At 40.3% G+C, this 271,242-nt stretch overlaps 14 protein-coding genes, 1 non-coding gene and 1 pseudogene across 32 annotated transcripts; 9 read left to right on the forward strand and 7 right to left on the reverse strand.

The window, feature by feature from the left end:
• The first annotated feature begins 22,281 nt into the window (after positions 1 to 22,281).
• Positions 22,282 to 112,325, forward strand: kcnd3 (potassium voltage-gated channel, Shal-related subfamily, member 3). 3 transcript variants are annotated; one of them, XM_063890606.1, is made up of 9 exons: positions 22,282 to 22,380; positions 22,488 to 22,577; positions 23,542 to 24,721; positions 95,180 to 95,348; positions 104,000 to 104,101; positions 106,435 to 106,467; positions 106,688 to 106,780; positions 107,827 to 108,086; positions 109,070 to 112,325. In XM_063890606.1, exons 3-9 carry the CDS (start codon positions 23,619 to 23,621, stop codon positions 109,224 to 109,226), a joined length of 1,917 nt encoding a protein of 638 aa, XP_063746676.1. In that variant the 5' UTR covers positions 22,282 to 22,380; positions 22,488 to 22,577; positions 23,542 to 23,618; the 3' UTR covers positions 109,227 to 112,325. The 3 variants fall into 3 exon arrangements, with proteins under 3 accessions (XP_063746676.1, XP_063746668.1, XP_063746683.1); XM_063890598.1 differs by having other exon boundaries at positions 22,303 to 22,577; XM_063890613.1 differs by lacking the exon at positions 106,435 to 106,467 and having other exon boundaries at positions 22,303 to 22,577.
• Positions 28,155 to 30,731, forward strand: LOC134869170 (general transcription factor II-I repeat domain-containing protein 2A-like). Its single transcript, XM_063890625.1, has 2 exons — positions 28,155 to 29,375; positions 29,644 to 30,731. Exons 1-2 carry the CDS (start codon positions 28,503 to 28,505, stop codon positions 30,616 to 30,618), a joined length of 1,848 nt encoding a protein of 615 aa, XP_063746695.1. The 5' UTR covers positions 28,155 to 28,502; the 3' UTR covers positions 30,619 to 30,731.
• Positions 111,667 to 114,634, reverse strand: LOC134869181 (D(2) dopamine receptor-like). Its single transcript, XM_063890638.1, has 2 exons — positions 113,411 to 114,634; positions 111,667 to 112,497 (listed from the first exon to the last, which is right to left on the reverse strand). Exons 1-2 carry the CDS (start codon positions 114,446 to 114,448, stop codon positions 112,342 to 112,344), a joined length of 1,194 nt encoding a protein of 397 aa, XP_063746708.1. The 5' UTR covers positions 114,449 to 114,634; the 3' UTR covers positions 111,667 to 112,341.
• A 524-nt stretch (positions 114,635 to 115,158) lies between these two features.
• Positions 115,159 to 120,947, reverse strand: ddx20 (DEAD (Asp-Glu-Ala-Asp) box polypeptide 20). Its single transcript, XM_063877899.1, has 11 exons — positions 120,724 to 120,947; positions 119,544 to 119,638; positions 118,905 to 119,073; positions 118,702 to 118,816; positions 118,445 to 118,587; positions 117,873 to 118,011; positions 117,703 to 117,761; positions 117,285 to 117,367; positions 117,026 to 117,131; positions 116,572 to 116,673; positions 115,159 to 116,462 (listed from the first exon to the last, which is right to left on the reverse strand). Exons 1-11 carry the CDS (start codon positions 120,917 to 120,919, stop codon positions 115,327 to 115,329), a joined length of 2,343 nt encoding a protein of 780 aa, XP_063733969.1. The 5' UTR covers positions 120,920 to 120,947; the 3' UTR covers positions 115,159 to 115,326.
• A 1,042-nt stretch (positions 120,948 to 121,989) lies between these two features.
• Positions 121,990 to 123,509, forward strand: parapinopsina (parapinopsin a). The gene is made up of 5 exons (XM_063891073.1): positions 121,990 to 122,323; positions 122,496 to 122,586; positions 122,688 to 122,925; positions 123,032 to 123,274; positions 123,369 to 123,509. The coding sequence occupies exons 1-5, from the start codon at positions 121,990 to 121,992 to the stop codon at positions 123,507 to 123,509; spliced, it is 1,047 nt and encodes a 348-aa protein (XP_063747143.1).
• Positions 123,510 to 126,479: 2,970 nt separating this feature from the next.
• LOC134861017 (cyclin-dependent kinase 17-like) lies at positions 126,480 to 160,330 on the reverse strand. Of its 12 annotated transcripts, XR_010165365.1 has the most exons (19): positions 154,842 to 155,106; positions 154,554 to 154,713; positions 151,934 to 152,098; positions 142,125 to 142,258; positions 137,346 to 137,471; positions 132,444 to 132,500; positions 132,244 to 132,358; positions 131,911 to 132,005; positions 131,733 to 131,795; positions 131,304 to 131,427; positions 130,652 to 130,772; positions 130,361 to 130,458; positions 130,154 to 130,259; positions 129,367 to 129,409; positions 129,158 to 129,248; positions 129,000 to 129,077; positions 128,209 to 128,330; positions 127,695 to 127,742; positions 126,480 to 127,210 (listed from the first exon to the last, which is right to left on the reverse strand). XR_010165365.1 is itself a non-coding variant. In XM_063878210.1 (18 exons), the coding sequence occupies exons 2-17, from the start codon at positions 154,681 to 154,683 to the stop codon at positions 128,227 to 128,229; spliced, it is 1,650 nt and encodes a 549-aa protein (XP_063734280.1). In that variant the 5' UTR covers positions 154,684 to 154,713; positions 160,009 to 160,330; the 3' UTR covers positions 126,480 to 127,210; positions 128,209 to 128,226. The 12 variants fall into 12 exon arrangements, 11 of the variants coding, with proteins under 11 accessions (XP_063734280.1, XP_063734291.1, XP_063734087.1 ...); XM_063878210.1 differs by lacking the exons at positions 127,695 to 127,742; positions 154,842 to 155,106 and adding an exon at positions 160,009 to 160,330; XM_063878221.1 differs by lacking the exons at positions 127,695 to 127,742; positions 154,842 to 155,106 and adding an exon at positions 159,846 to 159,972.
• A 1,721-nt stretch (positions 160,331 to 162,051) lies between these two features.
• LOC134866127 (transmembrane prolyl 4-hydroxylase-like) lies at positions 162,052 to 172,426 on the forward strand. The gene is made up of 9 exons (XM_063886115.1): positions 162,052 to 162,779; positions 163,569 to 163,650; positions 168,215 to 168,411; positions 168,544 to 168,634; positions 169,628 to 169,790; positions 169,879 to 170,064; positions 170,390 to 170,480; positions 170,661 to 170,784; positions 171,165 to 172,426. The coding sequence occupies exons 1-9, from the start codon at positions 162,411 to 162,413 to the stop codon at positions 171,377 to 171,379; spliced, it is 1,518 nt and encodes a 505-aa protein (XP_063742185.1). The 5' UTR covers positions 162,052 to 162,410; the 3' UTR covers positions 171,380 to 172,426.
• On the reverse strand, positions 164,080 to 165,444 carry LOC134866137 (secreted frizzled-related protein 5). The gene is made up of 4 exons (XM_063886127.1): positions 165,266 to 165,444; positions 164,695 to 164,870; positions 164,526 to 164,612; positions 164,080 to 164,399 (listed from the first exon to the last, which is right to left on the reverse strand). Exons 1-4 carry the CDS (start codon positions 165,442 to 165,444, stop codon positions 164,080 to 164,082), a joined length of 762 nt encoding a protein of 253 aa, XP_063742197.1.
• A 1,172-nt stretch (positions 172,427 to 173,598) lies between the features above and the next one.
• Positions 173,599 to 187,318, forward strand: si:ch211-117c9.5 (sodium- and chloride-dependent creatine transporter 1). The gene is made up of 14 exons (XM_063886103.1): positions 173,599 to 174,116; positions 175,860 to 176,162; positions 179,295 to 179,426; positions 179,562 to 179,889; positions 180,263 to 180,395; positions 181,708 to 181,842; positions 181,955 to 182,058; positions 184,006 to 184,130; positions 184,233 to 184,345; positions 185,016 to 185,156; positions 185,522 to 185,624; positions 185,713 to 185,813; positions 185,898 to 186,068; positions 186,280 to 187,318. The coding sequence occupies exons 1-14, from the start codon at positions 174,086 to 174,088 to the stop codon at positions 186,406 to 186,408; spliced, it is 2,049 nt and encodes a 682-aa protein (XP_063742173.1). The 5' UTR covers positions 173,599 to 174,085; the 3' UTR covers positions 186,409 to 187,318.
• si:ch211-117c9.2 (solute carrier family 26 member 6) lies at positions 187,312 to 197,970 on the reverse strand. 2 transcript variants are annotated; one of them, XM_063886090.1, is made up of 20 exons: positions 197,712 to 197,968; positions 196,784 to 196,923; positions 196,350 to 196,458; positions 196,140 to 196,250; positions 195,904 to 196,061; positions 195,617 to 195,781; positions 194,089 to 194,241; positions 193,785 to 193,867; positions 193,053 to 193,200; positions 191,323 to 191,436; positions 191,132 to 191,209; positions 190,941 to 191,036; positions 190,739 to 190,845; positions 190,555 to 190,624; positions 189,906 to 189,998; positions 189,638 to 189,748; positions 189,186 to 189,536; positions 188,989 to 189,043; positions 188,647 to 188,777; positions 187,312 to 188,524 (listed from the first exon to the last, which is right to left on the reverse strand). In XM_063886090.1, exons 3-20 carry the CDS (start codon positions 196,387 to 196,389, stop codon positions 188,498 to 188,500), a joined length of 2,091 nt encoding a protein of 696 aa, XP_063742160.1. In that variant the 5' UTR covers positions 196,390 to 196,458; positions 196,784 to 196,923; positions 197,712 to 197,968; the 3' UTR covers positions 187,312 to 188,497. The 2 variants fall into 2 exon arrangements, with proteins under 2 accessions (XP_063742160.1, XP_063742151.1); XM_063886081.1 differs by lacking the exon at positions 196,350 to 196,458 and having other exon boundaries at positions 197,712 to 197,970.
• A 2,954-nt stretch (positions 197,971 to 200,924) lies between these two features.
• LOC134871587 (kelch repeat and BTB domain-containing protein 12-like) lies at positions 200,925 to 205,350 on the forward strand. 2 transcript variants are annotated; one of them, XM_063894354.1, is made up of 10 exons: positions 200,925 to 201,069; positions 201,442 to 201,664; positions 201,790 to 201,971; positions 202,176 to 202,308; positions 202,710 to 202,943; positions 203,059 to 203,417; positions 203,499 to 203,772; positions 204,305 to 204,452; positions 204,548 to 204,745; positions 204,965 to 205,350. In XM_063894354.1, the coding sequence occupies exons 2-10, from the start codon at positions 201,494 to 201,496 to the stop codon at positions 205,111 to 205,113; spliced, it is 1,848 nt and encodes a 615-aa protein (XP_063750424.1). In that variant the 5' UTR covers positions 200,925 to 201,069; positions 201,442 to 201,493; the 3' UTR covers positions 205,114 to 205,350. The 2 variants fall into 2 exon arrangements, with proteins under 2 accessions (XP_063750424.1, XP_063750433.1); XM_063894363.1 differs by lacking the exon at positions 200,925 to 201,069 and having other exon boundaries at positions 201,099 to 201,664.
• A 275-nt stretch (positions 205,351 to 205,625) lies between these two features.
• LOC134871577 (NUAK family SNF1-like kinase 1) lies at positions 205,626 to 216,531 on the forward strand. Of its 2 annotated transcripts, XM_063894332.1 has the most exons (7): positions 205,627 to 206,327; positions 209,576 to 209,696; positions 210,106 to 210,257; positions 211,707 to 211,772; positions 213,979 to 214,098; positions 214,435 to 214,567; positions 214,719 to 216,531. In XM_063894332.1, the coding sequence occupies exons 1-7, from the start codon at positions 205,995 to 205,997 to the stop codon at positions 215,921 to 215,923; spliced, it is 2,130 nt and encodes a 709-aa protein (XP_063750402.1). In that variant the 5' UTR covers positions 205,627 to 205,994; the 3' UTR covers positions 215,924 to 216,531. The 2 variants fall into 2 exon arrangements, with proteins under 2 accessions (XP_063750411.1, XP_063750402.1); XM_063894341.1 differs by lacking the exon at positions 211,707 to 211,772 and having other exon boundaries at positions 205,626 to 206,327.
• Positions 216,532 to 222,275: 5,744 nt separating this feature from the next.
• On the forward strand, positions 222,276 to 229,281 carry LOC134865814 (deoxynucleoside triphosphate triphosphohydrolase SAMHD1-like; annotated as a pseudogene).
• Positions 229,282 to 234,315: 5,034 nt separating this feature from the next.
• On the forward strand, positions 234,316 to 243,523 carry LOC134864609 (deoxynucleoside triphosphate triphosphohydrolase SAMHD1-like). Of its 2 annotated transcripts, XM_063883735.1 has the most exons (17): positions 234,316 to 234,499; positions 234,542 to 234,634; positions 235,569 to 235,635; positions 235,800 to 235,872; positions 236,488 to 236,648; positions 236,833 to 236,948; positions 237,132 to 237,202; positions 238,331 to 238,489; positions 238,816 to 238,916; positions 239,051 to 239,159; positions 239,253 to 239,344; positions 239,853 to 239,968; positions 240,527 to 240,666; positions 241,102 to 241,194; positions 241,331 to 241,435; positions 241,574 to 241,711; positions 242,472 to 243,523. In XM_063883735.1, exons 1-17 carry the CDS (start codon positions 234,454 to 234,456, stop codon positions 242,604 to 242,606), a joined length of 1,815 nt encoding a protein of 604 aa, XP_063739805.1. In that variant the 5' UTR covers positions 234,316 to 234,453; the 3' UTR covers positions 242,607 to 243,523. The 2 variants fall into 2 exon arrangements, with proteins under 2 accessions (XP_063739805.1, XP_063739795.1); XM_063883725.1 differs by having other exon boundaries at positions 234,316 to 234,634.
• A 12,453-nt stretch (positions 243,524 to 255,976) lies between these two features.
• snai1b (snail family zinc finger 1b) lies at positions 255,977 to 258,360 on the reverse strand. Its single transcript, XM_063888214.1, has 3 exons — positions 258,100 to 258,360; positions 257,220 to 257,762; positions 255,977 to 256,900 (listed from the first exon to the last, which is right to left on the reverse strand). Exons 1-3 carry the CDS (start codon positions 258,179 to 258,181, stop codon positions 256,719 to 256,721), a joined length of 807 nt encoding a protein of 268 aa, XP_063744284.1. The 5' UTR covers positions 258,182 to 258,360; the 3' UTR covers positions 255,977 to 256,718.
• Positions 258,361 to 265,918: 7,558 nt separating this feature from the next.
• On the reverse strand, positions 265,919 to 265,990 carry trnaa-ugc (transfer RNA alanine (anticodon UGC)). The gene has a single exon. It is a non-coding gene; the product is annotated as a tRNA-Ala (tRNA).
• Positions 265,991 to 271,242: the final 5,252 nt, after the last annotated feature.

Consider the following 271,242-nt stretch of genomic DNA (forward strand, 5'->3'; position numbering starts at 1 on the left):
TTTCCAACACTCAAAGGTATTAGTCAGAGGATTTCTTTACTCCTGAAAAGTATAGTTCTTTTGTACGTTTTTTTTCCCCTGAGTCTGGAGATGTAGACTCCCCTCCCCATATAATTCTCCAAGTCTTATCTGGCTGAAAGGTGCAGGCATTCAGAGTAAAAGAAAGGAGAGAGACAAGTGAAGGACATCGCTATATATTGGTGTAAATTCATGATAAGAAATCCATTTTTCAATGCTCCACAGTGTCATAAAGCTCAACTAGAGCTGGGATTGTGAAACGTTATTGAATAAGACCAGAACGATGGTCTGCCATTCATCAAGACACAAGGGATTCATCACCATAGAGATCCACAGATTATACCCTTAAAGAAACAGTGCTGCATGATATATAGACTGCTAAGATGCCACAATGTGAGCAACTTTGAAACAAAAAAAAGCTGGAGATTTTGAAACATTAGGCAGGCAGCTAGTTAGCAAGCACGAAACATTTGATAGCATTAAAGCCTTCAAAAGCTGTTTCACTCTTGCTTGTCACTCTAATTGCCACTTTATCTAACCCGATCTCTTGAAAGGCTTAGAAAATGTCTGTTACCACCACATTTAATTAGTTTTACAATGATACTTAGGGGATTCATCTTTAATTAACTTGGCTGAATTGTTCCAATGACTAAAGTTAATGTGTATTTCATACAGCTTTATTGTTTAGCTGTTGTTGTGTTAATACTTGTGTTTGTAGGTCTGTTGTGAAATTAGTTTATTGCTATTTGTGTGAATTTGATGGGGTTTGACATTTGAGCATTATGCTGTAATTTCTCTAGCGAATTATTGAACGATTCTGAGCAAAGAGCATGTTCGACAATCTTAATCTATAATTACACTATATAATTGTATCTACTTATTCATCTTGTACATACAACTTAAAAGTGAGTTGCCTTGGTTCTGTTACTATCATCAAAGCTGACAAGACATGAATACATGAATATAAGCTTGGAAAGAAGTAAGTTTTATAAATGTTGTCGTAACAATTCATCCACATCATAGAACCTCTACACAAACACATTTAAATTTGACCTCAGGCATCCGTGTGGACTACTAGCTCTTTTGCAAGAGTCTTGAGGGACCTCGTTGTGTGATTATTATAATTGTTTTGACCTTAACATGAACTACCTGCAGAGAGGTTGTGTGTGTGATTGTGTTAAGGGCTGTGTGCATCTGAATGTGCATGTGACACAAAGTGCTTTGTCACACTGTGTGTGTTTTCTCCTGAGAGTTTCACAGTAGGGGGGCGCCACAAGGGTAGAGGTCCAAGGTGCTATAGAGTGTGACGTAAATGCACAGTGCTGTCCAGGACCTGGAGCAATTCACTGCATTGTGAAAGGTTATGCATGTGTTTTTGTGTGTGTGTTCAAAGGTGTCTTTCTACATTTTGGCAAATAGCTTTGAATGCAGCAGTATTCCCCATTATTTATGTAATCAGTTCAGTTTATAGCCTTTACTGTTTTCTTGAAGAATACAAACAGGCTACCAGACGTGTTGTTTCGTAATTTCATTTTATATATTTTTATTTATTACAAAATGTGATATTGATGGACTTTCCGAGACCTTCCCCCTTCCATACATTAGTTTTTTGTAAAAGAAATAAAGTTCCCATGTCAGTGTTTGTTAATGAAATCTAACACATTTCGGTTTCTTCTCTGGTTTGTTTTCTTAGATTCCTCCTGTCTCTGCTGGGAAGCCTTCTCATGTTCCCATGTCTTTGTGTGACTCCAGACGCCACGTGCTTTTCCAAGTGACAATCCTTTGTAACGATAAACACATAACTGAAGAAAACAAAGCAAGTACATTAAATGAGTAATATGCAGAATATTACCCTGGGAAAACAGTAAAGGACAACATTGGCTGAGTCAGACATCCAATCCCTGAGAGGTAATTAACACTTGTATACTTATATTCTCAAGTCTAAACCTGTTATCTTAAAATAATCCTTAAAATACCATTGACCTAATTTGAATGGACACACTTCTGGGAAACATTGAAGTGTTAAGCCTTTAATCTTTACTAAATCCCCTTCATTACAATGGTGTATCTATATACAGTTTGAGGCGCTTTATCTCTGTTGATAAAGCACCTAGTCGTGATGTCTGTAGTGTAAACGCCCTTCTCTGCCAACCTCCCAGGGCTGTGGTTACTTGACTACCCTTTAGACTTTCAGACACAACTTTATTACAGTTACATTTTTGACCAGGGCCCTGCGAGGTACAAGCTCTTGGCCAGCCAAGAATGGTGCTGCTGTGTCAGGGGGGCTACAGGCAGTATACAGTCTCAACACAATGTCCACAGGAACCCAGGGGGCCTTGGTGCAATCTTTCCAAGTTTAAACCAATGGTAATTGTGAAATCTGCAGTGTAGGAGTCCAATCTCTACATGATCAACCACTTCAGTTTAAGGAGCATTTACATTGACACTAACCCACAAGGAGCATGGCCAGTCACCTGGAAAAGTTTGTTCACCTTGAAAGTTGGAAGAACAAAACTCACCTTCCATTATTGTTGCTGCAGTGGAGCTCACTGCAGTATACATGTATATCTCTGCTTTGTACAGTCAAATGTATTGTATGTACAGTACATGAGCATTTTATTAATAACATATTTCAAGAGCTATTGTGATGCACCAGGGGTGGAAAGTGTAGACCTGATGAAATATCAAATCAAATGTAAAAGTTTGTGGACTTCAACTTGAGTTAAAACGTAAATTACAGTTGGATATACATTTGTCGGCTTGCAAGAAACACAACTCCAATGGGATACTCATACTGCTCTGTCTAAACAGCTGTTTCTCTCAAACAACAGCTAATGTCTGAGGGAATAGTCCAGCAAAACTGCAAGATATTATTTTTTAAAAGTTATGGGTTTTTTTATTTAATAAAAAAGACAGACTAAAGTAAGATTTTGAGGTGCTGGTAGAAGCGCTTCATTTCAGATAGTATTTTCTGTCACAAATAGGATCTATTAAACCCAATCTATCTCTGAAATGACTGGGAACATTTCTCGAACCACAGGCAAATGTAAATGTGTAATATTTTTCTTTATCAATAGTGTTCACTTGATACCAGGCAGAACATCGCCAGAGGACATTAAAGGAATCTCTATGTTAAGTCATGAATATTTCATTTTGGTAAGCTATTTAAATTGAATATCTAATTAAATCTAGTTTTCCCTGGGGGAATATACACAATGATTCTACAATTAATTTGATACTTAAAGGCAATGAGCTGATAATCTGAGAACACACCCGCAGAAACAGTCTGTGATCAACACTCATTCTTGTATATTTACATTGAGAGGAAAGTGAAGGTGCGGGTTTTTAAATAAAAAGCTAAAGCTAGACGCTTGATAAAACATTCATGTGACAGCAGGGATGAATAAAACATATAGAAATGATCCAGAGGTCAAGTAGGCGGTAAGTGTGGGCGTAACTATGTGTCATAAGATGTAAATATTAAGAGAGAGATGTCTCTGCCTGGCTCCGACTGTCAGAGGTACTTGAGCTGGCTGCCAGGGAGAACAAACGCAGCAGTCCATAGTGCTTTGTGGGAGAAACCAACCTGCGCTGTGATTCTTTATGATAACAGTCATTCATTATGCATGCATATGCGTTGAATGTGACAGCTTTAAATAAATGATACAACCACTGCCTGGCAAAGATAGCCAACAATTTAGCTCTAGAGGCTTAAAGAGACGTGGTGCGAAATGACGATGCGGTTGAAAATAAAAAAACAAGGAAAGTTTTAGATCCTTAATGAGACAATGAGATAACAAGATGCAGTTTAATGCCAGGACCAGCCTAGCACCCTCAGTAGTAGTGTTTTCCGGAGACAAATAAACTAAACATTATGGTACATGGTGAAATATCTCTGTTATTTACTCGGAAAGTAGTCTGTTTGTACCACTCTCCTAATCCAGTCTGTTTCACACTTGGATCAGAAACATCTCTGTCAAACTGCCTCGCTCAGAGTTAATACTGAGTTGAGCAATATCTAAAGTGAATCTGTCAAACTTTTATTTATCCCTGCGGTAACCTTGTGTATGTTGGCGTGTATTCCAATTCCACTGCATAATTCCACTTTTACAGCAGTATAAACAGTGAGTAGTGGTTTTCAAGGATTCATAGAAACACGGTACGTCAGGGAGTCACCTGACAAATGTATTTTAGCATGTCAGCATCCTAAAATGTGTTGAGTAGTACTTGTGTGGTGACTTATTAGTCCATTCAACTCTATTCTACAGAATATGTAATAATCTTTTAACGCTTTGCAAATTATGATTTTTAACTTAACGTACTGTTAATCAATTCTAACAAGGACACCACTGTAATGATATAGTGTAATGATAGTGTAACGATTGAAAATAATCTATGTTACCAAAGTACAATTGAAACGATGGCTGTGATATTAAAAGCAAGACTTTGAATGATAGGTTGTGTTGAAAGCTATTGGAGGAGTTCTTTTCCATTCTTTTTCTTGGAGGACATCCTACATGTGTCTTATAGCATAATTCCAGAGCATCGGCCTCTTTGTTCATGTAGCGTGACTAATGCTTAATATTCATGTGAGAAGGAGAATGGAGTGATCAATGTTGCTGAAGCCTTTGAAGGGAGCAAGCCTCTCTCTTTTTTCCTCTCTTTTTCTTTCCCTTCTTTCACTCCTCCTCTTAACCCAGCGAGCCGCATTTATCACGCTTTAACTATATAACCAGTGCATGAATATTTTCTCACACAAACACAAGTATAGCATGATGCAATCTATTTCAATGTTGTGTTTGTATGCATTTAGGGGGTGTGTGTATGAGCACTGACAAATGTTCAGAAAGTTTAGCCGGCCACTGTTTCACACTGGAGTCATGACGCCACTGGAAAGGCTTGGGATTTGACCCACATGCAATCACATTAAAGTCAACATAGAGAATATTGCATTAATTATGAGCCTGGATGTACAAAGGCGAACACTGATGTATGAACAGGAAAACTGTAGGAACATAGACTCATAAAATATCTCTGTTCTCTCTCACGCATTTGCTCTTCTCATTTTTATGCTGCAGATAAGACTTGTTGGCTCGCTCGCTGAAAGGACGGCACTGTGTTCCTGATAGCAGCCACTTGCAGGATTTCCAGTGATTCCTCCTATTTTCAGTTGAACCACTGAAATTCTGCTTGGATTACCTCACGATCCTCCATCGAAAGAGGCGCAGGAAATGATTGCCCTGTGATTGTTGTAATTTTCCAGGGTATGGCTGGAAAGGAAGACTGCATTTGGTACAAGAGCAGTCAGAATGATGATATCTATAGGCTTTGTGCAAGGCATAAAAATGAAAAAAAAACAGACAGTTGAAAACGATTTCATATTTCAAAGTAATCCTTCAGATGGGAAAGGAATTTAACACGTTATAGTTTGATTAAGAATAATATTTCATATGTGGAAAATGCAAATTATGTTATGAATATATGCAGATTATACTTTCTCGTACACGGCTCTAATATGTTAAAGCCTCTATATATGGGCAGTTAGATTTCTTGTTCTACTTTTCTTTACTGTATTGTGTATAGGCTTCACCACAAAACCACTCCAGAAGAGAAGATGTCACTCTCTTAAAAAAAGGGTTTTTGTGGGTAAAATAGGAGGATAAGAAAACAGTTCACTCATTGTGCAGCATCAAGTGCTATAGGAAGAAAATTGTAGCAGTTGCTTTGAAAACACAGAAGACAATGTGTAATAATTGCTGTGAGAAAAAAAGAATGTGTTAACTTTGAAAATGTGATGTCATGAGACTGATGGTTTTCTAGAGATACATGAGACAATTTGGACTGGTATTGATGCTGCCCATGAATAAGGAATCAGGCCCGGACGTCCATTGGGTACCTGGACACTATTCCACAGAGCTCCCCAGGTCTGATCCCGAGGGAGGTTTGTCTCATTCATCATTAACTGCAGCTTAAGGTGAATGAAGGCAGAGAGACCAGAGAGGTGGACGGAGGGTGAGACGATGCAGGGAACGAGGAAGGCAACAGAGAATTGGAGGAAGACTTTTTGAAAGGTTTGGGAAGCAGATCCAGCTGGGCGATCATGATGGTGTTGAGGAGACCTGGGAATAATAATAAGTGAAAGTCATAAATTAAAAGGGGGAAAGAGATAAAACATACTCAGAAATAGACTAGAAGGTGAATGATGCACAGGGGAAAAAAACGACAGCTGCAGAGAATGAGAGTTAAAGGTGAAGGAGGATGGTTGGAATAGAGGAGCCGACTCCTTTGGTAATCCGCAATGATATTCCTTAACGCATCAGTACACACACAGTGACATACCCTCACCGTACCTTCAGCAGGATGGTGTATTCAGCTCTGATTTTCATATTATTACTGTGATTTCAAGAACAGAATACTAGTTTACATTAAATAAAATGTTCATAGATGTTCCATATCAGCAGGAGCAGCAGATAGGAGGTCACATTAAGATTGATAAGACTTGAAGTGAAGCAGAAGAATTTATAGTGATATATAGTTCATTGCTGTCTTTCAAATCTGTGGTTTCCAATCTGAAAGTCAGGACTTAAAAACATGCTTTTTATTAGAGGTTAGGGAGGTCATTAGGTACAATAGAAACATTATCCTCAATGGAGACACTGTGGTGGTGTGGGATGAGGAGAATTGGCTGAAGATCTAGATGGATCGGATGTGGAACTTATGTTGAGCTCAGTCTTAGGAAGCCTGGCACTCGATTAATACAGGAGGTGAATGGGGTTGAGGGGGATTGCGTTGATTGTTCAACCTTCAGTACTTAGAAGTATTCAAATAAGATCTATCTAAATCTGAAACCAAATAAAAAATAGGCAACCCTGCCTGTTACAGTAAAGCTCTTGCTTGCTAAGAATTCAATCAAATATGGCAATTAGATTTTAGTTATTGCTAGCTGACCTTTCACCTTCTGATATTACAAACCCCAGCCAACGACAGAGCACTTACTATCATTAAAAAAATTAAACATAATCAAATTATAACTAAAGATTGTAATGAGTTGTAATGACTCATGCTGTTCTTCTCCATGGCAGGTGTTGTTTGATCAGATTTGATTGAAAGCGGCGCGAAAACAAAATCAAACAATACACCAACTGCTCTCATATTTGAATTCAAGATTTCAAAATCTGGCAGTAAAGCACGAGTTCATGTGACACCTATTGCTCCTGGTAAGAAACTAATTTGGATTTTGTCGCATTTGAGAGTTTAAAATCAAGAAGCGATTTACTAAATAATTTATTTAACCATCACTCTGATGAATTCAATAATATATATATACAGTAGCTGATTTTGGAAAAGAAACTCTTCTAATATTCTTCTTAATCTGACAGTTAATTGATGGTTTCATCTAAAATGAAAAAGCAAGCTGTTGGCAACCACCAGCTGTGGACTGACATGCTTGTCCAGCTGTAGCTTGAACATTTCCTCGTTTTCTCTCTCAGTATTTTCCATATCTCTCTTTCACTTTCTCTGTTTCTCCCTTTGTTTTGACACACATAGCTTGGCTCAGTCAACAAACTATGACAGCTCCAATGTAATCAGCCTCCGAATAAGCATTTTCTGCTCAGATGGGCTGCCTGTTATTGATTTCCAATGAGATGGGAATTCAGAGCATATGTGTATATGTATTATACATGCTGTTGGGGAGCCTTATTAATTCCATATTTTGATGAGTCTCCCAGAAGGCCGTTTTGGCAGTTCGCTTGGGCTGCTTCCTGACTGTCTCTCTGTGGGGTTTCCATGTACACCTGCATTATCTAGTAGTGCCAAAAGAATAGATGAAAAAGGATTTGCACAATATGTAAATTGTGTACTGCCGGCTAAGACGACAGCCTTGGTTGCATGCTAGCGGTTGCCACATTGTACAGCATAAGATTTGTTCATGCAGGTGTTCAAACTTCAGTCGAATATATTCAGTTTGAACATTTCCCCTTGCTGCAGCTTTATGTGTGTGTGTGTGTGTGTGTGTGTGTGTGTGTATGTGTGTGTGTGTGTGTGTGTGTGTGTGTGTGTGTGTGTGTGTGTGTGTGTGTGTGTGTGTGTGTGTGTGTGCCTCAAGAGGGGAACACTGAAGCATTGTTTGAGACTAACTTTGATGTTGCACAGACGGAGTGTCTGTTCTGTAGTAAAGGGCAAATCAACTGATTATTAATCAACTTCAAATATTCTAATCACTTGGACCAAGACGCTAATCACACTCCCCCTAGCTGACTTTGATCGTCTTTTCACTGCAGTCAGAGTACTAGAGAAACACACCAAAGCAGACATGTTTAGGAGGAACTGATGAAAGTCAGATCAAATGTTCTCTCTACTCTCAGTTCACTTTAAACTAACAGAATGCAGGGGGCGTTGGTTTAAGACAGGGAAGTGGATCAGGTGCATTTTGTAATTACAGTTTGACGGGGCAATAATACACAAACAGACACAGATAAATAAAGATGCAAACACATAATCAGACACACACACACACACACACGCACATGCACACACACAAATGTCTCTAGCAGGTCAACACACAGCTGTTTCAAGGTCTGTACCTAATTCTAGCTCTGAAAATACACAATGTGTCATTGTGTGTGTTTCTGTACAGAACCTCTTAATACTTGCAGAGAAAGAGGCAGAGGTGTATCAGCATTTGCAACAACTGTGATTGCCATCATCAGTTTCAATCCACGTGGTGAGGATCCAAGGCTAGGTGAAACATCTTAATCATTGGCATAATGAATGGAGGATAAGCCCATGTGAGTTCTAGCCTTTGTCTGACAGAAGTGATCAATAACTCTGTATCACAACGCTCTGTTAGGGTAGGCCTGGCCTGCCGTATAGAAGGCATCTTCCCAAATCTATATTTCAAAAAATCGTCTTCAATCACCAACCTTCATAAAATAAACTCTTATTTGACTGTTAAAGAAACAGACATAAAACTAAATAACAAATGGGATTCATTTAAGTTCATATAAAGGATTGATCCACAGATTATTGTTTAGATTGACTATACTCCTGCACTGCTGCGAGTGAGAGGCATTAGTTCAAAAAGTAATACTTTATTTTTTACAAAGGAACACAACAAAGCTTCCAGTGGACTACAATCTGACAGCATTATCACTTGTGTCTTTCCATCACACAACTAATGTAGCGGAGAACTGAATCAGCAAACAGCAAAAACACAAGCATGCCTGATAGCAATGTTGAATCTTTTGCCCATGCTTGCCGGTGCCTGTCTGATTTATGGTAATAGGACTTCAGAGGAACCTTTTCAATACACTACACTCCTCTATGTTCTGGGTTTCGGGCCAGATGTGCATTTTCAGCAAGAACACAATGACGCCTCAACAAACCAAACCGTATGACACACACTACATGAGATTACATCTCATCATAAATGGATTCATCTGCTTTTAATAAAGTCCAGTTCTCCCCGCCTTGAGAGTTTCCATTACCAAATTACTCTGGGCCACTGGGTGGACAGTACCAAGAATGGCCCTTTATGGGCACTATCAAATTCTGAATCACATGTAGCCTTTTTGTCCATTTCCTCAATTTACTCCTAATTAACACTTAATCAAAAAGGGTAATGTGTCCACAAATTAGCCTTTTGAAAGGGTAGACCATTCTATTTCATTTCATTTAAGACTGGAATAGCTAAATGTATTGAGAGTTGTATTATTCATTTCACAATTAAAATTGGATGTTAAATAAGTTTATAGAAAGTTCTCAATTACAAAATGGACGTTATCAATTATGGAACAGATGTAAGATTAGCTGAGGCTGCCTGTCAGTAAGAGGGAACAAATGAAGAATCTAGATCTCTTTATAAGGTCATAGCTAATTGCTCCCATGCCGATAAACAAAAAAACGGCATTTTGCATTAACTATAGCAGGTAACCTGCAGATGCCACCTGATGATAGAAATATTATCTTTGTGGGACAGTTTAGTAAAATATGGAAGTCCTGCATTTGTGATTTTTAAAATAGATTTTGACTAAGTAATTGTCATCTTGAGATCATTAATCTCGGTAATATAATATAGTTCTGCCTCTATCTTTCCTAGTTAATCAGGTCTATTGGTATTTATAAACTTTCTTGTCCTCTTTGTTCGACCTAAATTCACCTCATCAGTAAGCAGGAATTTTTGTTGTGACAATTGGAGTAAAGCCAGACAAAGAAGAAAATCAAAAATATGGGAAATAACTGTAACAAAAAAGAGGTTTGGTGATACAACATCACAGGAAATAGGACAGTGTTGAGCACGATGAGCAGGAGGGAATTTTGTTTGGACGAGGGGAGACAGAAGTCTATGTTAAGTCTGTGTTAATATAAATTCCACATGGTTGTTTACATTTGTTATTAGTTTCTGTAAGTGTTCCTCTAAATAGAGATTCTTCTTAAAGTGATTTAAAAACTCCTCTTTCTGAGCAAAAAGAGGCACTTTAAAGTCAACTGAATCTAATCTGCTTTATTAGTACAGGTTAGCCAAATCAAGTAGATATCTTAATTTATCTTTCAGCAAGCAACGAAGCACCGAAAGAATGTTAAATGACTGTAGATTTGTAGAGATAACTACTTGATTTAGCTAATTCAGATTGCTGAACTTTATCACAAAGAGCAAGGGTTGTGGATTCTACTTCAAATCTAACAATAAAATTGCTTTTTTGTTATCAGCATGTCAGGATAACAGGAGAGACAAGAAACATTGTACATTAGAACAAGTGGTTATTGTATTAAGACAGGCAACATGATGTAAACCTAAACGTTTTATGCAGTATGACTTTTTTTGACCGTGCATTAAGATATGAAGTTGACTTATTTTGGGAAATGTGTAAACCCTGTGTTTTCTAATTTGTAAATATTGTCGCCAAGCACTTCATGCTTCTCAACCAGTTTGCATGCTCTGCTGCTAATTATGTATACCAAGATTGATGTATTCTGATCACATAGCACCTCTCTAATGCTGATAATGAAAATGGGTCGGATGAGAGCAAGAGGGTTTGAGCTTGTACACAGGCTAGGCCAGGGGTAGTTTACTCTGTTTTCTTAATTAGACCCCTTTAAATCCCCAATGCTCCTATCGGTTTGACACAACCTGCTATAATTGCTAACATGCACAGATGTGATAAAGTATGTTTGCTGCAGGATAAGGGGATTAGGATGCACTTCATGCACAGATCTGAACCTCAGGGATATGCAGCGGGAGCGGCAGGAAATGTTTATGTGTATGAGGAAGTTAGACTGAGATGCTGATGGTAAGTTAAGTAATGCAGCATCAATAGGATATTGAACAAGGTGTTTCTTGACGAAATTCACCTTGAACACTGAATTCACAAACAGCAGTCCTTAATAAGAAATTGGTGGAAACTAAAAGATTTCTGCTTGCCATCTTCTACTATCCATCAATACCTTATTTGAAATGATTGCTACTTTTTTATGGTGGGGCAATACATGACTTTCCCTATGATTTCCATATTACCATGTTCCGAGCACACAGACACATTAATAATGAGGCAATACCTCTTGTCCCTCAGGCTAAAACCTATCTCTCCTTTAAAGTGGGGCTGCAAATAGAACTGGTCCCCACTGAATGACAATGACCTGGACACACCTGGGGACAACCCCCTCAGCCAATCAGCAGACAGGACAGATGTCACACATGGCCGTAGATGCCAAGTGTCATGAAAAAATGGGTCACATGCAACTGTTACACACAACGTTCCATCTTTCTATCTCTCTGTCCATCTTATATTGACTTTGCCCTCTCTTAATTTAAGTGTAAAAACTACTCAGAGTTCTTATACTGCTAAAGTAGAATAATTTTCCCTTGACAGTATTCCCACTTCAATTTCCCGTTTTCACTATAATGTGTTCATTAGTCTAAAGATCACTCATGGCAGAGTTCTGATCTGCCATACAACCTATATAATAACAGATAATGAGTCATGTATATGCATAGCGTGATAAGCAATCCCAATTCATTGAATAAGAAGAAATGTTGTGCACTCGAAAACCCTAATTTGTGTAAACCATAAACTCTATAAAATCAATGGACATAGTCACCACTTGGGTTCTTGACTACTGTTTTTGAAACATCAAGTTTGTCACTTTGGCCTGCCATTTTGGAACCAAAGTTTCTAACGCAATTGACGTAATTTCATTATATTACATTACGTTTGATTTAGCTCATGCTTTTTTCCAAAATAACATACAATAAGTGCATTCAAGCATGAACATACAAACTCAAATAAAAACAAGAATTCTGCAAAAACATTAGCTGTCAGTAAGCTGTAGTGCTAGAAATGCTAATGCTATAATAATTGGGGGAAAAAAATACTCAAAACTAAATGTACTTAGTTCATAACACTGAACAATGCACTGATGGCGACACCATGGTGCAAAGCTGTGGTAGGGTCTTGTAAATTGCAGGTAGCCCCACTTTAAAGAAAATTCTTACTCTAAAGAGGAAAGCTACAAGGTTACAAGGTTTCAAGGTTTTATTGGTCCTATGCACAGCATATACAACATATGAAAATCTTATATCCCATGTTCCTCCAACAACTCAACATACATGGTGCAAATAAGATAAATAAATTAGTGCAAAAAGAGAGAAGAATATTTACAATAACAACAATAAAGATTTGAGGATGTGAAATATAAACATATGTGGAATACATTGAAAGTATTTAAATACTTTACACTGTTGAATGAGGAGGTATGGACAGATGCATATATTACGTATAACAGATGTATATGGCAGATATGTATAATATATAGATATGTGTACTATAAACAGATGTATATGGCAGATATGTATAATATATAGATATGTGTACTATAACAGTATTTATAAATTGAATTGCTTTATCAAAGAAGACTTGAAAATAACAATTGAGACCCAAAACTCATGGTTCAATATTTACTGATGTTATAAATGGAGTCATTTTCCAATATACCTCTCTGCAACAGGAGACAATTTTACTTTTCGACCTTGGTATAATCACATACATGCACAAACACAGACACATTTGAATAATTAGCTTATGTCATGACAAATGTGTCATGTGCACATCTTCAGCACATATCCAACATGTACTGTATGTTAACACATATTTATTGGTGGCCACATTATACATAGCACTCATGTGTTGAAAGCATCCTTGTGTTGGCCTTTAGGAAAGTGTTGCCTTGGTTACTGCATAAGCTTTGGCCTTTCCCCAATCTACCCACCTAAAAGTAACAGTGTGATCAGTGCCAGGTCGCTTACCATCACCCAAAACCATTACTCTGTCTACTGCTCTCCTTAACAGTCATCAGTATTTCTCCTCTACTACAAAAGGACAGCCAGCTCTAACTGACTTACATTTGATCTTGTCAAAGTCACTCCTTCCATTGCCAATTCCGGTGAGCTGCTACAACCCCAGTTGGGCTGAAAGCTGTCTCATGTTGGAGTACTTTCTCTCCTGTGTGTGTGTGTGTGTGTGTGTGTGTGTGTGTGTGTGTGTGTGTGTGTGTGTGTGTGTGTGTGTGTGTGTGTGTGTGTGTGTGTGTGTGTGTGTGTGTCATGTGACTGGGTCTATCTTTGTCCCAGTGGACCAGCTTTAATGTGTTCCTGCACTCACATATGTGAAACGGGTTGTTCTTCTTTCATGATGGTGTTCTTTAATGCCCAGTGGAGTGCATTAATGAAATAGAAGACAGAAAAAGTAGAAACAGGTGAGAATTATACACACTGCCCAACCACAAAAAATGTCACACACTCTAATATTTGTTGGACCGCCTTTAGCTTTTTTATGGCACACATTCGCTGTGGCATCGTTTCCACGAGCTTCTGCAATGTCACAACATTTATTTCTGTCTTGCATTAAGTTTTTCGCCAAGACCTTGTATTGATGACGGGAGACTAAGTCTTCTCCAGCACATCCCAAAGATTCTCAATCGGGTTCAGGTCTGGACTCTGTGGTGGCCAATCCATGTGTGAAAATGATGTCTCATGCTCCCTGAACAACTCTTTCACAATTTGAGCCCGATGGATCCAGGCATTGTCATCTTGGAACATGCCCGTGCCATCAGGGACGAAAGAATCCATTCAGTATATTCAGGTAGTCAGCTGACCTCATTCTTTGGGCACATAACGTTGCTGCACCTAGACCAGACCAACTGCAGCAACCCCAGATCATAGCACTGCCCCCCACAGGCTTTTTTTGGCCAGGCAGTGTATATTATAAATTTGTTAACAGCATGTGTCAACCCTCAGGTTTCTAGGAAGAGGTAATTGGAAAAACTATAAAATATACAGTTGAACCCCACAGAAGAAAAAAAAAAGATACCAAAGAAGAACCGTTTGAAGTGTAAAAGACAGCTGGAACATGCATGACTTGTTCAAAAATGTAATGAAGGCCTTGGTATGGAAGGTAAGTAAAAACTAACTACAGCATTATCTAACATGTTTGCATCTTTGACATTTTGCTGAAGTTGTATGCTCCTTTCCTTGCTGACTATGTTAATAAATGGCTTGGAGACAGCAACTTTTCTTCAGACCGACCTGCCCTGATTAGTCCTCTGCACCCTTATTAACCTTCAATGATTATTTCTCATCACCACCATTAGGATGCAGTGGAGTTCCAGGTACTTAAGTAATCATCCAAGAAGAGTCCCAACTACTAATACAAATGAAAAAAAGACAATCATCCTTGAAAATATGATTGGTTTGATTAGGCAAAAACAGAGAGTTGCTGATTTGTTATGCATAGGATTTAATTACAATCTGGACTAGCAAAATCGTCAAAGACAGAATCAGGGTGCTATATTCTGATTGTATCCCTATTTCTGGTGGATTTAAACCTGCTAAAAATATGCACAGTGATTATGTGGGATCCTTGATATTTACTGTTTGATTGCGTATTCAGGAGCCACTGGTTTGAGAATTGAATGCTCAATTAATCTCACTTAGAAGCATAAGAGATGAGTCACAGGGATTTAGAAAGAAGAGTGGAGAAACATAATGCTCTGTTCACCTTGGTCTGACTAGAAGTTCTGTTTCACAGAAAGGATTAAATCTGTGTGTGTTTGTGTGTTCAAGGGGTGGTGCCATTCATCATTTTAGAAGTTCTTTGATTCTAGAATAAACCTGACTAATAAATCTGTAATGCAAAAGCTACATTTAAAATACTTTAGACATTAATTGTCCTTCACATTTCATCCGACCATTAAAGAGATAAAACTCAAATATGGCATTCTTTTCAAAATGGTTGTTATGCAAAACAGTGATAATTGACCACTACGTAATTATCAGTTTGTTTTCCAACTAGTAAATATCCAACAATGATTTATTTGTGTAGCCAACTACAAGGAAAAAGTGTTTTTTAAAGAATTATCTACAGCACATGGTCCTTATTCTAATAAAATAGAAGATTTAACTATAAGCTCCAGTTGCCTTAATATTCCTAATTTCTTATGGATAAATAATTGTGTTACATAAAACAAGATCTGAACTGAACTCTTTTATGTTGACTCAACTTGTCAGGCTGTTTGACATGTAAGACTTGGCTCAACTAATTAATTAAACTAGTAATTTGAATATTTACGTGTTAACTTTAACACAAAGCACACCGCTGAGGAATAATAATAATAATTTAAGAGGCGTTCATGTCAGATATGTAGTTAAACTTCATGTCAATTTGTCCAATAATTGTTGAGAGTTGAAGCATCCCTGAAGCCACACAGTTGGCATGGATTACAATAAAACAAAAAACAAAAGCACGGTTAGTCACTTCCTTGGTTTACCTGTCCATCTGATTTTTTTTTACTGTCAAATATTCACTTAAAAAGGTCAGAGCTTTTGCCATATTGGTTCCACCATAGCATGTGTGTGAATGATCCGTGAAAGGTGTTAGCATTGCAGCTAGAAACAACATCCTTTGTATCTCATTCCTGACCTTGTAAAGTAAAGTAGGCTGTTGTATGGATGTGTGTGTGTGTGTGTGTGTGTGTGTGTGTGTGTGTGTGTGTGTGTGTGTGTGTGTGTGTGTGTGTGTGTGTGTGTGTGTGTGTGTGTGTGTGTTTTGCCTGAAAAGGATACATCGGGTGTGTGTCCCTTGGCTCGGTTTTCAACACTGACTCTGACTAATCAATGGAAAAGTGTGTCTGTTCAATGTAAATGTTGTGGTAGAGCTCTGGCGGTTAAATTGCTTCTTGGTCTCATGACTGTAATTCTCAGAAATGTAGGATATCTGCTCCTCAGAAATATAGGATTTAATTATTCAAAATATGTGTTAATGACACAGCATACAGTACACAACCATGCATTTTAATTGTCATGTTTTATTACAGTAATTATATCCTGATGTCAATCATCTATCCTTGATATTTGAACTCCTTATTAGTAATTCAGAGTTAAGTTTCATGAAAAATGTCACATTCAAAAGTTGCCTGTTGACAAAGTGCCTGGTGTACACTCTTGCTCTTACCATTCATCATTTTAGAAGTTCTTTGATTCTAGAATAAACACGACCAAGAAATCTGTAATGCAAAAGCTACATTTAAAGTACTTTAGAGATGCATTCACACATTCAAAAGTTGCATGTTGACAAAGTGCCTGGTGTACACTCATGTTCATGAGGGCAACTGGCTCATCGCGTATATGGTTGCCTATTGGTTCGATCACCAGTACTGTCTATGAGCAACCCTGAATTCACCCAGAAAGTCAGTACCCTTCATGGTAGCTAGCTGTGTGTGTGTGTGTGTGTGTGTGTGTGTGTGTGTGTGTGTGTGTGTGTGCGTGTGTGTGTGTGTGCGTGTGTGTTGATACAAGGGCTACAGACCCCATGTGTGCAAGTCTTTGAATGTAATGTAAACTGTACAAACGTGTGGATTAATGCAGCTATTGACCCTTCTGCAGCTTTTTTTCGGAGAGCACAGTTCTTTTAGCTAAAGGAGATTTTTTACATCCAGGCAAAGTGTGAACACAAAATATTTCTGGTATTTTTCAATGCACCATATGGCAGTTATACAGTCAGTCTATGAGTTGTAAAAGTTGAGCCAAGGTTCTTTAGGAGATCCTCACACCTTGGCATTTGTGTACCTTCCCTTTCAAGGTCTACCAATGACAACTAAATGGGAAGAAACTCTATTTACACTTAGGACATGCTGAGGGACTACATCTCCTGGGTGTTTCTGCACCTAACAGGAAGAGGAAAACATATCTCAGCTGTACTACTTGGCTTGTTGCCACTGCGATCCTGATCAGAATTGGCCAATTGATGGATAAATGAACTTTTTATAAGCAAATTAGTATGTGTAATTCATAAAAAAAAGGAACAATCTCTTACTCAAGGTTAGTTTAAATATACAGTATGTGAAAACAGTTTTAACCTGCATACCTAAATGGTTAAAGCTATGGTTATAATGTATTTTGAATCATATTCTGATTTCATTATATTGCACTCATCACAATGCAGTTAGATGGCATGTGATGCTTGGTCTTCTATTTCACAATGTCAGCAGTTATAGACTACAAAGTTTAAGACAAAGTGAAAATAAACTCAGCACTACAAGGAAGTATTATGTAATCTTCTGCTCTGTTTATTAAGCAAGAACTTGAGGTTTTAGGCCCAATTAGTTATATTGCACATCAGATTTTTTAAAGGTTATTAGATAGTCTGTAAATAGAGTCTCCTTGCCGTAAGGCCAGTTCATCAACATAACTTGTGATGCTTAAATGAATGTGCATAGCAATATAATTTGCCATAAGCATTGAGAAGTTGTAGTTTTTCTTTGCGCCTTTTGGGAGATGCTTGCAAAATAATACAACATCCATGAATATACAGTATTTGGTGTCGAAAGAAATCAGACTACATTCTTTTTTGAAAATAATACAACAAGCTGTTGTATTGTCTGCATGTTTACAGGGAGGTCAGGCGTGTGTTGGTGCTACATTTTCTGTGAGAGTCAGTATATGTCCAGAATATCAATGACCTCTTTATACCTCTGATTGCTCTGCCCCAGGGTGAAGAGTGATGAAAGACAAAATTGGGAGAACAGAGTCAGAGGTGAGTTCAAGGGTTTTTCTCCCAGCAGCATCCTGTCTGGAGGTTAAAATTATCCTCCAGCCTATTTGTTCATAGTATATTTATTCTTGGCTCTTATATTACATAAACATGACCAGTGGAAATCAGTCTTTATTGTTAGCTTCAGAGATTCCTTACATTGGCTCAATCTTAACTTTTTGATCGGGTTTAGCTCTGTACCTTTGAGCAACAAACTTCCAACTCTGAGCCATCTTATTTGATTGACAAGTGAAAACTATAAAAGTGCTTATTTCAACTTTCGTACAAGGAGCACATATAGTCATATCAAAAGTTGATTTGAGGTAATGAGCAGAGCCTGCTCTGGCAACACTTCTCCCCAGGTCCTTTCGTAAGAGCCAACTCAGTTTGGGCAGCAGTACACAAAGCGTGACATTTTACAGGGTTGGAATGGGTGCAGGATCTGCTGTCTTAGTCTCTTCGTGTGCTGGAAGGTGGCCAAGAGCGCATCTATAACCCCCCCTGTGCTACTGCCTGCCTCCCTGAACAGTAGACAGAGGGGCTGCCAAGTCAGTGTTTGGCACATCAAGGATAAACTCTGCCACAGTCAGAGACTAAATCCCCAAAGGACGATTTCAGATACCTAATGGGGATTAGACAAACTATGAAGGCAGGTTGTGGGAAATGTATAAATAATTGAACTCAAGGAAGGATAGCAAACAAACAAATGTACAACAAGGGAAATGAAGAAACAAAAGCCTCAGAGTTTATTCATGTGAAGAAAGTGCATACACAGGAAATATGGGTTGTACATCTGCATATTCAGTTGTGTTTACTAAAATGTGTGTGTGAGTGTGAGTGTGAGTGTGAGTGTGTGAGTGTGTGTGTGTGTGTGTGTGTGTGTGTGCAGAGGTATCAAGGTAACAGCAGTGAGCGTGCTGAAGAGGGAAATTAAGTGTCACCCTTACTTCAGCATTTCTATCAGTAAACTGTGCTCATTAGAACAGAGCTAGATGCTCGTTGGGAGCCACAAAAGAGCCTTTAGTTTGGTTCTTTCACAGAGAAGTTTAATCGTTGCTGAAAGACACACATTCACACCAATCACATCACTTAGGGATCAGTACTATGCTTGGATTTCACAAGCATTCGCTTAACAATGCAAGAGTATAGGGCTTCCCACTTAAAGATGTATGTTCAGTTTATATAAATATTGATTCTAAATTATAAATAAAAACAGGCAGGACACCACGGCCTGAAGTATGTAATGATACATGTGTAATTCTCACTAAAGATTACAAAATAAAACCGTAACTCTATAACGAGTAATTTAATCGTTTTAAGTCTCTTAGTCTCCAATTGGTTGTCGAGACATTATTCAAACCGACATCATTTTATTATTTCTCTAAAGAAACCCACAGTTCATTATATTGCAAAAGGTAAGGCCTTTATCAGTGGGGATAGGCTCAATCACCAATGATTTCCTTATTTGTTGACAGTGCCTTTGTGAATTTTTAAGATAAAAACCTTTCAGCATTTCGGCAAACACACCTTTATCCAAGTGTTAGATGGACATCTCTATCATATCTGTACGAGACCACAAACAGCATATGTAATTTGCATAGTATTTTTTAAGCTGATGGGCTCAGTGTGGATTCACTGCTGGGGCTGATTTTCCACTAATATTGGCACTTGTCTCCCTTGGGACCATCGTTAAATAGACATACATACTCAACTAATCATCCAAGTTTTGTCACTGAAACTAGCTTTTGTTTCTCGAGGCACTGCAGGACAAAGAGGATTTAGAATTTGAATGTCAGTGAAGTGTCTTTAGGTAATTACGGAGGGCAGTTGACCATGAAATTCAACCCACCTTGTTATTCACTGACATTTGAATTATCGGAACCGCTCACAGACTCATCCTTTGAAAAGGCCAGACTCTGTGCAGTTTGTGTCTCTTTGTTGTTTTGTGTGTGTGTGTGTGTGTGTGTGTGTGTGTGTGTGTGTGTGTGTGTGCGCGTGCGTGCGTGTGTGTTTCTATCTTCATGACAGCACATCTAAGTTTAAGGAGTAGGGACATTTTTCAAAAGGTGAGGTCATTGCAGCATTCGGTAATTTATCGAATTCATTGAATAAAAGGTGCTTCTAAGATTAGCTATTCAAGGGCATAGGGGAATAAACATGTCTTTGTATGCGTGTGAATGTGTGTGGCCTAATGTCAAAAAAACAATCACTACCAATTTTACATTTTCAACCCAGCATGTGAGTGAATTTATGGTCAGTAATATGGCGTGTGCAAAAGGGTAAAATGTTCACATTATGCACATCCATAACCATAATGAGCTAGCCATATGTGTTGTAGCGTGTGTGAGCTGTGTGCCCTGACCCTATTGATATTCCAACAGACTGTTAGTATCGTCAGAGTAGGATCCCTGTTGACTCAATTAGGGCTGCATATTGTTCTGCAAAGCATTGAATAATGTGGGGACCGAGACATAGACACTGTCTGAGTTTGAATATAAATGACTGACTACTGTATACAAAAATGCTTCTCTCCCTAGTTATGAGCTTTACCAGTGATGGCCATGTCACATAATTCAAGCTTGAGTGACATGTTTTAGGAGAGCACTGACAAATTCAAACGGGAGCAACTCCTGTACGTCCATCAGATTATTAACTAACCCAATACTGTGTATGCATACACCACCTGCCCAAAGGAATTATATAGTATATACAGCAACTTATTTTGTCTTCAGAGGTAGATTATTGGACGTGCATTGGTATTGGACTGTACACGCTGCACCTGCTATTTTCCAGTTCAGACGTTGATTGCTGAGAGCTTTTCCACTGGAAGCCTATTGTTTTGCTTTGCTTTCATGAGTAAACTTACATGTACAGATGATTACCAGACCCTGTAGTCACCCAGGCCCCCAGAAAAGAATGCAAACAGAAAATATCAAGGGCTGAGGTTTACTGTTGCTGAGACTCAGCCTGCTAAAGAGACACAGTAAATAAAAAAAGCTTCCCTTTTTTTTGTCTGCTCAGAAAAATATTGTCAGGTTTGGTGAGGTTCATGCCCTCCATTAATGTTTTATGTTGGCTCTACACTGTATAGTACTTCTTTGAAAGGTAGTGTTTCCGGAGTCTAGAGATCCACTGGACCCTGAAGGACTATACAGGGTTCACATTGTTCTAAGGAACAGAGAGCAAATCAGTTATGGTCATATCGAGTGCAAACTTATACTAAATCTCCTCCGGTCGGGTAGGTTTGGCCTCTGATCACTTTGGGCGACAATATTTTAGTATTTGCTTCACAAACACTTCATTGGTTTGAAAATCCTAAATTTTGTATCTATCTTTCCCAGATGGCCACAGAATATTTTATTGTCGGAGTAAATAACACTTTTTATTTGCATTATCCTCTGGAGCATAAAAACAAATTCATTTTGGAAATAATTTCTCTCTTAGGACATTATGATCAAACTGCAGCTGTAGCCAGTATCCTCTCTTTGTTAGGACTGTTCAGGTCTAATTATCCTCGTCTACTGTTTAGACTGGATCTCTTTGATCAAAACGGATTTATTTCAGGAAACCTGACAGAGGTCCATAGTTAAAGAGAATTCACAATAAGCCTGCTAAAATCAAACGCATAATATCAGATGACAATGTGAAAAAAGAGACAATATTTCCCACACAAATTTAAAGAGAATGAGGAGCCGAAAGGAAATCGGCAATGTTCGCTAACAAGATGACACATATCGACCTCAAAGGTAATCGTAGTTCAAATTTATTTCTGCTGCCCCAGAGTTGCCAAATTACTTAAAGATTTCCAGGATTCTAGTTTCAATGACCCTTGAATTATCAGCTACATTGCTTCTGGGATCTATCCTGTAGTTAACTCAGGTGGCAGTAATTGCCTTTGATAGGTGAAGTTGAAATAATTCATGTTATGCTAAAAACTGTATGAGTTATTAACGACCAAAAACCCTTTCTTTTAATTATCTTTAACTGACGACGAATGGGTACATCGGTTTTTTTTGAGTATACCACTTTCTGCGCATCGGTCTGTTCGAGTTTTCCAAAAAACGCAGATTTGATCCACAGTCTGCCCTGCGCGGAGAGAGTGAAAGAGAAAAAATACAGAGAGAGAGAGAGAGAGGGAGAGAGAGAGGGAGAGCGAGAGCGCTCCTCCTCCTTCGTCTCTTCCCACCACTCATCCCGCAAAAGGCAAGACGGTGTGTACGGCGGAGCCCTCTCATCAAATCTCCTCTCGCATAATGGAAACTGAATTAAAACATCTGTGGTACGTCGGTCTCCGGTACTTTTCCGCTTTCACCTCAGCAGTCGCCTTACGTCGCTCTCCTCTTTGCTAAAATAACTTCTTCTTTCCTGGTTATGTTTTTTTCCCAGACACGCTTTCAGAAAGACCAAACCTGCGATTTGTAACTAAACTGCTCTGGAACAAGGTCGTTTTTCTTTGGATGGATATTTTTTCAGTCGGTGAGTTGTAATCGAAGATTAAGCTGTTGATACCTGCAGCTGTATTAAGTCATCAACCTGTTAGGCACATTTGTTTAGCTTTTTCCGGGTTGAGGGGTAACGTAAAAGCCAAACTGTCATCAAGTGTCGTCAAAAACGCTGTTTAGGATCGACTCCAAGAAACTCATTTCAATCGTGCATCAACTGCTTTCATACATTTAGTAGAAAATCCGTTTTGTAGTTAGAACTCAACAGGTTTTAAATCTCGTGCTGGCATCTCTATGAGGGATACTACAATCTTGAAAATGTGCCTGCTAATATATATTTTAAGCCAAAACAGCATATATATTAAATTTCATTAAATCCAACGTTGTAATATTTGCCATTTCATACATGCAACATCAAGATGACACATGCAAATAGATAACAAGTGCCAAATGTACTGCATACACTCTTTCCCCCACAACAAACTTTACATAAACATAATGCTACCAATCTAGACAATGTTATTTTGCCTTGCTTGCCTTTAGTTTTATTAACTACAAGATGCAGTGAGCTTTTATCCTCAGAAAGCTGCTTCTAAACTGTAATAATACAGTTTCTTAGATCATCAGATAATCTAAAAAATATAGCCTGGAAATAGTTATTAGGACGATGATGCTTAGTGGAAAATGCAACTCATCCTTGTTATCACAAAGGTATGTCAGCTTGAATGTGATATTGAATGTGACTTCCATTAAATGTAGTTGTTGCTGTCTCAGCTTGACTGCCTTTTATGATATAAGTTGCATTGTTTGTGTGTGTCTTCATTGTTACGTCCAATACCTTTTTCTTACCGGCCTCACTAGATCTGTTCTTTAACATCATGTTCCTTTCCCTCACATCTGCAACATCATTTATCTTTTGCTTTTCTCTTAGTTTACTAATCAAAACAGCTCTCCTGTCCTTTCTTGCCATACTAACTCTCTTGCTCTCTTCCCTTTAGATGGTGAATGAGCTGAAGTCAAGCTGGTTGTGAAGGTGCTGGACTTGTTCCCCCCTAAGCCCCAAGCCGGACAAAGCATGGCGGCAGGAGTAGCGGCATGGCTTCCCTTTGCCAGGGCGGCAGCAATCGGCTGGATGCCTGTTGCCAATTTGCCCATGCCAGTCGCCCCCACTGAGAAGAACAAGCGGCAGGATGAGCTCATCATTCTTAATGTCAGTGGACGCCGCTTTGAGACTTGGAGGAACACGCTGGACCGCTATCCAGACACACTTCTGGGGAGCTCAGAGAAGGAGTTCTTCTACAACGAGGAGACCAAAGAGTACTTCTTCGACCGTGACCCTGATGTGTTTCGCAGCGTGCTCAACTTCTACCGCACAGGCAAGCTCCATTATCCACGCTACGAGTGCATATCCTCCTATGATGAGGAGCTGGCTTTCTTTGGCATCATCTCAGAGATCATCGGGGACTGCTGCTACGAAGAGTACAAGGATAGGAAGAGGGAGAATGCAGAACGTCTGATGGATGACCAGGAGGACAACAAGGATGCTAAACTGCCCAATATGACCTTCAGGGAGACCATGTGGAGGGCTTTTGAGAACCCCCACACCTCTACCATGGCTCTGGTCTTCTACTACGTCACTGGCTTCTTCATTGCTGTTTCTGTTATTACCAACGTGGTGGAAACGGTGCCCTGCGGCACGGTCCCCAACCAGAAGGAAGTGCCATGTGGTGAGCGCTACACTGTGGCCTTTTTCTGCATGGACACGGCCTGCGTGATGATCTTTACCGTGGAGTACCTGATGCGCTTGTTTGCTGCCCCGAGTCGCTACCGCTTCATGAGGTCAGTCATGAGCATCATCGATGTGGTGGCCATCTTGCCCTACTACATTGGCCTGGTGATGACTGACAACGAGGACGTGAGTGGCGCTTTCGTGACACTCCGTGTTTTCCGCGTATTCCGCATCTTTAAGTTCTCCCGTCACTCGCAGGGCCTGCGCATCCTGGGCTACACTTTGAAGAGCTGTGCCTCGGAGCTGGGCTTCCTGCTTTTCTCCCTCACTATGGCAATAATTATCTTTGCTACCGTCATGTTCTACGCAGAGAAGGGTTCAAGCTCCAGCAAATTCACCAGCATCCCAGCCTCCTTCTGGTACACCATCGTTACTATGACAACACTCGGGTAAGAGCAAAGCAGACACCTCTTTTATCTTTTGTGGGTGTGTGTAAGTGTGTAAGTGTGCACATGTGTATTGCAGTTGGGTCTGTTATGTGTGAGTAAATGTTGGATTCGACTTGAAATCTGTGTCTGACTGCGTGGCCCAAAAAACTAACTGCCTCCAAAGTCAGCGCCACACTTTTGAAGACGTACCTTATAAACTTTTTTGCATAATGATAACTGACTGCAGAGAAATTGAACTTTTCTGAAGTCAGTGTTTTTGTAGCCGACGGTAATCTTCTAGGGAAAGAGAGGCCATCAGGATATTTCCTCCTGGTAATGGCTGTGCCCTTTACTCGTCACTGACAAGAGGAATAGGGAGACATAAGAGATTGTAGAGGAAAGAGGAACGTTAAAGGAATCTTATTGAAACAAAAACATTGGACAGGAATAGAGATTATACCATTACTTACAGACCTGCTCTCTAATTTCAGGATAAAGAGCCTTCCTTCTCCCTCACTCACTCCTCATGACTGACACTAGTTGCTGGCCTTGGAAATTAAGTCTCTCTAGGTAAAAAGGCTTTGATGCAGAATATCGAAATTCTCTCAATTTTAGTAGTAAAACGAGTGGTTCATATTTGGGGCAAAGATCAAACATCATCATGATTTATAGTTAATCTGTAGCTTAGGTCTGTTGATACATTTTGGTCTTACAGTGTCATTGGTTTGGAGGAGTTTTACAAAAAGAACATCAGGAGCATTTTGATGAATTTATTCCTTTTGATTCCCAACCAGTTTTTCTTCATTTTAATGTCATCATATACTTCAACACGTTGTTTTATTGCAGTGACGGGAACCACACATGCATCATTAGTTTTACACTGCATGCACGCGCACAGAATCACACACACACTCCTGGGTCTGTGATGCAGCACTATTAGGCTTAATGGTAATGTGTTCCATGAGCATCCCCTGTTGTGGATGTGTGAGTCAGACTGCGAGGCTGACAAATTGCAACTTCCTGCTAAATGTCAGACTCATGGAGGCCATAAATGGCTCTGAGCTCATTGCTGTGACATACTTTGCACCCTGTCATTGTGCCCCCCCCCCCCCCATTCACAACCTGCCCAAAAGATCTGGTGTTGAGCAGGTGTTCGATTATGGACTGATTGTTTGCTGTTGAAGGAAAAATAAGCAACTGAATTACGGACAATGGCATGGCATTTTCTGCACTGTTGTTAATTTCGTGAACATGCAGCAACTTGCTTTTCATCTCTCCATGTGACCCTAAAACAGTCTCCTGTTGCGTTTACAGTATGAAAGAGGAAGGTGTGAGTGCTTATCATGTATGTTTTTGGTGTATTAAGGTAGGGGGACAGATGCTGAGCCTTGGCCTCATCAATAAAACAGGGTCCAGAAGTGGGTGTCAGAGTGACTAATGATGTGGCCCTCTGCATCTGCTGACTAATGTAAACCTGTCTGACATACTGGTCTCTGCTCTATGTTTACGTCATAAACACACACAATCTAACCATACACACAGAGAAAGTGCATGTCTTTGTGCATGTTTAAAGACATAAAGCATTGTGTGCACGATAAAAGACATTGTTTGTGATTCTTTCTTGACTTGGTGTAAGCATGTTCTTATCAGGGCTTAGTGATTTCAGATTTGCAAGTAAATCTTTGTTTAAAGTTTTTCTGCCCTTTACTTTTTTAACTTGAATTAAATATCTTGACTGTCTGCTCTGCAGCAATTTATACTCATCCTACTAAAAAAAGATGAAAGGCAGTTAGTTCCCACAGACAATGTTTTCTTGACTCCTTGTCAGCATGTCTAGGTGCCTGAGGGTTTAGGGTTACGCTGTTGAGAGCGTGTTCTGCTTTGTTCTCCTTGTGGATTTACTCATATCATCTGCACTTTAATGTTTAATTTACTGCTACCTTGTGAGCCTAAGCTTAAGGTATTTCTGCTGCACTATGAGAAATACTCTGCTTTGATTTTCCTCAATGTTCAGGTACATTTATTTAAGATTGTGTGTTGTCTACATGCAAAGACGTACTGTATTTCACACAGCAACAAGGGTGCCCTATTTCTGCCTTTTTCAAACGTTTTTTTTTTTTCAACAATAATCCAGACTCGGCTAGAATCCATAATCCCTTTTCAACAACAAAATACCAGGTGGATAGCTTCTGGTGTTGCAGCTCCTCTCTTTGTTTCTGGAAGTGGAAGTTGCTTCAATGGCAGCAGCATGTCAGAAAGGAAGGGAAATGGAGTCACTGCTGAGAGTAGAGGGAGAACATTGAGGAAAGGGGGAAAATAAACACAAGTAGGCATGTAATTATTGCTTCTATCCTATTTGTTTTAATAGCTGCAATACTGAATTGCAGGGGACATATAAATTGGCTTTGTTACAAACAAGAACTCTAAAATCTTCAAAGGCAGACCCTCGAGGCCTTGCTGCTCCTTATGACCAACTGGACAAAAAGAGGTTTAACCACCCATGCAAGTTAGGAAGCCACCAACAAACACTGCCATCCTTAGGGCCTGTGCTCACTCTATTGCAGAGCTGAAAAGCTTAGCCCAAATCCGGCAAATGAGGAGCAGGGAGGCACACAGTCGTGAGGCTTTAGTTAAATCAGAGACATTAAGGCAAAAGGACCTGTGAGGGATTGTGTTCCCTAGGTTGTTTCAAAATTGATTTTGACCTTTTGAGGGATAATAACTTTTAGCATTTGACATATTTGGTTGGTTTGCATTATAAACTGCTGTGTGGCTTGGGAGGAGGACGAGAGGGTTTGTGTTCTTGAGATATATGCAGCAACTACAAAACCTCATCTTTTCATTATTTGTCCATAGATATATATCTTTATCACACTGTGAAAGAGACACAGACAAATAATTAAGGAAACTGTACTTAATAGGTCAGCAGGAGTGGTGGTTTCTTTTGTTCGTATTACCTTTATTCATCATGGTCTGTTTAGAGATGATTTGTTTACACTTAGCACTGAGACCAAATTGCTTCAATGGCTTACATTTTCATGATATAATGTAAGTCTAAATTGTTTTTCACAGTGGAACCACTAAATGCAGTATAAATGCAATGTATTAACATTCAAGAGATTTACTATCTTTACATATTATATTGTTTGCCTCTACCAATGAAACATAGTCAGTCATTTACATCATGTATGGAAAAAGATGTACGTTTTGTAATAACATTATGCTCACTGAATTGCTAATTCAGCACTTTTGATACACGCCTTTACTTGTCTCATAACAAACTTTTATACTGACTGCACCACTTGAGGAACTATTTTTCTCTTCCTAAAGATAATTGTCAAAGCTAATAAATTGTCCTTTTTGTAACCATTTTAACTATAAATCTTGTAGTTAATTTGCCAGGCTGTAAACAATGCAATATAACAAAATGTTGTATACCAGGGGTCACCAACGCGTCGCCCGCGGGCGCCATGGCGCCCTCGAGGACTACTTGAGTCGCCCGCGAAGGCCTGTTCTAAAATAGCCTAGTTCTCACGTGACACACAACTTTATTTTATTCGTTGTTAAACTTTCTATTATTTTTAAATATATTGCATTGCTTGTAAGAAGATAACAATATGCAGTATGCACGCATATAAACATATGCCTACTTATAAAACGTAATTTGTGTAAAATAAAATGCTTCAGATTACGTAGATTGGACCTAGCTGGTCTCCACGACAACCGTTGCGTGGAGACCGAGTCCAGTCAGTGCAGTGAAGCGAAGTCAAGATGAACGGATGATTACAATTTAATCGAAAACATGGCAGAAAAAAGAAAGAGAACGTATTATTTTCACGGTGAATGGGAGCAAGAGTTTTTTTTTACCACTGTAAAAGATGCCTGCGTGTGTCTCATTTGCCGGGCGACTGTGGCGATACCAAAGCGGCACAATGTTGAGAGGCATTTCAAGACCTGTCACGCAAGCTACCATGCTAACTACCCACCGGGCAGCGCACTACGAGTGGAAAAAGTAAGTGAGCTAAAGGCAGGATTGTGCAAGCAACAGTCTTTTTTCACAAGACCAGCTAAAAAATCTCAGAAAGCTACCGAAGCCTCGTTCAGAGCAACAGAACACCTGATAAAGAAGAAGAAGGCATTTACAGATGGAGACCTTTTCAAGGAAACGATGATGATAGTTCTGAACACTGTGCTTAAAGACGAGAAATATGGGAAGGAAGTGCTCTCTTCTGTAGCTGATGTTCAAATGGGGGCAAGCACAATGGTCAGGAGAGTGACAGCAATGTCCGACAACTTGACTGATCAGCTGGACCAGGATCTCAGGGAGTGCAGGTGGTTCAGCATCCAATGTGATGAGTCCATCGACAGCAGCAGCACGGCGCAGCTGATGATGTTTGTTCGGATGGTGTTTCAAGATTTCTCTACAAAAGAGGAACTTCTCACACTACTCCCCCTAAAAACCAGCACAAGGGGGGTTGATATCTACAACGCGGTGAAGGAGTTTTTCAACAACAGAAACATACCACTGGAAAAGCTGGTGTCGATTACCACCGATGGGGCTCCTGCGATGACCGGACGGCATGCAGGGTTCATCGCGCTCTGTAAAAGCGACCCAGCGTTCCCGAAATTCGTACAGTACCACTGCATCATTCACCAGCAGGCCTTATGTGCAAAGGTGCGTTTTCATTTTGTATTTTATTAATTTATGTTATCCTTGTTGTAGGCCTAATATCCTATTTGTAATTATGAGTAGGCCTATTGGGCATATTTTACGCATCTGCTTGTAGACCGGCCCCTACTGCGCTTTTTGGTCGTTAGAGTCAACTTCATAGTTGTGATACGGCGCTATATAAATACATTTTGTTTTGTATTGTATTGTATTGTATTGTATTGTTATTGTTTTTAAGTGCTTTGAGTAAGAGTGATTTTATTTTATTTTTAAGGTGATCGGCTTCGAGCACGTAATGACTCCTGTTGTGAGGATCATAAACAGCATCCGTTCCAAAGCTAAACAACACCGAAGTTTCAAGGTGATGTTGGCGGAGCTGTCGGCTGAATATGGGGACCTGCTTCTCCACACGGACATCCGATGGCTCAGCAGAGGACGGATTCTGCTCCGGTTTTTGTCGCTGTTGAGGGAGATCAAAGATTTTATGAAATCTAGAGACGAAGACACATCGCTGCTGGAGGACGTTGCGTGGCTACTAGACCTGGCATTTCTGACGGACATTACTGGAAAACTGAACAATCTGAACTGTGCGCTGCAAGGCAAAGGTAAGACTGTTGCCGACATGATCAGTGCTTTAAATGCGTTTAAAGCACAGATGAGCATTTTCTCTGCGCATTTACAGAGAAAAAAGGTGCTGCACTTCCCCTCTTTGCAGATGGTGCTGAACGACAATACCTCTGCGTCTGAGATTTTTGGCAACGCTGCCGAAAAATACACTCAAGTCATAAACAGGGTTGGGCAAGAGTTTGAGAATAGGTTTTGTGACATTGATAAACTTGAGCCATGTGTGTCGTTCGTTTCGAATCCATTTATAAACGTGGACACAACGTCCATTGCTGAGCAACTAAGTGCAATGTTCAGCTTGGATGCTGGGCAGGTGGAAATAGAAATAGTGACACTGCAGAATGACATTCGCCTCAAAGCCCACCAGGCTGCAGCAAACTTTTGGGGCCTTGTTGATACTGAAAAGTACAGTGGTCTGTGCACAGCAGCAATGAAGGTTGCCAGTCTGTTTGGGTCTACCTATCTTTGTGAATCAGCCTTTTCTGACATGAATTTCATAAAAAACGAACACAGAACACGGCTCACTGATGCACATCTGCAAGACTCACTCAGACTTGCAGTGTCAAATTACAGCCCAGATTACGAGGCCCTGGTTGCCAGCATGCAATGCCAGGCTTCCCATTAAAACTTATGAAAGATTGTGATGGATTAAATAGGCCTATAAATACTTTTGTTTAATGTTATGTTGTTCTGTTTGATGGTGATTACAGTGAAATAGAAATAAAGTGCTGATTTTGATATTTGTCTGTTTCCTTCCTTTTTAAGCCATTATTGATAATTAGGCCTATTGTGCAAATTTGTTAAAATGAGCAGTGTCCTCAAACAGGTGAATATAACTAATTAGTTTTACTATTAATAATAACATACAATTAAAGGTAAACCGCGCAAATTTGAAGCGTACCAAATTGGTAGCCCTTCACATTAATCGGTACCCAAGAAGTAGCCCTCAGTTCAAAAAAGGTTGGTGACCCCTGTTGTATACAGTTAATAGTATAATCATTTGAACCATAAAAAACACCTAGTTCCGATGCTACAATAAAAAGCACTGCAGTCAACATACCCAGACATACAGTACACACTGCTGTCTAGTTCATCTCTATTCAGTTTAGCATTTTGCAGACTCATCAAGCTGTTCCAATTGATGAAGTATTGATGAGGGTTGTAGTGTTTGATTGTTGTAATCATTAGCATAGCCATGCCATAGTATGATTAATGCCCCTATGAAAGGCCAGCTTCTTTTCATGACTGCTCCTCTGAGATCAATGCACTGCTCCCTGTCTCCCAGACAACCACACAAGACCTTTCACGTACACTGACGGTGCCGTGGTCCAGGTATTACTTGTGCACAATGTGTGTGTATGTGTGGACATCTTTGTCTTTGTGTGTTTCCACCCTCTTTTACAACTCATTGTCACTAAGATGTATAGAGCATTTATCCTGGAGTCAACAGCTTCTGAGCAACGATGATCAATTCAGATGAGCGAATATTGATTTGTGCAGGAGAGAAATAGGGCTGCCATTGTTAGTGCTACTAATTAGATTGTGTGAGGAGGGTATGAGTCAAAGATAGCACCTACATGTGATGTAACTGACCCCTTATCTTGGATTTTTGAGAGTGGTAAAGGAGATACTGTGTTCATGGTAATTTAAGTCTAGGTCTGTTTGCAATCTTGCCTTTTTAAGGGTCATGATTGGCAGTAAGGTGACCTGCAGTCGCAGCAATTGAAACATATTTGTAATAATGACTGAGGATGAGGTCAGACACCCATACATTACTATGCAGTGTGGATTATTAATGACTATGTTATTGCTACTGTATTTGCAACATGTAGGATATTGGAGATGAGCTCATTATGCTTTTTGGTTATTTAAAAACCATGTACTGAAATATAAGTTCACTTTTCCCATTTGTTTATCATCACTTGACTGCGGAAACCCTTTGGATGGTAGAAGAAACATTTGTAATGCTCACGTTTTCACACAAGTCCTTAGAGACAGATCTTCACACCTTGCTGTGACTTTGTGCAACACCTTTCTAATGACTTGGGCTCTGATATAATTTTTTTATTTGTGACCATGTGGATATAAAAAAATGGAAAACTGAAGCAATATTTGAGGAGAAACCGAAAGTCACTTATATTTAAGAGTAACCTACCCACCCACGATCTACTCAGACGTCTGCTGTTGCTCAACTCATCATGGGCAATAACTATGTTCAGGGTATGTAAAGAAGTGTCTAGGCTAACACATTTGGAAAAGAATCTGAGTGAGTGAGTGAGTTCTGACTGAATGCCCCTGTGTATAGTCACAGCACTCCAGTGCAACTCTTAACAAAATGATTTTTTTCTTTCCCTTGAATATTCCTTATTCCTTCATTAAATCAAGATACATTTTTAATGAATATAGTAAGAGCTGTTATCATGGGTTTTGAGTGGATTGACTCATGGGGTTGATATAAGAATATATTCCAGGCAACAATACAGTTACAGACACTCTAATGAAGAGCAACTTACAGTACTCGTCTTCATTCATTATTCAGACACTATCAATTGGAGTTAAGGCAGACAGTGATAAGCTGACCATAAGTGCTTGAGGTACTAAAGACTTCTACAATGTGTGCTGAAATAATCATATTTAATTCAAAAGCACATAGAAGCCAGTCATTCTTCACAGCTAAGTAATTTCCCTTCTGTAGAAAATGCACAAATAAGATGTCACTGTTACTTCTACTTATGACATAATGTGAACCAAGCATAGAGCAGACCCTTACCACTAGCTCTCCATCTCAACTTGATATTCATATATAGAGATCCAATGTGGTTAAGAAGAAAACACACATCTATACCAGCAAAAAGGTTTCCAACAAAAGGCCAGTGTCAATGTGAAGATACTGATCACATGAAGAGTTGGAAATGGGGCATAGAACATGCTAAGAAAACGCATACGATTCTAAACCTAACCACCCTAAAGGACAAACAGGTCATTGTTCTATAACTTGAACATTTTTCGTTACCAACCAATAACTGTGATAACCAGTAACCAATCCAAACCTTTTTGTTTGTCTTCCTTTTGTTATATGCAACATAAATCAAGGGATCTGCCAATAAAAACTATGGTACAATAGGCATTTGGCAGGAATCCAGCCAAGTCTGCAACTCTAAATAACAGTTGGACTGGAAAGGCTTTGTAACTTAATGTTAATATATCAGGACTTGTCATGAATTATGGATGCATTTCTTCTCCACACTGACAGTGGTGGGTGGAACAGAACATTGCGAAATTACAGAAATCCAAAGTCATAATAAATTGTGAACTAAATAAGATTTGTTTACTCTACTCAAAATAAAAAGGCCCAAATTATATAAATATATGTATATACACACACACATATTGTTGTCCCCTCTCTCTGGCTGTAGTGAAACCATTGTGCATTCAAAAGCTTCTGTAACGTCTACGATAACCTTTGGCCTCACGATGGTTACTATACATCACTGACCTCTAGCTGAACTAATACAGCAATTCATTGTAATGAAGATATACAAGCACATACACATAGAAAAAAATCATGTATATAAAAAAGCCAATAACCTTGACCTCCGAGCTGTTACTTTCCTTCAGTTTTCTTTCAAAATGATACTGTATTCTCCCTTTCAGAGTAAAGAGACATTAGGGCGATATTGTGCTCTGTGATGCTGCATCCTACTGACCACTCTTCCCCTTTCTTGTATGTGGTGCGGCTCTTAGGATGGCAACGTAGCTCAGAAAAGTTCATTTTCAGACTGTTGCAGACATTTTGTTTTACCTGATAATGAATCCTATTGTTAATAACAATGGGAAAACAAATATATGCATCTTAAACACATGTTATGTAATGCTAATATCGGTGGGCAATACAGATACAAATCTTCCAGTAGATTAGATAGAAGTGAGATTTACTAAGTGTTTTAAGTCAGTATATATTTTCTGGAAGTGCAGTGAAGAATCCTTTAACAGATAACATGATTTGTTGTTCTGTTTTGTCAAGCTAAAACACAGATATGCTTCTCAAGCTAATATACAGATAAGTGACGTATTGGATCAATACAGATCTGTGTGTAAGATGCGTTTTTTTCACCATTGCATTCATTTTAGAATATCATAATTTTCTTCTTTTGCCATCTTCAATATGTTGATGAATTACACATTACAGACACAAAGGGGCTGCATGATCTAGACTTTCATTGCTCTTTTTCTTTGACATTTTATCCTGTTTCTCTTCACAGCTTTTTTCTTGGCTGTTTCTTAACTCATTTGTTCCCACTAGCTGCATGTGTATATTTCTAAGTTCAAGTATTGTTCAATGTGTTTGTGTCTCACTGCAAAGACATATGTTTGAATGCTTATTACGTAATGTTCTGTAACTCAGTGTACCTTTCTCAAGTAATTATGTTCCCTCACATTTAGTTTCATTTCCGTTGCTGCTTAATTGTGACTATGTAGAGGTTGGTATAAAGGCAGAGAAATCACTAAAGTAATTTTCCAGGTCTGCAGTTTCTAGGTTCACAGCAAAAACTCCCCAGTATTCTCATTTTTTTGCTGTACCATACTCAAAGCGAAAACATTTCCAAGTTTGGGATGAATAAAGTATTTCTGATTCTGAAAGCTAATTTAGTATAACACAAATGACACAAGTCCAAAGCCTATTGTAGTTAAAGTCAGTCAAAAACATTACATTTTATCAACAATAGTTTAATAAAAATTATATTTTATAAATTATTTGAAATGTTTTAAGGGGAACATGAATGTTTGGTCCAAATTGCATGGCAAGCTCCCAAAGCTCTGTCAAGATACTGTATTTCATTCAAAACCAGAGATGTTATTCTCATGATGGTGGTTGAGGAAACGTCAGTACATAATGTCATGACAATCCATCGCACTGAAATGAAGCACTGGACCGACAGATAGACTGACATTGTCCTCCACATTTTTGATATTGCCAACAGGTTGAATGGTTGGTCGTATTTCGGTTTTGTAGCACTACCATAATATTTATCACTTCTTCATTACAGATTCTGAATGTTAATTTCTAAGCAGTTAGGAATTTATCCAAGAACCTCAAAGGTTAGCAGCAACTTCCATAACCCCTAAATAAGGAATGACTCAGACCCATAGACTGTATAAATAATGGACGTAGTATCAGTGACGTTACCATAGGGTTGTGAAGAGCCGTAATGAAGCTCAAAGTGGGCGACTCCCACCGTCGACATTTTCTCAGTCCACCTCTCGCCCGCTCCCAGCTAATCCAAATATGGACATAGGGTTGCACCTGAAGCAGGCGTGGCTACTGAAACACGCCCATCCACCTCGAAGCTACCAAGCTAGCGAAGGCTTCCAAGCTAGGCTACATGCTAATGCGTGTTGCTACTCACGGCGCTATCCCGCTAAAAGTCAACAGCACACGGTCTCGTTGCTCCCGGTTGCCGGTTGTGAGCAGACGATACTCTATACATTCTATGGAGCAGACACACTGATAACTAGTGCTAACGGTGCTAAAATATAAATAAAATAAGAATACAATTTCACTTACCGAAAAAACTGGAGACCAGACTTCTTGGACGGTCTGTTAGTACAACTAATTGCACAGCAAGCCATATTATGTCTGATATTTGTATTCAAAACGCAGCAACACCACCAACATGTACGACAGGTCAAGTGCAGTGACTGTTAGCGGACCTAGCAGAGCAGACAACTAGCGGCTAGCGCCCACTGACGGCGCTAACCTGTCAATCAAAGCGACCACGCCTTTAATTATGCACAACTTTAAGCCTTGATATAATTAAAACGGGAGAGTTATATAGAAATTCACCCTCCTCACAGTTGTGATGAATAGGGAAATTAGCTATACAGACCAAAAGCAATTTTTGTACCTTGCTGTAAACATGTTTATTTACATATATTTATCTATGTAAATTGCTCTGTTTTGGAGCCAGGCCACGCGGTCACTCGATGAACTGCAGTTTTTGGCACTTCCGTATGTGTTTCACTGCTCAACCCCGGAGCTTGCCCTTACTCAGACCACATTAAACATGTCAAAAGGAATGTGCTAGCTAGCTGTTACCTGCTCATCTTTTGAGGTCCACTAAAATGACTCTTTTCAGCCTTGTTAGATGCTCGCTCAGCCCCCTCCATGTTGTTGTTATATATGTTACCCTCTTTTCATGCAGAGTTCTGGATGATTGCCCAATTTTTGAAAAAAAAAATGTCTTACATCTTTCAAGCTCCTGCAAAATGCTTTTACCTGGCCACCTGTCAGCCAAGGGGAGAGTTTGTTGTGGCCAATGTGACTGTGAAGGGTAATTGACAGGGAGGGTCTTTCAGTGAGGTATTTTAAGCATGTGCTTTGTTTTGCCATCCCTTTTTTCCTCATTGACGTGCCATGCATGAAAATGCTGCCCTGTCAAAGGACACTGTGTCCTGACTAACTTCATTGCATCTAACTGAGCAAAAGTGATTGGAGTGATGCTCAAGATGCTGAAGCAAAAAAACAAACAAACAGTACGTCAGAAGTGTGAACATTTCATTATAAAAACTGTCTCTCTCTTCTTATCTCCTCCCTCTTCAATGTCTCTCCCACACTGTCACAGCTGATTGCTTTAAGCTATGGTCCTTCCTAGACCACTACACTTGTGCCCACTCCTCCAATTGAATTACTAGCAAGCTCTCAGCGAGGAGCCTAAAACTGAGTCGGTGATTTTTTAGATTCCAGTGTTTCTAGAAGCATCCTGCATATGGCTGGACAAATGGTGAAACCAAAGCCACCACACCAAATCCAGATACCCTTCTTATCAGTTTATGCAGCGTTCAGAATTGAATTGATAGGGCTAACTTTGGCTTTTGTCAAAAGGTAGCAATGATAGTGGTGGGTTTAAGGAAAGCAGCAGTGTCTCTCTCTTGGTCTACTGGTCATTCGTCCGCCACTTAAACTAGACAGAAATATCTCAATAATATATTTAGATAGCCAAATAATTCTGTACCTACAGTACATTCAGGGTCACCAGGTCAGAGAAGGTAGATTGTACACGGGTTTTAGTGCAGAACATCACTGCGCCTAAGGTGATGCTAGAATGGCTGTAGAGTCTTGATCGTGTTTACTAACGTTTCCTGTTGCAAAGAGACATCCTTCATTACTGTTATCACAATTTACCCAGTTCAGGAACTGCACATGAATCCTTTCACCCCAATCAGATCTTTCTAGTTTGTTTCTACTGACACAGACAAGGCATTATGCAAAAAGAAATTACACTTAAGTGAAATCATTTTGCTTTGAGAGCATCTCAGAATATGCTTCAGTGAAGTTTATGTTGAAGAATATGCAGACAAAGTGCTGAACAACACAATAATACCTCAAAGTATGTACCTAAAACAACCAACATTTAAATTAAGTTTAACTTATCTATTGATTGAAAAAGATAAATCAAAAGTTTGAGAAGTAGAAATGATACCTCCTCCTTGGTTTAATTTCACTGTAATGCAAAGAAAAGGCTGATGGATTGAAGAGTACAATCACACCATCACTGTGTAATGTGTTGTTGTAGTCTTCTTATTGGAGTTGGCTCTTGATTGAGTTGACTGAGCAAACACCAGAATGTAAACAATTATGGATAGACACTATTGTGTCCACTGGGCAGAAGCGCTCATTACAGAGTGGATAATGGGGGCTGAAGTGAATATGAATAATAGCTCCATATATGTAGGCCAAGTTATAGAAATAAATCGCCTCTCATTTCCCTGTAGAGAATGTGATAAACGCCGTTTGAATGACTCTTATTAATCTTTCCAGTCTCACAGCCAAGGGTTTTGAACAGGTAGACGTCATTGTTCCATTTTTTTTGTGCCCTCACTTTTTCAGTGACATACATGCATTTTCTCACACACACACACACACACACACACACACACACACACACACACACACACACACACACACACACACACACACACACACATACACATTCTCTGTGTATATGTTTCTGAGTCTACTGTATTTATAAACTGTGTTCTGTACTGATTACCTAGGGTGACAAAACCAATTGTTCTGCTACACTAAATCTGTGGGGATTAATGCTTGTCTCTGGAGCTGTTCCATCTGCTTCAGTGTTTGTGTGTCTACAGTATGTGTATGTGGTAGTCTTCTCTACTCTTCATGACATTTGATTTACTGTAGTTTAAAAAAAACCTCACTCATTAAACTGTAAAACATTATGCCCCTTCTTCATTGTATTAGAGTTCTCTTCTTTCAAATTTGTGTCAGGGGATGGACATATGACTTTGTTCGTCACAAAGCTAGGAATCAACTTTTTTTGATCCAGATGTCTTTGAGGGATTACTCATGCTGAGGGATTAATCCTGCCATGTGCCATCTGACAGCACCAAGCACTCGGAAGAGCATAAAAGTCAAGTCATGGACTAACACCGTTAATAGATTGCAGTAAGCCCTTTTTCACTGAGAAGGTTGAATGGTGGCAATATTAATTATATTTCTAAACCCTTCTTGTTAGTAACCCGTCTTCTACCTCTGTGCCCTGTTAGGAGCAAGGGCATGGTCCATTGCCGCTCAATAAGAAGTCTCCTCAAAGGATTCTCTTCCGCCTCATTTCTCACAGGACCATATGCATTATGTTTTAATCTTATTAGCATGGAATTAACACCACATCAATGACCCTGCGCAACACGGAGAGCTTATAAACCCATCCAGTTTTCAGCTGATATGTAAAACAGACTCAGAAACACATCTTAAGGCAAAGAAATCATTGAGCCATCAGTTTACTGTGGGCAGCAAATCATGCTGAACGCACCATAAGGAAACCACTTGAGCTGTTGAAGGGAGACGGTCCATAACCTTGGTATAGTATACATGAGCAATACACTTCAATCTTACACGTGATGGAAGATTGAACAAATGCGCAGCGTGCGCAAATTGATTTTGTTTCTCTGCAGAGCATTGGTGGATAGGACATAACCTCAATGTCCAGATGCAGTGTGGAATATATAGTAGGTCCATCCATTAAATATGGTGCCGTCAAATGTACGTATCGCAGGCACTTTAAGTGTGAGGAAATGGGGTTATATAACGTTCAGTCTTTATTTAAAAGTTGTATTTATTGGCTTCATTTTTGATACATGCTATATTACGTCATGGCATTAAATAAATCTGCTCTTTTATAACAGAGTTGTTCATTGTGTACACATTTTATTTTATAAGTGTTTTTATTAAGATGAAGACATTTAATTTAGCAGAAAAATGCTAATTAGCTCATTTGCATATCTCAATTACAATCTCACTTTATCACCCATCTCTCTTATCTCTTTCATTTCTCTGTTCCCCTTAGTAAAACATTACGTCTGAAACTCGTCCCCTTACTCTGTATGCATCTCATTTCTCTTTTCTCTCCACCTGTAGATAAAAAGAAAATGTTGTTATAGTGACATTTTAAAAAAAGCTTTATTATTCAAGTTCTGTTTTGCAATGCCTACAGTCCACAATAAGCCTAAGCCTCTCGTTCTGTCTCCTTGATCTCCCTCTCACACACACACACACACACACACACACACACACACACACACACACACACACACACACACACACACACACACACACACACACACACACACACTGATTTTGAACCTGCATAGCTCGTGGACGCAGTCACAACCCTCAAAGCAGGCTCTATTACAATTAATTTATCTCTACGTTTAAAAGCCTTCAGCATTGTGCAGACGCACAGCAGGGGAATCTCATCTCGCAGCATGGTTGTGAGGTAAAAGAGAAACATGTCTGCTGTTCATTATAAAATTACAAAAGCAAGGAATGCAGAGGAGAGGAATGAAGCGTACTAACATATAAAGCCAATTGTTCTGATGTTGGCTTCTATGAAATACATAAAAAAGAAAAGGAACAACAGGTGCACCAACTAATTGCATTTCAGAGGATTGTCACATTTCAATGAGTGTTTTTTGGTAATGAGTTGAAAAACACTCAGCAGAGCCTGTACTGCTATAAAGTTAATTTAGAAATTCCCTGCTGCTTCTCTGGTACAATGGCGTGTCTTTCTAAAAGCATTCACTGCTTCTTTAACGATCTGATGAGGAAAAGAAGGTGTCAGAATTGGCTCTCTAAAATAATTTTCCCTAGAAGCACCAGAATGGAATGGGGTAATAGTATCCATTATAAAAATAAAAAACTAATAACATTAGCATATGATAGGAAAAATAACCTTGGGAATATGGGAATAATCATGAGGTGTTATTACAAGCTGCCTTTTCTTTATGCAGATGACACTGCTTCTTTGAAATTACAGCAAGCAAAGTATTGACAAACCGGGATTAAATGCTTACATGCCAGTAATGACAATGCCACGTTCGTTGTTTTGTTATTTGTAAAACCCTTTAAGCGGTTTAACATGGCTCGTTACTCGAGATTTGAGAACCTGTTTGCATAGTTTCCTAACTTCTGAGAGACATTTAATCAGAAATACTCAAAACCTGTTGATCATTATAGGAAAATGAGCAATCCATTATCCCTTTACTTTACAGCACTCCAATGTCCTTCTCTACAAACAGCACTTTGCATGCTGAGTGAGTTGCATGCATGACTAAAACACAAGGACCATCCTTGGGGATTTATCTATGTAATTCAGGCTCCTATCCACTCACCAAGGTGGCTAATCAGTGTTGGATGGTGATGATAGCAGCAGCCTAATGGGTGGATATAGATCAGACAGATGTGATTGATGATGTGGTCAAGTACTTTGGACCATAATGAATGTGTCCAGGCCAGGTGGACCAGGCCAGCAGCAGGTGGCTGTAAGTGGAGCAACAGCTTTCCAACAGTTCCCCTTGGCCAGATGCACTTTGGCCACTCACCCCTCTGGACAGTGAGCTGTATACTGTTCATAAACGATTTGATGAGTTGCATGTATGAATGAGAAGGGAAGTAGCAGGGAGGAGATCTCCACTCAGTTGACACAATTTATCAAGAGAGAAAAGCAGCTTAGAGACTGAGTGATGGACAGTAGCAAGACAACCCACTGTTCCAGAAGAGTTCAAATGGTGTTTGTGTTTTAGCTGTACCGCAGGGGAGCTGTGACTTTTAAACAGATGCAGGAGAGGCCAGGGCTGCTATAATTAGCAGAGGTTGGATAAATTACCTGTTCACTCCCACATAACCTTCAAATAGCTTTAGGAGATTTTACACTTTCCTTTAAGACGTGTTTTAGATGTTAAATCTTGAATGTCTTGATGTTAATGTTAGATTTCCTGTACCTTCACATGACTGTTCATAATTAGTCAGTTTGACCAATGTGTAATGTTCTTTCATTCGATTTCAGAAACATAAAAAGCTGATGTGAAGTTGACATGTGCAGTCTGAAGCCATTAATGGAGAAAGATATACTGGAATGGAGAAAGATGGTCAGGAAGTACACTAACATTTTTAGGGAAGACAGAGCACAAAAGTGGATGCCTTTATGTTTCTTTTTCCTCTTCCCGTAGATCAGCGGTCGTATATTAGGCCTGTGCTCCAGTCTCCAGCCGTGAGGTCATTGATGTGTGTTCTATACAGAAGGCATGCTGGGAAACAGCCAGGCCCCATGGACAAGCAGACTGATACCAAAAACTTGGCCAAATGCTTTTAGAAATTCACAGATGGCTGCTATTGAGGGCTTTACAGTTCCAAATGTGTGTCCTACATGTGCATGTTTGTGTACGTGTACCTGTGTGTGTGTGTGTGTGTGTGTGTGTGTGTGTGTGTGTGTGTGTGTGTGTGTGTGTGTGTGTGTGTGTGTGTGTGTGTGTGTGTGTGTGTGTGTGTGTGTGTGTGTGTGTGTGTGTGTGTGTGTGTGTGTGTGTGTTTGTGTGAGATAAAGAGAGAGAAGCTGATTCAAAGTCATTAACAAGCCTCAGACACTACAGTGTGAAGTGCATGGCGTCAGACAGTGTTTTTTTTTGCTTTACAGTAAAAAAAAATGTCCCTCAATTTTATTGTATTTGTTCAAATGTTACCTTTTACTCATAACTACAAAGTAAAGCAGTTTCTAATACCTCACTTTCTTTTACCTGTGCTTGGTGTTTGTGATTACAGGCATTATTGGTGGTGTTTAAGGGTTTTGTTAGTCCTATTTTACCTTTCTTGGTCATGATTGCCTTGTAAATTTAATGTACCCACTGTTGTGGACTCTAAATGTATGAAAAAAACAACAAGGCTTTAGTGATTATACTTAAGGTCTGCAACTTAACCAGAGCCCAACAACACCTGAGGGCGTAAGCATACTGAGAGTCCATACCGAAAATACTGAAATGATACGTTTCTAACCACTCTAATAGATCTGTGGTTTTGTGGGTGGAAAAGTAGACTGGTCATTCCACAACTTTGATCCAAAGTGTTCATCTTAAAGGTAGACGTGGTGAACCCATTGGTTTTCCCATAGCACTATAAAGCACTACGTTGTTGTTTCACTGCAGGTTGTGGATCATCTACTCCTTTAATATTTATTTAAAGAGCCACTTATTCTCACGTGGGTTTGCAGATCACATATAAGACTTTTCAGTGTGTGCTTTTAAATTGGGGCTTTATTGTCTCGTGTTTCACATTTGTTTTATGTCCTATCTGTTTTTTTCTAAATGTATTATGCTGTTTATTGATGTACAGCACCACTAAGCAGTTTACATCAGTGGTTTAAAAAAAACAACTATTGGATGGATTGATATAAAACTAGCTAGAGACATTCACGTTCCCTTTACGAAAAATCTGCAAAAGTTTCATGGCAGCTTTTTGTTGTCAGTCACCATAAGGTGACATTATAATTTGTCGAATCCATTGGTTAATTATCTACAAAACTAATGCCATTCCCACCAATCTCTGCTGTACTGAGAGTATAGTTAACATGTTTTAGCTAATACTAAACTAATGATTAACATGGTAAATACATGCTAAATACATGTTTGCATCGTCAGTGTCAGCATGTAGGTATGCTGATGTACAGCCTCGATGAACCAGTAGCCTGCTGAGGGACACTAGACGTTTATCGATAATGTGCTTTGAATATAAAAAATTGCATTGTTTTTTCACTTACAATGCATGGTGATCATTTCCTGAATGTTTCTGTGTCTGCCAGTCAGGCTCTTGTTGTCTATAAAGACCCCCTCCAGAGAGACACAAAGGGACAAGAGACAGTCTTCAGTGGAGACAGATGCAATTACGATTAGACCAAAGTCAGAGGACAGTGCAATTCATCAGGCAATTTATGAGAGGATGATCAGATAAATGCTTTAGTAAGTGGAGGCCAGTCACAGCTCAGGGTGATTGATGTGATAGCCATATAATCCAATAAGTCTTTGTGGACCCTGCACTGCAGCACTACAAACAAAGATGTATCGCAGAAAGGAAAGCCACATGTAAAATTGTGTGGTAATTTGCCCGCAGTTTATCTGATTTTCACTGAGCGATCACTCATGGTAGGGACTGATTTATTGTGTTTAGCATGGTGTTTGAGAAATTGTCTGACTCTGTTACTGTTGGGATGTTTTGATATTGCTCCACAATGATCGATGTCACATTGTGTGTGTATGTGTGTATTTGTGTGTGCATGTGTGTGTGGTTCTGCGTCTTTTCTTCCAAAGCCCAATCATTGTGGGATTAACGAGTGATTGAATGGCTTTATGGATATAATCCTGATTTGATTTCATTGTGATATGATTTTTTTCTTTCTGCTGCTTCCATAAAGCACTCAATTTAATTTCAGCACATTCAATTTAGTTGGTTTTATGGAGGCTTTTGGTGCCTTTGGCTCCTCGCAGGGAAAGAAATACTGCAGGCAACAGTTATCTTAAGTCACTCATCTGAAAATGGACTGTAAATATTTAAGTTATAGTGGTTTTATCTCTAAAGAAAAGCAATTTGATAATACAACATAAAGTAAGTATTTCAATATGAGTATGCAAGGAATCAGGGTATTATAGCCTGCCAAAGCCTCTCTTTACTCTGTGGTTTGAACACCTATTGGCATATATCACACATGCAGGCTAAAAATAGAAACCATCCACACTTCCATCATCAGCCCCTCCTTCTCTACCACCTTCTATTATCTCCTCTTTCTCAACACATCCCTCTCCTTCTGTCTCTCTCCCACCCCCTTCACATTTATACTTCTAAACACTCACACACCGTCATGCAGAAAATACACTTTGTGTAGATTCTTACACGCGTTGGCACTCATACTAGTGGAAAAAGCATGCACATAGGTGAAGTTTGAATCTTAGATTTTATCATTTGTTATATTTTTAGACATGTCGTCCGTTGCTCTGCTGTTGTGTCTCTGTGGTAACTTTAGGCTGCACATGAGAATAATGTGTTGAGTTTATAATTAAAGCAAAAATACACGCACTGTTGGTGAAGGAAAGGATGCAATTATCTCACACACACACACACACACACACACACACACACACACACACACACACACACACACACACACACACACACACACACACACACACACACACACATTCAGAGCTGCAGCAGCAGGGTCTCACTTAACAGGATCAGTGATGCAGTGTTAAGATTCCTCTCCTCAATTTTCAATGAATCCTTATAGCAAACTTGCTACAGAAATGTGTCTTCCTTTCGTCTCTGCAGCCACAGCTGTACCGTATGTGTTCAATTACTGAGGTGACCTGATAAAACAGTGATGCAAGAATTTTTCATTATTCCTCCTTCTCTTTTCTCTTCTTAAATAAGAAGAGAACAAATAAAACTCCTCACTCTGGGCGTCACATCTTTAGCTAATACACAGTGACTTACTTGGTTATACTGTCTATATCAGACACTTGTTGTGGCTTTAATTGAACAATGGGACTTATTATCACAATCAGATTGTCACGCACATGGCTATATTTATGATGGTGCTACTGTGAAACACAGGTTAGAACCAGCTGTTACCCCAAATAGCTCTTGGATTTCACAAGGTTTGGGTTGGTGTATATGACCCAAATTGGACGTCTACTCCTTGGGTCATTAGTTCTTGTCTTTCTATTAGTTTTTTCATATCTTCTCTATGTCTTTATAAAGTGAATGTGTGTGCTTGTACAGGCTCCTCTCTGCTGATTATTGCACTCACCATTTCCCTCTGAGGCTCTCCCTGGATGACGAATTCACTCTTTCGTTATCAGCGTCCTCTTTCCCACAAAATCAATAGTCTCTTTTCTCTGCATATAAAGGATAGGGATGTTGCGGTTTCTTCACACAATATTATGGACACAGACTGCTGGCCACACACACAAATTAGTACATGTAAGGCTCAAATAGAGACTATGTTACTTTTAGTGAACACAAGCCACTGTCGTCACATTCTGACAATATGTTGTTAACATGTTGGCACAAGAAAGAGTATTTAGACGGCAAACAGACACAGTAATGCCAGAAATCCAACCATATCAAACCCCAGTATGTTTTGAATTTAGGACTGGCTTTATTGCTTATGTATGCAGCCTTTTAATTATTAGAGGAATAATGTGTTATCTGTTCTTTGAAAAGCGTCATCATCATTAATGCTAGCAACCATCAATGTGATAGAAATTCGGCTGTCGTGTTGAGGAATTTTTGCATCTGTGTCAAGGCAGTAGAGCCCAATAACTGACCGTCATCACAGATTAATAAAACACATTTAAGCATCATTATGCACTTTTGTTATGAAGGTGTGGAGTAAAGGAGGTTGATTAGGATGAAGGCTGGAAACAAAAATGTAGTTAGGTAAGGGTTAAGGTACAAGAACATGAATGATGCACAGTACGTTGACGGAGTGCCATCATTGCTAAAAGCAGCAGCCAGGCATGTTGATACCTCCTCCATTGTTAAAAAAATGAATGGCAGCATGAAACATTCATCTATCATTTCTCTGTCTTTGATTTTTACTGTACCGCCAGCATTTATTATTTATCAGCACAGAAAACGGGGAGTTACAAGTGATGATGAGTTGACTGTTGGTGATGGAAAGGACGCAATTGACACACACACACACACACACACACACACACACACACACAAAAAACACCTGTCAAATTTAAGGCCTGTGAGCCAAATTTGTCCCCTTGCAAATTTTGAGCAAGCCCTCATAACATTTCAGACCTTTATGAATTTTTGGCTCGCTAGTTGAAGTTAAAATAGAATTGATTAAACTGCATGAAAGAAAAGATGTCTGGTAGCTGGAAATAGGTCTCCATGTGGCGAAATAGCTTGCCAACATTGATGTGTCAGATTTAGGTCTGTGAAATAGGCTCCATGGGGGTTTTGCTGGAGTTTTGGGACTTTTATTTGCATCTGATTGCTTTGCAGATGGTTAGGCTGTATGGGATATGATAACCTCATGACCTTTTTATTTTATTACATGTACCACAGAATGAGATTTATTTTCATTTCTTTAATTTTATGAAGGCAAAGCATCTTTTTTAGTTGACTTTATTATTTATTTTTATAAATCAAAGCATGTCAATAAAGATAAATATATATGCCCGGCCCTTAATGTAATTTTTATTTTTCAGTGTGGCCTTTTGAAGATTGGGTTTGACACATCGGCATAGAATATGAGCATATATTATATGTAATAACCAAGTATAAATACATTATTGATACTATATTTGTCTCACACTAAAACAATGGATGTTTATTCTTTGATTTGCGCACTGCAGCAAATAACAGAACAAAGCACCAACATGAATAGAAACATTGTTACATCCCATTAAATACGAGTCCAATTAAACTTTTCCACAGAATAAAAAAAGAGACTACTGCAGTCTTGTCGGTTTTGTGTGTGCATGCCTGGTGTTTTGTTGCCTTAAAAAAAATCAGCCCCTTTATCATTTTGCTTCGTCACCCTACTCTCACGGCAGGAGTAATTCATTTAACACCACTGATCTTCAGGAAAATGGGGATAATGTGCCAAAGCTGACATTCTCAGTGTGAACATTCACTACATGGGACCAAACACTAATCACTAATAATATTTACTAACTTTCCAGCAGATCAAGTAACTTAAAGCCACACTGATGTTAGCAGTTTGCCGCTGTGTGAAACAATTACCCTCTGCCTTGATGTTGGCAAAGAATCTTCAAATGATAGAAAATAATCATTTCTATAGAGTTATCGTGGTGTGTTTTTCCCGGTATGTGTGCAGAGTTTCAGGTCAGGGGCGACTATTTTCTAACAGCGGTAGGTGGATAGATGGAGAAAGAGACTGAGGAGAGCTCTCAAACTACACCCACTCGATGCCACTACCAGTGCTGCTGCTGCAACCTCATTACATATGTTTATACAGTATGCACTGGTGCCTCATCTTACAATTCAAGGATACTCAATTTGCTTAACCTGGGGATTACTTTTGCAAATTGATAGGAGGTGTTAGGGACCAAGCAGTAGGGCAGCAGGACACGAAACAAGGAGCATATATAGTGGCTTGTCCAAACCAAATAGAAAACAAGGATTATTTATGATTTACAGAATACAAAACTACACTGACAAAACCCAAATCCTCCCTTTTTGACATGGAAGCATGTGGTTTTGGCTGAACCAGGAAGTAACCTCCCCCATCGACCATGATAACTCAAAGACAAAGAAAGCTTTTGTTGATAGCGAAGCAAAACTTTTACCATTTAAATCAAATGTATGGTGTTAATTGTTTGTGTGGTTTACTGAAACTGAAATGAGGTAAAACTAGTGGAAATGAGGGTTCAGTGTCATTTTAGTCTTGAATATGTTGGTTGGATTAAAGAGCATTTGCACAACATTAAGCTGAAAACTCTACCATCATTTAATCACTCTAATGTTGGTTTGATTCATAAACATAAACATATCCTATCATTGACCAAGTGAATGGCATATTTAAGCTCCTAAGTGTGAGAAACAAATCCATTGATGAGAATTATCTTCTTTTGACCAGCTCTACAAGTTGTCTTCACATACATATTTGATCATCAAGACTTTATGAATTTATTGATACTTTTCATTGTGAATTGAAAATGTTTGGTGGGCTACCTGGCACCAGATGAGACCCATGGGCTGTCAGTTTAGTATCACTGCTCTGTTCTTTTCTCCATTTTCCTTTGACTTAAACAAACGTCCTGTCCAATCTCCTCCGTTAAATCCACCTGTCTGTTTTCTGCCAGTTCATTCAGTCCGGTTTCAGAGTCCATTGAGAGCGTCTCTGTTAAATTCACACAACCTTTTTCCCTCAACACACTTTCTTCCCACCCTGCTATCACACATCTTTTCAAAGGGCCCCTGTGTTATTTACCAAAAATGTAATGGGGGTCGAAGGCCTTTCGGACAGGAAGGGGGTAAAGGAATAGACGAGCAGGAGAAAGATGAAGGGGTAGACAGGGTTAGACAAGGCTGTATAATGACATGGAGACAGGCTGTGTAATCAGTCTGTCTGTCTCTTACCTTCTCTGGTGCTCCTGTGGCTTGTGGGGTCACAAGAACAGTGCTTTTGATGGGTACTGGGTTGTCATGTAGAGTCATTTGGAAGGGCTGTGCTGGCGGAGGAGTGGCTTCAGGCAACCCACTGACAGAATCTTCCAGGTTGACGAAGGATGACTTTCACCCCCTTGACCCGTCTCTATGAGCCCTTGTCGCCAAAGAACCAGGTGGGTGGTGGAAATAACTATTTTTGGTATCCAGGTCCTCTTCATTGTTGGAAATAAATGAAAAAAAGAGGAATGGAGGCGGTCATGTGTTAAAAAAAAGCTATTAATACATCAGGAGGGCATTACAGGTTCAAATATTTTCAGATTTGTTATAAAGATATTTCCCAGCTCACTACATTAATGGTATATTGCACCTCACTCAGTGTGTTTTATTGCACTTTAACAAACTTTGTTATGAACAGGCATGTGCATTTTACCTTAGTGAATTACTCATAAGCGCTGTTGCTACTTATTACTCAGGAGTAGCAGACAGATTTCTATATTGGACGCTAGAGTATTATAGCTCTGTTTCTCTCTCTTCCCTCTCTCGGCTCCATGACTCTTGGACATGAAAGATGCAGAGTGGTGTAGGTGGGAAGAGTTGTGTAAGTGAGGAGGCGCAGAAAGAGATTGGAGGTCAAGTAGCCGTGATTATGTAAAAAAAAAGAGTCAGAGAGAGTTGGAAACACATGCTGCTGTACCTTTGGAGAGATTAGGTTATGGGAAGATCACATAGTTTGTGATACTTTTAATGGGCTGATCGAGCAACTCAGACTTGTCATACGTATTACCTTCACTTCACATAATTTTTATAATTATGTCTCTAGCTACCTGAATTCAAGTCCTCAACTTTTTTTTTGTTCTTTTTTAAAAGCCTTCCCACTCTGTATGACTCTCAGCTCTTTCCACTTAACACCCTCACACTTTTTCCAAAGCTTCGCTCCCATTTAACAAGCTCCTACATTAAGTTTCTCTTTTAGATGAGTTCAAGTGAATAAGATGGGCTGGCAGAGCCCTGAGGTGCAGGCTGGCTGAATAGCATCACTGACAGCAGTTCACCCCTCAGGGACCAGAAGACAGACACACAGGCAAGCTGTCCTTCAAACACACACACATACACACTGCATGTTCTTCACCATTTATCATTTCATATTCCTTCTGATTCAGAGTGATTTTCACGTTTTTACTTTATAGACCCACATATCAATCATTGCCTCTGAAGATAAGGGTTCCAAAAAAAAAAAAAAGTCCAAAGAGATTCAAGTGAACACATTATCCCAATAAAATTGTACGATACCCATCTAGCCTATCATAAAGGACGTTGAGGCTGCGTTCAACTGAATAAAAAAAAAGGGGTTACCTTTCATTTTTACGATTCAGTGACAAATTAATGATGCGGGTCTGTTGAAGTTAAACTGAGTCAGTAAACAGATGGACAGTGACTTTTAGGAATGACCTAGGGAAGACAACTTTGGCCAAGACCCTATCATACCAATCAAAATTGTATTTCTTTAATAACCACTTAACCATACCTATTGTGTTTATTTTGTTGTGAAACTTAGGCCATATTTAGGGCCCACAGAAAGGTTGCATGCAGCTATGTGAATTTAGACATGAAATGTACGGAGTTCCTTGGTCTAAGAGTGGATGCTTGGTTCCGGCACATATGTAACCGCAACTTGTCATGACTATTTCTACTGCCCTTTATATATCATTCCCCTGTGCTGTTCAGCCCTGCTGAGAGCACAGATATAGAATATGAAGGAAATTGAATTACCACAAATCTGTGCTTTTATTTTCCTCCCACATCAATGAACACCAGACATCTGATCTGAGTGGGGAATTAGCCTATATAGCAAAATGGGGTTCTGTTTACAATAGATGACGGTGTGTGTGAATGTTTGTGTCGCTTGTGTGTGAGTGTGGGCATGAGTCTCAGTCAGACTGAGTGGGAATTTGCAGGTGTGTGTGTGTGTGTGTGTGTGTGTGTGTGTGTGTGTGTGTGTGTGTGTGTGTGTGTGTGTGTGTGTGTGTGTGTGTGTGTGTGTGTGTGTGTGTGTGTGTGTGTGTGTGTGTGTGTGTGTGTGTGTGTGTGTGTGTGTGTGTGTGTGTGTGTGTGTGTGTGTGTGTGTGTGTGTGTGTGTGTGTGTGTGTGTGTGTGTGTGTGTTAATAGGGGGTGGTAGGAGGAGAGTATAAGCCGTCAGCTTACATGCCTGTGGCTAACCCACATTATTCATGACTTTGATCCAGTGCTCCCTGGAAAAAACACCCCAATGGAGGGAGGACACTCAACAGAAGTCATTGGAGGAAAAAGGGGAAGGAGAATCGAACGTTACAAATGTGGAATAAACATAAAGAGGGAGGGATGTAAAGAAGGACGATAAAGAGGAATAGAGAAATTAGCAGCAATGGGATCAGTTGGCTAGGACTGATCAGCAAAGACACACATGTTGATGGATACGTTTCTGATTGATTGTAAATTCTCTAGTCTGCCTCAGAAGGATAAGGGGAATGGACAAATCGGGGGAGGAGAGGAAAAGTGCGGGGATGTGATATAAGAAGGGATCAAGTGTGATTTCCCAGAAGGGATCGAGATAGATGAATGAAGAATAACTTGTGGGTGGAGCAGACGGTAGAGTGGAAATGAGAGGACTTTATTAAATGCTTTTTGGTTGAAGGTATTATAGCTGGTTGTCTGTGGTGTAGCTGGTATAGAGTTTGTGTGGCTTCCACCCCTTTAGAATGGCAATGAAGCTCCCTCATTCTGACCTCTACAATGTACTGCACATTTTGAATGGTTTCACAACGCCACTAAAGTGTATTATTGTATATATCAGTGGTTATTCTGCCAAAGAACAAATTACAAGATGGGGTTAACGGTGGGTTATGTGCCAGCCTATTTCTTCCTACACTTACTTTCGGAGAGTCACACAGATTTATGTATTTTGTAATCCTTGGACAGAGCCAGGCTAACTGCTTCCCTCTACAGTCTTTGTGCTAAGCTAAGTCATAGCTCTAGTTTCATATTGAATACATTGACATACAATGGGTATTACTCTGCGTATGTCTCTTTCTCAGCAAACCTAATTCTTGTAAATAGTTTTTGTGTTATTGTTGAACCAACAAATGTTTTAAATGAACAATGATTAAAAAAAAACGAGAAAATCAGCTCGAACCAGCAAATGTTTGCTATTTTAGCTAACTGAATTCAGTGGTTAATCGCTTAACACAATCGATTAATTGACTAAATGTTTCAGCGCTGATTCAAAATAATGGAAGACTTCGGACATGATTAATGAATGTGTCTCGGATGACCATTGATACACTAGTAAAATATCAAGAGTGATAACAGATGCGGGGAATTAATTAATATTGTAATGATGCAGCAAACAAATAAGAAAAAGCCAGAAGCTTGATGCCCGCTTCTAAACAGTATCTATGAATCACCCTGTGTGCTTTCCTCCTTGCCCTCTTGTCTTGAGATGGATGAATGGCATGCCTTGGGTTGAGAGCAGCAAGTTAGCTAGCAGCTGGGGACTGTAATGATGATAGAAATAAGTTAGCCCCTGGAGCACGCTTGCTGAGGTCTCGCTAACCTTGAAGCAACTACAAAATAGCCTCATTCATCTGCTAGGAACCTTCAGCTAATCCAGACTCGCTTTGAATCGTAATGGCAACTCATCTGACTCGCTTGCCGTCAACAGGATCTAAAACTGTTCTTAAGACTCCGCCAGGATGATGTAAAATACCAAATACACTAACTTTGACTTGTATGAAGGCTTACATATGTCCAGATCTCCAGGGACGCATTAAAAGTTTTAGTATTTCCTTTTGTGTTAGCTTGCTACATGATCTTCATGTCAATATAATGGCTTTAGATGTACAAGTGATTTAAACTCATGGGTCTGTAATCCAGTGAGGCTCTAAAAGCGATGCCATTGATGATTACATATTGAGTGTGTCTACTGAAAAGGAGAACTAACAAGTACTGAAGTGATACAGGGAAGTAGACACGACAGACAAGTGTTAGGAGGGAGGAAGGGTACATCGAGTGATGTGGATGGATGGATTTCAGGTCCAGCCTTGCATCCTGTTCCCAGTGGAAACCAGTGAAGAGTTGTCCAAGGCTGCTTGATCTTAGATTAAATGACTGTGCTCTCTCAGTGGGCTTCCTGGCATAGCACGGCACTACACACATGCCTCCAACCCACTTTTGTTCATCACAAAATGCTTAAAATACAAATGAAAAATGTATTATTTTAGCCACAATATGGCACTTTTCCATTTCATATCTTCTTTGGTACGGTAATAGTGTCGAAGGATTTAACACTTTGAATCCTTACACAAGCTAATTCAATAAACTGCAATTCAGTATCTTTTCACTTTTTGATAGCAGAATATTTTCCAGGCACTAAGATTGAGCAAATTCTCTTTCATGTGTGCTGTCTTTCAGTAGCATAGACTCGGTTGGTGTATTAGAGTCATGTATAAGAAGTGGGTTTAGTGGTCATTTGAGTAATCATAGGGTGATTCTGGCAAGCTTTGCCATGACAGATGGACAACAGACCTTATATTCTCCTGGGAGGCCTGAACCACTGACTTTTAGCGGTGGGGTGCAGAAGAGTGGAGGATTGGATCACCCCAGGAGGAAGTCAGAGCAAATCAGGAGAGGCTAGTCTCACGCTAAGACACAAAATGAACCGGTTGGAGGTGCTTGTGTCTCATGTCAGAGGGTTCAGAAGGGGAGAAAGGGTATCTCTAAGGAGGGAAATGGAAAGGTGAACAAACAGGAGGAGGTTGATCAGAAAGGATGAAACCAACATGGTTCATTATCATGAACATAGATGGCAAAAAGAGGAGGACAAACTTGGTTGTAGCACAACCATATAACTGCTTCGGTTGGACCTGTTCACCCTCCTTTCATCATGTGCTCTAGTTTCTAACTCAGTTTGGTCTAAAGGATCTGTTTGGTTTGTATTTTTTGTGTGTAGGCAAGGGTGTATAAAAACAAAAGCTTTGAGTCAGTGATGTTTATAACGTTGTGCCCTAGGTGATGCTTCATCAACATATTTTATTTTACTTGAAAAGGCTGAGTACATCACCTATCCTGACATCACTTTGGATCCCTGTTGTTTACTGTTTACTTATTTATAGCCTGAAGCAGAGATGGAAAGGTTGTGTAAATCAAGACCTTTTCCATCATTGCACAATGCTCCACAACCTCTATTTTCATCATCAATAACTGTTTTCTTATGTTCCCTGGCAAACCTCATGTTAAATCCTCCAGATGTTTATTTTGATGGAAATATGAAACTGTTTGGACTCCCGGGGCACCATAAAAAAGTGAAAGAGGAAAGGGAGGGAGAGTGAAGCAGTGTGAAGCGCAGGCCGTCAGAGACTAATGTTGGGCCCAGTAATGTGGGGTAATCTGTCGGTGCTAACAGATTGTGTGATAGGATAAATAGGACTTGTTGTGATGTCTGGCTGGCCGTCTTCATCTTTCTCTCTCTCTTCTTCCTTTTTGGTATTCATGGCCCGAAGAATAATGAATATGACAAATTATCCACAATCAGTTGCCCGCAGTTATGGGTCAGAGAGTAGCGGCCGGACAGGGACATAAGAAGAATGTTCACACACATCCAAACAATTTAAACCTGCAGCCACAGGGCTTCCAGAGAGAGCTTTTTATTTCTTTAGGAAGACGTTTTCTTTACATTTGGGAAGTCTTTTTCTTTACGTTTAGGAAGTTTCTTTCTTTACATTTAGGAAGTTTTTTTCCCTTTGTTTGGTGCCTCTGTGTGCATGTGTTCACTCCTCCACTTATTGAGTGGCCTCTACTTTGAGATAGAAAGAAAAAAATTGGCCCTCCTGTCTTGTGTTTCATCAGTTGGGGATGTTTTGTTAAAGTGAGGAAAATGGATGAACATTAAGCTCATTTATTCGGCTCTGCATGCCCTCAGCCTCCACCACCGACAGTGGCAGAAAGGATAGCGATCTGTGATGTACAACTGTCTTTTTAAACAGAATAATCTCCATTTGGAATAATTTTGGTGTTCAAGCACGTTTGCACTATGCCGCAATTTGTATTGGGTCATTTTGTGATGGAGAATGTCTCATCCTTTCTTTCATTATGTTGTTCACAAAGTGTTTCATGCCTGTAGAGAGAAGTCATTACTGTTCTTCAAAGATAGAATGAAAATGGTGGTATGAGAAGTGAAATGCTTTGGTTGCATGTAAGGTGATATTGCACAAATTACTATTCTCATAACTTAGTGTTTTGTTGAATGAGAGGAACATTATGCATCCTTGAAATGTGTGTTTTCATCAACTGAAACACCCTTTTCATGTCTTAAAATAGCATATGTTTTATGAGGCAATAACTTGCTTTCAGTTTTCTTTCTGGTGTTAACATTAACTTGTTTTCTTTATCCTAAATGAACATCATTTGTGCATTATGACATTCTAAGAAATATTTCCTGCGGGGCTTTATTCTTGCATCTTGATAGTCTAATCCAACTTTTTTTTTTTTACTCAATTTTACACAAAGACTCAATGTTTGATGGTATCAGAAAGTGTCAAAGAGAGACAGCATTTAAAGATAGTGATCCTGAAAACAATGGTGACATAGACAAGTAATGGAGCATAGCTATCATAAAAATGGTCTCAATAACTAGTAAACAGAATTAACAAAAGTGGAATGTGTTACGTTGTCCCTCAAGAGAAGGAAGAAGAAGAAAATGATCTCCAGTGAAAGATCAACATTAACTTACCACAGAAAGCATGACAGTATGTAGTTCATATACACCCAGGAAAAGGGTAAAACACAGCAACACATACAGTATAACAAATGTGTTGACTTTTGCCTCAAACAGCCAATATAATTTGGCACTAAACAAAACATAAATTACCTCAAATTATGGAGAAAAAAAAGTAATGTTAAATGGAGTATGTAGGTCCATGAGATAATAAAATAAAGATCTTGGGACACATGCAAACATTTTGTTATCCTCATAGCATAATTGCCCAAGTCATATTTTAAGGTTTTCAGAAAAATATTTTATTAGCAAACACGTAAGAACTTTAAATTTTTCCTAATTTGGCCAACATATGACTTAGGCAATTTTGCGATGAGGCTAACAATTTTTCGATTTCTACTTCAATCCTGCATATACTATGATTTCCATGATAGAATAGTTGCACTCAAGTTGCCAAACAATTCATGTTTCAGCCAGCTGAACATTAGACAAACCAGTCTGATGAAACTTATGCTCTTTGAAATTATTTATCTGTGCACTTTCTATAAAACACGTTATATTACCATAAACCAAAGAAGGCCTACATACTATACAAAGACAGCTAAACACCAATGAACTTTCTCACTTTCACATGACACCTTATCTTGTAATCCATCTTCTGTACCTTTATATCTGTTTTACATTTGTTGTGTTAATGTCATACAAAAACAGCAAATTTGTGTGCAATTGTATACCAAACTTAACTAAATCTGAACACTCAGCTTTAGCATCTCTACTATAATTCTGATTCAGCACTTGGTAAACTACAATGATGTTTTCCAGGAAATGTGTTTACTACAGTGACCCACAGGTCAAACAACGAAATCATAATTGTTAATTTAGAAAACCGCATCAATATAGTTTATTACCCATGCACAGACAATGATAAATTACTCTTGTTGTTGGTGCATGAGTATGAGACGGTGAAAATATTTTTGTCTAGCTGATTTATTTACGAGCACTGAGCAGATTGCCTGTTTAATTGTGATTTAGCAGAAGTCACAGCTCAGCACTTTTAGCTAGGGAACATTGTTGGGTAAAAGTGTGTCATGTGGAGAGAATCAGGAACAGCCATCTCCCGTCATCCCAAGGCAATTTATCACTGTGTCTCCGCCTTTAATGTAAGCATAGTTAAACAGGAGGTCTTGATGGTGGCTGCACTTTTAATATTCGAGTCGATCGATAAAAAAGGCTGCTTTAGTTAATAGCTTTGGCCGTTGAAGCTGCTTGGCCTTGTTTAGGTTTCTTTCCCCTTTCCTGTGTAAACATAAATTAGCCGTAATTGAACAAACCGTCAAATTTGCATGGCTGAATGCGTGCTACTGTGTGCTGTATGCCAGCCCTCACTCGGAGATCGCTAACCTTTTTTCTCTCACTCTTAATCTCACTGTCATTTCCTCACTGACTGTCATCATTTAGCATTTCTGCCTAGTTTATTTGCACCTCTCTTTCATTGAAATTAATAAGGCATTTTAGTTAATTACCTGCCTAATGACAGCACCCCCATAAAGTAGTTTTATGGAAGACAGCCGTCATTAACCTCAAGTCTCTTCTTGCATTCGCTCTGTCTCACTTTCAATTAGCCATCATGTTTTTGCACTCTCCAGTCAGCTTTAGTTTTCCTATTCAAATATGTAATCTTTCCTCTTCTTGTTATTGTTTCTATATCCCACATGACATAGCTTGATCATATTCAGGATCTCTTGTCACAATCCTTCCTGAAGTGCTCCTCTACCAGATTCAAACCTATAAATAAGCATTTGTAGTGGTGCAGCTTCTCATTTAGTCAAGATGCTTATATTAAAATGTTATGAAGCAAATCGGCTACTACCTCTATTATGCCTTATTAAAGACCCGAGAGAGATCCTGCTTCAGTGTGACCGTCACTCCAGGAACTTTAATTTGATTTTTCTAAAATAAATCTTGATTGTCTGTGTATTTTTTTCTCACTGTATTTGTCTCTCTATGTGCCCACTGTTGTCAGTGTTACATGGGGTTGGCCATACCCAGGTTTGTGTATGTGTATTTATCACTGCAGAGAACTTGTCTCCATTCATTTTTAATGAGCAATGAGGCTGCGTTGCCCCCATTAATAGAGAATTAGACCGTCCATCAGCCAGCACATAAAAGCCTTGTTTTCTGAATCTGGGGTGCAGATTGTACTGTGAGAGGCGGTTAATGATGCGGTGTGGCTCCCTGTCTGCGCTGACAGTAACTCTGAGAGCGGGAGATGGACAGAAGCAAAGAGGGAGTGGAGAATGGAGGGAAAGAAGGAAGTAGGAAGACGCAAGGGAGCCCCTCAGCACTCACAACACTGTCAGTGGGAGGCAATGAGGCTTAACTATAAGTGCTTGGGTTTCAGTGGGATTCATTAGCATGAGACTTCAGTGTAGAACTTTATGATCTCATAGTAACATATCTCTGTGCGTGTGTACTGTATATGCGTTTGTGCAGTGTCAATTTCTTTTAAACCTGGATCATTTTTTTATAGATTTGGCATTTATTCCTTTTATAAATTAATACAATTTACTCAGTGATATGTTGAGATGTGAAATGATGATCATACTGCTATGAGAGAGTTCAGAAGGGAACGGGAAATGTCAGACAATTCACAAGTTTTAATGAACCCAGAGTTTGAAATATACTGCCCACCACCTCAGATAGTCCAAACATTGTTCTTCTTCTTTGAAGCTCTCCTTAAACTTGTTCTTAAAGTAGATATTTTAAAAGACAAGAATGTGTGTGTTCGTGCGTGTGTGTGAAGGCAATGGCTATTACCTGCCTGGATCTGGTGCTGTGTGCTGTTTAAACTATGCAGCTCCCCTCTTGAGTGAGATTATTAAGAGTGGAAGCGATGTATTAACATACTGTTGAATCATGTCCCTTCTTATGGTCAGTTGTAAAAAATGAATATTTTTTTCTGCATAACTCCTGCAGGAGATGGTGCACGAGTAGCTGGACATGCACTTGCATACTGCACACACACTGTTTATTTGCTGAGAGACTGGAGCAACCTGCTGCAGGTTGACCTCTGTTCATTTCTAAAGGAGCAGAAAATCACATTAACGTACCAATTAGTCAAGCTCCCTTCTTTGTGATGATAATAATTTAACCTGCATTAACCCAACCACTGGGCGTTCTCAATGATCAGCATTGTCAGTGTGATGAGACTGACACCAAAGCTTTACCAGGAGCTTGCCCTGTAGTGCTTCTGACTGTTATGGGAAACTAGGGACCATTGAACCCTCACCTCAATTTCCAGGGAAATGACAAGGACTAAGATGGTAGGTTGCTTTTGCAGGAGGAGTGAAAGCCGCTCAATACCTTTGTAATGGACAATACTCACAATGGAACAGCAGGCGACTTGCAGCCTGTCCTGCTGTATCGTGTGCCACATTGCTTTCTGTCATACGAATAAACAAGGATTTATTATGAGGCTGTTGCAAGGCAGTAACACATCTGGAAGGGATTGTTCCTGTTGCCAACGGAACAGCTTTAACGTACATCACTATTTTTTGGACTGCATCGCGACATCGAGCCCCTGCCTTGTGCCCTCGTGGGTCCTCTCTGGACTGTATTTACTTGGTCTTCCAAAATGTTTACACTCAAATGCCTCCCAAAAGGCCCCTGTGTCAACATGTGACTTATATGGGCATGTGTAAGCCAGCAGGTGTGTATGCATGTGTGTGATTGCGTATGCGTTTGTGAATGTCGGTCTGTCTCAGTGTCATATAAGTCTCTGTGAGCTCTCCATTGCTGCACTCTTTGCATACACACTAATTACAAACTGCCAGCTGAGTCATATGGGAATAGAAAAAACTTGCTGATGCACTGGAATCAGATAATAAACACACCGAACACACACTCATACAGAAGTTACGCAATAGTTTGTCTTTACATAATACTTCGTATGGGTCTAAAGCTTAAGGTCAAGTCTTTCATCTCTGAAAACACTAAGTCACCTTCGCTTTCAAAAGCGTATTTAAAGAATGAAAAAATCCAACTCTAACTGATTGTCCGGTTGTGACCTTGTGTCATTTTCTCTTGAGGGATTTCTGGTAAAAGAAGATTTGGGGCTTAAATGTGCATAAATTCCATTTTGTCAAGTCAAATTGTACTGCCCTATATCAGTGAGTTTCTTTTTAGTATGTTTATGTAGCATGATAACACTTGTGTCCGTCACTCACCCACCGGTATATTTAGGCAGTCACATGCAATCTCCTATGGCCATAGACAGATGGATCAATAACAGCTATTTGAAGAGCTCTATATAGAAACAAATCATTAGCTCCAATGGCTTATTGTAGCAGCACCAAGTCATGCACTGCATTCAACCTAAGTACTACTGTAATGTGTATGGCATTGTGCCTCTGGATATAAATGCATTAACGCTTCGGTGAGCTGATACAGTGGTACAGAACGAAGCATATCATGCCAAGACATCATTTCATAATGCTCAGATGCTTTTCTGGGGGTGGAGTTTGGCGTATTACTCACTAGTAACAATATCCTCCCTTACAGCTTTTACCCTGTCTTGGTAAATTAACTGCGTCACTCTGACCCAGAAAGTCTCTCAGCCCAAAGATGCTATGATTGCCAAAATTGTGTGTGTGTGTGTGTGTGTGTGTGTGTGTGTGTGTGTGTGTGTGTGTGTGTGTGTGTGTGTGTGTGTGTGTGTGTGTGTGTGTGTGTGTGTGTGTGTGTGTGTGTGTGTGTGTGTGTGTGTGTGTGTGTGTGTGTGTGTGTGTGTGTGTGTGTGTGTTCTCTCCATGCTCCACTGACTTACTTTAGAGTCCAGTCGTTTTTTGAGTGACTGCATTAGTGGACACAGAGAGCAATCTGGCTCTACTACAGAACGCTACCTGGAGGCCACAGAAGGCCCCAAGGCCAACGAGACCTCTGCTCTTCTATCTTTTTAGAGAGGGGCTTGCTTTTTAATGCTTGTTTATGTGTTGAGAGCTACAGAGAGGTCGAATAAGATACAATAAAAATAAAAATCAAGGCACCGAACCGAAGTATTGCATACTGAATATTTTCTAATATGTCTACGCATAATACCGTAGCAAATACAATAGTTGATGGTATAATTTATTTCTACATTGTTTTGGTAGAGTAACTTCATTTAATGACATCTCTTAATGAGCATTGCTGTACAAAATGACTGCAGTGCACTGTCCACCCACAGCTTTAATGCTGTTGTCTTGTAATAATGTATCTGTCTCCAGCTCAAAGTTGATTGATTTTTTTTCTTTTTTACATTTGTTTAAATCTCAACCACCTGCCTTGCCCCTGAAAGAAAACCGGTTAACATTGCTTGTGCTGGCTGCCTTCTTGGCTGATTACAAAGAAGTTGTCACAAAAGGACATATGTGTGTTTCAATTCAAGCTTAGGCACTGTCTGTGTTATTGATCCTTTAGGTGGAAATCTATTGAACTCTGTTTAGGAAAGTATTGCTTTCCTTCAGGGGATCTATAATCAAGTTAGTTTGTTTGAACTGTCCTTACCACAAGGTGAAAATGTCTTCTATTAAGATGTTGTTCCAGAGGCTGATGACTACAGACCCAAGGTTCACTCAGACTAGCTCTTTGGAAATGATGAGGTAAAATATCAATCAGTTTTATTTAGCTTCTCATGATGATGAGAAATCTTCCATTTAGCCCCTGAAGGTGATGCAATCTAGAAAAAAAACATTGATCTTTGCACATTCACAGTCCTTAGTGCGTAAACATTTGTTTTCAAGTGTTTATAAAGGTTGCTTGCAATGTTCTGAGGGGTTGAGGGAGTGCAGAATGCATGACATATTATGGTGTGCTGTCAACATAGTAACACATTGGTTTAAGTATACATTAGATAAGGTGTAGGTTTGTCAAGAGATTAAAAATAATTCAAATAAAATAAACTGCCCTGAAGGGTGCAGAACAAAATACAACTTCAAGACATAAATCAATTTTAAATCAATTTTATTAAAAGCAAATACACACATCATGTATGTCATACCCATTAGTTTTTTAGGAAATAAGGTTGACCTCTCCATCAAAATGCAAAGTAAACAGCTCAATTTGATTTAAATACAAAGGTCACAGGTGTGTCTCACACACACACACACACACACACACACACACACACACACACACACACACACACACACACACACACACACACACACACACACACACACACACACCAGAGGAGATACGAGGCACACTAAGTTTATTCGGTCTCTGTTAGCTATTTATGTGCAAGTGATCAAATAAAAAAAATAAAAATTGCAACTACTCAATAAAGCTTTTTTTGTTTATCCATTGTGAGTATGAATCTTGTTATCCAAATGGTCCAAGTGTGTAAGCAAACAAGCCCAATACACACACATGCAAACAGACATGCACACATTTACACAAATTCTCATTCAACCGAGCCATTTCTGAAACCTGGGCTAATATTTGTATGGATTATTGGCCTTTGTGCTTATCAGCCGCACCATATTGGCAGACTAAAACCTTATTACCATCCTATTGAATGAGAAAAAAGGATTTCAACAAGCACACATAGTCACGCACTCTCAGGCCTGTTTCACAAAGAACCAAACATTTGTTCAACATGCAACAAAAGCACACATTTCTGAGCTGAAACACACCGTGGCATGGTAGCCAGCACCAAGGTCTTAGCAGAGCTAGGTAAAAGTTTGGTTCCGCCTCATTCATTTGGAAGGCTGCTGTAATAATTGCTTATTTTCTTCCTGTTCTCTAGGGAAAGTAGACAAATACTGTTGTAAAATGTTCCTTAATATGGATGGAAGCAGCTGTTCATTTTCTTTTTTGCTTATTTGTATGTGTAGTACCATTATGTGTAATATACAGTATTTTTGAACCGACACCCACAGCTTCACAACGACCTATTCGCGGTGACTTTGCTTCCTCTACTCTCACTGTGTTTATCTCATCTGGTCACCGCTGCACCTCCTGTATTGATCGGCTGTCCTCTACTCTGTTGTATATCTATCCATGTGTGTCTAGGGCCCCGACCTCGATCCCTCACCTTTGCATGTTTTTAGCACTCTCTGCACACTCAACTGAGGGAGAGATGGATTTGTAGAAGTAGAGATAGAGGGAGGGTGGAGGAAGATGTACAAGTGTTACCGCTGGGCTTTAGTGAGTAATGACTGGTCTTATTGCTGGCAATTCTTGCTGGCTCTCCCGAGACAGAGATGGACAACCTCTGTGTCCCTTCCTCACTTCAGCGCCCCTCTTTTTTCTCCTCTTTGTTTTTGACAGAGATGCAGAAGACAATTTTTCCTCTTCCTACTTAAACTTTAAAGCTCCCTCCTAGTCATCCATATAATGTTGTATCAGAGCCATCCCTCATGTCTCAGCAGCGAGAGTCCCTACAGCAACTATTCTAGAGATAGATGAAGGCTTCTGAGGGGACACCAGGACATGCTAAATTACATAAAATATTACAATCACCAAATAGACACATCTAGACAACACTACCACTGACTGAATGAGAGAAAGAGGGATGTTTTTTGTTTTATTTTTCATTGACCTAAAAGGCTCTGCTGATGCAGTAATAGACCTGTCGCCAAATCTTCTGCAGTGTTTGTGTTTCAGTGTCAACAGGAAGTGACAGATGTGTTTTTTGGGTGTCAGTGCGAGCTCAAAGTGTCTGGATATTGACATCATTGGTGCCAAGTCTGGATTATTCCTTGTCCCGACAGTAAATAAAAAACTTCTTTGATATGTCAGTTTCACGCGCTCCTGGAACATATTACAGCAAGGATTAAAAGGAGACGTGATTTACTGAGTGTGTTTATGAGGGTCTGTCAGTCGGCATGTGTGGGAGAGAGACAAGAGAATAGACACGTTGGAGAGAGAGAGAGAGAGAGAGAGGAGAGACTCAACAAGAAGACAAGAAAGAGAAGGAGGAGAGCACATAAATTGGTGGCATGTGTTCAAACACCAGGAACATCTAGCAGAAAACACAGAGAGACATTCACTAGCTCTCAACGTTCAAATGTTAGGCCCCAGGTTATTTATAGCCCCTCTAATTAAACCATTCAGCCTGCCTCTCTCCTGCTGTCTCTCTTTTTGTTTCTCCATCGACTTCTCAGATGTGTCGTGAGCATTTTTCTCCCCCTTTGGTCCCCTCTCTCTCTTATTTTTCAACTAGTTCCCTCTCATACTCTCTTTTATTTGCCCCTCTCGTTTTCCTATCTTGTGCTTCTTACCCTGCTATCCTCAGCAGGCCCGTCATTAGTGTGAAAATCCCATAAATCCTGTTTGATTGTTATTCCGCAATGCCTTTTATGGGAGTCTTATGATAAACACTGACGCACTTAATCTGCTGAGATTCAACAATGTCTCGCCCCATCAACCGGATGACAGGAACACACACGCAAACACACACACATATGATTCTAACAAGACTTGATTGTCAGCTGGCTTGGGAAACGGTTGCCATGGCGACTCCAGATGTAGCATCTGATGGTCTTGTTTGTGTGTTTCCTGCTCTGTGCTTTCCTCCCTTGCGATACTCTACCCGCTTTTTCGAACACAGCACATCGAGGGGCCTTAACCCAGATTTTTCATTCACACCTAATTATGCATCCATTATATTACATATTCCCTTGAAGACAGTGTTTAATACAGGAAGTGAAACTTCTCTCTGTTGTTTTCAAGGCCAAACTCTGCCTCAATGTTTTTTTTTTAATAGCCTTATTTCATTTCTGTGTGTCTGCATGACATGCTATGCGATGGATGTAGCTACATGCACCCTGTCAAATTATTGGGATTGGATTTCCACATTTGTCAGAACCTAACTGGCCACATGGCGCAACAGCAGATGATGAAGTGGTGGTCACTGGACTAATTACAGCAAGGGGTCCCAGCCTCTGGCCATAGCTGCCATCACTCACTTGTTGCCCTCCATAATCTCCTCCAGAAGCTTCGTACCAATCGCCAGACTGCTCCGAGTTCAGGTGTCCTTGACCTGCCAGTGTTGCCCGTATTTATGAACATGGGTCTCATTTTAATTGTAAGACCCATTTTCATCTGCTCACCACTAAATGCATTTAGGCTACATCTTTACATTGTATGTTGTTTTGCTGGATTATGAGTGCCCACAATGATAAAAACAATGCAATATAAGATTCATCAAACTCTGGCCCTGGTTTATATTAATGTAGCCCATTATTCCTGTGCATCCAAAATGTATGCATCTTGATTTAAACTCATTTTATCAAGCAAATACAACAGGTACCATATCACATCATACCTAACCTGATACACCTGCAGCTAAACAGTTAAAGGTTTCAAGCTTCACTGATCTGATAAAAGCAAATCATCAGCCCTCTGATTTAACTGTGAAACAGTTGAAGCATTTGACTTACTGCACATCAAAGCTTTGTGTTATCCAGCAAAATGTGACTTGTTGCTCTGAAAATGTCATCCTGTGTTTGGATTCGCTCAACTTTAAACACTTCTTTGTTCAGTGCATCTCATACTGCCTGTGTGATATATTAAACATCACGTTTGAATACTAAAGCAATGATTAACACAATGCCTGTTGACGGAGGGAACTGGCCTGCAACCAAGATATTATTTAAAATGAACATGTGAGTCATGGGTTGACGTAAGGAAAGCTGTGTTCTTGCCATGTTATCCACCTCACTATCCGAATATGGCCAGTCGGTGGTAACATTGCCTTCATCCCACTTCCGGAAGCTTTATCTTATGCCTATACTGTATATACAGTAGTAGCATCAGTTCTGCTATGTTAAATATTCATGCTTCCCTGTGTTTGTGCGGGCTGGAGCCTGTGTTTGTATATTTGTTAACATTAGTGCAAGTGTGTGTCTGTGTGAGAATGTCTAGCTGTTGCTATTTATATACTTCCTCATCAGTAAATGGTTCATCTTCTCCACATGGATGGACAGGAAAAGCTGTAATTAGGAAGCAGTGTGTAAAAATAGAACTGCTGACTAGAATGTGTCCTACTGGCATGTGGGCTTTTGTGTGTGCATTTGTGTATGTATTTGCGAGTGTGAATGCGCTGACGACACAGTGAGTGAGCCTGAGCATCAATGTGCTAGTCTATGTGTCTCCTGTGTCCAGCGTATGAGTTCTTGCCCCCTCAGACCAATTAAAACCTTGTTGCAGTGGCACTTACACATCAGTCGAGGGAATTGTAAATCATATTCCCGTTGTCCTCTCATCTCTGAACTGCTCGCTGGCCTTGTTTACAGTGAAGTCTGTAGAGTAGCTTTCCACTCATGGTTTCTTTGTGCCTCGCTAGCACGTTACAATAACTTGGGTGCAAATGAAATGTTCTCTAATGGAACCGCTGACAAATACTGCAATTAGCCCAATCCAGAGGGAGCAGCAGCACTTTATGCATCACCAAAAACCCCGAATGGAGGCAGGAAATAGCCTGACTCCATTTTCCATTATTACTAAGCTTTGCATATAAGGCATGCTGTTAATTCTTTCTACAACTTGCTTCCTGTCCAATTCCAACGTCTCATTGTACCTCATTACTGGAACTCATATCCAGCAAGAGTCATGCTCTGTCATAGAGAAATGCATTTCAGTTTCACACCGTCGCAGACATGAGCATGGCCCTTTAAGCCCCTGCTCTGGCTGCTAATAGTTGTTGGGGCTGGAGGCTCTTTCATATTCAGGGTCAGAGTCAATCAATGGATCGGTAAATCAGTAATTATAAATGTGTGAATGGTTCAACACCCACTAGCGGTTATTAGCCACCAGTAGGCGGAGCGGGTCTGCTACATTACTGTAGCCCTTGTTGACAATACGACTCTGAGTCAGGCTGTGCCAGCTGTGGCTATCTTAAGGGGCATGGGAGAGGAAAGAAATTACATGAATGGCGGAAGTGGAAATGTGGAAAGAAATAGCTTTTTTTTGCTGAGGGGCAACATGTTCTGAACTAATCCTAAATGGTCTCCTATTGAAATAGTGGATTATCTTAAAACATGGCAACCTTTTCACCCCTTTAAGCACATTTTTCTACCCGCTTACTCAGTGTAAATAAATGCCAGTGCTGTAGCTGCCCTGATAAAAATCTGTGGGCAGCCACCGTAATAGATTTATTCAATATTAACCAAATAATATAACATATTTCCTGTTCCATGTTGGCCACCATATGTTCTGCATCAAATGATACTGTTATAACATACTATTATAATCTCTACTTTTGCTTTTTGACTGCTTTCTCTCTCGTAACACAGTATTTATTGGCCTGTCAGTCCACCTTAATTAAAGAAATTACTGTGTTTTAATTATATGCGAGTTAACAATTAACCTTGTGAATCCAGGCCCCAGCCCCCCCAGCATTTAGGATTTATCAGCTGGCATATTGGAAGATATGAAGGTAGTGGTGACGCAAGGAGGAGCTTCCCAAGAGACAAATTGAATAAATTGGCATCAATCTGTCCCGACTGTGACAATGAAATTCATGGAATTTCAGAACAAGGATGGGTGTTAAAGGAGATGGGCTGGTGACTCATGTGTGACACTAATAATCCCTGTGTGGCTTTGAAAACTGTATGGTAAGGTGCCAGATGACACTATAATGACAGCTACATTTTCTGAGATGGTGATATACAGTCTTTTTACCTTTCAATGCATAAATATGGTTAATGGAGTTCAATGTAATACTACATGTGTACCGTTATTCGGCAATTTTAAGCATGAAATATTCAGGTGCAAGCCCAAATAGAGCCAACTGCTCTGAGTTTGTGTATTCATAGTGGTGTCTTGTGGGTAATAACTGCCCAGCCTCAGCTTGGATTGGGCGTCTATTTTCTGTTGATGCCATTATACTGATGCACAATGAAGCAGTTCACTTCCTGAGCGATATGTTTACATGTATCATTTTTTTTAGTCAACCAGTAGGTCATTTCATGGGCATTATAGGCCATTAAAAAGCCATTGAACGCAACAAACAATCAGCTTGTTTGAAGTACTTTCATACAGCTGAGTTAGAGTAGAAAACAACAGAGCTCTGGTTTTCAGAGGGAAGCAAATCAGAGGCCATTGTTGTCTCCCCTTGTTGGTCCTGTGCATCACAGGCTAATGTATGAAACACATACACCCCCTGTAGCAGAATCTATTTCGCAGTGCCTGAGCCTTAGGCTTTTATGCTGCCTTTCTGTGAAAAAGTATTTCCTCTTTTGAGTCAATAATGGTCTGAACCGGGAAGAACTACACTCCCAGGCACAGGCCCTGAAACCAGAGTTAAACACATTGATCAACAAATAGATAAATGTGACGTCAAACATACCCTAAATCCTGGGCTTTCAGCCTCAAATCCGGGATTAGATAGATTCAAGAGGTGCAGCATTTACTTTTAAACCTTAAGTGTTTGACAGTAGATAACTTAACCCTCTTCCACTCTTCCCTTTCTGTCTTCTTCTCACCACAGGTGTTCTCATGGCACATCACTTATTGAGTTATTGAACTGCATTTCATTTTTTAATAATGTCTTCAGGGAAATTCCGTTTAGCTTTAGTAACTTTAATACTTTTCCATTGTTGAAGTTTGTTTTAAAACCTTTTCACACAGCTATATTGCCGCGTCTGTTTATTATATTAGGATTGTATTTTTCTCTTCCAATCTCTGTATTCATATCCCTCAGTCTTGCATTAAAATAATAATAAATAAAATATCGTGCCTCCACTGAAATTGGCATTGGCCTTGGCTAATAGCAGAGCGTGAGCAAGAGAGCACAGAAAGGGAGCGAGAGAAAGAGAAAAATAGAAGTGAGAGAAGAGAGGGAGTGGAGAAAAGCATTCACATTATACTCGGTTATGTAATCTCCAGAACAGCACTTTTGTTTGTGTTGGTTTTGCATCCATGCAGTACGATGGATCAAACAGACAGACAGAGCCTAATTGGGTGTGTGTGTGTGCAGCAACTTATCCTCTCTCTCTCTCTGTCTCTGTCTCTCTCTCTCTCTCTCTCTCTCTCTCTCTCTCTCTCTCTTTCTCTCTCTCACAGATTTAGCATACTCCCTAGTTGCATAATTCATGTCCTTTTCACAAAGGCTCTGTGCCTCTATCATAGCAATGATTTTGATAATCAAAATTGTCATAACAGTATATTCATATTTTTATGTTGCTGTCAAGCTTTCAGAACAGTTAAAGTCATATTGAACTTGGGAGCTCAGATTGGTTAAACACTACAGTATTAGCCCTAGGACATCCGAAGCCACAGTGATATGAACAAAGAAGGCCTGAAGATTATTCTGTAATTAACAAATGACATTTCCGTCATTTGTTGGACAAAGCTGGTTATTCTCTAATGCTCTAAGCTGCTCCTCTCTCATTATCCCCGGCTGTTTCTGCTTACAGTGGAGTTATAGATATACTGGCCTTTGTTTTTTAGAAGAAGCCATTAGTTGCCATTCATTTTTCACAGTATGACAATTTCCCCATGCATGAAACTGCCTGAGCCACAAAATGTATTACCTAAATTGTGAGACCTTAATTGGCTAGTGGTTTTCCCCAATCATTTTTTATTTGTTGGCAAACTAAATGTTGATATCAATAAATATTGTAGCCTATTGTATGCTCTGCGTTTCTGCTAGTTAAGGTTAATCCATGACTGGCAAAAAAAAGACTATTGCAGCAGATCTGGATAAAAGGATAGTTTATTGTCATTGCACATCACTGGTTCGTGCTCCATTTTGTCACAAAGGAAAATATGATTTTGTAATGCATTGTGGAGAATGACTCACCTTCAACCCCAACAAACACACATCACATATCACTGATGCTTGGAGGATGGGTACCAATGGTGTTGCCCTTATGCGTATGCGCCATGCACATACCATGCCAGTTTGTAATGGGGTAATTCCAGAAAAATTTTCATACACCACCTGTACAATTACAGTGGATGCATGCATGAACACCTTGCACCATCCACCCAAACCAGGGTTAGTAGTTCTCTTTCCCTTCTTGTGAGTGCAGTTTGAGAGAAAAAGGACTGACAGTGGTTGAGAGAAAAAGAGACAAAGAGTTGGGCAGCAATGTGGGACATGGAGCAGGGAGAGCAGTCTGTGGCTGCAGGCTCTTGCCCTGCACTGGGCAGAGTGAGTGTAGGATAAAGGCAGGGTTGCATTAGTCTTGGGAGGAGACATGAATGCATTGATATACACAAATCTAACAGGAACACGACAAGCAACTAAGTATATCTTTAATTGTTTGACGTCAACTGTTTGTCAAAGTGTATGAAACTAAGTTATATTATGGAGCTAACAATAACTGTATATCATGTTTTTTATTCCGCTGCAATAATACGCTTTGCCACAACTACTCGGCCAAAATGATATCCAAAGGTCCTTTTGGTTTTAATTTAGTGACATCATAATGCTACAGCATATGACATGCAATACTGTGTGTCCAACTTTGTAAACATTTGGGGAAGACCCTCCCTGTTTCAACATATCAATGCAAAAAGCAGATTTAAGGAGGTATACATAAGTAAACTGTTTGACTGGCTTGCACCGAAACTGATCTCAAACACATCAAACATCCATGGGATGAAAGTGGAACACCGACTTTGAGCCCTGCTTTATCGCCTAACAGCAGTGTCTGACCTCACTAATGCTTATGTGGCTAAATGGGAGCAAATCCCTGCAGCCAGTTTCTAAAATCTTGTGAAGAGGCATCCCAGAAGAGCAAAGGCTGTTATGGCAGTTTATAAACGCCCATGGCTTTGGAATGACACATTTTACGATCACATATTTGTTTAATGCTTGTGTTCAAACTTACTTTGTGTGGAGTACTGCATACTTTTGCTCACATATCATTTCTATAGAGTCACACAGATACAATTGTTAGCTTTTTACTGCATACATAGTGCTGTCATATAGAAAGAAACATTGCACATACATTTCCCTAAATTCTTGGGCCTCAGACTGCAAACGTTTCCTTTTTAGAGCACAATACCAACATTAAGTATGGAGCATGGCTGTGGGTTTAGCCTGAGATTAATACGGTCCCCACGCTGAGGATGTCCCACTAGGGGCAGACACAGTGTGAGATGTAAGGGCATTGTGGGTTAACTGCCTGAGGACATAGAGGCTAAAAATAGCCCACAGCACAGAGGTGTGACTTCACAGGCCTGAAAAGAGGTCAGTGTGTTTGCACCTCTCCTGGTGTGAGCATCATGTGTATGCAAGGCTGTGTTTGGGCCTTTTGCTCTGCACCTGTTTGTTTTGCCGTGCATGCACAGCATGCTGCCATGCCTCTGTGCTTTCAGGTTTTCATTTGTACAGTCCAATTTGTAAGACAGATGCAACATTTGACCTTGCTGTCTACCTGACTTGTCTCACCCTCTCAGCCTCTTTAATGAGGGTAAAGAGTCAGAGAAAGTCACAAAAAAGGGATACAGTAAGATTTCCCTGGTAGTTTTTAACCCTCTCTTTACATTAGACAAGAGCTGAGTGAAGAGCAAGTTGATGAGGTATGAAGTACCTCCAGTGATTATTAGAGAGAAGGCAAGTTTAAAGGGAATAGGTGATTACAGGTGTTTTATTTAGGGAAGGAAAGAAAGGAAGGGTGGAGGGAATAAAAACAAAGAAAGAGAACAAGAGAGAAAGAAAGGCATCAGCAGTGAGAAGGGCAGGGATTCTTTTTGTTCATACTTCAAAGGCCACTTGCAGGCATCCAGTGCCTTTCAGTCACGGCTCATTGGAGATATCAAGCATGAATATAGAAGCACGGCTTTGCTCTATGAATATAGTGTGTTGTATAGGAGCTGGGCTGTGACAGAAGATGTGAAGAAAGCAACACAGTTGTTTAGGTGATAATGAATTATCAGCATGTGAGAACTGTTGTGTGTGTGTGTGTGTGTGTGTGTGTGTGTGTGTGTGTGTGTGTGTGTGTGTGTGTGTGTGTGTGTGTGTGTGTGTGTGTGTGTGTGTGTGTGTGTGTGTGTGTGTGTGTGTGTGTGTGTGTGTGTGTGTGTGTGTGTGTGTGTGTGTGTGCATGCGTGTTTAAAATGGCTATGAGGGAGAAAAACAGGAGAAATGCATTGTAAATCTAAGCAGCAACCTCCTGGGAACAGAGCTATCCTCATGGGGTTTCAATTCTGCAATTCATAACCCAAGAAAAGTGTCTCAAAGGCAGATTCCCTTAAGTTCACTTGTTATCTCATTATCTGCAGGGCCCCAAAGCTTTCCCATGACTTTTCAGTGGACTGTGTCCGTCATGGCCGCCTCTCTCTCTCTCTCTCTCTCTCTCTCTCTCTCTCTCTCTCTCTCTCTCTCTCTCTCTCTCTCTCTCTCTCTCTCTCCCTGTACAGTAGTTACTTACAGACATGAAAATATGACTGGGGATAAAACCTGGCCTTTTGGCTTTCACACATACATGTGTTTCTGTTTTAAGTTCCACCTGGACTATTCAAACGTAACTGCTCAGTTTCCAGATAAAGCTGCTCATGTGTTATGGGGCATCTGGCACACAAAACCAGGCAACACAGGAAGTTTACTTTTCAGGGAGGAGATTTTTTACCGTATGAGCCCAGTAGGCTGTCTTTTTTATTTCATAAATGCTGCAGAGAATTCTCTCATTGCGCCATCAGACCAATCTCCAGCTAATTTTACGGGCTCGGGTACGCATATATGGTTGGTTGACATGCATCATAGTATGTGAGAGTCTTATAATCCTGTGCATGACTTTTCTGGTTATGTAAATGCTTTTATTTGTACAGCTTATGTTACAGGAGATCATTCTTATGCTGGCAGATTGTAATATTTTGAGAACATTTACTCTGGGCCCTTTTCAAAAATGATGCAAACAGCTGGCAGAGCATTTATAGATTATTGTGCTGATGTGAAAGGGGCTAAACTCTTACACGATTGAACACTTGCGCATTCAGGCAGTAAAACACAGCTTTCTGCCAGCAGAGTTAAAACTTTTGAAAGCATGTTTTCCCCTTAGATTTCATCCTGTAGTTAAAGCGTAAGGATACAACTTCAGATACTATACAGGGCATATGTCCAAGTTAAAATGGAGCCCATATAAATGAGAGGCTTGGTTATCCTTAGCCTTTTGGAGCTATGGGACTTTCACACCATATTGCTCCCCTTTGACTGTAAGCCACAACCCTGAGCCCTTGTTCTCAGTGGGATGAAATCAGTTTAAGGCTCTCTTCCACATCCTTTTACAAAATGTAAAACTATTATTTTTTCCTAAAACCTCTTGTAGCCATGTTAAATTGTCCTTCTTTTGCCCTTCTTCTATTGCTCCATTACAAAATACCTATGGGCATGTGCACACATGCAATGATGTGTTGACATTCTTGGCCAACAATTGTGTTTCATTCGGTGCATTTCATGTTACAATTATGTTCTTCCATAACAGCTGTGAGGCAACACACAGAACTTTAGCTATAACAATAGAGAGCGGAGAACGCCTCGGGCCATGATGTGGAGCTGTGCCATTCTCTTGCCTCGAGGCAAAAAAAACTTGGATTAAATATTCGATGCATTTCATCTTTTCTGTGGCACTTCAGGGGCTACAAATTGTGTTGTAAGTGTTTAAGCCAAGGCAAGTGCGTCATGTCAGATGCAGTATGATGGCATACAAGGGAAATAGATCAGCAAAATATCCTCACTCATTACATTATCATTGAGATCTAATGTCTTATTATTTTTCTATAGCGACTGTTCATGTGGAATAAGTATTCAAATAGTGTTTTTCAAAGACAATCTCTCGGGACTGGAGTAAAAAACAAACAATATAAACATTTACAAGTTATTGTATTCTGAGGGTTATTTGCAATTGATTAAATAGTCATTTTGGGAGGTACTTAATTAGCTTGGCTTGTTAAAAACAATAGCATACACAATCCAGGGCTGTCTTAGACTAAATAAAATCTTCGCTGACTTACACTCGTACAATTTTGCCAAGTATAACCACAAGGAATCATGCTAAATGATTCTCGGAAATGAGACAATCTGCATAAAAAAGTTACTCAACATCTAAAGAAATCTCAGTTGAGGAAGACCAAAACAATGAGCATATTGTGTCTGTGTTTGGTTTTGACAGCAACTTACTGCAATACCGTTTTCGAGTCTAAACTGATTTGGATGTGCATAGTCAATGGTAAATGACCACTTTTATACTTGTTATTAAACTGTATTATGATTGCCAGTTATTATGTTATTCCTACTACATTAAAAGCTCAACCAAATAATTATCTATACAGCATATTCTTTATGTAAGGTTTGCTCATGTGTGATGTGCAAATGTGTAGCCCACAGGGCTCCTTCTCGCTGTTGTACTCACAGGTGATGTCATCCTCATTAAGACGCATGCTCCTGCTCCCACACACACCACACACACCACTGCGCTCTAATAGAATAATGGAAGACTACTCTCAGTTGTATTTTTAGAGGCTTTGCTCATCTAGGCACAATAACATGCTTTATTCCCAACCTTCAATTCAAATGCCCTTAAACCAAAACTGTGTTATGGTTATGAAGATGTCTTGATGTAAAAGATTTCTGAAACAAATGTTGGCACAATAAAACTATAGGTTCACTGTTCAGTGTGTTCGCATTCTGCTGCTGCAGTTGAGCCATCCTGCATCTCCCGCTTTTGATGTTGTTGTGCTTCCTCCCCCTTAATTTCCTACTTTGTCTGTTTGTGTTCACTCTGCCGCCAGCCTACATACACCCTACACACACCTCCCATCAGCCCCTTGAGCTCCACATGAAACACCACACTGTTGCTCTGCAGCCATTCAGCGCCTGCTGCTTTAGAGTCTAAGCAGCGGGCTGACACTTTGCAAAGCCTTACAAGGCTATTCTCAGCTGCTGCTGTTGCTGCCGATGACCCGGTAGCCCTGTTCCATGGCAAACTGATGTGGTTCGATATACAGCGTAGGCCGTGTAGGAGTCACAACACTTGTTTTAATACACTCTTTCTCTCTCTCCTGTCTTAGTTGAGCTCAACCTGCATGCTGAATTTAGCTTCCCAGATCTGTCTTTTACTGCCTTCTCTCTGCGTTACTGCTCCATTTCTTGCTGCGTTGCATTTTCCAGTCTTCCTTACAGTCAGTCTTGGTATGTCACCTCACTTTATCTTTTCCCTTTTTTGTTTTGTGTATGACTTTGGGCTTCTTATTTGTTCTGTACTCGTCGTCCTCTTTGCACCTTCTTCTGTATTCCCTTGTGTATCTTAATTAGTGTATCGAAAAGATCCATTATGATGCTCCTGCTAGGATGCTTGGGCTGCCTAGATTTTTCTTCCAAATGTTTCTCTACCCTCTTTTGTTTAAGTCCACAGCTAAATAAAAAGATAACCTGCATTCTTAAAAACCAGGGTGGGGGTTAATTTTGGCAAAATGATTCTCTCATTTATAAGTGTTCTCAGCCTGCAAAACACTGAACGCTGCTGAGGAGAGGTTGGCCACTGCATCCCTGAGGCCAGCCATCGCCTAAAACCATGCTGGAGGGGGATACAGGTTGAAGGCAGAACAGATTAAATGAGCCGGGAGTCATTGGAGCCCCAAGGGCAACACATTTTGCCCCAATTAATTGTGTTTGTCAGAGCGTGAAAGTCCAAGGTCCTCTGACTGGCAGTAAGGAAAGAAAACAGATAAAGGTCTGGTTGTGGCGTATCTTTTTTTCTCCCTTCCTGAATTTTCTCAACAGTTGGCCCGGGGCTCTAGGTACACACAGCTGGTGAGTTTTAGCTAGTTTAACTTTGCACCACTTGCTGATTTAGCGGTTAATTTAAAAACAAACTTTAATGACCAAAGTAAGGTGATTACATTTCAGCCAGTTATGTGAGTTTTGGAACGGCGCTTGAATGTTCTGTAATTCAACACAGCTTTTGGCTGCAAGCGACCTTTGGGGCTCTGGGTTATTCTGAATGTAATTGTGTGGAACTAAACAATGGAGCATCAGCCACACAGACAGCCTGTGGTTAGCCCCACACAACCCTCACTGATGTGCTAGTGAGTCTGTGTGTGTACTTTTGCCCGTTTGGCAGGTTCTGATTACATGTACATAAGGTTCAGAAAAAATCACTTTCAAGGGGGTCATCGGGTTACAAGTGAAGTGGGGGGGTAGGCTCGTGTTCCTTTGCAGTCTACTGGCTGACAGACAGAAGAAGTATCTGCCATGCTTTGGCTAAGGTAAATGTTTTGAATAAGATGAAGTGTAACATTTAATTTGTTGCCAGTAAAGGTCACTGTGCAGAATTTCACTCTCGGCATAAAGCACTGTTGACCATCTGCGCTGTGAGCTCCTGGTCTTTTTTTGGGGGGACATGCTTTGCCAAACTTCGTAAAGAAGGATTTAAAGTGTGGTTAAATATCAGTCCTGTCACTTCTATAATCAGCCCTTTTTCGCAGATGGGATGTGAGAAAAGTAAGTGTTTACCTTGTGTTTAGTGTATGCAAGGATGCAAATTGCAGCTATAAGGCAACCCTCCTAGATCACCCCCCAGCCACGGAGCAAAGAGGCTAATTTAGCTTAAGTATTTGGCCCAAGGCTGTTTCTGTACTTACACACATACATTATTGCACATGCTGCAGTTGTGATGCATTAAGTACATGCACTCTCTCTTACAGGCAAACACATAAATACACACACTCAATACAAGCCTTCTGTTTAAATCAAAGTAATTTATAAGACAGGCTGCTATGGAAATCAGTTAATAGTCGTGCATTGTTACACACTCACATGTTCACACTGCTCTCTTGCATTATTCAGTCTCTAAAATGGAAAAGCTTTCAGCTCAACTCCAAATGTTTATCAAGGAGATTGGAGTGATCATCTGTACTTTTTCCATAGCCCTGTAAGTTGGTTGTTTTGAAGCTGGTGACCAAATGAATAGGTTGCACTGCACATCATTACAAACACTTTTGGATATGTTTGGCCTTGGCTACTACGGCATTAATAAATTATTCAATATTTTGCTCATGGAGAATCTAACAGGAATATTTTTATATAAATGTTGAGTAAAAAAATGAGATTTGTTTCCATGAAGGCCCTGCTTTGCCAACAATTTTTTCCAAGTAAATCTGTATTAAACTCTTTTGCCTGCTCGGTAGAGATTGACTAAAAACAGGATTTTAAATGTATATTTTTGCTCTCCGTTGACACCAATTAGTAAGCAGAACATTCAGGGTGAGAAATAATTTGTTTGATCTGGGTCCGATTCGGTTAGCTGGAAATCTCTTCAGAACTTCTCTCTAGAGGTTCAAAAGGAGGGCCCTTAGGATGGGCTGCCAGGCAAACACTGAATAGTATGCACAGGCAGAGCAGAGACTATATTGTAGAATACAGTAGTTTTTACGAGTTGACTCGATTGCTTTTTGCTGCTCTCGGCACAAAGACACAAACGTGCAGCAGCAGATTCTGTGTGTTTTCCACCACCATAAAGTTTTTGTTGTCTTTCGACAGGCACAATTCCGAGGCACTGATGTGTGTCTCAAGTTTTTGCATGTGGCTTGAGGTGTATTTAATGCAACTATGCATGGCATAGACCTTTCACAGTCAGGTCTTGGAGTTGTATATTCCTTTCCCAGCGCTGTTGAAATGTTTTGAAATGAGTGATTGGCTGCAACATACACAGCTCAGTGGAAGGAATGTCAGTGTTTGACTCTCTACTGTACCGTGTGTGTGTGTGTGTGTGACTGCCTGGAACTGCAAATATGTATATGTTAGCAGCTAGTGTGTGTCACTGCCACATGCACACACACTCTCTCAAGTGTGGAATTTTTTGTTTGTGTATCTTTCTCCAGCACTGACCATGTGCTTAAACAGAGGGAGCAGGCCTGCTGCAACCATTACCAGCACTATAAATACCATGCAGATTTCCCTCTCTGCTCTCCATATTAGTGTTAATGAGGGTTTAATTTGTGCTACAGTCTGACCCTCTCAGTCTGGGAGGGCTCGAGAGCGGATGCGTGGAACAAAGAGGAAGTCTTGTCTCTGTCTGAGTTCTGGAGCATCATCATGTCTGTTCTTGTGAATGCTGTTGTCTCCAGAAATAGAAACTTTCTATGTGCTCTATCTATTGACTGCTGCCTCTATAGATTCTAATGCTGCCTTTGATTAACTTAAGTGACCTCTCTGAGGAGAAAGCACACTTGTGTGGATGGATTGAAGTTATAGATATGTGTTCATTCCAAGCTGGTTAAGGGCAGAGCGGTCTGAGAAGAAGGGCATAGATTGGCTGGCAGCTGCTTCGACGCAGAGAGGGCATTCAGGGGAGCAGAAGGCTCAAACAGCCAGCTGGATAGGGCATAGAGCAGAGCAGAATGAGCAGTAAAGAGGACCAGGCATGCTTACTGCCAGGCAATCTGGACAATCTTCAGATACAGGTGGCCTACCAGATTAAATTCTTCTGGGAGAACTTGAGCTAGCATGAGAGCACACAAGAGACACGTGGCTGAGAAGAACCTGAGCATGTCCGTGTACACGTCTGTCAACATCTGTTAGGCATGCAGTTTTATTGCAGGTGTAAGAGTATGTGTGCAAATATGTATCATACCATCTGTTGATGTGAAACGGAGCAAAACTTGTATTATTACTAAGCAGACTTTCCAAGGCACATGCACCATTTTATGTTTACAACACAGCCTAAGGTAGATGACACAATCCTTTTCTCTTACTTTGCTCTTCACCCTCAGCCCAAACTCCTATGAGGCAGGTTTAAACTGAAAAATACATTCAATTGCAGGTCGTGGCACGGTGAGGTCAAACTGAACAGGACTTTCACAGTCGACTGATATGGATCTGACAAACACTAACAGAAAACCAGAACTAAAATACATGCAGAACTGATCTGAAGGAACTGAAGGACAAGACACAGCTGGGCAGGGCAGGAAAAACACAAGGGCACCAAGTGAACACAATCAGGTAATCAAAGAGGGAAGACACAGAGACAGGAAGTATGAACAGACCACCATAGGTGTGTGTGTGTGTGTGTGTGTGTGTGTGTGTGTGTGTGTGTGTGTGTGTGTGTGTGTGTGTGTGTGTGTGTGTGTGTGTGTGTGTGTGTGTGTGTGTGTGTGTGTGTGTGTGTGTGTGTGTGTGTGTGTGTGTGTGTGTGTGTGTGTGTGTGTGTGTGTGTGTGTGTGTGCGTGCTTGCGTGTGTGCGTTGTCTTTGTATATCTGGACAGGAGCCAGACAGGGGTCCCAGCCAGAGAAGGAAGACTTTAATACAGATCACGTCCTGAAGGAGGGGTGAGGGAGTAGCTAATCTGCCCACAGAGAATGGCAGAGGTTAATGCAAATCCTTTAAGTGGACATATAGCCTGTTAAGAGGCAATACAGAGAACATGAGGCTAAATCTGTCAGCTACTACCCTTCTTTTTTATTTATTTCACAATAAACTGACAAATATTCTGCTTTAGCAAAAACATGCCCTGCTAGTTTGTGGAGTGATATTTATAAGAGGTCTGATGTTAAAGCATGCTATAAGTGTTTATGGCTTTTCTTTTTCTTTCTTTAAACCTCACAGAGAAAAAGCCTTTGAACAGTGTGAGTCCGAGTTTGCTAACTTCATTATTTTTAGTGATCAGTCAGGTTAGCTTCGAAGACATCACAGAGTACTGTTTTGTCGGGATGTTATTGAACAATTATTTTGGTTGCTTTGAAGAGTAAGAGTTTTTTTATGTCTCATCACTACCTTTGAAGTGCATTTGCTAACGTTGTTGTATACGTGTGCGGAAGGGAGTCAGGGGGAAGGGAGGTTGTGTGGAGCACAACCTGACAGATTGGCTATCTGCAGCATTAGAGATGGCTGTCTGATGGATTGGTATCAGTGGCATTAGCAGTGATGTGTGATGGAAATGATTTGTGATGCCTGGATTCCCCGCTCTTCCATCCGTCTTAGCTGATCCCATTACCACACAGAGATGTGTGTGTGGGTGTGTAAAGCATAGTAACCTTGACAACTCATCTGTATTCAAACATTAACTTTCAGCCTGCCATACGAGCTAAGCACCTTACATGTTTGCTAATTACTTGTTAAAATGAGTTGGGTCACCAAGATTGACAGCGTTGTGTTGAGAACAAATATTTAAATATCACAACAAACTTGCAGGCAGATACGTTCGCGGTGCTAACCATTGGTGCACGTTGGATTGATTATATTCAGGAAATTGTAGCCTACTCTTCTCTGTGTTTCTGTTTGGAGCATGCGCGATTGTACAGGACGCTCTAAAGCCTTGGTAGATTATCCACTAGTTGAATGCACTTTCAGTCCTTCTCTCGTAAGGATACAACCATTAAATCCAAAATGGGTCACCAAATATACTTTAGCAGCTGGTAATTCACTAAGGCAGCATGCCCAAGAAAAGTCTGTGCGTGGGAAACACTGATATGTGAGTAGGTGTAATGTGCTTCTGAGTTCGGAAGCTTATTTCTGTTAAAGACAGCATGTGTCCTTTCTCTTTCTTTCATCACCATGGTTTATTGGCTTATACTGCATATTAACAAGTTGTCTTTTATGTTGTGCCCATGCTCCCAATGTGGACTATGTTGCTTTTTCCATGCTTTGGGTTAATCCCCTGCAGTCCTACAGAGAGCCACTTTTTTGCCAGCGGTTCTTCCTTTTGAATGTTATTTTTACGTTTGACCTTGAGGAAAACCTGAACTCTGTGAGATTAAAACGTAATAGCGCCTCCTCATAGCCTGCCCTCTTTTCTGCACTTTCACCCACCCACTGACCTCCTCTCTCTCTCACACTCCAACATCAGTCAAGACAGTGTCAGACAGAGAATCAATATGTGAATTGTAAGAGTAGGTCAGTTTTGAACACACTCTCTTAGTTACACTACAGCTGAAGACTTCACTTGAAGGCTGGTCACCTTTTTGGACAGGAAAAAGAGAGCCATAGGGATGATTTTTTTTTTGACTAACCCTGAAGTTAGGATAGCACAAGTAGCTCAGCAAAAAAACAGAAGTTTATTTTTTTTTTCATTGAATTTTTGATAATCGCAGAAAATAAACTAATAATAATAATTTGTATATCGTACATGTTATCCACACCTGTGAATGTCTTTATTTATGTTCATTTTTCCATAAGTATAAAGCTCATGTTTAGTCTCTTGTTAGCAAATGTCCTTCTTGAAACACAAAATAAGAACTTTTTCAATCAACCAGTCTTTCTAATATAGACTTAGTTTTAATTTGTTTCAGACATCTAACCAGATAAGTTGAATATGACTTTTTCCCAAATATTTATAATGATCTGGTTGGTACTTTTAAATGTGTTTCCTTGTAGAATAGCTCCTCAACAGGTGATATACCGAGGTTCCTGCTTTGACTTTTCTTTAGTTAAGTCTGCAGTGTTGTCTTTGCTTGTGTTGCTGTAACACAAACCCAGTCCTCATTACATGTCAGATTACATAACTATCCCATTCACCCATTAAAATCTAACCAGACGACCTGACACTAAACCCACACCCACCAGACTGCGTGTTCGTAATGACTGTGCTGCAAGAGCGTCTATGTTAAAGATCAAATAGCTTTTCAAGAAGTCAGTGAAGGGTAGAGTTGCAGTGTGTGATGAACACCGCCAGGATATAGGCTTACAGAAGACGTACCGAGCTGTAACTTGGCCTTGCACTAAAGGGCCTGCATGTCAATTCAAAGGTTGCTCTTATTTAGGTGGAGGAAAAAGCCATGTAGTGAATCAGTGATTCATTGGAAAGCTCAAGAGAATTTGGTAGCAAAGACTGGTAGATAAATAATGTCATAGTACAATAAACATTGTATGGGTGGCTGCAAGTGTGGGTGTGTGTGTGTATTGGTGGGAAGGTTTATGCATTAGTTTGGGTGTGAGATCACAATTTAAGATTTGCTATATAGTGCGTAATTGTGAAACTGTACAGCATATATTTACAGTGACACTCAACAGTTTATTTCTTGCACCCACACATCCAAACAAAAACACCTACATACACACTTCCCCCACCTGTCATGTGCTGCCTATTCGGCGCTCGTTGCAGTAATGAGTCATCTGCCCAGTTAAAGCACACACACACACACACACACATACATTTGGGCAAGGGCACACATACACATACAAACACAGGTGACAAATTCCAATGAAGCTCAGAGCAGTTTTCCACCATATGTGCACAGACTGTCTGACATTTGGTCTATGCCCTGAGGGATTCTGCGCATCCATTCCAGCCCAGCAAAGAGCCCTGTCACTGGGCCGCGTCTCTCCCAAAGGTAGCTTCCCTGGAGCTCACCTGTTATCTCTCGGCCTCCTGTGCTTGAATCTTTCCCCTGACTGCCCAGGGTGCTCCCTCTGTCGAATCACACACACGCACACACACACACACACACACACACACACACACACACACACACACACACACACACACACACACACACACACACACACACACACACACACACACACACACACATGCAACAAACTCACATGGAAGTCTCGCCAGGCAGTAAAATAGGACAGGAGGCTGGGCTGAAGACACATCTCCTGAGTCTCGATGATGCCCTAGTTTCTTCTTCAGCCTACTTTTCTCCACTAACACGCACATCCTGACAGTTACCTTCATTAAATAAAACTGACCCATGTTGACAGGTTGGCTGTTAACTATAAACTATTGCCAAGGTTGGTTTGTGGAAATATTGTATTAAATATAAAGGGCAGTATTTTCAGTGCCACCCGATTAAGCCACCATTTTTTACCCTGTCCACTTTTCATCGATAAACATGTCAATGTGAGATGACATGTGTTTATCTCCGACACTGCCCAGACAGCACATTGACCGTCCTAAAGCAGATTTACAGGCTGCAGCCAGCTCTTGTTAGCTGTATTGAATGCCCCTCCATCAGACTTGGTCATAGATCACTACAGTCGATTCTGCCGTTCTGCAGGACACTGATGAGGAGAGCCATGTTGTCCATGCTCGCAGTCAATAAGTCAGCCAGCGTAAAACAGTGTGTGATAAGCTCAGCGTACAACAAGCCAATATTCCTGGCCGCAGATAAACAATCTGACAGAGACATCTTTGATCCAAGGAGAGACGAGCAGCAAATTGTGTGTTTAAACCATGTGTTGAAATCATGGCAGATGTCTCATGATTTCGCTTTCAGTCATGGCGTGAGATTGACCCCATGTTGGATATTTTTCTGTAATGTGTCTCCAAAAATAAAAGTGCCTCTGAAGTTGTGGCTATGAGTATAAATGACACTTAAACCAGATGGGCAGAGTGTTTACCTTTGATAACATAGATTAGCGTTAATTGCTAACAGTGCTGGCCCCGCTACCGCAAATGTGTTTTGCTACCACTAATGGGTAATGTAGCCCTGCTCTAATGTAACCTGCCTCTAATGTTAATGTAACCCTTTTAACCTCAGTGACATGTCACTCTGTATGCTGCTCAGCGTTTCAGCACTCCAGAGGTCCCCATGACAACAGGCAACATCTAAGAACTGAGAATAAGAGCCGGCTTCGGTGTTGAAATGCAGGATGGAAAAGATGGATTTCATTTTTGGTTGAGGCTCCCCGAAAAGGTTAGAGAATACTTGACAGTATCTAAAAGAGGATTTTACTGACAGAAAAGGGCAGTCAAAAAGACACACACAGGCCCTCATGTGTGCAATTTATTTATTTCCCTAACCGTCACACCATTTAGGCTCATAGAAGTTTTTATTGATCTGTTCATTCAGTAGAAATCATCAGCCGAGTCCACCAGGTTCAGGATTGTTTTTACCTGTGGAGTCAAAAGGGAGCGTAGGCGGGAACCGTGACCCACAGATTAATTAATTTCCTTCTCCTTTTGGGAAAAGGTTCAATAGTTCAATACCTCAAGTCAAGTCAATCATTCTAGACCTATTGCTCCACGGGCCTTAGAGAGGGTCTCCTATATTGAATTTGGTATAACATTTCTTATTGACTGACTGTCAGTGAACTTTGCTGCGGAAATCCCAAATGCATCTTGCAGCTGGATACTAATAAACATTGAAATATCTGAAGAAAAGAATTGTATGACGGTTGAGTTTGATGTTATTGTCTTCGTTCACATGCAGTGCAATGTACTTTTCACAAAGGGGCAGTAACTTAATGTGGTGACTGCAGACACACACACGCGCACACACACACACACACACACACACACACACACACACACACACACACACACACACACACACACACACACACACACACACACACACACACACACACACACACACACACACACACACACACACACACACACACACGTCCAGACTCTACGACAGGAGGAAATGGTCTGGCCAAGTTATACAAATGCAATCACTGTGACCTGAATGGGAGGCAAAGTAAATCTGACGTCCTGAAATGTGCTTCACTGTTCCCTCTCCCTTTTTCTATTAATTTATCTCTCCTTCCTCCGTCTCATTTGATGTCTTTCTCTGCCGGGGTCACCCTCGAATCCACAGCACTACCCCCCTCCCTTTTGTTTCCTCCTCCTCCTCCCTGTTTCCAGTCTATTCTTCCACATTTGCATTTCTCTCTCTCATTCTTCGTTTAATGTATTTTCCCTCTTCTTTTTCTGCTCCTTCTTCTCTTTGATCCCTCTGTGAAGACTCTGCTGGTAACCTTGCTGTTATGACCGGAGGCTCACTGGAGCATGAAGATGACCCCTGAACTCTCTGACCTCTCTCTTTCTCTCTTGTCTCTGTGTTCAGCCACATCTCTACACACAGCCTCACTTATTTTCATCTATCAACATCAGTTCCAGCAAGAGGTCAAGCACAGGCAGGATATCGAACGTCTGTGTTGAACTATATAGGAACAAAAGAAAAATCAGAAAGAAGCCCATACAGTATATGATACATCAAAGAAGCACACAATGCAACTATAACACTATACAATGCTTGTGTAATCTGTTTCAGACATATTATGGTTGAATAGTGTGGAATTTCTGAAAGAGGTTCATATAAAAGTTTGTTTCTAACAGTTCTAACAAAGTACTGCGCTTATAGACCTCCTGTTGGGATAGATAAAAGTCCACAGCTATAACAGAAGCTTGAAGCAAGACACAGTAAGAAAATGGGGTTTAAAGCAGCACAAAAATATCGTACTGCAGCATGTAAGCATCTCTTATTCATCACCAAACATAAAGTACAGCTGATAGGATTACTTATTAATTTTTCAGGTAATTGGCAAAAGTATTGGACGCATTTCAAATGTTAACCTGATGATGGCCCGTATATGAAAATGTAATAGTTCTGAAGGGTGCGCTAATGTCTGCACCATATTTCACTCCACACAACAGTCATGATGGCCCTAGACTAGTCAGGAAATCACCAAATCTGTAAAACTTATAACGAAAAAAGCTGATAAACTGAAAAAACTGAAAATATACAAACCGGGGAGCACAAGGAACAAAGTCAGGAACACAGGGTTTAGAAACACAGGGAAAACCAACAGGACTATTGGGGGAACGACGACGAAAAGGCAGAGAACAGTAGGGAAGACAATACTACGGTCCAGCAGTGGCTCAGTCAGTAGGGGCTTGGACTGGGAATCGTAGGGTCACCGGTTCAAGTCCCCAAACAGACTTGAAATATGGAAAGTGGACTGCTACTTGGAGAGGTCCCAGTTCACCTCCTAAGCCCTGCTGTGGTGCCCTTGAGCAAGGCACCGGACACCTCCAATCCCCCCTCCCCATTGCTCCCCGGGCACTGCACGATAGCTGCCCACTGCTCTGTACTAGGATGGGTAATGCAGAGGACCAATTTCACTGTGTGTGCTCTGCTGTGTGCATGTATGTGACTAATAAAGAGGGTTTCATCCTCCGATTCTACTAAATACAAATCACAAGACTAATCACAAGAGAAGACACAGCTGGGGAGGGCAGGTGAAACACAGGGCCAGCAGGTGAACACCGTGAGACAGATCAGTCACAAGGGGGAAAACATAGGAAGTAAGGCACAAGGAAAAAATAAATGTCAAAATAAAATCTAGGAACTATAAACACAAAAACTTAAATCATGACACCATAAGTGTTTTTACAAAATTCCATGGTACCACACAATAAATCAGATATTCCAGTCTCAAATGTGAAGGTGGTGGAACGACAAATGAAAACACTGATATCCTTTATGCAGCAGCACTTGCGTGACTGAAAATCTATATTGTTTTTTCATGAAATTCAGTACATCTGTCGTAGTCTAAAGGAATTCATTCTGTGGCAGAAATTGAAATGACTGTCTTTTTTGTCCTCTGTCCACATGTCTTCTTCCACCACTGACTGTAATGTCACACTCTATTGGAGATGAATAACACCAAAGTTCTGCAGGTCGTAGCTTGAAATATCCACCCTGTTATATATTATATATACATAGTTATATTCCCTGGTGAAGGACATGTTGTGTGTATACCTACAGTACATGGAAACACTATTTTGTTGTTGTCTTGCATCAAACAAAAGAGAGAGATCAATCTCGTTTCTCCAGGGATTCCTGTTTCAAACTGAGTGCAGTTAGTTCTCATTAGCAGTTTAATTGAACCACATATCAAGGTTATTGTGCCAAAGCTCCTCACCCTCTCTCCTCTCATCTGCCACACCGACACACAGCTCAATGTACTCAGGCTCAAAGAAATAGATGGGATCCTGTTTCAATTACCAACAGCTATTACTGGTTTTATCCATAAATCCACTGGTATCAGCCCTCTGAGGCTTTGGAAGTATTTTAGCACTTTTTGGAAATATGACTATTATCATGCACAAACATACAAAATTACCATTTCTAAATTATAGAAATGCAAACAAGGCAGATGTACATATGTGTTAATTGCTACTATTTTCTGTGAATTAGGTAGTATGCAGGCAGTCACTAGTGCAAGCTTTGGGGACTTGTCCTATCTCAGATGTAATTCATATTTAAATGTTGTTATGCTCCTTCTCTTCTGGTAATTGTGTTTGCACTTCCTGGTTACTCTTGAAAGTGGATTCACTGAAGCGTTCTGTTGATAGCAGTCTGGTAATCGCTAATTACAGAGGCACACACCCATTCGCGGTCACACACATATGCTCACTCACAAATGAGCAGAGCTTGTAACAGGGTCCCTGGCTTTTATTCACTGACATCCTGGCAAGTAAGTGTTCTCACATTGCTTAAGCGGACTCTGATGGAAAACAGCCTCGGTATCATCTCATGTAGGTTTCTTAAAAGATGCTTAAAAGCTTCGATTTGGGCTTTCCAATCAATGCCATGGGTTGATAGAGCATGATAAAGATACATTTGAGCAATTGTCTGGTGCCTGGATGGAGCACCCAGGAATGAGGGAGTGATGAGTTATACAGCATAATATTTAGTTTTAAACCTTAACCGTGTATTAACACATGAGAGGATAATATGGCAAAACAGTCGACTAGTTAAGCATCCAGCTAATCGCAAACATAGAGCAACAACCACCTGTATTCCTGGTTGGCGCTGGGCAGGTAGGGGGTAGATGAGAGCTGTTAGTAGAACAAACCATTAAAGTTGTGGAGCATCAAACTGCATTTGTGTGCGCATGGATGTACAGTGTGAACCTATGCATTCAAACATTAACTTATAGCTAACCTTACCAGCTAGCATCCCTGTTCAGTAACAACTTGTAACAAAAAGTGTTGGACTCATTTGTGCCAAGGTTTTCATGATACCTAACGGAAAGTGTGCACAGAGAGATGAGGCTTTAGAAGCGATCGGGAAAATTAATACACTGTACACTAGTCTATTATGGGATTTCCCTTATTTTAAATAGTAAAAATCAAGGTTTCTAAAACACTTTAAAGTATAAGAGATATGAAAAGTCATTGTGGGGTTGAAACTCTGCAAAGTGTCCAAGTAGGTCCAATATCCAAGTCATAACGTAGCAAACTAGATGTGTGTGACAAAGAAATGATGGCAATCCCTCAGTGTGATTCCCTGTAAGATTGGTTGTGAGGTGAGTGATGGTAATGACCTTTCTTCTGCGTGCAGCGCGGTAAAAGAGTAATGCCCTTCACTTTATCAACTTATCTGTGTGTTTCTTTCCCCCATTCCCCTCTCTTGACTTGACAAATGTAAATGAGAAAATATCCATTATGCCAGCGTCTCAATGCACCCTGGGAGGCGAAGGAACTGGATGTTGTTATAGTCTTAGAGTTGTGGTGGTTTTTGTGTGTGAATGAAAAGAAACACTGAACAATGTAGCATGTGTGTGAAGATGCTTTTGGAGATAGATTATTTGAATGCACAAGAGTAATCTAGGTCAACTAAGTATTAATTAAAAGTTTCTTTTTGTTCTTTAGCTTTTTGCTGTGAGACAATTATGGTTAATTATTGTATCTATATATAATGAAACATAGCATTGCTCCAGCAATACACCAATACCATACATACAAACTTTGGCACCTCTGTAAGGTAAAACAGTATCATAGTGCAACCTAAGCATTCAGCTGGGTCAGAAATAGCAATGCACACATAAAAATTGCAAAGTTGTTATCTCCCACTTATGAAATGCCCCACATTTGAAGTTTTATGTGAGCGATTAGCATTGGAGTTGAAATGCAGCCACAGCTCTTTTTAAACTGTTGTTCTCATAGGTATTGTGGAAGTTAGTCCTTAATATGGCAATACAATGGTTCATTTCAGCCTTAAAATATCTCCAAGGCTCTTATGACCCCATCTACAGTTCAATGAACATAACATTTTACTTTTCGTATAAAAGATTGAGAAAAGTTGCCATAAACGCTGCTGACAGGAAAATCTTTCTTTGGTTTTCACAATTCAAGTTTTACAGTTTTGCTTCCCATTGTTACCACTGTTCACATTACTAAGGTTTTTATTGTTTGGTTGTTTCAAACAAGGCAATTTGATTTAATTTGAATGCCATTCCAAGAGCAGCTATTCACACAGACGCTGCATACTGTGAATACTTTGTGAGGTTATTTGCTGTAAAAACCACATTCATGATTTGTATTCGATTTCTTTGGCCTTGGCTTGTGAATGGGTTGTTTGTTTGGTGTGAGGCAGGGTGTGTATTGTGCAATCATTTGCAATTTGGTACTTTTTGTACAGAATAATTTAGTAAGCAACAAAGATCCTTATTGCCTACACTGAACTTCACCCAGCTGAACTCCATTTGTTTAGAAAGTTAATGAAAACACTCTCTCCTATCAATGATTAGTGTCTTGAATGTGCCATTGCACTTTGTCACAATGCAAATTCTTGCTCCAAACTTTAAGAAGTGATATTAAGACAAACTAATAGCGACTGAATTTGATAACATTTTATAACCTCTCCACTACACGATTTGGATCTTACTTTTCTAATATGGCTCATGAAGCAGCAATCTCCAGATGAGACAATTTGTCCTCAGGCAGAAACACAATTTTTGGAACTTCTGGACTTTTTAAATAAGCACACTTGATAAGCAATCATTTTTCTGAGTTGAGTCCTAGTGGAGCCCAACAGGATCAGAATCAGAGTTCATGTCTGTGTTGAGCTCTTAAGACAGCCGAGATTACTGAAGCTCCTGTGAATTCAATTTAATCCATATTAAGTCATCTTTAAATGCGTATTTAACCAAACAGACCCCCTAGCACATTAGCATTGACGCTATCTGGATCTTGATCTGTTTCTGTCGAATAATTTCAGATTCTCTCTTGTGCTGAATCTCTACCTGGTTTTCCTCCAATTCCTTATTTCCTTATATATTATTTTTCTACAGAGACTGAAAATCCATCTATAATTACAGTTACTTCCATCTGGGTGACTGGCTATGAAATGTCAGATGAGACTACAGATGGATGGATGGATGAGGGTTAAAGGCCTGTAGAGACAATCTTCCACTCTGCTGGAGCCCAAAGAGCTAAGCTCCATTGGCCTGTGACAGGTTTCCCAATGAAAAAGGAAGTCATCTTCAACGTATGGGTACTTTTAAAAGGTGTCCTCATTTATGCCCACTGTAACAAGTGTATTTTTTAAAGTGAGTCTCAACCATTAATAGTAATGTGATTGACTACTATGATAAAATATGTATTGGAGGGAGAAGGGCGTCATTATGATCGCACTGAATGTCCTTCTGTGCAGCAGCAATGATTTCCGTTTTGCTTGTTGAGTGATTATTCATTATCATCATAGCAGTCATTTTATAATTAGCATTTTTGTAAAACGATGTCTTCTGAATTAGCACGCCATTAAAACTCACAAAAATAATTGTTACAATTTCTTTTTAAATAAATGTTCCTGATTAAATGTATTATGATCATACACAATTAAAGCAATTCGAGCATTTGAGTTTTGATTTTGCATACATGTTCCTCTTACCTGATCAATTATATTCATATTTCAACTTGTTTGAGCATGAACTTTAAACAAAAAATGTATATTTTTTAACATTAAATATGCAACATAAAAATTAGAAACACATATTTACGTGTGATTCACAAGGATTATGACTTCTGAATTGTAAAGGTCTAAGTGTTTCATAGATTACATAATTACACTATAGTTGTGTATATTTTATGACAATAAACCTTTGAATCTTGAATCTTAGAACTGCTATGATAGCTGATAGAGGAACTTCATTTTGGGGCTTTTGAGGCTTTAACAATTGTCTACAATAAATGCATATATGAGTTGTGACTACCCCCTTTTTCAATGAAAAACAAGGATCTGAAGACCACGGTGCAGACAGCTGATGGTTTTAGCAGTGGGGATAATGCAGGCCCTCTAAATAGACGCTTTAGTAGCTGTCCATGGTGCTGGAGGCTCCCAGTTTCCTCAGCAAACCTGTTGTAAATGGCAAACCTTCATTAAAAAATGTAATCCAGGATTATTGGCACACAAAATTCTCTATTCAGAAATAAATAACAATAAAAAGAATAGTCTGTAATTCATTCTGGCAGAAGGAACAGTTCTGAGATACTTTGTAAAATAGTAATAATTATTGATAGTTATACATTGAGTTATGTGGACAAGTTGATAGAAACGTTAAAACATCTTCAGGGTTCATTTGATGCTCATAGTACCCATTGAATATATTTGTATTTTAGATCTACCGTATCATCTCAGTTCTTATTTAAATGTTGTGACTCACTAATGTATGTTCCTAAACTTATTTGTATAAGATTATGTCTCTTTTAAAAGTGTTATCTCTTATGTATTGCAGTGTACTGTATGTTAACCCTTACACAGACACAAACCACACATACCTGTCACACAGACAGTAGACACACTAACCCGCTCCCTAACAAGAAATGCTCTGCCTGTTCCAGTAGGCGCAGGGATTGTGGTCCAAACAGAAGCACTTAGGCCGAATCTGAAGGGAGCTGGGAAAAGTGCAGCGGGATCGCGTGGGATTTTGTCTGTAAATGGAAACCCAACACTCAACACTTTATAAGGCTATTTCCTAGCTACCTCTCTCTTTTATTTACGGAAGCTTCTTGTTCAGCACATAGTAATAAAATGGCATTATGAGGTTTGTGAACCACAAAGCGAAATCAATTGCCATTTAATTTGTGATTGAGTTCTGATCTACTCTTTATCATGCAGGGGTTTCATAGGTAACCAAAACAATGTAACTGTAAGAATCATATCTTTTACAAACCATCTGTAGACATTTTTACCAACACTGTTTGTGTCTTTAGATTCCTGAATATGGCTACCTTCCAACTTGTTGTTTTCTATGATACTTGTATGCCGCTCAGGTTCTTCTCAGCCGGTATTTAAAAAAAGTGACCTGACATGACATGACATGACCTGCCATCATCACAAATCTGTGTGCTTGTCATACCTCAGACCATCTTGGACAAGCCAATCCATTACACATACCTTCACAAGACCACTCAGTCCTGCTCAATAACCCCCCATCTATCCTCCCTAGGCTTTATTCATGTAACCTGCAGAGACCCAGCCCTCCTACAATGGGATGTGACAACCCTGACCGAAGACTGACCTGCACATCTGATCTGTGTGTGTGTGTGTGTGTGTGTGTGTGTGTGTGTGTGTGTGTGTGTGTGTGTGTGTGTGTGTGTGTGTGTGTGTGTGTGTGTGTGTGTGTGTGTGTGTGTGTGTGTGTGTGTGTGTGTGTGTGTGTGTGTGTGTGTGTGTGTGTATTTGCATGTGAAGGTGTACATATACAGTAAACTCATACTGGGTGTTTATGTGCAAGTGTGTATGACGGGAAGCATAAGGGCTGATGGAGAGAAAAACCCTGCGGGTTCACTGCATCTGCTGAGAAAATATTTCTCCCTCCAGTTTACTTCCTCTCACTGCTTATCCATCTTCTACCTTTCTCAGACATTAACCTCCACCCCCACCTTGAAAGGATTACTTGTAGAGTAATAAATGGCAGCAGCATTTATCCACCTTTCTTATCACATGCGCTTAGATGCCAACATTTACACCAATTTAGTTTTTCTTTAATGTGTACAAGCCCAGTTTTATCTCTATGCCATGTATAATGGCTTAGAGACGGTATCATCAGAGACAGACCAGCTTGACTAAATGGAAGCGGCAAATTGACTGTAGTATTAAGCGAGGAGGGCCTCTATCAGGCAATCTGATAGGATCCCATTAAAGAAGGCATGCAGATGAATATGATAAGCTTTTCATTCCTCCTAATGGAAACATCTTCTGAGGAGAGGAGGAGATAAATGTGTTGTAGTGATAGGGCCTTTGTACCACTGATGGGATTGTTATTGCCTAATTTGGGTAGAAAGACCATTAAAGATCTTGGAAGGGACAATGAATGTGGTCTGTGAGTATACTCTCAGTTATGGCTCCGGACCAGTGGTTCACCGTGTGTGGGCAGTGCATTGCTTTGCTGATGCGAAAATCTATCCTCCATTTAAATGGCTTCATATTGGGATTGTTTTTGCCAAAATATGCGACTAATGAGTATGAGCTTTCTTCTGTGTGTGTGTGTGTGTGTGTGTGTGTGTGTGTGTGTGTGTGTGTGTGTGTGTGTGTGTGTGTGTGTGTGTGTGTGTGTGTGTGTGTGTGTGTGTGTGTGTGTGTGTGTGTGTGTGTGTGTGTGCGTGTGTGTGTGTACTTATTTTAACAGTACAGTAGTGCTTCATTAGATTATGAAAAGACTATCGTGAGCACAACTTCTTAAGCAGATTGTTGTTCATTTATGAAGAGCCCCTCTGGTACTGTTTGCCAAGTCCTCAAATAACCAGCACTACGCTCTGTGATCTGTCAAAGTGGATACATTTCATGAGTGCTATTTAAAAACATGTTTCTGGAACACTTGAAAAAACGATTGATAGGGTTCTTCTTACCGGTTAATATCATTACTACACAACAGGCCTCATTCTCATTTCGTCAGGTCTCTGGGATGCATGCTGCTTAAGCAGGACAGAGAGAAACACAGCAGTAGACACACCATAAATCCAGTTTCTGTTTTAGAGTTATTATTCATGTAAAATGTTTTTGTGTGTGAAAGATTGTGTGAAATATATATATTTTTTTTTTCCTATGCTTGCATGCCTTGCAGCAGTAACAGGTGGATTGATTATATGTGCACTCTTTAATTCTACATACACCTTTTAATATATATTACCAATGCTTCAGGGACCATTGCAAAAACTGTTCTATCCTAATGTTGAGTGCATTCATGGGAAAATATATCCATCTGTCACACAGTGTTGATGAGAGATCACTGGAAAAGAGGACTTTTTAGAAAATAACTCATACACAACTATGGGGAGAAATTGTACATGTGGGTTTTCTATTTTTTATGTAAACATACTTTATTTTATTGGTGCCACTTGCGATAACTAATTCAGTATTTTACATGAATGCTACACCTACCAAAGTTATAATGTGATTTTTTTGTTGATTCAAGAAGGTGCCGATTTTTTATTTTGTAAGGTGTTGTGTGTGGTTCATCTGAGTTGTCTTGCAAAATCCTGAGAAACATTTGTATGTTTTGGTCAACCTTATCAATACCAATGAGGGCACAGTTAATATTTTGAACTTGTGTCATGATAACCTAATTCAATTCAACAGCACCAAAAGCTGCAGCCTCCAGAATGCCCTTAAAGTTGAATCAACGTGTCTCTAAAGCTGTTTAACACAAACAAAACATTATAACGTTCCTGGAAGTCTGTTTTATTGCAGGATTATTCACATTGACTGCATTAGTTGTATCAAGATTTACTGTATTTAATAAACTGGCAACCTGGTGTATGTCAGTGAGGGGGAAAAGAGACTCAGATATCAAAGGACCTTTACCCATTTTATAATGTTGGGTAGTTCAAAGTACTTGCATAGTATTTTAGATGCTCATAAAAGGTTCTTAGTTGAGTTAAATGTAAAATATTTCTCCCTAAATTTAAGTGGAGTAGAAGTTGCATAACATTAAAATACTCCAGTCAAAGACAATCATTTCAGAATACAATACATGAATGCATTTACAGTACTTTAAATTTGGCATTAAGGTCCCACTTCCTTAATATTAATATTAAGCTATATTTTAGGAGGTTTCCTGGAGTTTTATGTGATTCCATTAGTCCATGACTGTAGCGTAACATCCCTGTAATTCCACCTATCTGTGGTTTATTCACACTTCAGCTCACTGACAGCAGCATATCTCTCGATTTTTCACTGTTTCTGACACGCCACATTGCTTTCTACAGGGATGAGTGTGACGAGCCGGTGAAGAGACATATTCCCTTGCAACATTTAGTTGCTGTCTTTCTAGCTTTGCTTCTGCTGCAACTTTGCCTGTCAGCCTTTCTCCGCCAATCAAACGGCACATTTGTAAAAGATATGTTAGCAAATGGGTGTGTCCATGAATCTTGTGTCATTTGTCAGTCAAAGAGGTGTTTTGATACGCCCACTGCAACATGTTTAGCACAGGTGTTCAGTAGTAAATGTAAAACAATTTTCATCTAAAACCAAAACTACATCCTAATTCTTTGAAGCCAAGCCTGACTGCAGCAAGGTTGTTTTTCATACCATGAAATAGATTTTATGAATACAAAAGAAAAGTTATTGTTTGCAATAACTGAGGAGGTAATTCTTTTAACTGTGACTTAGAGGTTTATTCATCTCACTATGAAGGAGAAAAGATTTGTGTTCAAAATCCTAACTTATTAATGTCTTTCCACAATCAGTCTTTACCTAATTATATGTAATGCTTAAAGGCTTTTCGTTTAAGGTTTATTTGTAGTGGGACTTGGAGTCAGTTCTAATAAATTCAGTGGAACTTCTTGTTTAGCAGGAAAACAAGAACAAATTACCTGCACTTTTTACTTATGAATAAGAAATGAAGACCATTAGAAATAAAGGTTGCTTTTCCAACCTAAGTTGTGCTCTTTTAGCATTTTAATTTCTTCTCCTATGTCTTTCACTGCAATGTTTATTCCTGCAGTCTGGCTTCCGCCTTTTGAACAGGGGGGGCGGGGATAATAGTGTTATTGTAATTGTGTTCTCTGTCTTTGAAGTCAATACGAGATTGCTTTTGACTTGCAAATATTTCCGATTGAATTGAGCTAAATCACCTTTGGGAAATGTCTCTGGCATTCACAGTGTCCTCCTCTTTTCCTTCTCTAAAGGTTAATAGTGTCTGCTCTCAGTGACTTCGCTGTGCTGTTCAGAGACAGAGGAGGTTTGGTGGGAGCCTCTCATTCTCTCCTGGGGTGGGATAGTGTCGGCAGGTCAAGCTTTAAACTCAGTAGGGGATGGACATGTGCAGCATAGAGAAGCCTTTTATCAGAGAAAAGAATGGGCTGCTCGTTGATCTCTTTTGATTGTGAGTGTGTATGTGTCTTCGTGCGTGATATGAATGGCCTATAGACGATGTGCATGAATCAAAGGGTTGAGCTCCCACATATAGACTTTATTAAATGCATATTAAGACGTTGTGGTTAAAGTATTCTCTCTTTCTCCCTTTCACCTCTCCCAGGTATGGAGACATGGTTCCTAAGACGATTGCAGGAAAGATCTTTGGTTCGATCTGCTCGCTGAGTGGGGTGCTGGTGATTGCGCTGCCCGTACCTGTCATCGTGTCCAACTTTAGCCGCATTTATCACCAGAACCAGAGAGCAGACAAGCGACGGGCTCAGAAAGTTCAGGTGAACACAATTTAATTTCTCTTTAACTTGGCAACAGACGGTTGGACCTCCAGACATCAAGCCTTCATAGGGGGGCCCTGCGACTCTCTCCTGTCTGGGCTAGGTTGAAAAAAGGTTTATTCAAAGCTAATTGGTTGTTTGGTCACTGTAAATCAAATCTGTTCAGATTTACCCACTGAGTCCTTAAGGAACAGATTATCTGAGTCAGTTTAATCTTATCCCAAAAGAAAACTAGAATCAATTTCCAAAAACTTTACAATAAACAACACTGAAACCAATGACCTACACTGAACTTGAAAAAACTTGAATTATTATGTAAATAACAAACCCCCCTCCGAACCAAAATATCCCTTTAACTCTAAAAGTGAAATGTTACTATAACTGCAATCTCATCTAAATCCATGTACAGCTTGTCAAAAAAGTGAATATCAGCAACTTTTCATCTTTGCATGATTTTGTCCTTGTGAGGAGAATTTAACCTTGAAAGTGTAGCTATAAAACATGTGGGCACATATTTCTAAATAGATTCTGTGAAGGTGTGTTTGAACTGTGCAAGATTTAAAGATCCTATCTTCTTTTGGGTAAATATCCCAACCTTTAGACCTTTAAAGAATGTTTTGATGTGTCCATGAACCAAACAAGATAAAGCATCAGCTGGCTTGTATACAAAGCTGGGCTGCTAATCACAGCTTCAAGGCAAGCCTGACACTTTTTTCCCCCTCCTAAGATAGATAGTAGTGTTTGGAGATGGCAGACATGCACACACTGACACATATTTTCAGAGTCCATTCCTCTTTCTCATCACCCTCGTTCACACCTCTCTTAGCAAAGCATTTTTACTCCCTTTACTTATTTCTCCTCCACTCATTTCTGCTCCTCTGCCTCCATCCATCCTCCCTCCCTCTCCCGTACTCTGTGATTAATGCCATCCATCTCGGCACATGCTCCCTGGCTGTAGTTTAAATCTGTTTAAAGTCCTGTAGTTCGACCGTGGCCTGACCGCTGCCTAGTCTTAACTAACCGTAACCTTGTCAGGACTCCTGTGTAACACAGCCAAGAGTGCAAGGACGAAAAGACACACAGAGAGGAAGGAGAGGAGGGTTGAAAGGTCAGGAAAATTATCTAGATTGAAAACAGGTAGGAGCTGAAGAGATGTAGAAAAAGAGACAGAGGAGAGGCGGAAGGCGAGAGGAAAAGAGGGAGCAGAGGGGGAGAGTAGAAAGGGGGAAAGCTGGAGGCGAACCATGTCCTAATGCTGTGTGCTTTCCTGAAATAGCTGTCACCCAGATGAGGTGCAGGCTGGAAGGAAGGTGTGTGTGGGTCTGCTTGTGTATATGTGAGCATCTTTTTAAGTGCATGAGTCCACGTGTGTGTGCGTGCACCACACTTCCTGTCATTTTAAGCCTCACCTTGGTCCGTCCCACCTTTCAGAGTGTTATTAAATCAGCTGCAGTGCGCTTCAACGTCCTAAACGTTGCTCAGAACCCGGCTCCTACACATCCAGAAGTACTTACCATATGACCAGTGTAGTCTGGCAATGCTGTTATCATTAACCAGTACTAAATGACTCTCTAAGGCACTTGTATGTCTCCCTGCCTTGCCTGCTGTGAGGTCAGCAATCTGCTCAAGCACCCATAAATCCAACAGATAGGTTTCTCTATTTCATAACAGCATGACTCAAACACCTTATCATTGCCTTCATAATAATATCCCACCTGGATGCCTTGATCCTTGAGAGCGTTATTACTACGGCAAATCAAGGTCTTGAGTGCCAAGGATGATGATGGGTTTGCAAATGTGATATTTTAGATCATTTAGGAGATGCAATCTGTTCACCATCTCTGTCTTTAATTAGCACACAGGATTAAGTGTTACTTAGCATTTAAGCTTGTGTGCTTGAGATCAGTGGAGGATGTCTTGAATTACATATTGTGCTAGCTCTGAGTGGATGATGCTTTGGAAATTATTTGATTTCACATCCCGACTGGTTTGTAACTTAAAGGGCCTTTGATTTCCTTCTTGCCAGCTGTGTCTATGTATGACGTGTCTATCTTTTTGGTCCAGACTGAAATATCTCAAAAGCTATTGGACGGATTGGCTTGGAATTTAATTCATACATCCATTGTTCCCAGAGGAGGATTCCTAATGACTTATTTGACCCCCTGACTTTTCCTCTGGTGCTACCATAAGGGTCGTCTTTAATTGAAATATTCACAGTTTTTGGATAGATTGCCATGTAATTCGGTTCAGATAATAAATTATACAGATTTGATTTTACAGATCCTTTAATGGACCCCTAGCTCCATAATTAGATCCACGCCTCATTTTCACTGCATGGTCTACCTATCCTTCACTCAGCTGTCTTTTGATACCAGGGTATTTTCTCTATTTTATTTTCCCCTCAGAGTATGCTGGATTCTTAGCTGACTGTCATAGTGACACAAGTAAAACTGCTGTCATATAATCTTCAATGTGAATCTTTCAATGTGACTCTTGTTAAATCTTTCCATCTGTAACCAAACAGAGAAATGTCTACACTTTTTCACAGTCAGGCACGGTTTTGATGGCTTGCTGTATCTTAAAAGTCTTGGTTGGATTGAAAAATAAAATGATGGTCATTATGAACATTAACATGACTAAAATGACTGTCATTTTGAACATTAACATGGCTAAAATTATGGTCAAAAAAATCTCCTTTAACCACTGCTGAAAAAAGAGCGGAGCAAAGGAGTCGAGTTAAGCAAGACCTCCTGTACCATGCATTGGAAATGTGCTATAGCATGATCTGTAGCAACTGCAATGTATTTTACTGCCTTTTATAACAAATGCTGCCGACATGTGTTCAGCTCATTACACGTTACATCTCATTAATTTAGTGTTCTTTGACTCTTGGTTGGCAGACAATAATCTCTTACACTATAAAAGATGGCAAACCGTGTGCAGAGGGTTTATGATAGAGCCATTACCGTTGTATATTCCACTCTTTTATTGCTAATGACAACTATGATCTTTTATGTCCCATCTGATCCATGAATTACTCAGCCATGACATATCCTTCAATACCCCATTACCGCCGTCTGCAAAACATGTATTGTTCTTTAATGCCCCATAACCTTAATGACATACAGTATGACCTCAACCATTAAGCCACCCGCTTAGCAAGTGTCACTGGTCATTTGGCATAGCAAAACGTCATTTCCTCAGCATTTGAAAACCGGCACATGGTTGTATTTCACAGAAAATCCATTCTTTGTCGGATAATTTCTTAGAATAAGGCTATGTTTAATTGAGAGTAAAATCGAATGGCAAATCAAGATTTCCTTTCACAGTACTTAAAGGACAGAGGAAGAGCAGACAGGAGAAAAAAGAAGGGGGAATCGTTGAGAAGAGGATTGCATTAGTCCCTCATTATTTTCCAGCCTCCTCTATTCTCTTTTTTCTCTCTAGTCCCAACCCCCCCCCAATCACATCCGTCTTCATCCAGGTCTAATTGTTAGCTGTTCTGGGCTCCCATTACAATTAGCCATCCATCTGGGTGGTGGTAGACAGACAGCCCCTGATATATCTCACTGCACAAAGGGAAGATACATGAGGATGCCACTAGTTGCTGTGTGGCAAGGAGGAACAAACAGCTGACACAGTCATATATTCTCCACTCTGCCTCCCTATAGTCTTCGGTGTCACTTACTTTTGATTTCCACAATGAACTGAAGACTCAGTTTAAATCCTTATCTGTCTTTACACATAATCAGGAACAAAGTGTTCAATCTGCAGGGATTAGTCTTTATTTGCTCCTCTGAGCTTATTTGCATAAAGGTAATAAGATCCGTAGGTGGGCCAATTACAAATTCTGAATTGTACTCCTGAAAGTAGGCAAGATTTAAATGGAGATTCACAAAAGGTCGAGTGGTACAGAAGGATTAAAAAAGATGGTGGCATGAATTTAAATGAGTTTAAGCTTTAAGAGAACCTATAGGGTATTCTCATAGACCTGGTTCTCTGGTTCTGTGAATGATATGCCTCTTGGTTTTCTCAAGCTTGTACAGCTCCGATTAATATTTGAGAATGGTTTCTGGTCAATAAATACAACCACAGCACTGACAGCTAGATTTGTTTAGTTCTGGTCTGCAGATTTTTGAAATCAGTACTTCCATTTCCACTGTATTATATCCTTATTTTCGCTTCAGGTACGATGCAGGTCAATGAAATATTCACGGAAATGGAGCAAATAAGTGGCCTTATGCAGCTATTAATGGACAGGTTTTGATCAAATCTCACAAATAGGCACTGACTAAAGAACAGGTGGCACTCAACAAGATTTACTAAAGATTTACTCAAAGTAATTTCAGTTTAAACATTTAACACTTTGAGGAGCTAACCCTGCATGAAAAAGTCAGACAAATGTATTATGGGAATAATATTCTTTTAGTTTCTAATTGCTTTTTAAAATCTTTCACAAGGAAATTCTCTCTCTGACTAAAGTCATTTTTGGTAACCTAAAGTATTCCATCTCATTTATGCCAACCAATCTATTTTTGTAGAGGATGTTTCTTAGTAAATTGCACTCAGTTCATAAATAGGTTGCTTAGGGTTATGGGAAAATATCTTTACAGTACATATCTCTCATTGTTTCCCATTAAAGTTACCGCTTCTGTTAGAGTCACTTTACATCACTGCCTTCTCTTTTTCCCACTTGGACTGGAAATCATTCTCTGGCCCGACCAATTGTTGTTCTCAAACTTTGTGAAAAGTAAAATGACTGTCTGGTGCAGTTCTTTAGCATTACATTGGCTCGGGGCTGACATTGCAGAAACAAAACAAAACAAAAACAAGTCCTCCTCACTTTGTCCCTCCCTCTCAGTTTCACTCCATTTGCTTTATATCATCTCACAATTGTTTTTAGCACTCTGGATAACTTCTGGATGTGAGCCTTTTTCCTTTCCAGACAATCAATAAAGTTGTCTTCACTTTGGAAGAAGACCAAAAGAGATGTGACAGGATGTTGACAGGGGACTCACAGAGGGAAAGTCTAGAGCTTGGTTGTAAATGATCCTTGGTAAAACTAAAGAATACACATCCTAAGCATCACACAGAGAGCAGAGTTATATTTTACTCTACAAAGAGGAGGTAATCCAGGCTTTGCTAAGGTGTTTCCATCTCTGAATGGTGTTAGTCCGAGGTTAAGCTGTCTTTGCTACAGAGGAAGATATCTGGGGAACAGAGGTGTCGGAGGACTTGATATCCACTGAATCAATTCTTGCCAATGTGGAGTTTTCCACCTTCACTGACTCCCAGATGGATTGGTTCCCCCAAATATCTCTCTCTGACCCTCATTTTGTTTGTGTCACTGTGTGTGTGTGTGTGTGTGTGTGTGTGTGTGTGTGTGTGTGTGTGTGTGTGTGTGTGTGTGTGTGTGTGTGTGTGTGTGTGTGTGTGTGTGTGTGTGTGTGTGTGTGTGTGTGTGTGTGTGTGTGTGTGTGTGTGTGTGTGTGTGTCCTCATCAGATGGTCTGCCCGTCCACTTGTATGCTTCCAAACGAGCCTGAGGCAGAACCTAATCTGGTCTCACAGCTCGATTGCTCCACTTTTCACTCAGCCAGATCCTTTACAGGCAGTCTTGTGAAGCTGTAACTCAAGGTGGCATGAATATTTTGACTTTCACTTTTTAACTAAAAAGTGAGCTTCTAACAAAACTTTCAATGCCCAGCAGATTAAGGCGTTGGAGCTAAGTAGTTACGTCAACTTTTTTGGAGGAGATGGTTTATATTCCTCAGCTGGCAGCAAATGTGTTCAAATTAAGCTTTTGTGCTGGCTTGCATACTCCATAGCTATAATATTTAAAGTGTGATTGATACTAAATCATGGTTCTATGGCAGGAAGAAGAGCATCAAAGAGAAAAAAAAAAAAGGTTTTGGGACAGTTTTCAGTCTTGCGTGTGTGCATTATCTTAATCAGTGATAATGAGTATCACTGTTCTGATTGGTTGGCAGGTCTCACAGTATTTATCATTTTTAAAAGGTTCTGTTTTTCCAAGTAATTTGCTTTAAAGTCCATCTGGAATTAAATAACAATCGCATCTCCTGTGTTAACAATATTTTTTTGGTTTCTTGATGTCCCCCCCATGTTTTGTATTAATTCTTCTTAACACGGTTGTTTCTCCTTATGTTATGCAGAACAGGAACTTCTCTCCTGACATCCAATCCAATTGCCTCATTTGAAACCATACTTTCATCAATGATCAGAGGTATATCAGAGGCAAACATTTAGACATTTCTGTATTGCAAAACATCAGCCTACGACGAAAAAACGTCCCATGTATTACCAAGACCCTTTTCCAATAAAAAGTGCTAACCATGGTATTTTGGAGCGACCACAGACAGATTTGCATAGAAAGTATATTCAAGCAACTAACTAACACCTCATGCTGAATCGTCGGTTTTATGGCAGCTTATTGTGAGCCTATGACCTGAAGTATACGATGTAAGGTGGAAATGCTTTCCCTTTTCTGAGAAAGCATTTACTATCATTTTCACATTGTGTGCTGTGTGAATGGTTGTGTGTGCCAGGATGTATGGTGTATATGTGACTATGTGTCACTCTGAAGGAATGTGCAGCAGATACTCTTCTTGGCCATGGTACCTTCCTCATTGTGTGTGTGTGTGTGTGTGTGTGTGTGTGTGTGTGTGTGTGTGTGTGTGTGTGTGTGTGTGTGTGTGTGTGTGTGTGTGTGTGTGTGTGTGTGTGTGTGTGTGTGTGTGTGCATGTGCGTGCGAAGCAAAGCCCCTTGTCCATGGTTTCCTTACACCCATTTGCTCTCAATGATGCTTCAGCAGCAATCCAGGCTCAATCTGTCGTGCCGTGGCTCTGCCTGAAAGCACAGATGGGTCTAAGACACAAGCTATCGGATCCGAAAGGCCCCGGGAATCTATCAGGGAACTGCAGGAGTAGATTATATCTTGCAGGACATGTTCTTAACTTCTCCTTCATTACCCCCGCGCTGCCTGGCAACCATCGCCACAGTCACGGGCTGCTGTTTACATGGTGACCCCGGAGAAACAATCCCATTGGCTAAGCAGAATGCCAGAACATAGAAAGCGGTTATCCCAAAGGATTGTGGGAATGCTGTGCCAGCAAAAAAGTGTACAGAGATGTTAGAGTGTGAGGGCACAAAGACACTGAGGTAAACTTATTAAGGAGAGCTGGAGGGGGGGTGAAAGAGACAAAAAGATAAAGGTGCATGAGGAGGTATACACTTTGAAGGTAGTTGTTTTTTTGCAATAGATGCTACATTTTAGATTGGTTGCTGTGAATATGTGTGTCCTCACCCACTCCTGTTTATCTCTGTCTCTTTTTAGATTACCAAATCACAGCGTGAGCTACCTGCAGGTCAACAAACATTACCATGTTTTAAATGAAACTCAAGTGAGGGGATGAGCTTAAATTACCATAGATTACCATGCTTGTACAGAGCTAGGTATTTCTGCTGTTATTCCATAGGGCTCGTAAGAAAATGTATGGAAATTCAGCTCTGAAGACGAGGCGTGCATGCATAAGCACCCATAGAGATATGCAAACACAAATCCACACACTCAATTAACCCCCGCTAGCTGTGTATGGGCCCCCTACTAAACCAGCTCTCTCTTTGCTCATCATTTAAACAGCTCACATTATCCTTCTACCAATTTCCCCTCAATGAATCCCTCATTCTATTTTAAAATGCAGAAAGCGAAGCAACAGAAACACACACACTTTGTAACTGCTGCCAGCATGACACCCAGCTCTCGACTTTGACAGGAAAATGGCGGGCCTTTGAGGAGTGAGTGACTCAGATTACACTATCCTGTAAAAGCAGTTGCTCTGGTTACTGAGAGATTTATTGAGACCCACATTCATCACACAGGCCTGCATACACAATGAATGTGCACTCAGACATGTTTTCACACACACATTTATTAGCCACAGTGCACTTCGGGGAGAGCTAAAACCAGGACGTTGGAGTACAATCCTTCCACTGTTTCAAAGCTACTGATGCATAAAAAAATCCCTCCAAGGACCAGACTGTCTCTGTTCTTCTTCCTATTCCTTTTCTTCTTAGTGTTCATCTCTGTTGCTGACTGCCTCAAAGGAGAGATTTGACAGCGTGAGAGAAAGAGATTAAGAGAGAAAAAGCGTCTGGACTGTGCACTAACCGAGCTGCACGGGTTTATGACAAAAATGCATTCAAAACGACACTACCAATACACTATCTTGATTTATTTTGTTAAACAAAGCCGCTGTCAAGGCAAAAAGGGGTCAAAATAAATGTAATACTTGAAAGCAGAATGAAACATAGCTGCTTAATTCAAACTGGGTTTGGTCCTAGATTCCTCTCTAACTGTTTTTCAACCCAAGGACTGTGTTATCGTGTAGTCCCCATAAATCATTCATTAGTATCCGAGGAGATCAGAGTGAATTTATCACAGGAGATCAGAGTGAATGCTTTAGTAGCATATGTTTGATTTGATCTATAAGATCACAACTAAGACATTAAGCATGTAAAAGTGCTGTAGCTCAAGTTAGTGGGATGTGTCAGGTTATACCCAATCATTCTCACATAGGATGTGGTCTAGGTACTGACTAACAGGTGATTTTCTGGTCTCTTGCTCTTTTCAGAAAGCACGTTTGGCCAGGATACGAATATCCAAGGAGGGAACCTCCAATGCCTTCCTCCATAGCAAACGCAATGGCCTGTTCAACGAAGCTCTGGAGTTCACGGTAAGACTAGCCTCTGCATCACAGACAACATACTTCACTTGTTCCTCAAAGCAGTTTTCCTCAGTTTTACCCAACCACATTGACATAATTTAACATTTGTTCATTACCGATTCAGACAGCTTGCCCACTACGACTTCTTGGAAGGACAGTTCTGAGGATTTCTGATCGGGCAATAACTAACTCATTGGATGCAGGCCTGTGTTGCCCGTCCTTTAATCAGCAATTCTTAGAATGCAGCCAGCTTCCCGTCAGAGCAGCTGACTGTGATCTTATTCAATAAGCAGAGCTTCTGATGTGAGCATCTCTGAGCCCAGCTGCCCAGCTGAGGAACATGCTTCAGGCGATGCAGCAGGAAATGTAAACACAACTCAATGATGTTCTTTGCCTCACCAAAATGTAGCGGTTCACAAGTCCCGTAGAGGCCCGCGGCTGAGAGCGCAAAAACAAAAACAAGTGCTTCCATCTCCCTTTACCTCTATCTTAATGTGTCTCTGTCTTCAATAGCATAGTTTGGACAGAATATGAATGGCACTGGAACTCAAGCTAGGGTTAAGTATTGCAATGGATTCCTATTGATTCACTTAAAAGACAATATGCTGCAGAGGCTGCAAGCAAATTGTCCTTAATTCATCTTGCCTGCAAAGTATCTAATAAATGGTAAAGTAGCTTTATTGAATGTTTTTTAAGTTTTAAGATTTCTTCTTCACACAACAATTAGGTAAGAGTGCTCAATTCATTATTGGGTTGCCAATTTTACAGTAAATATGAATAATCACATAATATGGAGAGCTTCATTACTTTATAAAGCAATGCATGTGCCTCAACAGTTAACAACTTATTTAAATATTAATGCCTGCTCAAAAAAAAATGAACTCTTGTCCAAGTTAAGTATAATTCTGAGGCAGCTATTTACCAACAACATGGACAGCACCATGCAGAGTGACACAGTGTGTTTTGTCGCTCAGCAGATCAAGCTGTTTCAAGCCTCTACAGTATGGTGGCCACCTGGGTGGTGAGCCATCTCCTCCTCCAGACAGACTGCAGATCTGGGCTTGCGGTCGCATGTTAAGAGAAAGACAGAAATAACTCAGGGTAAACACCTGTGTTTTACTGCTGTGTTAGGTACAGATAAGCAGCGTGAAAATAGGTGAGCATCTTGGCAAAGACAAACCGAGACATCAGCACAGAAAATGTACCCTCTCAGCAAAGAGGCCTCTGCTTGCAACACTGGCCGCCCCTCTTAACGAACAGAAAATTGCTACTACAAATCTTCCAAACATGGCATTTTACTTTCCTTACGGCGGTGCTGTGGAGCATGCAGGATCAGGGCAGTATTTTTTATATAAACAGCTCAACCACAGGTTCTGCGGGGGAAGACTGATGCAACATATTGAAAGTCTGTATATGTGAAACATTGCTTTACTTCTGACAACAACAATGATGGTATTCTGCAGTTTACTGGAGACATCTTCCTAGGCTGCTCAAACTAAAGCTACTATGGCCAATGTTTGTAACATCATGCAAAATCATCTGGGTTTTCTGTGAATTAGCTCTTCCCAAAACGATGCAAATATTCTGTGTGATATCAATTAAAAGGGAATTTGATGGAAGTTGTACTTAACAAACACAGCACACATAAGATAAAAGCCTTATATGATATTATTGTTCATGTTTCTACGATATGATCTTTTTTTTGTGCGCAGAGCATGCGTTTTTTCTGAAGTCTAAAAGATCGACAGTCAAAGTATTAACTAATAACAATAAAAAATATAAATATAAACGATGAACTGCTGAAATGTTCAATCAAATGTTATGTATGTGGTTTTTCCTGTTTCTTTACTTTCTTGAATGATCCATGATGCGCCCCAGCAGTCCACTTATACCCCGTCTCAGCTCACCGATAAAATGAGCTTTGTATCCAAACAGCCACAGAACTAGGAAAGGCACCCACTTCACGCCTAGATACCCAAACAAATAAATACATAAACAGACCACGGCATAGAAAAGAATGAATATGGAAAACAAGTCATTACGGAGCTGCCTGTAGCCAGCCCTTGCAATAACAGGAATGGAGCGAAATGTCACAATGGAATTTTTTATATGTACTGTATATGCATTAGGGGTGAGCTGTGCAAGGTGTCTCACTTGCAGCACAGATCAATGCTCTGGCTCCACTAATGTAAGCAGACAAGCCTCTGGGGGTCAGAATAGTAATGTTTCCTGTGTCTCACTGGCATGACTGTGGCCTTGACCGCTGTCTGTTCTCAGTGCTGAACTATGACCATCCATTGAACTCTACCTGTGTGTTTCTTTTGTCTCCTTTTCCAATGAAGCAACTTCCATACAAGATGAACCTTTCAGAACAGGTACTTTGAAAGCTGACGGCCGGGCATTCCTCCCACCCCCACCCCGCAACACACACATCTGAATTGAATTGTTAAGAGGTGTGTGTGATTGTGTAGTGGTACTGTGTGTGTGTGTGTGTGTGTGTGTGTGTGTGTGTGTGTGTGTGTGTGTGTGTGTGTGTGTGTGTGTGTGTGTGTGTGTGTGTGTGTGTGTGTGTGTGTGTGTGTGTGTGTGTTCCAGAGTTCCACTGAGGAAGAGCAGCGGTTAAGCAAGTCCACCTCTCTACTAGAGAGCCAGCACCACCACCTGCTGCACTGTCTGGAGAAAACCACCGTGAGTGTACACACCCCGTACACACACATACACTCATTCAACTTTTCCTTGTAATAAATATCTCCATTAGCATTAAATCTAAAGTAATTTAAGATTGAATTCTTCGTTTTTGTTTTACCGTCAAACACATGGATTAAAATTATTCCTAGATTGTACAATAATCACATTTGTCTAGTGCTGGCTCATTAGTGGCATATCACTGACAGCCATGCTTAATGTTTATTATATATTTGTATGTGCACGGACGATTACAGCCCACTGTGGCGTGATGTCCGGTGCACTGCATTTATGATACACGCCTGTCTGCCTGTATATGGTACAGACACACTGTCTATTTCAGTCTGGCAAAACTCAGAGCTTAGCAAACAAAATAATCAATCATTTTCTCCGTGTACACACACACACACACACACACACACACACACACACACACACACACACACACACACACACACACACACACACACACACACACACACACACACACTCATACACACACAGGCACACACACAGACACTCCTCACATGGTATATTTGTTAGAATGGACCACATGGAGCATGAATGTAAAGTTAAACCAGGAATAAATGATTTATTTTGTACACTTGAGGGCAGCTGAAAGGAGCTGTCAACACAACGCTGAAGTATTATTATCTGCTTATTTACTCATCCGGCAGAGGAGCAACATTAATTCATTTAAAGTTGTTTTTATGTCCATCAATTTTTATTAATAGTCAATAATTGTTTGTTGGTTCATTGCTACGAGCAATCCATGTTTCCTACAAGTAGTCATGATCCATTGTTGATGTTAAAGTAGAGATTGTAGCTGCTTTGAGAAACTGCCTATGGAAAATTGATTCTGAGTTTAACTCCAATCCACAAAAATATATTTGCTCCCACCACACACGTCTTTATGAGAAATGATCACACATTCTCAGAGAAGTTATTGACCCATGCTCTGAAGCATGTACGGTACATGGTCATAAATGAAAGTGTTGTATATCAAGTTTCTTTGATGAGTCTCTCTTGTTCTCTGTCTTTGTTTGCAGAACCATGAGTTTGTGGACGAGCAGTATTACCAGCAGAGCTATCTGGAGGCGGGGCTTCAGAATTACCCGTCTCGAAGCCCCTCCCTCTCCAGTCAAGATGGCGTGACGGGCACCTGCTGCACCCGCCGAAGCAAGAAGCACCACACCCCTTTACAGAACGCCAGTGCCCCAGCACTCATGCAGCCTCTGACACACAAGCACACACATCAACTAGGCCTGCAGGAGCTCAGCACCATCCACATCCAGTCCCTCAGTACCAGGTGAGTCCAGCCATCCAGGGACAGGGCAAGCACTATAATCACCTTTAACTCAATTAAGTGATCTATGACGTGAAACCCACACTTTGTTACTGTTACATGCTACTACTTTCCCTGCTAATTCAATCAAAAACACACACATTTGAAAAACAGACTTAAGTTGGGAACTGTCCGGAAAGGTATATTTTATTTTCTTACTCAGCATCCATTTGGTCGACTGTTTTTCTTTTCAGAGAATGGGACTATTAATTACCTTGAAATATCATTCCGCTCCTCCTCCCTACTCAACTTTTTAGCTGGGGTTGTTTCAGGTTAGATACACCAGTCCTTGTATTTCCCAAACAAACTGAATATACCCAGTGAAATAATTTGCACAAAGACCTTGTAAAATATTAAAGGCCATTATTTGTTTTTACTGTTGCACTTTAGGAAGCCAATTTAATTCTTTAAAATAATTTTGTTAATAAGCTTTCGTGGATTAAAATGTAGACGAGCCTCATTAGTTTGTCCTGATCCTTTTGAAGCTTATCTTTTGTTCTCTTAGTTGTTCCTTCAAGATAACTTACAGAAGTATTTTTCTGAATCTTAGTTTAAATTCAAGATAAAACTTCTCCCTTACCTAAAAGAATACATTCAGATTTGTCCAAGTTCAATGATAATTGTTGCTTAGGCTCTCCGTTGTTTCTGAGCTTGTTTAAACAACACAACTGATCACAGTACATTAGCAGCTAAGAACTATGATGATCAGAGTTAGGTGTTGATTCTGAATTGGTTTGACACTAATATCAACATTTTTACATTAGCACAACATCGGTAAAAAAATAAAACATGATGGTAAATTAGGTGTAGTGTGTTCAGTTAAAAAGGGGTAAGAGGAGGGTTTCTCATTTTCTTTTTTCCTACTTATCTCGGACATGAACCAAAATGTTTCAACATAAAGAAACTATCCTAATCCTTTATTTTTAATCCTCCTTTCCTTCCTGTAGCCGCTCCAGTCTGAACATGCGAGTAGATGAGCCAGCCTCCCTGAACTGCCAGAGCAACCAGATCACCACAGCCATCATCAGCATTCCCACACCGCCAGTGGCAACTACTGATGGCGATCTGACCCACCATAACGTTGTGAAGGTGTCAGCACTGTGAAGACTAAAGTGCAGCCGCCTCACATAGAAAGACATAAAAAGACTCATTGAGACAGACTGAGGGACAGAGGAGGACTTGGAGCGATGGAAGACAGGCATTCAGAGTCCAAGTTTGGCCGTGGTGGAGCCTGCCCTCTGCTGGTCATGTACTGTAACGACATGGACTGCCTGTGAAGACAGAGGATGGCTTTTAGATACAGTGTATTCATGTCATTGGTTGGCACGCATTTGTGTGTGCCTATGTGAGTGTATGTGTCGGTGAAAGAGTGGTGAAAATGTTTACGGAGGTGTTTTGAATGAGGAGGCGTGTGAGAGCGTGTCTCCCAAGTGTCTGAGGTGGGCAAGGCATGTGTCACTGTGCACACAGCACCTTTTTATGATTTCTGCTTCAGTTTGACCCATGGTCTATTTTAGCAGGAGATATATAGGGAAAAATTATACATTATAAAAAAAAAATTCCACAGATTTAAACTTGCCCTATTTTCTTTATTCATGTTGGTCCACTCACCTGTTGATAGATAAAATTCCTTTAAAAGAAGAAATATGGTAGGTGGTCTGTGATGGCGTTACCAATGAGTTTCATATTTGTGAATGAGTGTATGTGACTTTTTGCTAGATAGAGGAATTGTGACGTTTTGGTTAGAAGGCACATGTGCCTGTGCGTGTGTGTTGGAGTGTGTGTGAGACTGTGTTTGTCTCAGTTGATTGAACTTGTGTTTCAATTCTTCTGGAAATCTCTATGGCTCAGTATATGGTATATTTGATTAGCTGCCATTCTGAAGGGTCCATTGTACACATTTATGTCCGAAATTCTCAGCTGCAAGCCTTTTACACAAAATGTGCCTGTTGCTGGAGTAAAAAGAGATTTATTTGTTTTATAGTTTTCTGAATCCCCCTCCTTCCCCATTATTTCCATTTTCCATGTTGGCTGCTACAGCCCTACAGACCTCAGATAACTAAATACTTTAACAAAAAAACCAAAAAATAGTACATTTTGAATTAAAATCACTTCTATTAAAAGCACAAGGCATTTGCTGAGAATTTCTGATACGAATGTGTCCTGTGCCCAGGTTCTTTGTGAATATTGTTAATAGAATATTTTGTAATATTTGACCATTGTTTGGCAGAAACAGTGAAGCTGTCTTCTTGTTCTCTTTCTCTTTCTCCCTCAGTCTGTCTTTCTCTTTTCCTCACTCTCCTCTCACTCTTTCTTGTTGTTGTCCTGTTGTATCCTTACCTCCTGTGTGAACAACAGTATGCTTTCAATAGTCTTTATAGCTGTCAACGTTCTTTCTTCCTCTAAACTCAGCGGGCATTTTTCAAAGTTGTTGAGTATGTGTACTCTATGTGGTTAGGAAACTTGGTGTTTGTACTTTTTGTCCTCCTTGGTGTTTCAAAGGATTTCATTTACTTTATCTTCTGGAGAACTGAAACAGGAAAGCCTGTTGTAACAATGACCACGGAGATACAGAGGACACAGGATGAGCCATCCACAGATCTCTACCAACAAAAACACTTGCTATTCTGTCTGTTCTCTCGACTCACAGCCCCAACATTTAACTTTAGAATTACCTGTCATCAAATCCTATCAAAGTTGATCTTTGTGAATATGGACGGTGACGTTTTTTCTCTGCTAACCTGCTATCTGGTACCTTCGTGTTGGCCTTTTTATCTTGAATGTCTTTCAACAGCTACACAGACAGTTAGGTCTGGTTTTAGGCGGTTGATATCGCTGGTGTGGTTTCTCTAATGCTGGGGGGAGCAGCTTCAGTCGCAGCAGACTAAGCCCCCACTTCTGCTCTGCATCTATGAAATATGATGTTAACCAAGAGCACACAGACAGGGCTAGAAAGGCATTAATATAAGAGCATATTTTCCATATCAGCGAAGAGCATATTTCAAAAGCAATACAGGAATTGGTCCAATATTATGTCTGCCCACATGTAGCTGTTGACAAACATTTTTGTTGTTTCTTTTTTCTGTTTAAATAGACTAAAAACTGTCAAATTATCAGCAAAATGTATAATGATCTTTTACAAAATGTATTTGATTATCTTAATATGGAGCCATCTCAAAGGCTTAACCAGTTTAATACATGCATTTGTTCTAAGACATTTACTTAGATTAATATTAGACAATATGGGTGAAAATATATAGCATAATTAATAGCCTATCAGTGCATAACTACACAAGACTCTGAGGTCCCTTAGAATCCTGTTGTGCTTTAGTTCCCTCTGATCCAGATGTAAGTACCCCCCAAAAGAAGCCAAAAATATTCTACAGCAACCTCTGATATTCCTATGAGAGAACTAGTACTATTGCTGGTCATTTTATTACTGTACACAGTGGCACCAGCTGCCTAGATCCATTTATAGAGTGTAGTGAATCTGTGCACAAATTAACTTGAAAAAAAAAAGAAGACAAGCACAGACACACAGAGCTTTTTCAGTGTAATTTTAAAAGAGGGGTCCAAGACATTGACTTCATATTCACAGCATGAAGTCTGACATTTAGAAAATATTGAAAACAACACCAAGGGTATGACATAGGTAATGGCAGGAATGAGGTTCCCTGTATTGTTTGTTGCTAGGACAGTGATTAAGTGTGTTATTTACTGCTTCCAGGTACAAAACAGGCTGTTTTGTGTCGGCTGCACTTTCAAATGACACCGTTTGAATTATTATGTTAGCATATTTCCGCTCTAAGTGTCAAGTGATTGCATTTTGATTTACAAACAACAAAAACAGAGGTCTTTGATTGTGTTTGTCTCTCTTTCGCTGTTATGTACTCTTTTTTTCAGGGCTCAGTCAGTTTTCCTCTTTGCTTTGCCCTCCTATGCCACATGTCGTTGTTGAGACTACTGCTGTGCGTATCTTGTCAGGTGTTGGATATTATTTATGACCTTGTCTTGTGTCTCAACTGTGAAACGCCTGATAAAACATCTATATCTGCCACAAATACAAACTCTGCGGGCTGTCTTCTTCACCTGCCTCCAAATCAGTGTGTGTGATAGTGTGTAAAAAAGGTAGCAGGTTGTGCATATTTAGTTCTCTTTGTGTTTTTATGTCCCAAAAGTGCAATACATGTGACCACAATGTTGATAAAGGATTAAACATTCAGGCCCTCTGTTTTGGGGGACACCTTGGGATTGAGGAGAGGATCTTGCTGAGTTCAGAGCGAAACTGTCTGGTGACTAAAGTGTAGATGAGGGGATCCACTGCAGCCTGCACACAGGTCAGCACCATCGCTGATTTCTCCAGCTCCATCATCAACTGCGGGAAAACAGGAGAGAGCCTAAATCAGTGAGCTAATACCAAATGGAATACCATTCCAAAATGTTTCAGCAGGACAAATTCAGTATGATCCAGAGTCCAAAATATTATTTGAAATAAATCTTGCCCTTTTGAATGCAATATCTTAGTGGCTCTTTGAGTAAATGTCTTCACATTTAGCACAAACGTCAACATGGACTCAAGAATTAATTGGTTAGAATTTGGTGTTCAATAGTGCATAAAATGGTGTCCTTACCAAACACGTTTTTGGCATTTAGAATAAATATTCAAATTGTCTAATAGGATGTAAGTATGTGTATATGTGATGACATTAGGTCCATAAGGTAAAAGGTCAATATCTATTTGAATCATAATATTCTGCAAAAGACTTTTTCAATGCTATAAATCAGGAACAGAAATCTGATTTTGAGCATATTTCACATTTGGTTGGATACTGATCTGGTGACATGAATCTTGGTTGCCTACCACGAAACAGCTATGATTTCCGTGCTGCCGAAATGAGGACGTGTGTGAAGCATCCACGCTTTACAATTTGTATTTTTTGCCACGGCATCCATATGTGAGGCATTATCTACTATCGATGCTCACCTGTGTTAATCAAAATCACTCTTCATGTGCCAAGCATGGATACACAAAGGTCCTAGTATTATTTGTTTGTTTTTTTTAAAGGCCGAGTAGGTCGAAAGTTCAAAATGTCATAGAATATTGAGCCTTAAACAATCATTGAAAAGACACAGTATCACAACATTTTATGAGACATTTAAAAACATTTAATACAGGATTGACTTTAGCATTGCATCAAACTGAACATGATTGATTGTATTTAAATATTGAATTGAGAATAACAGTAATGAAAAAGCTACTAAACTCACTGAGAATGATCTACACTCACTTTGTCTGCATCCTGCCACGACACAACGTCCATTAGCAAAATAACCACCATGGGCATCCAGAAAAGTGTGAAAGCAATGATTATGTACCCAAAACGCTGAGCAAGTTTCCCCTCCATATTTTTCTTCTTACGCTCCCTGGCCCCTGGTGTCAGGAGACACACTGCCCCTAAGATCTCCGGAAGTCTCCCCGGGGCGCCTTCTGTGGACGAGCCCGCACATGGAGCACTTGCTTCCGCCACAAAGAGCACCTTGCGGAGGGGGGGCAGCGGACTAAAGCAGCCCGGTGGAGCTGACCGTGGTGCCGGGGCCGGGACATCCAGCCACACGTGTTTCGACACTGTTGGCCTCAGCTGGACTCCCTGACTGAACACTTTCTTTCGGTGCTGCCTTACAACTTTGAATATCCGGGTGTAGTGGATAACAATCACAGTAAGAGATAATCCCCATACCGGGACCAGCACGTAGGGACCAAATGGATCTGCATTTTGAAGCCACTCGTCCCCATTATCCCCGTGGTGCGGACGGCAAAGCATGCAAAAAAGCGCCTTTTTGGAAAGTATCAAAGAAAGTATAGCCAGGAGGAGGCCACATGCCCAGATGGACAGGATCCACAGCCGGACCCTGGCTTTCCTCCTATCGGTTTGGAACGGAAACGCGATGGCTTGGTAGCGCTCAACACTGATGCTGACCAGCGTGAGCAGCTGGACGCAGCTGCACAGGGCATAGGTGAACTGCTGCAGGGTGCACACCGACATAGACACCTGGCTGCTCTTCCAATACCGCAGACAAGAGAAGAGCAACAAAGGGGTGTCCAGAGAGCATTTCAGGAGGTCACTGACGGCCAAGCTCACCAGCAGCGCGTTATTAAAAGTCTGCAGGCTTTTGGTCCTGAAGACGACCCAACAAACCCACAAGTTTCCAGGTGTACCCAAAAGCAATGTTAAAGTTAAGACTATGCAGTTAAAAATGAAAAACATCCCATCCATTTCAGTCTCATTGTGGGCGGTGGTTTCGTTCCAGAAAGTGTGCAAGTCCATCTTTTCATGTTCGTTTGGTGCTCCCTCTCATGAAGTCTTTAAATGTGAAACATCTTTGGTTCATGCCAGACAAATTCTGCTTGTAGTCCACATCAGTGGCCTGCAGTTCAGAGTAAAACAGGTATCCACCTTGCTCCGTTATGATGATTTAAATTAGTGACATTAACGCTACAGATGGCAAAAAGTAGTTAGTGAGGCTAGTTTTAAATGAAAGTATTTAAGGGTGTTTCCTTTTATTTTGCCCAGCACTGATTGGTTGAATGGTCACAGTTGATTAGCCTGTAATCAGGAGCGAGTGGAGTGGCCCAACCTTGCCATGTTCTGCTGAAGAGCATGGCAAGTAGATTGCAGTTTTTAGCCTCTCCTTGACCTTCCTATTTAAACATCAGGTTTGATTAACGCCAAGTGATGTGAATGCTCTTTGTACTCAGTCAGAACGTAAATAAAACAAATCCTACTATATTTTAATATAAAAAGAAAGACATGTTACCATGATGAAGAAGAAGAATCGGAGGATGAAACGCTCAATATTAGTCACATACATGCTCACAGCAGAGCACACACAGTGAAATTTGTCCTCTGCATTTAACCCATCCTAGTACTAGGAGCAGTGGGCAGCTATTGTGCAGCGCCCGATGAAGAGCAATATCAGAAGAGGACATTGAAATAAATGGTTCATACTGGTAGTTTATTGGAAAGTATCCAGAGCATTCAGTTTACGGTATGGATTTATTGAGGAAAAAAAACAGTCAACAGTTTTAAGTGCAACTAGTTGGAAAAGAAGAAACATTTGAATAATTATGTTACAGGGGACATTCAGACACATTTTTCCACTAGATACGTCACAGTGAAATGTCCTGAAAAGCAGTATAGAAATGTCAGTCTTTTAGGAGTTCCTCAGTGTAGACAGCATTCATACGATAAGCTGCCATCCAGTTGTGGGCTACACTGTAGTAGCTTTGGTAACCCTGCTCTTGGAAAGGAGACATGGAGGCATAGTAATCATTCCAGGCTCTGTAGCTGGCTCTCCAGTAACCTTCAGCACTCCAGTCCTCGCCCTCTTCCTCATTATCTTCATCATCGTTTTGTTCTCCATCCCTTTCCCTCTTCTGCTCTCTGTGCATCTTCTCTGAAAACACTTTGCTCTGTTTCGCAGACTTTTCTGTAACCTTTCTGGATTGATTTCTGCCGTTCTGTGTTGGAGCCGTTGGCCTGTGATGCCCACTCGGTCTAACGATGGGTACAGATTCACAGTTCTCAGGCTGAGACCAAGCGCTTGCATTTGATGCTGACTGGGGATACGTTTTGGGTGTCGAAATGTATGATGATGTAGTGGACTCTGCCTTTGCTTTGGACACACTGGGTGTGTGTCTAGCTTCAATCTGAGGCTCAGTGATTGCTCTGTGTTCACTTCCTCCCGTCTGATCCGGCTCATCATCTTCCTCAGATTGCGAGCTTGAAGAACTGGCAACTGCCCTTGGAGGTGGAAGATCAGATTTCCACCTTTTTTGTTTGAAACGTTGAGCTCCATCATCATTTAGGATGGTAGACTCTCTATGTCCATCACCATCCTCTCCACCTGTGAAATCCCTGATGACCTCCACTGATCTACCCAACCCTGTGGTAATAAAACTGTGGAAGTCCAGATCAGCTTCCTCCAGGGTCATGAACCTTGACCTACATTTCTTGAAGGAGCTGAGAGGAGGGATCTTCGGCAGAGCATCCTGTTGCTCTTTTCGAGTGGGCACCACCCGAGGAGGGGGTTGTGGGAGAGTGACTTCTGCAGGAGAAGCTCTTCTAGTATTCTCTTCACGGTGTGCTCCCAGTCTGGGTGCTGGATGGGTTTTCTCTGGTTTCCTTTGAATGCTGTGCTCCACAGATTCATCAGTGACTTGCTTGGCACGCTTCTTCTTCTCTGTCCTGGAGGAGGGCACGGGTAACAGGCCTGGAGTAGAAGCCTCGGTGCAGACATCCCAATCACATGACTCGTCCATCAAACTAGGCTCTATAGTGGCTAAAAGGAAAGCAGATAGACTTTAATTACCACCCACTCAATCAGATTAAAGTAAGATAAAAAGATTTACACATGCAGAAGTAGAAGTCTTCACAGATATGTGACTTACATGGCAACATAGACAAGGTCAGGCCACACTTCTGAGCGATGGCCATCATCTTGTTCTCCTCCTCACCATGGCAACAGTAGGTCACAGCCAGCCCTTGAGTGCCTACAAACAAAAAATAGATAAGAACCTATTGAAATTGTACGAAGGGATGAAGGAGGGTGAGTGTTTTTTGTGCCCAACAAAGGCAGGTGTCAAAAGTGCGTTACGGTCAGGAAACGGTAGATTTGCTGTAGCATGGGAGATTGAGTTATGGGTGTTTTGTGACCGTCCAGAGGGACAACTATACTAAAACAAACTTTAGATTTTATATTTTGTGTCAAGTCAGTGGGCAAAATTGTACATCTGGAAAAAGGTTGTTTTTAATCTCACAAAATGTGTAATGCATAATATCACACAACATTACTTGCTGTGTATTCTAAATACTCATTACTGCTTTAAACCAAAAGAGACTAACCAAAGCGCCCAGCACGTCCAATTCGATGCATATACGTCTCCCAGTCCTGCGGCACGTCCAGATTAATCACCAGGTTTACTTTCTCTGCATCTATACCTCTGGAGGTCTGACAGGAAAGAGAGAACAGAGAAAACAAACAGGATTAAAGAACAGGAGCTTATTGTAAAACTAAATACTTGTATAACTGTATAAGAGATACATGAAGAAAAGAACGCTGGTATTGTGTGAAAAGCAGCACAACGGAGGAGGTATGTCTCACCAGGTCAGTGGAGATGAGCACCCTGCACTGGTACTGCTTCAGTTTTGACATGGCCTCCAGTCTCTGGTCCTGAGTCAGACCACCTGTACACGTCGTCACACAGACATACATTTTGATTTCAGAACTTGTTTTTTCCTCCCTTTTGAAAAAGGTAGAACTAGCCTTATTCTTTTTTTTAAATGATTTTAGACTGTTTGCAATCTACATTTTAATCAATTAAAATTCTACATCTAAGAGATTTCAATAATAATCAGAGGCCTATGACATTCCGAACCCCAAACATTCCAAAACATCTGGAGTAGCCCTTTACAACCACACAAAACAAAGACATTTTAAGTAATGCTCTATATTTTTACTATGAAAATATCCTTCAAAAGATTTTCTGTCGATTGATTGTGTTTCCAAAGTCTCTTCTTACCTGAGATACAAACAGCAGGTAGGCCTTTGGAGGACAGGATGTCTGCTAAGTGCTGAGCCCTATCCACATCGATTTAAAAAGAAAAAAAACAAACACATTTTCAGATCTTATTTTTGAAAAACTACATAATTAAAAAAAACTATGGTCGCTAATGCTTAGCATCAAAATACCTTGTGTGTAGATTGGAAAACACCAGCGCCTGGTTGAATGGGATTTTGCTGAAAAGCTCCAGCAAATGTTGCACCTTCTCCTGAAAAACCATGTGAGGTAAAGGTTGCGACTGCACCAGCTTGTAGTACTGCTTCAGGCCTGGCAGGGGGCACACAAGGACAACGCGCAAAGAAGAATATGAATTCAAGCATAATTGCTTTTAAAACATAACACACATGGTCTGACTTTGATTCTGTCAAAGAGACCAGTGCTTTAATAACTGGCCTTATGTTACTCATTGCCTACTGTCAGTCAACACAAGCTCAGAGAAGCAGAGCATTTTCTGTCAGGGAATAACCCCTTAGAAGATGTCACATTACAAACAATCCTGTAAATGGTGTTATAAGAAGCCTCTGTTAGCCAGGACAGCAGATAATTGCTTAACTTTACAGTTTAAATGTGGTAATCAAACACAGCTGAAAGGCCAAGTAATTTGATCGATAAAAAGAGATGCTTTAACCCTTAAAATTACATGTTGTTTACCTCTGCTTTTTGTGCTAACAATGACAGCAGCAGCTGACGGGGGTCTTACCTTTAAGGCCCATATCACTGGGATTGAGTCTGACAAAAGTGGGCTCTCTCATGTAGCGGGTCAGGTGCTGAGCAAGGGATTCTGGGTAGGTGGCAGAAAGAGCGAGCATCTGTTTGTTCACAGGTAGAGAGGAAAATATCCAGCTGAAGAGACAAGCCAGAGGAAGTGGGTGAATTCCCACGTGTAGGTGTCGTAAATGAACATGCAATTATGATGATTTATTTTATTTGTAATAAAAAGGTTCCTGTCAATCTTACTTTATCTGTTCCTGAAAGCTGCCTTCCTCCAGCAGCTTGTCTGCCTCATCTAGAACGAATAGTCTGATGCTGGCAGTGGACAACATGCCCAGCTCGATGAGCTGTTTGATACGACCTGCGTACATATCCAGGAGCAAAGTCAAAAAAATAAAACAGCCTCACAGTTACTTGTAATGCCCTCTATCTATTCATTGTCCTCTTACCGGGCGAGCCCACAGCTATATGGCACTTCTTCAGATGAGTTTTGTCCTGACTCACAGGCCTGCCCCCGATGAATACATGGCACTCGAGACCCTCCACGGCACATCCTATAGCCATCACCACTGAGTGAATCTGCACCGCTATCTCACGAGTAGGAGCCAGGACAAGAACCTGCAGGAGGAAGAAAAGGTTGTTTGTGGAGAAAGTTAAATGTCAACAAGCACTTACATCTGATTGCACGCAGATTAAAAGACAAGTGTTGGTTAGTTCCCAATCAGTAAGAACCTGCAGCTAATAAGATTTCACTAGAATGCAGCCAGTTCATCAACGAGACCAGATGTACCTCTGCTTTATCAATAATTGCCCTTTTCCATTTACACTTTGAACACTGAGCAGCTTAAACTCATCAGATTAAGACCCTCAAAACTAAGGTGATTAGTTCTCATGACCATCTGTTGTTGGCAAAAATTGAGCAGTGTTTTTTTTCCCCCAAAATAAAAGTTTTGTTCCCCCCTCTTTATATGTATTACCATTTTAAATATGTTCAAAATTATATTTTTGTCCTGTTTTTTTCAAAAGAATGGAAACAATACATTTCTCCATATTCAGTTTTTTTTTAAAATCTCAAATAAAGCACTCACCTGAGTCGCAGGATTTTCCAGGACAAGGGAGTCCAGGGCAATGGTGCAGAACACGCACGTCTTTCCTGTGCCAGACTTGGCCTGTACAATCAAATCTGAAACCACAGATACATCAGAAAAACTCACAATCACAGTTAATTTTACTTGATTGCATGCAATATTGATGCTTCACAATCTAGAGTGCCCAATCCGATTGATCAATCCTGTGCTCCCTATCCAAAGTTGAATAGTATGACCAATCAGAGGTGTTTTTCTCTAAGTGCACTGTGATTAACCGCTCTCTGCTTCAAAGCTACAGGCGAGAGCGCTTACTCACATCCGAGCCCTCGCTTTGACCATGGGGGTTTTACTTAGGAACTATCAATAAATGACCATTTAAATGATGAAAAAACAACGCGATGTTCAAAACTTCCATACTAACTTGCTCATAATTAGCGAAAAATATGCCCTAAAAAATATATATTAAATGTGTCTAAGTGGCACTTCTCCTTTTGAATACCAATGCGTTGTCATGCCATGAATTGATTTTACATAAACATTTTAATAGAAGATAATTTCAGTAATTTTCAGTAGTCATGTGACTCCAGATCAATGCAGCATTGTATGACTACACTGGACAAGGACACACCTCTTTTTATTGATTTTTTTAAAATTTGACAATAATATTGTTAAGAAAATCCAGCAGTTTCTTTATTGAAAGCTCTTGTTTCTTTTTATGTGATCAAATAATTACAAATCAATGCAGCATTGTATGACTAGGAAAGTAGGACATCTTTTGATTGAATAAAATAGATTTTTTTAACACAAAACATTTAAAACTACTGCATTTAAAGAACAATATTTGTATAAAATAAACAGATGTGTGTTACTTACCCAGGATATTGAAGCTAACTATCTTCTTTTAAAAGCAATTCATGACACGTCAATTTCATTTTTATTTTGTTTGTTTTGTTATTGTCTTCGCTCAGTTTAGTTTATTCATTAGAGTTAGCATTGTACCCTGCAATAATAAATAACCCTGAGCTTGCTTCAACTTCAGTCTGCACCAAAACTGACACATCACATCAGCCGATTCGGATCGCAAATCCAGTCAGCTGAATTATGTATCTATCCAAAAAGACATAAATAAACTATGAAACATTAAACATGTGGGGCGGCCCATGCAGTTAAATTAACCCACCGAGTCCGCAGCGGCCCAGTGGGATCGCCTTGAGCTGAATCGGGGAGGGTTTCTGGAAGCCTGCGGAGGACAGTCCGTCCAACACGGGCTGAGAAAGCAGCAGAGAGCTGAAGTCTATTCCCTCCGATAAAAGCACATCATCGGTCCGCTTTCGCGTTTCTATGTCGTGAGCTGCTTTCCTCACGGAGGCCGCCATGTTGACTCTAGTTGTTTACCGCCAGTGATCAAACTCAGCAGCTTTAATGCGGGCTGGAGCTCGACTGCAGCCTTTATCGCCCTCTGGTGAACGGGAGGAGAATTAAGATCCACATTTCTCCTCTGACCTGGGAATTAAACCACACAGAGATACTGAAATACTAACTTCGGCTGAATCAAAAAAAAAAAATCAGATTGGTTTTAAGAATTAACCGTACATTTTTGTTAAATACAGGATTGAGGACAATCTGTTATAAATGTGTGCAACTTAATTCTATAAGGACAAAACACCCCATTACTACATTATATTAGATTTTGTTTTCAGATTACATTCAACTTTATTGTAATTGCATGGAGCACAAGCAGTAGGTCGATGACAACTATTCGTTGAATAGAGAAGCTGAGCCTGACTTGATAGTTATGATTCTACCCTGCTATAGTGTCCTTGAGCAACACAATCCATCTAACTCCTGTTGTAACCTTCTTTTCTAAAGCTGACTCTGACCTCTGACCTCTTTAGAAAGGGGCTTAATTAATTGGTAGATTAAAAACAAATAGTTTACGATATATAAAGAGAATTAGCTACCAAAAGAAGTCACGCTATCACTAAAATGTGCAACATTAACAATATAATGCCTTTCTACAAGCAGGCATGCATTTAACTCTGATCCTAAAACTGACATTAGGCTCCTGAATCCCTGCTTCATTACTCAGGAGCAGCTGTAAACCCAGCAATCACGGAAAGTGCGGTCTTACAGGATATCAGATTGAATTATTGTCATCTAAATCTGGATCTGCGGATTTGGTTTTTCAAGAATTAGATTTCATGATGTAAAGCCTCCCACCTCTTATTAGGCTTATTAAAAGGGTCACATCTTCCTCTTATCTTGAGCAGCACCAGAGCAGCCACCCTGCTGCATCTGAAGAAACATATACGTTGCTAATTCTGTTGGAATTATGTTTGATTGATTCATGTTTTTGTTTTAAGACTTTGAGGATATTCTGGACTTCATTTGGATTTGTCTTTAGCTCAAGAGGGACCAGTGGTCCTTTTCCTTTTCACTGATCAAGATGGAGCACCTTTCCTTACATGATGGAAACTCCTCATCCTCTCACAGTTCATTCAACTCGGAGCTCCTGTCTCGGACTGGCTATACAATACTGTCCGTTATCATGGGTGTGTTTTCCGTGTCTGGAATCTTCCTCAATGTCTTAGTGATTGTGGTGACAGTGAGACACAGACAGCTGAGGCAGCCACTCAGTTACGCTTTGGTAAATCTGGCCATATGTGACCTGGGCTGTGCTGTATTTGGAGGTCTACCCACCACAGTAACCAGTGCCATGGGATACTTCAGCCTGGGACGCATAGGCTGTGTTTTAGAGGGCTTTGCTGTCTCCTTTTTTGGTGAGTCAATCAATAGCCATGCAGTATGCCTACATTTTTATTGTATTGTAAGTGTAGTACTAAAATAAATATTCTTGCTTTCTAAGTTTGCATTGTTATTAATTGATGTAAAGCTGACCAGCTATTTATTTTATGACAAAAACGAATTTGGTCAACATATCTTATTTTGTAGGTATATCAAGTCTGTGTACCATCGCAATAATCTCTGTAGAACGCTACATAGTGGTGTGCTATCCCCAGGGGGCTATCCTGTTCCAGACAAGGTACAGAAGTCACATTCAATATTTCTCTTAGCAGCATCACCCAGACTACAACACTTTCAACACTCATCCAGCATGTGACACCACATCTCTGTTTTCCTCAGACATGCTGTTGCCGGAGTGGTGCTGTCCTGGCTGTGGTCGTTTTTGTGGAACACTCCACCTCTGTTTGGCTGGGGAAGTTTTGAGCTTGAGGGGGTCAAAACCTCCTGCGCCCCTAACTGGTACAGCCGGGACATCGGGAACATGTCCTACATCATCTTATACTTTTTGCTGTGCTTTGCTGTGCCATTCACGGTCATCGTAGTATCTTACTCAAGACTGTTGTGGACCCTCAGGCAGGTGAGCTATCTGAATGTTTGGAATATGAGTACACTCAATGACTATTGGTTGCCTGTACGCACATTACAGTACGTTTTAAAGATTTGTTTGTATTTGGGTGTCCTAGGTGACCAAGCTGCAGATATGTGAGGCTGGAAGCACAAATCGTGTGGAGATGCAGGTAGCACGTATGATAGTGGTGATGGTGTTGGCTTTTCTAGTGACCTGGCTTCCATATGCTGGCATGGCCCTTGCTGTCATCATGGACTCCAGTTTATATATTAACCCCATCATCGCTACCATACCAGTTTACTTGGCTAAGAGCAGCACTGTCTACAACCCTCTCATATATATTTTCATGAACAGACAGGTAATCCTCCATCATGCACGTTTAGATCTGCACACACAAAGACAAGGGATATAAGTAGACCATTATTGACTCTTTGCTGTGTGTGTGTTTCCAGTTTCGGGGATACGCTGTTCCCACTGTCCTGTGTGGAAGGAACCCGTGGGAAACCGATTCACAAGTTACTGAGGACGAGACCACAGTTTCTTCTCTCAACAAGATCGCAAGAGTCTCACCCAAACAATCTTTGAAAGATTAAAAGTGTTCATGAATCCCCTTGGTTGTTGCAATATAAAAAGGAAGAAGGAAACCATTATCTTACAAGACACATTGCTAAAATGCATTCTGACAATAAAGACAACCCCTTTGTCTCGGTAATAGCCCATCATGTTCATTTTTCATTATTTTCTAACTCACAACGTTGTGTCAAATTCACAGTAAAGATGTTAAGGTTTTCAAAGATTAAAGACTCATATTGGAGCCATGAAACGTACAAAATGATACACTTGGTTTCTCACTAATTAAGTTTGTACTAGTTTATATTGCTGTTATACGGGTAATGGTTTGTATTATAATATATTATTGAGGGATTGCAATAGGTTGGTGTGTATGGGTCACATGGATATGGTCTGCACTCAGGAATTATAATCACCTGTTCACCTGCGTGAGGTGTGTGTGTGAAAGAGAGGATGAGAGGGTCGCTGTATATTTTTGTTGACCGCAAACTTTACGAAGTCTTGATTATTAATAAGATTTTGTTGTTCACGTTGTACTCAGAGCGTCTCTCAGCGACTTTATTTTCCAAAGTCACCACACACAATCTTGTGTTTGCTACTGCTTACACAACATACATGGTTTGCTAAAATTATTGGTATGCCTGCACAATTTCATTCTTCTAGATGTGGTTTAAAACCTATAGTGCCAGCAAAGACATGGGATTTAGGTGAGTGACTGAATTACATTTTACAGATCTTAATATTTCCTTTTACTACCTAATCCTTTGCTGAATTGTTACTAACAGATTGAGAAGCGGGAATCATTTTAAATAAGGATTTGCAGAAAACTGCCAAATCCCTGTAATTGTGAACAATGTGCATGTCATTGCAGGCATTGATGCAATCCATCAAATAAGCTGGCAATATATTTTCAAAGGATTTATGACAAGAAAAAAAATGTAATTACATTATTTTATTTATTAGGTGTACACGTCCCCCAGCATCTTAAGGTCTGTGCTCAAACATGGTTCACACCCCTCGCACACAGATCATTGTCACCTTTATGGCTTTCATTGATAAAAATCAAAACAAACAGTGTGTTATACTCCTTTGCAACATGATACTTCAGTCCAGCCTTTTGGATCCAGCATGTTAAACAGCAAGAAAAAAAACCCTCAAGTCAAGTCTCACAGTTTGATCATTCACAGTCATTTCTCCTTCGATTAAGTAACACAAATGCAATCACACTCTTCCTATTACCTTGGCTTTTTATTGATTACAGAAATATTGCTATGACTTTTTATAAAGGAAAAGCAAAAAAAAGCCAGAGTGTGAACAGCTGTTTCAAACCTGTACACTTTTATATATACAGAGTAAGGGATCATCTATATACATGCTACATACTGTCACACTCTGGGTAAATAGGTAGTCCTTATGACAGGCAAAGACATGGGATCAATTCACCCTTTGAGAATCCACTTTTCCAGAAAAGATGCAGAAGTGACCCGAGGTCAGTGCCTCAAGAACAGGCAACTCCAATCTACACTCACAAGCCATCTCGTAGGATACAGTACACGTTGACATCTCAACTGATTGGTGTGTGAAACAGTTGTGTGCTTGAACACCTGGTGCTTGGAGGATTGACTTGGTCCTGTAGTTTGTGGCAGCCTGTGAAGTTATCAGCGGGAAACAAGTGTGTCTGAGTGCTTCAAGTCCTATTAAACGCTCATAGATTGAAATTGAGGCAAATTTGTCCTACAAACTATCTGGTCCCAATGCTGGCAGCACATGCCATTGTTGCTGAATACTTTGTTGTCATTGTCTTTGTTTAATTAAAGAGAACAGTCTCCAGACTCAATGAGGAGCCGTTACAGTTTAATGTGTTTCTGATGTAAAAACAATAATCATGTAATGTCATGTCCCATGCACTAAACCGACTGAAGGTATTTCTTTTCCAGCAGAAGCTATTTCACATACCAACTCAGTGTTTAATACACAAACATGCTCGAAGAAGATGACAAGTATACTAAAGACGTGGGTAAGGTAGTCACTGGACAGCAATCATTTGGTGAAATTAACGAAGTATGACACACACAAATGAAAGGATGAATTGAGTCCTTCACATCCAGTCTGAATCAGCTTTGCAAAAGGGTTTTAGGCCATGTTTGACATTCTCTGCCACACATGGGGAGACATACAAGACCAGCTGTACCTCACAGCATCCACAAAACAACACTAGCGTTAAGTCCTGAGCTCAAGGAATGTGCAACACGTCCCCAGCCAGTCGCCACACTGTTCCTGTGGGAACACAGTAAGACTGAGAACAGCATCCTGGAATTATCATTGCTTCTGACAAGTAAAAAGTCTGATATATACAGATTGAAAAAAATAAAAGAGTAAAAATAAATGTGAGTGGAGTTTATTGGGAGAGGTTTGGGATGATCTAAAGAGGTAAAAGCAGGTGCAAAGAGAACATTTTAACATCAACACCTGTACATCACACAGCACATCAAGACAACTTCTGAGTCAAGGCAAAAGAGGAAAGGGGGTGTCTAAGAATAAGCAGTTGAGGGTTTGTACACCTCTCTATCCGTACAGGTTTTCCTTCTTGTGTACTAAAAACAGGAGTGTCTTGCAGCGTAGTGTTCTTTACAGCATGTGAGCATGACGCAAATGCAGGTATTGTCGACTTCTGGTTTGTGAGTGTTTTTATTTTAGTGTAGTATTGTTGTTTCTCTTTTTGGTTTGATATTTTGATTCTTTGTCATTCTAATATTTAGCATGTACTCTACATCCTACTCTGCTTGAGTGATGAGGTAATGTAATGACAGCCACCCTGACTTCTATAGGACAATAAGGTGCTAAAGTTTATCTCTGTAAACTCCACTTTTCTACAGACTTAACTTTCAAGTGAATCATAAGTGTGTGTGTGTGTGTGTGTGTGTGTGTGTGTGTGTGTGTGTGTGTGTGTGTGTGTGTGTGTGTGTGTGTGTGTGTGTGTGTGTGTGGTGTGTGTGCGCATGTCTAAGAGATAGAGAACGAGAGAGAATCAGAGAAAGAAAGAGATTGTGTGTTTGTGTTTCTCTGTGTTTTAAAGATTGCGTAATAAAGGGCCAAGAGGTTAGGCGAGGGTTTAGGGTTCAGGTGCAATATTCTGAATTTGGGATTCAGGCTGAGGCATGTTATGAACAAAGCAGAGTTCTACAGCTCAGTCTACTTATGTACAACAACAGTCAGAACAAAAAAGAAAAAGCGCACAAGAAAGTTCCCTCTCTTTCTTCGCCTTTGACTGAAGTCCACTTCTCACTCCTTCTTCCTCTCGGCTCACTGATTCAGCAAGTACTGTTCAAAAACCGAGCCAGCCCACTCCTTAAACGCTGCCCTCTTCTGGACAGCAGCAGTAGTAGCAGCAAGGAGAGTCTTGTACTCTCCCACTTTTCTTACAGCATTTCCACACTTCTCTCATTCTTAATTTAATCTTTGAACTGAGTCTTTATTTTTTTTTACTGTCAAGTACAAATTCTTCAGCCTAAATTCTGGGTGGTTGGTTTCAAGTATGTGTATGTGTATTTTTCTTCAGTGTGTGTGTTTCTGTGGCAGGGTGTGTGTCGCTCCTTCAGTGTGTGTGTGGCAGGGTCAGTGGATGTATGTCTGACAGGACAGCTCCACGTGTCACTGTCCTCCTCACCTCAGCGCCCCCGCCAGCACTAAAACAACACACTCTGCCTCCTACTCTTCCCCTGGGCTAAGAGAGGGAGAGAGAGAGAAAGAGAGAAAGAAAGGTGAGAGAGTGAGATATTAAAACAAGTTTGGATTTCATTTAGAAATACAAACACACCGCCACACCACCACACATTTCAATCCATGCCTGCAACACACACATAATCAAAGATAGTTTTACATCTAAGTTGAGTCTAATTTCTTTTAAGGTTTGATATACTGTATAAGACAATACGTCCAAAACATTGTCCTGATTATGGATTTGTGCACAAACTCCCAAACCCTTCACATATAGCATGGCCATATAGTGAAGTGGTGGCATTTTCAGTGCCAATATTTTGGCAAACATTTGGATCATATAGTTTTAGTATCTGTAATATTGTGTGTAATCTTGTGCATTGAAGCTAAAGCATACCTACCAGTCAGTGTAACACACTGCAGTTAAAAGAACAAAGCATATCCATCAAACCAAACCAACCAAAAGCACACTTCACCAAACCCTCACTTACAGACTCAACAAAAAGGCTACATCTCTCTCTGTAGAAACCTAAACAGGACTGCAAAGGAAAACAATCAAAAGACTGTTCTCTGATCACATGTTTTTTCTTTAATGTACAGTATATAGAGTGTCTCCCCTTATCCCTGACATAAACACTGGGAGTGGCTCACTCTGTTAAAAAGAGGGTAAGGTAAGTGAAAGCTGAGATGATGCAGGTGGGTAAGGGAGGTGGGCAGAGGCAAGAATAGAGAAAGGGAGAAGAATTAACAACAAATAAAGACAAAGCAATGTACAATGTAAAGATTAATGGGATGTGAGTTTGAAGTTTTACCAAAGCAAAGTGATTTTTTGCTTCAGGGAATGCAAGAGGGAGGTGAAAAGTACCCGCATTAAGCCGAGTTTATCAACCGTGAGAGCCATATATTAAGTGGGACAAAGAGCGAATGGACAGAAGAAAGGAGGCCAGGTGACAGCCAAAGGGGAACAGAACAGAAAACAGACAGATTCAAAGAGACCGTATTTACCAGAACGGTAGGGGCCACTCAGCCAGTGGAAGTGGAGGAGAGATTTTGACTCTGAGCCCTGGGATTGGCTGCTTCTCTCTGGAAGTACTGCGAGGGTGCAGAACCTAGCTTATGGGCCGTCGCTTTTTAGGGTCAGGGAAAAGGGGGAAGGTTGGGAATATTAACGCGTTACGGAGGAGTAGGAGCAGGTCACACAAGGGAGATAGAAATAATTAGGGAGAAGATGAGGATTAGGAAAGGAGAGGGTGTGGCAGCAAGAAAGAGAAGGGACAGTTTATCAGAACATGACAGAGAGGCCAAAGCAGGAAGCAGAAAGAAAGAGACACACACAGACTGAGACTGACAGAAACAGAAATATGAAGTAACTCTAAACAAATGTCAAAAGACATCCATGCAAAGTAAGACAAGGATAAATGTTGTAGTAATGTACCCAAGTACCAACTACTTTTGGGTGTGCTACTTATTTTGTGTTTTTTTTTGTCTGTGTGCAGGCTCACGTTTACTAATTAGAACTAAACACAACTTATAGTTGACTGGAATGCCATTGGTTGTGTATGTATTTGGCCATAAGTACAAATAAGCATTGAAGAGATTACAGTTGTGACCAGATGGTGGCAATAGATAAGAGGTTACAGGATAACCAAGTGATAGACGACATAAAGCAAATTGAGAAAAGAGAAAGAAAAGGAAGAGGACAGGGGGCAGTACCCTATTCTTTTTCATATTCCCGAGGAGAATTTACCATTTATTTTTTATTTTACCACTGTATGCTTCTATCATGGAGAACTTACTTGACTCTGGGAAGACTGAGGATCTCTTCCCTGGATCCTTCTGAAGCTGAATGCCTTTTACAGAGAAGATGGATGTGACTGAAAACAACAAAGGGTTGATCAGACGGTGTTTGTACAATAAATGTGCAAATTCAATATGTCAAACTGTGTTTACTCACTATCAGCCAGTGTTTGAACTTCCTCCCCAAAACATTTGAAATACGAGTGTTTCAGAGCGTCTTCAGCTGATACCCGCTTCTTAGCCTCAAACTAGAGACACAGAGACAAAGAAGGGAGGTAAAGACAAGTGCATTAGAGTTTTAGTCTAATGCAATGGTAGTACATATGTATACTAACTGTATTCATCAGTTTAGACAATGTTTGTTACCTGTAGAAGCAGTGAGAGCAAGTCGTGACCATCGTTATCTATCCTGTGTCAAAGAAAGCAACAAAAAAAAAGTGTAAGAGGAAGGAAAAACCTTATTAAACCTTATTACACATTAGGCATCAGCCAGTAAAGAATATTCTCAGGTCCCAATATGAATATGGCAGTTTTGCCTAATGTAATCATTCCTCCTGTCCATAATGGTCTTTAAGAGATCCGCTCTAAATCACATTCAATGTCAGTAATCGGGTCCTCATCCACAGCTTCGTTCTTTGTTCAAATACATCTCAAAGTTAATATTATGCTTCAGCATGCTGGGTTAGTCAAACCACGTGCAGTCTAAAATTACAGTCTTTTTAGAACAACATTTCCTCTTTATGTTTCTATCCTAACCTAGCTCTGCCAGGTAAGATTATCCAGGGAGACAAAATGAGGGACTTTCAAACCAAAACACTGCGAATATGAAAGATAACTCTTATAGATGTTTGCTTACATTTTTAAATGGCACAGTTATTTTATAGTATGTGTGTTGGGGAGCCCTTATAACAATCCTCGTAGTTTATTCTCAGCTAAAGAAAAACATTTTTTTTTAAATTCTTTGACACTTCACCTTCTTCTCATTTTCCATGTGTTTTCAATGACTGGAAAATGGGTAATTTTCTAGGCTTTCCTGTACTTTTTGGATTTCTGAAAGCCCGTCCATAATGGTATGGCGCTTCTGTTCACAGACAAACATTTAAACACACACAAGGAGCCATGGCTGTGTGTGCCTACATTCACAGCTACACACCTGGGTGCGTGGTTGACGAGGGGCTCTGCTTTGTATCGGGGGAACTTGTACGTCTTAAACTCTTCACTGGTGGCGACTCCAGGCCAACTCTCGTCTGTAGGAGTACCTGTTCCAGATAAAGAGCATTAGTCATACGTTAAGTGTACACATGCAGAAACAGAAGGTGAAAAAAAGGATGCTTGTTAAACTAAACAGATGTTGTCTCACCTAGGATGCGGAATATCAGATGTAGCTCATCTTCCACAGTGGATCCAGGGAACAGAGGTCTGCCAGTGATCATTTCATAAAAGATGCAGCCCACACCCCTGGACAAAGATATAGGAACAAGGGAATAACAAAAGTTAACTAATTTGGTTTTTTGGGGGGAACGTTCAGAGAATAGACAGAGGCCCTTAAGGTGAGAACAGAAAGTAAGAGAATATGCAAAAAGATACGGACAAACAGGGGTGTGTTTTTCTCCAAAAAGGTATGTATTTGATAAAATGTGTGTTTGCTCACCACATATCAATGGGTGTAGAGTACTCAGTGGAGCCCAGAAGCACATCTGGTGGCCGGTACCATAATGTCACAACTTCATTGGAGTAGGTCTTTGTAGGAACAGATTTCGCTCTCGCCAAACCTTAATTCAAACACAGAAAATGATAGCTATTTATGTTAATTTTGTATGACACATTAATATATGTATTTTTAATGTTTTAGTTCAACTCAAAACCCCTCATACCATACCAGCAGGAAACCTCATTTTGGTTCCTACAAAGTGGAATTATGCAACACAGGAGTATGCACATTATTATGTCATGTTTTGATTTCTACCTAAGGAGGGCAGTGTTGAGAGTTGAGTCAAAGTACTCTACTCCAGTTAGGTCTAGAAGCAGAATCCTTAAGGGGGCACTAGTGGAACGTGATCGTACTTTTTTATAACACATTTCCCATTAAATACATTCCAAACTCTCAGAAAATTACCAGCTAATTGTATGTAAACAATGTACAAATGGTTCCCTTTCAGTTTAGTTTATTTTAAAGCTAACAGGCTGACATTACTGTTTTTGTTTTCTTTTAACATTTGTTCAAGAAAATAAGATGACAGGTCAAACCGAAAGGAAAATATGAGACTGATATTGTGCTTTTAGTAAGTCATATGATGATATACCGAAATCTGCCAGTTTAAGCTCTCCTTTTTCATTGATGAGAAGGTTCTGGGGTTTGAGGTCTCTGTGGAGGACTTTTCTTCTGTGGCAGTACGCCAGACCTCGCAACAGCTGGAATAGGAATATCTGGAAAGCAGAGGACATTAGTATAAGCTTTTGTTACATACTTGTCATTAAATTACATATTATTAATTGAAGGTAGTTTATTGTTACAGAATACATTGTGAAATTCTTTTGATGTAGTGATCAAACAACTTTAAGAATGATAATAAAAAAGCCAAGCTGCATGCCAATGTTTTGCTGCTATTCAAAGTAAATAAAGACAAAATGGAAGGTTTTGCTTCATTTTAAATGTTGAAGTTATGATTACATCCAGTAGCAACTCTAAATATGTCTCCTCAGTACTGAACATCTGTACTACTTTGCATTACCTTGACATTGTGAACACTCATTATGCTCCCACAGTCATCCATGTACTGCTTCAGGTCTTTTTCCTGAGAGGAGATAAAGAAAGAATAAAAGAAAATAAAAAGCGCACATATTCAGATTAGTTTTTGTGGCTCTCTAACACACAATAAACATGCTCACATTCACAGTAAAGACACTCACCAGGTACTCAAACACGAGTGTCAGGCACTTGTCAGTGTGGATAATGTCATGGAGAGTGACAATATTTGCATGCTTCAAGTCCTTCAGTAGAGACACTAGAAGAGGGAGACATATTGGAGGCTGTCAGTCAAACACAGCAAACCTGTGAGGAAAACTGAAGCAGCTAATAGTTCTCTTACAGCTCAGGGAGCTACCAGGAAATACCAATAATAAGCAATAATACTGTAGGTCACAGCACTGTCAAAACCTTACAAGCTCCTTGACAACATGGTCCTGTGTTTACTTGTGAGTTGTTTACTTCCAAATCGCATGATTTAGACAGCATGTCAGTACCTTCCCTGATAGCGGTGCAGGGCGCACCCTCCTCGTGCTCCAGCCGGATCTCCTTCAGAGCCACTAAGTTGTCTGTTAACTTGCTTCTCCCCTTAAACACTGTAGCATAGGTCCCCTGCAGAGATAGAAAGCATGTGAGTATTTTGAGGAAATTGTATCTACTTTGTGTCACTTTCAAGGATTTTCTTTATTGATCTCACCTCCCCTAGTTTGTCCAGTTTGATGTAGGTCTCAAGTTTCCCAAAGCCGATTTCAGACTGGAGAAGACAGAAATAAGACAGTTGAGGAAGCTATATCTCTATCAATGTACAATATTGCCAAGACATTTAGGATTCTTTGTAGTTGTTGTAGCTAAGCCCCTCCACCATGTTTAGTCTTACTATCTTGAGAAACACATCCTGCAGGCCACGGATGTTAGTTCAGATTTCAGTTTCATTGCTGATGACATCTGGCCTACAACTGCAGGGGTTTGAGTCACCAAATCTGGTTTTTGTGTGTATCTGTCAGTTTGTGTGCTTATGCTAAAGTCTTAGCTTACATTATCCAAAATGTACAGTATGTCACTGAGCATCTCTGCTACAGTAGCTAAGGTTATGTCTTTGTGATTGCATCCATCATCTGTTTCTCTATCGTATTTCACCTCCTGATTTATTCTTGAATTTAGTCAGATCACTGACATTGTCCAGGTTATTAAACATCATTCAGAATAATATACATTGCATTGCATTATGCACAAACATACACAGATACATGAAAGCCAGTGTGCCAACATGGAAAATTAAATGATATTTTGAACTTATATGAACAAAATAAAAAAATTCAAAGCCTTTTAATGCTATTCTTTTGCAGAAATGCAGTATAACCAAGACAATCAAGTGAGGCTCTGCAGATAACTTCATTGAGATTTTTACATCTAAACATGTCTATAAATACACAGCATGCATACTTCAAATCGGTGAGTATTGTAAACTTTGAATTAATCCTGAATTCAGTTAATAAAGGTTAGGCTGCATAATGTACTTGGCCCCCTGGTTCCGAGGTCATGAATTATATATGAATGTAGCTATGTCAAACTGTGATACCCACACGCCTGTCAGTGTTTATCCCTTTCCCTGTCACTTTACCCCACTTATTATTCTATCTCTGTCAGGGTTGTTCCAGCCATGTTTTATCTGTGCTCATCTCTCTGAACCCACCCATCTCTCTCAATCTTGCACTGGCCCGTCCAGTAATGATGCTGATATGAATGCCAAGCCGATGCTCATCTATGCGCTTCTATGTGTGCGTATGGGGGGGAGGGTCTCCAGTGACCAAGTTAGCTAATGAAGCATGTGATCTCTTTAAAGGCATGCCCAAAAGGCAACATCAGACCGAGATGGGACATACAAGATGACACACTTACACACTATAACAAATGTGTATGTGTATTGGTATGCACAAATTCAAATGTGCTTAATTAAATATTGGCATATCTTCATTTATGTTTTGGAATCAATATCTGTGTTGTATCTGGTAGTTTGCAATGTCAAAATACTAATGGAAAACATAATTACTAACTGTGGTGCATTATTATTAGTATTATTATATACTTTGTAATATTTGTAGAAGCCCGCACTGTATGTATATGAAGTGTGTGTGCTTTTGTGTGTATGTGTGTGTGTTTGTATGCAAGAGAATATGTGATGAGACAGGCAGCCTATGCTCAAATGTAAACACACTCCCCCCTGCACACACACACACACACACAGACACACAAACACACTGTTCCCATCTCTGCTTTTGTGACAGCGGCTGTCAGAAGTTGTTGCTGAGCTGTGCTGCTCTTTCGACAGGGGAACCAGTCACATGAGAAAAACACACACACAAATGAACACACACACACCCTGAGTGACACACACAAAAATAAATCAGTGGCCTAACTCCATGTTGAAGTGTCTCCAGACCAAATGAGGGCCCAGCTCCTTACCACCAGCCCATTCTCTGCTTACAGCCAGCAACTGCACTCACCATCTATGTACCTGACAATCCTTTTTGAGAGTGTGCGTGTGTGCCTGCGTATGCTTTTGATGTCAATGGGTTCATTCCATTCCCAACGCTTCAGTGAACTTACTCAGCAGAACTAGGTCAGACCAAGTTTTTGTGACAAAATAAAGCAACATAAAACCAAACAAAACGTGTTCTGTCTAAGGCTGAACAAGAGTCGAAGACACATACAGAGAGAAGGACTGACAGCTGAAGTACCAAGTGTTTAGAGAGAGCAGCTTGGTATTAATGTCTGTTGAGAAGGGGTTCTCCTTGCATCATTTGCGAGCAGGTTTGATGGGTAGAAGAGAATGGATTGAGACTTGTTTTTAGTAGAGGTGAAATGACTGCGTTCTGCTAAGAAAAGAGGTGGCAGGTGAGTTGATGGTGCAAAGACGAAGAGAGCCGTTTCATTAACATGATATAACAAGTCCCTAGAGTTTCAACCAATCAACATCCTGTCACCTTTCTCATGTAAGCCTGCCAATAGCAATAGAGCAGGTCTGACTATAAAGAGTGAACCTATACTTACCGAGATCACTGCTTTTATTTTCATGATGTGCTACATTCCTGCTGATGAACACAGATTTTCATGAAAATATGATTTAAATATGTTTTTTCTTTACCTGAATACTGTACATTACTTTTTTTCCTGTCTGCAGCCACAACATTTAGGAAAGTTTCCATCAGTGAAGCACGCATTTCCGATGTCAATATTACAATCGAATCATAGTAATTTAAATGTGAGAAGGCAAACACGTGATTGAGATTTGTATTAAATTAACAGCACAGCCCTAGTATGCTTTAACAAAAAAACAATACCACCAATAGGAGACTCTTTGTTATATTTTCACACTGCATGGTTGAATTGATACAGAAAAAAGGGAGCTTTTCACACTGCTAAGTGTTGTCTTTTCAGATAAAATGACATCTCTTTCCTCAGCACAATGGAACACTGAATGTCATTGGTTCGCAGTGAATAATTGATTTCAACAGCCATTAGAGAAAACTGATACCAACCAACTTCAATTACATTGGAAGCGATTCAAAGATCAAAATACACGGTTTCAAGTGTGAGCTTCTGTAATGGGACACCCGACGTATGGTCTATGTTACGGTAACAAATGAAAGCTAAACTGATGACCCAAAAGCCATAACATCTATGTGCAGAGAAACCTATTGGTATTTTAAAGCTTGCAGTAATTCAGGTTTAGTGTGACACACATAGGCACACTTTTTCTGTTGTGAGAATAAATGCAATACTTTTGGGGAGAGATTTATTGTCCATGCCAGCATGTTTCAAACTGGTCTGGGTTTTGACCCATCAGACTTCTTGTTAGTTTCAGCTTCAGGTTCTGCAAAATAACATAAGGCCAACTAATTCAGGACACGTCTCCAGCTGTGCATGTCAAAAGTAGGTCTGTAAAATACGCAGTGCAAAAGTGTGCACTGTACAGACACACAACTAAATCCAAGCACAGAGTGGTTTGAAAAGTAATGTTAGATGCCATTTATCTTCTCTATCACCACAGCTCCTCTTCACACATTTGTTCATCCTAATTTTTTTACCTGATCTCACTTTTTAAATCATATCTTGTCCTTTATTCCATTAAAGTTCTCTAGTCATCCCTCCTTAAAGTTTTTCCCTCCCTATGCCTTGTTCTCTGGCTTATTTCAAGGTGTCCCTGTATGTAATCGTTGTCAGGAGAGGAGCTGCAGCAGATGAGTCTGACACTGCTGCTGAATTATTGATTGAACTATTACATCACATGCATACAACAACCCTAAAAATATACAGCAACACACAAGTGGACAGACCCAAGCATGTTAGAAAATGCCCACTACTCATTTACATAGTAAAGACACAAAAACCTGAAAGTCTATCCCATTATTACTCATCCACTCTTGCAACATAAACCACTCTTCTGCTGTGCAAACCTCGCTTCAAAGATTATTTCCTTTCATGTCTGTGAGACTCCTGCAGAAAAGCTGAGTCATTAAATCGCTTCAAGCAGAGAGCCAAAGGCAGAGTACCAGCCCTGTTTAATAATTACAGCAAAAGTGGTTGATGGAGGGCAAATCCTTTATGCTTTCCCACAGTATACAAAGGCTTTTGGTAATCATGTTTTAAGACATCTGTATCAGTTAAGAAGATCATGAAAATAAAAGGCAGAGGATGTAAGACTGAGTGAAAGATGAGTGCATTGAAAAAAAAGAAAGAAACATAAATTCAAACTTGCAATTAAATAAACGCCACAATGATTTTGACCTCGGACCATCATGATCTGATCAATTCTACCTTTAGTCGAAGTGGATGTTTTTATCCAAAAACAAAGAAATTCCATCACAGTGTTCCTGATATATTACTGTATACCCTTTTACAAGAATTGGACAAATGTGCAGTCACAGTGAACTTGACCTTTGAGCCTTGACCACCAAAATCTAATAAGGGGATCCCACAGTGCAGGGGTATGTTTGTGCCGAATTTGAGGAAATTCTAATTCCCTCAGTATGTACAACGTCAAACACAATGCCTCCATCCATGTCTATCGGCAGCCCGGAGGCAGAGCAAAAGACGATTGTGGAATGTGTGACTTAATTAAAATCAATTCAAACAGCAGATGTACAAAGATGTTTAAAGTGACATACTGCATATTCATGTATAACTGCCTATTCCTACCAATCCGCCCCTTTCTATCTATCCAGCCCCTCCTCTCCTCTCTCTCCCACCCCCAGATTCATACCAATAATGCTCTTGTTCTGGATACACAATACTGCCTACTGAGCCATTGTAAGCTATACTGTATAGCATGACAAGTAACTCAAGCATTTGAAATGTTTGTAAATGTTTGTGGAATCCAGTGTGTCAGAGGTATAATGGCCTCAGTCTACCATTTTAGTTGTGCACAATGGCATTGAAACATTTCACTTTGTTTCAAAACAAAGCAGCAGTAAAAGAGAAAACTACACATGGAGATGCTAAGTAGCAACCAACACATCAGCTGACTGATGCTAGTTTTAGCTGCTTTGCAAATGTATACCCAAATGCAAATAAACACACAGAAGAAATAAGCACTGACCAATGAAGCGCGACGTAGCCTGCGGCTCATGGGTTTGTCAAAGGGGGGGCTGTTCATGGCAAACTTCTCCAAGTAGCCCTCCGGTAGCCTGATATCAGCTGGTAGAGACAAACGCTTGTTGATGTCCTGAAACAGAGGGGGGGGGGGTAAAAAGTTTAGAATTATAAATCACGAATAATAGGTTTAAAATACATAAAATACTTGTCCTTAAATTAAAACCTGGAACCTTATGACCCCGGTGGGCATGTATGGAGGAGGGGTTTCCATACACATTGAAAACAACAATCCATTTATATTTTTATATATTCAAGCTTAGTAAATTATTTGGAATTTCTTCAAAATCTTGTGTATGAGTTAGTGTATTAACCAACCATCATCAACTTCTATTCATTTAAAATGATGACGTATTTTGTGGCCATCTCTGATGACTTTGACTAAATTGATCACCATGATCTGGCATTAAAAGTCTTTCGCAAGCCTTGATAACTTGGCCTACTTTTGTGCACCATAAAAAAAAACAGTGTTCTCCATCTGTCACTCCTGGCAATGTGTTTGTCGAGTGACTGCAGCTCGACTACTCAGGATTGGTCTACAGGTGCCATCTGCTGTTGTGTACTTCTGATGAATGATGGTGTAAATGTTGTCTAGTATAACTAAAGGAAAGCCCACTGCAAGGTCACTAGGTGATACGGTTACTTTCCGAAAAGTTCCTAGGAAGCTTCAGGCTAATTTTTAGAAAACATTGTTGTTGGCACAGTTAAGATATCTACACTCTGTAAACTAAAGCTCCCAAATTCATCTGGAACACATCTGAAATTTTTTTTTTTGATGAGGATATTTATTTTTAGTATAGATGCTTTATTTGTTTGTACATGTTATATTACGGATTATATTTATTACCCACTTATTTAGCACATGCAGAGTGAATACATATGAACTGCCGAATCCACCTCAGCTAAAATAACACTCACTTTCTGGCATTTGCTTAAATACAATTTGTGTGATGCTACCTTTCCCACAATGCATTGCCCCTACGTTTTATCCATGTAGGACATGTTCACTGGCAAGGTGCCAATCACACGTTGTTTCCATGGCAGCGGGGGCTGGCTGGCCCAGTCCCAGCAGCCCCACGGTATGTGTCCTGGATGTAAGTGTGTGAAATGATATGTGTGTTTACATGTGAGTGTTAGTGGGAAGGGTAGGAAGTGTATGTAAGCCTGAAGATGAAAGGAAGAGGGATTTTACGCCTATAATGGTTTTAAGCTCATTGGCACAACAACATGCAGTATAACATACAAGTCATCACCCAAAGGACCGGGTTACAAAGCACAGTTTTCCACATACACCCTAAAAACCTACACTCACACAATACGAAAATGATAAGCAATGCTCTGCAGACCGCATACAATTATTATTTAAAAATAATCCACGAACACATGCACTACCAATGACCTACGGACTTTGACCCTGAGTAATTCACACAATTGCAGGCTCTGCTGAATGTTTGAATCACAAGAGAGTAAAACACAAGGAAGGCACACACTGCAACGCCATATACAGTGAGAAAACACAATAAAGCTTTTTACTTCCAGACAAATGCAAATTTATTCAGCTCTTCTTCAAATACACTTGATAATTCATGCAAATAATAAAGCCAGCGACTCCTGATGACCACAACAAACGTAACTCTGCATACTCCCTTTCAAAAGGGAAACAAATGACAATGAAAAACACACACACACACACACACACACACACACACACACACACACGTGTCCCCATACTCACAATGCAGAACAGCTCTAGTAGCTCCCTCATTGTCGTCCTTAAACGTGTCTTTCTATACACTCAAACACATGCGTTTTCCACGATGCATGTCTCTGACCTGCCACATGACTGCACACACGCTGACAGAGAGAGAGAGAGAGACAGAGAGGGTGAGAGAGAGAGAGACAGAGAGGGAGAGAGAGAGAGAGAGAGGCTGGCATTGTGGTAGAGTGCCATCCAAATGCTCAGAGGAGGAGGAAAAAAGAGAGGAGGAGGGGGGTGAGTATGAGCAGAGAAGAGAGGAATAGACAGATTCCTGAGGGAAGCAAGGCAGATGGGGGGAAGGGGTGAACGGAAGGAGGTGGCTGAGAGGAAACATTGTTTTTGGTTATCGCCCCCCTTTATTTTGTCCTCCATCTCTCCTTCTCCCTCTTCTCTCTTATCATCTCATGAGCCCTGTTCTTCTTCCTTTGTCATACCAATAATTACTCCTACTTCCATAATTACTCTCTCACCCCTTGCATTTTCTCTCTTTTGCTAACCCCCCTCCTCTGTTTTTCTCTCTTTGGTAAAAATGGTCTCAATTAGTCCCTTCCACCGGCTCAGCAGTCAGAGGCAGCAGCCTGTTTGTCCAGAGGCAATTCCCATTATACTGCTGCACTCAGTGCTCTAAGTCCTTTAAACAGACACTAAAACACACGCTCTTGCAGGGACATGGCAAATACTCAGGAATGTGGCAAAAGAAAGCATCAAATAGCATGTTACCTGTCCACAGACAGTACAGGTGCCCTTGTGTGGAAAAGGTGACTAACTGCATGTTAAAGCAGATCATGAAAAACCCAGGTCTGTGTCACTGAAATAGTTTTTTTATTCACTATATATACATTTCTATACCACAGTATGTAACCAGAATAATGGACAGAATAATACCACAACAGAACATGTTTGAAAATCAATAATTCTAAATGGATATTCAGTAATTTAGAGCTAACTACAATGATGCAATGTAAGGAGAGGGAAAGAATGACTCAATTTACTATTGACATTTTGTGCTTCTTGCCATCAGATACTGTATAGCCAAAATTAAACTGGATTTTGGAATTTAATATAATATTCTTTTTATGTCATTTTAACAGGCCACTAAATCGGTTGGCGTAGATACAGTTGGGAGAACAAGTATTTGATACACTGCTGATTTTGCAGGTTTTCCCACTTACAAAGCATGCAGAGGTCTGTATTTTTTATCATAGGTACACTTCAACTGTGAGAGACAGAATCTAAAACAAAAATCCAGAAAATCACATTGTATGATTTTTAAGTAATTAATTTGCATTTTACTGCATGACATAAGTATTTGATACATCAGAAAAACAGAACTTAATATTTGGTACAGAAACCTTTGTTTGCAATTACAGAGATCAGACGTTTCCTGTCGTTCTTGACCAGGTTTGCACACACTGCAGCAGGGATTTTGGCCCACTCCTTCATACAGATCTTCTTCAGATCCTTCAGGTTTCGGGCTGTCACTAGGCAATACGGAGTTTCAGCTCCCTCCAAAGATTTTCTATTGGGTTCAGGTCTGGAGACTGGCTAGGCCACTCCAGGACCTTGAGATGCCTCTTACGGAGCCACTGTGTTTTGGGTCGTTCACTGCTCTTACTGAGGGAAGGAGGTTGTTGGCCAAGATCTCGCAATACATAGCCCCATCCTGTCCCCTTTGCAGAAAAGCATCCCCAAAGAATGATGTTTCTACCTCCATGCTTCACGGTTGGGATGGTGTTCTTGGGGTTGTACTCATCCTTGTTCTTCCTCCAAACACGGCGAGTGAAGTTTAGACCAAAAAGCTCTATTTTTGTCTCATCAGACCACATGACCTTCTCCCATTCCTCCTCTGGATCATCCAGATGGTCATTGGCAAGCTTCAGAGGGGCCAGGACATGCGCTGGCTTGAGCAGGGGGACCTTGCGTGTGCTGCAGGATTTTAATCCATGACGGCGTAGTGTGTTACTTATGGTTTTCTTTGAGACTGTGGTCCCAGCTCTCTTCAGGTCATTGACCAGGTCCTGCCGTGTATTTCTGAGCTGATCCCTCACCTTCCTCATGATCATTGATGCCCCACGAGGTGAGATCTTGCATGGAGCCCCAGACCGAGGGAGATTGACCGTCATCTTGAACTTCTTCCATTTTCTAATAATTGCGCCAACAGTTGTTGTGTTCTCACCAAGCTGCTTGCCTATTGTCCTGTAGCCCATCCCAGCCTTGTGCAGGTCTACTTTTTTTTTTATCCCTGATGTCCTTACACAGCTCTCTGGTCTTGGCCAATGTGAAGGGGTTGGAGTCTGTTTGATTGAGTGTGTGGACAGGTCTCTTTTATACAGGTAACGAGTTCAAACAGGTGCAGTTAATACAAGTAATGAGTGGAGAACAGGAGGGCTTCTTAAAGAAAAACTAACAGGTCTGTTAGAGCCGGAATTCTTACTGGTTGGTAGGTGATCAAATACTTATGTCATGCAATAAAATGCTAATTAATTATTTAAAAATCATACAATGTGATTTTCTGGATTTTTGTTTTAGATTCCGTCTCTCACAGTAGAAGTGTACCTATGATAAAAAATACAGACCTCTGCATGATTTGTAAGTGGGAAAACCTGCAAAATCGGCAGTGTATCAAATACTTGTTCTCCCCACTGTACCTATACTGTTGTATCTGCAATAGGCTTATATTGGCCAATACATTGGCATCAAATAACTCCCTGATGATGGATAAGTAAATGAGGGAAACCCCCACACATTTTGTCTGTTTTGATGTTATATATTATATTTTGTTCTGTATTGTGTTATTGCAACTACTGTGTATTATATGAATATAAATATATTAGATACATTTGTTTTTTTAAAATGTAAATGTTTAAAAAATGTTCACGCCAATAAAGCCATTAAATTGAAGCTGATTGAATGTGTGCGAACAAAACCAAAGAGTAATGTGTGGAATGCTCTTAAACGTCCCATTACCTCATTAGAGATGCGCCGATGGTGGTTGTTCCTCATACGGACTCTGACTGGACTCTGGACCTCGTCAGAAGACGTCCCAGATGCCTGGTCGCTTTCCCCATCCGAACCCATTTTCACATTCTCATGGACGATACCTACAACACACAAAGACATAAACACTCTGTTATTTTCAGAAATTGTCTTTTGGACTGCTTTGGCACGATGCCTCTTTAGTCCTCATCTCATCCTCAATCATCCCCATGCAGCCATCAGAGGTCACAGCCTTTTGTTTTTCTAAGATCTCATTCACCGGTATGAGAAAGCCATAGCAGGGTCCCAATGCTAAAATGATGGATTGTACCACCAGCCATGCAGGGGTGTTTGCTGATTGTGTATAAAATACCATTGGTAAGATGAGGAGGTCAGAGATCAATATCACCCTGCATGCAATGAGAGCTTTCCCGTCTTTGCCTTCCACCCCCCACACCTACATTTGCCCCAGACTCCATCTGATTAATGAGTCACGGTGCAGAAGACAGCACTACTTCTATCAACGGTGTGTGAGTAAATGTGGGGGAAGGGGCTCTCTTTGGGTTTCAGTGTATGGTGCCTGATAGCGCTCATGTTCAGCGCATACAGTGTGTGTGCGCACGTGTGTGTGTGTGTGTGTGTGTGTGTGTGTGTGTGTGTGTGTGTGTGTGTGTGTGTGTGTGTGTGTGTGTGTGTGTGTTTCCCTATGTTTGGTAGAAAAAATTGCTTTATGAGAAGAACTGCAGATGTTTAGGCTCAACCCTAATGCTTTCAACCTCTTACCTTCCTCTGTTTTCATTTTTTAAAAAGCCAGCATAGGGCAGAGGAGTGACAAATGAGAGGATTATGGGATTGAGAGGAGCATGAAGAGGAAGAAGAGGAATAAGCGTGAAGAAAAATAAGTCCCTTGAGTGATTGTGACACGTCATCCATGAGATGGGGCGATAGAGAGCCAGATAGGTAAAGCTCTTTATTATAATGTAAGTGATGGAGTAGAACAACACCACCTGGGGCCAATTCTAGGTCATTTGAGTGTCTCTCTCATATAGTCTAGGTTCAGATTTGAACCTACTTACACCCCAGCTTTCTATTTACCAACTGCTGATATGTTTGGCATTGCTGAAATATATGGATTAAAAACTGAATAAATAAACACAAGTATAAATTGTGTAAATGTATAACGTTCATCTCGTTATAATGGCATTTACCGAATTACACTTTATTTTATGGCACTTTTTAAATTCTTAAAAACAGTGGTAAAGTCATAGCATGTTTTTTTTAATTATTATTATTATTATTATAGCCTTCTCAGATTGTTGGTTAATCACATGTCCCCTGCCTCTTAAGCCTGCAAGCAGTGAACTACATGTGCAGATCCAATCTGCTTATATCAGCCTGCATCCTGCCATCGCAATAACTATCTGTTGACGAAAGCAGCATATAGTCATTAGCAAAACAACAAGTCTGATGTACTGCCGGTGGCCTTGTAAGCCAGACACAAGAATACACGATATGCATACAGAATAGCTTGGTAAGAAAACTGAGCAGTAGGTATTCCTATCAGGAATCAACCCTGATGGTGAAACATTAAACTCTAGTAAACTAACACCAGAGTAAAGGTAAATTGATCCAGGATATCTACATACTGACAGACGTACACATATGACCACAGACTCACAACGAGAGAGTATCCAGTACTGCCATTATGTGACATTTCTGTCTCACTTTCAGAAAGGTCCTGATCTTGTCTGTTTGTGTAAACAGTTGAGGGGATGCGGGTGGATCAGACAAGGTGAGTGACCTGGGAGGAAAATTCCATCACCTTGGCCTTGAAACAGTATGATACAATAATGTTCTGCTAGCAACTGTCTCTCAAAATAGCTTCCCTAACACACTTTGTTCTTAACAGAACACAAACAAGTACACTGACATGCACTTCCTAACCGCACAGGGCATTACTTTCCGTTCTCCTGCAGGTTCTTTCTGCTCCATTTCCATAGCAGACTAGGGGCAGACAGTAAATGTCATGAGTTGCCACTGCCTCCCTATGTGGAGCCCGGCTGGCCTAGTTAGGGTTGCTAACTCCCAAGCATGCCTGGAAAATTGAGTGGGATGCTTTTAGGACTATTCCTGCCTCACCCAACTCCACTTAGCTGGAAACCCATCTCAGGAACATGTTGGCAGTGCCTCAGAAAATTGAAAAGAGCAGACAGGATATTAAAGGAAGTAAAGTAAGTGTAAGCTGAATGAAAATCGTTTTCTTTATGTCATAAACCCTCCCTCGGCAGGGCATTGAGTTCAGTGGATTTTTCAAAAGGTTTCTGGTAGATATGTCAGTTACTATCCACATCCAATGCATTACCTACATTGAGCTTTGAACTGAACCCGTTTACTTCTTTTGCTCTTTGGCCAGAGTTTGTCATAACAGTTCTTCAATAAAAGACACCATATGATCTGATACCACAGCCATTGTGCTGACAAGCAAAAGATAAAAATTCAAAAGATGTTCTGGCAGTCTGCATGTTCCCTTAAGATACCAACAGACACTGCCCAGGGCCACCCACTGCATCTCAATTCTTTAAACCAGCAACATAAAGGAAAACATGTTTAGAAATGAACAAATTGTTATTAATAACATTTTCAAAGTTGCAGCTTAACATAAACCCATGTCTTTGTATCTAATAAAACCTCAGGACATGTGTTTGATCTTAATGTAATGCCCCAGTGTGGGATCAATATTCAGCCATATCACATGTGTTAATGCAATAATAATACAACTTTAATGGGCCTTTATAATGACTTAAAGTGAAGAGTTATGTACAATATCATCCATTATAACATTTTACCTCTGAGAAAATCTGTAAAACTCATAGATAGCGTTATAAAAACGGCTCTATCATCAGTATGGTGGAACCCAAAGTTGATAATGACAGTGGGGAGACTCACCAATACGGCTTCCAGGAGGACGGCATGAGTCCAGCATTCGTAGCATACGGAAAGGTGACAGCCTAAGTGGGGTTTCTCTTTCCCCCATTCTTATCCCCTCTCCCATTCTAGCCTCCCCCAACCTTGAGTCTCCAACACCGGGAGCACGTGCTGGGCACCCTTGGTGGTTGCCTGACATATCCATTGTTCCAGAGGATTTAAAACACTACAGTTGGAGGTGTGATTAAAAATTCAAAGAGACATTTTAGAAAGAGCCAGGGTGCCCAGTCGAGGAGATGGAAATCACTTCAGTCCAGTCTGGGTGGGACCCGGGCTTCAGAAATGGTTGCCGTTTGAGGGTAAACAGGGTTTGTATCTCCATAGAGTCTCAGACAGTACTAAACAGGTTTTACATCGGGAGGACAGTGCATACTGCACAGGCACACTCATCAAAATGCAACAACTCCCTCGGCTACTACTCCACTTTAACACACTCTCTTTCTCTGTTTTCCTGTAGACACTCCCTCTCCCCACCTCTCCTTCTTTCTCGCTCTTTTTCTCTCTGCAGTCTCACTCCGCCTGCTGACTAAGGAAGGTCAAACTCTGTGCAGGTAGACAAAATGCTGCAGAGACATTCCAACACAACCAGCTGAAAACTGTAACACCCCATCATTTAGGAATAACAGGTGTTATGTATCCATCTTTATAATTCACGCTGAAGCTCACACACCAAACACCTACAGCTCCTTTTATGAAGAAAAACATCTTCTTTTGGTTTTCAACAATCTGAGCTCTTCAGCTCTCAGCCCTTTCATCCACGTTGTCTCTCCTGTTACTTTTTCATGTTCAGTCCAGCGTCTTCTTCTTTTTCCTGATGTTTTTTATTTCTGTTCTTCCACTATTATTCAGCACACCAATCTAGTCATCCTCTCTCGATTGCTCCCTACTTGCCTCTGGCGCCCCTATCAGTGCTTTCAGTGCTGTTAGTCCTCTTGCTCCCTCCCTTTACCTTGCTATTACTCCCCTCGTTCTCATGTGATACCAATCTCTCTCTACCACCCCCTTACTGTCTCTCTCTGTCTCTCTCTCCCTCTCTCTCCCTCTCCCTCTCCCTCCCTCCCTCTCACTCTTCTCTTCTCCGTCTGGGTCCAGAGATGGTGTTAAATATACAGTACCATCCTCTCTTTCGATTCAGGAGCCGATGACTACATTTTCTGCCTCATTCTTTCACTCCATCTCTATCGCTCCATCTAATTTGCCTGCTCTCTCTCCTGCTCCATGCATCCTGTCCACCAATTTGCCTTCTCGTCCTTATCACTCTCTAGCACAGACATTAAAACCCTGAAGATTTTGAGTGACGGCTCTGGCATCCTAGCTCACATCTCCCCCTCTCATGCATTTTCTCCACCTTCCTGTTTCTCCTTCCATGTGAAACTGAATCACATGCCATTATCATTCTCATCTCGTGCCCACATACGCACACACTGTCCCTCATACATCCCATTGCACGCACGTAACGGTGCATGCATAAAACTACTATTCACATAAATGGCTCACGGCGACACACCTGCATAGCAAACACAATACGAACAAACAAACATTGCTTTTAGAAATATAAAACAAGGAAATATCCAGCAGGATGTAGACATGCTATCCTGGTGAGTGTGTCGCTGCACTTGAAAACATGTTTGTTTTCTTTGCACAGATCCCAGCATTTCTTAATAAAATGTGCAAAATGGACTGAGGGGGGCAGCAGCGCAAGCAATAAAAGCTTGAAGGTCCTATTTGATCATGCAACAAAACACTGAAGGATTAACCATAGTTGTAAGGCAAAGGTCTGTGAGTCTTTAAGATTATTGATTGGTTTGGAGAGACAGAAAGCTGGGATATTTCAATTTGTGTAAGCTCTTTATTGGTTGGTGTAGGTTTCCAGGAAATACTCTTCGATACAAAGTAACCCTAACACTGTGTTCCAGTACAGGTTTGAGGTGCTTGAATTTTGCTTTTGTAATTTTTAATTATAAATCTATTACATTTTGGATAAGGATATTGCATAAGAAACATATAATCAGTTTAGAAAATATGATTTAACAACCGGAAATAGTATGTGAAGGATATAAGGTTAGCTTCACATTGAGCAACTATAACTTTAAATGCATGCATACATGTTGACAGATTAATAATTGGCCATTAATCCAATAATATAATGATAATAACCTTTAAGTGTGTACTTTTATTACATTGTTGATGGACACTGTGAATAGTACAGTATAGTATAGTATAGTTTAGCATAGCCTAGCATAATATAGTGTACAATAGTATAGGATAGTATCGTATAGGATAACAAAGCATAGCATAGCATAGCATAGCATAGCATAGCATAGCATAGCATAGCATAGCATAGAAGTATTAAAGTTCTTGAAATTTCAATGCAGAATTTTAATTTTAATGGAATGGATACATTTGCTACCACTACGAGTGTGCTTGCTGTTAGCACTTTTCACATGCATATTTCCTCTAGAACCATGGAACATCCCAACATAGAAATAAGAATAAGTGTTTCTAAAAAAATATTAGGTTGTCAGCAAGTTAAAGTTAAAATGCTGAAGGATTCACACTTCAAAAACTGCTCCTCAAATGTGTGCCAAAACTATGAAGAGAGAAAACATCACCATCCCTTCATGTCAATAATCAAGATGTCATATAAGCCTTAAATGACAAAAGACACTTCAGTAGAAAACTATTCACACCCTAGATGTCAATAATGATGCATGTAATCATAGGACAACTACCACTTGACAAATCTTAAATGTAATGGCATAATTGGCTAAGTTGAACAAATACAGCTCCACCAAAGACCACTTCGTAAATCTTTATCTCTACATGTATGGCAGCCATTCCAGTGTCTGTTGAATTTCAAAACGGAGAAAAATTGTCAGTTGTTTATAATCCTTTAACTCAAAGACATACCTATAAATAATAAAACAAGAGAAAATGATAATGCTGAAGTGGTCTCAATTTTTTCCGCGGCTCTATATTGGATAATCAGCGTACTGTATACTTAACTCATCTTGAAAACATATTAAATCTAGCTATATGTAAAAATAAATATTTTAGAGGAACGTAAGTGCAGTGTGCAGGGTTCACTTAAATGTCTCCAAATGATACTTAGGAATATTTAGTTAAGCCCATTAGTCTATCCTCCATATTAGACCCAGGTAATGGCCATTTATGGGCATTGACAGACATATATTGATGTAGAGTGCTGCATCCTTGAGCTTAAAGAAGAGAAAAAAGAGACTTCTGTCTCTCTGTCTCTCTGTCTTCAGAAGTGCAACTGCAAAGATTTCTCTCTTGCTCTGCAGCCACCTCCACACAGCTTTTCACTTCCTTCAAGGTCAGGTGACTGTCCTTTTTTATTCTTCATTTTCATTGTCGCATTTGCTTGGCAACATTAAAGCTTCCAATTAAAATGTACTTTTTAATGCAATTTTCAGTTTACCATAAATACCATAGTCTGCCTCCAGTAGAGAGAGAATAAAAATCTAAGTGCATATAACATCCCAGAGGAACGGACACACACATAGTGGAACACATTCAGAAGGCTGGAGGGAGGGAATATTTAGACTGCAGTAATTACATCTAAACCTTTTATCTGCATCTAAGGAATCTTATTATTCAATTACTAGGACCAGAGTGCCTACTGTCAGCTACCGGCCCCCTTTGTGCTGGTCCCCAATGCCTCACCCAACCCTTCCCTTTCCTATATTACCACAGAGAATCCCCTACATTCTTTAGAAATATCTTTCCTTTGCCTCAAGCATAAGCTAATGTAACAGCAAGCCCTAACACACACAAAAGGCTTACAAGACCAACTACGTAAGAAGACCCTACTCCCTTGTTCTTATTAAATCCAATCTGTGAGTGAGCAAAGAGGGTTAGTGTGAGCAAATGGCCAAGAGTGTAGGGAGACAGGGAGAGGGCTACAGCGATTAATGCAGTGTTAATGCATTACATTAAATCCCTGGCACAGACAAGGTCTCTCGTGGTAGTGTAAAACACACAAAGGGAGATAAGGGTGGTTGGAACAGCTTTCCATCTTTTATACTTTGCCCCCTTCTGCTTTTATCTGGAGGTTAAATATAGTATTTTGATGTATGTAGACAAAAAGCGAGGGGGGGGGGGGGGGGGGGGAGTATGAGAGGAGACATCTGTGAGAGAATCAGAAATAGCAGACTGTGGTGGGATTTTAGGAAAGAACACAGCTTTCAACTGAGTCCCTTCCCTAAGTAAAACAGACGGGAGGGCCGGCTAATCCTCAACAGTGTAACTACAGATCTCCACTGAGAGAAAGAGATGAGGTAGCAGTGAAAGCAAAAACGAAAAGTGCAGTGCTCGTCGTTCCTCACTGTAAGTACAGTGTGGTGGGATGGGTGTTGGCCCCAGTTAGCAACAGATGAATCACAAACCTGTAAAAGCTCTCTGGCAACTGGCCAAACGTCTCTAACACACACATACAAACCAGCAGTCAGGTCCACTTACACAGATGAAAAGTGAATTTAATTGAGTACTACTATAAATGGATAGAGCAAGCTAAAGAAATGCAGAGAAAGGCAGAGGGAGAGAGAACAAGAGGAGGGGTGGGCAAGCTCTTTAGTGCAGCAGGAAAGAGAGATTGCATCATCATGTTGCTCTATTAACGGGTGCGACGTGATCTGACTGCTGAGTGGTACACAGTGAGTCAGCTAGACCAACCAGTGGGACACGGACACACACACACACACACACACACACACACACACACACACACACACACACACACACACACACACACACACACACACACACACACACACACACACACACACACACACACACACACACACACACACACACACACACACACACACACACACACACACACACACACACACACAGTACCTCTTAACAATTCAAACTACACCTTATCATGATTTTAATAATAGAGTAGCATCTATTCTAGGTTCTAAGGCAAGCTACGTTCAGAGCTTCTCTGAGCTCAGAGACAGCTGCGGGATTCACAGGATGAAGTCACTCTGCCAGACAGCCTGTGGGCTTAAGGGTACATTCACATATTCCAACATATTACTGGTTTTTATCCATATTGCCTACTTTTCTAATCTCCTGCAACCGATAATCTGCAGCAATAGAAACTAGAGATGTTTAATTGCTGATATTCAACAATGTTGTAGCACATATTATTTGTAAGTTAGTTATTAGAATAATGGACAGTATCTGGCGTCAATTGTCTGGTTACATTTCCAGTTTACTTCTTCATAATAAAGAGGCTATTTTATTTTTACAGCTTCTTTGTGTTTGGACAGCATTTAATATTCTTTGAAGGACTTTGAAAAAAGTGGTTTATATTTGTCAAAGTTAAGTATCAAAACAGAAACTTTTGGGATCAAAGTATTAATTAGCAACTTATGCCTAGCCCTATTGCTGTGATACCTATTTTGGTACAGTGATCATCTAAATATCATCCATCCCATTTCCAGCTTGCAAGCTCCTGAAACAAGACTAGATATCTTGTCAGTCAAAGTTCAATGAATGCAAGGAATCTCGTTGTGGTCTATCTGCAGTTCACTCAGCCATAGACTCAGGGGAAAAACAGCATAAAGCTACTATGAGACCTAGGGGAGGCATTGTGAAACTAACACTCCCACACCATCCCTACCTCCTTTCCAAATTATTTTTCTTCCTGTTTATCACATAGTCTCTCGTTATCAATCCTGTTGCATTTTCTAAGCTCTATTTCTTTCTAAACCATTCTCCAGCATCCAAGGGTTCAGCCCCTTCTGTTTGCTCCATCCGTAACTCTCCCTTCCCCACTCCATCCCACTGCTCCTGATATAAGCCGTTCTGCCACAGTGGGAAATGAGATTACTGGGATCCATATAGCATCAGACCACAAGTTCCATTACATAATGCAGACGGACAGAAGGAAGAAGTGATTGTGAGTGCATGTGCATTTCTGAGTGTGTTTGTGTGTATGTTGGATTAAGGTCATTAGAGTTTTAGCCTTCCAGATTTGGAGTAAATGTTGGGAGGGATAGCCAGGTTGTGTCAGTTAATACCGTTTAACACCGAAAACCCACATATATGCATGCCCGCAAAAAAGGCGCACACACACAGACACACAAACATACACCACACACAGTGGTAAGCAACATTGACATTTAGATGAAATCAGTGTGAGTGTGTGTTTGTGATTTCCAACCACAGAAGCAGAATTGCTCAAGCTTGATATTGCTCGGGTAAAACCACCCTTATAAAATTACACAAAATACAGCGAAATATTATGTATATACATGCAAAAACGTAAATAAATTATAAAAGAGAGCACACTTTACTTAACTTCTGAGGCTAAGAAGTGGAAATAACCAGGGCATGTTGAAAGAAAATGAAAAACAGGGAATCTTATTAGGCAGCAAAATTGCTCCTGTAGGCGTAATATCATATTATTCTCCCTTTTTTTAATAATCTATTTCTTTAAATGGAGATAAATAAATATGTAACAATGTTTCACATTTTACAAAACCTAGATCTTGTGCTAATAATGCTGGTTCCTCTGCGACCCAACTTCGGATAAGTGGTTAAAGATGGATGGATGTTTAAAGTCACCAGTAACTATAGTTTTCAATTAATCTTCAACATATTCATTCCTAAAATAATTTACAGTACTTGAGTATATACTTAGTTGCTTTACAGTTGTGCATGCATGTGTATGTACGTGTGTTTGTGTGTGTGTGTGTGTGTGTGTGTGTGTGTGTGTGTGTGGTGTGTGTGTGTGTGTGTGTGTGTGTGTGTGTGTGTGTGGGTTTGTGTGTGTGTACCCAGAGATCCAGTCCTGTGCAGGCTCAGGTAGGCTCTGTCTCTCTCCAGCCCCCCACCCGGCTCTCTGCGCAGAGCGGTGCGGCCCAGATGACCGGCATATTGACGCAGGAAGGAGGGAGCACTGTGTGAGGCAGGAGGGTGCACAGCGCACACAACCATGGGCTCTGAGATACGCGATGCAGGTGGAAACAAAGGGAGACAAGAAGAGAGTGCGAGAAAAGGCAAGAAAGTGAGGGCGAAGCTCAGAAGGGAAGCAGGTTGGCACAAAACAGAAATGCCAGATAAGAACAACACAAATAGAAAGAAAAATAGCATAAAAGAGCGAAAAGAAGAAGCAAAAGAGAGACAGGTAGATAACAGAAATTGTAAATAGTAATAAAAAAGAGAAAAAGACAACACAGGGTCACACAGAGACCAATCACAGACGGATAGCAGAACATGTACAGTAGGCACATTGCAATGTGTAGTCGTGATAGATACAATAATGAGAACTTATACAGCTGCTGTACTCATGTCAGAAGAGAAAACTGTTGTGACACACAGTATCAGAAAGCCATGGAAAGTTTATGAGGTAGGGGGCATGCATAGGGAAAATATGTTGATTCATGGACAGAAGAAAATGTGAGTTGGGGAAAAAGAGTAATGCATAAAGAAAGCTAGCAGATGAATTGTAGGAAACAGGCAACAGAGGTAAGGGAGTAACTGAATACTGATGGAGGACTAGAGAAGATATTTGTATAACTGCTGTGGGTAAAATAAACCTTAGTAATACAAAAGTAACCTAGTATCTCACTCCTCAACAATGTGTGCAACCCCCTGCACATGTATCATGATCTTTCTTTCACATTCATTTGTATTAATGAATCGTTTGCAGATGAAAGCCCATGTGTCACCTCTCCTATGTTTCAAATAATTATCTTATTTCCACCACATGGCAGTGCAAATTCCACTGCAATCCTTGAGCATTAGGGTTTGATGTTTCTCTAAAATCCTCACATGACTCCCTCAGTCTCGCCTCGAAACACAGTTCCTCAAAGATCACAGTGGTAGAACAGCTTTGTGGTTAGCACCATCTAATTAGCACTTTGAAAAATGTGGGGAGTAGTCCTTTTGCACAGTCTGACTAAGGTATATAGAGATGTGGGGGTCGGAAGAATGATGCAGCTAGGAAAAGGGCAAGAGGAGATCTTGAATAGAAGATGTAGTGCAGTTGTTAAAGTTTAATATCCCTCTCCTCATCCTCTACATCACTTCCTCTATCCAACTCACTCTCCTTCTCTCCTTACTCTCCGGAAATGCCCTCTGTTTACATTATTAAGACCAAAGAGTGAGATGTAAAACTAGGAGGAGGATGACAGCTATGGTAGGGAGTGAAATTAATCAGGCTTAGGTATGGTTGTTGCTGCCAACAAAAACTAGTAACAAAGAAGGAACATTACTGCTCCTTGTATCCAAACTGCAAATTTGCCAACATCTCTATAACAGCACAGCTATATTAGATTCTGTGTCTGTTCTTACTTTTACTTTTTCTTTGAGACAAAGCATCTTTTGACGCAGAGGCAACATTTCGGGCTATATTCTGATTTTGTTTCTGTCAGCCAGAATACCATGAGCACACACTCAAAGAGCACACACACAGACAACGTTTGGGGTCCTGCAATCCTTGAGGATGCCCAGCAGATGGCATCCACAGTTGAGTCAAGAATGACATTGCTTTTTAGCACTTCTATTTAGGAGCCAAGAGCTCTTTTGCTCATGTGAATAGACAAATATATGTATGTATGTGAATTCTCAACATAACTTTGTGAATTCAGTTACGTTTTCAGTATACTACTCCTTTCTGTCCTGATGACTACGACGTGATGAAATGAAGTAAAGGTGATGAAGCTGATGATGAGGTGAAGATGATAAAGGTGGGTTGAAAGTGAAGTTTTGTTATGCATGTCAGTTATGTGTTTGAATAAATGAATGCTTTTATGAGAGTAGCAAACATACTATATTAAAGCACAACAATTATTGAAACACTGGCACATGCTGTTTATAAGATACTTAACAAACACATTATTTCAAGACATTAGACATACCAAAACGAAGGACAGTAAAATATATTCTGTCGTGATTTTGCAAAACCTTCCTGCATTGATCAGTTATATGACCTCTATGTTGAATTGCTTAACCTACCCCATCATTTGAAGACCAAAACATTAGTTAGTGCTTCTTCATGTACTTACAAAGCTCAAAATGAAGAACTACTGTATTGAACTGTTGTAGCATATGAGAAACAACTCCTTAATAAGAAGTCCTGTCTCCTGTGCGGCAAAATGTTAGCCATAACAGATGATGGAGCCAAACTAATCACGGTGTGCCTCCTTAGGGGGTCATGGAGGTGACACAATTACTCTTCGTTATAATGACAACACAAGCTGCCTGGCTAACTTTTTCAAGCTTTTTCTTCTGCTATGAACCGTGATGCTGATAAAGTTATTTACATTCATATTTTGAAGGTTGAGAGCCGACTGCAAAGTGTGATAGAACCCCTTAATGCCTTTTGTATGACTGTGTGATGGCGTCTGCTTAGGTGCTTGTGGATACCTGTGTGTGCGTGCACTTGTGTCTCACCATTGTCCCTGGCTGCTGACGGCTCATCCAAGGCCATCTGTTCAGCCAGTTCTGACAGGGACTCGTCGACGGGCCGAGCGCTGCGTAAAGACATGGACAGCCTTCTCTTGATTATCTTCATTCTGTCCATCTTCCCACCGCACCACCAGGGCCCACAGGCCTGAGAGGAAAGGGACAAATACCAACATTATCAAAATCATCATCAGCCCAACCTGGGTCCCTATCATCATAATCATTGCCTTCATTTAAACCATCAACAGCTATATCCACACTGCACTGTTAATCTACATTGTACGGTGAAGCGACTGCAGTGCAGCCTCGGCGCATTTTCTACAGTTCTTTGGGCTCCCGATGATTGTGTTTGCTCACGCAGCGTGTGTTCTCATTGTTATGTATCCCAAGAGCAAACACTGCAAAATAAAAGACACAGAATGAGAGAGCAGACCTAGAAAGAAAGGGAGAAAAAGAGAGCAACAAACAAAAAATGTAAAAAAAAATACAAAACATGTAAATAGCTGACTATGCAGTTCCCTGGAGGTTTCCAACAAGAGCAGCTTTCCATGAGGAGCTGTGATTGACATACTTTTCCATGAACTTTCCAAGATGACGTCATGGTATCATACAGTATATCCACATTATTTGCAATGCAAAAATGTCAGTATTTTTACTTGAACTGATTTTACAGTAGTACAACCTAAGCTGGAATCCATGTGGCGGCAACCTATGGTTGAAGGCTGGTTTCCAATACAGACAGTTTACTATGTGTGGTTATAGGAAATAAAAGCATCCCATTATTAAAATAAAAGAGGGAGGCAATATTGTTTTTTAATCAAAGTGCTATTCATTTTCACTGGTGGCCTGCCTACTATGTGTATTGTGTGTGTGTAAGGGTAACGTCAGTAAGCACTCAAAGTTATATATTGTTTAGAGTCCTAAGTGTTTATGTACAGTGTGTCAATAAGTACAGTACATGTGATTTTGCATGAGTCTATATTTGTGTGCTGTGCCGTTATGTTCCTCTACACTTTCCTGGCCCGAAGGTAGAGGTAGCTAAAGCAGAGTACTTCTGTCTCTTTCCACTTCCTGCTATTTCTATCTACAGAAGGGCTCCAGAGCTAACATGCACAAATGTCCAACACACACACACACACACACACACACGTCACACACACACACACACACACACACACACACACACACACACACACACACACACACACACACACACACACACACACACACACACACACACACACACACACACACACACACACACACACACACACACACACACACACACACACACACACACACACACACACACACACACACACACACACACACTTTCTCTTTGTGTCCAACCTTGGAGGCTTCAACAAAAGCCATTCATCCTTTCAGGCTCTTAGTCTTTCAGGCCTATTAGAGACAGCCAGTGCTCTGAGGGAATTCAAACGCAGCGATCTTCACTCAGGACGACTTGCTTTTTTCCTAGAGAAGATGCGCTCAGGCGAGGATCCATTGCTAACAACATTGCCTCTGCCAATTTACATGAGCACAGTTGGCTGCGGTTTTCACCTCAGTCAGAGGCGTTTCTCCAAGACGGAAAAAAGTTTTAAAATGGGACCAAAGAACCGACGGAGAGCGACTCACATTCATTTCATATCATCCGTCACCCATGGATTATCGGTATGGAATGAATCTCCCTCCCCCCTCATTTGCATGCTTTCCCATCCTTCAACAGATTAGAAGCCTGCCCAGACAAGGAGATTGGGTTCTCCTCATGCCACCTTGCACCCATGATCCAGATTTTCAGTAAATAATGACTCACATTACGTGGGAACATCCGATGATATGCACTGCTTATTATGCAGATAATAACATACCAGTGTTATCATTAACACACACACTCACACTCAGATCCGGGTATGCCCACACACACGATAATGACTAATTTCACAGTCCTCATCTTATCTCTGTTGAATTTTCACAAATAGTAATGCAGTGGGAAACTCATTACCCAGCGGCTCATAGAGGGAAACCCTTCAGGGTACCACAGTATGATATGTATTCTAATTTAGATTTGCAATTATGTTTATATTTTTTATATGGTGAAAGGATGTGTAGTCTGTATTTTTAACAACAACACACATTAAGCAAACAACATCCATGTAATTGGAATATCTAACAAAAATTCTACTTATTATAACTCGGTTTGGTAACTTTCCCCATCTAGCTTTAAAGAACATATTGTGAAATACCAGACATACCCACCATACCATAAGTATCATGTTGACAAAAAAGAAAAGTTCCAGTAGAAATGAAGTGTTGGATGTGCGTTGGATGTTGACTCTTGTGTGGTGCAGATGGACGTGGCAGTGTGAAGAGCTTGGCAGAGGCACAACAGTGAGTGGGACGAGACATGTGGCTCCAGGGTGCAGCATGTGCAGGCCACACTCACCAGACACCCAGAAAACCATGAACAACTCTTATACACAACTCGTACTAAACAGACGGACACATTCCAGATGACGGAGGCTGCTGTCACTCCTCTAAAGACACAACAAGCCCTTCTGCGGCTGTTGTTCTGTTTAAAAGCAACACAACGCACTGTTGATGAATGTGCAAGCAGTATAGCATGGCCTGTGCAATAAGGAAAAGCCAATAGGGTAATTCATATAAAAGATAACGAATAAAACTTAGTAAGAAGTTATTTCAGCAACAGTGTGTGAGCATGTCCACATGTGTTTCCACATGTGTGTGTGGGTGGTTGCATGGATTTGGTAGCATGCAGCTGAGGTGAACTGACACACCCCTGAGGAGGAAAGAGGAGGAAGAGAGTCTGGATCATTCAAGACACACACCATTTGGGTTGCTAGGTTACAGTCCCGGGCTGGAACCGCAGTTTTTCTCTCTGAGGTGAGAAAGGAGAAGAAGAAAGGAGACAGCAAGAGGCTAAAAGCTGAGAATTCACAATTTACATCTCTCTATCCTCCCTTTCATATACACACAAACACACACACACACACACACACACACACACACACACACACACACACACACACACACACACACACACACACACACACACACACACACACACTCTTGTGCATGTCAGCTACAAGAACTTACAGCCCTCTAGTGCTTGGGATGCCAAAGTGATGCAGCACTTGCTCTGGGATTCCTCCTTCAAATATGCCTCTGTAGCAGTCAAAAGACTGAATCGACCTGAGGACCTAAGTCTGGAATACACACAAACACAAGCTAACTGCAAGTTTGACATACACACATGTACAAACAAACAAGAACATACATTACTTTTATCAGTACAAAAGGGAAATTAACAACAGCTTGGCCAAGACTGAGGCCAAGATCTAATGTTGTTTCGGCCTTTCTTTCCTTCCTTCTTCATAAAAACAAAAATAAGCATTCTTCTGTAATTAATTGGCACATGAATCATACACATGCATACACTCACATACAATGTGGCAGAGTGGAATGGGCACTGAGTGGCACTCCAAACATAGCATTGCGTGGCGGCCTGCCTGAGGATGCATGACTAATGCGTAAATCTGCCCAACTACAGAATCCTACACACATCCACACAATCACACCAAAAAAGTTGTCCATCTCTTTATAGGCTCTTCTGCGGCTTAACCTAAATCTCCTGAATTAGATAAGAAGAAGGAAATATGGAAAGAAGATAAAGCACAAGATTGCCGAAAGACGGCCAAAAGACAAGGCAAAATATCTGAAATGCCATTTTCAGCCACAAGAAAAGGAAGGAAAATAGTGTCTCCCTCAAATTAGTTTGGGGAGGTCTAGCTTAAATCAATCACATTAAATTAAATGGAATATTCTGCTGTCCATATAGCAGATGTATTCAAAAATATACACAATCTTTAAACATCTTTTCAGTGTTGTGACCTGTTTAAAAAGCCTTAATTATTTAACTTGGAGGAGAGCAATTTGTAGAAAGAATTCATGATATGGATTCAACAGAGACTAAGTATATTGAATAACTGGCCTGTCAAAACGTATTTAATTTAATTGTATTATCATCGTAACTGGCTAGTCACTCACAATATAATTTTAATATTAGTGATGCTATTTCTCTGATTAAAAACGTCAACATTCGAACGGTTAGTGTTAAACTGGGTGACATTCAATCCAGAACACACAGATACAGGTGGATCCTGTGGTAACACAGAAGGCCTTATTGGTTTCAGGACATCACATACAGCGAACATAAACCCATGCAGGAAGCCTCACTTGGCATACAAATAGGTTTAAAAAAAAGTCACAAGTTCGTATAGTGTTTTTATTTTTATAGACTCCTGTCGAGGCCCTTACCAAAACTGCAATCCAATTGTCATTATTAAGACAGTTACAATAAAACAGATGCCATGAGAGGAATAACTCGGGGCTGAAAGTGGGACTGATAAGTGATGGTAGAATCGTGTTGCATTGGAAAGGCAAAAGGTACTGACGGATGCGCATGATTTTCGATCCGGACATCCCACACTGAGTGTTTATCTGAATAATTTAGAGGTAAATGCCATTCCCAACACTGTGCTGAGAAATAACGTGTTCTCCTACATTATTTTTTTTCTAAACGCAGTAACTGTTCATCCTATATTGGTGTTGGTACACGGATTGCAATCGGCGATCGTCCACGAGAATATCGACAACAGTGCGTGACCGCAGGACTGTACTGTCACATTTGCGGACGAGCTAGTGTCCTGACAATATGCCGTGTAACTAGACATGACTGCATGCTGAGCGCACGTAAGTGGGCAGCAAGCACGACAAATGCCACGGGACTATATCCAAAATCGTAGTTCGTGTCGGGCCTGCCTGCCTGGCAGAGATTCCTCTACCTTTCAGGCCTTTTGCGTTTTCGGTCAGTTTCTCTCTCGCCGTGTTTTCCTGACGCAAGTATCCGGGAGGAGGAGAGTCAGACAGGGCAAGGAAAAGTTGCACAGCCACCGACCGGCTAACAAACTCAATGTATATAGCACTAGAACCACCTCTGAGAGTATCCCGATGTTACGCTCGGTTATAAACATTGGTTAGGAACACGAAATCATTTTAGTATGTTAAATACATAGCTCTAGGTAATGTAATTTCACTCGGTCTATTGGGTCCTTATCGCTATTTAACACTTTGGTCTGCTGTGGTGTCACTTTCCTATAGCGATACGGGGTTTGCAGTGATATTTGTAGCCTATTGCCCCCGTACCCCCAGCTGTTCCACATAGAGGGACATCCAAGCAGTATACCCCGTAAAACTCACCAAAATAGCTTTGTTTTGTTAAATCCGACGGAAAATCACTCCACCTGCAATGTCAGGTTGATAGGACAACCACGTTTGGGCTGCTTGCTGTAGCAACATTGTGGTAACACGATCAAAACGTGGAGCGAGAACATAAACAAACACAAATGCCGCTGCCACTGACCTGCTAGTGTTTCTGCTGCAAGGGACTATTGTTCCACTTGAGTATGGTAATCCAGGCAGCACGCTGGGATGAATCCACTGCGACAAGTTCCTCCAACTACTTTGCTGTAAAACACACCAGATTACCTACTTCCACTCGGGTAAATCTTATCCCTGGGTGATAAGGTGTCTTGCAGTGTCCCGTCGCCCTAAGAAGTGCATCGTTGACCTGTAATAATGCACTATTTGCCTTAACTTTCGCTTATAAACAGCACTGTCCCGTCCGATGATGATCAGCCATATCGCTGCTGCTGTGTGGATCCCAAGTGGAAGCAGTGGCGTGATCCCGGAAAACACCGCAAGGGGGGTGTGAGAGCATGTGTGTGTGTGCGAGACTTTGAATTTGTGTACTCTCTAACCTCAACCCCCAACTCTCTTTCTCTCTCTTTGTAAAAAAAAGGGGGGTCAAACTGATTAAATTTGGGGGCAGTGTCACGGGGGAAATTAGCCTAAACTATCCAAGCCCCATTCCCATCTTAATAAGCACCTCAGAGAAATTCCTGGTGAATAATGCATAGACTGAAAATTATGGAAATTGAACAGTATGATCCTCCACTGCTTAGTTGGCACCAGTGAGTAAAGACATAAGGATATAATGCCAAGTTTAGATTGCCCCCTGAAAATAAATTTTCTTGAGGTCCCTAAATTGAGATAAATTGATGCAAACATCAGATAAATGAATGGCCAGCATATAAAACACAAGATGAGTTTGGTCAACTGCATTACATTTAATTAGAGCCAATTTACATTGAGTAACATGCATATTCTCCCTTTGATGTAAAATGGCTACCACAAGAATGGGTACTCTGGAGTCCTGATAACAACATTTTCACATAACGTGCTTCAGTTGTATTTTTGAATTAAATAAAAGTGATATAACATAAAGTGAACACTCTTTTTTTCCCGGGAAACACTTATATCCACAACAATTACGTCAGGAATCACAGATGACACAGCAAACGCAGTTTATGAAGAAAAATCTGCCTGCTGTTATGGGCTTCACTGCCACCTTGTGGTTCATTCAAACACTGTTACAGAATGTTATCAATGATAGGACAGATTCATTTACAGGAGAATATGCTACGGTGACAGTTTCAACTAAACCATGTATATTGCCATAGAAATGCAACTCAAAGAAGATCATATTGTTAAAGAACTACGTTGCACCAACTTTGTATTGTGTTAATCTACGTAAAAGTCAAATGTTGTGTATGGACTTTTGATAGTTTTATGTATCACATTTAATTTCAACATAATTAGTAGATTTAAGTGCACTCCATAGAATTGTGCATATGCAGCCTATAAAACATATTATTTTCTGTGGTTTCCCATTACTAAAAAATAATTTACCTCAGTTTATCATTTTAACATCTTTACATTTATTGACAGAAATTAGGCATGCAGTGTTCCAAGAATATATGTAGGATTAAGGGCTGGCCCTTATGTTAAAAGAAAATCTATTTGTGTAGTTACCCCAACTTTAACATTAACGAACAATAGTACTGCATATTTCCCCCCTATAATTACACCCTGTTGTTTTTCAAAGTATGATACAATTAACACCAAATGTAACAATTAAAAAATACATTTTGGAGGAATAAAAGAAAGAAGCCAAAATGTAATTTAAAATCCATTTGAAAAGAAGACCTATATTAAATTTGAAAAAACGACGTACTTATTTCTATAATACTTCAAAATGATATTTCACAAAAGGGAGATATTACTCCACTACCAGGCCCATCTAAATCTAAATATTGTACCGATACAACAATGTTATATTGCTCAACTACAAGGAATACGTATGCAATAAAATTGTTACTTAAGTAAAAGTACAGAAAATACACCTTTGTGTTTACTAGAGGACGTTATTCTTTGAATCCACCTCTTCTGTGTATGTTAAAAACTCAACGGTCCATACTGTTACCCTGGCGTTGACCGTTAGAGGGCGCTAACCGTTTAGTGCAAGAGCTAAGTGACGGCTTTTGTGCTGTCGTTGGTTTGCCCGTTGTTGTTAGGCAGGTTGTCAGGGGCAGCGCTCCAGTCGGTTAAGCTAGCAACACGGGATTAAAGGATTTTAGGGAATGATGACACGTTTATTCATCAACGAAAACGACTGTCGCAATACCTGCGTCTTCACCCTGAAGTGCCCTGTTTATTTGTGTAAAAGAAGCAGAGAAGACAGCGACGTTTTTGATCGAAAACGCCAGGGTTTTGCAGAGTGGTTTGCTCCGTAGCTAGCTAGCATTGCTAACGCCAAGCAGCAAGCTAATAATATCAAACAGCTGTAAAGTGATAGACATAGGCAGTAGCGCTACCCTGTAAATAGATACCTTCAGTGTGCCAGTGCAGTCATTTGTTGCGAAAATGGAAGACTCTCTGGAAGATTTATTGGAGCAACAGGATGGTGACTGCGGCGACGACAATCAACCATTGGCCCCCAAAGCCAAGTTTCGCTCCAGTCGGATGAACATCCAGAGAAGTAATGTGTGCTCTCGGGCTTATTTCGTGGTGGTCATGGTCTTCTTCCATGTGTACATCCTGAATGTGATCGGTCTGTTGCTGTATGTGCATTACAACAACGGGCCCGGGGAACTTGTCAGTGGAAACGCAGCCCCCTCAGCATCAGTAAGCGACAGAGGAACCGCTTTACCCCATGCTGACCCCGCTTCAAGCGAGCTACACGTGGAGGACTATAGTCACAGTTTCAGTCTCCCACGCATCGAGGGGATACGGGTAAGAAAACGGGCATCGTTACAGTACGATACCATTTCAACTCACGGGGGGAAATCCTACAGTGCAATAAGTGTTTTCCCTCAGACATTGCCCCTCCCCTCACATTATCCCTGTCATGATCATCATCACTAACAGTGGATGTCCCTTAATTGTTTAACACACTGTACCATACCCATCATGTTACATTTATATTCATACTGTCATATTTATCTATTCTTATGCATTTTTATATAATTATACAACGTACTCTACCCTGCTGTTTATATATCTTATTGTGTTGTTGTTATTATCATGCAGCACATAGTGCACTTTTATTCTGGGACATGATTTTTTTTAATGTATGTCAGCTTGTATTTTTTAAATGTTCTTAGATGCTAGTTTTTATCTTATATGTTTGTTTGTATGTGTAGTTTCTTCATAGTTAGGTGCGTAGAGCTGAACGTAATAATTTCATTGTAGAGTGCAACTGTCTGTTATACTGTATACGACAATACAATATCTGGAATCTTAAACCAAAGTTAAAGCAATATGGTTACTCATAGTTTGCATTAAAATTATCTCAAGTTGTAGTCCTAGTATAATTAAAATGACAAAACATCTGTGATAATCATATAATAACAAGTACACCTAATCACGAACGGCTGTAATCCTCAGCCCTGTAAATCACATCTGAAATGCAAATGTCATTGTTAGGGTTTAATGTAATATTTAGCTGCTATAGCAATTTCTATATTGCATTTTATCCCTCTGATTGTGAGTTTGTTGACAGTGCTTCTTGTCCATCTGTAGGTGGGTCATGTTCAGCAGGTGTCCCTCCTGCCAGACCGAACCCATGAGATGAGGACGATGAGCCTGAAACCTCTGCTGTTTGGTAAGAGCAATGTGGTTTTAGAGTATGATCTGCTGTTCATAAATAAATTGCATTTCCTTACAATTTAGAACACAACATTTATTTTTCTCTCAAAGCCATACAAATATAAACTAGCAATATATACTTAAAATTCACAGATATGTACAGTTTTCTATTTAACATCTTTCATTTCTTTGAACTCCACTGCCTCAGAGACAGTGTTGGTACTTTATGGGCTCCTTTGTGACCATCTGAATGCATATTATCTTGTCCTTAACCAGATACATAAAAATTGATTTTTAAATAGTAGACCAAGCATAATTGACTATCACAGGTATTCAGTTGAAATTTAAATGCTGTCTTTTCATTCAATTTCTGTCCTTTCTGCATACCTGTTTAATGCTAGTTCCACAGCTCATTTGAATCCTAATTCTAACCATGTACATAAATCTAGCTCCTGCATCTGTGATGTTTCCATTTGCGTGCAGCTGCCTTCAGGTTCTTGTCTCGTCTTTGCCAGGCAAAAGCCTTATTGACCACCAGGCGCTCCCCCTGCACTGTGCCTGTCACCAGGAAGGTCCCGCCCTGTGGGTGGTGCCGCGTCATGTTCCTTAAACAGGTGGCATCCCTCTCCAGCCACAGCTCTATGCGGGAGCGGATCTCCCCTCCTAACAGTGGTCCATGCTTTAGAACATCCAGTTTAGCAGCCAGCGAGAACTGAGACAGGCTTACTAGGCTATCCTTGAGCCGTTTTAGACGCAGTTTCAGAACTGGGAGGAAAGCAGATAAATAAAAAACATGATTGACATCAACTTAATAAAGAGCAGTATGTCCATGAATTGTCCAGAATAATGTAAAACTTAGGAGACAGGACATATAAGGAGATCATTACTCACCAAATTCACTTCTACAAAATGTCTCCAGTACGTCTTTTGAAGAGGAGGCCTCCTCCAGCTCGCAATCCCGACAGCTTGCCTGAGGTGCTGAAAGGGTCAAAACACTAATTGAATCAACAACTAAATAAAGTCAACTCAACCAAATGTCTCTATGAAGCCAGCTGCTTACCTCTTCGCCCCCCTGTGTGAACAGTGCTGTTGTTGATAGAGGAGATACACATGAGATGGTCTGCAGGATACTGGTCACAGCGCAGTATTTCTGGCCAGGGGTAGCCATAACAACTCATGATTGGTGCACAGCTGTCTCGTACAGATTCGCACAAACTTTTACAAGGCGATATAAACCTGATAAAGAAAAGATGGAGGAAAGAACATCGTCAGCTTTGAATAGATAAAAGGATTTGAAACAATAGTGAATTGGTGGGGAGCAAACCAGACTGGATTAAATCACATTTGGCTGCTTGTTTTTCTTTTTGTAAACAGAGAGGTGCTAATGTGACAAAAACGAGATTAAAGTCCTTTGATGGCTTGGTTTCTGTCTGAAATCAGGGCCTCTCCGCAGATACTAGCCCCACATTTGCATAGCTTTAAAAATGTGTTAATTGTTGATGCAAGTAATTACTGATCATTCTCAGCATACTGTGATGGTGGTTTACACTCTGATCCTGGCTAACATCACAGTTCCCACAAAAAAGAGTTGACAATATATTTCAATGAAAAAGGCAATTTTGTGTACTTACCTGTCAAGGCAGATGGGTGCAAAGAGAGAGCAGAGGAAGATGCGAGCATCGGGGTGGCACTCTCTGGCAAGTAGTGGTAACCAGCTGGCACTCTGTTGTACAGCCTCAGCTGGAGACTCGTGTCCCAGAAGGTTGGGCATCCTCATAGTGTCATATCCAATGTTTTGGCACAAGGCCATGCCTGATGGAATAGGGACACAGCGAGAGGAACTGTGGGGCTCCCATAGTCCACCCTCACCTATAGTAAGCATGGACCTGTAGCCAGTAGTAGTATCAGGTTCCCCCCACTCCTCAACATCCTCTCCTGCTGCAGCTCTTGGTCTAGAAGCACGAATATCTCCAAATCGAGTTTCAGGGTTGCCCTCAATACTTGCCCTGTCCCCGCCTTTGTCCTTTACTCCAGATCTAACCCTTCCATCAGCCCTCGCTCGTCCCTCCAGCCCTGCCCTTACTCTACCAAGCGCTATTGTGCTGTTTAGCCCGGCAAGCAGAAAGAGAAATAATAGGGAGGCTGGATGAGAAGACTTTCTGATCAAATAAAGGCAGAGCACTGCAGTCATCCTGGGGCAGAGGTTAGAAGAAAAAGAGATATCCTGAAATTTCTCTTGAGTGAATCACTGTGACAGTGCAGGACAGGGTAGCAGAATAGGTGTATTTATAGTGGGAGGTGATTTGCATAGGAATGGGTAAGGGGAGGAGGAGGGAGAAGGGGTGGGGCGCGAATAAATATGTTATAAAAGGTGTGGATCTACTTGCATTTAAGAGCAGATTTTAAGTGTGTTTGACAGGGCTTAAGATCAGTAAGGTGGATGATTTGGCATTTCGATCCTCACAGCTTGTATTGATGAAGTGAATGGACCTCAAAAAGTAAAATTCCTCCATCCATTCCATCCTGCATTTTGCACCCACTCACACTTAACCACCTTCTCCCACCCTGACTGGAAAAAAAATAAGGCTGCCGACTTCAGAGCTACAACCCTTGAAGAGAAAATAATCCAAATACTAAACTGAACACTTTGGCATTTTAATTGTGTCGTAAAAACTAGATATTTGAGATGAGCTCTTGGACATTGTCGGGGTTTTTTTTACCAGTTGAAAAATCTATTAATTGAAATCAAATGAACTAATGCTGAAAATAATCAGTAGTTTGGGCTCTAGTGTGTTTTTTGTGTTTGTTCACACACGCACACACAAACGTGTTTAGGACACAAACAAAATTCGTGTTGTCCTGCTGTGTAGCCATGGCCTGAATACTGTTCAGACAAGCAGGTCACTTCCTTTCCGGGGGAGGAAGAGACAGTGGTGGGAGGGAGAAGAGGAAAGTTCAGGCCCCCTTCATTCATATCAGTTATCCAGATTAATGAGGCTTGACTGGACAATAGGGATTAACCAATTTGGTACAATGTCAAAGACACGGGTGACAAACAAGGTCTCTACTGTACAGGCAGCAAACCTGCCGGAAGCCTTTTATTAAGAGGGAAAACTTAATGACAGGCATGAACGGATTGCTGAAAGACAACAAGAGAAAACCATGAAACAGTCATTTGTAAATTCACACTTAGATCACAATAACTCCAAGAATGTATCTAATAGATTACATAAAATAGGATTTTTGCTTGTATTGTTAGGACATTTGAAAAACACACAGTTGTTGAGATTGATTGCCTGTGTTGATATCAATTAGTCATGTAACACAATAACTTATAAGAATGTATCTGATTGAACACAATACAACAAATGTAATTATTTTACAGATTTTGACAAATTAATATAAACAATTACTGACTCTTAGAAGCTTGCACTGTTTCCACCCTGCTCTGGGAGAAGTCTGGTGTTGTCGCTCATTAAACCTTCCCCTTCGTTGAGCTATACCGCAAATGGCTCACTGGTGAATGACAGAGGGGAATAGATTGTATTTACCACATACACAGTTTATATATACACATTCACATTCAGCTTAAACACCTACTAAAGAAGGTATAACTAATTGGCATCAAGCTGTTTCTCCAAAATAACGTTTTCTTTCCTCAGTCATATTTTACGTAATATAAAGACCCTCTGTTTACCTTCCTCTGCTTCCCTCTAGTCTGTCTTACTTAAGCATGAATATTCAAATTGATTTAGTATCTGGGCATGATCTTTATTTTTCTAAATACAGATTAAATAAGATTGCTTAACCTACTTGCTTGTTATGAGTCTGTGATTCAATGAGAAAGTGTTTAATAATGCACTGTGATAAGGAGTACATTGGATTTCTCTTGCTTTTTAGGGCCTACACATCCTGATCATACTACTGTTAGATGACACTGATCAAACATAATTGCCCCTTCCCACTGAAAGGTTTTGTTAAGCAATCTAAAGTAATCCATTTAGTCTGACAGATCAAGCCTGCACTTTGAAGATTTTCTAATCCACTTAAAAAACTCTCACTGTCTCAGGTGTGCAGTAAAGTTCGTGCACAGGTTTTAGTGGGACAGACTTAAAAATGTTTAAATTATTTTAACATTTTATCATAGACATCAATTTCAAAGTGAAGAAAAGTTGAATTGCTTTTAATCAGCTAATAGCTTCACTACTGCCCATTTTCTTTTACGTGTGAATCACTCTCCACAGTTTCTTTGATGAGGGTACTCCCCAGGACACTCTCTTCGATTTATCGATTATATATCCTTGATCCTCACTCTTTATCTTGGGGACACAAAAGGCCTGCTGGTAATATGATAATGCCTGCCATTCATTTTCGTAATTGGGAATTTGGTATAGTGTTGCAATCATTTATGCTTTTAAGAGTCTATTTGTTTTCAGTGTCCTGTGAGAAATATAGACTTTACAGAATCCATATGATGTGTAACAGAAATATACAGTATGTGTCTCCAATTCACATCTTTGAAAGGTAATGGCAGCATATAACCTAACATTTGCCACTTCTGATTTTCCTGTTCCTGTCAGAGATCCCTGGCTTCCTGTCTGAGGAGGAGTGCCGTGTGGTGGTGCAGCTGGCTCAGCTCAAGGGTCTGATGGAGAGCCAGACAACAACACCCAGCAAGGAGCAAGAGGAGTCAAACCAGCCTCTACTTTCTCTCAGCACAGAGGAAGTCTTCAGTCTGTTGGACCTAAACCAGGATGGGCTGCTGCAGAATCAAGAGGTAACGAGAGAGAGTTATTGTGTTTGCCACAGAGCTGTAGGAGGGAAATTATTTTTACAGGAAAATATATTCTAAGATAATTCTAATTAGATGACGTTTAAATGAGAAAAAGCATTATGCTCTTTCCCCCAGATTGTGAGTCACTCGCGCTCTCGAGATGGAACTTGGTTGAACCCAGACAATTTACGGCAGATACTCACTGGACTGGAAGCCTGCCCAACAGGTTAGTGCTCCTGTGGGTTGTGTGTGATTTCCCCAATGTGTTTCAGTTCATATATGACTGTTCTAAAATGTTACTCTCCGGATTCAAAAATAATCGGCATTCTCTTTGAACTAGTTTAGAAAAACAAGCAAGGATTCTGTCAAATACAAAGACACAAACATACAGTGCAGCGACCTTCCCTTTGAATACGAAGTTGAATGTGATTTATTTGGTTCCAGGCAAACTTTATAGCACTTTTATCCAGTAAGTGTTTTTGCAGTGGTTGTGTATTGGCAAGGGGGCTGACGGGTGGCTGTGCTTGCGTGCGACTTTTGTGAGTGGCAATTACGGAAGAGGGTTGACATCGTTTTGACCTGATGCCATTGTGCCAGGCGTAGTACACATCCCAGTCCGGATGTGCCTCATCCTATCTCATTAAAAACTGATTATTCTCCAACCCCTTTTCTTAATTTTCCCCCGGATCCCCTGTACCCCTCCACTACACTTTCGCTAACCAACCCCCCTACCCGGCCACCTCTCCTCTGGCAACCCAGGGCTATTGTTGAGAATGGGGCGCGGTCTCCCAGGGGAACCGAAATTCATTCAGCTGAGAGTAACAGCATACGGTTGGACAATAGGGAAGGAATGGAGGAAAAGGGAGAACCGAGGCTTTTACAGTCAATTCTCAAATGAAATTCACAGTTAAATCCCAGGTCAAATGTACGTTAGAGGGTTTTGAGCATGATGGTAATGTTATGTTAAATATCAGTCTCCTACTTTCTTGTCTTAATATTTCTCCATGTTGAAGTTGCAAGTGGAGCTGCTCTGATGCAAGAACATTTTCAGACTTGATGAAAAAACTGGTTTAACATTTTCCCAGGGCTCCATTCATGTCCTTAGCAATACCATTTTATTTTATTGGTAGTTATAGTAGGTCTCAGGGTCCCATGAACCATAAAAGGAAGAAAATAATAAAATGGTCTACTAAAGTATGTGTGTTTGTGTTCCTGATAGGGACGATGACCTTGGAGGACTTTAGGCATGTTTATGATGTGTCCCAACGCCCGGGGCAACAGCAAAGCGGGAAGCCCCGGAGTCATTTCAAACAGAGAAACAAAAATACGTGGCTTTACCAAGGCCCAGGTTCCCACCATGTGCTGCAGACACTCAGGAACAGGTAACTATGCACACACTTTTTGTCAAGCTCATCTGATAGTAGTCCACAAACTGTTTTCTTTATTCACTTGTATTTTGCTTTTTCTCAGACTAATCAGTCTGACACGTCTGCCTTCCACATTGGTCGAGCTGAGTGAACCTCTGCAGGTGATCCGCTATGAAAACGGAGACTTCAGTAATGCCCACCATGATAGCAGCCCTCCTCAATCAGAGACCACCTGCACACACACACGACTGGCAGGGAACAAATCTGCTCTCACAGAAGTCTCTTGCCGGTATGACAAGATTATATTGAGTTACTTTACCAGTTTTGGCAGCTACACTCTTTATCACATTACCACAAAATTAAACAAAAATATGTATTTTCTATTTATTTATTTGGGGATTTATATTGTGTTTTAATGGTTGGATAAGTGTTTCACTTTATAAACACAACTGTAATTTATTTAAACATCTGTTAACAAATAGTTTCACATTCAAGTCATGCCTGTATGGAAAGTAGGATTTAGTTTGCAAATCTAATGGGTTTCAAATGTATTCATGGTGCTGCTGATAATAATAATTGTTTCTCTTCCTCTTCCCCCTCTTGTTTTATCCCAGGTATCTCACCATGTTATTCTACATCAGCCCTGTAGAGGAAGGTGGGGAAACCACCTTTCCTGTGGCAGACAACCGCACCTATGAGGAGCAGGTGGGTGTGTTTTCACAAACCGGAAACGTCTCTTTTTTCTTTCACCACTGGAAAATGATGATAACAGTACATGGTGTGATTGCTGCTGTCAACACACAGACAGTGCTGACCCATGCCAAGGAAAGTGAAATCCAAAATAAATGATAAAACACATCGGCTGTTTACTTTTTTCTGTCCCAGGCACTGGTACAGGATGGAGTGGATTTGACTGACACCAAGGAGACATGTGGCAGAGGGAACATAAGAATAAAGCCTACTGTTGGAACTGCTCTCCTGTGGTACAACCATCTCTCTGACGGCAGGGGTAAGAACAGACATTTTTAGCTGTATCATTTGCACACACTTTGCAGAGGTGACTGACTTTCATACATTTTATTCTCCGATTATCAATGATGTAAACCAAGTGCAAAACAATTTTACAGGGAAATCAGCCAATGATGGACTGAGGGTCATTATTTTAATTTTAACAGTCCAGTATTTAATATATTTCTGTTTGCCAATTCATTTAATCTGGTTGTACAAGACTGGGTGACTCTTATTACCAGGGATAACCCATTTCAACAATCTGTCTTTAGCTAAGAAAGTCCTCTTTTGTCCTTAAATCATCCATTGTAGAAAGATGCTCTGAAAGTTTCAATCCTTCTTAACAGTAAATGTGGGGATATTCTCCCCTGTCTTCCCTAGGTTGGATGGGTGAGCTGGATGAGTATTCCCTGCATGGTGAATGCCCAGTCAGGCGTGGTGTGAAGTGGATGGCCAACAGCTGGGTAAATGTGGACCCAGATCACCAGCAGCAGGCCCGCTACCAGAGACTAGTTGCTAAAAGACAACGAGCTAAGCCAGGCATGGAAGAGCATTACCAACCTCTCTCACACAGTGACCTCCACCAGGATCTATAGCCTGACCTTCTAATGACGAAACAAAGCAACAATAATTTTTAAATGAGTCGGTTTTGCATCTATGAAGCCAGGGAGGCCTGACAGACCTTTTCATAATGTCAGATGCTGAAGTCAAAATGAAAATTGCACAAAAGAGCTTCCCAGATATCTTCTCCTTTCAGTGAATCTATCTTGCTGTCTCTAAACCCATCACTTGAAGAACCACATCACCTTACACATAAGCAAATTCCATTTCATAATTAAGTTTGGTGAATTTATATATATATATATATATATATATATATATATATATATATATATATATAATATATAGATTTGATATAGAATTGTGGTATGCAGAATGCATTGTTTTTCACAATTAATTTCAATTACAAAAGGGACAACACACTTATGAAGTATTTGTTTATTTAAATGTACTGCCATCCTCTTTAAGCTTGTGCTTAAATCAAATATCACTAATTCACAATAATGGATATAAGGGTAACGTGATGTGGGATGGGAAAGATTCAGTCATGTCTAAGAGATAATCCTGATTACCTGCCTTCCTTTACGTTTACTAGGCAAACTGCCCCTGTTGCAGGTCAGTGTTATTTACGAATGGAAGGCTTTTGTTTCAAGCCATATCACAATAGATATCTGTGAATGTTGTTACTGAGGGAAATCTTTGTGAGATAATTAATGTTCTGTTCTTCAGTTTCCAGAGTAAATGAGCTTCCATCATGACATTTTATTTATGAGAGTTTGCTACATAGACTGCTAATGACTGTTTTTGACTGGACAGAAGGACTGCTTCTCACACTGACTGTCGGAGGTCAGTCTTTAAGGTGGAATTCAAACTAAAGGTCTTTCATATTCCAAATATTATTTGTCATATCCACAAAACTCCAAAATATTTATTTATTTATGTTATATTTATTAATGCCATTTGGTGATTTAAGTTAAAGAATGCATATTTATTACAGCTTGATGTTGCACTGAGTCTGTGACTGTATTTTACTGTATTTGTTCTACATTATCAAACCTATAAAGCAATGTTTTACAACTGGTGCTGTGAGTGTGATCATCATTCCTTTAAACCTGTTTATGTAGACATTGTCCACTAGATGCCGCCCAAAGTCAAATACAGAACTGCAATTTCAGTGAGTAATTATGAGTTAGCACAAATGGTGTGGTATAATTGACAAGTGCTGCACTAACATCATGTAAGCGCAGTTCCTATTGGTCTGCTCTATCTGGAAGCATATGTGGGATTGACATATTGGTGGCTCACCATTACTTGTGTTCTGTCACTTATAACTAGTGAGTAATCACAAAAAATATGTTCATGTTTACTATGCTGGTGATGGCACCGGCACATAAGACTCACCGAAGCCAAAAGAAAATGCTCTTGTAATTCATTACTCCCCTCACAGCAACAGTGCTAGTGGGCTTGATTTAGGCAACTGTCATTGCTAGGAAGGTTTTTGGATATGGGAGGAATGTGAAGGCCCTGGTCACTAACAAATGACGCCACTCTATCTTTCCTTTCATATACAGTAGGAGCAGAAAACAGATTTTGTGGTGTTGTGTCTCTTAGTATCCGTTATTTTTTCTAGATATTTAGTCTTTTTTTCTCTATAGTCATTTTGTGTTTCTTTGTCTCCTTACTCAATGTAGTTGTTTTGCCCTTTTAAAAGTAGCTATGCTTCTCTTTGCATTTGCTTTGCATGTCTTTTTAGTTGTCTTGTGTCTCTTCATGGTCTTTTTGTGTGACTTTCTGGTTCTTTTCTTTTATTGGTATCTGTCCCTTCAAGTACATTTTGGAGGTAAATACAAGGGGTCCCCCTTGATCTTCAAGACCTTGGGGCTCAGAACAATATATCTATTACATGTTTGCTAAAGTTACAGTTTATGTGTTTGGGGTCCATCTGGAACCCCTAGTTGCACCTTAGACTCCCTGTACCCCAAGTTGAATAACATGCTTGTGCCGCCGTCAAGACTAATGGAGCAAATAAGCAGAGCAAAATCACTCCAGACAGCGCTTGTAAGGGGAATTTATGAGTAGTTATTTGTGTGATTTCAGGTCAAGGACGTATGCAGTGTAATAAACCCATCCTTGTGACTCCTCTCATTCTGACCGAGTGCTGCTGCTGATGCTGTGCGCACCGCACTCTGTTGGCCTCAACCAATCACGTAAGCTGGCGGCGTGGGGGGGCGGGGGGAGCGTCCGTCACAGCTAACTGACTGTGGAACAGATAGCATTCTTCGTCCGTCGAAACAGCCGCATCATGAACAGGTTCATGGACTTCTGACTGGGCTGTTTAAACCAAGAAAGCGTCAACTTAAGAATAAGTATCATTTTCATTTAACCGTTATCCATGAGATTCTTCAGGCTTACCTTCAAGTGCTTCGTCGACTGCTTTTGAATCTCCTTTGTCAACGGCTGAACTGACCGCAGCGCTTTGTGAAATTTTCCATCTCTCAGCTGAGGGTCCTTACGTGTGTTAATCACAAAACTGCGATTTTTTAATTTCAAGAAGGGGAATAACAAACTCAGTAAATAAAAAAGACAACTAGGGCACTGCGTAGCAAGGCTGCATCTCTCTGTGCCTCTTCGAGACCACCGGGGTCCCTGTTAGCCAGGCGCATTTATCAAACTTCACCAGCCTCTGCCTCTAACATCAGCTAGAAAAGAAGAGATCTATTTTTGTGTCGCTACCGAAGAACATGTCACCAGAGTTAGAAGAGAACAGCCAAGGTGAGTATGATGTGTGACCTCCACTGCTTAATAATGACTGCTTGTTTGCCGTATGATTCAACCTCTAGCTAGAATATAACCACATGCTGATGAATTGGAACATGTTTGTCTCAGTTACTGTTTAGTGGATGAGAGCAGACCCACACACCAAACTGCGCTTAACCTGCTTCAGTCTGTATTTATCACAGCACACATACTGTACACATAATATCAAAATAAACTTTCCACCACAGCTGACCCCACTGCACAGAAGTCATTTCAAAGCTGAATATGGTGTTGAACAGGTGTCAGTCAAGGTGAAAACAGAAGACTGTTAGTGTTCAAACTAATCATTAACAAGTTTTACATCAGTATCATGAGCATTTTAATGTAGTCAAATGGGGTGACTCAAGTACAGAAAGCAGTCTGCTTCCGAAGGAGAAGTGAATATTTATTTTAGGGTTTATAATATTTTAAGAAACTTCATAATTGCCCAAGAACAAAATATGTATTTTATTATTGCTAAACCATAACAAGCAATTTGTTTGGATTTAAATATTGACATACTGTGTGTAGATATACCTCCCACAAGTGATCTTAAACCACAGGTATCCTCTTATGAAGTTGCTCTATAAATGCTGACGTCTCTTACCTTCCCCACTCTTTACCCCTCCTCTGTTCATACACCCCCTCAAACTGCTCTGATCTGGATTCAGCTGCCTTGCTTTGCATCCAGCACAGAGCAGCTGATGATAATATTGTGCATCAGAATGCCACTAATGAAGCGACACATTGCTTTTATTTGTGTTGAGAGTGTGTATGCATTTCTTCAGCTGTGTGCATGTGGAATAGATACAATAACAGTGACTGTAGAACTTTCCAGCAGAGGAAACTATTGCTTTATATATATATATATTTATAAGTGATAGGAAGAGTTATGTTTATATTTATATTGTAATCAAACCAGGTTACTGTAACTGATTGCTGTAATATCTTTCATGTTATATTAAGGTTTATTTTGTTATCATACTTGGTTTCTGACCTGTGTGTGTGTATATGCACGACTCCCCACAAGGTGCCTCCCCCTTTTGTTGTTTTCATTCAATTGATGGTCAGGACTGGTACGCCTTGTCGGTGAGTGACTATAAACTAAGCAAGGTTAAATCAGGAATTAATGTTAATATGGACGAGTGTATAATTTCATTGGTTAATTCGGGTTTTGTTTTGTGTTTGCATTGCAGGTTTACAACCTAACTAAATGTCACTAAGTACCCAACGTTACCAACGGGCTAGTGTAGCTGAAACAGTTGGGCTAATCAGTGGGTGAATTTATTGTGTATGTGTGCGCACACCAATCACACTGTCTGTAAGACATGCACATTGGGGGAAGGCTTAATGATGACAATACAAGTCAGTGTAACACACATTTTGTCCAAATATTAATTGTGTGAGGGCAGTTAACAAAACAAAGATACATTTCATCCGTGGCCTAATGAAGGTTGTACACTCTGCATGGCTATGGTTGTAGGGCAGCTTTATTACGATGAATGAAAAATGGGCAGTCTCAGTCTCATTCAGCGCAAGTGTAGCAGAGGAGACTGTGGTGGATGTGGCATGTGATGTGAATTTATGAATGTGTATATTCATCACTCAGACATACTGAATTCTGCATCTGTTTTAAATTATTCTCTTTGGTTGCTGACTTTCTTCAGTCAATCTATTCTTCTTTTATATCTGACCATTGTTTATTTTCTTTCTGTGCAGGTGAAATAAGTCTCCCCCAGTTAGAGGCAGGGACCCTCTCCGAGGAAGAGGGCGGGGGGTCAGCTCGCCCACTGGTGTCTGTGTCTGGAGCTGACCCAGGGTGTGGTGAAGGTGGAGGGGTTGGCCCATTGCATACGCAGGATGGGGCAGCAGCTGGGACTGGAAATGGGGCTCTAGCCGCACCAGTGGTGGAGAGAGAAACCTGGACCAGACAGATGGACTTTATCATGTCCTGCGTGGGTTTTGCTGTTGGCTTGGGCAACGTGTGGCGGTTCCCTTACCTCTGCTACAAGAACGGCGGAGGTAAACTTCAAGAGCACTGTGTATTTAATAGGCATCTGCTTTATGCACACACAAATGAACACACTAGAATGGATATCAGAGAGCTCACACCTAGTCCAAGTTTAATGCTGCATTCACATGTTTGTTGGATGGTCGCATTTCCTAACTTGAGAAGTCATTGTTTAGACTGTTCAAGAGTTATTTCCAAAGAGAAGATGTTTTGTATTCCAGTGAGCTTCCTGAAAATCTGGTCAATTGTTTCCAAATCATTCAATGATCACCTAAGGATGATCGCTTTCAAATGTCTTAGACCAATTGATGTACTTGATTTATTCCAAAACCGCTGAGGGGTTATGGAATACTTCATATTAGCTTGTGATTTTTTGTTATATAGCAGTTATTTTGAACTTGTTCAAATTATTCATACATCTTACCACTCTGCAAGGGTTCATAACTTTTAGGGTGAACAAAAGTGGGCTAAGCACACACTCCTGAGTGGAGGAGGCCTTTTATTTTTGAAGCTAGCAAATCTCCTTTTGCTATGGTGTCATCAACAGGGTCTCTTGGTGTTGAATTCCACTATCCACAAAGAGAGGGTCTGAAACAGAGTGTTGGACTTGTCTACTAGTTTTAAACGCAGTGATTATGTTTAATACTTTGCTGAATTCAACAAAAATCATTCAGATTACATATAATCTATAATATCGTAAATAACATTTTCAAGCATTTAAAATAAGTTTCCCTTTTGGAAGAATCATTTTTGATATTTTGCTCAAGTAAGTTTGTAACTCAAACACTTGTGACATTCACTAGGACAAGTGAAAGTGAAATAAAGTCAGAGGCAGTGGAGGCCAGGTCTGCGTGTGGTTCAGCACGTAGCTGAAAAGCACTGCCTACCCACGTGGTTTCACTTTATGCTTTACAGTTGCTTAACAGCGGACTTGTTCTCGCTGCTCTCTTAGTGGCATACGTGTTATTTGTGCTGTTGTCTGACTTTCCCCACACCCTCTCCTTTTTCATCTATGCCAGCTTGTCCAAAAGTAACCTGCACTGACCGCAGATATCAGCCTTGACTTCTCTTATCTCTGCCTGCCCTGCCCACTTTCCTTATTTTTACAATGTGATTTGTTGAAATCATAACCAATCACGCTGTGTTTGTGTGTAAGTCCAGCCCTCCCTCTCTCTAATGTGAGTTAGTCTTGTGACCCGTGGCTCTGATACCCACCTTCTGGTATCGTATAACAATGGCCTGCCTCACACAGTCCATCCCCTGTGCTCCTGCCAAGCACTCCTATTGCATACAAAGGTGCTCTCTCCCACTCTTATTCTAATAAGGAGGATAATGGATGTTCACACAATAACTGTCCTGTGACTGTGCCTGTCCTTTCCTCCCCTCTTAGCATCAGCACCCGCTTTATCTTCTTCAGCACTACATTTTTTGCATTTGTCCAGCCCTGGGTACACCTTATAACACAACAACAATACGACATAAGCTCCAGGTGTCTAAGTCTGACCTAATTGTTACTGAAACAAGGGCACACTCTATTGGAGACAGTAATAGATGAATGTACTGTAAATGGGTGGAATTCATCTAATTTATTTCTAACTAAGCTGTTAGGCCTGGTGTGTCGGTTCCATTTATGATTAGAGGTGATTCTCTTAAGCCTATTAAGGTAGCAGTTCCTCAGTGATTTGGGCCAATATATTGGGGTATGTCTGCACAAGCTATTTTCCCCAGTCATTCCATTCTCGCCTCCTATTGGATCTATTTTTCTCTCTCTCACTCTCCCACCCCTTTGCTCCTCACACACACTCATGAATGTTTCCTTATAAGGCTGCAGCCCTCTGCTCTCAGAGAATGACATAAAGAAAATGATGGACTGAATGGGGCACAAATAGTCAATCAACAGCACTGTTGTTGCCCACCAGGTGGATGCCTTGGTGTGTCATTTTCGTACAACACAGCGTTGTTTCATCTTTTATGCCCCCCTCTCTTGTGATGTATCTATCTTTCCCTCCATTCTTCCTAGCCTCTTTCTGCTCTGCGTCATAGCTGGTCATGTGACTCCCTCCCATCTGCGCACTGTTGTGGCATCACCCTGTTATATTACTATTCAGACCAAATGATTGTGATTGGATTTCGTGAATGAAATGCTGTGTATTCCTGATCAGAGCAAGCTTCTCCTAGAGTACGAGAATTCCAAATGAGATTATTTATAGAAAACTCTGAGCACGAACCCATTGCCCTTGGCAAACTACTCCTAATCGAAATTAAGTTCTAGATACCTCTATCAGGGCTAATAACCCTTGCTGGAGTCTATTTTCATTTTCCCATGTCCATTTGATACCACTTCATCTGTCTCTCTTCAAGTCCAAGGGCATTAGGTACCAAACATTTCTGTGGAATAAGAGACGGTTATCTGGTTTATACCCTCCAATGTATCTCTTATCTGTGGCCTTGTCTGACTTTTGCACTTTGTCATTTATTGCTTCCTCCTGCCCTCAACTGTTCCTTGTTGTGGCGAGTGCTTGATTTGTTAGAGCCATGCCGATGTTTGAGCAGCTTGTGTCCTTAAAATCTTTAAACATGACTTTTACCTCAGATTTTTGGCTGTTAAATCTCTGCTAGTATATTTTTCTTCCAGAGCTGGACATACTTAATGAGCCTGGTTCTGATAGTTAAACAATGCAAAACTCACTGTTCATTTTAATGTGAAATGTTAATGAAATGATTATCTTAATCCCAAAGATTTTCATTAGAAGTACTTCTCTATTTATATTTACTAACCTCTTTCTCATTATGTTTCACTCTGTGTCTGCCTTTCTGCTTTATCTCACATCTCTTCAATATGTAAAGGAACAACAACACACTTTAATATAACGTCAGACCTATTTAGGGTTCATTATTTACACCAACATCAAATCTGAAGGGATTGATTCAACATGATCAATCACCCGAAAACCTTGTTTAGTGAATACAACGCTTGCAGTACATGACAATTAACAGTAGATAAACTGAGCTTTTTAACCCTCATTAAAGAATAGCTGTTTTTTTGTAATGTACATAAAGCCAGATATGTAATTGGTAAAGTGTCATCAAAAGAAATCTATCAATTGATAGCATGTAGTAAATATGTGTTTTGTGTGTTGCAGGTGTTTTCCTGATCCCTTACTTGCTGATTGTGTTCATCGGAGGCATCCCAGTATTCTTCCTGGAAATAGCACTGGGACAATTCATGAAGCAGGGAGGGGTCTCTGCCTGGAACATTGCACCCCTCTTCAAAGGTACCTGTGTGTGTTTGCATATCTGACACACCAAGAACACATTTAATTTCTCTGAAGAAGGCATTTGATGTTGTTTATAACTTCTGATTGACCACTACATCCTTACACACCTTCCTCTCTCCCTCTCACTGTCAGGTTTGGGCTTGGCCTCAATGGTGATTGTGTTCTTCTGTAACACCTACTACATCATGATTCTTGTGTGGGGCCTCTATTTTCTCTTCCACTCCTTCACCAATGAGCTACCCTGGGCGACTTGTGGACACCCTTGGAACACCGCCAACTGTACACAGGACTTTCGCCGCTCCTGCTACAACCGCAGTGTTGCGCAGCAGGCTCTGTCCCCATCTTCTGCCAACCTCCTCTCCTCCACCCCCCTGTTGAACCTGTCTTCAGCCCAGCTCCTCTTCAATGGAAACTGCACAGACACTGAGGGCATGCGCTCTCCAGTCATCGAGTTCTGGGAGTATGTTATACCTTCTCTGGGAATTTTCACAGGGTCGAGCAGAAAGTTAGCAGTCTTGATTCAAAGCCATAAAGATTGGAATATACTCATGTACTGCCAAATTTAATTTGAGGGGTGTTAACAGTGGGGTGTGTTCATGCGGTACACACCTAGCTTCCAGACTTTTATTTTGCACAAATACAAAACTGGTTTTCTATACACATTTTCTGGTTTCTATCTGGCCTATAAAATCCTACTTGGACGATATGAAATTTAACTTGCTGTCACCCTTTTGACTTCATTCACTTATTTATTTTGTCTTTGACACTTCCTAATGTCTATTTGGAAACATTTTATTTGTGTTATGGACGTATCTTTGTTTTCTTTTTCCTAGACGTAAAGTGCTCCGTCTGTCTGGTGGGCTACACGAGCCTGGTGACATCAGCTATGAATTGGTGCTTTGTCTCATAGCCACCTGGATCATTGTTTACTTCTGCATGTGGAAAGGAGTTAAATCTACTGGCAAGGTAAAGTGTTTTCTGGCTATGCAATTATATGGCATGTCACTGTTAGGCTTTATGGAGTGCAGATTAGTATTCATTGCTGAATGCGTTTACTGTATGTGAAACATTACTTGCCACTTTAAGGGGTTATTGAGTGCAGACTGATATTTGCAAGAGCTTTATGAAGAGGTTTAAATAACTGCAGCATTTTGCCCTTTGGCCACAAATCAGCTTTGGTATAGTGAGAGGATCAGTGTCTAGACTGAAATGCACAAGAACAGTATAACATAAGCAGACTTGTATTTTTGGAATGTTTGCTAATTTGTGTAGTAGCTTTTTTTCTGTTTGGTGTTGTTATGCAATGTGCAGCGTGATATTTAGGTCAGGCTATAATCTTATTGTCTTTTTTGTTTTGTTTTATACTCTTCATACATAATGTTTAAAATGAGTTTCATTTTGTAGCTTTAAAGAGATTATCTCTCATACTTTTGTATCTGTGTGCTCGGAAACATTGCAATAATGAATGCATCTTTATTTAGGAGCATATGGAGACGTCTGTGTTTGCATACTTGTGTCTCCAGAGTAGCCAAAGCTCATAGAGCGAGGGGAAAAATAATGAAGGCGATTGAGCCAGCCAGCCAGCCAGCTGTAAGCCGATTAGTAGCTTTCCACCATGTAGATGTTTGAGAACTGCAAAGGGGCTTTTTTTCTGCCCATGTTCACCTTAGATCAAGGCAAATATGTGCTTTCTCACTACTTCGCTCCTACCATACTGATTTAGCAGGGATTCTACTAGGTATCAGGGGGCGGCTTTCTCAGCATTTTTGACAAAGAATATCTTCTGGAAAGGTCTGCCAAAAACCCCTGCTATTGCAGGAGGTTTACAAATTGTCTGGCTTTCCATTTACAGGCTACCTTTTCTTCAAAGTAACATGACAGGGCCCATTACACATCTACAGGAAGGACCTAATGGGCTTCTACTTAAGACTTGAGTATTTGCAAAGCAGGTAATTGCTTAATCAAAGTGATAAAAACATACTTAGGTGCAGTTACATTGAAACATTTGACCATAGCTGATGAAACATGTTGATAAGCACTAAACTTTTCCAACTAGCCTGTTAAATTCACCATTTAACTGCATCTTGCTATGTACTTGCTTGTAATGTGAGGGGTTTAAATGTTTTATTGGTTAACTGTGGAGTTTCTACTTTCACTTAATTCAAGTTTTAATGCATAGCACTCAAACTTCACCTCCCCAGCCCCAAGTAATCTTTACACATTGGTCCTACACTATCTAGAAGTGTACTTCACAGCTCTCTTTTTCCGTCTCCTCTAGGTTGTTTACTTCACAGCTCTGTTCCCCTATCTGGTTCTGGTCGTACTTTTGGCCCATGGAATCACTCTACCTGGAGCTTTAGATGGGATTGTTTACTACCTTAAACCAGACTGGTCCAAACTTGGAGAAGCACAGGTATCAACCCCTGTGAACACTTGTAGTTTAGTTTTCCTATACAGTTGTATCGAGTGGTATGTTAACAGCTAATACATATAGTCAACAGACTGATTCCTGTTATTTATTATAGGTGTGGATTGATGCAGGCACTCAGATTTTCTTCTCCTACGCCATCGGCCTGGGTGCCCTGACTGCGCTGGGCAGCTACAATCGCTTCCATAACAACTGTTACCAGTGAGTTTATACACAACATAAAATCAGACACGCATGTCACTGGAGGGAGGACCAACATCAGCACTCACAGCTTCACACAGCATCAATGCCAACTGCTTCATCCAGTAGAGTACTATCAAAAAAGCAGAAAACTACTTGATATGCACCACATTTCTTTCATAAGAGATAGTCTTCTGTCTATCTTTACTTACAATCACATGAAGTATAAAAACATTGGTTCTCTTTTTCCTAAAAATAAATGGCTACCGGAACAACCATTAGCCTTGAATACCCTGCACTGTATGAGTGTGCCAGGAATAATGTTAAAAGGCCCAAAGACTTCCTAGCACAATAATAACATTTCAGATGTAAAGTACTTTCCCTTCATGATCAAAATAGAAGTGATCACGTTGCAAGGAAGAATAATAGTCGTGTCTTTATGCTTTGAATATGTAACAAGCTCAGATATGTAAACATATCATTGCTGTTAGGAGGTAGTGAGCCCCATCGCAGTATTAGGGATTTTTTCTGTAGGTCAGCACTTGCTTGCATATGTGGAATGCCCATAATAGGAGGAGCCTCTTGAATATTCTACCATCTCACATTTGCTCTACCCTGACCTTAATTGGAAGTTGAAAGATGAGTTCAGATTCTGAGGTATGTTTGCTCAGCTCTGTTTCTCACAGACACTTGGAGTAGCCCAGGAATAGCTGGTGAGATGTTTATATACATATATATATATTTACTTGGTTTCAGTACAACATTTCTTTACTTTTGCTTTCAAACCACATAGCTTGATTTCCTGCAGTTTTTTTTAGCCATGCTGCTGGTTAGGATGTAGGGGTAACAATGTCAAGCTGCTAGTCCCAGACATTGCTTCAGGGTAAAATATCTTGAACCATTGGATATATTGAATATTGATCCATTAGCAGTCAGTGTTATCTTGATGTTACATGCTTAACTTTAACTATTCATGTTGCTTGCCAGAATTTTAAATGTGGCATGCTAAACATTATATCAGTAGCATCCGAAAGATTGTTTGCACATACCCAAAGTACACTGTACACTAATTCAATAATACCCCTACTTTGAGTATTCAGCTCAAAGTAGAGGTGACCTTAAAGGGCTTAAAGTGTACAGCTTCAGGATTGCTTGGCGGGTTGGTCAAATAGCTTTGGAAACCCCCTATTCACATACCTTTGCAAGTTTGATTAAAGGCTTTAACTCCAGCTTATTTTCCTGGTGTGTAATGAGCATTGCAGCCTCATAGGGCCTCTAGTGAGGCTTTGATCTTGTTTAATTTTTGTGGTTATAGACTGCTTTCTTAACACAAACACTCACTCTCACATGTTTTGATTATTCACATTCGAGCACTGTTTCAGATTGATAGGCTGTGTTGACCGTGGACTGAGTGGAGGTTGTTGCCCCACGCAGCTGCTACAGCGTCATAATAACCATCATGGTGCAACTGTTGTTTATACATTCCTCATATCAGAAAGGATTCTTGGCTGGTGTTGCTAGCTAAACTTCACTTGTCAGGATAAACAGAAGGTCACTCCTCGCTATGTAGACCGAATAAGAGGGATGCTGTTCACTTCATAGCATTACATCTCCAACATAATTGAATTATACATACATGCATTATCATAATGTTAGATATATTTAGCAAGAAGTACAAAGGAGTTTCAATGTACTCTCTCCCCCTTTTAGAGACAGACTTGACAGACTCATTGACTTCTTTGCTGTCTGCTCTCTACCTGCCATCCACAAAGACAACAGCAGCTTTCAGAGAAATTGCTATTGATCCCCTGTTCTCCTCCCAGCCCATCTCATCTGTTGCCAATGTTTGACTTGAGTATGCTATGCGAGTCTCATGTTACAGCACATTATAATGCATATTTTCTGTCTGTCCCTCTGTTCTGTTTCCCGTCTTCCTTCATCTTTCCTACTCTCCACATTTCTCTGTAGGGATGCATTCTTGCTGGCCATGATAAACAGTGGTACAAGTTTCTTTGCTGGCTTTGTGGTGTTTTCTGTGCTGGGCTTCATGGCCGCAGAGCAAGGAGTGGACATCAGTAAAGTAGCTGAGAGTGGTAAGAATACAGTTTCCCTGTGATTTTGCTGCCTGAGTATTGACAGTAAGCGCTTTATGCCGTTGATACCCTATGCTTCTGACTCTCTCTGTTAATGTGCAGGTCCAGGCCTGGCCTTTATAGCCTACCCCAAGGCTGTGACCCTAATGCCTCTGGCGCCGGTTTGGGCAGCGCTATTCTTCTTTATGTTGCTCATACTGGGCTTGGACAGCCAGGTAATAACGATTTCTGATTGTTTATATACACTTTAAAAGGATTGGAATGACCACTTGGCTTAGAGGAACTGTAAGTGATTCTTTATTTTGCAGTCTTTTTAAATCCCGAGCACATCATGAAGAACAGATAGCTAATCTACATTTCTTTCCCTCTTTGAATTTCTCTCTTACAAGTGCTACACTAGCAGTCTAGACCCATCACGTCCAGTTTGAGCATTGCATTTCTTAGCAGCCTATTTGTGTGCCTACATCCATTGTTTCACAGCCCAGGGATTTGTCAATGAGCTTCTGTATGATTCACACAGAGAGCGTCTGTCTACTCTCCCATCCATCTATTTACTCTTAGTTTCCATTCTCTCTTTCCATGCCATCCATCTCTCTCCCTTTCCTGCCATAGCCATGCATAAGCTGTTGTTTCAAGTAAATGATGTAAAACAATAGCCATGCGGCCGTCTTCCTCTGAGCTAACTCTAAGGGTTTGAAATATGTTTCTGCAAAGATACAATTAAACCGATTTGTGTATAAGGGGACTGAGGAGGTGTGTCTGGGTTTTTCCAAAAAAGGTCACCTAGAGGGCACACTAATATTATGTTCACATCACCCACTAACTTCCTCTCTCACCCAAATTTCCCTTTCTTGTTCTCTCTGCCCTCTCTGTACTCTATTTCAGTTTGTAGGGGTAGAGGGTTTGATAACGGGAATCATGGACATGCTACCACCTAAATCTGCCCTGGGCTCCCTGCGGCGAGAGGTGGTAGCGGCCATCTGCTGCTTCATCTGCTTCTTGATCGACATATCCATGGTCACCGAGGTACAGTTGGGATTTCCTTGAGTTCTGGACCTCCTTTATTTCAAACGTTAGACAGGTTATCATTTTGAATTTGGCAGATTTATATACATTTCAGATTGTTATAACACAACATCCTTCTAGTCAAAATACAATCCAGTTTAGAAACTAAATGTAAGTCCAGTCTCTTATTATGTTGAGATTGTTTTGCTACTGTAGCAGAAGATTATTTAAATGTTTCCGTAAAAAACATGTTTACTCTGGCTCGGCATAGGAACCATTGCTAGGAATGAACTTGGATGAAAGCCTAAACAGTGGAGACAAGGCTAGAAATAGGTCACATAAACTATTAACAGGATGGCCCTGACTGCTCTTTCTGTTTCTGGCAGGGAGGGATGTATGTCTTCCAGCTGTTTGACTACTACTCTGCCAGTGGCATCACTCTGCTGTGGCAGGCCTTCTGGGAGTGTGTGGTGATTGCATGGGTCTATGGTGAGATAGTGCCACACAGTTCCAATACAAGAACACAAACCACTCAAACCAACAAACTATCACAACACCCTGATGTCATTTCTGTCAGGCGCGGACCGTTTCATGGATGACGTTGCTCGTATGATCGGCTATCAGCCCCTACCCTACATGAAGTGGTGCTGGTCCTACATCACACCTTTTGTCTGTGTGGTAAGTGCTTCTCTGTTTGTTTGTCTACACATTTGACCTTGTCAGTTGCAAACCACCGACACTTTTACCCTTTTTTGATTACAGTCAGTGTTCCTTTTCCATGTGGTGAACTACAAACCCCTTACCTACAACACAGTGTACACCTACCCCCTGTGGGGTGAAGTGCTTGGCTGGCTATTGGCCCTTTCCTCCATGCTTTGTATCCCGGTCACCGTTCTCTACAAACTTCTGCGCTGCAAAGGGTCTTTGCGGGAGGTCAGTATGCCGGGGTGCAGGCATGTACACTCACACATTCTCTTGGGCGTGCGTTACTGTTTTTAATTAACAGAAATGTCCCCTTGGATACCGTCCTTGCTCTCCTGTCCGTTATTTGCTCTGTTGATTTCATCATTGCTCATTAGAGAGGCTGAAGCATCTGTCCAATAAACAGCTCATCCTCTGTACACTCGTGTCTTTCTCCATGTAGCGCTGGCAGCACCTCACCACACCAGTTTGGGGCCGACATCACATGGAGTACATGGCCCCAGAGAGCGGGGCCAAACTGCTGCCCCCTGCAGGAACAAAGAGCACGCTTCTCTTTGAAAGTGTCATCTGATGAGCCCCGCTGAACACAGAGCCAAGGTCGCCCTTGACGTCAGCATACACCATCTACACAAAATACATGCACACCACACATGCCTGGTAAGAGCAAAGTGCAGATTGGTTACACATCCTCCACAGCTTTAAATCTGAATGGAGAAGCACTGGACAAATGGACCAAAGATTAGATGGGAGAAGAACCGAAACACACCCACACCCATACAGTCATCGCCAATGAAACACGCTCTGCTCTGCTTTCTGACTCTACCTCGCTGACTCTCCCTGCTCTTTCTGGTCCCCGCCTTTGTGCTGTCCCGTCTCGTCTTGTTCTGTAAGTGTGATGTGTCCAGTGTAGCTGCGATATCTTCCCTTTCTGTCTCTGTCTGTCAGGCTTTCAAAAGCCTCATCTGTCCCCATGTCATGCCACTGTGTGATGAGCAGAGACTAAAAAATACTTTTAAAACATTCTAATCGAAAGATATTCTGCTGACATGCCATGGTCTGTATGTGTGTGTTCGGGCGTGTGCATGTATCTCTAAGGAGTGTGTTGGACCGTGACTGGGGTGTCTTGATTTCATTGGACATTGTCTTTGGCCAAAGTTTGCTGCCAACTATATTACCCTCAAGTAACTGTTAAAAACAGCTTCCATTTGTAAAAAAATTAAATTATAGTTATCAAAAAGAGACCATCACCACTTCCAGCTATGTGTTATGAGCTAACTTAAGTATCCAGTGTATTGTAGGGTCTGTGAATCAGTGTTAACAATATTTGGAGGGGAGGATTATCAGTATTTCCACCTTAAGAGAAGGAGAGAATCTTAAGACAGAATTGTGCAGAGAGCAGGAGAATGTGTTGTGGGGAGGGGAAAGAGACTTGATGTGAGGAAGGGAGCAATAAATGACCAGATAAAGACAGATGAAATGTGTTTTTCTGACTTTTTATTTACAGTCTCATTCATACTTTGTCTAACTCTGGAAATGTTCAAAAACTGGCTAAATCTCATTTAATATGTTACACCTGTATAAAAATATTCAAACATTTCTCAGACAACTTGACATGTAATCAGTCAGGCAGAACAAAGGTGAACAGTAAGCACTCTTAAGGAAAGTGTCCTGTCGTTTACAACACTTGACATTGTTTGCATTGGAGTGGTTAATCCAAGGAACCAATATTCTAGGAACCCTAACACACACTTCCGTGTTTTCTGCTGGTTGATCATTTATTAGTGGTGTTAAGCCCACATCACACAAAGTGAAACATAAAAGTGAGTTAATGTGATTAGAAAATGTATCTAGTATTATAAATTATTACTTTCTTGCAGACTTCTAAACACAACCTGGAAATGATGGCCTTCAGCAAATATATTTGGGTGGGCTATTCAAATAATTATTTCCAATACACCGTTTATGATAGCAGATGAATACATTTGACCCTAGATCCCAAAAATAGAAAAGATGTCAAGAGGATTCAGAATACTAACTATAAATACACCCACATTGTGTTTAAAAGCTGCTTCTCCTATAACGCCTTAACTGTTATTCAGTTCATTCTTGAATGTTTTGGTGCCAATTAATTGTAATTAAACGATTGATAAAACGTCTCAGAGGTAATGGCCCGGCCAAAACTCTGTTGAATACTCACATTTTATTCAGGTTTTCTGTAATATAATATGTATGTTGATAGACAGACATATGCTCACACATTGTATCCAATTTTTTCACAACAACCATTCTCACATGAGTTTCCCCTTACAGTCAACCTTTCACTCCCTCTCTCACACAGGCTATAAATACAGACTCCTATTCGTCCACTGTTACATTCTCCCACTCAACCCCCGCCCCTTCTCTGTCTCACACACACCACAGAGCGGGAGAGCTGCAATGACGTATTGCTGGCTATCTCATTAGACGATATCATAAAAAGCCTGTTGCCACAGCAACGGCTCCCTGTATTGCCATGGCAACCAGCCGCCATGTCAAGGTGGTGCATTCTCCCCCACTGAAAGAGGAGGAGACAATGACGACCAATAGTGAGCAATGATACGTGCAGCAGCCTAAGAAGAGGAGGAGGATGGCGAGAGCTGGAGCGGTCTGACCCCTGATGGCTACATCTCAGTGCTGCACGACACATCCTGAAAAAACATGTCAAAATGTAGGACTAAGGGTGAGAACATTTCAAAAATAAATCACACCAATGACAAGTGAAGCTGTAAGAGCACAGGAGTGTATGTCATTTTGAAAGTGATTAACTCACAAGAACAAAGTCAGTGTCGCCCAGTTTCTTGAGGATGTGAAGCACTGCATCATGAACTGTGACAAACAGTCGGCTCTTTGGGATGGACTCTGAGAAGAAACCTGCCGCTTCCAGCTGCTCCACGACACATGCTGATATTTGATCACACAGAAAAGCATGCATAACAATGAGCGTCCGTCGGAACGAGACGTTAAGCATTTGATTAAAGACAGAAGTATTTATGTTTGTGCGAACAATGTGGCATCACGAAGGCCAGAACGTGATTATTATCTAAGCTTCAGTGCCTTGACTCTGCGTTGAGGACATTAAGTTTGTCTATGTTTTGTCTGGTTGGCCACTCACCTTGGCAGCCTGCTAGATAGATGTCCAAATCAATCTCTCCAAAGTCCCTGAAAATCTGGTTCAAAAAAGACAGCTATCAATTTATGTATTTTTGTGGGAAATTCATTATTTTAATAATGTAGATAAGCATGGCCTCCCCATTCCCTTAAGTATTGACTTAGTTAAACAAATGATGGTTAAATAAAATTAACACGCACATTTTTCAAGGTCTTCACAGCGACGGTGTCCACAAAGCTGGTGGTCGTGACGTCCAAGATAATGCTGTGCGTGCCTGACCTACCAGCCCTTTCCTTTTCCTTATATCCGCCCTGCGATACCTTGTTGATGCTGTTATCGCTGTGGGAACCTGTGTCTGAATCTGAGTCTGACATGGTTGTGTCATGCTGGTAAGCCAAGTTTACCTGGCCTTTACTAAGGCCATTTGTGGAGGTTTCTGTCAGGCCTAAGGCTACAACATTCCCCTGACTTTGCTCCTTCAATCCTGCAGATACTTTCCTCTTGTTCATCTCTGATGGTGAGTCATTGGAAAGTTGGCTGACTGCTTTTTTCTGCCAAAAGGTAGAAACATTGGAAATAACATTTAGTGACTTATCAGTTTTGTATCAAATAAGTAATGTTTGCAACTAGAGAGTCATTTAGGGTATCATACTTGTTTCTTAGCTTCCTTTTTAGCTTTATTCTTCTCTTTCGCTTGTTTACGCTTGAGCTTCCTTTCTTGCTTCTTCTTTGCCGTCAGCAGCTTGCCAATTTCTATTCCACTCTGCACGAAAAGCCAAGCATTGCATTTAAGAGAGAAAAAGTGAAAGTGAGACAAGTGAGAGCGATAATGAAAGCAATTAAGGGAGCTGTAGGCAGCGGACAGGGATTTCAAATGCAAGCCTGCACTCAAACACACTTCCACATTCATGGACACACACCTTCTCTTGCAGGGCCTCCAAGTACATCTCAGCATTTGTGTAGTAGATAGTTGTAGATGAACGGAAGATTTTAATTCCTGGAATCTCTTTAGCCTGAAGGGACACATCATGAAGCAGAAGAGTTTTTAAGTTCTGTTCTGCTTTCCTTGGCATCTTGTACCTCCCTCAGCTAATGTTTGGCTAAATGGAGTTCTTCTACCATTTAATGGGCTAAATATATCTACAGTGATCCTGTAAAGGCTCAGTTTACCCAAATTGAAGTGGCAATTTTCCCAATTTACCTTTAGTTGTATGTTATAATGCAAATAAAGACATGGACGGTAAGATGTTGGAAGCCAACAGAGTGCACTACTAACCTGTGAATAGATGTTTGTTCTACTCACAGTATTGGCAAAATGACCTTTTAACAAGACGTAAAGCTATGCTAGAAGCTTCGTAAGGCTGTACCTAAGCTAATCGCTAAAATCAGCATGCTTACACTCTGATGATGATAAGCAGGTGTAATGTTTACCATGTGTAGCATGGGCATATGGGTGAATACCACAAGGTTTGTGAGAAAATGTGTTTTTATCATAATTGGTTGACATTTTACTTTTCTTTGGATGATTATTATATGGTAACTTTCATTTTTTCACAAAACCAATACTACCTCCTTGTAGGTGTCTGTGTCCAGATACAGGTCAGTGCCTGACACGTGGCCCAAGATAGAGTAACGGGGCCTGAAAGGTATTTAAAATGACATTATTATTGCAGCTCTGTGAAATTGTCATCAAAATCTGATATTGTTTTTATATATATACATCTTTAAATTATGATAAATAGCGTGTAGTTACAGTTGTGTCCTGAAGATGACGGTTAGCATGGAAAAACCAACGGAGACAGCCAAACCTAGGTCCAGGTTGAGCAGGATGGTGCTTGTGAACGTGACCAGCCACACCAGCTAGAGGTTAGCAGAAACACTCACAGTCAGCAGGGCTATTCGGTTAAAAAAGAACTAACTGAGCAAAATTACTCTTAGAGAGGATTTAGTCGTACCAGGTCAACCTTGTTGGTCTTCCACAGCAGAGACACATCCAGGAATTGCTTAAACATGCCTTTCAAATTCACAAACACTATTGTGGATAACACAGCCTGAGGAACAAAAGACACATACAGTTATATCTACCCACAGCCTTATAGGGTATTAAAAAGGATCTGCAAAGAGAGATACTGATCAAGAGTGTTACCTTGGGGAGGTCTGAAAAGAGAGAACCTATTTTCAAAACCGTGACGAGCACGATGACAGACGAAATCACTCCTGCAACCTGACCAAACACACACTAAATTATTTAACATTAGCACTAAGTAGGACATAATAATTCAATATAATCAGTTGTATTTCGGCTTTTTTTGCCCATATGTCCATGAGTGTGTTTACTTGTGTCTTGCCCCCTGTGCTCTCCTGCACGAGGCTGCGAGACAAAGAGGAAGTCACAGAGTAACACTGAAAAAAGCTGCCGACAGTGTTACTGAGACCCAAAGCAACCAGCTCCTGAATAAAAGAGGAACAGCAAAAAACACCACATTTAGGTTTCAAGCACATTTAGGCTGAGAAACAAAAGACCTTTGATATTGATACTAATTTTAAGCTATTAACATCCTAGCCTTTATTGTACTACTATATACTTGTATGGTGTAACCTGGGGTCAACAACAAAGTTTAGTTTTCATTAACTTTGTGGCCATGTCAACACATTTCTCCCAGGCTGAGAGCAGTGCCATGCTTATTTAAGATTGCATAAAGATTGTTGAACATTAATTATTTAGCAGGCCAGCTCTTAGAGGCTGCAAGTGCTCCCAGCCTGCCTCCCTCCAAAACAGAATGATCGCAATCACATGCCTCCGCGAGTATGTGTGAAGAAGTCTGTGTGCTATGGACAAGAATAAGCTATTTTTCAATTCTGACTGTGGAGAAAACACAGGTTGTTAAAGCTTCTTCCCTTGTATAACTATTTACTGGAGAACATTAGTAATTTTGCCATTAAATTGATGAGTAGACCTCATGTTCTAGCAAAGGGAAGACAATGCAGTTCAATCTCAGGTCGTGGTTTGGCATAAATAATGAATAATCAGAACAGAAAGAAAAAGATACAGTAGCAGCTACCTGATACATACAGCACTCTTCTATAGTAACTGTGATCACATTTACACCAGCTTGTATCTACATTTTTCCAGATGTGAGTACTCACAAGCAACACTTATCGATAGATAAACTGCATAACGAACTTAGTGAAACTGCCACTATGTGTTATGCACGTATGTGTTCGGCAGGCTTTGGAGGGATTTTTAACATTATGTTACAGTATGCAATGTGAGATGTTTGAGGCGTTTAGAAATGGACTTGTATAATTATACTGACTTAAATGGTCAACTCCTTTAGCCAACTTCATAAAAGGTTTAGGCGATCATATTTCAGTATGTGATTAGTATTGGGATATAATTCAGAAATTGATGCTACATAATCTTGTAGATGGAGACTATGGGGAAACAAGAGAAAAGACTTTTCTAAAATTGCACATATTGGCAATATGAAATCATTTCTTGAATGTAAAATTAAATGTATAAAAAGTGCTGTTGAAAACACTCTTACATTCAAATTAATAATCTGCTCTTGAGCTTTGGTAAATCAATTATGTTGTGTGCAGTATTAGTATGACATAAAGGCAGTTCTGTGTTTGCTCCTGTCCCACTTTTATTGTCACAGTCTGAGTCTTAGATGAAGGTATGTTTGTATTGAAGTAGCTAATAAAATATCAAAATGTTATATATATTAAATTAACCAAACATTTTCTGGAAGTCTGAAAAGTTATTAATGGCTCTGTTGTTGGGGTGGGGCTTGATCCAGGACACTTTTCCACTGATGTGAAAGTCATGACCAACTGTGAGCGAGCAGAGAGAATTCTAATGTTGGACTCTTCACTGTGAGCGCTGAGTCAGAGAGGAACAAGATAAACTCTCACAAATGTGTGTTAGTACCGCAGTGTGTGTGTGTGTGTGTGTGTGTGTGTGTGTGTGTGTGTGTGTGTGTGTGTGTGTGTGTGTGTGTGTGTGTGTGTGTGTGTGTGTGTGTGTGTGTGTGTGTGTGTATGTGTATGTGTGTATTCCTTACCTGGTTGCTGTCCACCTGGTAGCCATGTTTGAGGGCAAATGTTTTGCCCAGAGAAATGTTGATGGCGTAGCCCACAATTGCTATTGCAAAAGCATCACCGATCACATCTGAGAATAACGTGGCATCTGGGGCTCGAGGGGCCTTAAGCCTGGGGCAGGAGGCAAAGATTAGTGGTTTAGGTTTTTATCACTTTTATCTCACTCAGCACACAGACTCCAGATACACAGGTAGCTCTTCAAACAACTCAGGACAAACAACAAAGGACATTTTCCTGAGTTGTTGTCCTGAACCCTAAAATAACAGCTTCAAAACATTTACATTCACCCTGACTTGTACAAGGCGAGAATGGAGTCTCTGTTCTTATACTATGTAACTTAACGGGTCATACAATCTCCCGGAGAAGAGCACAGTCTTTACAATGTTTTGTTATACTGGATCACATTTTATTGAATTCCATGAATATCAAAAGCTACTGGCAAGGACAAGACAAGCTCAGAGTAGTTTGTCTTTATGTTGAAGAAATCTGATGATATCTAATATTAGCAGGACATTTTCTCTTTTAGAAACTCACTCACACTGAAGCCCTGTTTCTTTAAAGGCTGTGTCACTGTTAACAGCTTCATATTATCTTCACAATCACAAAATGTAGAAATGTTGTGATTGTGATCTTGTGAACAACCTTGAATAGCTGTCCTGAATCTGACCTCTCTAAACACATAAAGATGAACTTACCCACTTGGAATCTCTCCAACCACATCTATGTTATATTTACTTGTAAGTCCGCCAAAGTGGATAATGATTGTTGCCACGATGATCTGTTGAAAACAGGAACAAGCAATGTTGTCGTATGTGGGGTAAATTATTACTCAGCAAGCCCTATTTATTGCAAGTGTTAAACAAGGACGTCATAGCCTCAGTCCATTGTGATAAAGAGGCCCCCTGCTGGACTATTACTGTAATACAACTGCTGTATAAGAAAAGAAAAGAGAGGAAACATCTGCGCATCTCTGCTGGATGTTTCCTCTCTTTTACTTACTGCTATGATTTCTATTGGGATGGGCATAGGCAACTTCTGTTTGTAGCACTCGTTGATTTCTTTGACAGCAATGAGAACAGAAAGTGCAACCAAGCTAACCACCAGCTCTGGCACTTTGGTCTCAGGGAGCAGCCGGCATATATCCACCAGAGTCTATAAGAAAAGAGTTGGGGAGAGAAGGTAGGAATAGTTGAAATCTTCTATCACCTCGTTAAAAGGGATGGTCAAAAATAGATATTTTTAACAATACAATACCACAACCCAACATGGGATCCAAATTCAAAGTGTTTTGTAATATTATGAGTTGCTAAATATCCTTGTCCCCACCAGAAGGATAACCCATTTACACCTCAAGCAAACATATTATATTAGAAGACCTACATAGTGTGATCCTTGTCTACCTCCACACACAGGAGCCGCTTTTGTTCTTGCAGACTACATTTTTAGGTTTTGTTTCACTAAATAAACATACAGGATATAATGTGTTAATAAGTGCACTTTGCAGGTGTTATAGAGGGAATTTGTTACCTTTGGACAGGGCAAGGCTAGCTGTTTCTGAGCTGAATAAGCAGCTGGCTCTGGCTCAAGCAACATTCTCTGGCTCTGAAGAGTGAAGCCAATTTGGAAGTGCCTTAGACTTGCACTCTGTCTAAAAGCAAGCACGGGGCGACTCCCCTGGTTGCATAAAGTCTGGTTAAATATAAGTCTATGAGAAAATGACCCTTCTAGAGTGTATTGACCTTTTGCTACTGTATTGAGTGTTTGGTCTCAATTGATAGTTTTAAGTCTTCTTTAAAACAACATTGGTTTCATCAAGTTTCCTTTTATTATTTGATTTGTTGACAAGCAAACAATTAGCAGCCTGCATTTCAAATATGTAACAGTAGCATATGCACCTAGTATTGTTGAATCTCTAGAAAGGTATTATATGTCACTATTATTGATTTGTTTGATATACTCCCATCTATAATGAAGTTGTTAGTTAGTTAGTTAATTAGTTAATCAATTAATAAGTTAGTTAGTTACCTCTGCCTTCTGTGTTCTGTTGTAGCTCCTGTCATTTCAGACCCTACCACTCCCATTTGGCTGGCCCTGTGTCAGTAGATTCACCTCAACTGCTTATCATCTGCTGTCACCTGTTCCCCATTACATAATCATCCCCTGATATATGTATACTGGTCCACTTCCACTTGTTTGCTGCAAATTGTCTTGTGCTTTGTGCCTTTGCTTTCCAGCGTTATTGTATCTTAGCTTGCCAGTACCTGTGTTTGACCCATTTTATGACCTTTTTCCCCTGACTCTGATTTTTCCTAACCCTACCTTCCCTTTCAAGTAAGTAAAGACTTATTCTTTGCATCTGCCTTTGTTTGAGTCATGCTTTTGATTTGTTATCCTTGAGTTGTGCCAAACTTGTATTTATAGTTGAGCTTCAAAGCCATAATCTGAACCTTGCCTATCCTCTGTTAGTCTATCAGTCAATCTCTTGTCAGTATCCGCATGTAGATTGTATAATGTCTTACATACTCACATAAATAAGGGAGAGTGGTCCAGTGAAGCGAGCGGGCTTGACTCCAAAAAGGTACTTGAGCTGGGACACACATACATGGCATGCTGACCCTGTGGTGTAGCCCCGAATCAGTGGTTCAGACAGGTAGGTGACTACGAAACCAAACTTCACCATACCTAACAGGATCTTAGTATTGAGAGAAAGAGAGAAATGATCAAATTGTGTGAAATATGACATAAAATGGTTGTTCATTACTGCGACAGTCAAAAATTGTTTTATATTTGGTCAAAATTGACACACAATCACACCTGAAAGATTCCTGTCAGGACCGTGAGGGAACATGCTATCTCTACTCTGTATGCATCTCGCGCATCAATGTCTGTCCCGTTATTGCCGACAAAGTCAATGTCTGGTGCCAGCCTCTCTGTCACGCTCCCAATCATGATGCTGATCACAGCAAATGTACCTGAACATACAACATTGTTATGTTCTTTCAATATTCTTTTATTTTACACTTTAACACATGTTTTTAGTCAATAGTTACCTATTGAGATGTGTCTGGAAGTGCCAAAGATGAAGTAGACCAGAACCGGGTAAAAGGAGGTGTAAAGGCCAAACACTGGGCGTAAGGAAGCCAGAAGGGCATATGCCATGCCTGATACAAAGAAAAAGACGGTTAGCTTAGCAAAAATGGTGGAAGCAGATTAAAGAGCTACCATGGGTTTCTCAAAAGAAAAAAATCAGATACTTGTACCTTGAAAGTTTGCTGGATAACATCTTGTTTGATTATCCATGCAAATATGTTTTAATTAAAGTTTAAACACAAAACTTTTTGATATTTCCTGGCTAGGAGAGGTGAGTTCCTAGAATATGGGGAAACAATCATTTGTCATTTTTACACCCAATTTGTTTTCTAGAACTAAAACAAAGTTTCGGAGTGGCTGGTAGGCAGACTTTGTTACATGTAAAGCACCTTGCTAGCATTTTGTTTGCAGTCTTAATGCTAAACTATGAATCAACTCTCCTGGATTGAGCTTCAAATTGACATCTGGGTTATTTTCTCTTCTCAGCAAGAAGAGGTGCATTTCCCAAAATGACAAACTATTTATTTAAAGTGACAAGTTTGCTAAGCTTTTGAAGTGTGATGTAGATAAGCCCCTTTTAGTGTTCACATTCACACATACAAACCCTGCGGTAGATGCATGATGCCCACACTGCAGCCAGAGATCAGGTCCCCAATGGCGTTTTCTCTGATGGAGTAGTGAGGCAGCCAGCTGAGAACGGGAATCCAGCTCAGCAATGTGTGCTTCAGTCTGGGCACCGAACACCTGCAACAGTCATACATTTATTCATATTGATTTTTTTACATCAGGGTTTCTGCTTAAAAAGTCAAATAAAATATGTAGTCCTTGGTATTTAGCTTTGTTCTTCATTCCAATTGCAGTACATTTGAATTAGGTTTGCTGAATAGTGATTAACCAACATATTAAAACATGTAAACATTTTCTGCAGATTTGGGAAAAAAAGAACAGAAGTACAAATTCCAAAATGTTGCGTCTTGTGAATTGCAACACCTGTTACATCTTTATCTTTATCTGCTGGCCTTGTAAAAAACTGACCCATTGGATAACACCATAGGCAACTTCTTACATCGAAATTGAGGTTTGTCCTTGTCTGCTAATACTTAACTATATTTTACTAATTAATTATCTTAATTGAATAGGATATATTCATTCTTAGAAGAACGTGCCCTGTTTATGTGATTGCTTAATATTTGTATTAAGAGTTTTATATTATGTGTCACAGGACAACTCCTCTGGTTATCCAGCTTAATAAAACTGTGAACTTTGCTCATCTTATTACATAAAACAGTTGTTCAGCCTTTTTCCCCCAGCGTTATACTTTGAGATACTGTAGCAAAAGAGTTACATTCCCAAACTCATTTATAACAAATTCACTCATTCATGAGTCACTTTTAAAAGGTTGAGTGAGCTGTGAAAGGTACAGGTAAGCCTAACAGACACATTTGAAAGCAGGCAAATACAGGTGTTTTATTCATCAGCTTATAGAGTTGATCTAGTTTTTTCACACCTCTGTGCTTCCTCTCTTTATTTACCTCAAGGACTCTTTAAGTCGTTCACCCAGGGTTGGTTTAGTGGACCATGTTCCTTTTTGTGCCACTTCATCCAAACGTAACTCATCCAGAACCGTCCTCTTCACAAAATACTCCCCAACTGAGCACTCCTTGTTCTCCGTGTCCATGTCTCCGAGACCAAATTCACCAGACATCCTTAGAGCCAGTGTCCTCCTCTACTGCCTGAGGACATTTGTTGTTACAACAGCACACAGTGTGTAGTAAGAGTGAAGCCTATACTGATTGACAGTGTTTGTTTTTGGATTGTGGGAGTGACTGTCCCTTTCCTTTCCTTACAGGAGAACAACCACCAACCCACATGTACCTGCCCTGCATAATGTGTGATAGTGAATGTCACCCTTTAGTTATTAACTTGGTGAACAACACTTCAAACCTTAAAATAGAAAAAAAAAGAATCCTTTTTATTATCTTTGAACAAGGTACTAGCAATAGCTGATGGTGCATACAGACATACATGTAAAAACACTGCAACTAACAAACATTCATTAATGCATAAGTAAATCACACTGAGACCATCATTTTTTCATATATGCAAAAGAGTAAAGTTTGTACGATTTTAATTGCATGAAACAATCTCACTCACAGACAGTTAGCTTCTTAGTTTTGTGTATGCAGTAGACTTACTGAAACTTATCTTTATAGCTGTCTATCTTTCCTCATTTAAGAGATAAAGTAATAACATTGACACCGTCAGCAGGAAGAGTTGTGAGACATTGAGCTACTGGCATTGCCCAATATGCTTTATGTAATTTGGCCAAAGCAAAGACCACTTAAAAAGTTCTACATTTAAAATATAATGTAATGAAATATAATGTTATGTAATAAGGTCCATTTATCTTACACTTACTATGCGTCAGATTACATAAAAGTAGTACAAACTAAAACGTTATGGATGATGTACAATATGCATGCAGTGGTGTGGTTGGGTGTATTTTACTTGCTATTTTTTTCTTTAATGTCATCTACCCTAGGTATAAAGTGAACAATTCATGTATGAAATAAGGTTTTGCAATAAAGAATGATTTGAATAGTCCAATATATTTAATACGAATGCTCAAACAAGCTACTTCTAACAGGTTAACAGCAAGCCAGGACACGTAAAGACACAACTTATTAATATAAGTAAGGATTTTCACTAACATACTTTTATGTAGTAATTTTCCAACTCTATTGGTTTTTGTGTTTTCGAACGATCACATGGCTAAACAAGCGTTTTACGTTGAGGAACAAATGGCTCACAGATAAAAGACTTCCGTTTTGTGACTGAAATGACTAACAGTCATGGATGAGTGTTAGACAAAATAGTAAAAGCTCTTGCACATATTAACCCTGGACCCTCACACCCGTGTAAATGTGTGCTGTTAAAGCTCAAGACTAACAGATGACAAGGCACAACTGAACAGATAACTCCCTGAGATTCCACAACCCCACTCACATATCAGGTCATTCACAAATTACACAGCATAGGATCCTTTCTTACATTTTTTTAAATTAAAGACACAACTTGTTTTAGTCAAATCTATCAAACCATCAATAATGTGATGAAAAAAGGTTAAACATGTTATATGTTCAAAGTATATAAATTACATCAAAATGTTTCCAGGTGTTTGATGATGAGGATAATTGTTTCAGCCCTTTTTCTTCTGTTAATTTGGTCATGATTTGTGCTCTTACTATTATTTCTATGTTTATCGACGCCTCTGTTTGCCTGCTAACTGTTATCCTGAATTATCTTAACAGTTTGTTGAAGTGATAAGTGAGGTGTGTCTTGTCCCAAGTGCACCTATTGTTTTTTTGGTGTTAAGGTGTGAACTCTTTGTAAAGTACCACCATATACAGTTTATAATTTTGCTGCTGAAAACAGTTCCTAAGAAATTAGCTTTCATTTTTGTTGTTGTTGTTTTTGGTTTTTGTGGGCTCATATATTTTGCATAGTTTTGCTATTAATGTATTGATTTACGACAGATTCAAATCAAACTAACCTAAAATTAGCAGAGTACGGTCAGAAGAGATACAGACTTAGAGAGACTAAAAGGAAAGGAGAGGGGCACAGTGCTATTTTCAACTGCCACACCATTTGGTGCTCTCAGAGGACAGGAGAGTCTAAATTTCACTACAGTTTAATTATTATTTGAGAACACCTCCTGAAGCTGACAAAAACAAAGGGCAATAGAACAATACATTTAAAATGGAAGTGAGACACAGGATAACAAAATCAGTAAGCAGGATAGATAAATGAATTGCTGTTATCTTGTTTGCTGCACAATAAACTCTATTTGAGAGGCAAATATAGGATTGTGCCCACATCATGTATTAACTCTTATCAATTGGTAAATAGTCAGATAAATCATTTAACTGTCGGGATTACTTGGTAAAGTGATTGTTAACTTATTGCAGTTTATGTTTCCACAAAGCCAGTAACAAAAGATCATTTCTTTCCAAACCTAGTTTCTAAATAAGGTTTTATGTAAGAATAATCCTTTTTCAAAACAAGTTACACAGTGATATGCACTTGGCCAAAGGTCCTGATGAAGAGCAGAACTTGCGGCGTTACAGAAAATGTCCCTGACACGTGTAAGGAAGCACGTTTCCAATATAGAGACAAGCTCATGCACATCTTGTGTCACTGATTAATCTGCACTGCCTATATAGTCGACTGCAGGGTCACATTATTTGCTCATGTTGTGTAATCAAGTGTGCTCAACTGTTACAAATATTGTTAGGAAACAATTAACCTGACAAAACACAGTTGTGAAATGTAACTACTCTTATAACATGGCCAGTAAACAGACACACCAACTATCAACTGTTAGACTTTAAGCAGACTGTACTAACTGACAATCATGTTCATTGTGTTTGTATATATTTGGGTCAGCAGTAAACAACAGTCATACCAAAACATCAGCTTTCAAGTGTACTGTGACTTAAGATTTGTTTTAAAGTAGAATGATTTAGAAATTTGAAGTCACATAGTATTGTTATTTTCTGAAAGTGTATACCTGTTCCTTTCAACATGTACATTGTTATGCTTCATATTCTATCAAGTTCTACATTAAAACAGAGTTGCATACTGCTTGCCTAGCCACTGTTAGAAACCTGAACAGCACCCTGCTGATCTATTTTAAACTTTGTGAGCAGTGAGCAATGAGCATGCTATTTCCCTCAGTCACAGGCAGCAGCTAGCACAGACTTCGAATCAGATCGGATCTTCCTGCAAGCAAAAATACCACCATCTCTGAAAGTAGTTTAAAAAAAGCTGAGGTCAGATCAATACAGAAACATATGAATGTTTGTTCTTGACAGCCTCTGGAACCCACTGGTATGAAGCTTTTTTCTGCATGGGCTTAACTAAAGTCATGCTAACATGCTAGTGTTCACACTGAACTGTCTTTGCATGTGTGCCTGGAGTTACAGTAGGTAACCTGCATGTGTAGCACCCCCTGACAGTGTCACTATGGCCTCCATATGTGTCAGTTGTTGGGCTGCTGCTCAAGGGCCAAACCAGTTAACGATACTAGTCAACAAGGCTCCATTTATTTTCTCATTTCACTTATCCCTCTGTATTTAAAAAAAAAAAACACAAAAAAAACCTGCTGTACCTTTACATCAGAAAGATTTAGAGTTTATGAAATAAACTCCCTACTTTCAGATGCTCTCTTTTTATCTTTGTTTGGCACTACTTTGCCACAAGGTCTTCCTCTCTCTGCTGACAAAAGTGGTACAGACATCCAAAGTAAGAGTCCATGTGTGATCCAGGGCTGGCCTCTGCTCAGGCAGAGCATGGTTCACTTCTGCTCAGGCAGCTGGAGAGGATGAGAGCAGCTGAAGAGCTCACTGATGTGGTCCTGCTGGCAGAGGGGATTCCCTTTGCTTGCCACAAGGTGGTGCTGTCTGCATTCAGCCCTTACTTCCAGGTGAAGATGCTGTTACTGAGAGTTAATGTGCTGATAAAGGAAAAATCGGATTTGTTTTTAAGAACTGATAAGAGCAAATCTGTTGAGGATGCAATGAGACATTAATTGTTAATTGCTGTGTCCAGGCCATGTTTACATGTGGTCTGAAGGAGACCCGGGGACGAGAGGTACCTCTTAGAGACACTCCTGCCCAGAGCCTGGAGCTGCTACTGGACTACATGTACCGAGCTGAACTCCGCCTTTCAGACGACAACATCCAAGGAGTGGCTGCAGCCGCCTTCCTGCTCCATGTGGATGGAGCCTTCAGGTGGGAGAGGAGAACTGGAAATATATTCAAATAATCAATTAGCCCAGTGTGTGTCCTAGAATATTAGGAGCATCCAGATACCTTTCTACCTGCACTATCCCCTATGAAGTACAGTAGTTAGATGTGTATTTGGTAAACAGGATAGAAAGTATGTGTGAAGAAGTATTCATTTTTTCTCCCATCACCACTTTGTTATCGCTGCAGGTTGTGTCAGAGCCACATGGAGGCCTGCATGGACCCTTCCAATTGTGTTGGCCTGTACCACTGGGCCAGAAACCTGGGGGCAGCTGGTCTGGCCAACTGCGCATTAAGATACCTTTGCCAACACTTTGCACAGGTGAGGCATTCATTATAAGTTCATTCAAATATTATCTTAATTAGTCAACTTATTTGGGATGAAAAATTATGTGGCCAGATTTTGATTTATTTGTAATGTTGATTCAGGCCTCTTGGAACCACCTGCTTTGAAGGCTTACAATAAATTATCTGTTGCAGCATATCGTCACTCTATTGCACAGTTAAACTGCATGGGATTTTCACAACTTTCCCACCAGGTGGCAGTAATTTCTTGCCCTTTTTTAAACAGTCTGGCAGGTGATGAGGCATTTTAGAAACCACACAGATATTGCTTTATTACCTTTTAACTTTATCAATATTGTTACTATGCACTACTTACGGTATCTTTTTAATTCAGTGTTTGCCATTGATAACTCTCCCTTTGTTATCCTCCTGCCTCAGGTTTGTGAAGAGGAAGAAGTGCTGGAGCTGGATGCTCAAAGTCTTGGGGACCTGCTGGCCTCAGATGACCTCAACGTATCGCAGGAGGAGGTTGTGCTGGAGCTGGTGCTGAGTTGGGTGGAGAGGCGAAGAGGAGACTTGCAGAGTGAAGTCCAGGCTGTGGAGTTACTCAGGCGTGTCCGGCTGGAACTTGTTGATCCTCGATTTGTCCGTAAAGCTAGGAGACGTAACCCGGTGAGAGAAGAAAGGGGGAAAAATGGAAGGGACAGCAATACAAGTCAAGATTGCTTATTCGCATTTATCAAAGGATTAGTAGATTGTCAGACTACCATGCCTGTATATCTTCCAGGAGTTGCTGAGAGATGCTGAGTGCTTTGGGATGATTGACGCTGCTCTCCAGACTTCAGGTCTTTGTGGGACATCAGCTGCACCTCGGCCAGTCCTTCGTTATGGCATGGAGACCACTGACCTGCTGCTCTGCTTGGGTGGGGTGAATAAGGATGGCGTGCCTGCCCGCCGTGGAGGACTTTCTGACCTCAGTTTTTGCTTTGACCCCCATGGCAGAAAGTCTTACTTCATCCCCTCTCCACTGAGGGGCTGTGGGGGTATGGGGCAGATCACAGCTGGGGCAGTGACACGAGACAACAAAATAGTGGTAGCCATAGAGGGAGAAGACCAACACAGAAGCAAGAGGGTAGATATTTACAGGTGTGTGTGCTCACATAAGAATACAAAATCATTTTTTAAGGCCTCGGCTGTCCAGATCTAAAATGCCTGTTTATGTGCCAGGTACGATCAATCGGAGAAGAACAGCTGGGTGAATCTGTGCTCCACAGCCTACAGGGACATGTACGCTTTAGGGCTTCTAGGGGATGCGCTGTATATGATAGGAGGTCAGATGAAATCTAAAAATCACTACATCATCACAGACAATGTGATGAGATGGTCGCTGAAGAGAGGAGGCAGCTGGATCAGCTTTGCCCCTCTGCCTCTTCCCTTAGCCTGCCACTGCACCGTCAGTCTGAAGGAGCATCTCTATGTGCTGGGCGGCTGGACACCACAGGTACACAGAAATGTAAAAAAACCTCTCACGTTGCAGTAGATGGGTGCACTGACATTTCCTTCAGCAAGAGTCCACTGGTGTAATGTCAGGGTTAGTCTGGCCTGATGACAACCAAAAACAGAACACTTCATAAATTTAAGTTAACACTGATTCAGTTAACTTTAACATTGTTGGTGTTGCTTGATTCTAAATCGTTCATGTTTTAGAGCAACACTTGTTAAGGGGGTGTGCATCCACTATGTTTAAATTTGAAAGACTCCTAGAGTTGTCCTCTAGCTGGGCAGGAATTGGATAATAATTTAAGCTGACAACCTTACATCAGCCCAGGCCATGTTCACACACCACTGCATACCGGTACTGTTTTGTTGTAATACCTTTTCTTTTTACCATTTTAAAGTGAGATGGTGAAAGAATACGTGTAACATTTTCCTACTCTGTACTTCACTGTTTCCTCTCTGCTGGTTCTCATTTTTCACCTCAATATCTTATCTTGTTCTTCCTCCTTCTGTTCAACTTTTGTCTCCCCCATCAGCACCAGCCAGATGATGAGCCTGACAAGCTGAGTAACCGTGTCTTTCAGTTTGATCCCGGCAAAGACAGGTGGACTGAGCGTGCCAGGATGAAGTACTCCAGGTACCGCTGCGGGACGGCTGTCCTCAATGGAGAAATCTACATACTAGGTCAGACCACAGGAAAGACTGCAACTTAATTCTTAAGTATTTCTTCTCTATGATATATACTGGAGCCACGTGATGTTTGTGTGTGTGTTTTTCAGGTGGTATAGGATGTGATGGAGTAGACTGTGGACAATTACGACACTGTCTTAGCTCTGTAGAGATCTATAACCCAGCTATAGACACTTGGAGGGTGGGACCAACCCTGCCCACGTCTTTACTCAGCCTTCGAACAAACGCCTCCAACATAGGAGCAGTGAATGGCAAGCTTTACCTCTGTGGATACTACAAGGGTGCTGGTGAGCCGGGAGTAAATTAACGCCTGACAATTTTTTTTGCAGCTTCTTTCGCATGATCTCTTAGAGAATTCCTCCAATGAGATACACTTCATGGTGAAATGGCCTTTGCACATAAGCTAGGAACACTCGGGGTCTGGGAATGCCAGCCAACTGATGAGGCAGTGTCTGTAAAAATTAGATTTTGGTCAGCTGTTTTTTTACTTTCTCTTCTGACTGCAGGCCGTCATGAGATCATCACCAAGGAGATTTTGGAAATGGACCCTGCAGACAATGTGTGGACTGTATTGAAAAGAAGAGCAACCGTGCATGACAGCTATGACGTCTGTCTGGTGGCTAACCTCAACCCTCGAGACCTTTTCACACCATAATTCACCTCTTCCTAACTCTGAGCAACAAAGCTTGGAGCAAGGATGTATTGGAAATGAGCTCTTGTCCTCTTAGCCTCATTCGGCTGTGTTAAAACCTGCGGCTTAGCTCCTGGATTTCAAATCAACCGCAGAGTTAATGTGATATGTGGAAGTTATTCTATAACTTCCCAAAAGACAATAGTGGTGGTGCTTTTTGCATGGATTTATAAGGTTGTATGTGGGGTAGTAAAAACAATACCAGTGAAGTTGCCTTAGGTCAGCTAGCTTTTTTGCTGTACACGTTATATCTGTAGAAAAAGGTGCTACAAATACATTAAACCTGACATTTTTCTAAACACATTTACTCTTTCTCTCCTACTTCAAATATCTGCTTCCTCACAAATTTCTTCAACATTTTCTAGGGAATTTATTTTTCTCAGCTCACCGCATGGCAACACATTAACAAACACTGACTGAAGTGGTGGATTTAGGTCTGAGTTTCTGACCCGCAAGACATTCCATACATGCCTTCATCCCTCCTGCTGCTGATAAGCCCTGGAAGACCCAAAATGATCCCAAAGGACTGTGACGCGCCGGGATGTTGCTATGAGAGCTACTTTAGGAATGAGCAGGCTCCACCCATCGCTCCTGTTGCAGAGTTTCAGAGGGGAGTGTTGAAGAGGAATAGGCCTACACAGCTGCTGCTCAATGGACCGGATGGGTTTCATATGCTCATTTTAAAACCAAAATACTAGGTTGTGACTTTGTTAACGCTCTTCATCAACAACTGCTTGTCGCTACAACACACTTTGGCTGATCTAGCTTTGTGATCAAAGTACTTCGGGGATCCAGTTCCAGAAAGGGCTGCTTCTCAGGACAGGTGCACACAGTGCGCAGGGAGGATGGGCAGGCGTGAGGCTGACAGCAGAGGCGCAATGAACACCAGTGACTGCTCCGAGCTCGGTTGCCCGCGGGACGTGACATACAGCGGCATCCGTGCCGTTGAGAAGTCCACGGTGATGGGAAGCCACCGTGCCTGCAGCGCGGACAAGCGGCAAAGAGACCAAGACATGGAGGCGGCGGCGTGCCCGGCTCCAAATGTCACAGAGCCGACTGAAGTAAAGAAGCACCAGCACAAACACAATTTGAAACACCGCTACGAGGTGATGGAGACTCTTGGGAAAGGCACCTACGGCAAAGTGAGGAAGGCGGTGGAGAGAGCAAGCCTGAAAACTGTGAGGATGAAAAACATTACTTTAATCCTTCCACAGCTATGTGAAGGAGGCATATTTTATTTTATTTTAATAGCTTACATGTTGTATGAAGTATAATTTATGATAGTGATGATTAGGAAGGTGATTGGTAGAAGCCTATATGTTATGTTTATGCCAAAAGCAACTAATAGCTCATTGAGATGATGTGGTATGTTGCTCATGCTTTTGTCTTCCTGGGAGGTATTTAGGTGTGTGTGTGTGTGTGTGTGTGTGTGTGTGTGTGTGTGTGTGTGTGTGTGTGTGTGTGTGTGTGTGTGTGTGTGTGTGTGTGTGTGTGTGTGTGTGTGTGTGTGTACAGATGTGTTGCTGCTCCAAGAATGTTGCCCATTGGTTAGCCTGGATGGCATGTGTGTGTGTGTGTGTGTGTGTGTGTGTGTGTGTGTGTGTGTGTGTGTGTGTGTGTGTGTGTGTGTGTGTGTGTGTGTGTGTGTGTGTGTGTGTGTGTGTGTGTGTGTTTTGTGTTTGGGGGTGAGTTCTTGGGTATAACGGTGAACACAGTTCTTGCTTCCTGTGCTGCCAGGCTAAGATGCCTGTGGTCTGACTCACTCAGCACTTGAACAAGGGGATAAAGTTACTACAAGACTGTAGGTCTCCTAGGACTCCGACCCATGTTTCAATAACACATCCATACACACCGAGACAGATATTATAATATAATATGTTTCTGTTTAACTTAACATTCGGAATATCCAGGTTAAGTAGAATGACGAGCCCGATTACTTTGAGTAATTGTGGGTCATTGTCTACAGTCAGGCTGACCAGACACAAAGAGAGAGATACCATGTCAGCCTCATATTCCCCTCCTGTTTCCTAAATAAACAAACACAATATAATATTGACAATCTTTTTTGCATTCAGATTATTAAAACTGGGATGTGTGTGTGTGTGTGTGTGTGTGTGTGTGTGTGTGTGTGTGTGTGTGTGTGTGTGTGTGTGTGTGTGTGTGTGTGTGTGATTGTGTGTGTGTGTGTGTGTGTGTGTGTGTGTGTGTGTGTGTGTGTGTGTGTGTGTGTGTGTGTGTGTGTGTGTGTGTGTGTGTGTGTGTGTGTTGGACAAGGGGAAAATGCTGAATCCTTTGAGCCAGTAGCCAGCACATACCAAGGATTCTTTGAAACAAAACGGACATTATTTTTAGAAACAAGACCAGGGGGCTGTAGTTTGAGGAAGCAGAGGAGGACAGTTATAGAGCAAGACTGAGTAAGAAGAAGAGGAGGTTGGAGATTACAGTAAAGAGCTGGCCTGAGATTGTCCCTGCATGGCTGACTTGTTTTTGCTGCAAGAGGTGACTAATGTACAGGATGAAATGAAAGGAAAGGATGATAAATACTTTATTTGTTATTTAGGGGACTGTATGTCCCTTACATAGGAAGGGAGTCTGACTTACTTTAAAAACTACAATGAAAAAGGTTAGAATAAATTAGACTTAATGATGCTTATAACATGCTCAAGCAGATATTTGCAAGTTGTGAAAAGAAGGATTGTGATTTGCTGGTAAGGTACAGGGTAACTAACAGAATGTATTAGACTATAGTAATAACCAGATTAAAGGAAAGGTTGTGTTGTTTATATAAAGTCTTATATGGCTATGCAGAACATCATGCATCTATCATTACAAAATGTACAGTGTGTTCCTCTTGTTCACAAATAGTGTAATAGATTATCCAAGAACAATTATATGACTCACACACATTGCTTCCCTACATGCATCCTATGACAGTCAATGAGGTATTGTGAGTTAGATACTTTGGAGGTCATACTGAGACATGACGCATGCAGCACATTTGCACAAACAATGGTGAGGTCATATATTCACATACCCACACTTCCTTTGTGCACACGTGCCCATTTAAGAATGTTCTTAGCGCCCTGAGGTCTAAACAATGCCCAGTGTATGCCTCTCCTCTCTGTGCTCTGCTGATCAGCCTTAATTCCCAGTGTGGGGGGATAAGTCAATGGTTAAATAGACATTAAAATACTTGCTTTTAATTCTTTGAAATACTTTATTCATTCAATTCACCTCTCCTATTTCCTGACTCCTATGTCCTCCCTCCTCATCAGTGCAGCTTATTTCATAGAGCCCCCTTTCCTTCCTCAAGTGGCTTAATCAGCTACTTAATATGTGTGGCCTTATGACCTAGTACCGAGTATCCCTGGCTGCATCAGTCCAGAGTGTGAATAAAAATCCTCATATTTTAGCAGTTGCTTAAAGAAAAGATTCAAACGTATTAAAATATTCTAGTTGGATTGCTTCACATCAGTTAGAGAAGGTCCGGTCAGTCCCGAGTGTTCCCCGGAGTGCGTTTGTGCTGTGTTGCATAACCAATGTGGTTGATGGAGCGTGTGAATTGTGTCTTCAAATGTCTCGTAGATGTTTTTCCGGCAGCTGAGAATGTTGCGACCCAGGGGGAAGACCTGCTCTATAGGGACATTGTAAGGGTTGACAGAATAGTACAGGGGTTTGATGAGAGCTTTGCTAGGATTTCAACCTCAAAAATTAATATTGTATTCTTCACATTTTATCAAAACTCTCACTCTTTCTTTGGTATGTTTTTAAAGCTTATAGTATTTTCAAAAAGCAGAACCTGATCCTGTTTATTTTTCTGCCTCTGTTCTGTCCTTGTTTGGTGCCATTTTATACTTTATCCAGATAGGTTAAGGGCCTCATGTTTTGTTTGTTATGTTGTGTTCAGTGGTTTGGGGTTACATTGGGGTACAATGAGTGCCTGTTTAAGGAAGCAGAGTGCAGCTGTCAACCTTCTGCCTCTGAGCATGCTCAGATCACAGGAGACCTGCTCTCAAACACCAAGCCTTTAAAATCCACATAATCACCTCTAATACCCACAGATTCTGAGTATATAATTGTAACAACAGTATGTATGTCTTTGTTTCCATGCATGGGCAAGTTATACATTAACTGTCCTTCTATCAGTGTTTGCTCACTGTTTGAAGGATTCAAATTGTTTTGATGAAGGTTAGGGGGGAAATAAGTTAATTAGTGGGTTGAGGAATAAAACAAAGAATCTGTATTTGATGGAGCAAGAGCTTCTGAAAATAATACACCAACAAATGGTCGACAAAGTATTAGCAGTCCCCTAACAACTGTCGGAGGACTGCTGATACTTTGCTGCTGTGAAAGATCATTCTAATTCTCAGTGCAATCATTCGAAAATACATGTACAGACTCTCAGACAGTGTGTCTCCTTTCTCAGGTGGCGATAAAGTCAATACGCAAGGAGCGTATCACAGATGATCTGGACATAATTCACATCCAGAGAGAGATTGAGATCACCTCCTCGCTCAGGCACTCCAACATTATACGCTTTCATGAGGGTAATTCTGCAAACACAATAGGAGTGTACACTCACATCCAAACCTAATGGGTCAGGCGATGAAAATGATCAGAGAATTAAAAATGTATAAATATTCCTACATTGTGAAAGCTTCTAATTTGTTATTCATTAGTCTGCAAACACAACACTAACACATTGCCTTAGAAAACAGTATTGAGAGCAGGTGTAGCACATTGCCACTTTGAGTCTTTGCATTGCATTACAAAAAAGTATCACCATATCCATTAAGAAGTCTCTTTGATTTTGTTTCCTTCATACTTAGATGAAAACAAATGCAGAATACAAACATTAATTGTTTTTGTATGGTGAAGGTTAGAGGCATTCCCTGATGCTCACGTCAATACGCCTTCATAATTCTGACATGTAAATGTTTTCTGTGTCCTGTGTAGTGTTTGAGAGCCGGGATAAGATTGTGATAGTGATGGAGTACGCCAGCAGGGGAGAGCTGTACGATTACATTCAGGAGAGGAGGAGACTGCCTGAAACAGAAGCCAGAAGCATCTTCAGACAAATCACATCTGCTGTCCACTACTGCCACAAGGTTTGCACACTCACATAGTTTTTGCAAATACACCTCTGGAGTTCAGTATACATTTGGGAACCACACATGGACACGTGCTGAATTGCATGCTGCGTTATTCAATTGTGTCCAAGCAAATATAGTACAGCTAAATTCACTAAATCTTATCTTATCTTAAGTACTGCAAAAACTTGACTTGCGTTGACAGATCTCCGACTAAAGAGCGCATTAGGCCGTGATTGTTTTTAACTGTCACACACTGACACATTTACTGTTCTCCCTCCAAATTAATGTAAGCTTTGGAAAAGGAACACATTTTTCTTTATTTAGAGCCTTTGTGCAAGAAAAACTGGAACTATGGGGGAAATACATAAATCCTAATAATACAGAAGTGCAGTACAGTCAAAGTGCGGATATGTGTCTCGCAGTCAGCTGATTTGAGTAAAAAAAACATTCTTTGTTTTCACATCTTTTTTATTTTGGAAGTTTGGCTTCTTCATTAATCCCACATTAAACTCAGGGATTATCACTCAGCTCCTGTAGCTTTGTAGCAAACAGGGACCTGGATATCTAGCTCCTCATGCACTCAAACATTGTCCCAAAATAGACATGAGTGCTCCACCACGAATGAATTATTGAAGGTGCCTCTGAGGTATGCAGGGCACATGGAGGGATTATTGAGGCTTGAATGAAAATAATTCAGTATTTTTTTTGCTGTTCTCTAAATTGGTTCATAGTCATTTAAAATAGCAAGAATAATAACCTTGTTAACCACATATTTATTTTTCTACTACTTTTCTTCCTCTGCCGCTAAACACACACATGTTTTTATGATGTACGTAATGTGAACAAACCATTGTCTTATGCCAAGGATCATTTCCTTCCCTTAACGTTCGGGAAGAAACGTGAAGAGTATGTCATTAACAAAAGAAAGTAGGCTTTCGTGGCACATAAGCAAGGTTTACATTTCCCCTACGTCACGCTGCTTCCTGGGTGGCCACAGTTCAGTATATATAACAGCATTGTCTCTTCATATGATTTAACACTATTTAATGTCAGGGAAGCTCTTGTAGTGATTATGATCCTGCAAAAGCTTTTTCCTCCCATGAATCCTCTAGTGTAGTTTTCTCTCCATGCTCCAAGGCTGCAAATACTCTGTGGCCTCATGTTTGGCAGGAGCTTTATGCCATCATGGGATCAAACTGCATCTCATCAGATGAGTTAACTTAAACAAAAGAATTCCCCATGCCTGTTGATGATTAAACAGACTGAGAGCTTTTCTGAAGACACACAACCCTGTAACACAATGCCCGAGTGGAATGTTAATGGTAATAAAATGACCCTTTCAGCACATGCTGGCCTTATGATATAAACTTAAGATGCTTCAGTCTTAATGTCTGCATGCAATGAGAAAATATCTGACATTAAACAGGGGCAGTGCAGGATCTCATATGTCCCTGTTCTCTTCAGCATGGCGTTGTGCATCGCGACCTCAAGCTGGAGAACATCCTTTTGGATCAAGATTTTAACGTAAAGGTAAGATTGATAAAACATACACACACTGAGCCTTCATATCACTTTCCAACAACAACATTTGATCATGATGAATGTGTGTCTTGTGTTATAATAATAGATCATCCACTAGGTGCTTTTGTTTTGAAGCATAAAGGCACATCTTCAAAAGACACTGGCATATACATCAGGAAGCTTTCCACTGCTGCTGTATTTTGCATCCTGGAAGGAATCTTTACAAAGTGCAGTTTGTAATGGATTATCTTGCAAGTTCCTCACTAAAATGTAAACACAGTGCACTTTCAGAGCATACATTGGAGCACTTTCAGCCCACAGTCATTTGAATATGTTGTTAAGGTATGCACACTGAACCAGCACAAACATACTGCCAGGTCTTATAAAAGAACACAGGGGTCATTTCTTGCCTTATTTGGGTATCCCTCTCCTTATATGGGAGCTGAGTACGGCCAAAGGGGAATGCTGGGAATCCGGTGGCAACCGAGCCAATCGAAGGGTTTTAATATAAGTATGCTCTTCCTGTCAAAAGAAAACACTATGTGCAGACCTCTCAGCTGTTCTTCAATCATCACAAACTTCATGTTCACCACATCGGCCTCTCATAGCATCCATTGCAGGAAATAACACAGCCTCTGTGCAATGCATGTGCGAGTCATAGCTGCACAATAGCTGCTTCTCCGCATATGTAAGAGGCAGGCACAGTCAGACGTGATAGGGAAAATGTTGCTCTTGGTCACTTTTGAAGTCGCATATTGTGATTTAACAATATACTAATAATAAATTGCACTTAAGTGGAGTAATTGAACTATTTCCACTTCTTAGTAGCAGAAGTCTGCACTTGATTTTCACTTTTATAATTTCTGGGTCCAATGAGAGCTCCAACGCATCATAGAAAATGACCAGCAATCTGTTTCAGAGCAGCATGTGTATGAGAGACGAAGGCTTCTCACAATATCAGTGTAATTCCCAGAAATAGGTACAGGAGTCATGTGTATGTCCAGTAAAGAAAATGGATCTCACACAAGCATAAGACACTTAGGAATGTTTCCGCAAAGCACTGTAATGAGGTCTCTGTAGGATGTAAACATGGGTTGTACTGCAGAATGCATACACACACAGCCACACACAAGGTAGCTGGTAGAAAGTAAAGCACAAGTCACATGCTCAGACTGCACACATTTATTGTCACTGTATATATAATATCAAGTGTGAGCTGGCTTGTATACACAGTTTCATCTGCCACCTGTGAGGTCTCTATTTCACGGAAATAAAGGAGACGGGCTGAGTACTTTTAACACCACAGGGGCTGATAGTGGGCTGTTGCTCATGGTATTAATCTCTTCAGATAGAGAGGAGCCTCGGTATGTCTGCGTATGGCTCTTGCAGCTTCGAGTGAGTGATTGTTCCGTTACGTGAGAGTAAGCAGCCTGATGTTTTTGGCCCTCTCCTCTCCTCTTCCCTCACTCACACTTACATTGGCAAAAGCTCAGCCTTACTAATGTCAGCTCTTTTAAAAGGAATTGTTTTTAGTGACTGTGTTTTTGCACACTCACTCAGAAGAAATCTGGATTGCATAAGGAGTGTGTGTGTGTTGAGGTGAATTAACAAATTAATTTATAAAGGGTTTAATGTAAACTGTTTGGTCCAGTATGTCATAAAGTAATGTCTTTTCAGCTGATTTAGATATATCATCTGCTTTTGTTTATTTCACACAAACACATTTATGATTAATTAGATTTTTTAAATAACTTTTTGAATGACACAACACTTGTTTTGAGATATGAGTTATATTATTTAACATCTTTCAAGGCTATGCTTATGTGTTATTACCACAATTGTTTATTCTTAAGGTTTTTTGGCATCATTTAAAATCTTCCTTTTATTTAGCCATAGATGAATTAAATGAAAACATGTGTTTCAATTTCGTGGCTAGGTGGTTTCTTTGTGTGAAATTAAGTATTTTACGTTATGTTAAAATTTTTAGAATATGAAATAATTGTTCTCTCTTAAACAGGCTGCTGTAACTTGAGTTGTTTATTTATTTGTTATCAGCCTTATTACAACATAAAGTTATTAAGTCATAAAGTTACTCAACAGGAGTTGAAATTGGACCAAAATAATACTTGAGATGTATTTCACGTTTTCTCTCTCTCTCTCTCTCTCTCTCTCTCTCTCTCTCTCTCTCTCTCTCTCTCTCTCTCTCACTCTGCAGCTGGCTGACTTTGGCCTTTCGAATTATTTCCAGAAGGGCACTCTTCTGCAGACCTACTGTGGAAGTCCACTTTATGCTGCCCCGGAGATAGTGAATGGACTGCCCTACCAGGGGCCAGAGGTTGGCCAACTCACTGATTTCCTCAGAACAAATTCAACCAAAACAGTAAAGCTGTGGTTTGTAAAATCCAAATAATGAACTGAAATATAGTAAGGCTCTCTGTAGAGCCCGGGGAACCCACAGAGTCGGTGAAAACCCACTTTTTGTGTTAACTGTTATTATTGATCCATTTTCTAATAAACAAATAGTTTTAAGTGCAGCTTTAGAATGCTGAGTTTGAACCACAGTCTTATCTAGATCCTTTCGTTGTACTTTCTATCATGCACCATCTCATTGTGTTAAATTGTGGCCTGAATTTTCTGAGTTGGCAAGGCATGTACTTCATGATGTTTTTAGGTGGACTGCTGGGCGCTGGGGGTGTTGCTTTATGCCCTGGTGTACAGCAGCATGCCATTCAATGGGGCCAGCCTCACCACACTTACAGAGCAAATCAGCCAAGGTCGCTACAGCAGACCCAACCCCCAATCAGGTAACCCTTTACAATGTCTCCATCAACATTATATTTACAGTTCTATTCTGAAGTAATAGCTTTTTGTGTTGTTCTTACTTGTATCCTGTTAAATTACAGTGTTGTTGTCAGTTTGACTGCTATAAATAAATGTTGACTGTGTTCCCTCCAGACGCCTGCGCTCTTATCGACTGGTTGTTGACAGTGCGTGTGGACGAGAGGGCTACGATAGAGGACGTTGCCAACCACTGGTGGGTGAACTGGGGTTTTGAAGAGAGTGTGTGTGACTGCCCTTCATCCCCACACCAAGAATGCCCCTCCCCCCTACTGGCACGTTACATTGACTGGCAGAATCGGGTCGCAGTGAGCAGCAACATGACTGTTGACCCAGGTTGCCTATCGTCAGACTCTTCCTGTCCACCTCAACTCTCACCGCACCCCTTTTACTTCAGCTTTCCTCTGACGAGTGATCGAGGAGGAGGAGGAGGAGGAGGAGGAGGAGGAGGAGGAGGAGGAGGAAGGGTATGCGGAAGAATGTCAAGCCTGAGGAAGTCACGCAAAGAGAATACAATTCCTCAGACTGCACTTGGAGCTTGTGATGCTGTTAGTGAAACAGCTGCCTCCTCCGCTGCGATTTCCTCCACTCCTCCCATTGAAAGAAAGAAACCCAAGGGTATTCTTAAACCCCAAAGAAGTTTGGACTCAGTCTTTCATAACCCTCCTAAAGAAATCTTCTCCTCCCAACCATGTAGAGCTGCTCCCAAGCCTTTTCGGACACATTCACTTTCTCGCACACATGCTGATGTCCTATCCACCAGCCTGCCACCTCCCTCAACATTCTGTCAGCCCTCAACCAAAATGCCCAAGAAGGGGATACTGAAGAACTTGTATGAAGGGGAATCGGGTTATGGCTCAGCCTCACAAAGGAGGATCTCTGGAGCAGAAGTTAAAGAGGTAGAAGGTGCAGGTGATTTATGCTACCACAACCAGCACACTGGGCTCCCAGCGGCAGAAGACAGCCCTACCATGCGCACTGAAGCAGTAAGAAGAAGGAAGGGGATTCTGAAACGCAACGGCAAGTTCTCTCGCAGTCTGGATCTTCACGATGACCAGCACCCAGCACCTATGATATTCCCTGAAGCTCTGCAGCAGCTTCTCCGGCACACAGGGGACGCCCAGGGTCGCCATAGCCGCCCCTCAAGTGTGGTGAGCGAGGATAGCCTCTTCTCTTCCGATTCCTTTGACCTCCTAGACCTCAGCGCTCAATCACGCCGCAGGATTTTCTCTCGGGGGACGCAGCAAAGCGCGTGCAGCTCGGAGGAGGACCTGGAGGAGACGAGAGTTGAGTCACACAGAGTTAGTGGAGAAGGCTGCTGACATAAGCCCAAGAAACAAGTGTGGTGAAAAAAGGGTTAAACACCAGTTCTTCAGTTGACATTTCTGTAGCAATCAGTGCCTGCCAGCTTGAAAAAAACATCTGGAAATGTTGCTTATCACGAACAAGGATTTTATTATGCATTGTACTGTCTATGTAAAGCACCAGTTCTTGGCATATTTGCTTGTATTTAATGATAAATGGAACTGCGATCAATGCCATTTCAATTGTATTCTGAATGCAAGGCAATGCAGAAGGTGAGGCAAAGTGAAATCTATAACGGGATCACGTGACCGAGTAAATGTGGCAGAATGGACTGTTTAATCTACCCACTCTGACCTCATCTGCAATAGATCCACTTTATAGATTTTACAGCAGATTTCTCTTCTGATAAGCCTTGAAAATCTGAGTCTGGATCTGTAAAGCACTGCATGTTTTCTGAGCTGATGCAAAGTAAAACAGAGGAAACAAAATGTTTTATTGCTTTCCCATCCAACTATTTTATGGTCATTTTGCACATAAAACCCTACTGGTAAAGTTGGTGTATCAATAAAAGCAAAATGTGACTAAGTGAATTAGTGAATAAATTATGACTTAGACGGAAACATCAGATCTGTGTGGAAATGTAACGTTTTTCATACAAAAAAATATACAAACATAAATGCCAAAAAAATATATTTTTCCAAAGTTTAAGGTTTGAGAGGCGCTCTATTGATTACATTTTAAAAATAAAAACAGCAGTGGATGAAGATGCACATTGGATTGCATTTTGGAACTTCTTTAACGTTTTTTTAAATGTGTTTTTCTAAATTATTATTATCTATTTCTACACCAGCCTCCACTTATGATTGCCCAAAAAATAAGGTTTGCAATTACATTCTGTGTGTTGTAAAACATAAATTAAATGTGTATGTAGGCTACTCCCTATATTCCTTCCCTAAGTGAGGGGAGTTCAATTAAAGCGTTCTATGTTATGAGTATATACAGTATGTACACAGCTATGTATTTTGCTCCTTTGCACAAACAGACACAGTGTGAATACAAGATGGATCACATTTCTTTTTGTGTGACACCACCAGTGCTGCTGCGGACATTTAAGAAAAAAAAGGGGTATGCAGTACACGTATGCAATTTTAAGTCTGTCATTTTCTAAAGGGATTGTTAATATCACACTTTTTGCACGGATGGGGGTTAAATAAATTATGTGAACCTAAATACTTTCCTGTAGTTTTTCTGGTGGGAGAACATGAGAAGCAGCAGGAGAAAAAGGTGAAATGTGCACATAAAACAACTTTAAGAAACGTTGGGATAAATGTTGGGATACACAAATGTTGCGTCTGTCTTTTCGGGAAATCACCCTTTCATTCGAAATGGTAGTTAAGGCATTTTCTGCTTTTTGGTCCTGAGCACAACACAACATGGAGAAATCAAACAACATTGTTTATGAAAAAGTAAGGGCTACTCATTTAATGAAATTCCATATTCCTGTGCCTCCATAAACACAGAGCTCCATCTACTTTAATGTTTTCCTTGATGATTGTGATGATGATTCAACAGTTTGAATAAAAAGCTTTTGAAGAAGAAAACACTTAGAAGGCAAATAATGTCACGGTTCTGTCAGGGCTCGGTAACAGGACCCAAGTGCTGTACTGGTGTCTGCGGGACCCCCAACAGAGCAGGAGATTGCGGGACCCCCAACGGAACAGGAACAGGTGTTGGCGGGACCCACGGGGGAACAGGTGATGGGCAGGATGTCGGCTGGACCCCCAGCAGAACAGGTTTCGCGGGACCTTCGACGGGACAGGATCAGAAGTCGGTGGGACCTGCGACAAGACAGGAGAGGATGAAGTGGGCCGGAACGCAGCTGGAAGCATGGCGGTCGGGCATGGGCCTGGAACTGTGGTGGCCGGGTGAAGGCCGGGGCAAAGCCTGGAAACGTCATGGAAGCCGGGGCAAGGCATGGAAACGTCATGGAGGCTGAGGCATGGCCTGGAAAGGTATTGGAGGCTGGGGAAAGGCCTGGAAATGTCAGGGAGGCCGGGGCAAGGGCTGGGGCAAGGGCTGGGGCAAGAGCTGGGGCAAGGGCTGGGGCAAGGGCTGGGTCAGGGCCCAGAAACGTCACAGAGCAGTGTGTGAGAAAAGCGCTGCAGCCTTCAGGCTCACCAGCGTAGCGTTCCGCCGTTCCCACATGAGGCTCCAGAGCGTATCCAGTCAGGCCAGGAGCTGGAACAGGTGCCGGAGCTGTGTACAATAGCAACAATGGGGGCTAGCTGTTGTACCATGGCGGCCATCTGCTGCATCTGGACGGTGAGGTCAGCCAGCGCTTGTACCTGGGTTGAGGTTGCCTGGTGGGTCTCGGTAGGTAAGGTAGCTATCATGACCTCCTGTCTTTGGACGGCATCCTCAAATAATACTGTTGGGTCCATTTCGGGTGGTGTCGTTCTTTCACGGTTCTGTCAGGATTCAGTAACAGGACCCAAGTGCAGCAGTGTAAGCAGGACAGGCAAGGGCGGGGTTCCAACAAAAAGCGAGCTTTATTAAAAGCTGTACGTAAAAAACAAGGAACACTGCAAGGGCAGGTCAGAGAACAGAAGCAACAAATAACTGAACAAACCGGGTCAAGGGAGGCAGACAGGTGGGACAGACTGGGGATCACAGGACTGGAACATTCAGGAATGACGACCATATAATGATGATGACACCACCAGGAACACAAAGGGAAGACAGGACTAAATACACAAGGATAATCACAGGACAAAACACAGTTGGGAAGGTGGAGGTGAAACACAAGGGCAACAGGTTAGCACGGTCAGACAATCAGACAGGAGGGAAACTAAAGACAAGAAGTAAACTAGAGAAGACAGGAAGTGACAAAACAAGATACATTGCAAAATAAAACAGTAAACTATAAATACAACAACTGAGAAACTAAAAAACAAGACTTAAGTAGATAAATTACGAAGTGGTTCAAGAATAAATCTTTCGAGATACAGAAAAATCATTTCACTTCAAGTAAGGTTTACATTTCAATTAATGTAATAAAGGCATTAATACATCAACGTTGCATAACTACATATATAAAAAGGAAAAGTGAGGTATGGATGCATGATGGATGCATGGTTTTATATTTGTTTGCTTTGCTGGTTTTCACAAAATGATTTTCTAGACAAGAAAAACATGTTTTACAGACCGCTGTCTAATGGAGAGAAAGTATCTGCGCAGAAAGGTAAACAAAACGCGTAATGCTAGGATTTACATGCTATATTAGATATTTAAGGTTAAAATTGTACTCCATTGACAACATTCTTCCACCTTTTAGGCACATCATGAGCACTCAACAATCCATATATGCCTTACATGCTGAAAAGCTGCCCTTTTGGACGTAAATGTATTCACAGTGTTAAGATGAAACAAGCTCACCAGCAGGTCTTGTTTAGATATGGAGAAGTCTGGTATAGGCTGAGGTATACATAGGGCTTATTTTATACTACCACTTGCATGGTTTTAACTTATCTAAGTGTCTTTCCTGTTACAACACAAAGTCTAATGACTTCAATACTAGTGGATGATTGATGGCAGCAAAACACTTCTTTCAGTTGGCCATAAGCCCAGAGCAGAGGTCCAATGGAAAACAGTGAAACCATCATTATCTCCTGTCACACAGCGACCATGCTGTTATATAACAGCTGCCATCTATTTGTTTAGAAATGATGTATACTGCATGCTCATTTCAAACAGCTGGTGTCAAATATGGGGGATGTCATTTAGACTATGGGATGGTAGGTTTTGTTGTATCTGTCAGTCAAAGTGTCAAAGCAGTCGTGATATCTGATCATTATGGATTTTTCTTTGTTTATGGAACGTTCCCACCTCCATCATTTTGGAGTGTTACTTTTACTCATGGCTCCTAGAGTGGGAGCAGACATACAGAGGAAATTATATTCAAGTAAAACCATGACCACACCCAGTACTAGACCACACCAGTAATAGCTTTGAGCTAATGAACATTAAGGTAAACATTACTTTTAGTGTTTTATGGACAGTAGGCCTATTAAGCAGAGTTAAATATAAACAAGTAAAAATAACTAGAAGAGTTCTTTTATGTGACTTGAGTTTGGACCAAATGTTACATTTTTTGGAGTAACATTTTATTCAATTTGAGTGAAATGTACTCTGCAAAATGTATTATGTATTAGCGTTGTTATCACCCATGTTCTTCATTTCACACAAAAGTCCTTGACAAATACACTGTATCACTGACAACCACTCAGAAATATATTTTACAGTATCTTTCCCCAGGCAGGGGAATAACTGAATAATTGAACAGAGGAGGCAAAAGCAACATTTCTAATTCCTTCAAACAAACCGTTGTAGTTCTCCCTCCATCCACCAGATGGCCTCAAACTCTCCTTTCCCCATCACCTGACTGCCTCACCCATCTCTCCACCTGTATTTCATTCCCTCATCAGGCTCCCTCTAAATGGCACATTTCAATTGATTTTTGTGCCAGTGTAAAGGTTGCCATGATCTCATGTCTTAACGATCTGTGCCGTTATATACATATTTTTTACCTGCCTGATTTTCTAAAGCCGAACCTGATGTTTTTTGTTTTCTTTTGGGTTTCAGTGTTGAATATCCAAAGTTAAACGGTCACACACACAGAAATATTCAGGACAAATTAGACTGATTGTCATTTCAAACATAAAGATACAACAAACATGCTAATGGGTGGATCTGATGGTCTTCTTCAGCGAATGCTTTAAAAAACAGATTGCATGACTTTTTTAGGTTTGTTTGCTTATTTGGACCTTATAGTTTTGTCACCTATTTGCCTGACATGTCTTTAAAGGGGAAATATCATGAGTACTCTTATACATAATACAAATTAATGAATGCCAACCAACCCACAAATCAGACAAACCAGAACATTTTAGTGGGCTGCCTTGGTCAGAAAACATGGGCTTCAACAAGCCACTCAGATTTAGCTCCCTCTTCTGGTGTCACATGCAAGCTCATTAAAATATCCTTTTTTGCCATTAAAACCCTGAACTGTTTCCTTTTAGCATATGGGTCCTAACCCCTGTCTCCTCACACTCAGCAGTCATGACATCAGGACCGAATAAATTTGGTTAAATCATCTTGATGACGCTAAGAAAAGCAGCAATCAGTAAGATACCATTTTTGAGGCTTCTGAGGTTATCAACAACTACGGAGTAACGAAGTGATATCTGCACAGAAAGCATAATCAGACTTCCATCGATGACCTCCAAACCAGAAAAGGAATACTTATAATACAAATTAGGAGCTGATTTATTTTTAAATGATCATGATCCCATTGCGTAATAATAAGTATAAGTGAAGGAGAATGTCACGCATCATGCCTAGCGATAGAATTATGTTTCTCTGAAAACTTTAGACAAATGTATTGTCACAGTTTACAAAAAAACACAACAGCATTCAAGTACCAATTGTAATATGTTTAAGCTTCTTGGTTGTGATACAAATCATTCTGATAAAAAAGTTGAAATGTCTTCATGTTTAGAAAAAAATAGTTTTCACTTAATTGTAGACTTGCAGTTTTAATTTGATCAATAAATCAAACTGACCTCTAAATAATTGAGCAACAGTGACATCTTGTTGCCTTTTGGTGTGGTTGGCCAAAAGTACCCATGTTCAATGTACAAATGCGTGTAAACGTTTTCAAAAGCTACTTTGAAACATGCTTGTGAAGTGTCATGATATTTTCGATGAAAGGTAAAAAGTTTCACTATCACTCATTTCACTTTGTCTGTACTCTCTCTCTCTCTCTCTCTCTCTCTCTCTCTCTCTCTCTCTCTCTCTCTCTCTCTCTCTCTCTCTCTCTCTCTCTCTCTCCCTCTCTACACCTGTAATGACTTGGTTGTACTTCTGAATGTCAGTGTCAATAATAAAGGAATATTATATTACATTGTATAACATTTTTGATGATTATTTCTGATGCATTTATGTGTTGGCAGTAGTTTAATGGTGTTTTCGGTTGAGATAAGTAAAAATTTAACTATGTTATAGACTAATGTGGCTTAATCAATAATGCTGCTAATGTTATAATCAAATGTTTGTCTATGAAGTAGATCCTGCATCCTTTACCTTTGCTTGTCAAGTATGTGTTGGCAAGTCTTATTCAAAAACTTGTTCTGGTTTCATTGGTATGATTAAGCTGATCCATATGTCTTGGTTGTCTATCTCTTAGTTCGCCATGAGGGCAGTGACCAATCTGATGGGTGTGGTAGAGACATAAAAGTCAGGTTATTTTCAAAGCCTGAGTTTATTTGTGCAGATGTTTCATGAGCAGCTGTATGAAAAACAAAACTGGCAATGGCATCAAAAATCTATGGGGTATTGAGTGGGGAGGAGATGTGTGAGAACCTGATAGAAAAAGGACATGAAAAGAAGTGGGCAGAAAAATGTAAAGGTAAGTTTCTGGTTTGGTCATTTAAATTGATGGTTAGGGAGCCTAACTGACTTCAAATGCTTTAGATTTTTTATTTCAAATTAGCCTATGAACTTGTCATAGAAATACAATGTGATACAGGATTTTAACTGACTGCATCATCTTTTACCCAGGAGAGCCGGTTATCAAGCTGGGGGAGCTCAAAGATGATGATCTGGCTGAGATGGGGATAGAGTGAGTATCATCCCACTGTCAAAACAGGATTCAATTCAAAAACAATTATAACATTATGAAAAGAAGAAAGGTTGTAACTCATTTTCCTGAAGCAGTGTCACTAATTTGTTGCAACAACATCCCCCTGGCTTGACTTTTAACTTATAATCTACTATGCTTTTTTTTCACGATTTCTTTAGTCCACCTGAGGCTCGTCAGAGAATCTTGGACAGTGTCTCGGAGATCTGGCCACTCACAGGTCCCAAGGTGATATCATATTTTGTTTTATTCATTACATCACACTACACGTTCAGGGCCTTCAGAAGAAATGGAGCTTGTTCTAGTTGTACTCTTTAGGGTCATAGTTTAACAGGTTTTTTGTTGTACCTAAGGTCTTTAATGATCCAATCCACATATCGAGTTGCATCCTCTTCTGGTCAAAATCATCGACACGCCTCAGTTCCAGAGACTAAGGAACATTAAGCAGCTGGGAGCGGGCTATTTGGTTTACCCTGGAGCCTCCCACAACCGGTTTGAACACTCAATTGGGTATGTACAATGTGTCAATGTTATCGAAACAAATATTCAGTGAAGGCTAAAAATGGAGTGTATTTATATATGGACAGCACCTAATAAACTGTTTAAAACCAAGTATAATAAATTGCTTTTCCTCTTTTGCATCAGGACACTCAAGTGGTAATTGTGTCATAATGTTTTATTGTTGTGTGCTGTATGCTTTGGTAAAGGGTGGGGTACTTAGCAGGAGAGCTTGTGAAAGCTCTGAATGAAAAGCAGAAAGAACTCAACCAGAAAGAACTCAACCCGAAACAACATGACAAGCAGTCAGAACTCGACATCAGTGAGAGAGACATCCTTTGTGTTCAGATCGCTGGGCTATGCCACGACCTGGGTCAGTGATACACACCTTTTCACTTTAATATGTAATAGGTTTTAAAATAATAATTCACCAACAAAATGACCAAACCTTTATTACCTTTTGAATGATTAAAAATGTTCTCACATACAAAGAATTTAAAAACAAAATACATATATGTGTGTGTGTGTGTGTGTGTGTGTGTGTGTGTGTGTGTGTGTGTGTGTGTGTGTGTGTGTGTGTGTGTGTGTGTGTGTGTGTGTGTGTGTGTGTGTGTGTGTGTGTGTGTGTGTGTGTATATACATGTTCATATATATAGGTATATAAACTGTATATATACAGAATGTTAAAATGGCTCACTTTAGTTTGTTTTATAGTCAATCACCATTTGCTGAAAATATTCATATTTCTCCATATTCAGGACATGGACCCTTTTCCCATCTGTTTGATGCATTGTTCATCCCCAAAGTAAAACGCCCATCAGGTGATAAAACCTGGAAGGTGAGAAAGTATTATCCTATTGTCTGTAATGTGTGACATTATAAACAACAAAAATAAAATGCATTTATGTAACACAGGCAGCTGATGCATGATGTCATGATCATGTTTTTTTGATCTGTGATTTTGACTGTTCTACCCTTTTGCAATACTACTTGGTACAAGTGTTTGTCTACCGCCTTAAAGTCAAAACTGCTCCACAATTTGAAGATCTGCTCAAAGATTGTAGGTAGACCCTTTGAGATATTCTATGAATCAACCTAAAATAATACCATAGTGAGGCTGGCCATCAACATCTATGATCCCCACCGTGTCCTGAACAGTGAATGGTTACCATCAAATCGAAGGTACAGGGTCCCATGATTTAATAAAGTTAGACTGAAGCACCCCTTTGTGCACCAGTCCATTTTCAAATTATATACAGAGCTAAATCCAAGTTCAAATTAATCATATTTTCTCTTCATGGATTGTAATGTTATGTTAACTGTTTGTTTCCTTATATCATGACTTAATATTTGTCCTTGTTTGATGTTGCAAATGGAGCTGCTATGATGTAGGAAAAATGTGAGACTTGATCTGATAATAAAGTATTTTCAAATGTTATCACAGATGCAATATTTTACATTAAATGTGGAATTGCCTTTATTTAATATGTTGTCTTTTTTTGTTGCTTTTTTCAGTCAGACAGCAGTAAAGCATAATCTTTTCCAAAATGATGCACTATTCCTTTAAGCACAATTAGTTGTGGCATTCGTGGTATTGTGAGACACATGCAGTGTACTCTCTCAAAGGATATTAAAAATACCTTTGTCTGTTTTTTTTACAGCTGTGTTAAATATCAGCATTAACTTAAACACATAAGAAAAGAGTGGGAGTGGTTAAACATCTGGGAGCGGGCCCTGGCCCTGGCCGTGGCCGTGGCTGTGGCGCGACTGGCTGGGGCACCTGCACCGTTTGTTGGCAACCGGGGTTTGATTCCCGACCCGTGGTCCTTTCCGGATCCCACCCGACTCTCTCTCCCATTTTCCTGTCACTCTCCAATGTCCTATCCGATTAAAGCCAAAAAGCCCCCAAAAAATATCTTTTAAAAAAACGAAAACATCTGGGAGCGGTGCAAACCAGGCTGTGTGCTTTACAGAGCACACCTTCATTATGCAAGTTTTGGGAACAGACCAGTCATCTGGTAAACTTAAACTGTCATGTTTTCAGAAAAGCCAGGCTCTTTCTATTTAAACAGTGAGTCATTCTTCATTTCTATCACTTTGAATGATCATATTAATATATTAATGAATTTGTGTACCTTGCAGCATGAGAAAGCCTCTGTTAAAATGTTCGACCACCTGGTGAAATCTAATGGGGATCTGAAGTGGATGATGAAGGCATATGGCATAAAGTGTGACGACTTGAAATTCATCAATAGATGATTAAACACCCGGCAGCTCAAGAGCAAGTCAGTAATGCAATTTGAATTCAATGATATCAGTATAATCTTCATTATTGCTACAATTGTCAATGTCTAAGGCCAGCCACTCTGTGCTGTCATCTCCACAGTGGCCATATGAAGGCCGTGCAGAGGAGAAGTCCTTCCTTTATGAGATTGTTTCCAACAAAAGAAACGGCATTGATGTGGACAAGTTTGACTACTTTGCCAGGTGGGGCTTGGTTTAACAGCTAACGTAGAGCAGTTCACTTTAATGCAATAAAACAAAAGTGTATATTTTCACCAAGAAATCATTATTTAAGAACATGTAGCATTCTCCTGGTGTCTTACATTAGTTTTTGTAATACGCACATTTTCTTTACTTGTCTTGCCTTTGTCTCCTATCAGGGACAGCCACCACCTGGGCATCAAGAACAACTTTGACCATGGCCGCTTCATAAAGTTCGCCAGGGTGTCTGAGGTGGATGGGCAGAAGCACATCTGCATGAGAGACAAGGTGCTGACTTTGTAACATCTGCTTTTTGATCAACTTTAAATGATTAGTTGTAATGTATAGATAATTCTGTTAACAGGAGGTGAACAATCTCTATGACATGTTCTACACGAGGTACTCTCTCCACAGAAGAGCCTAGCAGCACCCCGTGGTTAAGATCATAGAGCATATGTGAGTATCTTCCCTTCTCACCTTGGTACTCTGGTGTTAATCATTTGTTTCATAATTAAATGTTTTGTATTGTATGCATAAAAGTGATATATATATTATATAAATATATTACTTTCATCCAGGATTGCAGAGGCCTTTTTAGAAGCAGACCAGCACATCAAGATTGAAGGCTCAGGAGGGAAGATGTTTACTCTCTCCGGAGCCATAGATGACATGGAGGCCTACACCAAGCTGACAGGTCAGCAGAAACCACTTTGTGCTGTGAGCTTGTGTTTTAACAGTAAAGCAGAGCATTATTCATAAACTTACTATGTATTTTTGACCCATTAGAGATACAGGCTCTCACTAAGACTCCTCTACAAAGTCTAAATCCTCATTATGATCAATGTAGAAGAAGATGGGGAACAACATTTTGTTTTTCAGGCAGTGTCCTCACAGTGAATGAATTATCCAAAAACTAAGAAAAGTCTTGATGAATTTAAGTAAAAATAGCAAAACAATATCAAACATCTGTTAACAAATGCATGCACTATAATCCATGTATCGGTTATAAAACACTCCTTTGGGGGAGTAACCTTACTATTTAAAACACTTCTGCATAATCAGTTGCACTGGGACAGTACTCATCTGTGCAAGTACTGTTTGTAGAAATGATCATTTTGGTTGTATGTATTCCTTTAACCTTGTTAGTATTTTTAACAACACAACAAAAGAAACTCACAGTGTGTTTAGAAACACTTGTACTGTGGTAGCGCGTTTGGCCAGGGCACGCCAAAGGACATGCTAATGACACCAGGCACATTAGAGCAGATTAGGGGCACCATTAAATCCTTACACCTTTACATTTACGTTTTTGGTTTTGAAAAGGTCAAATAAAGACATTACCATTGGCCATTTAGAGTCAAAGTAATGCTCTTTAGCTCCAGGAGAACCAAAATTTGCCGTTCTGGTTACAGCTGATAAAAACAGACAATTTGGTTTAGCAAATGCAATTTGTTGAAATTTGGCCATGGAGTGTTTTTCATAATTTTAAGAACAAATTAAAGTAGAATAAAAGTTAGCACAAAGGTATACTGCTTAGAGGATGTGAGTTATGCTTCTCAGTTTACACTGTCAGTAACTTAGTTTTTACCTATTTGTTCTAACTTGCTCTTCTATCCTGTTTCTCCTGTAGATTCTGTGTTTGATGAAATACTCAACTCCACAGACCCTAATCTCGAGGAGGCAAAGGAGATTCTAAAAAACATTGTTGAACGTAAACACTACAGGTGTCTGGGTGAAATAAGGCCTAAAGAAGTCCCAACAGAGGTGTGCGATAATGTATTTTCTTCTTGTATTACATTACATATTTGTCATCAATTACCTCCAGGGATCACACAGCAGGAAAAAAGAGATTTATGCACTAGGGTGCAAAAGCATAACCTCATTTATGCTTAAATTACAGTTATTTTCTTAATGTATTTCAAAAAGTTGAACTCAGGAAAGCTTAATTCATGTATGTTTCAGGACACAACCCTCATTGCATCCGATTTCTGTTTAAATGCAGTTTGAGCAGACCTTCAGACCACCAATGATTTTACTTTAAATGTTTGCAAATTACCATATTTATTTACATGCAAATATCAGAAGATCCAAAACACTTCTTGCTTGGCAACCTTTGCTGGTTATTGAGAATTACACAATGTATGTTTGTGTTATTTGTAAAGGTTTGGCATTAGCAAAAGCGATGCAGTCCCCTATTGAATTTGTCCCTGATTATTACATGTCTCTTGTTAGACGCTTTTATCCAAAGCGACTAACATACATTCCATACTGTGGACAATCTCCACAGGAGCAATTTGGGGTGAAGTGTCTTGCCCAGGGACACAACGACATTCTGACTGCAGTGGGACGCAAACCAGCACTCCCCTGAGCTGAAGATCAGTGCACTATTCCACTGCGCCACAGCCTCCCAAATTACAAAAGCAAAGCTTGTTAAAACAGAGCTGAATGTGATGCCACTTGTTTCTGTTGTCTCTATCACTTTACATTGCCTCTTATGGTATTGTACCTGGCTTTCACTTTAAGACTATCTTATAAAGACACAATTCCTAGAATTGTAGTTTAGAGGATGCTATGCAGTATGAGCAAAAAAGATCATAGGATCACATATCACTTAGACCACATCTACAGTAAACCACTGCGTAAAAAACGTCTTGCGTTCACAGGAGCTATTCTGGGTGTTTTAATAGAGACCTACTCCAGCAGTGAACGATAAAATAAATGGCATCATTTTATTCGGACCTACTCTTACTGTGTGTTATCGTGATGGAAAGAACTGCACATGTATTTCATCTCTCACTTCTCAACCTTTGTCCTTCCTACTTAAAAGGATGAGATATCTCAGTTGCCTGCAGCCCTAAAACCAGAGGGAGCTCAGGATGATGGGCTGACAAAGAAGGACTTTGTAGTTCTAGTAAGTTTCTCGTGCAGTTACTTTTGCTTCACTAGTCTTAAAATTGTGGGATTTTCAGATCTTGCCATCTCCATTGATTTACTTTTTGAATAAAGAACAGGCTTCAGTCTTAATCTTCTCTTCTAGCGTGTTACTATGGACTATGGGATGAAGGGAAAGGACCCAATCAGAGGTATGGACTTCTACAGCAAGAGAAACCCTACAGAAACATTCAAAATCCCGAAAGGACAGGTCAGAACAATGACAACAAAAATCTCAACCTTAATCTTTTTGTGTGAGCTTTTGTGTATTTCCTTGATGGGAAACCTATGTTATGTATTATTTGAATTATGTTTATGCTGCTATCATTCTTGTCAGGTGTCCAAGCTTCTCCCAGAGCACTTTTCTGAGACGCTCGTCAAGGTTTACAGCAGGAAGGTTGATCCTAAAAGTCTGAAAACTGCCAGGGCGCACTTTCACCAATGGAATATTGCAAGGAATCAACCTCTAACAGGTAATATTTATATCTAAGATGTTAACCAGAATGTATTGGACTTCCAATAGCCAAGTAGTTAGTAGTCAGATAGAAGTCAAATGCCCTGAGCAGCAAATCTTAGTTTGTTGCCTAGTTGGCTGGACCTCTTGCAGGGTAAGAAAAACGCAAGTCTACCTCCACTACAACTGTCAAATAAAGGCATATTGCACTACAGTGTTTTTTAAATAGGCCGTAAGGCAGGTGTTTTCATTAAATGGCAGTGATATTATATCATAGTACTTTATCAAACATGTACAGTATGAGTTTTGGTATAGGGACATGAGCAGGTAAGGAATAATTGCTTTCGTTATCTCGTCAGATCTCCAGGATCAAATTGCTGTTCAATTGAACTCTGATCTTGGCTCTGGAGTTAATGCCATCAATGCATGCTGCTTAATGATTATTTAAATCATTGATTCAGTAGCGATTACTTCCCCAATAAGTTTACTATTATAATTCGGTCTATACATGTAAGAAAATAGGGGAAATTGCCTGTAATATATAGTAAAGGCAAAGGTTACGTCTTTAAGCAGCGTGAGAAGTGGGAATCTGGATCTATTCTGTGGAGCGACTTATAATTTAGCTCCACTGTAGACGAGCACCATGCTTCAGTAATGACAGCTGCAGCTCTTACTCTGCACTTTGGAAAATGGAAGTTAAACCTGAAAAAATTAAGGAAACACTTCCTGTCAGTCATTGGTTCATAGAGATTGAAGGCGATCGAGAAATTCAATCAAGTGAGTATGTTACTTTACGACTTAAAAGTGAGTGAGGATGCATTATGCTTAATTGGGCCATATATGCCGTTTGTAGAGCCCTGTTTAATATTATACACTAATCTCAGTGTAAATTGATCATTTAAAATCCGATTTAATTTAGAATCAGGAATAAATACCATATTATGGCTATTTGAAATTTTATTTTAGATGTGATTTGGGGATTTTAAATATTTAGAGGTGTTTGTTTAAGATGTTCATGGTGTGAATCAATGTGGTAATCTGATTACATATTAATATTAATTTGAGTCATGTTTAATTAAAGATTGTTTGGGTGTTAGTCTTTGTTTTTAATCTGTCAATATGAAATAAATACAGGGTGCGATTTGTAGGGGGGGATGGTGAGGATTTCCCCCCCTCTGGTTTTCCTATCCCTACCTCTGCTAAATTATTTTTATCTCCGGTGGGGACAAAGATTTCCCCCCCTTGATAGCGATGAATGCAACTTAACTGCTAGCCTACTTAAACTCTTGAAATCTAACGATCTTCAGTGTATTTACATCAGAGTAGGCTATTCAGCAGCCTTCTGGCAGACGGTGCATATTTCTGAACGTCATCGAACACAAAAACATTGTAACATTTTTGTGCGGGAACTTCGCAGGAAAAACAGCGCTGAACCAAACATGAAACGCGTTCAGAGCAGCATATCATCTTACTTTACAGGACCCATTTGCAGAATTGTGGATAGAAGAGGGCCGAAATGCTGCAGACAATGCCCCGATAGGAAAAACGAAAAAGCCACCACAAATTTGTCACCAGAGCCGACTGTTTACATTTTCTAGTTTTCCAGACCTGTCCCTGAGTGTTGATCATTACTATTACCATTACTTTTACATGATATATTACTATTCATACTGTATACAATAGGGTGCTTCCTTCAATGTAACCATCTGTATGAATGTGGTTAACTTTGGGTACATTTTTGTTTACGGTCCTGGTGTGAACATGTTTTAGATTTGTCATATGTAATGGGCTTTTGAGGAACAATGTTTCAACTTTGTTACTGTTGAGATTGGGTGAATAAAAAGGTGTTTTATCTTAATTTGAAATCTATTAAATACTCTCTTTATTGTGTGTCATTGTACCATTTTACACAACACAATAATTCAGCAGTGATTTGAATTCAGTTAGACATCAAGTTGCTAATTCAGTTCAACAAGTATTACTAAAACAGATTCTTTTTTTCGCACAACACTAAGATAAAGCAGAAACCTATCTCACAGTCACACACTTCAATATCTATCTATAAATAATACCAACAATCTACTGATGCATAATATACTCTGTTAGAGCTGTAACTATTACCCAAAGTGTAGGTAGCATTTACCATTTACCTGAAGCGCTTTCCCTTCATTGCACTTATCTTCACTAAATCTTGCCTGTTTGCTTCATCAACGTGTCTATATTGCAGAACTGTCTCTGCTTTATTTCTCATTGAAGGGATAGGCTATATGACTATATGTAAATTGTACCGTGAGACGATGTTAATCTTCCTGCCACAATGTTTTATGATATTTCCCTTTATTATAACTGGTTTTATCAGACCATCATTTAGGGTGTGTCAGGTGTTCATTTCACTGGATGTGTCAAAACAGATGATCCTTACTATTTTATCGATAAACAATTCATAGAATATGTGTCTTATTTTTTAAAATACATAACAAAATAGTGTCCATATTGCCTGCCCATACTATTGCATTGCCTTGATTCCTCTCCAATGTTTCTTTTCAAAATACTTTTTTGTTTCTGTTGGTATTCTTTGTTTTGTTGTTAGTTTTGAGTTTTCCCTTATACACAATAAGAGCCTATTGAAGACGATAAGGGAGCATTATGTAGTGACCTCTCTACCAGGTTATACATTATCAGAAGTGGTGATTAGCAAAGTACTCGATTTCTTGTTGTAATTGTGTATTTCAATGTCATGTTACACACTCGACTACATTTTGAAATCCATTACTTTATTGTTTACTCCACTACATGTTTTTCGACAGCTTTAGTTGCTAGTAACTTTGCAGATTCAGAAAATGTAAACAAAATATATTTCAAAGTGGACCAGATTGAAGCATTTAACTTCAATATTTAAAAAAAATCTCTTCAGGGGCCCCCAGACCACCCTTGAGGATGTGAGGTCCATCCCCCACATAAAACATGTTCAAATGGATAGGATACTAAATTGATTTGCACACTTTTTATATAATAACCGACAGTATGTCTATATGTTTCTGTTTGGTGAGTACATTTTCTATTATAGAGTTTGATTTAATTATTTACATTTCATATTGTGTATTCTTTGGATACTCTATGGATATATAAAGTATGTATTATCGAATGTACAATTTTCGTGCCAAGGCCCCGATGTTACTAGATCCAAGCAACGCCAGGATCTTTAAAACTGTACATGTGAAGCTGCTTCTTTTGCATTTGTGCTGTTAATAATGTATGTTGTAGAGAGCAGGGCTGTCATTTTTTAATTTTTTTAAGTGATTTAAATGTGCTCCCCTGCTCTGAGTCTGTGCCCCAGATTGGCCCACTAAAATATTTGTAGATCCGCCCCTGACTAAAGACTATTATACGGAAGAGGATTAGGGCCACATGTAAAAAATGTTTTGGAGATGTCAGAATTCTGAGAAAAAAGTCAGAATTCTGACATTCCCCCAAAAAATGTTCATGTGGCCCTAATCCTCTTCCATACTATTAGTCAATATGATATGATGAATTATTCTGAAAAGGGCTATTCTGCATAATAAGTCATTTCACTTTGTAGTTAATTTGGCGATTTACTAAATAAATGTGTTTAAACTTATAAAAATAAGCATTCATTCACTAACTAATTCAGGAGACTTTTAAATTGTTACGTTCACATCAAAGTATCAGTAGGCTACGTGTAAACACATGATTTTAAAAACAGTTACGTGCCGAAACATTGCATCCCTCTCTAACCGCAAGTGCAGCAGCAGTCCTCGTCACTGTAATTAGCTCAGTCCTTATCCCAAAAGTAAAAAAACATTGAAAAAAGATAAACAATCTCATATATTCAGGTGAAAAGTCAGGATGGCATTCATACTTTATCACAATAGTTCTACACACAGGAATATACTTTTTAAAAACGCCGGCACTGCATGTCCTTAATCTTCATCACTGAACGTAATCCTGGGTTTAGGCGTCACTCCTCTGGCCTCATTCGCTGCTCTATATTTGGCTCCACCTTCCGTGTGTTACCCCATTGGGGGCGAGCAGCATGAAGTTTTCCATAAGCAGCAAATAATTTACAGGAAGCGTAGTGTCGAAATAAAATCATAACGCAGATTGTGGTTTGCGTTTACTGAATTAAGCTGATCAACAGTTTAGGTCAGCATTTATTTTTGTTTGTTTGTTTGTTCTGGACAGTAGTGGAAGTAAAATACTGTGGTTAATGTTCACAAATAGGCCTATAAATAATTGTGTTAAGCAAGTAAGTGTTACTGTTTTCTTTTCCAGCATCAAGCAGCGGTAATGTTGGACCCCAACCAAAAATATGATATTAAAAGACTTATAAGCCAACATATGTTTTATTTTTGTTTGAATTGTGCTATACAACAAATGTTAAAACATTGAAATTGTTGTATACAAATAGGCTACATGTTACCTCTACATTTGATTTTATCTTATCCATTTGTACTGCTGCCATTTGTACATGTCATTTACTTCATGCCTTTTCTTTTTAATATTTTTCTAATACTATCTTTATTACCACTTCAATTTATGTTTTTAAATACCACCACACCTACCAAAACGTGGGGAAATTGTGCAGAATATTGACAATAAAGACCATCAAGCCAACAACAGATCAAAAAATGAGTTGCAGATAATTCCGTAATGAAAATATTGACCTATACAGATACTAACTAGTGTAACGAGCTCCATACTTATCCGTATACAGCAGTAAAACAATACTACATGAGCTATAATAAACACGTTTTAAAAAGCCTAATAGTATTCAGTAGTCATTTTTTCTGCATTGAGGATCCTTTAATTAATGTTTTCTAAATATACATGCAAACTTTAAACTTATGCTAACATTTAAAATGTGGAGGCCTTCTTTTGCTTTTGATACTACATTGTATGAAGTTTTACTAAAAATCCATTCAGTGGTAAACAAAATATTCTTAACTGTAAATTCTCTGTTCAGCATACAGATAAAATAAATAAACGTATGAAGCTAAATGTAATAGTCTAACCTCTTTAATTCTATATGTTGTTGTTTTTTTTAAACAAATTACTTACCATGGCATACTTCTAAGCCATTTTTTACGTTCTTTTATTATTAATAACGTGTGCATATTTAGTTATTTTATAATATGTAAGTCTATTCTCCTCACTTTATCAGATTTTTTTATAATGTACATTTCCCCGTTGTGGGACAAATAAAGGAATTCTGATTCTGATTAAATCACAGTTTCAAAAGGCTTTTATTTTGAAGCTCTCAAACGGAAACAGTCTCTGTGTTTCAGTTGTACTTGACGCCCCTGGTGTAGAAATAAAACCCGGGTATTTTTCACCGCCAGAGTGTCTTCTGGGCAAGTCACTCGATCAGCTGGTGGAGTCGACAAGGAAACATTACCGGCTGTAATCCTTCAGTGTTTTACTCCTCTTACTAAAGCAATTCTCCGCCAGTCTATCGGACCAATATGGAGAACCGAAAACGACCATTGGAGGCGGCTGGGACCCACAACGACTGCTTCAAAACGCCGGAGAAAAGGATGTCAGTGGTCCGGCTGCTGGACTCCGACTACATGCAATGGGGAGTGGAGGAAACATGTCAGTACCTGCGAACAGAAGATCTCGGAGGGTGGGAAGATACATTTAAAGGTTAGTTTCTGGTTTATTAAACAAACAGTTGTTCACCTTGTTGATATGAATACAGTAGATCAGTCGAGAGCTGCTTCCAAAGGACCCTAACTTGCTGTCCTGTGTGCAGCGGTGTAAATAAACCATGAAGATGTACTCTGCTTGAGTACAATTTTGAGAGACTTGTACTTTGAGTATTTCAAATGTTTTCTACTCCATTACGATTCAGAGGTTAGTCGTGTACTTTTACCCCACCACTATTCATTTAATACCTTTAGTTACTGGGCAGATTTGGATTTATGATGTGAATTATAATCAACACAGAAAGCAGACTTTAGTTACACCTGGAGTAACATTCACAAACTACCCTGCAGTAACTAAGTCGTTAAAAATAGCTGCACCTTTACCAGCTTTGATAAAGACACTAATGCATCAATAATTACAATCAAAACATATATTCTGAAAAAGACAAATCTGCATAAAGGAATACCTTTCACTGGTGGTACTTTAATTATATTTTGATACTAATACATTTGTACTTTTACTTGAGTAACATTTTGAATACAGACCTGTTGTAACGGAGTATACCTACACTCTGGTACTTCTACTTTTACTTACATACTATAGAATATCTTAATACTTCTCCCACCACTGTTTAAGCTTTATTTGTAAAGCATTTTCATACACCAGGTGTATGAAGTGCTTTCACAACATGGCGCATATCATAAATTAAAACAAAAAACAAGAAATTATCTTAAAGTCAAAAATTCAAGGGTCACAAGGAGTTAAAAGGTGTGATAATAAAATAAATACAATCAAAACTAATGATCCTTCTCAGTAAAATATAGGAAGACATAAGACAAAATGAACAAATACAATACATTATTTAAAAAAACTATAAAACAGTAATAATAATCATTTAAGTCTTAATTGTGTTTTCCCCTGTGTTTTCTAGCACAAAAAATCACAGGTGTTGGGCTGCAGTATCTCAAGGATGGTGATCTGGAGAGGATTGGTATAAAGTAAGTGTTTCTTTGTGTTAATTTGTGGGATTTGTGAAAAATGTCAAGGGCACAGGGAGAAATGGGACCAAAAGACACCAACACTCACAAAGTGAACATAAGTTCATTACATAATAACTTCATGATGCTTTCTGTTTCAATTATTGTGATCCATTGATGCCCAGGTGCCTTGGTGACCGTCTGAAGATCCTTCATAGCTTCAGGAAGCTGTGGCAGATAGGAGCAGTGCCAAATAAGGTAACTAAATGCTACATTTCAAGGCTAAGGGGATAAGGCAGACGTAACAAGAAGAAAGAGAAGCACTTGTAGGATAAACAGCAAGGAAGTGTGAAAAGACACAAGGGGTTAGTGCACAAAACATTTCCTCCTAGTCCCTATTTGTTCTCAACCCACACCTCAAAAACAGATTGTGAAAGTAACCAAAAATGCAAATAAGCCTAAGGGTCATGGTGTGAAATGACGAGAGGCCAGTTTCTACATTCCTTTTTATGGACATTTTAGAGACACCTTAGCAGGTTGCAAGCATTACTTATGAGTTTTACTTTACCTGTCTTAAATCTGCTCATCACTTACTCATTTTGTAAACTATTCTTAATTTATTTTATACTACTCCCTCCTATTCAAACCATTTTCACACCTTGTGAATCAATTCTTGGTGCCTTTTTATGAAGCCTGTTATGTCTTTATCTACTTTTTGTTTTTACCCTGTAAAGACTTCTTTTAACTTTAGTTTTTAAAGTCCATAATACTGTACTGTATATCATTTTTTGTCCATGTGTCTTCATCCTAGGATTAACACACAGACTGGCTAAATGTTTTGACAATGCATGAGATCTTTCTTTCTTCGGTCAGGTGTTTAATGATCCGATTCATGGGCATGTGGAGTTGCACCCTCTTCTCGTCCGAATCATCGACACGCCTCAGTTCCAGAGACTACGAAACCTGAAGCAGCTGGGTGGGACCTACTATGTTTTCCCCGGAGCATCGCACAACCGGTTTGAACACAGCATTGGGTACGTGCTTGATGTGTTTATGGATTAGGCTTTTGTAATGACGCATCATTAACCAAAATTGCTCTGCTGTAAACACATAGAAACATGTGTATATATATATATATATATATATATATATAGTTTTCCTTATGGTTTGTTGAACTTTCCCTGTACAGCTGCATTGTTTTATTGTGTGCTTCTACAGAGTGGGTTACTTGGCAGGGCGGCTTGTGCAAGCTCTGAACGAGAGGCAGCCAGAGCTCCTCATCTCTCCCAGGGACATCCTTTGTGTGCAGATCGCTGGGCTCTGCCATGACCTGGGTGAGTGATGTTCAGTTACTCACAGGGTTCAGGTTTGAGATGGGCATGAGAGAGAATGGAAGTTAAACCCTTCCCTTTTCCCATCTATTTACCTCGGAACCAACACAAGTAGCTTAGTGCAAAGTTCACACTTGTCAGAATCAATAGCTTTCTGATGTATCCCCCGTTCCAAACCCTATCTAGGTCATGGGCCGTTCTCCCATATGTTCGACAGCAAGTTCATCCCCACAGCACGTCCAGGAATTTCCTGGAATGTAAGAAACTATGTGATTCATTTTTCTCTTTTCTTCTTAATAACTAAGTTCTGCATTGCTGAGGTTTCAAACCAGTGTTGTGATTCATCATAAAATGATTTGGTGCTCTACTATAAAATAAACACACTTGTTTGGTCACATCTCGAAACAGAACATTCCTGGCTTCTAAAATAGGTTAGTTATTGCTTTACCAAAATATTTTCAAGAAGGACATACAGGACAGCTGCGGAAAAAATGAAGAGACCACTTCAGCATTATCATTTTCTCTTGTTTTATTATTGATAGGTATGTCTTTGAGTTGTATTGTATTCTATAAACTACTGTCAATGTTTCCGTTTGTCGGAATTCATCGTTCATGCTACATGTAGAGATAAAGATTTAAGAAACATTTGGAGTGGTCTCTTAATATTTTCTGGAGCTGCACTGTGAGATTTGCGGTGAAGAAAATAGGAACAACTGGAAAAGTCAGACTGCAGATAATAACTAGCTTCTGTGAAAGGGCTATTTGGATGGTTATTTTTTCAAATGGAAAAGGCCTTTATTTCTCCCTCACTATGGAGATTGTTAAAGATTGAGTTCTTATATCTGCAATTAAATGCAGTCCACTGCAAAGTAAGGACTTTCTTTGCATCAAAAAAACTTCAGAGTCTGATAGATTGTTGTCTGTTTTTATTCTGGAAAGATCGGCCTGTCAGACCAAAAACTAGTCTAAATGTGATGGAAAAAACCCGTAACTCCTTTGTTGGCAATAAATGCAAGGACACCGTTTCCCCAGTTTCATTCTTAGTTTATATTAGTTGATTGGTTTATAGTTATAGTAGTAAAATAGATTGTTTCCTGCTTTCATTGGCTTATTGTAAGTTGTTAAAATGTCATTTGACTTCAGTATGCCATTTAAGGGCTTAGACAAGTCATATCACTGATAAGAATTAGTAGGCACACTGTCATTATTTAAGTTATGACCACAAACCTGGCGACGGCGTCCAGCAAACATGAGATATGACTAGTTTCCTGTCATGTTTTAGTTAAGATAAGCTCTTTCTCTCTCAGTAATGAGTCATTTTGCTTTCATTTTCAAAGTGGGACCATGCCCATATCCTTATTAACAACAGCCTGTTTATGTTACAGCATGAGACCGCCTCTCTGAGCATGTTTGACTACCTGGTGAATGACAATGGCCTGAAGCCGGTGATGGAGCAGCATGGCCTGGTGCTGCCCGAGGACTTCGTCTTCATTAAGGAACAGATTGCTGGACCACCAAACCCTGTTTCAGTTCAAGACAAGAAGGTAGTTGTCACTTCTGCCTGTGTGAAATAAGCCAATGAAACAGCCCCTGTGTATAAAGTAAAATGCTGTGGGGTTTTTTTGTTAACACATTTATGACTGTATGCTCATGTACATACAGTATGTGTGCTTATTGAATATTTGACTCGCTCCTTGACAGCTTAATGCTCATTCATCTTAACCTCATGGTAGGAGCCATATATTTATGTTCTTGACCTTTTTTTCTTAGCACTGTGTAAAAACAATGAAATCCAGTGGAAACCAGAGTTAAATATGTGTATGCTTAAATACCTGGTACAATAACACACTTTTATCTGATCTCTCCACAGTGGCCATACCATGGCCGTCCAGAACACATGTCCTTCCTTTATGAAGTTGTGGCCAATAAAAGGAATGGCATTGATGTGGACAAGTGGGATTACTTTGCCAGGTGGGGCTTGCTGATCTGTTAGTTCCTTTAATAATAATGTTCCAAGTGATAAATTCAATATTCTTTTTTTAGGGGGTTAGTTTAACTAATTGACTTTTTTTTGTACACATTTCTCCTTACCTCTGTCTCCTTAGGGACTGCTACCACCTGGGCATCCAGAATAACTTTGACTATCATCGCTTCTTGAAGTTCGCCAGGGTGTGTGAGGTAGATGGGCAGAAGCACATCTGCACCAGAGACAAGGTGCTGACATTGGAACATCTGCTTTTTAATCAATTTCCGGTTGGCATCCTTTAAGACGATTAGTTGTAACGTGCAGTTCAATTCTTTTTACAGGAGGTGGGCAATCTGTATGACATGTTCCACACAAGGAACTGTCTCCACAGAAGAGCCTACCAGCACAAAGTGAGCAACATCATAGAGGCTATGTGAGTAGTTAATCGCTTTGATGTAGATCTCTGTGTTTGCTTGACAATTCAAATGTTTTAAATTATAATTGTGGTGGAAATTTGTATTCCCTTAAAAGTAACTGATAGATGATTCCTAAACAAGTTGTTTTTCGTTATAAAGTATAAAGAAATTCCATAAACAATGGAAATCAATCTCAAATGCAGCAACAGAGCAACTTCTTCCCCAAAGGATGAAGAGGTTCTGCACCAAGAACACAGTTAACAGTCCCATCATAAAGAAGAATGGAAGCAGCCAACTAATCCTTACCATAAATTGTCTTGGACATTAACAAAACATTCCCACCATTAATCCCTCCAGTGCTTAACCATTTGCAAATCCACCTTTTACACTTCTGGAATGTCTGTTGTTTCACACAAAAATACAATTTCACAGGGTAAAATGTAATCAGAGTATAAGACATAATACAGTGTAAATAAATGATTTAATTTATGACACAACACTAATATGTTGGGTATGATTATCCAGGATCACAGAAGCCTTTTTAAAAGCAGACAAGCACATCCAGATTGAAGGCTCAGAAGGGAAGATGTTCACCCTCTCCACAGCCATCGATGACATGGAGGCCTACACCAAGCTGACAGGTCAGTAGAAAGCACTGTGTGCACATTTAAATGTAGGAAATGAGTAAGCATGTTTGCACTTCCTGTTCTTTTGTCTCAAAGTCTGTGGGCTTTCAGAGGCCTGGATTCAAATATGTTGTAAACACAAGCTTAGGAGGGCGTTACGTTTTCTTCTAGTTATGCAATCGTGGGGTTTCATTTACAATGTTCATTTATAAGAAATGGCTTGCTGATCCAAAATTGTAAATGTGGTTGTTTTTTTAATACCTTTTTCTCTGCAATAATCCAAAATTCAATGGATACATCCCATCAGCTTTTTTTTTTAAGGCAGTTTGGTGATGCCAGTTTACAAGTTGGCTTTCAAAAAGGTTTCATCTTCGAAGCACTTTATTATGATTATTATTTAGCATTGTGTTTTGGTTAAGTATTTACTTTCTTAGTGTATTTTGTTGCACTCTATTTTACTACAAACTTTACACTACCTGTTTTGTGAAAAAAGAAATTCAATAAATAATTTAGTGACTTTTGTGTCTTTGGTTTGCTGTATCTTACCCGGCCTTTTTTCTGTTTGGCCTGTAGATCATGTGTTTGAACAAATTCTCCACTCTTCCTCTCCGGAGCTGGCTGAGTCGAAGCAGATTCTACGCAACATCGTCTGTCGACGCCTCTATAAGTGTCTTGGCCAAACTCAGGCAGACAAACCCTTGATTGTCACCCCGGTGTGTGTAAATAGCATTTTTCTTTAAGGAGCTACTTGTTGTGTGAGTGATGTGTTCGGAGATGCTTTTCAGTTGCCATGTAGGACTGCACCTAACTATATTTCCATTATCGATTTCTCCATCATATGTTAGATGTATGATATTTTTAATTAGTTCATTATAGAGTCTAATACAATGTCAGAATATGGTGAAAATCAGCTTTCCCAGAGACAGAGGTCTTCAAACTTCAAGCCTGATTTGTCCAGCAAAACTCAATCAATTGCTATGTTAAAAAAAACGAGAGCTGCATTATAGTCTTACCTTCGAGAAGATATCCTCTAAAAATAGCCTTCATTGATATGATACCATTATGATATATGTCCAAGGGTAATGTAATGTCCCTGCCTATAAGGAATAATTGTTTTTCTTGACTTATCCACTTTTTGCTCCCTTCAGGAGATACTTCGCAGCTGGGAAAAGGATCTGGCTGAATCCATCCCTCAGAGCTCCATGGATGTCAGTCTGCAGCCGGAGGACTTTGTAGTTAGTGTACGTTTTTGATCTAATTTCTTAAATTCTTTATTCATGTACTTTTATGATTGATCGCAACTATTTTTTAATATAATATCTTAAGATGTGAGTCTTTCACTGTAAGATCTAACCCCCCCCCCCTTTTCTCCTTTAGGTCATCTGTATGGACTATGGGATGAAGGATAAGAACCCCATCAACAATGTGCATTTTTATTGCAAGGAGGATCCGACCAAAGCCATCAAGATCTGCAAGAACCAGGTCAGAACTGTAGAAAATACCTCAGAAATCCTATCTCAAACCGTTTTTTTCTTTTTGGGACATGTCTTTGTGTCAAAGGTGTTTGTCGCTGCCTCTTTCTCAAATCTATGTCTCAAAGTAAACATTTGTTTTTGTCAGGTGTCTAAACTTCTCCCAGAGCAGTTTGCAGAGCAGCTCATCAGGGTTTACTGCAAGAAGACTGACGACAGAAATCTGGAGGCTGCCAAGAAACAGTTTGTCCAGTGGTGCATTAACAAGAACTACTCAAAGCCTCAGGTACCATTTATCAGCGGTGATAATCATTTGTATGTTGGTCGTTGAACATAAGAAAGGTAGTTTGCCTCTACCCTAAACTGAAAGGGCAAAATAAATATAATAATAAGATAAGAAATACTTAAAATAGTGTAAAGTACAAGTAGAACTTATCTCTGCACACTGTAGGGGGAGCAAACACAGTTGGTGCTCATATGCAGATTTAAGGGATGGTTTGGTTTTCAGAGCCCTGGGAAATGTCTTTAATATGCCTTTTGTGGTAAGAAATACATCTTGCATGTTTTAAGGCCTTAAATAAGTTATGTAAATAACTGCACAGGGTAACTATTTATTTAAAAGTAGTGTTTCAGTTGTTTTAATTTTATTTTTACTTTTATTGCAAGGGCTTTTTTCATGATTTGTAGCCCGGGACTTCTCTGCAGCACCACATTACTTATTAAAGAACAATATTTTAAGATAATATTAGCCTTGAACAAATATTGTCCTCCTGCAATTGGTATATTGCACTAGTTTTTAGCAATTCCAATCAAATTATTAGAATCTGAATTCCTTTATTCGTCCAACAAAGAGGACATTTACAGTAGCACAGCAAATACAGGCAAAAAATAGAACACTATTAAATGACAAGGCATGCATATAGTGTTTTAAATAAGAAGTGTTCCAATTTACAGAAGTACACATTAAAGTAGATAGTAAGGAACAGTAGTATTTATAAAATACTGTGTGCTTTACATTTACATTTCCTTCTTCTATTTCTTCACAGGATGGAGATATAATAGCACCTGAGCTGACGCCTCTGAAAGCCAGCTGGTCGAACAACAATGAGGGCGAGGATGCTGAGGTAAATGATGCTCCTTTGAATGGAAAGAAGAAAGCCAAAGTTCAGCTTTTATTCTAAGTGGGAGGAAGGAAGCAAACACCCCCTCTGTGACACATCGGAAAGATGAGACCGTGCTAGGTAAAATTGTATTTTTCTATGAGGTGAGTGGTAGTGAGTGCAGCAAAGTCATAAAATATAATTCTGTTTGAAATATTAAAACGGTTCCTATGACCAAAGACATTTTTTCCAACTTTAAAAATAGTTGTTGCATATTCGGGGCCTTTACTCAGGGTTTTTACACAGATCACTGATCCATATCATATACATCTTTGTTGTAGTTTGATCCTTTGAAATCAGGTTTTTATTTTGGGCTCTTAACATTTGAAATGGTCATGTTTTAAGTCGGTGTGCTACCCAACAGCCTACTATCATGCCTGTGTGTTATGATCAATAAATCATGGTCAATTTGAATGTTTTACTCTGAACATGTGCACAGTATATTTCAGGGCAGTGTTTTCTTTACAGCATCAAACAACAATGTGTTTTTATTTTCTTCTCAAAACTGGGTACATTATAACTGCTGTCAGAGGTTTCTGTGAACACACAGTTTCTGACATTTACAATGAGCCTTTGTTTTAACCTCACCTTAGTTTGACCTGTCTTTAAAATATATTTATTTAAGTTCTGGTTGTGTGTTTTGCAGTTCTTTATTTATTGTTCTTACAGTAAGTTGTTAAGCTTGTTCATTTGGGGTTTTTCAACTTATTGGTCTGTGCAACATGTTTAAATGTTATTTTTGATACCATCTAAACATGTTTCTCTTTCCAAAATGTGATGTGATCTTGCCTCATAGCTGGTTGTTTTATTTTGCTGATTGTGTAAAAAAAAAGAACATGTTTGAAACAGTGCTAGGGGGACATTTACCAAGGGAATGTTATTTTTATTCGATTGAAAGGAGTTGAAAAATGTTTGAAAATAAAACTCTTTCTCTCAGATGTTTTCTCATGTAAGTAAATGTTTGAACACCAGAGGGCGTCACGTTTCTCCAGTGTTTAGTAAGCACTTAACTTGACAAAAGTCATAAATGTGTTTCCATGAAGTTGAGAACACAGGTGCACTCTTATTTTAGGGGTGCAAATTTGACCTGCAGTAAGGCGGCTATTTATAACCTTCTTAATGGAATAAATTGAGCAATAACCAATTAAAAAAAGGGATAATATACATAAAATTGAAAAGAAAACTGTTCACATAAGTGTTATATAATTGTACATTATATTATCACTCCTTATTGTGTGATTTTACGGTTGTACTATAAGTTTTGGTTGAGAGAGGTGGACAGATATTAAGTACATTAACCCAAATACTGAAGTAACACTTTTTGTAGTACTTATTTGCATTTAATGCTACCTTATACTTCTCTTCCGCTATATTTAAAAAGGAAACAATGTAGTTTTACTCTGCTACATTAATTAAACAGCTACATTAAACAAAATATATCTCTAAAACTAGTCGACTATTTAAGTCACAAAATATTATTTAACTATATTACAAAGAGTCAATCAGAAATGTGTTGGTCAACCACAAACATTAAAATTGAGGCAACAATATTATTTAAAGTGTAATGTATATTTTAAAAATCATACTTCGAGGCCATTTTTTTCTGATCATTTTTTAAAACTTTTACTTATTTTAATCAAGTCAAGCATCCAAATAGTTTGTCCACCGTTGCTTGTTGGTTGATGTGCTGTTAGGTTTTACATTTAACTTGTGTTTATAACAAAATGTTTTTAAGATTGTCACTAGTTTTCCATGTAAAACTAAAATGTTCCACTAAAACTTAACCTTGAATAGTGTATATATCTATTTCTTTATGTTGTGTACTATAAAAAGAGTATGCGTAAATTAATTTCAATGCAGCAAAAAAACGTAATTTCAATATTTTTAATGTAAATCAAATGCAAAGCTAGTGCTTGTTCAGAGAATGAGAATGATTCTGATAGTTCTCCTGTAATAACACTTCTTTCACACCAGAGGGCGGCATACACTGGTGTTGTCCAGTACTTCAGAGATGGACAAGGGACTGAGACACACAGCTCGACTCTGGTAAAAGATGATGGATAACTTTATGAAACAATATAAACACCACCTGTCAAAACTGCAGAGTTCTTGCTTCAAATCTAAATATCAAATGTTTATTTGTTCAAACTTTATAGATTTGATTGATAGTTGACATTTCGTCACGGTCAACTTTTATATATTCACTTTTTAAATTCTTTTTTATCTTGTATGATGTTTATATTCTATAATTGTTTATTTTCTACTTTATTTCTATGCATGTGCAATACTTGTTTTACATGTGACTGCAACGAAAATCTGTCCCAATTTGGGATTGATAAAGTATGTCTTACCTTATTATCTTATCTTTATAATATCATTTTAAATACTTGGGAGTTTCTTGATCTGATTTCATTATTTTTGATATTTTTAGTTTTAAAACTATTTGTGTGATCTGTAAAGTACATATTACAGTCTAAAATGTACATTGATCATTTCTTAAATGTGCATATAATTGATAAAAACATGGGATGATTCCATGGTACTCAACCAGAAAAGTTCTGACAGGATGCAGAAGCTCACCACCCGATGCAATGTATACACACACACACACACACACACACACACACACACACACACACACACACACACACACACTCAGTCATTCACATCCTGTGGCAGGCATGGATATCCAGCACACACACTCACACTGTGCGCCGGCAGGACCAAGGCCAACTGCCTGCTAGTATTTTTATAATCTTCATCCTCCCTGACCTGTTGCTCCCCTCCTGGCGCCAGTGGTCTCAGCCCTCCCCCTGCGATGCCGCAACCTTACACACACACACACACACACGCTCTTGCAAACACACATGCTCCTGTACACTCAGCAGCCCCTCCAAGGATAATTGAGACCAGCTGTTGCAAGGTGCCTCTTCCCTCAACCCTGCACCCCTCCTTCACCCTACCACTGCTGCACTTGCCTTTCTGGCAGAAGCTATACCAAAGCCCCCCCTTTTTCATTCCTTACTCACACCCTCTCCCTCCCACATGCCTCTCAGTGCGTGTGTGCCTCTTCCCATCAGTTGTCTTGATTGACAGAAAGGTGTGTTTTTGTTTATCTCTCTATCTGTCTCTAGTCAATGATGCAAAAGCTCAAATTAAATCTTTGCCTTCAAAGTCTTTACCGCAACTCCAAAACAAAAGAGAAGACACACTACTGGATTACTTTTTGACATGATTGCAGATTAATTAAACATTTGCATTAATTGTGACACTTCAACGTGGTCTGAGAATAAGCTGCAAGGGAAAAGAATCCCCACCAAACGTGATCTTGACAATTGGTCGACAACACCAAATTGAGTTTAATATTTTACATTAAGTTAGAAACTGACAGAAAATTAGGCAGCAACTATTTTGAAGTAATAATGGGATAATGACAAATATCAAGCTATAGTACTGAACATTTGTTTTTTAACTTAAGAGGATTTGCAGCCTTTATTTCCACTATTTTATTGTAGATGCTGATTATTGTTTTTAAGAAGCAAACAATGTAAAGACATAACCTAGGCTTAGACAATTTAAAGGCTAAAAATCTAATCAGTAAAATGGGAAATTAATTTGGCAGATACATTTCTAATGATAAGCATTATTTGTAGCCCTATATTCATGTGATTAGCTTCCTCTCCTTCTTGGTTCCCCATCTAGACTTAGTGTATTTGGTGGGATATAATATAGCCAATGGTGACTACAAGCTGCTCCTCTGTTGCTGGAATTTGTGGAGTTATGAGAGGACTCAATGAGGAGAGGGAGGGGGGAGAGGAGGGTTAGGACAGGCATGTCAGACTCTCTTTTCCAGCTGGTCCTCAGGGGTCAAACTGTGTGTAGATGTGTGCATGTCATGGCCTCTCATTAGGGGGTGAGACGCTGCGGCTCCAGACCCCCATGGTAGGATTGCCGGGCGAGTCTGCAGTGATCCTGCCACTTTGATGCCCTCTGACCCCCCACAACCCCCCTCTCCCCCCACGCTAGGAGGTTAATGAGGCACAGTGAGCTCTGTAGGCATGCTGTGTATTGTGGGGGGCTTCAAGACGTGGTGCAAGGAACCTCTGGACCCCTGATACGGTCCCTGCAGATTGGGTGATTTGTTGTGCATGTTTGGGTGTGAAGAACAATGTCAAGTAATTGTGAAATAGTTCAAGCGGAACTTGCTCTAATATACATCCCTGCACTTTAAACATGACCAACATTAACTTTAATGAAGAAGGAAGCTTTACATTTTCAGAAATTAGCATTTAAGACAATAAGAGAAAGGTGCATTATATCGGGTTTTCAGCCATTCAGCAAATTTTCCCATGATACTGTCTGTCTGGTCCCGCGATTGGAGATTTAGAAAGTTCTGTAAACCATTATTATATCAGGGAAATGCTGTTTCAATTTGGATTTTTTTTTTTTAAACACAAATTTGAGCCATTACCAGGAGTGTCTGACCACTTAAGGTCTCCTTGGGGCCTGCAGTTGATTTTGATTTACTACTGAGCTATCATTAATTATTGACCATATAATCACTAGTCTTCTTTGATTTTTTTTTCTCCCTCATTCCTGTTAACCTCTAACCTCTGAAAATTGACCAAGTAGTACTTCACATAGCTGAACAGGCAGTGAGACTGTAATGTGTTGTTTTGGACAAGCCTTGGCCTGCTCTTAGGGAGGCATGGCAGTCCAAAACAGGTGCTCAGACTCTCTTTCTTTTTTTGTTTCTTTTCATCATCCACTCCCTTTCCCTCTTTCTTCTCCCCACACCTGTTGAAGTGTGAGGACTCATGCTGGTTCAGCCAAGCAGCTTAGTCAAACCTGAGCTAAGGTGGGGGAATATTGAGTTGTGGGTAATTACTCGACTAGTATATACTTTATCTCCTTTGCCAACCCCTTCTGCCGACCCCCAGCCAGCTTTCCCTTGATGTTAAGGTGTTACTTTGGGCTTGATTGGTTGTGTGTCTTTTAGCACTGCAGCTTAGGCCAAAAGGGTGGGAGAGGGACATGGCATGTTTATAGAGCAAATAGGGAATCCCGTTATTACTTATCTCTAAGAATAAAAAATATATCACATGGGTTTAATCTAAATAAGACACAACCTATATTTGGGCAACAGTGATTGGATTCTGGTCTGACTGATTGCTCTGGGGGTGACGACTGGTCTCTACCCCCTGGTTGAGCACCTTACTGGGCCCACACTAAGCCCTTGCCCCCTGTCTGTTGTCATAGTGCCTGGAATCAAGATTTACCCAGCTGTTAGGGATCTGTAGGTGTGTATGAGTTGTCGTTATAGTTTACTCTAGAAAATAACAGCAGTGTCTGTTTGAAGCCACATATTTTTACATTTACTGAAAGAAGTTTTTCTTTAAAGGTTCAGAAAATGTTCATACATCCCATAACAAAACACATTGAAACATCAGTTCATGAAATGTTTTGTTGCTGTAATTTTAAGATAAAGCATTTTCTTTTTATACAAAGATACAAAATGCTTGTATAAATACACTTGCTACTATCAGTTCTAAGCTGTTGATTTGTTCAGTGTTTAGAGGTGAGCTGATGTAAAACACATTTTGCTCTAAAAAATGTTTGACCATGTTACAAAAGGATGGGGATAGAGTCAAACCAATGGGTAAACATGTAGTTTCCCTGCCTCCTCAAGACAGCCCTATTATATTCACCTGGAGCTAAAAGTAAAATGAGTACAAGCGGTCCACGGGGAAAAATACATGTTTTTTTTTATTATTGACTTTTTCTGAGTCAAAACAGACAAAGAAAAAGTCTGGCCAGAGAAAGAATTTCAACTTCAAGAGTTCAACTTTGATGATAGGCATGGTAGATTGACAACATGTAGCGATGTCAAAAAAGAAATCGCCGACCTATTTTGAAGAAAGACAAATCAATGAATCAAGCTTGATCTTTCATTGTCTTTATTATATTGTATAATCACAATAATAAATCATCTGAAGTATTGTTTTTTAAATGTTGGCTTATTGCACTTTGATTATCCTGCAAATAACAACATTAACTGTGTGTGTGTGTGTGTGTGTGTGTGTGTGTGTGTGTGTGTGTGTGTGTGTGTGTGTGTGTGTGTGTGTGTGTGTGTGTGTGTGTGTGTGTGTGTGTGTGTGTGTGTGTGTGTGTGTGTGTGTGTGTGTGTGTGGTGGGGGGGGGGGGGGGAATCCTCTCAGAATTCTCTGCAGGGAGTTGTTTTCTTTGGGTTTAGAAAAAAACAAGCTTTCAGGTAATGACTTCAGTGTGTTGGTGTGTTTTTCTTTCATTTGGGTGTCGCACAAAATCAGTTTTTCAATCTCTACAGACTTCTTCTTCCACAAATGCTTGGTAGCATCCACAGTGTACTGCAGTGATTTGCAGTAGATGTCGCATGTCTGTAAAGCGGGTGTATGTGTGTGTTTGTGCTTGTTTGGGCACATGTGCGTGCGTGCATGCATGCCACCCGGTACTCCTCTCATCTGGTCGGGCCCTCTAGCTGGTAATCTGAGTATAGAGATTAGAAAGAAAAACAGCAGAGAAGAATGTCTTTGGTTGAGCCAGCGAGGAATTTACAATGGCCTTCAGGCTGCTTTGACCTCCCCTCCCACTCTCTCTCCCTCTGTCTCTCTCACATACAACCACATAAATTCCCAAAGGAAAATTATTTTTTCTATAACTCAGGTCACATTTTGTAGTTTGGGACAGAGTACGTACTATATATTTATGTACAGCAATTATAAAAGTGGCAAACTCATGCTCCTGAGATACATGTTGTGAAATCTTAACCTTTGTTTTGCTCTTTACTAGAATGCAGTGATTGTAACATCCCCAACACCTGGTGATCTTGGTGACTAAATCCTCATTACAATCCATAAAAATATTGGACTAAAACTTCATAAAAACTAATCTGTTCTTGTTGGACATAGAGAGAAGATATAGCTTTGATACGTTCCCATCTGTTGCCACATGGATGCAATGCTCTTAAGCGGCTGTCCAACAGCTTGCAGCGATGTCATCTTGTGGGCAGAGATGTTGCAGGACAGGAAGAATGGATCGGACACATTGATGGAGTTTTAGTTTCAGAGGGACAGCTGTGTGATTATTCAACACAAACTGGCTGCCAGACCACCTGATCTGATCCCCTCTCGCTCCGTCACAGCCCAGCAACCTGCCTTCCTCCCAGAACGTGTGTGTGTGTGTGTGTGTGTGTGTGTGTGTGTGTGTGTGTGTGTGTGTGTGTGTGTGTGTGTGTGTGTGTGTGTGTGTGTGTGTGTGTGTGTGTGTGTGTGTGTGTGTGTGTGTGTGTGTGTGTGTGTGTGTGTGACAGACAGGGAGAGGAGGGGTATCCAGGCCTTTGCACAGACGAAGGGGACAGGTGTTAGGGACAGGAGGTGCCGTGTGGCCCGGGGGCGTGGTCAGGTGGTGACACACCTGTCCCTACTTGCCCAAGAAGTTCTGGTTTCACACACACACACATACACACAAGCATGCACATCAGCTTGACCATGTGTTCTGATATGCAACGTTGAACCAACTAGCCTCTTGTGCAATGTGATTCTGCTCTCCGTGACAAATGAAGGCCGATTTTTGTTATGCCAAAAAAAACATGGCAAACTCAACTCTGTAGCAAACGTAATGTGATCATTATATGAGAGATAAGGGGACAGTCAGCAGTAGACATGCAATAAAAGGCTCAGCGTGGAGATTTGATTACCGTGAAATATTGTGTGTGACAAAGAGAAAGTGGCAGCGATTCTGTGGATGTGATTATTTATTGTTCTTGATGCACCGTGGCTTGACTTTCAGTGGAAAAAAAGATGAAAATAGTTCCACAGCAAGTCAGTAGTTAGCTCACTTTGCAGACTCACCTAGAAAGGATTTGTTTAGGGATTGTAGAGACTACATATAAATTAGCTGCATCTGTGTTGTTTAGTCCAGCATAACATTAAGTGTACTCAATCGATTAAGCAATCCTTTCACACTCTCTCACAGTGGCAAACATAGAGGTCAAAATAACTGCAGAAACGCCCAAGATATTGCTGTTTTTTAATACATTGATTCTTCTCGTTACACAACCTCATATTTTTTTCTTATTTAAAGTTGTGATCTTCACCTCTGCCTCTTTTTTTTTACCTAATCAAGCAGTTCTTCATGAGATGTTCTATGTTCCATATCTGCATTAATCATATCTCAATTTTGTAATAATTTTGAGTCCAACACAATTTAAGGTCCCTTTTTAAAAGAGTGTAAGTGGACACCAGTGTGGCACAAGCAGTGTTTCTGTTAAACCTTTGAGATGGCGGAGATAGGCGTCTGGCCCTTGGGTGTGGATTTCAGGCAGGTGCATTCGCCTGCCCTGCGGCTCCTCAAGGGACAGGACAGAACGGGACAAGACGGGTGGTGGAGGAGGAGGAGGAGGAGAGGGGAGGCAATCTGTGCTCTCTGCAGTCACCCTCGCACAAACTCTAGATCCCCAGCTCAAAGACTGATCCCCACCCGTCTTGGCCCCTTTATCCAACGCCCCCTCCCTCACTCCCTACAATATCCTTCATTGACTGGAATGTGTTGGGACAATAGAACTGTCCTGGTCCTTTGGCTGGCGCCCCCCTGGGCCCACACAGGCCCTGACAGGAGGACAAAAGTGCACCTTGCACCTATACGCACCACCAGCAGCACCCTGGGGCCGAATACCTGTGGTAAATAAGAGGGAGAAAAAGAATGACACAACACGAGGCAAGAAAGAGAAATATGAGGGATAACTGAAAGAAAAGGAGCAAAACAAAGTTCTGCTCTCGGCAGCCGAGTGCAACACGGTCTCATTCAGAGGTCCACGCTAAACACAGCAGCACCCTCCTCTAATATGTTTCACAATATCACACTTTTCTTGTCTTTTGTGACACCTGCTTTATTAGCAACATCTCCACCTAGTATGTACTCTTCACATTTTGCTCTGTCAGTACTCATGTCATGACTTGTTGGCTACTGCCTGGCTCCTTCTGTGTGTGGTTTGTGCACATTCAGCCCAACACACCCTTTCTTACACTTTATTTAGCCCGTGCCACTGACTTTTGTTAGTGAGCAGGGTACCACTGACTGATTTCCCGAATTTTTTATTGACCAACAGCTTAAATCAAAGCTAATGGGGTTGCTTCCAAGCAATCCCTATATTTCACAGACTCACGCCTCTCTCTCGTGGGAAGGTTTGCTAATCTGTGAAATAAAGTGGGTTAAGTGTCAATCACATTACGACTGATGCAACCACAGTTACTTTGCTCTGCACAACAAATGTGTGCTGTAAGGTCATGCTACTGGAACAACGGCTCTGGAAAGTAGACCAACGTTTAACCTAATACTGCTGCAACCCCATGGGAAACAACAAGAGTTGATAAAATAGCAGTTTAATGGAAAATGTATCTCCTCCAGTGTACCATAACATGGTTAACCACGTCTAATTTTTCAGTTGCACTGTATAACATTAATCAGATAAAACATGCTTTTAATACATGAGAGGACCCTGGAAGATCAGATTCAGAGATGTGTGATATGACGTGTAGTATCAGAATCAGAATCAGAAATACTTAATTCATCCCAAACTGGGGTCTTTTTTTGTTTTTTGTTATTTTTTGTTAGTACATCCTTGTAATCCTTGTGTATAGTCATAAGTGTCGCTTTGGAAAAAGAACGCAGATTATTTAATCAAGAAAGAAATTAAGAGGAGCAGGACGATGTACAAATACTCCACTACAAGTTAAATCCTGCATTCAAATGTAGTCAAAAAAGATTCAAGGAAGTAAATCTGTCGGATAAATGTAGTGAAAGTGTACTACTTTCTTTGAAATGTGGTTGAGTGAATGTACGAGGTATTGTCGGTAACCTTACACTCAAGTTAAATGGGTACATTAAAGCTAAACGATTGCATGCAGTTAGTTACCTACCTAATGTAATGCAAGTTAATTATATTTAATTTGCCATTAAGTTCATCAAAATGTAACGAGTGATATAATGAAATACAACATATTCTGACTTTTTTCACAGATACCCCAGCATTTATATTCAAGCATGGCATCATATCTTTAATAAAGCTCAACCCGTCTCCGATCCCTTTTTAAATCGTTTGCAAGGGTTGCCTTATGGGACAATTGAATTAACTGCTTTTACATTTATATAAATCCGTTGTTATTGGAATAATTTTGTTAAATGGAATGGTCCAGAACATTTTATTTGTATCATAACCTGAGAGAAAACCATATCTGATGTGTCTTTACTTTCTTGTGCATGCTTAGGTGAGTGAAAAGAACTCAACCGCATAGTTAAACATTCCCTTAATGCACCGGAAACCTGCATGTATGCAACTCTGAATGGCAATAGCATGGAAACCTCTTTTACACACAACACATCTCATCTGTTTACCCTCCTGTCCCTTTATGGCTCATCCTCTACCCTTTGACCCTGTGGGACAGAGAGGGTCTGTGTTTAGGAGGAAACACAGCACCAGCCACATAACACACACAGTAACACACACACACACACACTTAAAGAGGGACAGCAGGAGTGCGGAGGTGGGCAGGAAATGGCGTGTACCCCCTCCTAGAGACCATTTCCTGTCCTTGGGTGAAACCAGTTTATTTGTCCAGAGATCTGAGGTCTTTGTGCATCCATGTCGGTGTGCATGTTAAAGGAGTCATGAAAACAGTGCAGTGAGCGTATCTCTCAGCCCTCATAGCACATGCCATTGAGCAAGTCTGCATTGCAGCATGTGGCATTCCTCAGCAAAATCTACTCCCTACTGATACATTCATTTTTCACCAGACACCACCCCCCCCCATGTCCAATCTATTTTACCTCATTGCCTCGTCTTGTCCTCCTCCCATTATCATCTTCTTATCCCCAGTTCACCCTTTCTTTCAAACCGCTATGCTATTAGTTTGTCTGGTCATTTCATTTACGAGAAATGTTGTCAGTCTATAAGATTTTTGTGAGTTGTTTTTTGAGTAAGTCCAGCCCCAGCAGAGGAGGTCTGTGATGAAGCTTTGGCAGAGACAATGCGTAAAAGATTTTGAAACTTTAACCCAGTGACTTAACTTCTTGGCTCTAATTTGATCCTCAAGTGATTCAGCTCTGCACCTTTGCAAGCTCTGATTTCAGCAACGTACTGTACCCTCTATACTCCACAATATGGAGCTCTATGAACGCCTCAGAGACACCCACTAACACACTCATACATCCGTGTACACAAACAGCTGTAGCCCCAGATGATTCATATCAGCACTTTTGGAAGAGCTGTGTTTATACAAGACTTACAGTTCACTTCCTGCATCCCAAACATTACCTCAGATGCATACACTGAGAGCAAAGGAAACTGCAATTTCAGAAAAAAATGGTTTCATTGTTGACATGCAGCATTGCTTCCTATTGCTTAAAATGAAGAGTAAAGTTTATTCTGTCCTGTAATCTGTTCTGTTACACACATGCGAATCCCCACTTAGCACTCTTCACCGGAACAATGTTTAGACTGAGGCTTATATTTTCTGTTTCCAAGATGACGGCACTCTAAAACAAAATAAAACTCATCCGGCTGCAAACTGTCAAACATCAGCTTTTGTGTACACAAAACCAAAGTAGAATTCATGAAGCTGCATCCAAGCAGAGTTCAATGGAATAGCTGCAAAAATATGTTTATCATTGTTTCTCTTCAATAGAGCGAGGCAATAATGCTTATACATTCTTTACATGGGAATAACTTGTTAAAAATTGGAACAAATGGCAATCCCCTTTTATTTATAATTAGGTCAGCATGACATTGTTTCCTGTTACAGGAAAATGAAATTGTTACTTTGACTGAAGAGCAGAGTGCAAGGACAGCAGACAGAGCGGCCACTCTTAGATGGCAGTATTGTATGTCTGTCACTAATGGCTGAGGAATGTTACATTAGTCAGGGGCTGCATGCGTGACGCTGCGAACATTAAAACACTTTGAGGGGACCAATATGATATCAGACACACACACACACACACAGACACACACACACATACACAATAAAAGAAAGGTGACAGGTCCAGTGATCTCATTGCCTCAAAGCTACAGAGTGATCGACTGCCTCCTCCTACACACTGCAAACCAGAAAAATGCCCCCCCTGGAAGGTGTCAGAGTTAAATTTCAAAGGGCCGAAACATATCAGAGGTGTCTGTTTAGTGGCATGTTTTTGTATGAATTGTGCATGTTGAGTTTAGAAAGAATTGAATTCCATCTAACTCCATGACAGTATTTGACTATGTATCTTCTCCATCTTTTAAATTCATCCAACCCTGATGCCCCTTCTCTGTGCCCAGCATATCTGCCACTGTCGGCAGTTCAAACAGAGTTCAGTCCCCCGTGGCCTGCTCCTCTACCTGTGTGACTCACTGACAGCGTAGGTGTTCAGCAGCTAAATGACTCTCATCACTCGCCTCAAACCACCTATAGGCAAAAAAATGAAAAATTCCCCTTGATCAAAGTAAAACTCTTTATTCAACATGTCTGCATGTGTGTGTGCGTGGCTGTCACACAGCCTTTCGGGTGCTGTTTACATTGGGCAAGCTAAGTCATGCAATCTGATCCCAGGCTTTCTGAGAGCCTCTTCAAACCCCCCTCACAAACACACACATGCATCCACCTCTCATCACAGAGCTATTGGAGGAAACGCGTTGTTACCTCACTAAGACATGCTGGCGTCAGTGTGTGTGTGTGGGTCAGGAGGGCAGAGGGGGATTGTAGACACATTGCTGCCATATGTGCACCCTGCATGATCACCCTCAGCTGGGCTCACGAGCACAGACTTCCTCCTAAAGTTCCTACAAGGTAACAAGTGTGTAACCATTACTGAGCAGATGGCTGCTCAGAGTGAGTGGATCAGTGTCAGTCCTAAAGTTCTGCTATAGCTGACTCTCTGGGGTGTATTAGTTGGACTTGAGCCAGAATTTTTTGCTTTCTGCTTATACAGCAGGAAGTTTTTCCCAAACACAATTTATTTCTGTAGGATTTGCTCAGCATCCTCACGTTCTTTATGTTCTTTATTCAAAAACCCTTTTAACCCACATGCAGTCGCTCCCTGCACCCTCCTCACCTCTCGTATTCTCGGTGTGCTTCTGTATATGCGCTGACAGCCCGGCAGGTGTGTGCAGGTGTTCCCCCTATCACTCAACATCACACAAACCTGTCCCCGCTATACCTGACACACACACAGCTCTATCTTCCCATTCAGAAACTGTCATGTCTGTCCTGATGAACTCATTTAGAGTTGTGAGTTAATACAATGCCCGTTGAAACCCTAATTAATGTTCAAATACATCAGTACTTCCACAGCAGCGTTTTTTTAAAACAAAGCTTTTATTTACATTTGGCAGAGAAAAGGCACAGTGTTACTATTTTGCATGTTCAAGAAAAAAGTTGCTTAACATTGTAGGTCAAAACATTTCAGAAAACATGTCTAAATAAAAAAATATCACTTTAAACACAGTCTATAAAATGACAATAACCCAGTTTTTGGTCAAGTTTAAGTGGTCCTTTCACATCCCATTACACACCCAATGAGGGTGTGGAAAGTGTTTGTGGTGTGGGGAGGGGTTTGTGGACAGTCACCTGTCGTCGAGGTCACAGCTAACACTTCTCTGAGCTCCCGGCCTCCACAGTACACCATACAGACAGCTGTCTCAACACACACACACACACACTTGCTCATATACACACACATGCAATGTATGTATACTATGGTGATGAATGACATCCCCGCATTCACACACAAACACACCCCAGCAGCTGCAACATGGCAAGAGTCCCGGACCGGCCGGCACCGACGGAGTTTCCTGGGAATTAACTGCATGTCCAGCTGCCCTCAAATCACACACATACACACAGATGATAGAACACAGAAGTGGTGTGCTGCAGATTCCAAAGTGACATAAAAAAAATCTACCTTAATTGTCATGAAAAAGGCACATGATAAGTATTTTTATAAAACTCCAGGTTTCTGTCCCAGTATGGCATTAAAGTCCACTCTCCTTATTGGCTGTAATCGGGGGTGGGGGATCAAACCAGTTTCCAATGGTTAATGGGAACAGTTCAGGGTGGGAGTCTATGAGGCTTGGCAGCATCCTGAGGCAGTGTGTTTGTGCAGCAGCGACATGCGACTGAAGGTCCGCGAGCAGGAGCCACACTGGTATTTCTTCACCTCTGAGTGGGTCTGCAGGTGGGCACGCAGGTTGGAGCGATCAGCGAAGGCCCGGTTACAGTGTTGACAAGCGAAGGGGCGCTCACCTGGTTAAAAGAGGAGACAGTTAGCATCAGGACTACACTTCATTGACATGCCTAAAGGTCTGTCCTCTGGCCATTGTTTTTCAAATGATCTACAGATAACAACTACCCTAACTTAATGCAGATTTGCCTTTTTTCATGCGCAACCATTGTGAGGCAGAGATTAGATTGTGCCATGTGAAGCAATAACATGTTCTCACATATCAGGAGACATCAATGAATATCAATGAGCACAAGGTGCAGCCAGTTGTTACATTTACAAGCTAACAGCTAAGAAATCAATTTAACTACTCTGACATGGAAAGTTGCCTTTTTAGCATACCTGTGTGTGTGCGGATGTGTCCTCTAAGAAGCCACGGTCTGGAGAAGGCCTTGCCGCAGGTGAGGCACACGCAGGGCAGAGTGTGTGAGCGAATGTGCATTTTCAGGGCTCCCAGGCTGGTGTACTCCTTGGGGCAGTGTTTGCAGTGGAAAGCCGGCCGGGCAGAGGCCTCAGTGGGCAGAGAGGGTGTTTGCTGCTGTGGAGGACAGTGGGTCTGATGATGGGACAGTCCAGAGAGGCTGGTGTAACTCTTACTGCAGTGCAGACAGTGGAAGATGTGCTGGATGATATCAGGGCTGGGAGGATCTGACGTGCGCCCACCATCCTCCTCTTCCTCACTGCTGCTGCTGCTACTGGAGGGAGAGCTGCTGAGGTCCAGAGGGCCAAGCGGTGAAGGGGCCGGGGACACAGGGGTGATGGGGGACAGAGGGGCAGGCAGGGAGTCCATGCTGCTGAAGAAGGGGGTGGTGGGGTAGCAGGTCAGGGCGGAGCTGTTGTTCTGCGTTGGAAGTTCAGCCCGTGGAAAGCTTTCAGGGACAAAAGCTGGCAAAACAGAGAAAGGGGAAGTCAGGTGGGTTGTAATGAATAGATAATCTAATTAAGCAGTAAACTTGTTTTCATTCTTGGGTCTTATTACTACTTGCTTTCAGTTTAACCTTCACTTTTACATTCCCACATTTCTGGGTGACAAGAAATCACTATTTTGCAAACAAGAAGCTACCTGGATAAGTATCCATCTTATCTGCCACATGGGTCTGTTCTGCATCTGAAGGCAACTTAATCAAGCTCTCTTTTTGTTCTGACTGTGATTCACTTAGCATGTAAAATAAGACCACACATGGAATACATTTTGTAAATCAGTGAGGAGATTAAAACTTACCCGTTTGGCTCTCAAGTTGACTCTCCCTGTAGTAGGGTTTTTTGCTGGAAAAATACTTCTTGACTAAAAAAGACCGAGGCATGGTGAGGTCTGGCTGCACCGATTAATTAAAAAATCAAAATTCCCAAGGCAGAAAGGCACAGATCCAGTGATCTCTACTTAATGTAGGAGCAGATTCCTGTCGATCAGGGAAAAGTCACTTTGAAAGACAGGTCCTCTGCTACGTTTGAATGTAGCTTGTTGTCAGGAATCGCAAAGTTGCCTCCTCATATAGTTAGCAGACGGGAGAAGCAGCGGGGTGGTGGGCAGGTCTCCGCCCGAAGACACACCCCGTATGTGAGGAAGCTCACCACAGGTGCCCACTGTGCCAAACTGTAGTAAAGCGTCAATCTAATTGTGCATTTCACGGCTGTAATGGCTCCCTCTTTGCTTACAGACGTACTCCTTTTGTCGTTAAATGTAAATAGATGACTGCATTCAAAGTTAGTTGTTTTTTTTTTGTAGCCTAAATGACTTGAACGATGTTAAACGTGCACAGGAATATTTGTTCAATATGGAATCAAAATAGACAGCATGCACGCTTAACAGATCCTAATAAAATCTGGATTTTATATATTTGTTTTTTTAAACCTCCTTACCCCTTGTTCATAACTTTTATCTGTCCAATCCGTTACAATATGTGCCATGACAAATTGAAGCTAGAGCGTCCTCTGTCGGCTCAAAATTTAATTTACAAATTAATCTGCCAGTGTAAAGTGTTGTATACGGTAGCCCAGTATATAATTTTACACACACACACACACACACACACACACACACACACACGCACACAACACCACCCCCAGAATAATGGTGAAAATGAGCAAAAAGTATGATTAGAAGTAGGTTTTACAGAAGCCGATTAATTTGAAAAAAAATTACTTTCCGCACGGGAAATATGTGACAAAATGTCCCAGTTTAATTGTTTAGTTTACACAACTATTAAATGTGATTGCTCCTTTTTAATCTTGAAGTATATTATTTGAACATATTTGCTTTTGATTGCCATTTAACTCACATTTCGAAATGAGTTTAAGAGCATTTAGACCCGTTTACTTAAACTTTATGATGGCTCTTTTGTGTGCCTGTGCCTTGAGGCTTTACGCACCCTGTTGAGGTGGCATTTTGGAGAAGTTACAGGAAACAAACGGTCACTGTCTTTTCCCCCATCAACAGCCAACATAAGGCGCTCAGTTCATCATGCAGCATCCTCTTTCTCGGTCTCTCTGCGGGAAATAAGAGCTCTCAGATAAAAGAGGCGCTGTTCTCCAGTTTACGCACAGCACGATGTGATGTAAAATTAACTCAGTTGACAGGAACAATATGATAATGTAATTTAGACCTAGACACGGAGCTATTAAACCTTGTGCCTTGGGGTGCCATGAAATGCAGCAAGCTAGGATAATGCCCTTAGATGAAACGGAATCCCGCAACGTTTAATCCCTTAAACGTGCGTAAAGTTTGTGCATTATTGAAAGCAGCTCCACACACCATACTGTTTTTCTTTTCGCGTTATTATTAAGATGTGCTAGCATCACCATATCAATGAGAAACATATATATGTCGGTTATTGTGTACCGTTTGAATTATGTTTATTATTTAACTTTTTAACTTTTCAGACCTACGTGTATTTTTATTTGACTTCAACCATATATTTACCGTTCTTTTATGTATGAATGCCCACATTGCGGAATGACATAAGATGTATAATCATCGAAGTTTATTATAATGGAATGCTGGATTTGTTATGACATGATGATCTGGACCTTTCGCCTTTGTTTTTGTAACTGGTGAACTGTTGATGCACACACCCTGTGAGTGTGAAAATCAGGTGCCAGCCATTAGACAGGAATGTCACAGTCTTTAGTGTTCCCCTTTAGCATTGCAAAGAGCCTAAAAGCTCCTCGGTGGCAGGCAGGCTGGTGGTGGGGGTGTATGTATGCACCTGTCTAAAAGGCGCCATTGTCACTGCATGCCCAAAAGTTCACACGTCGTTAGAGCGCTTGTTGACGCTGACGCCACGTAGACTGGAGGTCACGAGGGCAGCAGTAAAAACAAAAAGCAAATAGTAAAGATACACGTGAAAGTGATCTGAGGTGAGGGTCTGCTGCTGAGGATGACTGTAAAAGTACAACAATGTTTACTTAATGCTAGTGTAGTATAATAAATATGTATATTGTAATATTGTCTTGATGAATTTTGTTAATAAATGTATTGCTTATTCACATAATGACAAATAAAACCATCCACCTGACCTGAGACAAATTCACAAACATGTCCATGGCTGTATTGCAACTGATAACACAGTTCTTCTGAGCAGTTTGTGTGTAGGGCTGACTGCAGACAATTTGTGTTACAACAGGGTGTGATTGACCTCCTGACACACAGAGGACATGACATGAAAAGTTTTGCTGCTCAGAACAGATGTTCTCTCTTCTTTGGCCTCAGGGATGAAACAGCCGGTGTTCTCAGCAGGCTCAAATTGTTTGCTAAAACCTCTTCAAACTAAAAATAATCTGGACGTGAAATCTAATTTAGTCCAAAAAATGTTGGAAGGTTTAAACAAACTAATTCCAATGTCATGCAACCCCCTGCCCCAAAAAAATGTGTCACTATGAAAATGATAATGCGTTTAAAATAAAATACATAACTGTCTGAGAAACATGGTTACGGTTATTTGTACAAAAATGACACAAAATGTATTTAACATGCTGAAGTGCAAACAGAATCACACTGTAGTGATATACATAAACAACTTCTTGCTTATTATAATCAGAATCAGAAATGTTCATTTGTACAGCAGAAAGAGCCTAAGACAGCTTTATATTATCACACCCAAGATACTAAAAATAAACAACAATCACACAATTTATAAAATACACAAAAATAAACCTCAGAAACCATTCTGAGTATAGCAGCCAGATATGTATTGCACAGTTATTAACACCACAGGGGGTGTTATAGTCAGTGTTGTAATATGTAATATGTGTTGGGGTCTAAATGTGTTGTGTTTACTAATAATAAAATAAAAAGCTTAAAAAGATCACAATCCGCCAAGGATGTTACGATAAAATTAAAGGCTTGAGTGAGCGTTAAAGGTAAAGGTACATATAAACTGTTTGTCCTAACCTTAATCCTAATCCTAACTCATGTTAAAGGTTTTGAGCAAGTATTGCAGGTCCAATATTAGCTAAAATAGACAGAGTAGTATAGAGTAATGTCAAGAGTTTGTGTTACAAAAGCAAATTCAAGCAGTTTGTATGTATTTGGTTTTGACAAATCTGCTATCTGGTGAAGGCTGTTAGGAAACTTTTTAACCTACTACTGGCAATATGTTCTCAAAAACAGACATATCTCAGTTGATAACCTTAACTTGTATAAATATAGAACAACAAGTTAGAAGTCATCTGGTGGCTCATTGAAGACTCAAATGCTACTGAAATAATTGATTAAATGTGTCATAGGTCCCAGATAAATGTACGGAAGAAACTGGTTTATTAAGTTGATTTTGACAAGATTAGAATGGGGGAAAGAAATGGTTTCTATGTTGCATTTGATTTAATCGTGTATGTTTCGGAACTGTTGAATTATTTACAATAGACCATTGTGTATGTATCATGTATGTGTAATGTTTAGTTGTTCGATTGATTGAATTGTGTCAATTTCTCTACCTAGGACCATAAACCTGCTCCCATAGCAAACATTATTTTATCTTCCATTAAAAAATAATTCAGATAATATTAAAATCTTTTTTAGACTTATTTTGGATTTAAACTGTCTATTTTTCACTTCATCTAACTCCTATACACTTTTTTGACTTCCTCCAGCTGGAGAAAAACATCATCTGCGTGTATCTGCTGGTACTTTGACATATGATTTTGTTGTTTTTATTCCTCCATAAAGATGACTTTGGATGAGGGCAGGAACATAAAAGTCACAACAAGAAACAGTGTTAAAGATCAATGTCTGTTTTTATTGGCCTTGACGATAAGCTGTGATTTAAGGTGGCGAGGAAATTGTACTCCTGTGTCCTTTCATGTGAAGGAAAAGAAACCGACTCCCAAACACTTATTGTGATTGTTCAAATGTTTTATGCTCAAGGGACAAGTACACAAGTGCAGCTTAAAGCCATGTTTTACATTTTTAAACCCATAGCCAATAGCCCTCTGAACACTCAGGTGCATTGTGGCCATTCAGTCCATTCAGGGGACAGGTAATGGTCACTTTAGCACATTTGCATTTGATGTTTATGCAGACGGACTCATCTTTGTGCATGTGATAAATCAAAGGACACGGTAGATCTCCCAAAATGATTGTGACAATACAGTGATGCTCATGTTGACTCTGATACCACAACGTTTCTGTTGTCTAAATGTCTGGGTGTTTTTGTTTATTCATATGAACTAGAGCTTGTGTGTGTGTGTGTGTGTGTGTGTGTGTGTGTGTGTGTGTGTGTGTGTGTGTGTGTGTGTGTGTGTGTGTGTGTGTGTGTGTGTGTGTGTGTGTGTGTGTGTGTGTGTGTGTGTGTGTGTGTGTGTTGCCCTGCAGTTCAGAGGTCCATCAGCTCAGCAGGAGGGAGATAAGATTATCCCACTGGAATGCAGAGCTGCTCGTATGGACACACACTCCTACACACGCTCCAGTGGTCTGTACACACTCACTGTTAAAGTATGTCCATGAAACACAGAAACTTTAGTGGAAATCTATCCTGATGAACGCTTTGACGGGGAGAGAAGCAGCCAACAAGACCTGCATATTGGAGTGGGGTTTACCTGTTTGCGACATCACCTATGGTTTATTCAGCAGATTATTTATTTTGCCCAGTAGATTGTACAACAGAATTAAGGTTATTGCTAACATAAACTTTTATCATTTTCAGGAACATTAAATTATATTATTCCCATTTACTTCGACCGTGATAACTTTTTCAAATCTGCCCCCGCCGAAAAACAGTCACTGGTTTCTATATCCAGAAAAAACTAGTCAAGGCACATGACCTATAATCTTTTCTTTAAAGAAAATAATCTAAACTAAATAAATGCTTCTTTGATTACCACAAAATGAGGTGACTGACAATAACGTTTTGACCATGAAGATACAATCTAATATTTGCAAGGATCATGTGAGTACATTACATTTAATACGCATCCAGTGCAACATATTAGGACAGGATATATTGACATCCTCAAAAAATCCTTTCCAAAGACAAATGTTTGAGATATACAAGTGTGTGTGTGTGTGTGTGTGTGTGTGTGTGTGTGTGTGTGTGTGTGTGTGTGTGTGTGTGTGTGTGTGTGTGTGTGTGTGTGTGTGTGTGTGTGTGTGTGTGTGTGTGTGTGTGTGTGTGTGTGTGTGTTTCGCTCTCTATTTCTTTAACCTTATCTTGACAGCAGGCAGATATTGCAGTCCATGCACAGGCACCCTTTGATGTAATATATGGCACTATTAAAGGTTATCTAATGGTCAGATGTTTGGGTTGTGAGTGAAACTAACACTCATGAAGAGGCCACAGGCAGAAAGAGTAAGAAAACCCATGATTTAGTGCCGAGCCTTTTAACATTTGCTCAAAAAATGTATGTTTATTATTTGTTTGCTGATACATTTTTTTGTTTCGAATTGTTACGCAATAGAATTAATCTGCATATAAGTAACAATTGTTTATTTCTACAACATCAAAGAAAGCTCCTGATTCGACTCAAAACCATGTTTCTTTCCATTTTATTGTTGATTATTTTATTTCTGTAATCTATTCTCCTAATCAGCAATATGTGAGCCTGTATCATTATTAGTGTATTCCTGCAGCCATACACCAAATACACTTAACATCAATACAACTTAATCAAAGGAATTTACAAACAGCTTGATTTAAAACTTTATATTGAACTTTCTAACAGGATGACAAATTGAAAACCATTAAACCTAATGACTAAATATGGTAAGTTGTATATTTTCTACTCTCGATTCATGTTTTATTTCTATTTTGAGATGTTACATTTTAGAATTGGTTATTTCTATACTTTTGTTTATAATAATGTGCTATGCCTTGTTTTTTATGCTGTTGCAAAAAAAATAATCCCAATTTAGGATTAATAAATTACATGTTATTAAAAAAAAACCTGTAAATACAAAATGATAAAACCAGTTGTATCACAATTAAGTAATTACTATTGTTAAGTTAAACACAATTCAAGTAAAATAGAAATCACAAGTAAGATGTCATCACTGATTTGCTGGTGCCTGTTGAGATCTGTCACTTCAAGACTCCCGTTAAATTCACTGATTTAGATCTGTCAGGATCATTTTAGGTCAAGAAACAAATACACTTTGAAGCGGCGCCACCCACTGGTCACATGGTGAATTCACATGCAGTTGGATTATTTTGAGACCAACCACAAGGGGGCAATCAAAGACCAATAATGACCCTGTTAATGGGGCTTTCGGGTACAGTATCAAAAATTGAGCTATAGTGAAGTTTAAACCGGCCACACACACACACACACACACACACACACACACACACACACACACACACACACACACACACACACACACACACACACACACACACAGACGTCATGGGAAAATTAAAGAGACTAGACACTAAGGAATGTGTGTGTTTTGCCAAGCCCTGAAGATGGAAAAAGATCAACAATGTGTTTTGTTACCGTGCATGACGTGACAGATCCACACCGACCTGTGTGTCTGATGTTACAATACAGTACAATAAAGACTATGCTAAGGACTTGACGATGCATGAGTCTCTCAGCCTCTGTGAGCATGAAAAATACACCTTAGGCCTACAGTTTTATTTTCTGATTTTTGTTTTCTGTAATTCCACTGGGGGGTCTTTCTTTAAAGCTTATGAACGCAGATTTAGCAGAACCGTTAATTGCATGTACCCCTTTTGAACTCTCGTGTTCACACCATTAGAGTTTTATAATATGCACATTTCTAGCCCTCTGGTTTGGCAGCTTCACTGCTGAATGGTCTTCTCTATGTTTGCATTTTGCTATGTGGTGTGAAGCCTAGGTGCAGCAGGCTGTTGGAGTGACTGATGTTTCTCCACCTTTTCCATCTTAGCTTGACACCAGTCCTGAGGAATGGATATGTGGCGTTTATGTAACTGTGGTTCATTTAGGTGATAATGTATAGACTTACCATGTGGGTTAAGCAGTTGCAGGCTCCTGAATAGTAGGGCCTATAAGTGTGGGTTTGACCCTCAGAGGGGTCTTGTTTCACTGCACATAGTGTGTCCTGCTGGAGAACCAACCTGGACATACTTGCTAAAAGCGTATTACTTTCCATGTGGCAGTGAGTGTTTTTGACTTTTTACCCTAATCCGAAAGTAGGGTTGCCCCCAGAGTTTCTGTCGGTCTCCTCATTCCTTTCTCAGCAGGCTGTGACAGCAACGCTTTAAATTTAAACATCTTCACTGCATACTGTTTTTGTTTATGTGTTGTTTTTTGTATATTTTTAAAGGAGGGAAGGTGATAAATTGTAGCAAACACTAGACACACATACAACGTGTTAATAGAGGGGAAAAAACATTCAAACCAGTAACTAGATATACAGTACATAACACGACAAATGTTAAAATAAGATAAGATATGAAGTACTTTATTAATCCCAAACCGGGATTTGTTTTTTGATGTTGGTGTCAAACGAAACAAATAAGTTTTAAAACAAACAAAAGCTAGATGATTTTGGTAAATATGACTATCTTCACCCTCACATAACTATCGAAGTGACGGAAAGATCTCACCAAAAAATTCAAAAGGAGTGGAGATGCCGGGGATTGAACCCGGGGCCTCATACATGCAAAGCATGCGCTCTACCACTGAGCTACATCCCCTACTGGTATGAACAATGCAGAATAACTGTATTTATAGCTAACATAAGGTAACGTGTTGAAGGATTTTTAACCTGTAACGGGAGACGAGAGTGCATTAGGATATTTTTGTTCTGACTAGGGCAACGTTATGTAATTTATGGTTGCAACTTCAGCATAGCCTCAACTTTTGAACCGGCCAGAAATGGATCTTCTGTAATTATGTGTTACAGTAGGCCTACATGTGTACATTAAGACATTTTAGAATGGGTGAAATCCCCAAGTTGCTCCAGCTCGAGACATTCTGAGCTAATTTTAGTTTTGCTTTGTTAACCGGGATCATTTACGTCATTGTGAATGAATGGAAAATAAACCGTTGTATTTGTAGCTCAGTTTTCACTATTTTAATCCTTGCTCTGTGCTATTTTTAATCTACAGGCCATGTTGTGGTTTCATTTAGGGGACACAGCTGAGGAAGGGGCTCTTTTCCTTCCCACGTTAACTTGGAGAGGAAGAAGACACTTTGTTGGGGATGTGGACCAAGGTCATGAAACAATGAACCTCCAGCACATTTTTTAAGACAGACAAACTCTGTCAAACTCTCCAAACTCCCTCTTCAGCCAATATATCTTAATCCTTTTCAGAATTTAAAATAGCTTCCGTCGTTCAGTTTTATAATATCCTCCAGGGCAGTCTGAATTAGGGGCTGTCGTCCCCCTCTGGAGAGCACGGCATGTCCTCTCTCATGCTGTGTTTATCAGCACACTCTTGCCAAGGACACCACTTTCAGGCCCTGTTTGCGAAAGCCTTCTAGGGACAGACCCACGGGATGCACGCATGGCATGAAGTCTTTAATAGGGCTGAAGAAGGGAACAAGAAAGAAGGAAATAGAGAGCACCTCCTCAGCATCTACTAGGCCTCTGTCTGATGAAGGAAGTGCACCAGCCTGCAGAGGGGTATCCCAGGAGGAAGGAGGGACACTGGTGTATATCTGTGTTGTTATTGTTGTGTGGATTGGGATTGGTGACAGGAACCCACATGTTAAGGCTGTGCTGAGTAAGGAATATTTGACAAGTATGTGAAGGGGGGTTATTTAGGGACTGTAGACTACTGGTGGAGGAAGGATGTACAGACAGGCTGTATGCAATATGAGATACAGGAAGTAAACTTTATCTGAGGCCACAGACGTTTCAGTGGACATTGCCAAATGGGAGTGCCAAATGGGGTAGAAATAAGTAAATAAACTTAAGCAAATGACACTTTAACACTGTCTATATGAGCATAAACTGCAAAAGATACTCAAAGTATAAATATGAAAGCACTTGTTAAGCAAATAAATGGCTACTAAATAATTATTTATTGCATTATTCAATTAATAATACTGATGCATGTTACTAGTCGAGCTGGGGCTAGTTTTTACCTCTTCATATACCATGACTTTTGGAATTTTGATTTGAAGATTATGTTTTCAACTCATATTCATCAGTTGGTTTAGAAAATGTCTCAAAAATGATTAAGAACCATCTTGCAATTTCCCTAAAAAGCAAGGTTACATATTCAAAATGCTTGTTATGTCCAACAGACAGTCTAAAGTCCCCAAAATATTGAATTTCCCCATCAAAAAATAGTGGCCAATCATCAAAATCGAGAGGATATATATATAATGGAGCATATTAAAAGCCCCAGCAGGTTGTACCTCAACAAGCATAACAACTGGAAACAGGACGAAGGCCTGAACTTCTTAAATTAATAAATTGGTTTCTACAGGGAGTTATGTGGTAACTATTTTTTGGCAGGTCTGACCTAGTATCTTCTGAGGCTGCTGTCTTATCACCTACCAGCAGCAAGCAAAGCAAGCGCTAAAAGAGGCCTGGGAGAAGAGTGGAGATAGGCACCAAAAGTGAAAATAAGGTCATTTTGAAAGTATCTAAAGATAAGTGGCAGGAGAATTTCAATTCATACTTTATCAAACAAATCATGACTGTTGCCTGATATGACGTGAACCCCCCAAAAAGGAAATAAGTGGATAATGATCTACTATCCCTAACTACTTACTTTTCTTTTTAAAAAGCAGTCCTTCCGATAGTTAAGCTACTCCTATATTTAATGAGAGTTTTAAGCATCAAGGCACACGCAACAATCCAGACTTCTGAGTCAGCTTCGCCACACCTCTGTTTTTTTTACCTCAGACAAAATAGCAGTGTTTACAACTCAAGGCTTGTGTTATTCGAAGCACTCTACATTTACTCACATACCTCAGTCAGCTGTTTGAATTGGGGCAAGGACAGGCATGAGGTCAAACAAGAGCTGCATGTCACATTCATAAATATCAACATACAGGAGAGAGAAGGGGGGGAGCGAGAGAGGGAAAGAGAGAGAGGAGGAGATATTGCTGTGACCTTTCACCTATTTCTCCATACAGCTGTGGGAACTCTGTGAACTTGCAAATTCAGTGAAAGCTCTGGCATGGATTCAAAGAAAGAAAAATAAGGTACACAATGGAAAACCATAACCTCTTCAGCTTGGTTGTGATCCGATACATTTGGGAAATGAAGTATAAAGACTACACACATCTTTAATTGTATGTATTGTTCATCACAACCACTGACATAAGAACATGAAAATACAAGTTCCAGGCCTGCGACACTCTTCTGACTCGTTTGAGAATACAAACATTAACACAAGCACAGATGTACCAACTGTTCTTGTTAAATGTTTTTGCTCACTCTGCTTTGGGGTTTACATATCATCATCGCTGCAGGGTGATTGTGTGTGCTTCAAGGTTTCAACGTTTTATTTGTCATATGCACAGCATATACAACATATATGTTGGCAATGAAAATCTTATATCCCATGCTCCTCCAACAACTCAACATACATGGTGCAAATAAGATAAATAAAATAGTGCAAAAAGAGAGAAGAATATTTACAATAACAACAATAAAGATTTGAGGATGTGAAATATAAACATATGTGGAATACATTGAAAGTATTTAAACACTTTACACTGTTGAATGAGGAGGTATGGACAGATGCATATATTATGTATAACAGATGTAAATGGCAGATATGTATGATATATAAATATGTGTATTATAAACAGATATGTATGGCAGATGTGAATAATATATATATATATATATATATATATATATATATATATATATATATATGTATGTGTGTACTATAAACAGATGTGAGTAGACATTCACAGAGCTCAGGAGTTCAGCAGTCTTATAGCCTGTGGTATAAAACTGTCTCTGAGTCTGGTGGTCTTGTTCCGATTGCTGCGGTACCGTCTGCCAGACGGCAGCAGACAGAACAGATTGTTGTTGGGGTGATGGGGGTCCTTTAATATTCTACCGGCCTTCTTCCTACACCGCTGGGTGTAGAGGTCCTCCATGGATGGCAGCTCCGTCCTGGTGATGTGCTGAGCAGTTTTCACCACCCAACTGCCATACCAGGCGGTGATGCAGCCAGTCAGGATACTCTCGATGGTGCACCTATAGAAGTTAAAGAGTATCCTGGAGTCCATGTTAAACTTCAACAGCCTGCGGAGGAAGAAGAGCTGCTGTCGAGCCGTCTTGGATATGACCCTGGTGTGATGTGTCCATGTCAGGTCCTCACTGATGTTTACCGCGAGGAACCTGAAGCTGCTGACTCTCTCCACAGGAGTCCCGTCGATGGTGATGGGTGTGTGTGCCTCTCTCTGCCTCTTCCTGTAGTCCACAATCAGCTCCTTTGTTTTGCTGACGTTGAGATGGAGGTTGTTGTCCTGGCACCAAGATGTCAGGGCTCTGACCTCCTCTCTGTACGCCATCTCGTCGCCGTCTGTGATCAGGCCGATGACGGTCGTGTCGTCAGCAAACTTGATGATGGTGATGGAGCTGTGTGTGGCCACGCAGTCGTGCGTGAACAGGGAGTAGAGGAGAGGGCTGAGCACACAACCCTGAGGGGCTCCGGTGTTGAGGGTCAAGGTGGAGGATGTGATGTTCCCCATCCGCACTACCTGGGATCTGCCCGTTAGGAAGCTCATGATCCAGTCACAAAGGGCGCTGTTGAGCCCAAGGTCCCTGAGCTTAATGATGAGCTTGGAGGGCACAATGGTGTTGAATGCTGAGCTGTGGTCAATGAACAGCATTCTCACATAAGTGTTCCTCTGGTCCAGGTGGGAGAGGGCAGTGTGGAGGGTGAGGGAGATGGCATCATCCGTGGACCTGTTTGCTCTGAAGGCAAACTGCATGGGGTCCAGTGAGTCAGGGAGGGAGGAGGTGATAAAAGTTTCGACTAACCGCTCAAAGCACTTCATGATGATGGAGGTGAGTGCAACTGGGCGGTAGTCATTGAGGCAGATGGGTTTTGCCTTTTTGGGGACAGGGACAATAATGGACTCTTTAAAACATGTGGGGACTACAGACTGGAGCAGTGACCTATTGAAAATGTCCGTGAACACATCTGCCAGCTGAACTGCACACACCTTGAGAGCACGGCCAGGGATGCCATCAGGTCCAGGAGCCCTGTGTGTGTTGATCCTTTTCAGAGATCTACACACATCGGCAGTGGTTAAAACCAGTGAGCAGGGATCCCAGAGATAGTGTGTTTGTGTGTTTGTGTGTGTGTGAGTTGCCTAGCACCTGGTAACTGAATAGCCGAAACCTTATCGTCTTGCCTTTAGAGAGCTCATGCTGTGCTGAACTTTTGCTATCATCACTCACCACTGAGGTAATAAGATGATGAAGTGTATGGCAGAAAAAGTAGTTTAGAGAAGCATGAGACACATCTGATTTGTGTTCAGAGCAGCCAAAGAGGCCAGACCACTAACAAGTTCATTTGCATGTCTAAAATATGATAAAACAGTCTGTAGACCAAGTACAATGCATGTTCCTGAAACAAGGTTTGGTACACTGCCAAAAGCTCTGGTAAATCTACTTAACCTTATTTGAGGTAAACGTAATGTACAACCTACTGTTGATGTACTGTAGGTTTCACTCAAATTTGCTATTCTACCAAATGCATACAAATGCATAGAATGGATATTGTTAATATGTTCAGAATAGTTTCAGTTAGGCATGGGGGATATCCAAAACGTCTGTACAGTGCAGAGTAATGTTTGCGTAAAACCTGAGTGACCCTAATCTCTAAATTGTGTAGTTTGCTCTGAGCTTTGCTTAAAGAATTCCCTCTTCCACAATAACCCCTGTCACCATTTTACCACCAGATATACACTTGCACGTATCCACAAACTCATGCATGTGTGCATGAACCCTTGCAAGCTG

Source organism: Eleginops maclovinus, chromosome 1 (genome assembly GCF_036324505.1).
Source record: "Eleginops maclovinus isolate JMC-PN-2008 ecotype Puerto Natales chromosome 1, JC_Emac_rtc_rv5, whole genome shotgun sequence".
NCBI lineage: Eukaryota > Metazoa > Chordata > Actinopteri > Perciformes > Eleginopidae > Eleginops > Eleginops maclovinus.

Coding starts and splice junctions, on each gene's coding strand:
- snai1b (XM_063888214.1), bottom strand. CDS start 258,181: ATGCCTCGGTCTTTTTTAGTCAAGAAGTATTTTTCCAGCAAAAAACCC. Junction 257,763..258,099: donor TCAACTTGAGAGCCAAACGG/GTAAGTTTTAAT, acceptor CTGTTTTGCCAG/CTTTTGTCCCTGAAAGCTTT. Junction 256,901..257,219: donor ACACATCCGCACACACACAG/GTATGCTAAAAA, acceptor TCTTTTAACCAG/GTGAGCGCCCCTTCGCTTGT.
- LOC134871587 (XM_063894354.1), top strand. CDS start 201,494: ATGTGTGATCCAGGGCTGGCCTCTGCTCAGGCAGAGCATGGTTCACTT. Junction 201,972..202,175: donor CATGTGGATGGAGCCTTCAG/GTGGGAGAGGAG, acceptor TTATCGCTGCAG/GTTGTGTCAGAGCCACATGG. Junction 202,309..202,709: donor TTTGCCAACACTTTGCACAG/GTGAGGCATTCA, acceptor CTCCTGCCTCAG/GTTTGTGAAGAGGAAGAAGT.
- kcnd3 (XM_063890606.1), top strand. CDS start 23,619: ATGGCGGCAGGAGTAGCGGCATGGCTTCCCTTTGCCAGGGCGGCAGCA. Junction 24,722..95,179: donor GTTACTATGACAACACTCGG/GTAAGAGCAAAG, acceptor CACCTCTCCCAG/GTATGGAGACATGGTTCCTA. Junction 106,468..106,687: donor AGATGAACCTTTCAGAACAG/GTACTTTGAAAG, acceptor TGTGTGTTCCAG/AGTTCCACTGAGGAAGAGCA.
- LOC134871577 (XM_063894332.1), top strand. CDS start 205,995: ATGGGCAGGCGTGAGGCTGACAGCAGAGGCGCAATGAACACCAGTGAC. Junction 209,697..210,105: donor CATTATACGCTTTCATGAGG/GTAATTCTGCAA, acceptor TGTCCTGTGTAG/TGTTTGAGAGCCGGGATAAG. Junction 214,568..214,718: donor CAGACCCAACCCCCAATCAG/GTAACCCTTTAC, acceptor TGTTCCCTCCAG/ACGCCTGCGCTCTTATCGAC.
- LOC134861017 (XM_063878017.1), bottom strand. CDS start 154,880: ATGCGCCGAGGCTGCACTGCAGTCGCTTCACCGTACAAT. Junction 132,501..137,345: donor GGCTACGTCGCGCTTCATTG/GTCAGTGCTTAT, acceptor TGTCTTCTCCAG/TCTGAAATCGGCTTTGGGAA. Junction 130,260..130,360: donor TCTGATATTCCGCATCCTAG/GTGAGACAACAT, acceptor TATCTGGAACAG/GTACTCCTACAGACGAGAGT.
- parapinopsina (XM_063891073.1), top strand. CDS start 121,990: ATGGAGCACCTTTCCTTACATGATGGAAACTCCTCATCCTCTCACAGT. Junction 122,587..122,687: donor GCTATCCTGTTCCAGACAAG/GTACAGAAGTCA, acceptor TGTTTTCCTCAG/ACATGCTGTTGCCGGAGTGG. Junction 123,275..123,368: donor ATATTTTCATGAACAGACAG/GTAATCCTCCAT, acceptor GTGTGTTTCCAG/TTTCGGGGATACGCTGTTCC.
- si:ch211-117c9.5 (XM_063886103.1), top strand. CDS start 174,086: ATGTCACCAGAGTTAGAAGAGAACAGCCAAG. Junction 179,427..179,561: donor CATTGCACCCCTCTTCAAAG/GTACCTGTGTGT, acceptor TCTCACTGTCAG/GTTTGGGCTTGGCCTCAATG. Junction 185,814..185,897: donor TCACACCTTTTGTCTGTGTG/GTAAGTGCTTCT, acceptor TTTTGATTACAG/TCAGTGTTCCTTTTCCATGT.
- LOC134869170 (XM_063890625.1), top strand. CDS start 28,503: ATGGCAGAAAAAAGAAAGAGAACGTATTATTTTCACGGTGAATGGGAG. Junction 29,376..29,643: donor AGCAGGCCTTATGTGCAAAG/GTGCGTTTTCAT, acceptor TTTATTTTTAAG/GTGATCGGCTTCGAGCACGT.
- LOC134866127 (XM_063886115.1), top strand. CDS start 162,411: ATGGAAGACTCTCTGGAAGATTTATTGGAGCAACAGGATGGTGACTGC. Junction 168,412..168,543: donor GGCTGCTGCAGAATCAAGAG/GTAACGAGAGAG, acceptor TCTTTCCCCCAG/ATTGTGAGTCACTCGCGCTC. Junction 170,481..170,660: donor ACCGCACCTATGAGGAGCAG/GTGGGTGTGTTT, acceptor TTTCTGTCCCAG/GCACTGGTACAGGATGGAGT.
- LOC134869181 (XM_063890638.1), bottom strand. CDS start 114,448: ATGGACTTGCACACTTTCTGGAACGAAACCACCGCCCACAATGAGACT. Junction 112,498..113,410: donor CGTGGCAGGATGCAGACAAA/GTGAGTGTAGAT, acceptor GTTTTCCCGCAG/TTGATGATGGAGCTGGAGAA.
- ddx20 (XM_063877899.1), bottom strand. CDS start 120,919: ATGGCGGCCTCCGTGAGGAAAGCAGCTCACGACATAGAAACGCGAAAG. Junction 118,817..118,904: donor TATAGCTGTGGGCTCGCCCG/GTAAGAGGACAA, acceptor ATATGTACGCAG/GTCGTATCAAACAGCTCATC. Junction 118,588..118,701: donor AGCTTTCAGGAACAGATAAA/GTAAGATTGACA, acceptor TTGTCTCTTCAG/CTGGATATTTTCCTCTCTAC.
- LOC134864609 (XM_063883725.1), top strand. CDS start 234,454: ATGGAGAACCGAAAACGACCATTGGAGGCGGCTGGGACCCACAACGAC. Junction 235,636..235,799: donor CTGGAGAGGATTGGTATAAA/GTAAGTGTTTCT, acceptor ATTGATGCCCAG/GTGCCTTGGTGACCGTCTGA. Junction 241,195..241,330: donor CGGAGGACTTTGTAGTTAGT/GTACGTTTTTGA, acceptor TTTCTCCTTTAG/GTCATCTGTATGGACTATGG.
- LOC134866137 (XM_063886127.1), bottom strand. CDS start 165,444: ATGGCCTTGTGCCAAAACATTGGATATGACACTATGAGGATGCCCAAC. Junction 164,871..165,265: donor GCACCCATCTGCCTTGACAG/GTAAGTACACAA, acceptor TTTCTTTATCAG/GTTTATATCGCCTTGTAAAA. Junction 164,400..164,525: donor ATTTTGTAGAAGTGAATTTG/GTGAGTAATGAT, acceptor CTTTCCTCCCAG/TTCTGAAACTGCGTCTAAAA.
- si:ch211-117c9.2 (XM_063886081.1), bottom strand. CDS start 197,884: ATGTCTGGTGAATTTGGTCTCGGAGACATGGACACGGAGAACAAGGAG. Junction 189,999..190,554: donor ACACAGACACCTACAAGGAG/GTAGTATTGGTT, acceptor GTGTCCCTTCAG/GCTAAAGAGATTCCAGGAAT. Junction 188,525..188,646: donor GCGACACTGACTTTGTTCTT/GTGAGTTAATCA, acceptor ATGTTTTTTCAG/GATGTGTCGTGCAGCACTGA.